The following is a 287,522-nucleotide window of genomic DNA, read 5'->3' as shown; positions in this document are numbered from 1 at the left end:
GATGATCCTCAATTTTGTAGCAGCCAACTTAATAAAACTGTCAAAGAGGTTATATCAACTTTTTCCATTAAAGGGCGGCATAAAGCAAAGAAAAAATGTACCCTACCATGGTTAAATAATGAATGTAGGAACTTAAGGAAAACGAGAGACCAACTATTAAAACAGTTCTTGAAAACAGGTCTAACCTTGGACAGACACAGATTTACTTCAATGCTAAATGAAGTCACTACACGTCTAAGACAGGCCAAAGCAAACTTTTTCATGAACGTAATAGAGAATGCCAAAGGCAACGGTAAAATTATCTGGCACCATCGAAATAAATTGCTTGGCCGTCACTTAAACAAAAAGGAAAAGACTATGGAGCTCTGTGTAAATAACATGATTGTTAAAGAACCTCTGTCCATAGCTACCAACTTAACAGTTTTTTTATATCCTCTGTGAAGGAGATTAGCCAGCATTTCTACTACAATTTCTACAATTTCATTTAGCAGACGCTTTTGTCCAAAGCGACGTCCAACACAAGCAAGAATACAGACATAAGAAAGAAAGAAACCATTAGTAAATGCTTCAATTGCTTCAAGTGCGATTGGTCAAGGGAGTTGCCATCAAGTTGCAGAAGAGGAGCCACTACCCCCCCCCCTTGTTTTTTTTGTTTTTTTTTTTGTTTTTTTTTCTGTGTGTCAACTTAGTCAGTGGTACATAAGTGCTGGGTTTTAGAACACCTGATCTATTCTTCCCCGAACATGGGGTCGGATTAAGACCCTAGGTGTTCTCTGAACAATTGAGTCTTCAATTGTCTCTTGAAAGTAAAAAGAGACTCGGCGGAACGCACAGAGTTAGGAAGTTCGTTCCACCATTTGGGAACAACAGAGGAGAAGAGTCTGGCTGGAGGTTCAGAGCCGAGCTGGACTGGAAGCTCCAGACGTCTCTCACATGCAGAGCGAAGAGGGCGTGAAGGAGAGTAGACCTGGATCAGGGAGTCCAGGTCGGCCGGAGCCGTTCTTGTAAGCGTTTTGTAAGCCAGGAGGACAGATTTGAATTTGATCCTGGCTGCAACTGGAAGCCAATGAAGGGAGATGAACAGAGGAGGACATGAGCTCTGTGGGCTGGTTGAAGACCAGACCTGCTGCATTCTGGATCATCTGTAGAGGTTTGACTGGACCTGCAGGGAGACCCGCCAGAAGAGAGACATCACGAGAGCCTGAACCAGAAGCTGGGTGGCCTGTTGGGTCAGGAAGGGTCTGATCTTCCTGATGTTGTAGAGGGCATAACGACAAGACCGAGAAACTGAGGCCACGTGAACCTTAAAGGTCAGCAGGTCATCAATCATGACACCCAGGTTTCTGGCTGAGTTTGTGGCACAAGTAGGCTCAAGTGAAGTTGGACACTGATCTGAGGCTGGACAGATGGGCAAGCTGGAAAGACCATGAGTTCAGTCTTGGACAGATTTAGCTGAAGGTGGCGTTCCTTCATCCAGGTGGAGATATCAGCCAGACATGCTGATATCCGAGCTGAGACTGTGGTGTTGTCAGGTGGAAAAGAGAGGAAGAGCTGAGTGTCGTCAGCATAACAGTGGTAGGAGAAGCCATGGGAGCGAATCACTGCACCGAGTGAGGTGGTGTACAGAGAGAAGAGTAAGGGGCCAAGCACCGACCCCTGAGGGACCCCTGTTGATAGGCCATGTGACCTTGACACCTCCCCTCGTCATGAAACTCTGAAAGATCTGCCTGTGAGGTAGGACTTGAACCACAACAGGACGGAACCTGAGATGCCAAGGTCAGAGAGTGAGGAGAGGAGGATCTGATGGTTCACGGTGTCAAAGGCAGCAGACAAGTCCAGCAGCAGGAGGACAGAGGACTGACCAGCAGCAGGAGGACAGAGGACTGACCAGCAGCAGGAGGACAGAGGACTGACCAGCAGCAGGAGGACAGAGGACTGACCAGCAGCAGGAGGACAGAGGACTGACCAGCAGCAGGAGGACAGAGGACTGACCAGCAGCAGGAGGACAGAGGACTGACCAGCAGCAGGAGGACAGAGGACTGTCCAGCAGCAGGAGGACAGAGGACTGACCAGCAGCAGGAGGACAGAGGACTGACCAGCAGCAGGAGGACAGAGGACTGACCAGCAGCAGGAGGACAGAGGACTGACCAGCAGCAGGAGGACAGAGGACTGACCAGCAGCTCTTGCCAGCCGCAGAGATTCTGTGACTGAAAGGAGAGCAGTCTCGGTGGAGTGGTCGCATCTGAAGCCTGACTGAAAAGGGTCAAGTAGGTTGTTGTTCCGCAGGTGTTCAGAGACTTGGTTACATACTGAGCGCTCCAGTATTTTCATCCCAACTGTCTGTTTTAATAATTTGAGTGATGCTGCCATCAAAATTTGTTCAGCATCACTCCTATTTCAAATTATGAAGTTGACAAATTACTTATAGGCTTAAAAAACTCAAAAGCACAAGATGCATTTGGTTTTAGTACAAATTTTCTGAAGGAATATAAGGATTCTCTTGTACAACCAGTAACTCATCTCCTCAATATGTCCTTCAAACACTCCATTGTTCCATCTGATTGGAAAATTGCCGCAATAACACCCATATTTAAATCAGGTGCTAAAACAGACATGGCTAATTTTCGACCCATAAACATAGTCCCTGCTATATCTAAGCTAGCTGAGAAGTGGGTGGTGAAACTCCTCACTGCTCATTTGGAAAACACTAAACCTTCACTGCATCCACTACAGTTTGGCTTTCGGGCCCATCGCTCCACAGACACTGCCCTGTGTGTGCTCGTAGAAAATATAAAAAGCATGCTAGATAAGAGTCCCTGTGTCGGAGCAGTCTTCTTGGACTTAAAGAAGGCTTTCGACTCCGTCAACCACACAATTCTGCTGTCCAGGTTGACTCAATTTAACATCTCCAGTCGGGCTCTTGAGTGGTTCACATCATATCTCTCTCACAGGAAACAGTATGTGGTAGTGGATGGGGTAAAATCTCCATGTCTGGACTGTGATGTGGGTGTCCCTCAGGGGTCAGTCCTTGGGCCAGTACTATTCTCCCTCTTCATTAATAATTCACCTGATGTCTGTCCAAATATATGTTCACAGATGTATGCGGACGATGCCATTATCTATACTGAAGCCAAAAGCTTTCACCAGGCTGCCAAAGAACTTACAGCCGCTTTATCGGCTGTACATGACTGGCTCAAGGACTCATGCCTACTGTTGAATACCACAAAAACTGTCTGTATGTATTTCTCCAAACGCCCCACTGAAGGAAACAAACCAAGTGTCTTACTAAATGGAGTAGAACTTGATGTGGTTTCAGAGTTTAAATATCTCGGAGTAACTGTAGATCCAACACTGTCCTTCAGGAACCATGTGAAGAAAGTTTCCCAAGTTATCAAATTTAATAATCAAAATTTTAGCCAAATTCGAAATAATTTAAATATAAATGTTGCTAAAACCTATTTTTATTCAATGATTATTTCTCACATAGATTATTGTTTGACTTCTTGGTCCCTAGCTTGTCCAACAACACTTAAAACAATTGAAAACCTCTACAAAAGAAGTTTAAAAATACTTGATAAAAAGCCCATTTCCCACCACCACTGTCATGTTCTGAAAAAGCACAAACTATTAGACTTCAATAACATGGTTAATCTTAAAAGAGTCTGTCTGATCTATAAGGTCTTACACCACCTTGCCCCACCGCCGCTAAAGGAGTTTGTTAAACATAAAGACAACTTAGACAGGACTACAGGAGCCACAACCAGAGGAGACCTGTTGATCCCTTACAGACGGACAACCTTTGGTCAGAATGTTGTGTCTGTCCAAGGTGGACGTCTGTGGAATAGTCTACAACAAACTCTGAGAGAACGTCCCACATTCAGCTCATTTAAGGCTCAAGTCAAACACTGGTTATGGGCAAACCAAGTCTGTACTCATTTATTGAAGTGATGTGTTTTAAATGGCGTGTTTTAAATTTTAAATGAAGTGTGCAAATGTGAAAAATGTGTAATTTTCATGTAATTTTGTTATTGTCCTAGTCCTTGTATTGCCCTTGTGTGACCCCACCCTTTGGGACAACAGATGGAAATTAGCCCTCGGCTATAATCTGGCATGTTTACGTTCATGTTTTTTATGTATGTTCATCAACGTGCACTGTCCCAATCAAATAAATGAATAAATAAATAAATAAGTATGGCTACTCAGTGAGACCTGGAAGGGGGTGATTGGATCGCATGGCCTCTCTGATCTGAACCCGAGTGGTGTTCTGTTATTGGACTTCTGTGCTAGTCACAGTTTGTCCATAACAAACACCATGTTCGAGCACAGGGGTGTCCATAAGTGCACTTGGCACCAGGACACCCTCGGTCGGAGGTCGATGATCGACTTTGTTGTCGTGTCATCTGACCTTCGGCCTCGTGTGTTGGACACTCGGGTGAAGAGAGGAGCAGAGCTGTCGACCGATCACCACCTGGTGGTGAGTTGGATTCGCTGGCGGAGGAGGAAACCGGACAGACTTGGCAGACCCAAACGTATTGTGAGGGTCTGTTGGGAACGTCTGGTGTCAGCATGGTTTTCAACTCCCACCTCCGGGAGAGCTTCTCTCATGTCCCGAGGGAGGTTGGAGACATTGAGTCCGAGTGGACCATGTTCTCCACCTCCATTGTCGAAGCAGCTGCCTGGAGCTGTGGTCGTAAGGTCTCTGGTGCCTGTCGTGGCGGCAACCCCCGAACCCGGTGGTGGACACCGGAAGTAAGGGCTGCCGTCAAGCTGAAGAAGGAGTCCTATCGAGCCTTGTTGGCTCACGGGACTCCAGAAGCAGCTGACAGGTACCGGCAGGCCAAGCGAACTGCAGCCCGAGTGGTTGTGGAGGCAAAAACTCGGATCTGGGAGGAGTTCGGAGAGGCCATGGAGGAAGACTACCGGTCGGCCTCGAAGAAATTCTGGCAAACTGTCCGGCGCCTCAGGAGGGGAAAGCAGGTCTCTGCCAACACTGTTTACAGTGGAGGTGGGGAGTTGCTGACCTCAACTGGGGATATCATAGGACGGTGGAAGGAATACTTTGAGGACCTCCTCAATCCCGTCGCCACGTCTTCCGTGGAGGAAGCAGAGGCTGAGGTCTCAGAGGTGGACTCGTCCATCACCCAAGCCGAAGTCACCGAGGTGGTCGGTAAGCTCCTCGGTGGCAAGGCACCGGGGGTGGACGAGATTCGCCCTGAGTACCTCAAGTCTCTGGATGTGCAGGGACTGTCTTGGTTGACACGTCTCTGCAACATTGCGTGGCAGTCGGGGACGGTGCCTCTGGACTGGCAGACCGGGGTGGTGGTCCCCCTGTTTAAAAAGGGGGACCGGAGGGTGTGCTCCAACTATAGGGGGATCACACTCCTCAGCCTCCCCGGGAAAGTCTATTCCAGGGTACTGGAGAGGAGGATCCGACCGATAGTCGAACCTCGGATTCAGGAGGAACAATGCGGTTTTCGTCCTGGTCGTGGAACAGTGGACCAGCTCTACACCCTCCATAGGGTGCTAGAGGGGTCGTGGGAGTTTGCCCAACCAGTCCACATGTGTTTTGTGGATTTGGAGAAGGCGTTCAACCGCGTCCCTCGTGGTGTCTAGTGGGGGGTGCTCCGGGAATACGGAGTCCGGGGCCCCTTGTTAAGGGCCGTCCGTTCTCTGTATGACCGGAGCAGGAGTGTGGTCCGCATTGCCGTAAGTCGGACCTGTTCCCGGTGCATGTTGGACTCCGGCAGGGCTGCCCTTTGTCACTGGTTCTGTTCATAATCTTCATGGACAGAATTTCTAGGTGCAGCCAGGGGCTGGAGGGGGTCCGGTTCGGGGACCACAGGATTTCATCTCTGCTTTTTGCAGATGATGTTGTCCTGTTGGCTTCATCGAACCAGGACCTACAGCATGCACTGGGGCGGTTCGCAGCCGAGTGTGAAGCGACAGGAATGAGGATCAGCACCTCCAAATCCGAGGCCATGGTCCTCAACCGGAACAAGGTGGCTTGCCCTCTCCAGGTAGGTGGAGAGACCCTAGCCCAGGTGGAGGAGTTTAAGTATCTTGGGGTCTTGTTCACGAGTGAGGGACGGATGGAGCGTGAGATTGACAGGCGGATCGGTGCAGCGTCTTCAGTGATGCGGTCGTTGTATCGGTCCGTTGTGGTGAAGAGGGAGCTGAGCCGAAAGGCGAAGCTCTCGATTTACCGGTCAATCTACGTTCCCACCCTCACCTATGGTCATGAGCTTTGGGTCATGACCGAAAGGACAAGATCCCGGATACAAGCGGCCGAAATGAGCTTCCTCCGTAGAGATAGGGTGAGGAGCTCAGTCACCAGGGAGGAGCTCGGAGTAGAGCCGCTTCTCCTCCACATCGAGAGGGGCCAGCTGAGGTGGCTCGGGCATCTGTTCAGGATGCCTCCTGGACGCCTCCCTGGGGAGGTTTTCCGGGCATGTCCCACCGGGAGGAGACCCCGGGGAAGACCCAGGACACGCTGGAGAGACTATGTCTCTCGGCTGGCCTGGGAACGCCTTGGGATCCTCCCGGAAGAGCTGGAGGAAGTGTCTGGGGACAGGGAAGTCTGGGCATCTCTGCTGAGACTGCTGCCCCCGCGACCCGGCCCCGGATAAGCGGTTGAAGATGGATGGATGGATGGATGGTATGGCTACTCGAAACAAGCTAGCTGCTAACGAGGACCACAGTGAGTGCCAAGCGGACAGAAGTAGCAGCTGATGTTGTGACGATCCAGGAAACCACCGCCGAGCTGAAACCCACGGTCAGCGGTCTACAGGCTACAGGTACGAGTGGAGGAGGGGCGAATGTCCCAGCTGGAGGACACGACCGAGGGCCTGGTGACAAACAACGTCCACCAGACAAAAGATGGACATGATGAGGGACTGGTGCAAATGCTTGAGAATCACAGCAAACGAAACAACGTGACGTCAGTCGGACTGGCGGAGAAACAGGGCGCTGACGGCACTATGGAAGAAGGTGTCAACGACGTTCAGAGCGAGGGTTTGGGGATGAATCCAGACGCCGAGTTCGAAACTGAAAGAATGCACCGAAGACCCACCCCGATGCCGAACGAGGACCGGCCGCCCAGACCCGGACTGACCCGCTTCCTGAGGCGGTCCGCCTGACAGAAGGTGGAGAGCCGCAGCGGAGAAGCCCAGAATCAGATGTGACGGACAAAGGCTGGCGACATTCCCCGATCCGACCAGGAGCTGGCAGAGAAAGGACGGAGTTTCTACCGCTAAGACGGACCTGCAGCAGCGAGTGCGACACACTGGCCGTCCCGCCACACTCGGATTCACCTGGAGGGGCAGGAGGCAGCGCTTCACCAGCGCGAGGAGGCCGAACGCTTCATCATCCATCATCAGCCAAACTGCAGCAACGCGGCAAACATGGATGGGATCCCGGACTGAGGATGAAGGGACAGGTAGAGAATGAGGGACTGAGACGCAGGGGGCGAGGGGGCGTGCCCCACGGACCTGAACTAGTGTCTGTTTGTTATACGCCTTTTTTTTCTGTTTTTGCTTTGTATGCTGCTTTTGAAGGCCAACAGACGGCCACAGCTCCCTTCTGTTGTTCCAGCGGGACGGTTTCAGTTCTTTGCTTGTTATACGTTTTTCTAAATGTTTTTCCTTTGAAAAACTTGAGCAGGACAAAAAAATACGCGAAACAGAATGATGATAGTGCATCTCCGTGTTGTTGGAGGTCGCCAGCAGCGACGTCGAGCCATCGGGTGCGGGGCGTCCCTGTGTTGAGGGAGGCGGCAGGATTCCTACTGCAACAGCGCATCACCAGCAGGTGGAACTGACCCTCTCACCACGGAGAACCATCCACCGCCTGGTGAATTCTGACATCCAAGGATCAACAAGCCACGTCTCCATGAACGCCTGGCCGCCACGAGCCGGTTCTCTCTGTGGGAACTGTTCTGACTCCTCCTGCTGAAAACCCAGAGTCAGAAGGATGGTGAGGCCCCGCCTCCACGGTCTGGACTCAGACTGGAAGTCCAGATCCAGCCAGCGTTTGTCCTCCTGCAGTCCGGAGGTCTCTGTCCTCCCTGAGCTCGCCTCAATCAATCAATCAATCAATCAATTTATTTTTGTATAGCCCAGTATCACAACAACAGTTGCCTCAGAGGGCTTCAAGATGTTACATTTGTCGGTAAAAGTAAAAACAGTGAATAAGCATAATGGTAATATGTCAATATTTACAGTAACGAGACAGAACGAAGCAACCACCGCCTTCGACCCTCACATCCGGCAAGAAAAAACTCCAAAAACCCAGTGGGAAAAGAAGAAATCTTGGGGAGAACCACAGTATGGAGGGATCCCTCTCCCAGGGACGGACAGCTTTGGCAACAGCTAGCATGAGACAATAAGAAGTAAAGCCTAGGACAATGTTGAGGACAGTTCGTTGGACGGTCCAGCACAAGAACCACGGATCCCAGCAGTAGAACCGAAGCCAGTCCACGGGCAGGACCGACAGGGGTGTCCTCCCGGTCCGGACGGAGCTTGTTCATAGGCCCTCGTAATAGTGGAGTCAGCAACTGAAACTGCAGAAGACTCCCCCTCGAAGGGGGGGATAGCAGGGGAAAAGCAATGAACGGACTAAAGGGAATAACATTCAGACATTAGAGGACAGGGCTCAGTGCACCGTACTTCCCACAGCATTCTCGCTCCTGGGGCAGCTTTGTGGATACTTAACTGTTTAAACTAGTATTTAGTTAGTATAGTTTAGTTTAGTTTAATTTAGTTTGGTTTAGTTTAATTTTGTTTAGTGTAATTTGGTTTGGTTTTAGTTTAATTTAATTTAGTTTAGTTTAGTTTGGTTTACTGTAGTTTGGTTTACTGTAGTTTGGTTTACTGTAGTTTGGTTTGGTTTACTTTAGTTTGGTTTGTTTTAGTTTAGTTTAGTTTAGTTTAGTTTAGTTTGGTTTGGTTTGTTTTAGTTTAGTTTAGTTTAGTTTGGTTTACTTTAGTTTGGTTTGGTTTGGCCTCAGGACGCCTGCCTTACGGGTGGACAGGTCCAGCTCGCCACCTGCCACCGTCCCCGGACCGGCTCGCTCATGATGCTGCCAGCGACAGCGCCCCCTCCACTTCCAATAAACATGACGCACTGATCAAGGAGTTTCTCTGGACGGTGAAAGGTCCAGGATCGAGCTGGTTAAGCTGAGTTTACCCAGAGACCAGAGACCAGGGAGGGCTGCCTGACCCGGCCCGAGACTGCACCACATCTCCTTTGCCGTACATTGGACTGGCCAATATAGACTGGGCCGTGACAGAGAAATCTTTATCCTTCCCTTTCACACCCACAGAACTCCGGTCTCAACATCCAGGTAAAACCTCTGACCCCAGCACGTCACATTCAGAGGAGGTTTGGACGGAGATACACAAAACAGTGAAATGATGTGACTGTCAGCAGCCAGACTCCTGCCTGAGGCTCAGTCCTCGGTCTGAGTTGGTGAGAGACCAGATCTGAGGAGCTGCTCAGCCATGGAGGATCTGGATCTGGATCGTCTGTATGAGGTGAAGAGGTCATGTCCTGCAGAGATCTACTCAGTACATATACGAGGGGGGACCGGAAAGAAACCGGACTGTGTTTATAAAATTAAACCAAGAATGATTTCAGGCTTTTGGCCATTATATGTCGCTATAGCATAGCCTTAAGCATCACTGTGAAAAATGTCACCTCCCAAAGACACACAGGCAGCTCACAGGCAGTGTTTGTTATTACAGTCCCCCCCCTTCTTTGAAAAATCCCAGAATGCTCCGGCGCCTCTGAACCAGGAGCAGAACCAGGCTGGGTGGACATGTGGCAGGAGCTGAAAGGCAGCTGGAGGACGATGGAGGCTGTCTGGAAGATCCTCCCTGCTGCGGCGCTCCGGGAGGCGGTCAGGCTGAAGCGGCGGCGCTGTGGGAGAGGGGGGACGGTTTTACCCACAGGGCTCTGCGGTAAAACAGTTCCTGGTGAAAAACGGCATGGCCCTGCTGCTCCATCCGCCGTATCCCCTCCATTTAGCCCCGTCAGACTTCTGTCTCTTCCCAAGAATGAACAACTGAAGGGGCGGAGCTTTGATGACGTGGAAGAGGTAAAAAAAAAAAAAAAAAAATCGAAGGACGCTCTTAAAGGGACCGTTACGCAGGAGCATGCTGACTGTTCTGAGCAGTGGAAATCCCAGCTGCAGCGCTGGATTCAAGCCGAAGGAGAGGACTGTGAAGGTGACAGTGTTGATTAAATGTGAAAATAAAAAAATAAGAAGTTAGAACCACAGTCCGGTTTCTTTCCGGTTCCCCCTTGTAATCTAAGGGGAACATTTTAGGAAATATTTACAGATTAGGAATTGTGTCAGATCACTGGACTGGAAAACGTTAGAGAACCATGTTCTGGAGTGTGTGGTTCTGCCGCCTCACAAGTGTTCTCAGGAGGATGAACCTGCTCTCAGTACTGGGCTGGACACCTGCAGGGTTTATGGGAAAAGGACATCGGGCTGTTTCTGGGAATGAGGAATGGATGGAAATCATTTCACAATGTGGAAAGTCTTTGAGGGAAAGTAAAGACAAATTTAGACAACATGAGATAAAATACAGAGACATTCCTGGACTCCTGAGAGACTGACCAGACCAGGTCTTATCAGTAACTCCTGTGCTGGGAATGTCAGGATGAAGAGGGAACTCTGATCCTGTTTGTGGGAACGTCCAGGTACCTATGTAAGTAAGTCAACTTTATTTGTATAGCGCTTTTCCCAGACCAGGGTCACAAAGTGCTTCACATAAAAATAATCCAGACAAAATACAATCACTATAACAACAAATATATACAAGATAAAACAGAACAATGCAGGATAAAAGGCTTGTTCAAAGAGAAAGGTCTTTAGCTCTTTTTAAAAGAATCAACATTGTCCAGAGACCTGAGCGAGCAGGGAAGCTCGTTCCAGAGACGCGGTGCCGCTGCCTTAAATGATCTATCCCCACCAGGTTTAAAACATGTGTGGGGAACCATTAGCAGGTTTTGGTTGGAGGACCTCAAGCAGCGAATGGAAACATAGGGCTGGATCAGGCCCCTGATGTAGTCCGGTGTCTGCCCGTGCAGAGCCCGAAACGTCAAGACCAGGATTTTAAAGTTTATCCTGAATGAAACAGGGAGCCAGTGCAGGTCCTTCAGAACTGGACTGATGTGGGCTCTCCTACGAGTGCGGGTCAGGAGCCGTGCAGCGGAGTTCTGGACTACTTGAAGGTGCGCCAGTTCATTCTTGTTGAGACAAGTGAACAGGCTGTTACAATAGTCGAGGCGCGATGAAACAAACGCATGTACACTCATCTCCAACTCTTTGAAGGACACCACTTTGCGAAGTTTAGCTATATTCCGAATTTGGAAAAAACAGTTTTTCACAAGCTGATTGGTGTGGTGTTCCAGGGACATTCCTAACGCTCTGGATGGTTGCTGTGTTCTGGAGGCTTGGAGGGTAGAACCGTCCCCTCAGCCCAGGACTGTTTCCGGGGGACAGAGGACAGAGAGCTGGAGAATCCACACCAGAACTCTGTTTCGGTCACGATATCAGCTGGAGTCCTCCTGAGACTGGAAAACCCCCAAAGCCCCGCGGCTAGAGAACGGCTCAAAGTGACGATAGACGGCTTCATGTGGAGGTTTGCTACACAAGCTGAGCGGCAGGGGTCAGGGGTCGGAGGTCAGGGGTCAGCGGGTCGGGGGTCAGGGGTCGTCAGGCTACGCCGGGGCTTGACGTGCGCCTCCCAAAAATCGTAACTTCGCGTCGAGGCGACGCGTGGTGCCGTGAGCGTTGAGGGCTGTGATTGGTCCGCTTTCACGTTGTTTATAGAATGAAGTAGAACTCACCCAGAATGCTTTTCTGATCTGAACAGTGCGTCGGGAGAAATTTTGATCCAAAACTGAGCGGCACACATCCCTGTACTGTTAGCACTGTTAGCATAGGGCTACGTGTATAGCCGCTCCTAAAACGGCTTTAATCGTCCAAAAGCTCATTAGTTTCACCAACATGTCCTCCTGGTCCCTCAGCCTCTCCTCCTCCACAGCCCGGGTCCAGATATGTCATATATGCAGATATATGTTCGGTCAGTGCAGTGTGTCTAGATACGTACGTCTAGAAATCTATGTCTACAGATCTATGTCTGGGTAAAGCCGGAGCTGCGGAAGCCGCATTGTTGTTGTGACTGCTAGTGGCTTGGCAGAGGAGGGCGTTCCCTTGACGCAGAAGCAGGATATGCTCAGTGCCGGCGTAGGGACGCCGGCGTAGGGACGCCGCGTAGGGACGCCGGCGTAGGGACGCCGCGTAGGGACGCCGGCGTAGGGACGCCGCGTAGGGATGCCGGCGTAGGGACGCCGTGGCGGCGACGGGGGAGCATACTGAGGCCTTGAGAGGTTCACGGTGCGCCGCCGGAGCCTCAGGTCTGCAGCAGCATTAAAGAGGAGGCGGAGCCAGAGGTGTGAGGACGCTTCATTTATCAGTCCAACAGGGAACACAGCGGGAAGGGTGTGTGTGAGAGAGAGAGAGAGAGAGAGAGAGAGAGAGAGAGAGAAACAAATACAGGACAGGGTCTGGGACGGTCCCCTCAGGCCCGGGGCACTGCTCTGTCCAGGTCTTGGGGGGTCTGGGGAGCAGCAGGTGGTCTGGAGCTCATGTGGACCTTCTGGGAATGCAGACGGGGACCTGGACCTGGTTCATCCAGGAGGTCTGGAGTCCCTGTCCTTCAGGCCACGGTGAGGACGGCCCGGTCCCTCCTCCTCCTCTTCCTCCTCCTCTCCGCCAGGCGGCCGGCGGCCTCGGAGAAGAACTGCACCTCCTCCCTGCTCTGCAGCGCCCTCTGCAGGAACTGCAGGGCGGCGCTGTTGAAGCCCAGCACGTCCTGAGGACAGGGGCAGGAGACAGGACTCAGTCCAGACCGAGGACACAGAGGACCCAGAGGATCCAGAAGGCCCAGAGGATCCAGAGGGCTCAGAGGATCCAGAGGATCCAGAGGGCTCAGAGGATCCAGAGGGCTCAGAGGATCCAGAGGGCTCAGAGGATCCAGAAGGCCCAGAGGATCCAGAAGGCCCAGAGGATCCAGAGGGCTCAGAGGATCCAGAGGGCTCAGAGGATCCAGAGGGCTCAGAGGATCCAGAGGGCTCAGAGGATCCAGAAGGCCCAGAGGATCCAGAAGGCCCAGAGGATCCAGAGGGCTCAGAGGATCCAGAGGGCTCAGAGGATCCAGAGGGCTCAGAGGATCCAGAGGGCTCAGAGGGCCCAGCTCTCGGCTCTTACCCTGATCTGCTGGACTCTGGACAGCGTGTTGCTCCTCAGCTGCTCCAGGACCGGCAGCAGCATCTGGTTACTGGAGATCTGACCGAAGTGGATCCTGAGCAGGGACAGGAGACAACACCGAGTCAGGACCAGCTCCAAGACCCAGGCAGGACCAGCTCCAAGACCCAGGCAGGACCAGCTCCAAGACCCAGGCAGGACCAGGGACTCAGACAGGTGGTCTCTCAGTGAGTCCAGAAGTGCAGCAGCACTGATGTAATGATGAGCTGTGAGACCTGCTGATCGGGGACTACACCTGGTCCTTTAAGGCCGATCTGACAGGTCACCGGGTCACGGGGTCACGGGGTCACCAGTAAGGTAGCGAATCAGCTGATACTGACACTGACGGTGTTGGATGTCAATAAAAGAAGAACTCTCCCGGCCTTTTCCGCTTCTCATCAGCAAACGACACAAAACCAGACCGCTCTCCTTCTGGAGGACTCAGATCCACAGCAGCACTCTGCTCTCATTCTGTCATCGGCCATGAGCACATGAATCCAAGCGTCTGCTCTGGTGGCGGCGGGCAGCGGAGGCGGGCTTTAAAGGGTTCAGAGTGAGGACGGACCTGAGCAGGAAGAAGAGGCAGCGGCAGACCAGCTCCACCTCCAGGCCCTGCTGGACCCAGCTGCTGAAGAGCTGCAGCAGCTGGGGGACGAAGGGGAAGGGCAGGACCAGCAGGGACACCTCCAGCTCGCTGGGGACGAGACGGACAGGGTCAGCACGTGGACCGGTCCGGGCCAGACCGGGCCGGATCGGGCCGGACCGGACCGGACCTCGGCTGTCAGGAGCCGTCTCACCTGGACCGGACCTTCCTGAGGACGTCCAGGACGTAGCGCTCCGGCTGGAGGGGAGGAAGCACAGCGGTCAGTGTCTCACGGAGGACAGGGAGCCGAGCCGGTTCTGCTCGCCGGTCCACTTACTGAGACGTCCCCGGAGGCCAGGAGGACGGGGCTGGGCTCTGGACCAGGGAGCTGCAGACACACAGAGGACCACTCATGAGGGGACAACACAGCTGCAGGACCTGCAGCACTGGGGGGGGCCCTGTCTGCTGGGGGGGGGCCCTGTCTACTTGGGGGGGCCCTGTCCGCTGGGGGAGGCACTGTCCACTGGGGGGGGGGGGGGGGGGGGGGGTGTCCGCTGGGGGGCCCTGTCCACTGGGGGGGCCTGTCCCAGAGGACAGAGCTGAAGACGCTGCTCTCAGGAAACCTGCAGCCTGACCTGAATGAAGCATGAAGGGTAACGGCTCCTCACCGGGCCCCACTCCTCAGTCTGAACCCCGCTGGTCCCCTCTGCAGAGGGAGAGCCAGCCGGGCCCTGCCCAGGACCCCGTCCGGGACCCCGTCCCAGACCCCGCCCACGACCCCGTCCGGGACCCTGACCCAGTACCTCTCTGCCGGCGTGCTCACAGGCCAGGCGGTGCTCCTCCAGCCTCCGGGTCTCGTCCTGGTGGAGCTCCAGAGCCTCCATGATCCGCTCCGCCTGCAGACACACCACCCATCAGAACCCGGGGCGCCGCGGTCCCCCAGAGGAGGGCGGAGCGTCCTCTCCACTGCACCACTGAGCGCAGCAGAGGGACGTCTCTGTGGACACAACTCACCGCTTTGACCGTCTCCAGACTCTTCCTCCCTGCTGGACCCGCCTCGCCCGGAGCCTCGCCCGGAACCTGCAGACAGACCGGCTGAGCGGCGCCGCCAGGAGGGGGCGCCGCAGAGGACAGAGGACCTCCTGAAGGGGCAGGACCCCGCCCAGGGACAGACCCCCTGAGGACGCTTCAGTGACCACCGCTCACCACAGGCAGGTCGTCTCTGGACACGCTGTCCTCAAACTCCGCCTCCCGCTCCTGTAACAGCAGACAGCAGCATTCAGGGGACAGCTGGGGGACAGAATGGAGGACAGCTGGGGGACTCACCATCTCCCGCTCGTCCTCCAGGACCAGGGGCTCCCGGGTCCGCTCCCACAGACGCAGAGACTTGTCGTGAGACGACGAGACCAGGTGGTCTCCGCTGGGGCTGACGGCCAGACTCCAGACCTCCCGGTGGTGGCCCTGGGACAGACGGGGACGGGGACGGGGACGGGGACGGGGATGAGCGTGAGCTCAGAGGCGGCGGCGGCGGCCAGACGAGACGAGCCTCACCTCCAGCGTCTGGACGTGCTGGAACGTGTCGGCGTCCCACTGCTTGATCTTCTTGTCCTTCCCCGCCGTGAAGAACAGGTGGGTCTTGGGGACGAACTGGAGGGACATGACACTGCGGAGGAGACGGACAGACGGCAGACGGGTCAGAACCAGCAGGACCCTCGTGTCCACCAGGAGTCCAATACGACAACATGCACAGTCCCTGCTGGCTCTGGGAGGAGGCGGACGCTCCGTTCTACCACTACCACTTGCTTGTCCGTCCCTCTGGTCTCTGCTGCCGTCTCTGTCTCTGTCTCGTCTGTCTGCCTGGACCAATCACTGGACTTGGTTTCTTGGAACAAACCAAATATCGACCATGGAGGGGATCAGCTGATCAGCTGATCAGCTGGTCTCTCTGCGCCTCTGATACCAGCACTCATCCAAGAGCAGAGGAGCAGGACCCTTCCTGCCCGGACGGGACTCGGCATGCTGGGTATGTGATGGACGCCCGGGACAGTGGACGGGGTCATGTGCCTGGACCGCTGTCCGTGGAGGACATGGAGGATGTCTACATTTTCTGATTCATGATGACCGGCCTGAGCTGCTGCCTGATCCTCTGATCCTCTGGAGGACTACAGGAGCCTCAGGAGGTCCAGCTGGAGGTCCAGCTGGAGGTCCAGCTGGAGGTCCAGCAGGAGGTCCAGCAGGAGGTCCAGCAGGAGGTCCAGCTGGAGGTCCAGCAGGAGGTCCAGCAGGAGGTCCAGCTGGAGGTCCAGCAGGAGGTCCAGCAGGAGGTCCAGCAGGAGGTCCAGCTGGAGGTCCAGCTGGAGGTCCAGCAGGAGGTCCAGCAGGAGGTCCAGCTGGAGGTCCAGCAGGAGGTCCAGCAGGAGGTCCAGCTGGAGGTCCAGCCTACCTGTCGTCATGAGCAAACAGGGAGCGGTGGCAGTCCCCGAAGTCCAGACCCCAGATCTTCACGTTTCTGTCTGCAGAGCCAGTGGCCACCAGCGTGCTGTCCTGAAACACACACACACACACACACACACACACACACACACACACACACACAGGTAAAGGCTCAGCAGGCTGGCTAACGCCGCCTGAATCACCAGTGAGATTCAGGCGGGGAACCGCTCGTTCACGTTCTCGTAGGGGAGGAGCAGTTTAAAATGTCCCGCAGCTGTTGATTGGGCGCTGCGCATGTCTGTCAGTCTGGGGCTGCTGGAACCCAGAGCCAATCGTGTCGGTTCTAGCCGCTGACATAACTGCAGAGCGGCAGCAAAACCAGGAAGAAGAAGAAGCGTTGCTGTGTTTACGTCTTTCGCAATCGCGCCGGACGATTATTGCCGTTTGTGTAAAGTAAACACGAGGGAAGTGGACCCTGCACTTATACACACTCCACAGATATGTTAGTGTGTGTGTGTGTGTGTGTGCGCGTCATGGTCTAACTGTCCCTCCCCGTCCTGTGATTGGGTCCCGGACTTAGGGACAAATTCTCCTCTTGGTCGCCAGACTGCCCTGCAAATCGAAATGAAATGAGGGCGAGGCATGATGGGAACTCCAGCTGGAGGCTAGCTCTGATGTTTGGTCTGATCTGATCCGAGTGGCGAATAAAGGAGACGCTGGATACTCACATGAGAGATGTCCAGGCAGAGGACAGGCAGCTTGTGTCCATACAGAGACAGGAAGAACTGACGACAGACACAACGGAGACAACAGAGACAAGGTGTAAGTCAGGGTGTGGTCAGGGTGTAGTGAGGGTGTAGTCAGGGAGTAGTCAGGGAGTAGTCAGGGTGAGGTCAGGGAGTAGTCAGTGAGTAGTCAGGGTGTAGTCAGGGTGTAGTCAGGGTGTAGTCAGGGAGTAGTCAGGGTGTAGTCAGGGTGTAGTCAGGGTGTAGTCAGGGTGTAGTCAGGGAGTAGTCAGGGAGTAGTCAGTGAGTAGTCAGGGTGTAGTCAGGGTGTAGTCAGGGAGTAGTCAGGGTGTAGTGAGGGTGTAGTCAGGGAGTAGTCAGGGAGTAGTCAGGGAGTAGTCAGGGAGTAGTCAGGGTGAGATCAGGGAGTAGTCAGGGAGTAGTCAGGGTGTAGTGAGGGTGTAGTCAGGGAGTAGTCAGGGAGTAGTCAGGGAGTAGTCAGGGTGTAGTCAGGGAGTAGTCAGGGAGTAGTCAGGGTGTAGTGAGGGTGTAGTCAGGGAGTAGTCAGGGTGTAGTCAGGGAGTAGTCAGGGTGAGGTCAGGGAGTAGTCAGGGTGTAGTCAGGGTGTAGTCAGGGAGTAGTCAGGGTGAGGTCAGGGTGTAGTCAGGGAGTAGTCAGGGTGTAGTCAGGGAGTAGTCAGGGAGTGGTCAGGGGGTAGTCAGGGTATAGTCAGGGGGTAGTCAGGGAGTAGTCAGGGAGTAGTCAGGGTGAGGTCAGGGTGTAGTCAGGGAGTAGTCAGGGTGTAGTCAGGGAGTAGTCAGGGAGTAGTCAGGGTGTAGTCAGGGAGTAGTCAGGGTGAGGTCAGGGTGTAGTCAGGGAGTAGTCAGGGTGTAGTCAGGGAGTAGTCAGGGAGTAGTCAGGGTGTAGTCAGGGAGTAGTCAGGGTGTAGTCAGGGAGTAGTCAGGGTGTAGTCAGGGTGTAGTCAGGGAGTAGTCAGGGTGAGGTCAGGGAGTAGTCAGTGAGTAGTCAGGGTGTAGTCAGGGAGTAGTCAGAGAGTAGTCAGGGAGTAGTCAGGGTGTAGTCAGGGAGTAGTCAGGGTGAGGTCAGGGTGTAGTCAGGGAGTAGTCAGGGTGTAGTCAGGGAGTAGTCAGGGTGTAGTCAGGGTGTAGTCAGGGAGTAGTCAGGGAGTAGTCAGGGTGTAGTCAGGGAGTAGTCAGGGAGTAGTCAGGGTGAGGTCAGGGAGTAGTCAGGGTGAGGTCAGGGTGAGGTCAGGGAGTAGTCAGGGTGTAGTCAGGGTGTAGTCAGGGTGAGGTCAGGGAGTAGTCAGGGTGTAGTCAGGGAGTAGTCAGGGAGTAGTCAGGGAGTAGTCAGGGAGTAGTCAGGGTGAGGTCAGGGAGTAGTCAGGGAGTAGTCAGGGAGTGGTCAGGGTATAGTCAGGGGGTAGTCAGGGAGTAGTCAGGGTGTAGTCAGGGTGTAGTCAGGGAGTAGTCAGGGAGTAGTCAGGGAGTAGTCAGGGAGTAGTCAGGGTGTAGTCAGGGAGTAGTCAGGGAGTAGTCAGGGAGTAGTCAGGGTGTAGTCAGGGAGTAGTCAGGGAGTAGTCAGGGAGTAGTCAGGGAGTAGTCAGGGTGTAGTCAGGGTGTAGTCAGGGTGTAGTCAGGGAGTAGTCAGGGTGAGGTCAGGGAGTAGTCAGGGTGAGGTCAGGGAGTAGTCAGGGTGAGGTCAGGGAGTAGTCAGGGTGAGGTCAGGGAGTAGTCAGGGTGTAGTCAGGGTGAGGTCAGGGAGTAGTCAGGGAGTAGTCAGGGTGTAGTCAGGGTGAGGTCAGGGAGTAGTCAGGGAGTAGTCAGGGTGTAGTCAGGGTTTAGTCAGGGTGTAGTCAGGGTGTAGTCAGGGAGTAGTCAAGGAGTAGTCAGGGTGTAGTCAGGGAGTAGTCAGGGAGTAGTCAGGGAGTAGTCAGGGTGTAGTCAGGGTGTAGTCAGGAAGTAGTCAGGGAGTAGTCAGGAAGTAGTCAGGGAGTAGTCAGGGAGTAGTCAGGGAGTAGTCAGGGTGTAGTCAGGGAGTAGTCAGGGTGTAGTCAGGGAGTAGTCAGGGAGTAGTCAGGAAGTAGTCAGGGAGTAGTCAGGAAGTAGTCAGGAAGTAGTCAGGAAGTAGTCAGGGTGTAGTCAGGGTGTAGTGAGGGAGTAGTCAGGGTGTAGTCAGGGAGTAGTCAGGAAGTAGTCAGGGTGTAGTTAGGGTGTAGTGAGGGAGTAGTCAGGGAGTAGTCAGGGTGTAGTCAGGGTGTAGTCAGGGTGTAGTCAGGGAGTAGTCAGGGAGTAGTCAGGGTGAGGTCAGGGAGTAGTCAGGGTGTAGTCAGGGAGTAGTCAGGGTGTAGTCAGGGTGTAGTCAGGGAGTAGTCAGGGTGTAGTCAGGGAGTAGTCAGGGTGAGGTCAGGGTGAGGTCAGGGGGTCGTCAGGGTGTAGTCAGGGTGAGGTCAGGGTGAGGTCAGGGAGTAGTCAGGGTGAGGTCAGGGTGAGGTCAGGGTGTAGTCAGGGAGTAGTCAGGGTGTAGTCAGGGTGTATTCAGGGAGTAGTCAGGGTGTAGTCAGGGAGTAGTCAGGGTTAGGTCAGGGTGAGGTCAGGGTGTAGTCAGGGAGTAGTCAGGGAGTAGTCAGGGTGTAGTCAGGGTGTAGTCAGGGTGTAGTCAGGGTGTAGTCAGGGTGAGGTCAAGGAGTAGTCAGGGAGTAGTCAGGGTGTAGTCAGGGTGTAGTCAGGGTGAGGTCAGGGAGTAGTCAGGGTGAGGTCAGGGAGTAGTCAGGGAGTAGTCAGGGTGTAGTCAGGGTTTAGTCAGGGTGTAGTCAGGGTGTAGTCAGGGTGTAGTCAGGGTGAGGTCAGGGAGTAGTCAGGGTGAGGTCAGGGAGTAGTCAAGGAGTAGTCAAGGAGTAGTCAGGGGGTAGTCAGGGTGTAGTCAGGGAGTAGTCAGGGTGTAGTCAGGGTGTAGCCAGGGAGTAGTCAGGGTGTAGTCAGGGAGTAGTCAGGGAGTAGTCAGGGAGTAGTCAGGGAGTAGTCAGGGTGTAGTCAGGGAGTAGTCAGGGTGTAGTCAGGGAGTAGTCAGGGAGTAGTCAGGGAGTAGTCAGGGAGTAGTCAGGGTGTAGTCAGGGAGTAGTCAGGGTGTAGTCAGGGAGTAGTCAGGGAGTAGTCAGGGAGTAGTCAGGGTGTAGTCAGGGTGTAGTCAGGAAGTAGTCAGGGAGTAGTCAGGCAGTAGTCAGGGAGTAGTCAGGGTGTAGTCAGGGTGTAGTCAGGGTGTAGTCAGGGTGTAGTCAGGAAGTAGTCAGGGAGTAGTCAGGAAGTAGTCAGGAAGTAGTCAGGGTGTAGTCAGGGTGTAGTCAGGGTGTAGTGAGGGAGTAGTGAGGGAGTAGTCAGGGTGTAGTCAGGGAGTAGTCGGAGTAGTCAGGAAGTAGTCAGGGTGTAGTCAGGGTGTAGTCAGGGAGTAGTCAGGGTGTAGTCAGGGAGTAGTCGGAGTAGTCAGGGAGTAGTCAGGGTGAGGTCAGGGTGAGGTCAGGGAGTAGTCAGGGTGTAGTCAGGGAGTAGTCAGGGTGTAGTCAGGGAGTAGTCAGGGAGTAGTCAGGGTGTAGTCAGGGAGTAGTCAGGGAGTAGTCAGGGTGTAGTCAGGGAGTAGTCAGGGAGTAGTCAGGGTGAGGTCAGGGTGAGGTCAGGGAGTAGTCAGGGTGTAGTCAGGGTGTAGCCAGGGAGTAGTCAGGGTGTAGTCAGGGAGTAGTCAGGGAGTAGTCAGGGAGTAGTCAGGGAGTAGTCAGGGTGAGGTCAGGGTGAGGTCAGGGAGTAGTCAGGGTGAGGTCAGGGTGTAGTCAGGGAGTAGTCAGGGTGTAGTCAGGGAGTAGTCAGGGTGAGGTCAGGGTGAGGTCAGGGGGTAGTCAGGGTGTAGTCAGGGAGTAGTCAGGGTGAGGTCAGGGTGAGGTCAGGGGGTAGTCAGGGTGTAGTCAGGGTGAGGTCAGGGTGAGGTCAGGGTGTGTTTAAGGTGTAGTCAGGGTGCGGTCGGGGTGTGGTGTACCTTCAGAGTGTCGGTGTAGAAGACCTTGACGGTGCAGTCCAGCAGAGACACAGCCAGCAGCCGGTGATCCGGAGAGAACCTCACACACAGAACGTCCTCCTCCAGCTGCAGGGTGCGAGTGTGTTTCAGCGTCAGCCTCCTGCAACACACACACACACACACAGACACACACACACACACACACACACACACACATCAAAACACGACCCATCAGACGTTCCGACCATTAGAGCAGGACCAGGACCAGGACCAGGACCAGGACCAGGACTCACTTCTGGCTGCTCTCTTTGTCTTTAATCAGCTCAAAGTCCCAGAACTTCACCGTCTTGTCTGCACCTCCAGTGACGACTCCTCTCTACAACACACACAACACACACACAAGCGAGACACTCAGGAGGCCCACGGAGAACCACAGGGCCGTGTGGGTTCCGTGCAGGGTGGAGATCCACCTGCATCAGGCCTCCATGGAGGTCTGGATTCCACATTCTGCAGGAGTTCAGGCTCTCCTGTCTCTGCTGGCCAACCAGCGGGAAACAACCAGTATTCGGTCTTAAAGTTTATGTTGAGCAGCTTCAAAGACGCCAAAATGTAATTTGTACTCAATAAAAAAAACTACAGAAACATTTCTTGTAAACAAACTGCTGTTCCCATCAACAAATGTCTTGGTGAAGTTTTTTCCTTTTCAAGTGAGAGCTGGGTGGGCGGGGCTAGACCACCCCACTTCCTGGTTCCAGACTCCATCATATGTGACTTCCTCAGGTCGCTAAACAAGCAGCGCAGCAACCTGTCCTTTATGACCATGGCATCGGCCCACCGGCCATGCGCATGCACGCCACGTGCACATCTGCCAAACTGGCAACCTGCACCATGGTGCACGATCCTGGAGACTGAAGCACCAGGACTACCAGAGACTGGTGGACCGGGACAGCTGGACTGGAGCCTCATGTCATGACGGCCCATACCTGTGTCGCTGGGCGCCGTTCACAGGCCCGCCTACATTTTAACCATAGTCTGTGCGGTGTAGACCTGGAACGGATATGGGTCTGGCTGTGCCTGACCATACTGTTCCGAGGAGACCAGGCTTATGATGGATCACTTCTTCAGTTGCTTGCTTTAATTTAGGGCTGGACGATATGGCCAAAAACGTTATCACGATATAGGTCTTAATTTCGGTCGATACGATACAATTCCGATATCGATATAAATAATACAAAAACCTCAGAAAAACTTAAGAATCATGTAGATAATGTACTACCTGTAAAACTAGAAATTATTGATCCAGGAAGCTCCTCCAGTATAACATTTTAGAAATAAAAACTACAATAAATTAAATGTTTACCTTTTATTTAAGAAATATGAAATCACTGTCAAATAAACGTAAGTTTCACCTTTTTCAATATAAATAGCTTTAACTTTACACTTAAATACAGTTATGTTATTGTTACAGATTCAAACACAGCTGCTTCAACCAGGAAGAAAAATGAAAGAGCTCAGAATTACTGCAATAAACAGAAAAAAGATTGAGCAACAACAAACAAATATTACTGGGACAGGGGATTGAAATAACTCACCTTTTCAATAGTAATAGCTTGTCTAAACTACAACACAGTTTTTATTATAAAAATAAAAGTGCTCAGAATTACTAAGGTTAAGTACAGAATTACTTACGGTTGTAGTGATTATTGTGACACTGCAGTGAATCCCTGTACTTATTTTATTTTTAGTGGAATTTGTCTTCACTGTTGCAGCGTCTTGTAAATTGCAGACGCTCCCTGAACCACGCAGCTCCACCGGCTGCTAATCGAAAACAATATTGTTTCTGACGCTTGATAGACAGACACTTTTAATGAAAAATGAGCTTGTAGCCTGTCGTCCAGCTCACAGCGATGGGATGGAGGCGCTCTTTGTGTGTTACTGACGTTTTGTTAAAGAGTTATTGAGACCGAAAGTCTATATCTGTCAATATGCTGCTGACTTTAATAGACTGTTCAGTGAATGATATACCTAATTCGTGGCCACAAATTAATATTTCGTGTGCATGATTTATTATTTGGTGGCCACAAATTAACTTGTGGAAGCTTGTTCAGTCGCGTTTACATCACGAGTTCTCATTTTGGAGCTCAAACTCACCGCGGTGGAGCTAGCTTGTAGCCTGAGCTGAGGACGGCCAGCTGTGGTGTGCTGCTGGGTAGTGATCGCTCTCTTGCGGCGCTTTCTGCTTGGCTTGAATCAGCGGCGCCGTGAACAGCAGTTAGTGACTGTGAAACGCAGACTGTAATGCACTATATCGAAAATGTGTTTAAAACTCATATCACCGTTATTGAATAAAAATATACCGCGGTATATATTGATATCGAAATTTTGTCCAGCCCTACTTTAATTTGTTACATATTTCTGTTATGATCCCAAGCGATCCCTGGAAATGGCAAGAAATCTAAGGACTATATCTGAGGTGGATCAGAGCAGGGCCACAGAGGCTGACATTTACCTGGTCCGGGGCTAAGGACAGGGACCACAGGGCTCCATCATGAGCATTCACCGTCTCCAAGAGGCTTCCTGAGGCCAGCTCGAAGATCTGCAGCTTCCCGCTCTGAGGAAATACCAAACGGCATGCAGTCAGAAGAGGAAAAAAGAGATCCGACGGCCTAGTCGAGTGTTTTTATCTGCTGGCTATCTGCTCAAATTGTTTTCAAACATCTCCATGAGCCGCTGCTTGAAGAGCCAGTGCTCCCCGGGCCGGAGTACCGGCTGGCTGGAGCCCTGCTGGCCCTGCTCCGCCCTGCTGGCTCTGCTCTGCCCTGCTGGCTCTGCTCTGCCCTGCTGGCTCTGCTCCGCCCTGCTGGGCTCTGCTCCGCCCTGCTGGCTCTGCTCCGCCCTGCTGGGCTCTGCTCCGCCCTGCTGGGCTCTGCTCCGCCCTGCTGGGCTCTGCTCCGCCCTGCTGGCCCTGCTCCGCCCTGCTGGCTCTGCTCCGCCCTGCTGGCTCTGCTCCGCCCTGCTGGGCTCTGCTCCGCCCTGCTGGGCTCTGCTCCGCCCTGCTGGCCCTGCTCCGCCCTGCTGGCTCTGCTCCGCCCTGCTGGCCCTGCTCCGCCCTGCTGGCTCTGCTCCGCCCTGCTGGCCCTGCTCCGCCCTGCTGGCTCTGCTCCGCCCTGCTGGGCTCTGCTCCGCCCTGCTGGCTCTCCTGCTGGCTGGCATCCCGGTGCTGTGTCCAGTCATACACCGGCGGCTGGCCTCCGCCTGCACCTCCACCACCCGGCCCTCTGACGGCCCCTGGCTCTGATGGTCTCGCTCTGACTCCCCCTGGCTCTGATGGCCCTCTGACGGCCCCTGGCTCTGATGGTCTTTGAACTGGCCGTCTCTCCTCTCTCAGGGGTTGAAGTGCTTCTCAGCCACTGTTCTAAGCAGTCCGTCTGCTTCCTGAACGTCGGGGTTCTGTCGGGACGGAGCAGCGAGCAGAGCCCAGAGACGGGCCTGTCAAAGCCAGCAGGAGTGCTGAAGCAGGGAGAGAGCTGGAACATGCTGAGAGGGGCTCTGCAGGAACCGGGCTGGAGACCCCTGATCTAAATCATTCAGTGGGCCAGATAATGTTGTTCATGGGCTAGTTTTGGCCCGCGGGCCACCAGTTGCTGACCACTGGTCACGGAGCGAGTGTGCTGAGTCTCTGACATTTTGAGTGATCTTAAAAGCATCAAACAGCTCGGAGAGGAGGGGGGACAGACAGGAGCTCAGAACGTCCTGACAGGGAGGAGGAGAGAGAGGACACTTCCAGAGCAGGGGTGCAACGCTTTCAGATTGTGGTGTACGCTGATAGTCCGAGAAAAAAACCACAGTTTGACGGTTTTTACGTTTATTATTACAGACATACAAAAACACAACATTCTTTGAAAATATGTTTCCCCCCCCCCCCCACACTGTTTAACAGCTGCTGCCTTTTGAGACAAACACAGCACACAAACAGGCTAAAAAGAGCCTGTATCTCTGGAATGAAATATAAGCTAAGTCCCTGGGCCCCCCGGCCGTCCCTGCTGCCCCCCTCCCCGAGGCGAGCCAGGTCGGCCGCACGCTCGCGACACGCGGGCAGCGCGGAGACCGTCAGACAGTCCACCGGCAGCCGCGCCCGCCTCGTGCGGACCGGGTCGTAACGGGGGCCCCGCCCCGCCGACCCAGCAGCCGGGGAGCGGCCGGGAGGAGTGTCCGAGGCCGGTCAGGAAGGAACACCCGGAGGCCGGCTCCATCCCATCCCATTGCGGCGGGTCTGCACTTGGGGGGACAAAGGCGTGCGCCCGCTCCCCGGCGAGCGGGGAGGGGGAGGCGGCGCCTGCGACGGCGGTTCCCCCTCCGACGGACTGAGAAGCGACCCTCAGACAGGCGTCTGGTACTAAACGGGCTGTGCAGAAACAAAGCGGCAAAGGCACCGCTTGGCTGCCTGCTGCGGCTCACAGGGGGCTAAACTGACTGTAATGGGCGGAAATAACCGGTGTGCCGAATGTCTGCGGTCATGTAAGCATGACGTTTAAAACCGCGGTTAATAGAAAAACCGGTTAATAGCTGCACCCCTACTCCAGCGGTCAGAGGAAAAGAGACAGGGTGGCACGGACCGATGAAGACCAGACCACTTCCTCTGAACTGATACCTTGGTCCCCAGGACGATCTGTCTGTCTCCAGGAACGAACAGCGAGCAGAGGGCGTAGTCGCAGGCCATGGTGCGGACCACCTGCAGCGTGGACCTGCAGCCGGACCGACACGGTCAGAGAAGATCCTCACCGAGTGGCTCCGGAGAGGGACGGCGGCGTCACCTGTTCCACACTTTGACGGCGTCCCCGGAGGCGGACAGGACGGCCAGGCCGTCGGAGCTGAAGGCCAGCGTGCGCACGTCGCTGCGGTGGCCGCCCAGCGTCAGGCGGGAGGTCTTGGTGGCTGCGGGGGTCTGGTCCGCCATCTTCAGGCTGTAGGTCTCCACTGTGTTGTTCTGCAGCAGCAGCGCCACCTTCAGCTCGCCGCCCGCACAGGACAGGCAGTCCACCCACCTGACGGAGCACAGACGGTCCTCAGATGGAGGCGGGGCGAGGGGCGTGGCCTCCGTCTCACCACACTCACCTGATTTTAGAGGAAGCCTTGATGTTGGTCAGTTTGATGATCTCGTCCCCCAGCGTCCGCTCCACCATCGGCTCCCCGGCGGCGCCGTCCTCAGCTCTACAGCAGGGGGCAGCACACACAGCCTCAGCTCTACGGCAGGGGGCAGCAGCAGCCTCAGCTCTACGGCAGGGGGCAGCAGCAGCAGCCTCAGCTCTACTGCAGGGGGCAGCAGCAGCCTCAGCTCTACAGCAGGGGGCAGCAGCAGCAGCCTCAGCTCTACAGCAGGGGGCAGCAGCAGCCTCAGCTCTACAGCAGGGGGCAGCAGCAGCCTCAGCTCTACAGCAGGGGGCAGCAGCACTGTCCTCAGCTCTACAGCAGGGGGCAGCAGCAGCCTCAGCTCTACAGCAGGGGGCAGCAGCACTGTCCTCAGCTCTACAGCAGGGGGCAGCAGCAGCCTCAGCTCTACGGCAGGGGGCAGCAGCACCGTCCTCAGCTCTACAGCAGGGGGCAGCAGCAGCCTCAGCTCTACTGCAGGGGGCAGCAGCACCGTCCTCAGCTCTACAGCAGGGGGCAGCAGCAGCCTCAGTTCTACAGCAGGGGGCAGCAGCCTCAGTTCTACAGCAGGGGGCAGCACCATCCTCAGCTCTACAGTAGGGGGCAGCAGCAGCAGCCTCAGCTCTACAGCAGGGGGCAGCAGCAGCCTCAGCTCTACAGCAGGGGGCAGCAGCAGCCTCAGCTCTACAGCAGGGGGCAGCAGCAGCCTCAGCTCTACAGCAGGGGGCAGCAGCAGCAGCCTCAGCTCTACAGCAGGGGGCAGCAGCACCGTCTTCAGCTCTACAGCAGGGGGCAGCAGCAGCCTCAGCTCTACTGCAGGGGGCAGCAGCAGCCTCAGCTCTACTGCAGGGGGCAGCAGCAGCCTCAGCTCTACTGCAGGGGGCAGCAGCAGCCTCAGCTCTACGGCAGGGGGCAGCAGCAGCCTCAGCTCTACGGCAGGGGGCAGCAGCAGCAGCCTCAGCTCTACAGCAGGGGGCAGCAGCAGCAGCCTCAGCTCTACAGCAGGGGGCAGCAGCAGCCTCAGCTCTACAGCAGGGGGCAGCAGCAGCCTCAGCTCTACAGCAGGGGGCAGCAGCAGCCTCAGCTCTACAGCAGGGGGCAGCAGCAGCCTCAGCTCTACTGCAGGGGGCAGCAGCAGCCTCAGCTCTACTGCAGGGGGCAGCAGCAGCCTCAGCTCTACAGCAGGGGGCAGCAGCACTGTCCTCAGCTCTACAGCAGGGGGCAGCAGCAGCCTCAGCTCTACTGCAGGGGGCAGCAGCACTGTCCTCAGCTCTACAGCAGGGGGCAGCAGCAGCCTCAGCTCTACAGCAGGGGGCAGCAGCAGCAGCCTCAGCTCTACGGCAGGGGGCAGCAGCACCGTCCTCAGCTCTACAGCAGGGGGCAGCAGCAGCCTCAGCTCTACTGCAGGGGGCAGCAGCACCGTCCTCAGCGCTACAGCAGGGGGCAGCAGCAGCCTCAGTTCTACAGCAGGGGGCAGCAGCCTCAGTTCTACAGCAGGGGGCAGCACCATCCTCAGCTCTACAGTAGGGGGCAGCAGCAGCCTCAGCTCTACAGCAGGGGGCAGCAGCAGCCTCAGCTCTACAGCAGGGGGCAGCAGCAGCAGCCTCAGCTCTACAGCAGGGGGCAGCAGCAGCCTCAGCTCTACAGCAGGGGGCAGCAGCAGCCTCAGCTCTACAGCAGGGGGCAGCAGCAGCCTCAGCTCTACAGCAGGGGGCAGCAGCAGCAGCCTCAGCTCGACAGCAGGGGGCAGCAGCACCGTCCTCAGCTCTACAGCAGGGGGCAGCAGCAGCCTCAGTTCTACAGCAGGGGGCAGCAGCCTCAGTTCTACAGCAGGGGGCAGCACCATCCTCAGCTCTACAGTAGGGGGCAGCACCATCGTCAGCTCTACAGCAGGGAGCAGCACCATCGTCAGCTCTACAGCAGGGAGCAGCACCATCCTCAGCTCTACAGCAGGGAGCAGCACCATCCTCAGCTCTACGGCAGGGGGCAGCAGCAGCAGCCTCAGCTCTACAGCAGGGGGCAGCAGCAGCCTCAGCTCTACAGCAGGGGGCAGCAGCAGCCTCAGCTCTACAGCAGGGGGCAGCAGCAGCCTCAGCTCTACTGCAGGGGGCAGCAGCAGCCTCAGCTCTACTGCAGGGGGCAGCAGCAGCCTCAGCTCTACTGCAGGGGGCAGCAGCACTGTCCTCAGCTCTACAGCAGGGGGCAGCAGCAGCCTCAGCTCTACTGCAGGGGGCAGCAGCACTGTCCTCAGCTCTACAGCAGGGGGCAGCAGCAGCCTCAGCTCTACAGCAGGGGGCAGCAGCAGCAGCCTCAGCTCTCCGGCAGGGGGCAGCAGCACCGTCCTCAGCTCTACAGCAGGGGGCAGCAGCAGCCTCAGCTCTACTGCAGGGGGCAGCAGCACCGTCCTCAGCTCTACAGCAGGGGGCAGCAGCAGCCTCAGTTCTACAGCAGGGGGCAGCAGCCTCAGTTCTACAGCAGGGGGCAGCACCATCCTCAGCTCTACAGCAGGGGGCAGCAGCAGCAGCCTCAGCTCTACAGCAGGGGGCAGCAGCACCGTCCTCAGCTCTACAGCAGGGGGCAGCAGCACCGTCCTCAGCTCTACAGCAGGGGGCAGCAGCAGCCTCAGCTCTACAGCAGGGGGCAGCAGCAGCCTCAGCTCTACAGCAGGGGGCAGCAGCAGCAGCCTCAGCTCTACAGCAGGGGGCAGCAGCAGCCTCAGCTCTACAGCAGGGGGCAGCAGCAGCAGCCTCAGCTCTACAGCAGGGGGCAGCAGCACCGTCCTCAGCTCTACTGCAGGGGGCAGCAGCAGCAGCCTCAGCTCTACAGCAGGGGGCAGCACCATCCTCAGCTCTACAGCAGGGGGCAGCAGCAGCCTCAGCTCTACAGCAGGGGGCAGCACCATCCTCAGCTCTACAGCAGGGAGCAGCACCATCCTCAGCTCTACAGCAGGGAGCAGCACCATCCTCAGCTCTACAGCAGGGAGCAGCACCATCCTCAGCTCTACGGCAGGGGGCAGCAGCAGCAGCCTCAGCTCTACAGCAGGGGGCAGCAGCAGCAGCCTCAGCTCTACAGCAGGGGGCAGCAGCAGCCTCAGCTCTACAGCAGGGGGCAGCAGCAGCCTCAGCTCTACTGCAGGGGGCAGCAGCAGCCTCAGCTCTACTGCAGGGGGCAGCAGCACTGTCCTCAGCTCTACAGCAGGGGGCAGCAGCAGCCTCAGCTCTACTGCAGGGGGCAGCAGCACTGTCCTCAGCTCTCCAGCAGGGGGCAGCAGCAGCCTCAGCTCTACAGCAGGGGGCAGCAGCAGCAGCCTCAGCTCTACGGCAGGGGGCAGCAGCACCGTCCTCAGCTCTACAGCAGGGGGCAGCAGCAGCCTCAGCTCTACTGCAGGGGGCAGCAGCACCGTCCTCAGCTCTACAGCAGGGGGCAGCAGCAGCCTCAGTTCTACAGCAGGGGGCAGCAGCCTCAGTTCTACAGCAGGGGGCAGCAGCCTCAGTTCTACAGCAGGGGGCAGCACCATCCTCAGCTCTACAGCAGGGGGCAGCAGCAGCAGCCTCAGCTCTACAGCAGGGGGCAGCAGCACCGTCCTCAGCTCTACAGCAGGGGGCAGCAGCAGCCTCAGTTCTACAGCAGGGGGCAGCAGCCTCAGTTCTACAGCAGGGGGCAGCACCATCCTCAGCTCTACAGTAGGGGGCAGCACCATCGTCAGCTCTACAGCAGGGAGCAGCACCATCCTCAGCTCTACAGCAGGGAGCAGCACCATCCTCAGCTCTACAGTAGGGGGCAGCACCATCGTCAGCTCTACAGCAGGGGGCAGCACCATCCTCAGCTCTACAGCAGGGGGCAGCAGCAGCCTCAGCTCTACAGCAGGGGGCAGCACCATCGTCAGCTCTACAGCAGGGGGCAGCAGCAGCAGCCTCAGCTCTACAGCAGGGGGCAGCAGCAGCCTCAGCTGGCTGACATGGCGTCGGCTCTAAAGGCACAGCAGAGCACCAGGTCTGGACTCACCTGGCTGCTTTCTTTTTGGCCTTTCTCAGCTTCTTCGCCATTTTCTTGCTGACCTGGTCCTCGGACAGCACGGTGAAGAGCTCCAGGACCGAGTCGCTGCCCTGGCAGGACGGAGACGACGGGGACAGACCTGGTCAGAGACGGTGGCCGCTCCGTACGGCTCGGACTCACGGAGGACCAGCACTCACATGGCAGGCGATGACCCCGGCCCTGCTGTCTGTTGTCATGGAAACCACCCGGTCTCTGGCCTCCCTCAGGATGGAGCCGGCCTTTTTACAGCTCAGGATGCGCTGGAAACCGGAGAAAGAGAAGCACAAGGTCCTGAACCGGGTCCAGAAGCAGCCAGGCATCGGGCCGGACTCCTCACCTCCTCCACACCTCCGTCCTCTTCCTCTGGCTCCTCCTCCTCATCGCCGTCGTGACCCAGCTGGGTTTTCCCTCGCTTCCCTTCTGGCTCACCCTGAGCTCGTCCCTGTACAGGACCACAGACGGACGGCAGGGTCCCTTCAGTGCAGCAGCTTGCTCAAGGACCTGGACGGACTCCAGGTTTCACTTTTCAACACAAGCTAGGAGAAGCTGAATCAGGATCTGTGTTCTTTAATGCTTCATCTGTCGTACGAACACTGAAAAATATCATTTTACAATAGAAGGGGTCAGCTGTGGTCGTCTCACAATAAGGAAGTTGTTGGTTCAATTCCCTATACCCCCATCCATATGCTGAGCAGGATGGCCTAAGTGACTGATGGCAGACGCCTCCACTGGGAGTCAGCACCCAGCACCACCTTTGCCATGTTTCAAGATGGCCGCCCTTCGAAGACAGAAGACAGCTGGAAGTCTCTGAACTTCTACAGGTCAGATCAGAGGACCGCAGCCAGCTCTGCTGATCCGGCCGAAAGAGGAAAGCTGCTGAACTACAGAAGTACTGATCGGTGATCAGGTGTCTGGATGAGGACTGATCGGTGATCAGGTCTTCCAGGTGTCTGGATGAGGACTGATCGGTGATCAGGTCTTCCAGGTGTGAGCGGTGTGTGCTGGTGTTGCTGGTCGTCCTCACCTCGTCCAGGAAGTCCATGTCCCAGGCTCGCAGCTCGCTGTCTGCTGAGCCCGTGAGCAGCCGGCTCTCCTGGTTCAGCAGCACCATGCCCCACACCTGAAGCACAGCCACACATCCAGTGAAACACACTCTGCCTCTGACTCGTCAACAGTCTGGATGACACTCCAGACCATGTTCGGTGTTCTGGACTCCATGAGACAACACATGGTTACGATTATGTGGAGGATATGGGACAGTGATGTGGAAAACCCTCTCAGGCCAGACCGGAGAGCTGAAGTGAGAAACGGAAAATAACCGCCCCCCCCCCCCGCCTGTGAGCAGCCGGTGGGCGGTGCGGCGGCTCCTCACCTCGCTGCGGTGGCCCACCATGGTCTTGAAGCAGTGCTGAGTGTCCAGATCCCACCACTTCACAAAGCTGTCCTTAGAGCTGTGACAGCAGAACACACACACACACACACACACACACACACACACACACACACACACACACACACACACACACACACACACACACACACACACACACACACACACACACACACAGGTGGAGGACAGAATAAAGGTCTTAGTCTGAGAACTACTGGAACAGCTTGGCTCCAGTGGGATCATGAGGGACTGGATTTCAGTGGAGACAGAGCCCTCTAGTGGTCATACAGCACAGCTGCCAGAGAAACAGATCACTAATCTGTGGCCACGTGTATCCGGTTACAAGTCGGTTACAAGTTGTGGTTACAGGAGGAGAGAAAACTAAACGTTGACACCACTAGGACTGACAACAACAATCAACTTTATTTAAAGTGAAAACAAACAAAAACACAGAAAGGGCCAGAACCCGGAGCTGGAGCTGGGGCGTTACCATGTGACCAGGAGGTTTCTGTCCCTGAGGAACAGGACTTGAGTCACGACGTCCTTGTGTCCTCTGAGCCGGTACAGCCCGCACTCGTTGATGACGTCCCACACGATCACGTCGGTGTCCTGAACAGGAAGCGGCAGGTTACCCCGGGTCGGGCGGGCGGCGGCCGGGCGGACGGGGGTCCGGCTCTCACCTTGGACCCGGAGACCAGCCGGGCTCCCAGCGCGTCGTACCGGACCACGCTCACCGCGGACCGGTGGCCGTTGAAGGACACGTCGCTCTCGCCGCTGAGCAGGCTGAAGATCCTGATGGCGCCGTCCTCGTACCCCACGGCGAGGTGGACCCCGTCGGGGGACGGACACAGGAAGGTCACCTCATGCTTCTGACCCTGCAGGATGAGGACCTGCAGGAAGACCAGGACCACAACAGAGACAAGAGCAGTCAGGAGAAACCTGAGAGAAGAACCAGGTTTTAGTTCAACACATTTCAAGTACTCTTTTCCCACTGGCCAAAAAACCCGCTAACACCCGCTAACACCCGCTAACACCCGGCTCCTCGTGGCAGTGGGACAGGGTTTGACCGGGTCGAAATCCCGGGTCGTTCGACCCTGCTATCGACCCGGTAATTTAACGGCTCACTTTGTAGCGGCTTTTCGTGGGAGGGACACATCCGGGAACTTACATGATGACGTCGACGCAGCGCGGCTACGTTAGCATGCTAGCTACTGTTTCTGGACACAGCTGAGGTTTCCTTCAGGACGACCAGCACTGGCAAGACAGGGAGGCCAGAGAGCTGCTCTGGATCGGTGGGGAAGAGAAGCTTTGTCTAGAGCAGGGGTGGGGAACCCTGGTCCTGGAGGGCCGCAAACCTGCATGTTTCCCACGTCTCCCTGCTTCAACACAGCTGATTGCAATGAGGCTCGTTATCTGGCTTCTGCTGGACTTGGCCATGAATCTTGATTCGATTCAGGTGTGTTGAAGCAGGGAGACATGGAAAACATGCAGGTTTGCGGCCCTCCAGGACCAGGGTTCCCCACCCCTGGTCTAGAGATAACGGGGACGGTGTTCTGCTGCATTGTTTACTTTCGTTTTGCTCCGTCGTGCTGATGATGTCATCAACGTGGGACACCATCAGCGCGGGAAAACGCAGTGGAGCGGCTCGCCAGCAGGCGGCTTGACGCGGGTCTGCAGGCGGTGGGAAAGGAGTCTTACAAAAAAAAAAAAGCCGATCGTTAGCGGGTGAAGACACGGGTCGACCCGCTAGCTGCAGTGGGAGAGGGGAAATAGTCTGGTCTCAAAGCAGGAGCTTCTGGAAATCTCTGGCTCATCTTTCTAAAGACTGGCTTTGAGAACGAGAACTCTGCTTTTTCCACTGTCAAACACCAACACTGTGAGCTGGCGATGCAGGGACATGGAAAACGGGACCATTTCAGAGTAATCAGGTCAATAAAGACGGCCAGTCTGAAGTGTCACACTGAGGGCTGGTCAAGCAGAGCCACATCTGGCTCGGTCTGGTCCTGGAGTCCATCTGGGACACGGTCAACGTCCCATGATCTGTAATAAACAGCAGAAAATGTTCCCGTCTCTGTCCTCCAGACCAGAGCTCTGCTCAAAGCACACAGAGCCCATCAGAACCGAACCAAACCGAGCCCTAACAGAGCCCTAACAGAGCCCTAACAGAGCCCTAACAGAGCCCTAACAGAGCCCATCAGAACCGAACCAAACCGAGCCCTAACAGAGCCCTAACAGAGCCTATCAGAACCGAACCAAACAGAGCCCTAACAGAGCCCATCAGAACCGAACCTAACAGAGCCCTAACAGAGCCCTAACGGGCAGGGGAGGCAGGGGAGGCGGCCCTGCAGCCGGAGCTCAGCAGGGGGTCTGCAGCCCTGCATCAGGAACCAATCAGGGCTTCATCAGCACACACACCTGACTCTGAAATCCCAAAACAACCCTCCCGCATGCTCACGAGTACTGCTGCTCCAGACCCGGTCCTGCGCTGCTCAGGACCGGGTCTGGACCCGGTCTGGAGGACCTCACCTTCTCTCCCTTGCGGACGTCCCAGATGAAGACGTGCTCGCAGGCGGCCACGGCGACGTAGCGTCCCTTCTCTCCTCCTCGCAGGGACACGTAGCGGACGTTGGCTTTCTGACTGCCGATCACGCCAAAGACGGCGCCGGGAACGTAGCGCAGGTACTGCTTGGTCAGGCCCATGACCGGCGGGGGAGAGAAGTGAAGAACCCTGGGAAAACAGCGTGAGACGAGGAGCATTCAGAGCAGCACATGGGCAGTCCTGTCCCGTCAGCCGGAGTCGGTCAGCGTCTTCATCTGTCTGTCCATCGTACTGCAGTGACACATCTACTTCAGCTTTACCTCACAGCACTTCGCACATTCTGATGGTTCTTCAACACGACTGTCCACTACTCTCTGCAGGCATCGTCACATCCAACAGTCTGACTGGATTTGCACCGGCCACTCGGAGGGGGAGGAGACAGCACTCACACAAGACGGACCAACGGCAGCAGCAGGACATTCAGCTGGTTCTACTGGTCTGACAGCGAGAGAACTCCACCTCCCAGCCGACAGGCCCTCCAGTCAGGAGGAAACTGTCCCTGCGTCTGCCGGTTGGACTCTGTCTCTGCTGGTTTGTCTCTGTCTCTGCCGGTTGGACTCTGTCTCTGTTGGTTTGTCTCTGTCTCTGCTGGTTGGACTCTGTGTCTGCTGGTTTGTCTCTGTCTCTGCCGGTTGGACTCTGTGTCTGCTGGTTTGTCTCTGTCTCTGCTGGTTGGACTCTGTCTCTGCCGGTTGGACTCGGTGTCTGCTGGTTTGTCTCTGTCTCTGCTGGTTTGTCTCTGTCTCTGCTGGTTTGGCCTGTAACGCCTCCCAGATGGAAGCAGTGTGAAGAGATTGTGCAGAGATGCTGCTTGCCTGCTGCCCGGTCCTGGACAGGACTCGGGTGAGACATTATTTGATCTGACATGACAGGAAACGTCCCTGACGGGGGTCAAAGGTCAGACCATAGCAGAGACACAGGGCTGATCTTGTACTTCACCCTGAGGTCTGCTGATGCTAAGGCTGCATATCGCGGCTCTCATTGAGAACAGACTGAACTGTTTAATAAAGCGATGAAACACCAAATAACCCAAATCACTGATTATTTAATGAATTGAGGGATTCTTTGTTTATTAACGTGTCGATACCAACACAATTCCAAGACAGCTTTCTGATACTTTATCGCCTCCAACTGGCCCATTTTGTAAGTTTTGCGTTTTACTTCAGGACATCTGTGGTTTCAAAACTCAGTACAATAATCATTGCTAGCAAAAAACCTCCGTTCCATTCAACGTGCTTGGTTTAGCTGGGGAGCGTTCGTTTCTATGCCCGATACGACCCGCAGGGGCGGAACTATACTCCTTACAAAGGTTCAACCCGCTGCAAGCATTAGTCTCCGCCCATGCCACAGTCGCCGCGCTTCACATCGAGTGCCCCCTCACCACGTTAGTCCGGGAGCTCCAGAGCCCACGTGGTTAGATTCCAGACACACGGCGCGTTTAAAGTGAGGTTTAACGCAGCTTTGTGTGGTTTTATGTGAGCTGGCGCGTTAGCGTTCCTGCTGTGGCCGGGACTCGTTTCTGTGCGGAGAGTTTTATCTTCTTACCTCCGATTAGCTGCCGCGAACGCTGAACGTCTGTTTTCCTCCTGCTCTGCTCGTCCAGACCAAACCAATCGATCAAGACTGGGAAACATCAATCTTTATTTAAGTATAGTTTGAGAATATAGCCTTATATTTCTACATACTGCAATATGATTTTGGATTTTGAATTTTTATTGATTATTTAGGATTGTCTGAAAAATACGGGAAAGTTCTAAAGGTGGCCGTTTACCTTTCGCCTGCGCTCTGTTGCTTTTGTCTTCCCTCGAGTCCGTTGTTAGAAAATAAACTTTAAAAATTGCTTAATTTCTTCTCGTTGTATTTTCACAAAAATATCAGTTATATAAATTAAAAGGGCAATTTGAACATTTTTTCTGTAGTTTCACATTTTAGAGATATATCGTGACTTCTATTTGCGGAAGTGTGTGTCCGTGTGTGTTTTTTTATTAGTCAGCTGATTCAGTTGCAACACAAACGTCAAGTAGACGAAAATAAAGTCAGAAGCACCGGAAGTGAGTGTTTATGGCTCTCATGAAACTTCGAGCAGATGTCCCAGTCTGCAGATGTACCTTGTGTAATGAGTTTGCATGTTTTCCTCTTTGAGGATATTTCACGATTTGGCATTGATGTGTGTTTCCCGGTCTCAGTGAGGGTGGAGGAAGGCACATCCGACTTCAACCATCACTGAGAGGGTGGAGCACATCACTCCTGATGAGGTTAATGACTGGTTAGATTACAAAAAGATTCTCAGTGTTTGTGAAGTGAGAAACTGTTTGATTTTCAGATTCCTCCTCATGTCAGGTGAAAAAGGGATTCATATAATATTATTTGGGAAATGCTTGCACACAATTCTGCTTTGTACTTTTAAATCAAATGTTAAATATTAAATTCAATTTGAGTAAATACATTCACTTGACTGTCTACAGAATTTAACATCTTCAAATATTCTGACTAGGGCTGTCAATTAGTGCATTAATTAGATTCATTAATTACTCTGCGAATGGAGCTGTTGTCTTATTTAGAGGCATGTTCTACTTGTAGTATTCATTTTAAAGGTGCATTAAGGAGTTTTACAACTTTAAAAATACTTATTTTCCACTATAAATATGTTACACATTTTTAATGATGTGTACAATGTGCCCTGACATATTCATTACCAGTACCTCTAACAGCGCTAAATTGTCACTTGAAAGTCACAGTGCCGGTCCGGCACCAGAATTTTTTGGGGGAGAATTTGAAAGGAATGACGTAATGCACGCTCCAGCTGGATAGGTTTCGTTTTGTCCGCCATTACTCCGCCAGATGCTTAGTGAGCAACAACTGAGCAGGATCTTCCAGAAAGTCAGAACAGACTGGCTTCTAGCACTGCCACAGCTCCACACAGACTCCACCAGGTGGAAGACACTTGAATCTTACTCGAGCGCTTCTAAACGAGCGAAGACGGAGTCCCCCTCTTCCGTGCACGAGTTTTTCACTAAGCTGCATTACGCCCAAGGCCTGCAGGGGGCGCTGTTTCGCATAAAACCTGCAAACTCCTTAAGGCACCTTTAATGCACCTTTAAATTGCTGTATTAAGTTAGTTTTAGTATTCATTTTGAATTTAGTTTGCTTCAGTGGTTTTTGAGACTCAGCTGCATTTTATTTCAGGATTTTTTTTTATCAATATTTGGACTGCATTTTAGAATAGAGCACCAGGCCGAATTGGTTTGCTGGGATGTACTTAAACTTTTTCTTCTTTTGAATTTCTTTAATGAAACACACTGAAAGTGTTATTTAAGTTGCCTGATTGGGCTTAGACTTTATTTTGGACGAGATGTCCTGACTGAGCTTCATTCATCATCAGCAAAAATGTGGATTTCAAATCTTCTCTTCTCGGTGTCTTCATCTGATGAGTCTTGCACTACAATTCTGTAACGTCCCTGAATTTGAATTCTTCACTTGGGGACCTAAAGCAGATATGAGATTAAAATGTGATTAATCAGATTCGTTAATTACAAATCCTGTAATTAATTAGATTAATTTTTTTGATCGCATGACAACACTAATTGTGACATTAAAATAAGAGTGAATTATAATACAAACGCAATTCTTATAGAAATAATTAACAGAAATAACAAAAATAAAATTGAACATAAATTAAATTAGATCAAATCAAATACCCTTATCAGTTTTATTTTGAAATCCCTAACCGGAAGCTGCCTTGCTCATTGTCGGCACCCTCAGTGCATATCACCTCCTAGCATGTCTGCTAAGTGTGTCAAACGAGGCATTCAGCAGTTTTAAATGTCTCTTTCCGCCGCTGTGGTTTCTTCATGTGCTGAAGGGGAAACTTCCAGAACCCGCAGAGCTCCTCAGTCCGGCTCCGCGTCGCTTCCGGCCTCGCGCTTCATCGCGGAGCTGTTTCTGGCGTGAAGAGCAGCTGTCTGGACCCGGGCTCGCTCTGGTAGGTGTCTGCTCCTTGTTTTGATGCGGGGCTATGAAATGAGCCGAGTCCAGTTTCATTTGATTTTATAAAGACGACGGTCTGTGCCGGAGTCCTGAGGGAGGAGGCTCGGGTTTCCTGAGGAAGTTCATGATCCTGAAGGCAGCACGACAGCCCGTCATGAAACAGCGTCATTTCAGCTCCATGCTGTTTCACTCAGTGGCTCCAGGCTGGTTCTGCTCTGGGTCTGGGTCTGGGTCTGGTCTGGCTCTGTTCAGGCTCTGTTCAGGCTCCAGCCTGGTTCTGGTCTGGGTCTGGGTCTGGGTCTGGTCAGGCTCTGTTCAGGCTCCAGCCTGGTTCTGGTCTGGGTCTGGGTCTGGGTCTGGTCAGGCTCTGTTCAGGCTCCAGGCTGGTTCTGGTCCGGGTCTGGGTCTGGGTCTGGTCAGGCTCTGTTCAGGCTCCAGGCTGGTTCTGGTCTGGGTCTGGTCAGGCTCTGTTCAGGCTCCAGGCTGGTTCTGGTCTGGGCCTGGTCCTGGTCAGGCTCCAGGCTGGTTCTGGTCCGGGTCTGGTCCTGGTCAGGCTCCAGGCTGGTTCTGGTCTGGGTCTGGTCAGGCTCTGTTCAGGCTCCAGGCTGGTTCTGGTCTGGTTCTGGTCAGGCCCTGGGCTTGTTCTGGTCAGGGTCCAGGCTGGTTCTGGTCTGGTTCTGGTCTGGTTCTGGTCAGGCTGCAGGCTGGTTCTGGTCTGGTTCTGGTCAGGCTCCAGGCTGGTTCTGGTCAGGATCCAGGCTGGTTCTGGTCTGGTTCTGGTCAGGCTGCAGGCTGGTTCTGGTTCGGCTCTGGGCTGGGTCCAGGCTGGTTCTGGTCTGGTTCTGGTCAGGCTCCAGCCGTCTCTCCCTGCAGAGCCTGCTTGTCATGGACGAGGCCTTCTGCTCTCTGATTGGCTGATCACCTTTCTCCATCCGGACATCTTTTTACAGCTGAGCATGGACGGAGACAGGGTCCAACCCGAGAACACGGACACACTCACCCATTCACCCATTCACCCATTCACCCAGCCACCCATTCAGGGCCAGTGAGGCCGGGTGTCCAGCTCCTCTCAGTGAGAGTCCGTCTGGAGAAAGCTGAGCTTTTTGAGTTTAAACTGCAAAAGTTTTCTTCATGTCAAATCGAATCTTTATTTCTGGAACACTTTTCAAATGTATGGTGAAACAACACCAAGCTTTCCGGCCTGTGAACACTAGAATCATGCAGAGTATGTCTGGAGTGTTGATTATTTTTCATAAAAAGCAAACCTTTATGATGAAGAACTACTCCAGTCTCAACATGAAGCCACTTGTGATTCATCTCCAGTGAAATGTTGAAAAAAGTCCTCAAGCTGTCCAGACGGGCCCTGGCAGCTCTGAGGCTACAGCTAGCTAGCATCGGCCCGCTCTGAGGCTACAGCTAGCTAGCATCGGCCCGCTCTGAGGCTACAGCTAGCTAGCATCAGCCCGCTCTGAGGCTACAGCTAGCTAGCATCGGCCCGCTCTGAGGCTACAGCTAGCTAGCATCAGCCCGCTCTGAGGCTACAGCTAGCTAGCATCAGCCCGCTCTGAGGCTACAGCTAGCTAGCATCGGCCCGCTCTGAGGCTACAGCTAGCTAGCATCGGCCCGCTCTGAGGCTACAGCTAGCTAGCATCGGCCCGCTCTGAGGCTACAGCTAGCTAGCATCAGCCCGCTCTGAGGCTACAGCTAGCTAGCATCGGCCCGCTCTGAGGCTACAGCTAGCTAGCATCGGCCCGCTCTGAGGCTACAGCTAGCTAGCATCAGCCCGCTCTGAGGCTACAGCTAGCTAGCATCGGCCCGCTCTGAGGCTACAGCTAGCTAGCATCAGCCCGCTCTGAGGCTACAGCTAGCTAGCATCGGCCCGCTCTGAGGCTACAGCTAGCTAGCATCGGCCCGCTCTGAGGCTACAGCTAGCTAGCATCAGCCCGCTCTGAGGCTACAGCTAGCTAGCATCGGCCCGCTCTGAGGCTACAGCTAGCTAGCATCAGCCCGCTCTGAGGCTACAGCTAGCTAGCATCGGCCCGCTCTGAGGCTACAGCTAGCTAGCATCAGCTCGCTCTGAGGCCACAGCTAGCTAGCATCAGCATGGCGCTGAGGATACAGCTAGCTAGCATCAGCCCGCTCTGAGGCCACAGCTAGCTAGCATCAGCCCGCTCTGAGGCCACAGCTAGCTAGCATCAGCCCGCTCTGAGGATACAGCTAGCTAGCATCAGCATGGCTCTGAGGCTACAGCTAGCTAGCATCAGCCCGCTCTGAGGCTACAGCTAGCTAGCATTAGCCCACTCTGAGGCTACAGCTAGCTAGCATCAGCCCGCTCTGAGGCTACAGCTCGCTAGCATCAGCCCGCTCTGAGGCTACAGCTAGCTAGCATCAGCCCGCTCTGAGGCTACAGCTAGCTAGCATTAGCCCACTCTGAGGCTACAGCTAGCTAGCATCAGCCCGCTCTGAGGCTACAGCTAGCTAGCATCAGCCCGCTCTGAGGCTACAGCTAGCTAGCATCAGCCCGCTCTGAGGCTACAGCTAGCTAGCATCAACCTGCTCTGAGGCTACAGCTAAATAGCATCAGCATGGCTCTGAGGCTACAGCCTAGCTAGCATCAGCTAGTTCTCGCTCCGCCCTGGGGTGGTCCTGGAGTGGAGCCTCTTGTGGGCCGTTTTGGTCCTCCGGCCTTATTTTTGGCACCTGTTCTTTAACGTGATTAGGGCAAGTGTGATGCATGTTGTTGAACTGTAGGAGGAACACACACACACACACACACACACACACACACACACACACACACACACACACACAGTGCCTGAGTGAGGCTGATGTCAGTGTGTCCTGCAGCTGTGGGAGGTGTGTGTGAGCGGGGATGGATCCTCTGGGCGCCCGCTCCCAGTTTGTGGATGTCCAGACTCTTCCCACCTGGCAGCAGCAGCTGGGCGAGGACGGCCCGCCGCCACCGCCGCCGCCCGACCAGAGCGACGGTCTGCCCAGCAGGGAGTCCTTCCCATCACCCTTCCCCTTCAGAGCCGACATCAACCGCAAGGTCATCCTCTAGTGAGTCACTGAGGACACACACACGCACACACACGCACACACACACACACACACACACACGCGCAGTCTTGTATTTCTATCCTTGTGGGGACCGTCCATTGACTCCCATTCATGTCTAGCCCCTAACCCTGACCCTTACCCTAACCCTAACCCACACCACAACAAAGCCTAACCCTAAAGAAATGTTTTTGCACTTTTACTTTTTTCAGTAACAACAACATGGTCAAGAAAACACTGTTTCTCCTACTTAGGACCGGAAAAAGGTCCCCACAAGGCACGTCGTTTCACGTTTTGCTATCCTTGTGGGGACATTTGGCCCCAACAAGGATAGAAATACAAGAACACACACACACACACACACACACCCGAAAGGGGCAAGCTAAGCAAGAATTTAACAGTGTGATGTTTTCATTCCAAAGTCTTTTCAATATAAAACAGACTCATCACTGATTAAACTGACTAACCGGTAAACACGTTGACTGACTTTTGGCACTGTTATGAAGTAATGATTACTGAACAGCGTCACTGCGTTTCACCTGATGATGTTTCAGACAGCCTGATAACTGACGGCAGACAGCCGGAAACAGACTCTGATGATCTAAATGTTTGAGGTTCCTCCTCCACTGGGCAGCCCCGCCGTCACCTGGACAACCGGCCGCTTCAACAGGCCATCAGAGGAGAGTCTGGGTGTAGCTCCGCCCACAGCGCTCCAGCACAGCAGAGCAGCAGTCTGGAGAACAACGTTCTCCAAGCCGGAGCCCAGAGAACACAGGCTCTCCGCCTCACTGGGCCGAGCAGAGCTGCTGAGGGCCGACTGACAGGAGGAGGGCCGCAACAGGCGGAGGGCGAGGGGCCGCCGCAACAGGCGGAGGGCGAGGGGCCGCCGCAACAGGCGGAGGGCGAGGGGCCGCCGCAACAGGCGGAGGGCGAGGGGCCGCCGCAACAGGCGGAGGGCGAGGGGCCGCCGCAACAGGCGGAGGGCGAGGGCCCGCCGCAACAGGCGGAGGGCGAGGGCCCGCCGCAACAGGCGGAGGGCGAGGGCCCGCCGCAACAGGCGGAGGGCGAGGGCCCGCCGCAACAGGCGGAGGGCGAGGGCCCGCCGCAACAGGCGGAGGGCGAGGGCCCGCCGCAACAGGCGGAGGGCGAGGGCCCGCCGCAACAGGCGGAGGGCGAGGGGCTACAACAGTCATTTCCGGTGTTCCTCCATGTGGCGCGGCGCTGTGCCGGTGTGTTTGGCCTCCAGCCAGCGGATCAGCTGCTGATCCTCTGAGCAGCACATGACCCGCCTGGCTGCCAGCCGCTCTCTGAGAGCCTCATGAGCAGCTTCACATTCCTGCAGTGGAACCGGGCCGACCCCGGGCGGCCCCGTTCAGGACCGGGAACCGGGCCGGGAACCGGGCCGACCCCGGGCGGCCCCGTTCAGGACCAGGAACCGGACCGACCCCGGGCGGCCCCGTTCAGGACCGGGAACCGGACCGACCCCGGGCGGTCTCGTTCAGGACCGGGAACCGGGCCGACCCCGGGCGGCCCCGTTCAGGACCGGGAACCGGGCCGACCCCGGGCAGCCCCGTTCAGGACCGGGAACCGGACCGACCCCGGGCGGCCTCGTTCAGGACCGGGAACCGGCCCAGTGAAGGACCTGCTGCAGACCTTCACACCCCTCGACCACAGCGGCACTGTCACCTGAAGTGTTGGTTCTCCAATGGAGGGAAATATGTTTGGGTGTCCTGATTTCAGTGCTGGAGGAGACGTCACCCTGCAGCTCTTACTTTGAAACCGGTCCAAACAAGGTTTCAGTCAAATCCAGCAGTGTAGCACAGGTTCCTCTGAGCTCAAGGCTTCAGTCAGGCCCCAGACAGGCTCCAAACCTGTCGAAATGAGAGCAGACTGCAAACCTCCCCTGAACAGAGGCGCTCGTCACCATGATGGGAATCCAGGTCAGTGTTAGTTGTTGCAGATCTGAACAGGCGATCAGACGGTGGATAAACCGCCGCCTGTGAATAAAGAGAAGCTTGTTCCTGGAGCTCCGGTCTGCTGACCTTTCAGCACAGGCCTGTGTTTTCACATTGTTCTCTCCAAACAAACCCCGGAGGCTTCAGAGCTGAGAGGGACTTTCATGAAACGGTCAAAGAAGCATTGTGATCACAGCAGTAAGTGGAGCTGCATGGTCTACCTGAGCAGACGGCAGCCCTGGGGCTATTTGGGCTCCTCCCACAGTCCAGTTCGACCCTTCGTTCTGAATTTCCTGTGTGAAGGAGAGTGTTGGACCGCCCCTTTTTCCATGGACGGCTGACCTGTGAGAGCCTCAGTGTTGGAGAGAACATGCAGACCCAGCAGCGCCTGTGCCTGTCTCTCAGCTCCGGGAGCGTCGCCCTGCTGAACTGCACCGCCATCGTCAACCCCAGCAACGAGACGCTGAGCGACAAGAACCCCGTGTCTGACGGCATCCACCAGCTGGCCGGGCCCGAGCTCCGAGACGAGCTGCTCAAAGTCCGAGGTGCACGCACACACACACACACACACAGTCACACACACGCACAGTCACACACACGCACAGTCACACACACGCACAGTCACACACATGCACAGTCACACACACGCACAGTCACACACACAGTCACACGCACACACGCTCAGTCTTGTATTTCTATCCTTGTGGGGACCTTCCATTGACTCCCATTCATGTCTAGCCCCTAACCCTGACCCTTACCCTAACCCTAACCCACACCACAACAAAGCCTAACCCTAAAGAAATGTTTTTGACCTTTTACTTTTTTCAGTAACAACAACATGGTCAAGAAAACACTGTTTCTCCTACTTAGGACCGGAAAAAGGTCCCCACAAGGCACGTCGTTCCACGTTTTGCTATCCTTGTGGGGACATTTGGCCCCGACAAGGATAGAAATACAAGAACACACACACACACACACACACACACACACACACACACACACTGGGAGAACACTCCACAGCCAGGCCCAGGCTGGTCGCAGGGGCACAGCAAGTCTGTGATTTCAACATAGTAATAAAAGTGTGTGTGAAAACCCTCAGAGCGAGGGCTCCTGTCAGCAGGGGCGTTACCATGGTAACCACGGAGCCTTTTCTGCCTTCACTGAGCAGAACAAAAAAAATTAAATTTTTTTTTTGAGATTTCTACTGTTTTTTTTGATCAGCTAAAGGAAAACATGACAGTGAAGATATTTCAGTGTAGGCGTCATAAAGCTTTAACTTCTTTTGATAAAGGTGAAAACGTCCTCAGCTGAACACACACATCTCTGATGCAGCCTCCGGATCAGGGGTGGGGAACCCTGGTCCTGGAGGGCCGCAAACCTGCATGTTTTCCATGTCTCCCTGCTTCAACACACCTGAATCGATTCAAGATTCATGGCCAAGTCCAGCAGAAGCCAGATAACGAGCCTCATTGCAGTCAGCTGTGTTGAAGCAGGGAGACGTGGAAAACATGCAGGTTTGCGGCCCTCCAGGACCAGGGTTCCCCACCCCTGCTCCAGATGAATGTACCGTCAGGTTTCTTCTCTGACCGCCGCAGAATGTCTCGTTGTGACACTTGATGGGGGATTGTGTGCAGCTTGTCGGACGGGAGACGCCAAGCTGACCAAGGGCTTCAATCTGGCAGCGAGGTTCATCATCCACACGGTGGGGCCCAAGTACAAGAGCAAGTACCGCACGGCGGCGGAGAGCTCGCTGTACAGCTGCTACAGGAACATCCTGCAGCTCGTCACGTAAGACCCGGCGGGCATCGGGCTCAGAAACATCGCCACTCAGCACTGTTCACCGCTTTTTCTTCATGGCCCTGCAGAAAACCGCCCCCCCACCCCCCCACTCTTTAAGCCCTCTGACTGACTGCAGAGGTTGTCCTGTAAAGTCTGCTGTCATCTGGTCACATGGTTTCCAGGCTGGTTGGGGTCATAGTGTTTGTTTTTCCTCCGGGTATCGACCACACTTACTTTTGTGAGTTAGTTTCATCCTCAGAGGTTTCCTTTTTGATTTGAAACAGTGATTTCTCATTGAAAATGAAGAAGTGAGCAGGATGTGGAGCCCCTCCCATCCTGAATGAGTAGAGATGTGGTGGATCCTGAAAGGAACCACGTCGGGCCGGGCCAGGAAACAACGGCCATGTGTAGACCCGTCCCCTCATGGAGCCTGAACCATGGTCCTGAGACTTTCTGACAGAGAGCATTCGCTTTGACAGATAATACCAACAGCCAATGAGAGTCCAGTTCTTCTGTTTCCTGGACCCCCGCTATGGGGGGCTCCAGAGTCCAGTTCTTCCATCTCATGGTAGGGGGGTCCTGCCCCGGATGAAGGACAAGAGCTGAGTGTCCTGGACAGAACAGGACAGATGGACTAAAACACCTAAACTACGGCGTTACTGCACTACGGCGTTACTACACTACGGCGTTACTACACTACAGCGTTACTACACTAGTGTTACTACACTACGGCGTTACTAAACTACAGCGTTACTACACTAGTGTTACTACACTACGGCGTTACTACACTACAGCGTTACTACACTAGTGTTACTACACTACAGCGTTACTACACTAGTGTTACTACACTACGGCGTTACTAAACTACAGCGTTACTACACTAGTGTTACTACACTACAGTGTTACTACACTACAGTGTTACTACACTACAGTGTTACTACACTACAGCGTTACTACACTAAAGCGTTACTACACTAAAGCGTTACTACACTACGGCATTACGACACTACAGCGTTACTACACTAGTGTTACTACACTACAGTGTTACTACACTACAGTGTTACTACACTACGGCGTTACTACACTACAGCGTTACTACACTAAAGCGTTACTACACTACGGCATTACTACACTACAGTGTTACTACACTACAGTGTTACTACACTACAGTGTTACTACACTACAGTGTTACTACACTACAGTGTTACTACACTACAGCGTTACTACACTACGGCGTTACTACACTACGGCGTTACTACACTACGGCATTACTACACTACAGTGTTACTACACTACAGTGTTACTACACTACAGCGTTACTACACTACAGCGTTACTACACTACGGCGTTACTACACTACGGCATTACTACACTACAGCGTTACTACACTACAGCATTACTACACTACGGCGTTACTACACTACGGCGTTACTACACTACAGCATTACTACACTACAGTGTTACTACACTACGGCGTTACTACACTACAGTGTAACTACACTACAGCGTTACTACACTACAGCGTTACTACACTACAGTGTTACTACACTACGGCGTTACTACACTACAGCATTACTACACTACAGTGTTGGCTGTCCTGATTCAGTCTGACAGAAGACAGGTGTCTGGATGACGTTAACCGTCCCTGGTCTTCAGGTCTGGACTCGTCCTCATGTTCTGACTGAGACGGACGGTGCTATGATGAGAGCACAGTGCCCATACGGTCCCACCCTCCTGTGTGTACATGTGGCTCTGTGTGTGTGTCTGTGTGTGTGTCTGTGTGTGTGAAGGTGTTTTTCCTGTCCTCAACACAGGGAGCAGTCCATGTCTTCAGTTGGCATCTGTGTGGTCACCACGTCCAAGAGAGGCTACCCACTGGAGGACGCCACACACATCGCCCTCAGTGAGACACACACACACACACACACACACACACACACACACGTCGCTCATCCACCAGCTCAGGGTCGGTGTCTGTCCCCTCTGAGCCTCCGTCTGGACCTGGGTTCCTCCAGGAGCAGGTTCTGCAGGTCCTGGATGCTGCTGCTGCTTCCTGTCAGCACGTCTCCTTTCTGGGTCGTCTCTATACTGATCGATCTGATCCTGGACCAGGGGGTTAAGCCTGATCCGGGGGGTTAAGCCTGGACCGGGGGGTTAAGCCTGGACCAGGGGGTTAAGCCGGGACCAGGGGGTTAAGCCGGGACCAGGGGGTTAAGCCTGGCCTGCTTTGAACACTGGACATTGTGGTCTCCATGAAGACCCTCCAGTTCCAGGTAAGGACAGACAGTCCTCAGAGGCTCCGATCAGTAGGATTTGTTCTCCTCTTGGTCAGGTCAGATTTTCAGGCCCATCAGACTTGAGGAGCAGTGGAATGAGGCGACAGGCTCGTCGGAGCTCTGCTGAGCCCACAGCCACCTTCAGCACTCACGACAGTCCACTGCTGTGGACGTTTTGGTGAGACAGACACAGAAGGGAGCAGTGGCGGTGTCCTCGCTGCACCAGGTCTGGGTTTAGGACCCGGAGCCGTCGGCTGACTGGCCTGCTCCACGCTCCAGTCAGGCTGACAGCCGGTGGTCTGCAGAGGAGGCCCTCTGAAACACTGTGTGTGTGTGTCTGTGTCTGTGTGTCTGTGTCTGTGTGTGTGTGTGTGTCCCCACAGGGACGGTGCGCCGGTTCCTGGAGAAGCATGGAAACAGCATTGAGACGGTGGTGTTCGCAGTGTCGGACTCGGAGGAGGTGTGTGTGTCTTCTGTCCTCCTGTCCACTCTTCCTTCCTGCAGCTGCTGGATGAATCGTTAGGAGTCTGTCTTCAGGGTTGGAGCTCCACCTTCTGTTTTCTGCTGCAATGTTTACTTCTTCAACGGAAGTGTTTTGGAAGAAAGGTGTTTTGCCTTTCATCTGACTGATGTGTGTGTGCGTGTGCGTGTGCGTGTGTGTGTGTGTGCGTGTCCTCCAGCCGGTCTTCAGGAGGCTGCTGCCGCTCTACTACCCACGCTCGGAGGACGAGGAGAGGACCAGCCTGCCTCTGATCCCGGCCGACATCGGGAACTCGGAGGGGGAGCCGGTGGTCCCGGAGAGGCAGATCCGCATCGCCGAGAAACCGGGGAACCTGGAAGGTAGCTGAACGCTGTCTTCCTCCTCCGTCCAGCCTACACTCAGCTTTGAAGGAGGGCTATTGTGCAAAATCCACTGTTGTGAGCTTTGTATAAAGCTACAGTGTCATTTCCTCTTCAAAAAGACTCATGGAGTTGTTTCCTGAACCTTTCACGTGTATTTCAGCCTGAATACCTGGATCTCCCCTGGCAGCCATGATGAGCCTGAAAGGCTCGGTGCTGCACAGCTCCGCCCATAATGCACAGCTCCGCCCATAATGCACAGCTCCGCTCATAATGCACAGCTCCGCCCATAATGCACAGCTCCGCTCATAATGCACAGCTCCGCCCATAATGCACAGCTCCGCCCATAATGCACAGCTCCGCCCATAATGCACAGCTCCGCCCATAATGCACAGCTCCTCCTGCACAGCTCGCTCCCCGCCCCTCATGGAGATGGACGCTCTGGGGGGGCGTGTCTCTAAGCTGAGGAGCTTCTTAAAGAGACAGGGACTCATTTCCAGAGTCTGAGGCAGCCTGATGCAGAGGAACATTTGATTTAAGTTGTTTTTGACACGTGCAGCTTTCACCTTCCAACTTTGGGCAAAGCTGTTGCTTGAGTGCTGTAGACTGATACTAGAGGGCTAAAAACACCTGATACCCCCCCCCCCCCCCCCTTAAAGCAGCAGGCTCTGCGCTCACCTCACTGGAGAGAAGGAAGCGTTCCACTTTCTGCTCCGTCCAGCTTCATTTGAACAGATGTGAGCGTTCCACATTTCAGCCTCCTTCTGGATCCGCTGAGGAAGCTTCAGCAGCAGTGTGTAGACCAGCTTCAGCTGAAGCGGGGGGAGGTGAGGCTGACACACTCTGCCGCTCTGATGCTCACCTCCCACCGTCTGATGTCTCACTCCACATTATAAAGGGGGCATGTTCTGCTTTTTCCACTTTGTGAAGAGTTTCTTATAGCAGTGTGTTGCCGTAGCCTCGTTATGACGATCACATTTGAAAACTGTCCGTTTCCTCCCTGTCTTGCACCACATTTTGTGAAAATGAAACTGAAGCTCAAGCTGAAACGGTGGAGTGAGAGTTTGGTCCACTTATCCTGGAATAAGAGGGTTTAACTCCTCCCCCTGACTGTTGAAGGCTCAGTTGTTCAGAGAACATCTAGGGACTTAGTCCGACTCCATCTTTGGGGTAGAATAGGTCCGGTGGTCCAAAACCCAGCTTTAATGTACCGCTGACTAAGTTGACCAAAAAAAAAAAAAAATGGCGGGGGGGGGGGGGGGTTGTAGCGGCTCCTCTCCTGCAACTTGATGGCAACTCCCTCGACCAATCACATTGAAGCGTTTACTGATGGTTTCTGTCTTATGTCTGTATTCTTGCTTGTGTTGTACGTCGCTTTGGACAAAAGTTTCTGCTAAATGAAATTGTAGAAGTGTGTGTGTGTGTGTGTGTGTGTGTGTGTGTGTGCCTCAGTGTGAGAGTGTCAGTGTGTGTGTGTGTGTGAGTGTGTGTGTGCCTCAGTGTGAGAGTGTCAGTGTGTGTGTGTGTGTGTGTGCCTCAGTGTGAGAGTGTCAGTGTGTGTGTGTGTGTGAGTGGGCGTGGCCAGACTGGGAAGCAGGCTCAGAACCAGCTGTTCTGAGGAGGCTCCTCAGAAACACTTTCTAGACCCTGAAACTCGGAACAAAGGATGAATTTGGAGCGAACACAGTTAAATACTATGTTTTTGGGCTCTGAGATTGATGTGACAGGACTGAAAAATAGAAAAATAGCATAATATGTCCAGATTCACAGCAAGTGCCAGTTTTTTCTTGATCAAAGACATTTAGCGGATAGCAGGCGTGCTGCCTGCTGAGAGGAGAGCGTGGTGGTGTGTGGCTGGCTGGAGCTGCAGTGCTGGGGTCAGGTCTCCAGCGGTCTGCTGTGGCTGCTGTGTGCAGAGGAGAGCGAGGAGGACAGCCTGGAGGCAGACCTGGTCCAGGTGGGGAACCACGCCTTCGCTCGCATGGAGGGAGACGTGGACAAGCAGCGCAAGCTCATCCTGCAGGGCCACATGTCCGAGGCCGCCGTGCAGAAGCAGCACCAGAGGAAGTAAGACGCTCGCACGCATGCACGCACGCATGCACGCACGCATGCACACACACACACACACGGCAGCTCTTCTCTGTTCTTCAGTGCATGTTGAAACGTCTGTACTTTATGGAGTCTCGATACGTTTCCTTCTGCGTTTGAAGACACATGTCTGAACTCTTCATTCTTCATTTCCTGTTTTAACCTCTGAGAACATTTCCCATCAAACCGTGGCAGAGATCCACACCTCCTCTCTTCATCCTGCCAAAAGTTCAACCAAGAAGAGAAAGTGAGCCGGGGCTGAGCGGGGGTTCTGGTCGGACCAGAACACTTCTGTTTCCTCATCGCTTCTCTGCTTCATTTGTTTTTAAACCCATTCACTTTTACCCGTGTTTTTAAAAGAATTTAAATGTTTGAATGATGACAGCATGAAAAGGAGGGACAGTCATGTGTTGTAGTCAGTGTCTGGTAGTTACCAAAAACACAATTAGTTACTAGTTACTCATTTCTTCTGTGAATAGTAAAGAGATTACTCGTTAATTTACTTGAAGAGTAATGACACTACTTCTTAATTTACCAGTTCTTAATTCAGTGTGTAGATACTGGGACAAACATCCCTGAACCTGTCTCCACACCAGTGTTTACTGATGGATGTAAAACTACAGGAAGGATCAGTACTCTGTGAAGGAACAGGCTCCGGGCTCAGAACACCGACTCACTCATGTCCTGACAAAACAAAACATCAATAAGAAATGAAAGAATAAAGCTCTGGTCATTTTATCCTCTGAAATCAGATCAGAAAGACGCTGAAAACCGTTCATAAGAGAAAGTGTGTCTGGAGGAGGAGCCCTGCCCAGAGACAGTCCTCAACCTGGGAGAGCAGTCCCGGATCTGGAGACGAAAGGGACTGGAACCAGTATCTGGTTGATCAGTGGGGATCAGTGTTGATCAGTGGGGATCAATACTGATCAGTGTTGATCAGTGGGGATCAGTATTGATCAGTGGGGATCAATACTGATCAGTGTTGATCAGTGGGGATCAGTATTGATCAGTGGGGGTCAGTGTTGATCAGTGGGGATCAGTGTTGATCAGTGGGGGGCAGTATTGATCAGTGGGGATCAGTGTTGATCAGTGGGGGGCAGTATTGATCAGTGGGGGTCAGTGTTGATCAGTGGGGATCAGTGTTGATCAGTGGGGATCAGTAGGAATCAGTGGGGATCTCATTGTTCTTTGTAGAAGCTGTAAAGTTTCAGCTAATTTCTACTCAGTCTTGAACACTTTAACCTCCGTAGTCCAGTGGTCACAACAAAGGGGCGGAGCATCAACAAAGGGGCGGAGCATCAAGAAAGGGGCGGAGCATTGGGCGTTTGTACAGAAAGCAGTAACCATCACATGACGGCTGTATCACAGCTCCTCAGCACAATGTCACTCTGCTCAGAATGTAGTAGTGCTGATTCAGTCGGAGTGTTGGTGTTGATGTGACTGAAGAGAGACTGAGGGACGGCGTGGTCAGACCGCCATGACACCTGAACCACAGCTGTCCTGCTGCTGTGCCCTATTACTGTCCAGTAGGGGTGTGGATCTCCATTACTGTGGCGATTAGATATGCATCTCGATGCCCTGCCAACGATACGATATAATTTGCGACACACTGAATCCCTGCCGATACAATACTTACGATTAATCCCTGTTTTTGATACGAAACGATATGATTCACCCTCCATCCCAATTCAGTACGATACGATTCACCCCTCATCCTGATATGATGTGATATGATTCACCCTGTTCCCAATACGGTGCGATACGCCTGTTTGCGATGCAATAAATTAGTTCAATCAAATGCAGTTCAATGTGAAACAAAAAAAAATATATCATATGTTATCTATTAAGCAAACAAAAAAATAAGAAGATGGCAATTCATTCAGTATGTTAAAATAGGCTGGGTTTATTCCTTAGAAGTAGAAAATGGAACAAAAAAGTGCTTATTGTCTGAACAAATATTCCTGGTAATCTCTCTATCAGTACTATGTATGACTTACTATGTATTACTGTCCTGTAACAATAAAAGAGTAAAAAAAACAAGTAAAAGATTTCTATAAGATGCTGTGAGTGTAAACGGTACAGTAACAGTAACACCACATCACTCTCCATGAGTGGCTTCAAGTGAGGCTTTGCAGTGTCCGTCTCCCCGTCTCCCAGACAGTTCAGAAGCTCGGCATTCTTAAAAATAACGTTCGTCTTGTCAAGTTTGCCATCTTTCTTGTAAAATCTATAGTACTTCCAAACGATGGATTTGAACTTTTAGGGTGTGTTGAAAGACATATTGGAGGATTCTCTGCTGCATGCGCGGCTCCCTCCATGAGGACTGTCGGGAGCGTGCACGTCAGCCGCATGTCAGTTTGTTTACATCGGCGCAGCTGGAGCTTCGTCTTTTCGCATAGGATTAAAACACATTTGTAATCATGTCGGACTCTTGATCAGTCAGTAATAACCCTTTGGGAATTATGTATGAGCGGAAGAGCGCGCACAGAGGCGGCGACTCGACATTATATGTCATCACGCAAACGCATTCCCAGATTGACTGGCATTGTGGCTGCCCAAGTATGAGTTGGGACCATACAGCGCTGATTGGTTCGCAGGATCCTCTAATATGTCTTAAAAAATCTGATTCTCTTGTAACTTAGCGCTGCCGCTGCTGCACTCCGCCATGTTGGTGTAACTTGTAGCACAGTGTGTGTGTGCGCATGCGCATACGGCTTCCGTCCGTCTTCAGGAATTGTGGTGCATTCAAGACGCCTCTGAAAAACAAGACAGAAGGCAGTACAACGTGTAAAAACCGATACAACTTTGAAGATTACCGATTAGGCACACAGCGAACGATGCATCATGATTATAAGCCGTCATCGCATCGATACACACTGAATGAATCGATACACTCGTATCTCGCACGTATGTATCTCGATCACGATCGATATCGATTAATCTCCACATCCCTAGTGTCCAGTGTTACCAACCAGCGCTGGAGTATTGTCTGACTGTACAACACCACTCAAGGGTCCTGCTGTATGTCCTGCTGTAGGTCTTCTTGTAGATCTTGCTGTAGGTGTTGCTGTAGGTCGTATTTTAGGTTGTGTTGTAGGTCTTGTTGTAGATCTCGTAGGTCTTGTTGTAGATCTTGCTGTAGGTCTTGTTGTAGGTCTTGTTGTTGATTGTGTTGTAGGTCTTGTTGTAGATCTTGTAGGTCTTGTTGTAAATCTTGCTGTAGGTCTTTCTGTAGATCTTGTTGTAGATTTTGTTGTAGGTCTTGCTGTAGGTCTTGTTGTAGGTCTTGCTGTAGGTCTTGATGTAGATCTTGTTGTAGATCTTGTAGGTCTTGTTGTAGATCTTGTTGTAGATCTTGTAGGTCTCGTTGTAGGTCTTGTTGTAGGTCTTGCTGTAGGTCTTGTTGTAGGTCTTGCTGTAGGTCGTGTTGTAGGTCTTGATGTAGATGTTGTTGTAGATGTTGTAGGTCTTGTTGTAGATCTCGTAGATCTTGTTGTAGGTCTTGCTGTAGGTCTTGTAGATCTCGTAGGTGTTGTAGGTCTTGCTGTAGGTCTTGTTGTAGATCTTGCTGTAGATCTTGTTGTAGGTCCTGCTGTAGGTCTTGTTGTAGATCTTGCTGTAGATCTTGTGGATCTTGTAGATCTTGTTGTAGGTCTTGCTGTAGGTCTTGCTGTAGATCTTGCTGTAGATCTTGCTGTAGATCTTGCTGTAGATCTTGCTGTAGGTCTTGCTGTAGGTCTTGTTGTAGATCTTGCTGTAGGTCTTGTTGTAGATCTTGTAGGTCTTGCTGTAGATCTTGTTGTAGGTCCTGCTGTAGATCTTGTTGTAGGTCTTGCTGTAGATCTTGTGGATCTTGTAGATCTTGTTGTAGGTCTTGCTGTAGGTCTTGTTGTGGATCTTGCTGTAGATCTTGCTGTAGATCTTGCTGTAGGTCTTGCTGTAGGTCTTGTTGTAGATCTTGTAGGTCTTGTAGATCTTGCTGTAGATCTTGCTGTAGATCTTGCTGTAGGTCTTGCTGTTGGTCTTGTAGATCGTGTTGTAGGTCTTATTGTAGGTCTGGTTGTAGGTCTTGATGTAGATCGTGCTGTAGGTCTTGCTGTAGATCTTGTTGTAGATCTTGTAGGTCTTGTTGTAGATCTCGCAGATCTTGTAGGTCTTGCTGTAGGTCTTGTTGTAGATCTCGTAGGTGTTGTAGATCTTGTTGTAGGTCTTGCTGTAGGTCTTGTTGTAGATCTTGTAGGTCTTGTTGTAGGTCTTGCTGTAGGTCGTGTTGTAGGTCTTGCCGTAGATCTTGCTGTAGGTCTTGCTGTAGGTCTTGTTGTAGGTCTTGCTGTCGGTCTTGTTGTAGGTCTTCCTGTAGATCTTGCTGTAGGTCTTGTTGTAGATCTTGCTGTAGATATTGTTGTAGGTCCTGCTGTAGGTCGTGTTGTAGATCTTGTAGGTCTTGCTGTCGATCTTGTTGTCGGTCTTGCTGTAGATCTTGTGGATCTTGTAGATCTTGTTGTAGGTCTTGCTGTAGGTCTTGCTGTAGGTCTTGTTGTAGATCTCGTAGGTGTTGTAGATCCTGTTGTAGGTCTTGCTGTAGGTCTTGTTGTAGATCTTGTAGGTCTTGTTGTAGGTCTTGCTGTAGGTCGTGTTGTAGGTCTTGCCGTAGATCTTGCTGTAGGTCTTGCTGTAGGTCTTGTTGTAGATCGTGTTGTAGGTCTTGCTGTAGAACTTGTTGTAGATGTTGTAGATCTTGTTGTAGGTCTTGTAGATCTCGTAGGTCTTGCTGTAGATCTTGTTGTAGGTCTTGCTGTAGGTCTTGTTGTAGATCTCGTAGGTGTTGTTGTAGATCTTGCTGTAGGTCTTGCTGTAGGTCTTGCTGTAGGTTTTGTTGTAGGTCTTGCTGTAGCTCTTGTACATCTTGTTGTAGGTCCTGCTGTAGGTCTTGTTGTCGGTCTTGTTGTCGGTCTTACTGTAGGTCTTGCTGTAGGTTGTGCCGTTGATCTTGCTGTAGGTCTTGCTGTAGATCTTGTTGTAGGTCTTGCTGTAGGTTTTGTTGTAGGTCTTGCTGTAGCTCTTGTACATCTTGTTGTAGGTCCTGCTGTAGGTCTTGTTGTAGATCTTGTAGGTCTTGTTGTAGGTCTTGCTGTAGGTCTTGTTGTAGGTCTTGCTGTAGGTCGTGTTGTAGGTCTTGATGTAGGTCTGGTTGTAGATTTCGTAGGTGGTGTAGATCTTGTTGTAGGTCTTGATGTAGGTCTTGTTGGTCTTGCTGTAGGTCGTGTTGTAGGTCTTGCCGTAGATCTTGCTGTAGGTCTTGCTGTAGGTGTTGTTGTAGGTCTTCCTGTAGATCTTGTTGTAGATCTTGTAGGTCTTGTTGTAGATCTCGTAGGTCTTGTTGTAGGTCTTGCTGTAGGTCTGGTTGTAGATCTCGTAGGTGTTGTAGATCTTGTTGTAGGTCTTGCTGTAGGTCTTGTTGTAGGTCTTGCTGTAGGTCGTGTTGTAGGTCTTGCCGTAGATCTTGCTGTAGGTCTTGCTGTAGGTGTTGTTGTAGGTCTTCCTGTAGATCTTGCTGTAGGTCTTGTTGTAGATCTTGCTGTAGATATTGTTGTTGGTCCTGCTGTAGGTCGTGTTGTAGATCTTGTAGGTCTTGCTGTAGATCTTGTTGTAGGTCTTGCTGTAGATCTTGTGGATCTTGTAGGTCTTGCTGTAGGTCTTGCTGTAGGTCTTGTTGTGGATCTTGTTCTCGGTCGTGTTGTAGGTCTTGTATGTCTTGTATGTCTTGTTGTAGATCTTGCTGTAGATCTTGCTGTAGGTCTTGCTGTAGGTCTTGTAGATCTTGTAGGTCTTGTAGATCTTGCTGTAGGTTTTTCTGTAGATCTTGCTGTAGGTCTTGCTGTAGGTCTTGCTGTTGTTCTTGTAGATCGTGTTGTAGGTCTTGTTGTAGATCCTGCCGTAGGTCTTGTTGTAGATCGTGTTGTAGGTCTTGCTGTAGATATTGTAGGTCTTGTTGTAGATCTTGTTGTAGGTCTTGCTGTACGTCTTGATGTAGATCTTGTAGGTCTTGCTGTAGGTCTTGCTGTAGATCTTGTTGTAGATCTTGTAGGTCTTGTTGTAGATCTCGTAGGTCTTGTTGTAGGTCTGGTTGTAGATCTCGTAGGTGTTGTAGATCTTGTTGTAGGTCTTGCTGTAGGTCTTGTTGTAGATCTTGTAGGTCTTGTTGTAGGTCTTGCCGTAGGTCTTGCCGTAGATCTTGCCGTAGATCTTGCTGTAGGTCTTGCTGTAGGTGTTGTTGTAGGTCTTCCTGTAGATCTTGCTGTAGGTCTTGTTGTAGATCTTGCTGTAGATATTGTTGTAGGTCCTGCTGTAGGTCGTGTTGTAGATCTTGTAGATCTTGCTGTAGGTCTTGTTGTAGATCTTGTTGTAGATCTTGCTGTAGGTCTTGTTGTAGATCTTGTAGGTCTTGCTGTAGATCTTGTTGTAGGTCCTGCTGTAGATCTTGTTGTAGGTCTTGCTGTAGATCTTGTGGATCTTGTAGATCTTGTTGTAGGTCTTGCTGTAGGTCTTGCTGTAGGTCTTGTTGTGGATCTTGTTCTAGGTCGTGTTGTAGGTCTTGTATGTCTTGTTGTATGTCTTGTTGTATGTCTTGTTGTAGATCTTGCTGTAGATCTTGCTGTAGGTCTTGCTGTTGTTCTTGTAGATCGTGTTGTAGGTCTTGTTGTAGATCTTGCCGTAGGTCTTGTTGTAGATCGTGTTGTAGGTCTTGCTGTAGATCTTGTAGGTCTTGTTGTAGATCTTGTTGTAGGTCTTGCTGTACGTCTTGATGTAGATCTTGTAGGTCTTGCTGTAGGTCTTGCTGTTGGTCTTGTTGTGGATCGTGTTGTAGGACTCGCTGTAGATCTTGTAGGTCTTGTTGTGGGTCTTGCTGTAGGTCTTGTTGTAGATCTTGTAGGTCTTGTTGTAGATCTTGTAGGTCTTGTTGTAGATCTTGCTGTAGGTCTTTCTGTAGATCTTGTTGTAGGTCTTGCTGTAGGTCTTGCTGTAGATCGTGTTGCAGATCGTGTTGTAGGTCTTGCTGTAGAACTTGTTGTAGATCTTGTAGATCTTGTTGTAGGTCTTGTAGGTCTTGTAGATCTCATAGGTCTTGTTGTAGATCTTGTTGTAGGTCTTGCTGTAGGTCTTGTTGTAGATCTCGTAGGTGTTGTTGTAGATCTTGCTGTAGGTCTTGCTGTAGGTCTTGTTGTAGATCTTGCTGTAGGTCTTGCTGTAGGTCTTGTTGTCGGTCTTGTCGGTCTTGTTGTCGGTCTTGCTGTCGGTCTTGCTGTCGGTCTTGCTGTCGGTCTTGCTGTCGGTCTTGCTGTAGGTCTTGCTGTAGGTCTTGCTGTAGGTCTTGTTGTCGGTCTTGCTGTAGGTCTTGCTGTAGGTCTTGCTGTAGATCTTGCTGAAGGTCTTGCTGTAGATCTTGTTGTAGGTCTTGCTGTAGGGCTTGCTGTTGGTCTTGCTTTATGTCTTGCTGTAGATCTTGCTGTAGGTCTTGCTGTAGATCTTGCTGTAGATCTTGCCGTAGATCTTGTTGTAGGTCTTGCTGCATATTAAGCGCCGCTGGTGCCCTAAAATTCAGCCTGATTTCTAAAAATCTGTCATTTTGTGTATTTTCACTGTGAGTTGTATTGTTGATCTCTCAGGTGCTAAAAAAAAAAAACTAACCTAAGTCAAACTGTTTTGAATCCTGCAGCTACAGTCGCTGGTTGTGTCGAGCGCGAGCCGAGGATCTGTCAGACATCGCTGCACTGAAGGCCTTATACCAAACCGGTGAGTCTCTGCTAGACATCCGTGTGTGTCAGTCGGACTGCTTGCAGTGATGTCTGGCTTTATTAACACTACAATGGCCAAGTTTACATGCGCCAAAAAATTGTCCTCCTGATGGGACTGTAGAAGCAGATTGTAAATTTGTCATATAAACACTGAGAGGATCCGCTTCACTTAGGGTGGGTTGTGTTTCTGATCTGATTGTTCGAGGTCGTCTACACCGATAAACAGTCCTCTGTGTCTCATATAAACAGAGTCTGACAGCGGATCGGACTAAACGGGGGATTATTGGTTCTGCCAGGCGTTCTCTCATACGTAGTGACGTGATGATGAAACAGGAAGCAGGAAATGGGAAGCAGGACAGTCAACAAACAAGCAGAAGATCTGGACAGTGGCTGAGAAACACTTTTCACTAAAAACCCTGAGAGAACAAACACTGGAGAGGAGAGATGGAGCCAGCTGTTGAAAGAGCTCGGCGGTAGACTACCAGCAGACCGCCGCCCAGTGCTCTGGATTAACTGGTTGCCATGGTAACGAGTGACGAAACAGCAGATGTTAAAATAAGACTCACAAAAGACTCTAAACTGATAAAGTTACTGTAACTGTGGACCACTACAAGTTTCAGTCGGGTTTCAACATCTGTTGGTCACAAGTTAACACGGAAACCAGTTAGTTCAAAACATCGGCAGGTGTAGTTGAGCCCCGGTGCTCAACAGGAGGAGCTCTCTGAGCAGGGCATCATGGAGATGATGGAACATTACTGATCAGAGCCCAGCAGATAAACTCTCTGCTGGGCTCTGAGGACTGCTGCTGCAGAGAGAAGACCTGGAAGTTCCCTGAGAGCCTCTGTGCTCATGTTTCAGGGTAGGGCTGCACGATTAACCGACACCTCATCGAAATTGAGGTTTTAACTCCTGCAGTAACCGAACCGCACAGGGCTGAGGTTTTTCGAGGCATTTGAGTGACAGACCTGTCTGCCAATCAGAACGTTCGAGTCTCTTGTTCCGGGCCACCGGCCAATCAGAAATGACAACAGGAAGCAAGTATGTCTGCACTGCACTGCTGCAGCTAACTAGCGTCAGGTTGCTAACAACAAACCCTGCAGTGTGCTCTGCGGTGTCGAGAGGAGCACAAAGATTTCAGTGTGACTCGATCACGGTGTGAAAATGACTGAGATGACAACAGAAGAGGGTGCGGAGCAGCTGGTATTAAAAAGAATCGCAGTTCAGCTGTTTGGACTTTGGGTTTGAAAAAACCGACGTGGAGCCAGATGTAGATGGTGTCGCCGTGCAGCAGCCAGATCAGAGGAAACACGTCTAATTTGTACCAACACCTGAAGACTCACCGCTTCACATTACAGAAACGTCAGGTTATTCTCTCTCTCCCCCGATCGCCCCACAGCTCAGCCTTCATCCAGCATGTGATGCTCTCTCTCTCTCCATGAAAACATGAAGCGCAGCCCAAGAATGAGAGGGAAGACGACCCAGAGCAGGATTACTAAACTGACTGTGATCTAACAATATTACAGCAATAAGGTTTCATTTTTTTACCCTTCATCTTTAGAGGCTGGCGAGTTCTTTTTTTTTTTTTTTTTTGAAGTTGGTTTCACAGTGGTGCCTATTTGCAGTTCTGGTTTTTAATTTCCATTTATTTCACGTTGAAAACTGTTGTCTAAGTAATTTTCTGTGAACCATGCAAGCAAGACCAGTATTGAATAACAATTTGGACAGCATTGGGTTTTGATCATTTTGTTATTTCATTAAAACAACGCACTCTTTTTTTTCCAACCGTGATGCAGACAGCCCGGCGGCGTCTCGCTGCCGCGGCCTGAAGCTTTGTCAAGTTAGTTTACATTAGGTGATTTATGTGTCAACTTGAGCAAGACCATGGAAAAGTATCAAGAATTTTTCCGACCATAATTTTAGCTGTTTTCTGCATTTGAAAGAATAAAATGTGAAAATCGCAAATTGAATCGCAATCGTGTCATTGGTCAGAAAAATTGCAATTAGGTTTTTTGTCAAAATCGTGCAGCGCTAGTCTCAGACATGTCGTCCGTTTGGGAGGACGCTGTATAATCTGCCTCCCCCGGGGCGCTGGTGAACCAGGACTGAACGTGGATCGCAAATGTGTTTAGTGAGTGTTTTCAATCGGATTTAAAAAAAACACACATGTAAACTGAGTGGTACTGCAGTGTGTGTGTGTGTGTGTGTGTGTGTGTGTGTGTGTGTGTGTGTGTGTGTGTGTGTGTGTGTGTGTGTGTGTGTGTGTGTGTGTGTGTGTGATCCCCCACGGGTCGACACGCTAACAATCAGTCATTGCCTCCTGCCCCACCGCCTGCAGACCCGGGTCTAATCTCCTGCAGGTGAGCTGCGTCATACATATCATATAAAAACTAGCTGCCTTAAGGCGGAGTCAACAACGTCGTTCACTGGCGGCCATCTTAGGACAGTGGACCACTCTGGGGCACTCTGGGTAATCTAAGGGAAGGTGAGTGATTTACAGTAACTGAAATACTCAACTCATTGAATTCTTGACGGATTTACAGACGGTTTGATTTATTACTAACGTTACGTTGCTATGATGCAGAATAAATGTTAAAATCACAACTTTTTGTTTTGCACGCAGTTAAATATCTATGTGTCTGACGTTTATAACAAAGCTGACGCTTCATTGACATTAATGTGATGAGTGAGTGAGGCCTTGACCCAAGATGGCCGCCATGTGACGACGTCAGTCCCCATCGGGTTACAGCGGCATGAGCCATCGAGTGTTTCTATATGTATCTATGAGCTGCGTGGCTTCGTTCTCCCACGCTGATGGTGTCCCATGTTGATGACATCACCAGCGGGACAGAGCACCACGAGGTAAACGATGCAGAGGAGACGAATCTCCTCTTCTTCACAGATCAGGAGAAGCTCTCTGGTCTCGCCGTCTTGCCAACGCTGGGTCACCTTGAAGGAAATCTCACGCTGTGTCCAGAAACAGCTAGCATGCTAACATAGCCACGCTAATGTAGCCACGCTACAGCGACATCATCATGTAAATTACCGCGTCGACCCGGGTCTGGCTCTCTCACACTGAAGCCGATTAAAACCCGGGTGGCCCTCAGTGTCGATGGATCCGGGTCGAAATGCCGGTTAAACCGTTTCCCGCCGCCGTGAGGAGCCGGGTATCAGCGGGTTAAACGGGTTTTTGGCCAGTGGGAAAGGGGTGTTACTGTCATCCAACGGCCCACGCTGTTCTGCTGTGGTGGGGGATGGGGGGTTTCTGCCTTCTCCTCCCGGTCTGGAGGGTAGGGGGTCCCTGCCCCTCCCTCTGGTCTCTGAACCCCCCAAGAGAAAAACAAGACGTCACTGATGGTCCCTGATTCTCTGAAATGTGAACCGGAGGTGAAGAAGATGAAGCCATTCTGGAAGCTGTCGAGCTGTGAGATGTAATGTCACGCGGTTGACAGTAGGAGGCAGCGTTGCTCCGTCAGCAGCACTGAGGTCCGGCGTTCTGGCTGTGGACTTTCAGTTTAGATTTGAACGTGTTTCTGAGATGTCAGATTAACGTGGCTCAGGCTTTTCATCCTCTGAATCAAACATCACAGATGTTCATGACTCAAATTCATCCAAATTGTTTTCTTACAACACAGAGCACTTATCACAGACAGACGTGTGTGTTTAACAAGGTTTTATACTCAACAGTGACGTTTTCTTAAAAGGTCAACTACCTTTATGTCAGCACGGATCTTAATGTTCAGGAGAAGTTTATATTAATTAAAACTATTAGATTATTTCACTGTCATACAGACAAGAGCACAGGGTAGGAAAATGCCACAGATTTTCTGATGAAATTATATAATTCATGTATTTAACGCCTTTGAAACACAGTGTTGCTCCAAGCGCTTCACAGTCAGACCATGAGGAAGAATCCAGAGAAACAGAGCTTCAAACAAATGAAAGGACGGCAAACATGAAGAAAGAAAAACTTCACTGCAATGAATCACAGTTAAAATGAAGTTTAAAATAAGGTTAAAGCATGAAATGAGAAGAATACGGACATTTTAAATGTTCAGGGAGACATTTAAACAGAATACTGATCAACAGAAGGCTTTTCTGTGATCGGAGAACAGATGTGGCTGCCAGAGGTCTGCAGGTCGCCTCTGGGAACCAGAACGCCCTGCTGGGCGTGTTTGGTTAATCTGCAGTGAGCTGGATCCTCAGCTTCACTTCACACACACACACACACACACACACACACACACACACACACACACACACACACACACACACACGGTCTTGTATTTCTATCCTTGTGGGGACCGTCCATTGACTCCCATTCATGTCCAGCCCCTAACCCTGACCCAGACCCTGACCCTGACCCTGACCCAGACCACCACACAGCCGAACCCTAAAGAAATGTTTTTGACCTTTGACTGTTTTCAGTAACAACAACATGGTCAAGAAAACACTGTTTCCCCTCATTAGGACCGGAAGAAGGTCCCACAAGGCACGTCGTGCAGGTTTTTCTATCGCGCACATACACACACACGTGACTGTGTTTCAGGGGATTTTCATGAAAAACTAGATTGAAGGAGACACAGAGCTCAGAAGGATTCCTCAAAGCTGAGCGGGTGCTGCTCCCCCTCCGGGGCGGAGGACAGAGGACAGATTTCAGCTGGACCTGGACGTCCTGCAGAGACGGCCTCGTTTACAGCTTCTAACGGAGGGACGAACGAGCTGTGATCAGCTGCTACCGCTCTCTGGTACCTCACTGTGTGTGTGTGTGTGTGTGTGTGTGTGTGTAGGTGTGGATATGTGCGGCAGGACAGTGATGGTGGTGGTTGGACGGAACATCCCGGTGACGCTCATCGATGTGGAGAAGGTAACGACAGAGGAGACGCCTGTACAGCTGCCATGTGTGTAACTGTACTGCTCATCTGTGTGTGTGTGTGTGTGTGTGTGTGCTGTGATGGAGTCAAGCTGTTTGGCTGTTGTTGCAGTGCTGATTGGTTGTTGTTCACTCTGTGTCCACCCAGCCTGCAGGTGTGTGTTCTTCAGGCTCTCTGGACACATCTCAAGGTTTCACTGTGTTAGGGTTAATTCTGCCTTTGTCCAGTGGGTGGCAGCAGTGAGTCTGCTCTGCTGCACTCATGGTCTTCACTCCTCACTGTGGAAACTGTTCTTGGAATGAATGAGTGACTGAGTGATGACATTATCCTGGAAGTTTCTTTTAAAGACACAGCGGACTTAAAGAAAAAAATACAAACTGCCAATAAATTCTAACTAATAGTGTGTGTGTGTGTGTGTGTGTGTGTGTGTGTGTGTGTGTGTGTGTGTGTGTGTGTGTGTGTGTGTGTGTGTGTGTGTGTGTGTAGGCACTGCTGTACTTCATCCATGTGATGGATCCCATCACGGTGAAGGAGTATGTGATGGTTTACTTCCACACGCTGACCGGAGAGCACAACCACCTGGACTCCGACTTCCTGAAGAACCTGTATGACATCGTGGACACCAAGTGAGTGCCTGGCGCCCTCTGCAGGGCGCCACGCACACCTCCTCAGGGTGTGTGCACCAGCTGCTCCTCACAGCAGCTCAGGGACCGTCTGACCTTTAACCCTGCACTCGTCCAGACGTGTGTGATCTGGGTTTACAGTAGAGAGGGCCTTTATGCAGAAGGCTGCTGCAGCGTCTTGTTGAGTTCCTCAGGTGTTCAGGGTTCCTATCAGAGAATCTCCACCACGCTGCCGGGGAGAGCCAAACCGGCGCTGGGCCTGGCTGGGCCTCGGCGCCGGGCCTGGCCGGGCCTGGCCGGGCCTCGGCGCCGGGCCTGGCTGGGCCTCGGCGCCGGGCCTGGCCGGGCCTGGCCGGGCCTGGCCGGGCCTGGCCGGGCCTCGGCGCCGGGCCTGGCTGGGCCTCGGCGCCGGGCCTGGCCGGGCCTGGCCGGGCCTCGGCGCCAGTCGGCATCCTGACGGCACAGCTCTGTTAGGACTGTATCGTCTCCCAGGCTGCACCGTGGAAACCGAGCTGGAACGAGCCAGAAGTGGTGGTGTTGATGGTTGAGTCCAGGGTCGTGGAGGTCGACATGAGACGGGCCGACGCTGCAGCGAGCTGAACACGAGCTTTGATTCCAGCCAGTGACGCTGCTCCCAGTCCTAAAGACGTGTTTCCAGCTTTTACCTGCCGTCTGATCAGTTTGAGAGGAGGAGCCCTGAGCCAGCCGGGACCCGCTCTGAGGTTCTCCCTCCTCTGCATCCATCCATACAGGGATTCATCAACCAATCAGTGATCAGCTCTATTCAGAAAACATCTCTGATAACAATTACAACACAACGTGCTCCACTGGATTTAAAGGGAGCCCCGTCCAACTAGGGCTGTCACAATTATTACAATAATCGTTAATCACGGTTTTTTTTACATATTCGCAAATATTTTTCATGTTCGCGATTACCGTGAATTATTTATTTTATCCACAAAGTTGCATAAAACTCAGAATCTGACGTCATGGTGGAGCGCCAGCAGCAGCAGCCGCGTGCAGCGTCGCAGCCTCAAGGCCTCGGTATGCTCCCCCATCGCCGCGCAGCCCTACGCCGCCGCTGAACATATCCTGCTTCTGCGTCAAGGGAACACCCTCCTCTGCCAAGCCGCTAGCAGTCACAACAACAATGCAGCTTCCGTAGCTCTGGCTTTACCTAGACATAGATCTATAGACATAGATCTCTAGATGTACATATCTAGACACACTGCACTGACCGAACATATATCTGCATATATGACATATCTGGACCCGGGCTGTGGAGGAGGAGAGGCTGAGGGACCAGGAGGAAATGTTGGTGAAACTAATGAGCTTTTGGACGATTAAAGCCGTTTCAGGAGCGGCTATACACATAGCCCAATGCTAACAGTGCTAACACTGCTAACAGTACAGGGATGTGCGCCGCTCAGTTTTGGATCTAAAGTTCTCCTGAAGCTCTGTTCAGATCAGAAAAGCATTCTGGGTGAGTTCTACTTCATTCTATAAACAACGCGAAAGCGGACCAATCACAGCCCTCGACGCTCACGGCACCAGGAGGAACGTAGGAACGCCGTCGCAGCAATGGGGGAGCACTGAGGCCTTCACTCTCCCTGCCGTTTCCCTCTCGTCTCGGCTGGACGGTTAGCGAGGCTAGGCTAATAACACGGAGGGTGAGGAGGTCCTGGTTCCGAAGGCACGTACCAGGGCACCGCTGTGGATGCATTTCAGTTTTCAGCTCAACTAAGGGAGCCCAGTGACGTGGAGGAAGCCATGTGTTCATTTTGCCATAAAACAGTGCCGGTCAAAAGCGCTAACATGCTAATGCTAATACTACAGCGATCATCAACTGGCAGCCGGCGGGCTGAATACGGCCCCACTAGATTCCAACACACACACACACACAGACACACACCCCAACAACAACAACACACGCACGCACCCCCAATAAATTCGTCAATCGCAATTTTTTTTCCTGACAATTAATTGTCTCCTAAAATTCCTAATCGTGACAGCCCTACGTCCAACCCACCGCAGTGTGCACACACACACACACACACACACACACACACACACACACACACACACACACACACACTGGTGATGCAGATGAAGTGTCTCAGCGCAGGAATCAGGAAACACCGGCTACGATGCTTCAGCGTTTCAGGTGTTTTCTCTGGGAGTGTCTTTTCTCTGGACAGGGCTCCTTCAGCTCCCTGGGCCCAAAACTATCTGGGACCTGAAACATCAAGTTCATGAAAAACCACATTTAAGGTCTTCCTGTTTGTTCTCTGCTTTAACTGCAGATACAGAAAAGTGATGCTGAGACAGAGGAATCTAACTTCTGCCCACGCTGTGTTTTCCTCTGGTATCTCTTCACATTCCGACTGAGGCTCGACACACAGGTTGCTTGTGGCTTGGTTCATGTGTGGAGCTTTTTCCCATGAGCCAAGCTGCGCTTCAACCTGCTCTTCTTGTCCCAGCTGTGGGGATTGCTCTGTTTGGGAAAGACAGGGACGTTTACGGTCTGAAGCGCAGACTGAAGTGGCTGAGGTTTGAATCCATGGCATCTGGTCCCTCGACAAGAGCTCCTGAGATGATGGACTCATCCGGTTTAAAGTTGCTCTAAATGCCCACAGTCTCCTGTGGACGAAGCCGAAGACCTGGATCACGGATCCTTTGGGCTGAAATGAGGCTCCTCCTCAACCCGATGTCTCGGCGCCAGTGGAGCTTCATGATCCCAGTGAGGTGGACGAGGCTGGTCGCCTCCCACTGGAACTGGCAGGATTACCCAAGAGGCTCTTTCCTCTGATAAAACTGAGCAAGCAGTCAAAAATCCACTTGCTGTCATGGTGTTTGTCTCTGCTACATGATGGTTCGCTGTGCTGCAGTGGGAACCAGGCTTTATTGTCCTCTTCTGCTCTGACATTTCCCCAACAGGAAATTCAAAGAGATCCTGTTACCACATGGAAAGGCTTTATTATGAATGCGTTTTTCTTTTCTATCTTATTAATTTCCATGAAATATTACTTTATAGTCTTTTTAAAAGTCAGATTTTTGTGCTCAAAATAGTTTAATTTGAGAACAACATGAGCCGTGGCAGCTGGAGAGATGGAGCCTCATGGTGTGAAGAACAGCTCTCAGACTGAGAGGCAGACGATGGACGGATGTTTGGTTTACTGTTATGATTCAACTCAGTAAAGTCATGGAGATAGTTTTACTCTACAGCACCTCAGAGACCACAGATTGTAATACCTCATGGTTTCTAGTAACTGCAACCCAGGTTTCCTGTGTCGGCGTGGAAACTCCCAGCAGTCATCACGCCCCTGTCAGCCCTGTCCTGTTTGCTCTGGCTCTAGAACACGTTATTCTCTTAGTTTCATATCTTCCTGAACTGCTCCAGTCCTGTTTCTGCATCGTCATAAATTCATCAGAAGAACACCACATCATCTGCTGCTTGAGTCACTGACAGTTAGGATGGTTTCCACAGGAAACCCAAAGCGAGCGCCGTTCATCAAGACTGAATGAAAACACCTTTGTTGAACTTCCCCTTTCGTCACAAGAGGAAAACCCTGCTCACTCATTCAGAGAATAGCCACAGATGTTCAGCCCCGCTGTCCTGATTCACGTGGAGGGACTGGAGCTGTGATCGTGACAAAAGTCAAACTGGTTTCAGGTTTCAGGAGCTTTCAGCAGAACTTACAGGCATTCATCACTCTCAGTGCTCTGGCCGCCATCCACTCTGCTGTAAATACTCCCCCACTGGAACCAGGGTCCAAATCCCCACCCCCTACCGGAACCAGGGTCCAAATCCCCACCCCCTACCCCAACCAGGGTCCAAATCCCCACCCCCTACCCCAACCAGGGTCCAAATCCCCACCCCCTACCCCAACCAGGGTCCAAATCCCCACCCCCTCCCCCAACCAGGGTCCAAAACCCCACCCCCTACCCCAACCAGGGTCCAAATCCCCACCCCCTACCCCAACCAGGGTCCAAATCCCTACCCCCTACCGGAACCAGGGTCCAAATCCCCACCCCCTACCCCAACCAGGGTCCAAATCCCCACCCCCTACCGGAACCAGGGTCCAAATCCCCACCCCCTACCAGAACCAGGGTCCAAATCCCCCCCCCCTACCGGAACCAGGGTCCAAATCCCCACCCCCTACCCCAACCAGGGTCCAAATCCCCACCCCCTACCGGAACCAGGGTCCAAATCCCCACCCCCTCCCCCAACCAGGGTCCAAATCCCTACCCCCTACCGGAACCAGGGTCCAAATTAGGGCCGTCATGATATCAAATTTTCTCTTCACGATTATCGTGGGCAAAAAATATCACGATAACGATATTATCACGATATCAGCAAAAATTTAACTAATAATGGCACAAACATTCAGATTCATCTTTAATTTTATTTTTGTTTGTTTTCTCTCTTTTCCCAGATGAATTACATTCAGAATACCTGTCAAATGAGGTGTTGAAACAATATGAGAACAGTAACTGTACAACTGCATACTGAAAGTGGAGTTACACTCCACTAATTAAAATCAGATGAACTGATGAACAGAGGATCCACAGCAGAGTAATCTACGTAGGGTTGGTGGGTTCTGAAAACCCTCGGGCCCTGTTGGGGTGAAATCCTGTCCCACCACCACACTGCCGAGGATTTTGTTTGTTTGTTTGTTTAAATCGGAGGCAGAATGAGCAGCAGCTGCTTCTCTCCAGCCAGAGGCGCCGCTACTGGCTAGGGCCCCGAGCTGAAGGGGGCCCCGAGGGACGGCTGACATCAGTCAATTTCAATGACAGATTTAAGGCGCAACACTAGACGCTGCAACGACGTGTTGAAAATCCCCCGCATGGGGCCCTTTTCCGAGTACTCACCGGTTAGTTGCTAGAAGGGGGCCGGCGGAGAAGACGGCGGATATCAGCGACACAACTTGAAACCCCCCGGACACATTACAATGACACGTCTGGAACCTCCCTAATGGGGCCCCACTGCTACCCGGCTAGCTTCAGCGTGCAGTCAGTGCTGCTAAACACACTTTTTTCGGGTTAGGATAGAGCATCTCGCTGTCGCTGTCGGCCACCGCCGACATGTTTAGTTCACTCGTGACGCTCGCTAACTGGGAGCTAGCTAGCTAGGAGCCGTGCGGCTACCGCTGCTCTGCTGTGTTTATATGGGGGGGGGGCTGCAGGGGGGAGACGAAGCAGGGCGGAAGAACAGGAGCGGATTTTGAAAATACACTTCAACACGTTTCAAGTGGCTCTAGATCCTCTTTACGATATTATCATGTGCGCATTTTGAACACGATATTGAAATTTCATTTTTTAATACCACGATTGTCATCAATACCGGTTTACTGCGACAGCCCTAGTCCAAATCCCTACCCCCTCCCCCAACCAGGGTCCAAATCCCTCCCCGCCTACCGGAACCAGGGTCCACATCCCTCCCCCTGTTGTGCCGTGTTATGCCTGCCTGCCGAGCTGTGCATCCCCTGTCGCGGGAGCACGTCCGCTCCACTAAAACGGAAACTATGAGACGCCAAACTGTTTTCTACGGCAAAGTACTTTTTGACAATGAAAAGATGCTGTATGAAAGCTTGGATTTCTTCGCAGTACAGTCTGTAGAAGCATTTCATTCAAGTTCAGATTCGAAATTCAAAATGTAATGCCGAAAAATATGTCCGAAGCTCATTTATTTACCGTAAAGACAGGGTAGTTTATTCCACGTTTATATAATTCACGTGGTTTGATTAAAAGACCTGCATCTGTAACGTGTTTTGTATCGTCTGATCTAAAAATGTCCATAACTTTAATGAAGAGGGGGAGGCACTGTTCGGCAGGACACACTACGTCTCTGCCAAGATTTGCGTGTCCTGTTTTTTTTGTTTTTTGTGTTTTTTTTTTGAGCGGGGGCAAATAAGTTTCACGTTTACCAACCCATGTGAATTATATAAACGTGGAACTTATTTGGCCGCAGAAAACCAGGAGATGCAAATCTCGGCACAGACAAAATGTGTCCCGCCGAATGATGCACACACACACACACACACACACACACACCCGCCCCCCCCCCCCCCCCCCCCCCCCCCCCCCCCCCCCCCCCCTTAACTGCTGTTAAGCAGGGGATGCAGATCTCGGCAGGCAGGCATAATTCGGCACAACAACCAGGGTCCAAATCACTACCCTCTGCCCCAACCAGGGCCTGAATCTCCACTCTGTACCTTAATCAGGGTCTCTACCGCCTTGCCCAACCAGGATCTGAATCTCTCCCCCCTCTCTGTATTTCTGTCCCGCTTTTCTCCCCATCTGTCTCCTAACTCCAGCCAGAATATCAGAACTTCTCGCCTGATCCTGGTTCTGCAGGTCTCTGTCTTGCTCATGTGGAACGGTTAGGTTTTTCCTTTGTATCTTGAAGTGCCATTGTGTACAGATTTAAGTTGACCTGAATTTAACAGGAAGTCAAAGACACTTTAGCACACCTCTAATATCCTGAGTCCACCAAGGTCCGTGGATCGCCTCGTACTGCAGTCCGCCATGATACAGAGTTCTAGCAAAAGCATTTTCTCATTGAAAAGGAAAAGAATAAATGGTGAAGACTTCTGTTGTGCACCGATGTGGCATCACGGGCGCATGTTGTCGGAGTTGTGGCAGTGCTGGGGACTGAATACATAGACGTGTTCTGAGACTGTCAAACCATTCACAACTGAAACATGCTTAATTTGTGCTGTGGACTGTGGCGGTCTGGCTGGGACGGAGTTATGTGTGAACAGTCTGCGATCAGTCCGCCCGGTGTCGGTGGCGATGCCAGATGGAAACGAGATCGGACCGACTTGTAGGAGAACAGACCGCCGTCTCTGTGTACTGTACGACATCTGTCCGCCAACTCTGAACAACATCCATGGTTTTACGTGACCATGTGCACTGTGGACATAGTCTGCAGTCACTCTGCCCATTTACAGACGGCGGTTCTCGGAGCCAGTGAAAAGCACAACTTCAGTAGAGGTATAGTAAATCCGTTTTATTTTTTTCCCAATTCCATTTTATTTTATTCCCAAATTCAGTTTTTTCCGTTTTAATATTTCTGAATTTGGTATTTTGCTTTTTGTGCTCATTTTTACCATAAAAATGTGTCTGGTAAGTGGAAATGAATAAATGTCCACAATTTAATCGGATATAACAGTCCATTTAATGTTTAAAGTGCTGCAACAAAGAAATACTTTTCAATTAAATTTAAAGAGAAATAATAAATAATACTGTAAATAATAAACACTCCACCGTCGCGTGCGTCTTTGCGAGTCCAGTCCACGGGACGTTGACAGCACAAAAAAGCTTTTCCCCCGAGGCATCACAGTCCGCGTCCTGTTCTGCTCTGTGTTTAGCGCTTAGTGTGGAGTTTCCTAACTTTTTAGAGTGTGTGAGAGGGGAGGGAGCAGCTCGCTTGGACATGGTGTTGTTGTAGTGTTAGCATTAGCATTAGCATGTTAGGGGCATTGTGGAAGTGACGTGCACGTTGCAGCAGCTCGGCCGGTCCCCCCGGCATGTTAGCTTTCCACTATAAGGTTCCATTTTCTCCTGAAAACTGAATTTCAGGCCAGATTAGGGCCAATTCCACAATATTCCGTGTTTTATTCCAATTCTGTTTTTATTGGTCATTTCCGCGATTCCGTCGGCTATTCCGTTAACACGGATTTCATATGGCTCTAACTTTAGAAAACTGCTCCCAAAGTCGACCTTTTTGACAACGCTCCAGCTCCATCTTTGTGGTTTGCATGTTTTCGCTGGGCACTGTGGGCCCTCCCAAACCCCTGGTCTCGTTGCACTGTGACGGTGGGGTCTCTGGTCGCCCTTGCTTGGCGAGCAGCAGCGTGGCTCCAGACAGTGGGTTGTGTTGGTGCTTTGACCTTTTGGATTGGAACATCCAGTGTCTGCGGGGATGAAATCAGCAGCGACGGCCTGTAATGGCATCGGGATGCAGAGAAGTGCAGCTCCACTTTGTCTGGAGGCATGAATTCACCCTGCGGTCCTACAGAGGTCATGGAGGGGGGGTCGGGGTTGGAGGTCCCGGTTCTCCAGCAAACAGGGTAAAACCTCAGCACCTCAGGAGTCAGACTGCACAGGCTTTTCCCTGGTGACCTCTGGTGACCTCTGGTGACCTCTGGTGACCTCTGGACGGCTGCTCTGCGTCGCCTCATTTGGGAAGGAGGGTGAGCGCCTGCGGCTCCCCGTGGGGGGTGTTGCGGGCCGGGCAGTGCTGCTCTGCTGTGCTTCACTCGGAGCTGATGGAGAGGACCGTCTCCGTCCTGCAGTCCACTGCTTCCTCTGTGGTTAGAAACGGTATGAGAAACTGACCTCTGCTTAATGAGAGTGAGGGCTTTTAGTCCTGTGAGTTCACCCTTCAGGTTCTGGTTTGTGATGGTTTTTGGTTTAACTGTTAATACCAGATATCATTAGAACTGAGTTTTCCACCAGATGGTATTTAACTGATTCATTTGACCCCATAAAACAGCAAGTCTCCAAAAGGTCAAGGTCAAGTTTATTTCTAAAGCACATTTAAAATACAGTTTCCACTGCCCAAAGTGCTGTACAAAACAATGACATACAATTATAACAGATGCACAGGGAGACACAGGGATCACACTAAATTGTCAGCTAGAGCAGAGACATCAGTAGTCAGTTTAACAGACTGAGGCGGCACAACTTTTGATAACAGGATGTTGGTTTATACAGCAACAGCATTCCTTCTGTGAAGAGCAGGGGGACGGGGTGGGATTCATAATTGATTCTGGAATCAAAGTGAATATTGACTTTCGTAAAGGCTGCCAATTCCAGGATTACCTGCTGGTCATATTGCTTTAAAGAAAACTGGAATTGTAGCTTTGCAAGGTTTGTCAAGTGATTCTAAAACTGTAAACTCAACTGGCGTCCTGCGGCGGCGCCGTGTCCGATCCCTTCTCCCTCCACGCCTGGCAGAAACAGCTCCGCCGCTCTGTGCTGGTTTATCTTGTTATGAGTCTTAACCACTCGGTCTGTAAACTGTTTTTCTTTTGTGTTTCAGGTTTAAAAAGAACCTGAAAGCCTTCTATTTTGTTCATCCGTCATTTCGCTCCAAGGTAAGACGCTGGCGTTGTTATTTCTGGTTTTCTTCACTACACAAGTGAGACGATGTGTCTTTAACGGAATACAACACGACACAACCCTTCCCCAGCGTTACATGAAGCAAAACATTACAGCGCTTTACATCTCCTGGGAGTGAGAGACCTCACGACAGAACCCCCCGTCCGGGGACAGGGAGCCTTGCTCACTGGGCGTCTGAATCCTGTGAAGCTCCCTGCTTCACCGTAGAGCTGGAAGTCTCCTGGTTCTGCTGTTTGCGCTGCGTCCGGACCTGGCCTGATCAGCTGACGCTCTTCCAGGTCTCCACCTGGTTCTTCACCACCTTCAGCGTGTCGGGGCTGAAGGACAAGGTGCGCTACCTGGACGGCCTGCAGCAGCTCTTCACCTGCATCCGGCCCGAGCAGATCGACATCCCTCCCTTCGTCCTGGAGTACGACTCCCGGGTGAGCCGCCTCTCGCCCCCTCAGGGTACGCTCAGTGGGGGGTCAGTGGGGGGCCCGGGCCCAGCGGGGGGCCCGGTCCCAACAAGGATCCTCTCCTGTTTGCCAGGCTTCCTGACCTTCCTGACCTTCTGCAGTCTAATGAAACATGAGGGTTCAACCCCCCGGCCGGCCGGGCGTCCACACCTGTCAGACCTTTCAGTTGGGATGTATAATATGGCGGTTGGCCGGCAGCGGGTCCGTTGCTCTGATTGGTGAGAGCTCTCTGACCCATGGAGACACTGCTCTCCCTGGGGTCAGCGTGACTCGCTCTGCTCTGCAGGGTCAGAGGAAAGGGGATCGAACCGACAGCAGGCTTGTGTTGGGAGGCATCAGAAGAACTGATGTGTGTTGTGTTTGGCCCCGACCGACCCCGACTGACCCCGACCGACCCCGACCGACCCCGACCGACCCCGACCCGCCACAGTCTAGGAACACTTCATCAAGCTCCTGAGGCAACCTCAGTGCTTCACACTGGTCGTGGTCTGGAGGCTGTGTGAAGAAATGACTTTGAGGGTTTTCAGCAGGAGGAGTCAGAACATTTCCCACAGGGAGAACCGGCTCGTGGCGGCCAAGCGTTCATAGCGGCGCCGCTTGTTGATCCTTGGCTCTTCCTGTCACTGTGAAGCAGAATTCACCAGGCGGTGGATGGTTCTCCACTAACAGGGAACAGGAGCTGGTTTAGACCATCAGGAGACTGGCTACTTTAAATTGCTGGTGATGAGTTATCTGGTCTGGTCTGGCCTGGTCTGGTCTGGCCTGGTCTGGTCTGGCCTGGTCTGGTCTGGCCTGGTCTGGCCTGGCCTGGCCTGGCCTGGCCTGGCCTGGCCTGGCCTGGCCTGGCCTGGCCTGGCCTGGCCTGGCATGGCGTTGGAGTTTCTTGTATAGCGGTTGAATCTAAAATGTAGTGAGTTTCTGTATATTTGTGTGTTAAAGCAGCTGAAGCAGGCCAGCTGGTCTGGTTGGTGTTTTGGAGGTTTTGGGCTTCATCGCTGCTCTGTTCTCGGAGAAGCTCGGTGCTCCTGCTCAGAGGAAGAGGATGAAGGCTGGGTTCATGACTTGTTGATGTAGTGTTCCGGCTCCGCAGTTTGCATGAAGCCCAGCTGTCAGGTGCGACTGGACCGAACCGAATCGGACTGGACTGACCTGGACCGGACCGGACCGGACTGGACTGACCTGGACCGGACCGGACCGGACTGGACTGACCTGGACCGGACCGGACCGGACCGGACTGGACTGACCTGGACCGGACCGGACTGGACTGACCTGGACCGGACCGGACCGGACCGGACCGAACCGAACCGGACTGGACTGACCTGGACCGGACCGAACCGGACTGGACTGACCTGGACCGGACCGGACCGGACCGGACTGGACTGACATGGACCGGACTGGACTTGCCTGGCCCGGCCCTTCCAGCAGGGCGGCCGGCGGTTTGGGCACACAGCCTGGTGGAGGAGGTGGAGTTCAGGACGTCGGTCACTGCAGCTGTTCAGCAGCTGTTTGGTTGGAGTCAGAGCAGCGCCGCTTCCTTTCTGCTTTTGTTTCTTATCCGCTACGAGTCCCCGCATGAACCTGGTCCTCCTGGCAGCCTGGCCCTGGGTGAAGAGGATCCTCCGGCAGTCACTGGGACTCTCTTCAGGTTTCGTGTGATTCAAACTGGCTTGTTGGGGTTTTGTTGGTGCAGCTTCAGCAGGATCACAGACCAGGCCAGACCAGGCCAGACCAGGCCAGACCAGGCCAGACCAGGCCAGACCGGCTGATCTGCAGGAGGAACCCTGAGGACTCCTCCAACCTTTATTTCGTCATTAGTTTAATGACCCTGAACCCTCCGGCCAGTCAGTGAGGAGTGTGTGAACAGTTCTCTGTACTCCGGTGTTCGCCTGTCAAACACCAGTGGACCTGAAACCTCCTCCTGGTGAACTGGAGACGTCCCGTGATCCAGTTCAGTTCAGATCTGAACCCAGCAGGAACCAAAGAGCTGCAAATCCACCAGACCAGCAGGGGGCCCGGGCCCAGCAGGGGGTCCAGCAGGGGGTCAGTGGGCCACCGAGTCAGGTGACCATGAAGGTCATTCAGCTTGTAAACAGCACCGGGTTAGTCCACTGAGACGGATTTAGACTTCACTAGACGACCTTATGACTCAAAGCACGTCGTGTTTGGTTCAGACAGATTTGGCCTTTACTCAACTGCATTTTCAAAATGATGACTGTTTACACCCGGATGACAAACTCTACAAACGAAATGGACCAGAACAGGTTCTTCTAACTTTTATGGTCCAAGAAAATATCTCATCTTATTCAGCGGCTGTGACTGAACACGTCAGTCTATCAGAAAAAAGCTTCTGCTGCTGCTGGGACGAATATAGAGAGCAGCTCTAATCTGAGAGAGCAGCTCTAATCTGAGAGAGCAGCTCTAATCTGAGAGAGCAGCTCTAATCTGAGAGAGCGGCTCTAATCTGAGAGAGCAGCTCTAATCTGAGAGAGCGGCTCTAATCTGAGAGAGCAGCTCTAATCTGAGAGAGCGGCTCTAATCTGAGAGAGCAGCTCTAATCTGAGAGAGCGGTTCTAATCTGAGAGAGCAGCTCTAATCTGAGAGAGCGGTTCTAATCTGAGAGAGCAGCTCTAATCTGAGAGAGCAGCTCTAATCTGAGAGAGCGGCTCTAATCTGAGAGAGCAGCTCTAATCTGAGAGAGCGGCTCTAATCTGAGAGAGCGGCTCTAATCTGAGAGAGCAGCTCTAATCTGAGAGAGCAGCTCTAATCTGAGAGAGCAGCTCTAATCTGAGAGAGCAGCTCTAATCTGAGAGAGCGGTTCTAATCTGAGAGAGCAGCTCTAATCTGAGAGAGCAGCTCTAATCTGAGAGAGCAGCTCTAATCTGAGAGAGCGGTTCTAATCTGAGAGAGCAGCTCTAATCTGAGAGAGCAGCTCTAATCTGAGAGAGCGGCTCTAATCTGAGAGAGCAGCTCTAATCTGAGAGAGCGGCTCTAATCTGAGAGAGCGGCTCTAATCTGAGAGAGCGGCTCTAATCTGAGAGAGCAGCTCTAATCTGAGAGAGCAGCTCTAATCTGAGAGAGCGGTTCTCTCACTTTGCTCTCCCTGTGCCTCCATGGAGGATGTTGCTCTGGTGTTCTCCTCCTGGCTGCCGGCTTCAACAAGCCTGTTGGGCTAACCGCTACTTAGGGGGGCGGGGCTTTAGCAACAGTAACTCAGTGGGCGTGGCTTTAGCAACAGTAACTTGGGGGCGTGGCTTTAGCAACAGTAACTCAGTGGGCGTGGCTTTAGCAACAGTAACTTGGGGGCGTGGCTTTAGCAACAGTAACTCAGTGGGCGTGGCTTTAGCAACAGTAACTTGGGGGCGTGGCTTTAGCAACAGTAACTCAGTGGGCGTGGCTTTAGCAACAGTAACTCAGTGGGCGTGGCTTTAGCAACAGTAACTTGGGGGCGGGGCTTTAGCAACAGTAACTTGGGGGCGTGGCTTTAGCAACAGTAACTTGGGGCACTGATGATTCTGATCGTGGACGTCGTCTTAGCGCCACTGTGGCTCCCAGGCTCAAAGTGGCAGAGCCGCTCAGGAAAGCGCCATCGTGCAGGGCCCACCCAACTGTGTGTGTGTGTGCGTGTGTGTGTGTGTGTGTGTGTGTGTGTGTGTGAAGATGCTTCGTTGCTCCTGCGGCCCTGCTGACCTCCCTGCCTCCTCCACAGGTGAACGGACGGTACCAGCCCGCCGAGGCGTCCGGCCTGTGACGGCGCCGGGCCGTGATGGCGCCGGGCCGTGGCGGCGCCGGGCCGTGGCGGCGGTCCCTCGCCGTGGGAGTGGTCATGTTCCCGTTTGGTCTGAGCTCAGGGGACTCCGCCAGCTGTCTGACTGAAGACCAGAGCAGGAGAGCGAGCCCTCCTTCCTCCTTTCCACTGACTGTTCAGGGATCTGGGTTCTGCCTCACTCTAAGATCTGATTCCTCAAACGTCCCAAAATACGAAGCACCGAGTGACGCCGGTGTTTTCTGCTGGACACACCGCTTCATCCTGTCCAAACCGGGAGGCAGAAGCCGGGAGCCGCCTCGGCGTTCTGAGAGACGAACAGAGCGCCGGGTCGACCAGAGCCGCTCCGCTGGACCCAGCAGACTGCCTTCAAGATGTCCCCCTTCTGGTCTGAGTGTAGATATGAGACCTCAGCAGGAAATGACAGGAAAGGTTCAGTTTTCACTTAAGATTTGCTCCAAACTCCAAAAATAACCAATAAAATGTTGTGTACTGCTGAGCAGCTGGAGCGCCGCTCTGCAGCCGGTCCTGTTGTGGGTCTGAGGCGGATCTTCGTCTGGAGCTGACCTGCTGCTCTCACTCCGGCGGCGGCGTTCGGAGCCGTGTGGCGTTACATCAGATGCCTCGGTCAAAAAGCCTCGTGTTTCCTGGTGCGTCTGAAACGCAGGAGGACACGTGTTCCGGAGAGCGCCGAGTTCCCTCCAACCAAAACAGAAGGAGCGCTTTCCTTCCGCTCTGTTAAAATCTCTTCTTGAAAAACTCATTGGACTTGATCTGGGAGGCTTTGTTTGGCAGATTGTTCTAGTTGTTGACAGTAAACAAAGCCAAAGATAAAAACTGGACTGTACAGGAAGTCCCAGGATGATCAGCAGCTGATAGTATTAAATCAGTTTGCAGTTCTTTAACAGTGATGCACACCTGGCATCAGATGCAGCAGAAGTGAAGTGAATGGTCCATTCATCAGCTTTCCGCCTCACCAGCGCCTCCTGTGGGGCTCCGCTCACCACGACACTTCCATCAAGCATTCCTGCCGGCCTGGGCCTGAACGCTCAGCGTTCCGACTCTCTTCCTCTGCTCCCACTCTGTTCTTCAGCTGCTTCATTCGCTGCATTCGAACGAGGAATGTGCACAGAAGTCACAGGCACCTGTCTGTAGAGCAGAATAAAGACATGAGCACGCTCCGAGTTCTGACGCTTCCAGGACCAGAGAGGTTCACGTTGTCTGATTTTGTGGCTTCATCCTGTGAAATGTCCTGTTCTGGGGGGGCGGGGCCAAACGGCCTTCAGCCAGCCATCGGACAATTCAGACTGATTTCCTGAAAGTTGATGACCATCAAGAAGGCTGAGATTATTCCAGCAGGAAGATAAATCTCCAAACTCTCCTGTTCTCTCACAGCAGAACGCTGAACCGAGCGGCTGCTGATCTCTGCCCGTCGGCCTTCAGACGTCTGTTTTCTCACAGTAGCCTCACTTCTGCTCCACGTTCTGAGCACGTCCAACAGTTTAGACGTTAACTCCAGTCCTTCTGTCTTCTTTCTACTGAAAACCCATCTGTGACTTCTCTCACATGTGACAGTGAGTCCGGTTTGCTCTGCAGATGTTCTGCAGATGTTCCTGGAGCGGCTGGGTTCTCTGGTCTCTATGTTGGCGAGGGAGCGAGTGAGGAGAGTGGTCAGGGTTCAGGCTGCTGGAGGAGGGTGACGGCAGGGGTCTGCAGCGCTCCGCCGGCACTGGCAGAAGAGGCAAAACTGGACGCTCTTCACTTCTGGAGGTTTGATCTTCCGTGTCTGGTCTGAAACGGATTTCCCAGAGTGAGCCTGGAAGCCAGGTCCCTGCCTCAGCCTGCGGCTCCATGTGTTGGAATATTAGTTTGAAATCTACATTTACTGCCCCTTCACGTCTTTTGCAGCTTCACTGATCCCTGACGACTTTCTCCATCACTCCCAGTACTAATCTATGCAGCAGACGGTTCCTCTGAGTGCAGGGAGCAGCTTCACGGTCTTCTCGTCTGCAGCAGCTGCTGTCTCACCGAGGATCGGCCACAGCAGCGTCCTCTGGTCTGCAGCCTCGGTGGAAGTGAAATAAGAAAACGCCCTGTGTCTCGGATCTTGTCCTTCCGGTTGTCTCACTCTTGATAGCATGAGTCTGGTTGTCCTTACTGTGATCATCTGAGAATGTATCTGAATGATGAGCCAAACCTTCATTTCCTGGGAATGTATATACTCCTCTCTTTTTTTATGTTATGAACGATTCAAAGTGATGAGCGGCCACTTCTTAGTTCAGTGATTTGTGAGATTTAACAGAACGGGACTTTATCGGTGTTCATGTTTCCCAGGATGATTTTTTGTAACCTTGATTAAAGTGCTTTTCGCTGTAAATGTTTTTATTTGTATTCTTTAGGGATTGACCGATATTCACCATGTTGACGCACATCTGCATCGGCCTTTATTATTCCGATAAGAGATCAATATGAAACGGGATTATTTTAACTCGGATTCAGCTGTGTCTCAGAGTCGCTGCTCTGCCTCCAGCATCGTCCCGCCCACAGCGCCATCTGATTGGTCACACTCAGAGCCGGCAGAGCGAACAGCCAATCAGCACAGTGTCTGCAGACACTGCATGTCTATAGATACACACTCAACAAAAATATAAACGCAACACTTTTGTTTTTGCTCCAATTTTTCATGAGATGGACTTGACGATCTAAAATTCATTCCAGATGAATTGCTCCGCCAGTAGGGGGAGCGCTAAAGTAAATCTTGCATAGTTCTCCTTTAAAATAAAAAAAACACTGCAGAATTAAATAAAAAATATATTCTCTTTATCAACATAAGCGACAATTAAGTACGCTGAAAGGTTCAATAACTGCATTAATGATGTAATTAACTTTGTAACCATCAAATTCAAGTTCTATTCAACTTCATGAACATTAATAATTCAGTCTATGATGAAAAATGGAGGAACGTGACCATCTGGAATGAAGGGGCTCGAACACTAGACAAGTGAGCAAACGACAGGCGAAGTTTTGATGCCAACTTTAAACTGCTGGTGATCAACGCAGCAGAGTCAACAAACTGCCAAGTGACCAAGATATACAGACCTGGGTCTCATCTCCTGCAGACGAGCTGCGTGGCTGAGTTTTCCCGCGCTGATGGTGTCCCACGTTGATGACATCATCAGCGCCACGGAGCAAAGCAAAAGTAAACAATCCAGCAGAACACAGGCTTTGTCCGAATGGCCACATTATGTCCTCTATAGGACACTACAGAGTGAAGACGCATTTGGTAGGCACTATAAAGTCCATTATGTAGTGATTGAGGAGTTTGGACATGGTGTGGACATTCGGACACAGCCACCGTCCCTGTAGACGAATCTCCTCTTCCCCACAGATCAGAAGAAGCTCTCTGGTCTCACTATCTTGCCAACGCTGGGTCATCTTGAAGGAAATCTCACGCTGTGTCCAGAAACAACAAGCGTGCTAACGTAGCCGCGCCGCGTCCACATCGTCAATCCGAGTCTGGCTTTCCCGCTAAAAGCCGAGCCGATTAAAACCCGGGTCGGTTGCAGGGTTGATCGACCGGGTTGGAATGCCGTTTAAACTCTTTCCTGCTGCCACGAGGAGCCGGTTATTAGCTGGTTTTAACGGGTTTTTTGGCCAGTTACTTGTGTTCTCTTGACTGTCTGAGCGATTGCCTCCAGTTTGTATATGTTCTTTCTTTCTTTCATTCTTTAAAAAAAAAAAAAACAGGGAGGAGCTATGGAAGCCTGAGAGGCTTCCATAGCAGAACTGACAGAACTGAACAGAGGTGTGGAGCTAAACAAGGAACTGTCCAGGAAAAACAGCAAGCTGTCCACAGCCGAGGCGCTGGAGCCTCAGCCTGAGCTACATGCGAGAGCAGCAGAGGCCAGCAGAGCAATCAGAGCTGACCGCATACCGTTTCTGCTCTGTGTGGCATTCTGAATGAGGCAGATGGTCTGGGAGAGCGCAGCCCACTATGAGCTGATGACACCAGAGGGAAGGCAACGCTTCACAGTTCCAACAAGTCTGTCACGTTCAGCTCAGGAGGCCCGCTACACTGAGCTTCATCGCTCATCCTTCTCGCCGCTGGCCGCCATTAGCGGACCGGCGTGGTCGACTGGCTCTTGATGCGTTTCTTGGATGGTTCAGAAAAGTTCCTCTTTCAACTCTGCAAGAGTTTGTTGTTGGACAGTCCAGGCTGGAACTGCTTGGCTCACCTCTGACCCTCTGCTACAGAGAACCAAGCATTAGTAAAGGAGAACACAGAGAACCATACACTCTGAACATTACCCACGGAGAACATGGAGAACCATACACTACTCTAAAGCCAACTTTTGTTTGGGCACTTGTATCGTGGGCTGGGGGGGGGGGGGGGGGGGGTGCACACTTGATCTAAGATACTTTTTTTCCAATCTAAACAACTATCCAATCTTGAACATTAGAAATGATGTCTGTAGCTAGTATTTGTTACAGGTGGCTGCTTAACTCAGTAAACTAAAAAAACAAAAAAAAAAAAAAACACAACAATAAGCTGAATTATGAAACTCCTGACAGCAGCAGCCTGGATCACTGTGCTGCTGTCTTCAGTCACCAACTTGTTAAATAAACTGTCTTTTAAGACAAGAATGTGTGTGAAATGTGGAAAAGTACATTTTAATAATTATAATTCTGTATTAAATCTGTATTAACAATTTAGACCCATTTCAATGTTGTGAACGATGGCTTTTCCGTAGAAACGAACATATAGAAGCGCCAACTGTGAGTCTTTACAAATGTTTGATGAGACCTGTGATCTGAACAGAGCCTGAGGAACCTGAATGCCTCACAGCTGCAGCGTCACTCCTGATGATCCCTGAACATCAAGATGATGAGAAAACAACAAGCAGTTTCCCTCGTTCTCTCCAAGCCGCCGCTGCCCCGCTCAGATCCTTCCTCTCAGAACTGAACTGTCGTCAGTAACAACTTTTCCTGTTCTGTCCAGACGCTCAGCGTTTAAATCTTCTTTCCACGTCTCAGAAGACTGATGTTTTAGCACGAAGGAATCGTTCAAATCCAGCTAGTTCGTCGGTGGCTAACGGCTAAGCTAACAGCTGACTGAGACGCCTTTTGATGCTTTACGAAGTGTCCCTGAACACAGCACGGTGCTGCAGGAAGCTGCAGCTCAGGTGGTTCACTGAATCAGAGGGTTTCAGGTGTTTCACAGGTAAAGAAGGCGGTTCAGGAGGAGCTGGTCCTGACAGGCTGATGGGCGGAGTTACTGCCTCCATGAAGCAGCTGCCTCACATTCCTCAAATCATCTGGCGGGCCGCCAGTTGCCGACCACTGCTCTAAACAGACCCGCCGCCAGACATCAGTCTCAGGGGGGCATATCAAGTGTATGAGGGGGCACAAGTGTGTGTGTGTGTGTGTGTGTGTGTGTGTGAGCGTGTGCGTGTGTGTGTGGGGGGGGGACTTTGGAGCGAGGATGGTGCGGTGTGTTCTCGTGCCAATATATTTTGGGGATTTAGTTTGAGGGGGCCGGGCCCCTCCTGCCCCTGCGTAGACCCGGCCCTGGCTCTAAACATTAACCACAGAGAACACCGACATTCACATGGACAGAACACTAAGTTGGATTGTTGCTATGGTGACTGTCACCTCTAAAACCACCAGGGCCAGGACAATCTGGACTGGAACCAGGACCAGGACCCTGAAGACGGCTTGAGTCTTTTGACAGTCAAGAGGTGAAAGACGGAAGACAGATGAACTCGGAGCTTGTTGAGGCCTGAGCTGCAGCACAGTAACGAGCCGTCTCCGCTGAGCACACACTCTGGACCATCAGTCGTTCACCACCAGTCACATGAAGAGTCAAACTGAACGCCAAGAAAAGAACGAGTGGAGATTTATTTCATGTGGTGAAATATGTTCACCATAAACAGAAAAACATGAAGAAATACAACAGCTTGACTGATGAAGAGCAGAAGATATCAAAGAGATGTTCCCTCTGAGGACAGCTGACTCAGCCCTGCATGGTTTCCACCTGGGTCTCACTCAGCCCCGCCCTCTCCACATCTGGACTGTGGAGCTGGAGGGTCTGGGGACAAGCCAATTCAAAGAGAATGCGACGGAGCAGTGCAAAGGCCGAGCCAATCAGCGTTGCCGCTTTTTGTTTTCAATTTTTTTGGGCAAATTCCGGTGGCAAAACCGGAAGTGACCTGGCCTGGTGAGTTTCGGTTTAGCGTGTCTGTGTGTCGAGAAGCTAGAGCTAAAGAGCTGAACCGTCCAGGTTGTTTTTAACAAGAGAACCCAGAGTGTTGAGAACTGGTCTTGTCACGGCCTCCACCTGGTCCAGTGCACAGGGGCAGTGTTGCTCTGTCTCTGTCCACCCCCCCCCCCCGCCCAGCAGGTGGTCGGGCTGAGGTGTCTCAGCTCAGGTAATCAGCTCCTCGGGTTCACCTGCACAGACTGATCTGCCTCACCTGTCACCTACCCTCCGACCCTGGATCCTCAGTCCAGGCCGGGCTGTAGTGTCCAGCCTCATCAGCTGTCTGGACCCTGCAGGCTTCCTCCCCTCTGGAGCCTGACCCGCAGCCAGCCGGCCTGCAGGAGCATTTCGCCCAAACATCGGAGAGTTTTGAGGATTGAATTTCTCTTTCAGAAATGATCCAAACCAGTGGAGAAAAGCTGTAAAATGTTGCATTAAAGCTCGTGTCCAGAGTTTTGAAAGAGAGAGTTGTTTTTTTAATCCAGCGTCTCAGGTTCCCCCTCCCTCTGCTTTCACATGAGCGACTAAGCCACACCCCCTTAATTGTGCACGCTATTATCCGTCGGGTGAAAATGAGAGCCTCCAGTCCTGCAGCATCCTCCATGTTGAGCTGTTTCCGGTGGATGTTCAGCAGACGGTGGATATATCTGCTGCAGAGCTAACTCTCCTCTGCTGGGCGAGCGGCCGTGCTCTCTGACTGCTCCACACTTTGATTGACAGCACGACAAGGCGGAAGCTCGAAATCTATTGGCTGAAGCTGACCGGCGCTTTTTCTGATAACATGGGGGTCTATGAGACGAAGGCGGGGCTCATACATACATTTTTATATTGCTTTATGCTAATATTATATTGTAGTATGGAACCAGACTGACACATTGAAGCTCTGTTGAAAAACGATTCATACAGTGGAAACAAACGGAAACTCCGGACACCAGCTTTAAGCTCCAGCAGAGCAAACACCACATCGCCCCCTGGAGGATGTCATTAAAAAGGCTGACTCTGTGCTTCTCACCTTCTCCAAGGTTTTAGCAGTAACAGGTAGCTTGGACATGGGCCTGAAGCGATCCAGGACAACCTGATCCAGGCCAGGTTTCTTCAGGAGGGGTTGTCCCACAGGGACAGCACCAGAGGACAGACTGCTGGTCTCACGAGCAAGGACAAGCTGAACGATGCTGGGGAAGTCTTTCAGAAGGTGAGATCAGACCTGCCTGGTCCTCCCTCTGGAGAGCCACGAGCCTCATGAGGAAGAAAGAAGCCAAAGCCAGACTTCACAGAGCAGCTGGAGCTGGAGTCAGTATTGGTTTAACTTAGACAAGCAAGAAAGTTCCTCTCTTGAGGGAAGAATCCATCCACAGTCAAATGATGCATGATTAGTGAATTCTGCTGGCACGCTGACCCCGTTTTCAGCACTGCCACCTGAAGTCCTGAAGAGCCGGGCGGGAATACAGCCTCCTCACTGAGGCACAAACATTTTCTAGGCAGGCGTAGCGGAAAATCCGATCTGGCCTGTAATCCAGCCTCGTATCTCTACTCAACCTTGAAGATTACAGTCGGCCTCAGCGGCCATAAACACAGATTACCTGTGGAAAATCAGAGAACAGCTGGTGTCCAGCCTGAGTCTCGGCGGCTGAGCAGCAGTGCTGCTGTTTGTGTTTCCAGCCGTCGCTCTGTCTTCCATCAGCGCAGATATGTGGCGGCGCTTCAAACGCCTGATTAGAACCGAACACGCCGGAGCAGCGCTGTGGAGGGCAGAGCAGGGTCAGGGACCCAGAGGTCCAGAGGCCCAGAGGCCCGGAGGTCCAGAGGCCCAGAGGTCCAGAGGCCCAGAGGTCCAGAGGCCCGGAGGTCCAGAGGTCCAGAGGTCCAGAGGTCCAGAGGCAGGGAGCCTCGTTGTCCCCGCTCACGAGCTCCTCCCTCTGCACTCTGCATTCTCCACATCCGGGTGGTGAGAACAGCCTGAGTCAGAGACGAAGACGAACGACGGAGACACTCAGATCCACACAGTGCAGACAGACTGGAGACATCTCATCCTGTCTCCCCGTCCTCCATCCTGTCTCCCAGTCCTCCATCCTGTCTCCCAGTCCTCCATCCTGTCTCCCCGTCCTCCATCCTGTCTCCCAGTCCTCCATCCTGTCTCCCAGTCCTCCATCCTGTCTCCCAGTCCTCCATCCTGTCTCCCAGTCCTCCATCCTGTCTCCCAGTCCTCCGTGGGGTCCTGTTCAGCAGCGGTCCAGACTCTCAGGAGATCAGCAGGACCCCTGCTGTGAAGTGTTCCCGTCCATACCGAGTCCTGCTCTGCAGGTCCAGATCAGTTCAGTTCGACGTTTCTCACTGAATCCTGCTTTAATGTCATTTGAAGTCTTTTCATCCATCCTGCATCTTCTGTCGTCTGGAGGAGACAGCTGATCGCTGAGGAGCAGCACCTGGACCGGACCTGGACCGGGTCTGGACCGGACCCAGACTGGGCCTGGACCGGGCCTGTCTCAGGGAAGCGACCTGGACCTGCTGGAGCTGCTGGACCTGCTGGAGCTGCTGGAGCTGCTGGACCTGCTGGACCTGCTGGAGCTGCTGGAGCTGCTGGACCTGCTGGACCTGCTGGACCTGCTGGACCTGCTGGAGCTGCTGGAGCTGCTGGAGCTGCTGGACCTGCTGGACCTGCTGGAGCTGCTGGAGCTGCTGGACCTGCTGGACCTGCTGGACCTGCTGGAGCTGCTGGAGCTGCTGGAGCTGCCGGCTGCTGCAGGATTTGGTGGCGGTCCGGGCGGAGCAGCAGCGCGGGGCCACAGAGGGCTGAAGGTGAGGACATGGAGGAGGGTCTGACCTGAACCCCGTCAGTCTGCTGGACTCCTGAGACGTGTGGAGGTGACGGCCATCCCTCTGCTTCGTTGGAACTCCTCCGTCGTGCTGTTCCTTCTTGGACACGTTTGCCGCTGCACTACTTTAAGTCCTTCTTTTGGTTGAATTTGGGTCACATTCACTGAATGAGGTTTGCTTTCTTTCAGCATCACCTGCATACGGCCGGACATGAACGCTGTACTCTTCACTGTCACGCTTGGCCGAGTGAAAACAGGTGATGTGTAGCAGCTGTGGGACAGCAGGTCCTGCCATGGGCCAGGAGGCTGAGCTGCTAAAGAGCACTGCGGTAAATGCCACTGTGTTATGATTCTTAAACACATGCAGCTGGTTGTTCTGACAGCCAAAAGAACAATGCCTGGAGAAACAGCCAGAAACAACCTGGCTTACCTTACCTGAACGGTCCTCATAGCTACACTTCAGGGCCAGCACGAAACAAGACGGATAATGCAAAAAGACACTATCACCACCACCAGTCAGCAGCGTCACTCCGTACGGCCCTCAAATTAATTTTTGAAAAAGAAAAAAAATGTGTTTTTTGCTGCACAGATTAAGCTGCAATGACATAGTTTGTCCACCAGATGGCACACCCTTCGTGTTTCCAGCTGGGTCCTACACCAGTGAGGAAGAGAGAGAGGAGCCATGGCCATCGCAGATGCCCCCCCCCCCCCAGTCCACTACTCTCCCTAAGGGGGCATCAAGAAAAACGTGGCCCTCTGCATCATTTCAGTTGCCCATCGCTGCCGTGGACAGCAGACCCTGCCGTCCACAGCTGGACCACAGCCGGCTCTGACTCCACCCACCAAACCAACGCCTCTCCTCACCCTGAAATGTGCTGCGGGAGAAGTGCAGTGCTGATTTCACCACCACCTCCACCTGACCTCCACCTCCATCCTCCACCACCACCACCACCTCCACCTGACCTCCACCACCTCCTGACCTCCACCTCCACCACCACCTCCACCTGACCAACACCTCCACCTGACCACCACCACCACCACCTGACCACCACCACCACCTGACCACCACCACCACCTCCACCTCCACCTGACCACCACCACCACCTCCACCTGACCTCCACCACCTCCTGACCTCCATCTCCACCACCACCTCCACCTGACCAACACCTCCACCTGACCTCCACCACCGCCTGACCTCCACCACCACCTCCACCTCCTGACCTCCACCACCTCCTGACCTCCACCTCCACCTCCACCTGACCACCACCACCACCTCCACCTGACCACCACCACCACCTCCACCTGACCACCACCACCACCTCCACCTGACCACCACCTCCACCTCCTGACCTCCACCTCCACCACCACCTCCACCTGACCACCACCTCCACCTCCACCTGACCACCACCACCACCACCTCCAACTGACCTCCTGACCTCCACCTCCACCTGACCTCCACCACCTCCTGACCTCCACCTCCACCTCCACCTGACCTCCACCTCCACCTGACCACCACCTCCACCTGACCACCACCACTACCTCCAACTGACCTCCTGACCTCCACCTCCACCTGACCACCACCTCCACCTCCACCTGACCACCACCACCACCTCCACCTGACCACCACCTCCACCTGACCACCACCACTACCTCCAACTGACCTCCTGACCTCCACCTCCACCTCCACCTGACCACCACCACCACCTCCACCTGACCACCACCACCACCTGACCACCACCTCCACCTGACCACCACCACCACCTGACCACCACCTCCACCTGACCACCACCACCACCTGACCAACACCTCCACCTGACCACCACCACCACCTGACCACCACCTCCACCTGACCTCCACCTCCACCTGACCACCACCACCACCTCCACCTGACCACCACCTCCACCTCCTGACCTCCACCTCCACCTCCACCTCCACCTGACCACCACCACCACCTCCAACTGACCTCCTGACCTCCACCACCTCCTGACCTCCACCGCCACCTGACCTCCGCCACGCACAACAAGCAGCAGAGTGACGACAGAAGCTAAACTGATAGCTAACAACGGATCGCTTATAAGCTAATGCAAATGGCGGACTGCCAAAAGTTGCTAAGCTAATGCTAACAGTGGACTGCCATGAAGCCCTAAACTAATAGGCTAAAAGCAGACTGTCCATTGTGCTAGCCACGATTTGCAAAGCTAATAAGCTAACAGCGGACTGCCACGATTTGCTAAGCTAATATGCTAACAGCTGACGGCAAGCTAGTTGTTGATCTCCTTCGAATAAAACGCTGCACGTGAAAACAGTCAACTGTAACTTGACCAGTCAAACGACACCTGTCCTCACCTGGAAATGCTCTGCGGTGCTGATTACAACTGACTGATGAGTGTAAATACTCTGCAATGTAAAACTGCACATCGTCTACACAACTTTTACATCTAACACATCCATCCTGAAACAAATATTACTCACCAGCAGCTGACATCCTGTGCTTGGCGCTCCCGGGTCTGGGGAGAATGGCGCCTGGTTCGCTCCTCTCCCTCCTGTGAAGTTCCTCTTTCAAACAGCCGTTTATAGTCAAATCTGTCTATAAACAGTATTTACCTGTAATGCACATCTTCTACATGCCAGAACACAACTGGCTGTAAATTTTACAGTATGTCACTGAAGACCGATACAGAAAGTTACTGTAATTATTTTTTAGCCACGATGCATTGCGGTATACAGTTAAATATTGTAAAATGAAAAAAACAATAAGATACTGTAAAAGTTTAATGTAGATATTACAGCAATTTGTTACAGTGTAATAAACCCAGTTTGTTCATAATTCTGTAAATGGACATCTTTTCCAAAATCCCAAAATGAACAAACTAAACTTTTAGCGTTTTCACTTGAAGCAGTGTGAGCCAGTAAAATGTGTGTGTGTGGTTCTCTTCACAGAGCAGCTGTCAACAAGTGCTTCACCGGAGACACACTCATAAAGATCAGAGCTGCAGGGAGAAGACCAGAGATCAGAACCTGGTTCTGGGTCCAGTCCAGACAGGCTGAGGCATTCGGACCAGACTGCTTTCTGAGACAGATGTGTTTAAGTGTTTTTGAAGCCTCCGCTGAGTCCAGGGAGCAGGTCTACAGGAGGCTGGGTCCAAAGTGTCTTTGGTGGATTTGAACCAGCAGTCACCTCTAGTTTTGACGCGAGTCTGAGGGTCTCAGCAGGTTCTGCTCAGAGGACCTCAGGCTTCAGTGATGGACATGAGAACCTGGCCATGTAGGGGTCAACAGGTCAGCACCGGGATTTTAAACTGGACTCACAGCAGGGGGCCAGGCGGAGCCAGGCGGCGTCTCCACCTCCTGGTGGAGCTGGTCAGCCGCCTGGCAGCTGAGTTTTGGACAGACTGGAGATGAAGCAGCTCTCTCTGGTTGAGGAAGTGAACAGGCTCAGAACTGAGCCCTGAGGAACACCACACAGCAGGGGGCCTGGCTCAGACGGGTGTGAGGAGTCCACAGGTACCTGAGCAGGTAGGACCAGTATATGTGATCCAGCAGACACACATCTCCTTCATCTGGGTTTGTTCTGGCAGTTCACCCTCTTCCAGCCGAGCTGCAGGAACAGCGGAGATCAACGACGCCGATGTGGAAGTCCAGCTGTCTTCATGCTCAAAGAGCACATGTGTTGAGAACATTTTCTTCTGAATGACTGTATTCCTTTACCCTTCTCCCATGAATTATTTGTATCTTTCATTTGGAGGTTCAAAAGGCATTTCTTTGCCACTTACCCTTTTCCTTCACATTGGAAGAGCTGTTGTGATGCTTCTTGGATTTGGACGCTGGTTAGACCAACACCCTCTCTGAGGTGCAGTTTTTACCTTATCTCACCTTTTCCTCTTCAGCCTGCACTTCACGCTCCAGGTAGTTTGACAGGAAGCAGCTGGAGGGGGGATCAGACACCCCGACAGAATAACAGAAGGTTATAATGGGAACGGTATGTCAGAGTGCATTAAAGAGAACAGAGGAAACTCTGGGCCAAGAGCTGCTGGGAGGGCTCAGAGGAGGCTGAAGCTGAGACAGCCGAGCAAACAGATGCTGCTCGGTGCCGCAAATATGCAGAAGACAAGCTTCTCCGAGCACCTCAGGCAATGCCATGGATGTAAATCTGCAGGAGGCCTGAAACCGTGACGGCACGGCGGTGGGGGGGCGGTGGGGGGCGTGTCTGAGAGCTGGAGACATTTACTGCAGGTCCTTCTGGGAAACGAACCAGTGGAGCATGAGAAACATGCCGAGTCCACTTCAGCTGCTTTTTTAATTCTCTCTGTTTCAGCCACAGCACCTCACCTGTTTCTCAGTTCGGCCCCTGTGGGGCTGGTGGGGGGGATGGAGGGTCGGGGGGGGGGGGGGGGGGGGGGGGGGGGGGGGTTCGCTGCTGTTTGAGCAGCTTGCTCTGCTCCTGCACTGACTGGACAGCTTTACACAAGCTGTTCAGCTTCTCACTGCTCCTGGTTTTAGTGTCGCTTTGCTGCCTCACCGGTCAAAGTCCAGCAGAGACCTGAGGATCTGGCTCTGCCCGGTACCCTGGTACCCCGGTACCCCGGTACCCCGGTACCCCGGTACTGGAGGGAGCGCTGTGGTAAAACATTAAGTCTGCTTCATTTAGCACAGAGAAAAGTAACATGGCATGGCAGCTCCTCCATGGCGCTTTCCCTTTCCCTGGTTGGTCAGTGCAGCTGAGGAAGCTCCGTCAGTCCAGCCAATCGCTGCGTCCGAGCTGCTGTCCGGGCTGCAGGGAGCTGCAGGTGCAGAGGTGAAGGTCCAGCATGTTTATTCCCAACAGCCACAGTTTGCAACACGATTCCTCTGTCCTCCAGAGAAACCCCTCCCCCACCACCTCCACCCCTCCACCTCCACCCTCACACACCAACACATCATCAGAACAATCAGCACAGAACAGATGCTTTCTCTGACACAGCTCGTTGCACTTAGAGAGTGTGTGTGTGTGTGTGTGTGTGTGTTTAATGCTGATTAACCCAGACATGACAATAATAATAACAATAATGATAATAATAATAAACTTCATTTCTAGAGCACCTTTCCAGAGCATAAGTCACGAGGTGCTTTACAAAAGCATAAAACAACAAGTGTTAAAATCACAGAGCAGAACTCGACACGAAACCAAAAGAGACAAACAAACAACAAATCACTCAAAAGCAAGTCTACAAAGATGGGTCTGAAGCTGCTTTTTAAAAGAGTCGGCAGTGTCCGCTGATCTTAGATTTGGCGGGAGGGAGCTCCACAGACGTCTCCTTTAGTTTTCAGCCTTGAACGAGGAACTCCCAGCAGGCCCTGATCGGAGGACCTCAGGGACCTGCTGGGGATGAGGCTGGAGCAGATCTGACCATGCAGAGCTCTGGAGTCCCCACGAGGACTTTCAACTGTATCCGAGACTTAATGGGGAGCCAGTGAAGAGCCATTAGAATTGTGGTCACATGGACCTCCTGGGGGTCCTGGTCTGGCAGCGGCGTTTTGGACCACCTGCAGGAGATCCAGAGATAAGAAATTCAGTTTTGTCAGAATTTAGCTGCAAAAAGCAAATACAAGGCAAATAGAAGTGGACCAAGGACTGAGCCTTGGGGCACACCACAGCGGAGGGGTTCAGGTGAGGAGGCGACGGCTCCTGTCAGAGAGGTAGGAGGCTCGCCATCACCCCCACCCACTGACCACGTCTCCATCAGTACGCCGTGGTCCGCTGCACCAACTGCTGAGCTGAGGTCCAACGGCGCCGCCGGCGGACAGCCTCCTGCGTCACTGTGCATCAGGAGCTCAGCAGAGACGCTAAGAAGGGCCGTTTCAGGAGAGTGCAGCCGTCCAGATCCTGACTGAAACGTATCAAAGATACATGATCATGTAGAGCGGCTGTGAGCTGGACTGCAGCCACTTTCTCCAAGATTTCTGAAAGAAAAGGCATCTTGGAGACGGGCCTGTGGGTTAGAGGCAGAGAGGAGTCTGGACCGACACGAGGTCCTGCAGACTGCTGCCCCCCTGCTGCAGCTTCATCGTCTGGAACCCAAACAGATCAGCCAGACGCTCAGAGCTCCATCGCGGCAGACCGGGCAGGACGGCTGATGGGGGAGGAGACAGCGGGTGGGGAGGACGGTACTGCACACACAGCGCTACTCTAGATACTGTAGATACTGTAACTGTACTGCAGATGCTCGTTCTGTAGAGATGAATGTGACGACTGTTATAGATGACTGTACTATAGATGTGACTGTACCTAAGTGTACAGATGACTGTACTACTGTATACTGGTTAGATTACTGGATTGTAGAGATTACTCTGCTGTAGAGACGACTGTACCATACTCTAGACTGTACTGACTGCACTATGACTGTACAGTCGATGTGATTGTACTGTCGAGATGACTTGACTACATACCACATTAAAAGAGATCATTTTAACCACGTGTTTCATAAACATGACCAGTGGTGTGACTGAGCACCAGTTAACCATTTTCCACCACCCAAAGTAAAAAATATTAACTCTATATTTTTTTAAATAAGCTTCATTCAGATAAAAATCCTAGCAGTTATACATGTGGACTTGTTAAAGTAGATATTAAGGCATCCAGTCATACCTCAGTCATTGTTCCGATTTAACCTAACTTTAAGATAAAGCTAGCATTAGCAAACATGGCCGTTTGAGGCAACTTCTCACAGTCACAAGTGACAACTTGCCCCAGAATAATAACTTTCAAAAAATAATTTAAATCAACACATCCTAATGAAAATTTTACTTTATTTTTACAGAAAAAGAGAGGTTTACAAGAGAGGAGAAAGTGAGAAGATGGTCAGGAGTTATAAAAGAAAAACAGAGCGTGGCAGTGCAGCACCTGACGTGATGCTGAGGGCAGTCAGGCAGGTGGCCCTAGGTCACAAGTCCATCAGGAGTACGGCGAAGGACTTTAATGTCAACTACCGTACTTTGGCGCGGTACTGTAAAACATTCACTCCAGCTGAAATTCAGGGTCAGACAGCTATCACAACTACAGTGGTTGGGTACAAATCACCACGGCAGGTTTTCAGCACAGAGATGGAACTGCAGCTTGACAACTATGTCAAGAGATCCTCTGACATATATTTTGGTTTGTCGCCATCAGAGGTGAGAAAGCTGGCATATGAATTTGCAGCGGCAAAGGGCCTGAAATTTCTAGAGACTTGGTCAGACAAAGAAAAAGCCAGCGCCGAATGGTTTACAGGCTTCCTAAAGCGGCACCCCGCACTTTTTCTTAGAAAACCAGAGGCAGCTAGCCTTGCCAGAGCTACTGCCTTTAACAAGGAGAACGTGAAGTCTTTTTTGACAATCTGAAGAAAGTGTTAACCAGACATTCCCTGGGACCAGGAGATATCTGGAACATGGATGAAACTGGAGTGACAACGGTACAGAAACCAGACCGATTGGTAGCCAGGCATGGCTTCAAGCAGGTGGGGTCACTGACATCTGGGGAAAGACGTACCCTGGTGACCCATGCCTGCGCAGTCTCAGCCACAGGGAACAGCATCCCCCCCTATTTCATATTTCCTCGGGTGCACTTTCGTGATCATTTCATCAACAATGGGCCACCAGGCTGCAAAGGAGGAGCAAATCCCACAGGGTGGATGAAAGAACCACACTTTGTTGATTTCCTCAAGCATTTTGTGGAACATGCCAAGTGCTCAAAGGAGAAGCCCTGCTTACTTCTGGATAACCACTGCTCACATCTATCTATTGATGGGCTGAATTTTGCCAAAGAAAATGGCATCATCATGTTGTCCTTCCCACCCCACTGCTCACACAGGCTGCAGCCTTTAGACAGAAGTGTTTACGGGCCATTTAAAAAGCATGTAAACTCTGTCTCTGATTCCTGGATGAGGAACAACCCAGGGAAAACACTCAGCATCTATGACATCCCTGGGATTGTAGCGACTGCTTATCCCCTGGCTGCAACCCCACTTAATATTCAGGCCGGATTTCGGGCAACAGGGATTCAGCCTTACAACAGGGATGTGTTCTTGGAGACAGAATTTGCACCATCTTCTGTCTCAGATCGCCCCTACCAGGACCCAGCTCTACCAAGCCCAAGCACTAACCCAGTCATCCCAGGCTCCGAAACGGAACCGTCTTCCCCAGGCCCCAGCACTGACCCATCAAGCACCAACCCAGCCATTCCTAGACCCAGCACTGGCCCAGCTACTCCAGACCCAGGCACCAACCAAGAAGCTATTCCAGGCCCTAGTGACCCAGCCTCCTCCACCAACACATTTACTCCAGAGGATATAAGGCCTTACCCAAAAGCTGGTCCAAGAAAAAAAGTTACCCAGCAGAAAAAGAAGAGAAAAACTTCAATTCTCACTGACACACCTGTGAAGGAGGCACTTGGAGCTGAGGCACAAGGGAAGAAAAGACTGCTCAAAAAGAAAGGCAAGGCCACCCAACATAAAACGCCAAAGAAGCAAAGCACAGGGAAGAAACAGAGGGCCGATACAAAAAGAAAAACTCCAGATGGCTCCTCATCGGAAGAAGATGAGTCCCTGTGCCTGGTCTACATAGAGCCGTTTGGAAACAGCCGCCCAGGAGAAACATGGGTGCAGTGCATGATGTGCAAAGGATGGGCACATGAAGAATGCACCCCTGGAAATTCAATCTACATATGCCAAAACTGCAACTCAGAAGACGAGTCTGACGAGTGAGATTTTCTTTTGTTCCAGGACCAGTTTAAGTGTCAGTTTCGTAATGCATGTTGCATAATATTTCATGTTATTTCATGAGTAATAAAAGTGAATTATTGTCATTTATTCACTTTGAATTACAAAAAAAAAAAAAAAAAAAAAAAATTCTGTTCTTATTTTATTGGTTGCAAAATCCAGTGTGACATCTTACCCCACATGGTGTGACAACTTATCTGTTGGTGGGGCAACTTGTCACATGGTGACAATCTCCATTAGACTGCTTATAACTCTGCACTGACACAAGATATGAAAATGGCATGAATACAAAATATATACCTGAGACTTTGGTCTTTCATCTGGTACATATTTTTTTTTTTATATATATATATGATGTTTTGATTCCAAGATATATATATGAGTGTAAAAAGTGTGACAACTAGCCCCGGTCTCCCCTACTGCCGAGTGGAGCAGTAGAATAAAGTTATTAGTAGCAGACTCTGACAAATGAAAGCTACTTTTTTAAACCACCAAATATCTTAAATCATTCCTTTTGTCCCCAGATTGTATAGTTTACACCAGAATAAAAACTCGTTAGCTTTGATTAGGTCAGTATACATCGCTTTGTCTCTCTGAAGGCATGCAGGGAAAGTTTTTTGTTTGTGTTTTGTTTTTTCCCTGTTCTTCCGTGATGGTTAATAATGGAGATGAATTCAAACATTGGGATTATTGCAGGACTGGCGGAGATGCAGACGGATGAATCAGATCGGAGTTTGGGTCTGAATTTAGGAAATACAATTCATCCAGGAGCGATACAGTTATTGAGGATTAACCTCTCACTTTCTGCACTGCTGAGTTTAGGAGCTCTGACTTTTCTCTTTCACTGTCATATAGTGAATATATTTCACAAACACATGTCTCCATCTCTGACAGCTGAGAGGGGATTTTTTTTTGTTAGCAGCTGCACCTTGGTGAGACGGAACTGTCAGCCAATCAAGGAGCTTTATTCCGAGGGCGTGGACAGGTCGGCTCTCAGCTGATCGGCTCCTCTCAGAGCTCCACACACTACAGGATTTGCGATCGGAAATATTAAACATGTTCATTGTCTACGATCTCCCCGTCTGACGCCTCCCGAGAGGCTCCGACCGGAAAAAATCTCTCTGAACCCCCCCGCACACCAGAGGAGGATCGGACCGAACTCATTTGCATACTCCCAACAGTCAGACCTTGTCGGCTTCGATCGGCCTGATCATCCTGTAGTGTGTGCTGGCCTTAAAGTGATACTTCAACATTTTGGCAAATTGGCCCATTTAGCGCAATTCCTTAGTCATTTGAACAGCATACTTACTTTTTATGTGAGGGCGAGCTGTTGTTTATTCAGAGGTGAGTCGGGGAAGGTTTTCGGGACAGACACAATGGAAGTGAATGGTATTTTTGTTCCCCCTCGTCAAACTCATCAAATACACAATCCAACAACCCCAAAACACTTTGGTGGACACGTTATAATCCACACATTCACTACGCTGGGTGGGGGTCGTGGGGGGGGTGGGGGGTGATGCCCTCCCAGATAGCAAAATTCTTATGGCCCATATCTGGCCCATACCTGACGTGTTCATATGGCCCACATACCGCGTGGAATGATGGCACTTGGGAGGTCCGCTCCTGTTGGCCAAAAGTGGGCCACAACCAAGCCTTCACACTGCCAGATGTCAACCATAAACAGGCCAAATCTACCAGAACTCAACCGAATGTGGGCCACTAGCAAAAAATGTTGTGCACAGTGGCCCAAATTTGGGTGAGTGCTGATTTCTTTGGTCTCCTCTTGGCTGACATTTGGCACTGTGCTGGTTTGGTTGTGGCCCACTTTTGGCAAACAACTGTGGACCACCTTTGTGCCATCATTCCATATCGTATATGGGCCAGAATAAAAGCATACAGTGGCCCACATTCGGTTGAGTGCAAGTTTATTTGGCCTGTTTTTGGTTGATATCTGGCATTGTGAAGGCTTGGTTGTGGCCCACTTTTGGCACACGGGAAAGGACCTCCCAAGTGCCATCAGTCCATGGGGTACGTGGGCCGTGTGAACAGGTCAGGTATGGGCCAGATATAGGCTGAAAAATTTTTGCTATCTGGGCAGATCTTGTCGAGCCTACACCATGACAAAGTTCTAGGTCAAACATGAACACATCATATAAATGAAGCACAACTGGTGTCGTGTGAATTTGTGGCTACATATTATTTCGGTACCTCCAGATATTGTGTTAAATGGTGGCATGCAGTGGTCCAGTCTTGGGACTCATCAGGGTCAAAGATGAAGATACCTCCTGAAGAAATGAAGAAATAACCAGACACTAGAAACAACTTGTGAAAAGTAGAGAAGTAATGATCCTTTATTTTTTTAACCTGTGCCCCAAAATAGGCAAAACAAAACAAAAAAATAACAAAATTCTGACTTAGTGGCACACTTGTTGACCTCCAGCGCTCACTGCAAAACAATCATGGCCCCAGCATCGTCTCATCTTCATCTGGCCCTTTAAGAAATGCACAAAAGAACATTTTGTTGACTCAGTAAAGCAGCTCTGTGGTTACTGGACATGGTTGCAGTGAAGTGCTAACTACAAAAACCTTATCATGAAACCAAACAAAAAAAAAGTTTTTTTAAATAAAATTAATCTGAAGGCACCTGATCACTGACCCAATATCTGCTCGCTCAGACAACAATGAAAGATGGCACTGATACATGCCAAGTGAACTTGAGTAAAGCAGTTTGATCAAACACTCTGACAAACTTCACATTTAACCTGAAGTTACAGTAATAAAACACAGAGTTCAATTCATTTAGAATTGGGGAGATTTGTTCTGTACTTCACCCTCTTTTCCTTTTTTTTTTTACATATGGTGACAGCTTCATCTTGATTTCTGCTGTAGAACAGCATCACACGTATACTGCAAAATAGGTATTGTAGCTGACTTACATGTGAGCTGTGTGGCACGCCTTTTCAGCACTGGTCACTTTATCCTTACATAAAAGTGAATGTTAACTACCTAACATTTTTGCAGCACTGGCAACCTGACAAAACAATGTAAAGTTCCAACAATAAGAGCTAAATGTGTCCAACAGACAGATTAATTCATTCTTTTATTTTTTGTTCAGGGACTTACCTCACCATGACTTCTCTTCTGTTCTGGATAGAATTCACAGCTGCAGGTTTGCAGCATTGCTTCCTTGCGCCCATTCGTCAATTCAAATATGATGCATTTAAAGGACTCGGTAATTTGGAAAACTCCGACTTGAAGCAGGAAAAACCATAACGGAAAGTAGAGTTTGAATAAAGATATGATCCTTCACGGCATACAGACTTAGTAGTTGACTTCATTAACAAAAAACAAACAAACAAACAAACAAAACAAAACAAAAAAAACTGTCACTGTGATGTTCAGGCACATCATGGAACATTCCACTGAAAAAGGAATATAAAGTCATCTTATCTTATCTTATCTTATCTTATCTAACTTATCTTATGTTTATGGTTTAGTTAATAACGGATGATCTGGACAAAAGAAAAGCAGTAGCAGTTTGCATAGCTATTCATGGTGGCGTAGTAGTTAATGCTCTCGTCTCACAGTAAGAGGGTCCTGGGTTCAAGTACTGGCCAGGGCTTGGGGCTTTTCTGTGTGGAGTTTGCATGGGTTCCCTATTCTGGCTTCCTCCCACAGTCCAAAAACATGCATGTCAGATTAATTGGTCACCCTAAATTGTCCCTAGTTTTAAATGTGAGTGTAATGGTTGTATGTTATATCTGTTGTACGTTGCTTTGGACAAAAGTGTCTGCTAATTGAAATTGTAGATACAACTAGTGATAGTGGACAGCTGTTCAATGAGAGAAGCAAACTAACATAGCTTTTCTTGTCTTTTCTTGCCCTGCAACATTTGTACTTCACAAAGTATGGACCCCACCATGTTACATGTGGGCCACTTCAGGCTCACATCCAGATTAGTCGATGCTGACTGCCGTCTTTCGGCCAAAACTTTCCCAAATGTGTTTCAGCAAAGATGGGCCATGCGCGTTTTCTTGTATGTGGGCCACTTTAGGCTCACATCCAGATTAGTCGATGCTGATTTGCTGTCTTTCGGCCAAAAGTGGCCCAAATGAGTTTCAGCAAAGGTGGGCCACGTGTACTGAACCATATGTGGCCCAGCCTTGGTTCACCTACAGAATAACTATTCCCTACTCTGCCACGTATTTGCCAAACATGGGCCATATTTGTTTTATGAGGTATGGGCCAAATGTAGTATTTACCACATGGGCCAGTTTAGGCTTACATCTGTTTTTTGCGGCCCAGAAGAATGCCCACAGTGCCAGATTGTTGCCTGAAGTGGCCCACATCCGTATGCTATCTGGGCTGGATCTCGGGGTGCGTGGCCGGAGCGCTGGGGGGGGTACTGGCCTGGGGTGGGTAGCCGCCCGTGTGGGCTGGTTCTCCCGGGGGGGTCATGGCCCTCCGCTTGGGTGGGGGGTCGGCTCCTGGGCTCTTGGGCCTTGGGCTCTCGGCCCTGCCCGCCCCGGGCGTCCGGCGCCCGGGGCGTCCGGCGCCCGGGGCGGGCCGGCTCCTGCTGGTCGTGGCTCCGCGGGGCCCGGGCCCCGGGGCTGCCGGGGTCCCCGGCCGGGGCTTTCCTCTGCCCCGTTTCTGGACCGGAGCGTGGGCGTCTGCCTGGGGGGGCGGCTTGGATCCGGGCTCTGTGATGACCGCCGGCTGTCTGGGCTCTGAGGGCCTCTCTGGTCTGCTTCTGGCCTTCTCAGAGGTCAGAGGTCATATATGCATGATCACTATCACCATCACTGTCACCATCATATTCACATGATCACGTTGATCTTTAATCACTCTTCACATACTGGGTTACCTTGTCTTCTTGTGGTGGTTAGACTAATGGTGATCTGGAGCAGACCTCTCTTGATGCACGCCCCGAGTTTACTACTAGTTACTACTAGTTACTACTAGTTACTACTAGTTACTACTAGCTATATTCAAAAAAAAAAAAAAAAGGGTTTGTGGTGTCCTTGCATTTCCTTCCTCCCCTACACCTCCTTTTATTTTTGTGGCCTGGTCTGTTCACTAATATGGTTCGGGAAAAAAAAAAAAAAAAATGTATGTATGGTTCTGTAATTTTCTGTGTTGGTTGTCGGCTCTGTTTTGGTGTTGTCTAGATTGGGGGTTTGGGATTGTTGTAGGTTGCGTGTGGTGCGTCGACAACACTGTTTTGTATTGTGACTTTGTACATAGGTTGTGCCCCCCCCCCCCGTTCTCCCTCTCTTTATCTCTCTTTCTGTCCCTGCTCTCTGAGCGTCTCCGTCCCGGTCCTGTCCTCAGCCATGCCAGATGCCAGCTTTAAATAAAGGCAGCAGCAGGAGGAGACTCAGTCTCGTCCTGCTGCTAATATTAAAATCTGTTCGGATAGTAAAAGGCTACAATCATACAATATTGCACGCCCCAGCTGCCGAACAGGACAAGGGGAAAAAAAAGAAGAAATATTAAAATCACATTAAAGTCTGCTCTGTGGCTGTATTTCAACTTTCCTTTATTGGATCTGTCTTAACAAATGGGATATTGAAAAAAAAAAACAAATTTTCATTTATGTTTTCATTTTAAAAAGAAAAAAAGAAAAAACGACTCATTTTTCAATATATTGTTTTTTGATCCTTAATTAAATATCAATTGAATGGAAGCTACTCGGACCGAATACAGTCACCATTTAGCCTCTGACACCACGGCTTCGTTCTATCGAACGGCTCTTCTCTCCACTGTCTCTTGTTTTTGTGTGTAGCTGCTATTTGCACATACGAGGGTGGACCCAAAAGAATCCGGAAATTGACTGTAACTTTTTATTTCTGACATTTCTAAATAAAACATCACCGTCGCCTTCAAAATAATCTCCATCCGCATTAATGCAGCGCTCCAGCCGTGTCTCCCACTTCACCAATGCGTCGTCAGACTCGTGCGTAATTGTGCCATTCTGGGCCGGCTGTGATTTTTCTGTCAGCTCCTCCACATCTGCAAACCGCTGTCCCTTCAGCTGCTTCTTCAACCTGGGAACAAGAAAAAGTCACTGGAGGCTTCATCTGGAGAATCAGGCGGATGGGAGAGGAGATTCATCTCATTCTTCTCCAGAAACTGCGTGAGGCGCAGCGCCGTGTCCGCTGGCGCTCTGTGGTGGTGGATCAACCGGCTCCACTCCGCCACGACGCTCTGCTTCCTCCTCACATCCTCACGGAGCGTCTGAGGACTTCCTGTAGTAGTCCTGGTTTACAGTCTGACCTGGAGGGACAGACTCGCTGTGGACGAGACCCTGGACAGCCAAGAAGCAGCTCAGCGTTGTTTTCACGCTGAGCGGACCTGACGCGCCGACATCTGGTCCTTCTCAAACCCCCGGACCACTCATGGACCTGAGTCTTCCCCAGAGCAGCATCCTTGTAGGCTTGCTGCAACAAGCTGAGTGTTTCTGCTGCTGTTTTTCCAGCAAAAAGCAGAATTTAATGTTTGCGCTGCTCTGGCTTCACAGTCAATGTCGCCATTTTGGAAAAAATCGCAGACCGCCTCTGCTCTCTGTTGCTATAAATAGCGCCTGACAGGCGTCAGTGTCACTCTGGGAGCTCAAATTTCTCACAGATGTGCACGAGGCTTACCTGCAGCACATCTGACGGCCAGAAGGTGAAAGTCATTATTATTATTGTTTTCTGACCAAATTCCGGTATCTTTTGGGTCCCCCCTCGTAAAGGTGATGTTGGAACGTGATCAGACTTCACATCACGCTCTTCAACTGAGACCCAAAATAATTTGTCACCCAAAACGCCTCTGAAACAGAACGGACTCATACCCATGTCACTGGATAATAAGACCTTGGAAGTCTGGCACCAGAAAGGAGTCTGCTATCTGGAGGACTGTTCTGAGAATGGATCTCTTATGTCTTTTGAGGACCTGAGGACGACGTATGATCTGTCCAGCAGGAACTTCTTCTGTTACTTACAGTTAAGATCCTTTCTTAAAACTACTCTTGGACATCCGATGACTCTGCCTACACTCAGTGAGCTGGAGAGACGACTTCATGAGGGCAACGCACCTCGTCTTATTTCAGAAGTGTACTCTCTCCTGATGGAGGATACTCCAAAACCAGGTCTCCATAAGTCAAGGGAGAGATGGGAGTTGGACGTGAATATGTCAGTTCGTCCAGAGCTCTGGTCTGACTTATGTCAAAAGGTTTAACTACCACAATTAATTCCAGATACAGGCTGACCAGTTGTAACTTTCTCCATCAAAGCTACATCACGCCAGAGAAGCTGCATAAATTCAAACCGGAGATATCCAGCCTGTGCTTTAGATGTGGTCTTGAAGAGGGCTCCGTCCTGCACTGCACATGCTCTCGCACTAAACTTAATACACTCTGGCATGATTTCTCAGACATAACAAGACAAGGAGTACAGCTCCCATCATGTCCTCAAATTTGCTTGTTAGGGGATTTAACAAATACTGAAGCTCATTTGAGAAGAACGCAAAAGAAGTTTCTGGCTTTGGCCTTGTGCGTTGCCAGGAAGTGCGTAGCCACCATACAGTCTATGGTGGCCACTACTTGGAAGTCCGACTCCCAACTCCCTATAGAAAGATGGATTAAGGAAATGAACAGCTGTATTCCACTTGAAAAGATGACATATACACTCAGAAATGACTATAATACCTTTCTGGGGATTTGGCAGCCCTTTCTGATCTATACAGAGACGTTGCCAATTTCCATATTGAACAGCATGGACAATGATAATTAAAACCAAGTGGCCTTTAATCATCAGCAAAATGCATTGTTTGTTTTGCCTCTGGTTTTGTTATGATTTTGCGTTGGGTGGGTTAGGGGAGGGGTTTGCATTATATTTTTGTATTTCTATGTATGTCTTGTTCACTTGAAAAATTAAAAACAAAAATAAAATATTCCGAAAAAAACTGAGACCCCGACTGTTTAAACTGCTTCAGCATAGTTTGCATTGCTACAATAAAATCACCTCAGACTCTCGGAAACAAAACAGACACACTGAGTTTGTGGAGGCTTCAGTCATAACAGCATGTTACAGGGTGAATCACTGATCAGAGCGTACAGCAGCAGCTGAACCTGCTCTCTGGAGCCATCCATTGTCTCTCTGCCCTCTGCTCACTTCACCGGTATTTTTCCAGAAATCAGTCATTGTTTGACCGGACCAAACACTGCTGGAAGTGTTTTTGTGACGATGAGGCACGTGGCAGAGTGTTTGAATAATGCGGGGGTCAGGTGTTGTTGTGGGACTGAAACCCCCCTCTGGGCTGTGCGTCGCCTCGCTGAGTGTTTCTGACTCTGAAACTCAGGAAATGAGACATTTAGACCGTGAGAGAGAAGAGGCGCTGGCTCAACAAGAAGAAAAGCAGTGTTCAGAAACACACAGGTGTGGTTACAAACTGCTCTGGAGTGTGCTTTTAAAGGCTTTCATCTTCACCAGAGGACACATTTCAAGACTTGGTGTGAAAAAACCACTGTGTTCATTCCTACAGGATATCATGAAATCTGCTGAAAGCACTTCTCTGATCAACATGACTCAAAACTCATTTCAAAATGTATTTTCTCTTGACTAGAGCCTCAGAAATACTTGTCCAGTAAGCACCAAATTCAGTATTTTCACACCAAATTCAATCTAATGAGTCTGAATTCATCGAGCACCGTTCACACCGTTCACAACACCAGGAGCTTCACAGCGTTTAAATGACATGACGTGACAGAGCTTCGCCACAGCAGACAGGGCCAGAGCCAGCTCCACCCACGAGAGCCGACGGGGCCAACGGGGCCGGACTCCACCCGGACCCCACCCGGACCCCACCTGGACCCCACCTGGACTCCTCCCAGACACGATCCAGACACCATCCGGGCCGTGAGCTCCAGGTCTGCAGGGAGGAGCTGGAAGAGGTTCTGCCAGGCCGTCGTCTCCAGAGGCTTAAAGACATCCTCCATGGCTCCAGTGGCCTGAGCCCTCCACCCGAACACTCCACCTGTATACATATATATACAACACTATACATACTGTACCTGTATACCTGGATGTATATGGGGGGTGTTGTGTGTTGTGTGTTGTGTCAGTGTGTATGTCATATCCTCCATGTCGGTAATGTGTGTGATGCTCCAACCGGGCAGACCGAACATTTCAAGATGTTCAGTTTTTAAAACAGATTTCTTATGGGTCACAGACAGGCTGCAGCACCGAGAGCCGAGCTGAGACAAGAAGGCTAGCTAGCTAGCTAGCTACCTGGTGAGCCTCGACCCCTGCTGTGAGACATGATGCAGCAAACCCTGCAGTTTCTTTGATATTTCAGTGGAATAGCAGTTTTTGTGTTTCTGAAACATCTTCATCACATGAACTCACTAACGAAAGTGAAAGTAAAGGTTCTGATGGAGCTGCGGTTCTGGTCTGGGCCACTCAGGATCAAGTGCTGCTGCGTGGCGCTCCTGTTGGACTGTCCTGGTCCACGTGGCTTTTTAGAGCTCCACTCAGTTTTTCTCTCCTAATTAAATTCATAATCACTCAGACTCATTTTGCACACTTGTGCCTCTTTGGTCAACAAGAAGCGAAACGAGGCTCACGTCTGCCAGAAGCTCAGGAGAGGAGACCCAGAGCTCAGCTGGTTCTGCTGGGGTGCAGTCTGGTCCAGAGGCATCCGTTTGTTATATAGAACATCCCTGACCCCTGTCAAACCAACATGACAGCTATTCTCCACACTTTTAAAAACAGTGTGTGTGCTGCTATGTTCAGGACTGAAGATGCTTCTTTGACTTTACGTCAAAAACAAACAAAAAATAAAAACCGTGAAATTAAAGCTGTTGGTCTCAAAAATAACTCCTGCATAACCAACAACTAGAATCCAGTCCTCATCAAACTGAAAATGTCTTTTTAAAGAAGTAGCCAAAACAAATCAAACTTCTTTGAAACTTTTTATTCCTTATTTCCATTCAGATGAAAAATGAAGACAAGCAAAGGGCAGAGGTCATCTGAGACGTCTTCGGGACAGTTTCATAAAAAACAGTGAGACAGGAAGCGTGGACGGATGAAAAGCTGCTGAAGCACTTTCTGGAGGAGCAGGTGCTGCTTTGCAAGCAAGATGAACAAGTGCATTCTGGGAAAAGAGTTCCAGATGCTGCGCTTCAAACTGCATTAAAGCAATGAATACTACATCCAACAGCAACGCTGAGCATCTTCTCTGCTCAGTAGGGCTGGGCGGTATGGCAAAATTTTCATATCAGTTTTTTTTAAATTCATACCGGTTTCACGGTATTTGACGCCATTTTTTTTTTCGTGCAAGAGTTTGGTTACACACATTTTCTTCTAATAACAAAATAATTACTGCAGTTGATTGGCTTTAAATCGCCCATTTCACTGTCATATGGACTGTATCATGTTTTTTTCATGTCCAGATTGCGTGATTGCGATCGTTATCTCGACCCGCCACTTGTTTTTTTTGGTTTTTGTTTTCTCATAGTCAGTCCCTTTAGCGAACGCATCTGTAATGGACGTCTGGCTGCTGCTGCAGGCTGAGCTGTGGATGTGGAGGCTGTGGATCTTAGTTCATGACGTTCCTGGTTCTCTAAAACGTGTTTTCGGCTAAGGTGGTGAAGCTAATTGCTAGTGTTAGCACCGCTGGCTAACCGCTTCTGCTCCACAGCATTTGCAAAAGATAGTAGTTTGATCCACGTCCGACCTTTTAAAGCCGAAGAACTTCCAAACCACAGACGTGGCTCCTCTCTTTGGTATCAGTTCCTCTGGGTAAACGGCGTGCTTCACTGTGAGCTCTCGCCGGCTGCCAACAGCACGCCGTGTTGTTGGTGTGCAGCAGTGAAATGGGTCCCCGCTGAAACACTTTACCACTGCGCACGTTCCGGACGTTGTTTGGGCTGTTCACCGGTATTGTGGTTTATGAAAAATTCATATAACGAAAATAAAAACTGGTATTCGGTACAAACTGGTATACCACACGGGCCTACTGCTCAGTCAGCTGCTGGTTAGACGTGGAGAAATACAGAAACAAGCAAAGCTGGACGGGATGCAGTGAAGATTTTAGCAGCTTTACTGACAAACCAGTGATGAAGAAAGAGGAGGAGGAAGAGGAGGAGGAACAGACTCCTGGCTGGATTAAGCCTCTTTCCCACCAGCCAAAAAAAGCCGGTTTAAACCCGCTGATACCCGGCTCCTCGTGGCAGTGTAAAGGGTTTAATCGGCATTTTGACCGGGTTTTAAACGGCTCAGTCTCGATTGGCTTTTAGTGGGAGGGACGAAAGGGAGAGTGACAGGCAGACCCAGGTCGACGCCGTAAGTTACGTGATGACGCCGACGCAGCGCGGCTACGTTAGCATGCTAGTTGTTGCTTATACACACAGCGTTTCCTTTGTCAACATGACCCAGTATTGGCAAGATAGCGAGACCAGAGCACTTCTCCTGATCCGTGGGGAGGAGGAGATTCGTCCACAGGTAGCGGACTGAGGGAACGTGAGCTGGGGTTAGACTGTCGTGAGACAGGTTCGTTTTACCCTACTGATGTTTTGTTGTTGCAGTAGTAACTTAAGTCCACTGTTTACTTTCGCTGTGCTCTGTCGCGCTGATGATGTCATCAACGTGGGACACCATCAGCGCAGGAAAATGCAGCCACACAGCTCGCCTGCAGGCGCTTACGACCCGGGTCTGCAGCCGGTGGGAAAGGAGTAAATTGCCGATTGTTATCGGATCGACCCGCGTTGACAAAACACACACATACACACACAAAATGTCCAGAAGGTTTCTAAACTAATCATAAATGACACAAAGACTAAAAGCTCAGAGTGAGTCACAACCAACACAAGCAGATTCAAGATCACCAGAAACGAGCCAAGAAAGAACATGCAGCAAGAAATAAAACCAGCACAGAAAGAAAACAAGCTAATGACATGAAGGCCAGACAGAACAGCTGAAGCTGGGGAAGCAGGACAACGAGCCAGAACTGGAGGAAGAGGGACACCGAGTCACTGGACATGAGACGGAGTATTCACAGCGAGACGCAGCACGGAGCTGAAAGTCATTCCTGCTGGGGGGGCTGCTGAACCTTCTGGTAGAGTCCAGGTCTACAGCTGAAGAACAGTCAGGCGTCCATCTGTCCGTCGGCTCAGAGTCTGGACTGCTGCAGACTAGTTTGGACTGGTTTGGACTGGTCCTCTCACCACCTCCCTTCCCTCCGGTGAAATCTGGACCTTCTGCCCCCCAACGGCCCCCGCCCTGCTGTGCTTCACATCCGTCCACCCCAGTTTAGCTTTAGCGGGACGATTTTCTCCGCAGCCGTGTGAACTGAATGGTTCTCAGTCCACAAGAACCCAGATCTGGACCATGTCCCGGCAGCTTGGCTTACTTTGCGTTTAGAGGTCCTGCTGTGGCCTCTGCTGACGTTATGGACTCCTTGGTGGCGTCCGTGCTGGGCTCCCGTTCCAGTCCGGCGGCTCCGGACCCCAGGAGCGGATCCAGACTTCACCAGACACAAACGGGGCTCCTGCAGCTGTGAGGGGGACCGGGACTCTCCAGAACCAGGGACAGTTCTCTGCTCAGGACTTCAGAACAAATCTAAAGCAGCAGTTTGGTCCCGGGCAGAAAACTCTTCCTGATGAATTAAACCAGGAAATCCCACAGAGACCACGGAACGTCATCTGAAGGATGGAAAAACAATCCGAGCCCACCTGTCTAACAAAATGACGACACGAAAAACCTTTTATAAGAAAGCCAGTAAAACCTCGGTTCACACAGAGACAGACGCCCGGAGTGCTTTCACTTGTCTTTATTCATGATTTCCTCTTCAAACACATTCTCCTGATGTACATGTACATTTCCCTTAAAGGAAAACAGCTCGAGTGAGGTAAAAGTGCTGAGAAATGAAATAGCATCATGTTGGAACCATCAATGTCGTCATGATCAGAAAGCTTCTGCTTCAACTATTTCAAAAAATAGATATATAGTGCGACAAAGTCACTTAATTAACCCCCCACACCCTTTGTGTGTGTAATCCTTCAATTACCACAGGATCCTTCATACACACATGCAAACGAGCACACACACCTCCACACGTCAACGAAACACATCTGCTGCAAAAATAAGCAGACGGACGGTCCGAGGTCTTCCAGAGGACCTCCGCTGTGCCCCTATGGTGTAAGACTTGTTCTTTCAGACAAGCACAACCACTGAATACCTGACCCCCCCCCCCCCCAAGAAAACGGACACAACAGGTGGAGCAAAAGAAGGAAGGGGTGGAGACACTGCACCGGTGAACCACGGCGTGGCGCCGAGGACACCGACATGCACAGCAGACAGACGGGCGGGCAACGGGGAGAAACGGTGCAAGCAGAGCCCCCCCACCCCCGCTACAAACAGGACTGCACCGACACCCACCCTGACGGACCAGGGAGGCGAGACGCCAAACAACAAGTCACGACAACCGTGGTTCCGTGACAGCAGGGCGGAGACAGGGCTCCGCTCAGACCGCTCGCTTCCACGCCGCGGAGAACGCTTCGCTTTAACTCCGCCCACATTTTAACGTTAGGCAGCGACGTCAACGACACACCGAAGAGCAGACTTCAGTCTGCGGCTTCGCTACAATTCATCGCTGCAGAGAGAGCTCCGCAAGGGCCCCTGAAGGGCCCCGCAAGGGCCCCTGAAGGGCCCCGCAAGGGCCCCGTAGAGCTCCGCAAGGGCCCCTGAAGGGCCCCGCAAGGGCCCCGTAGAGCTCCGCAAGGGCCCCTGAAGGGCCCCGTAGAGCTCCGCAAGGGCCCCGTAGAGCTCCGCAAGGGCCCCGTAGAGCTCCGCAAGGGCCCCTGTAGAGCTCCACAAGGGCCCCTGTAGAGCTCCACAAGGGCCCCTGAAGGGCCCCGTAGAGCTCCGCAAGGGCCCCTGAAGGGCCCCGTAGAGCTCCGCAAGGGCCCCGTACCCCGTAGAGCTCCGCAAGGGCCCCTGAAGGGCCCCGCAGAGCTCCGCAAGGGCCCCGTAGAGCTCCGCAAGGGCCCCGTAGAGCTCCGCAAGGGCCCCTGAAGGGCCCCGTAGAGCTCCGCAAGGGCCCCTGTAGGGCCCCCATAGGGCCCCTGTAGGGCCCCCATAGGGCCCCTGAAGGGCCCCATGGGTGTCTCAAAGGAGTGTGGCGTTAAGGCGCCTCTAACAGGAGACTACTCTGTCCAGAACGATAAGGACTGGAACGAGCAGATAAGCTGCTGTATCTATAAAAGGGCCTGACATGACGGGGGGGGGGGGGGGGGGGGTCCCTTTAAGAGTAGGACTCCTGAGGAGCGCTGTACGTCCCTGAGAAGCAGCTCCCTCCCTCCAGCTCGTCTCTGCAGCTTATTGACAGTCCTCTCAGGTGGTCTGGAGTCAAACCAGGCTCCCTAACAAGAGCTTTGGCCGGGCGACCCTCCGCCGCTGTGCCACGGCTCGGATCACAGGACACTTAAGGCATCGCTTTGGTTTGTCTGGGACAGAAAGACTAAACTGGTCCTGCTGTTTGGGAGAAGGCGGAGCTGCGACGCTCCAACTGGCAAACACATCCAATAACAAGCTGATGAGAGCTGAAGAAATGAACTCTGGGGAGGAGAAGACGCCGAGGCTCAACCCGGCCGGGAGAAGCACAGATCAACTGGAGGAATGACGAGACAGACGGAAAATACATCAGGACCAGTGACTGTCCTCCTCATGCCCGCTCCACCGGCGGTCACCTCTAAACTAACACCAGGCACGGCGGCGGCCGAGTCCTGTCAGAGTGTGGCAGCAGCCAGAGAGAAGCCTCAGCCAGCCCCTCCTGATCGCCACACAGACCTTCAAACGACAACAGGCGCTTCCTGCTCCGGGCTGCTGGGAGAGCGGCAGGCTCTGGTCCGGCCCGTTATGAAAAGACCGGCAGCTTTACAGCAGCGGAGCAGACGCGACGTGCCCTGGACCCCCAGAGTGACCCCCGACCCCCAGAGTGACCCCTGACCCCAAGGCCCAGCCGACCTTACTCAACGGTCTGAGCGGCAGCTGTGTGCCGATAAGAGCGGAGACGTCTCCGGTTATCTGGCGCTAACAGGAGCAGCAGTGAAGGGAGCAGGAGGGGGTGGGGGGAGGGGGGGGGGGGTGTGAGGGGAGGGGGTGTGGGGGGTGGGGGTGGGGTGAGGGGGGTCACTCTGATAAGAAGCCAGAGCAGCACTCGTCCTCTCAGAGCGTCAGATAAGAAGGGAAGCTTCAGCCATGTGCCACACTGCGAGCACCCACAACCATCAGCTGGGCTAAAAATAGGCCTGTGAGGGGCTGCAGGGGGGCGCTGGCGGGGGCGCGGGGGGGGGGGCAGCTGGCAGGGGCATCTCCCAGCAGACGTGACTGCTGTCCTCCCATGACCACAAAAGGGTCCAGACACGGCGTGCTGGCAGCCCAAACACCTCAGGTGGGAGGTGGCACGCCGTCCAGCACGCCGTCCAGCACGCCGTCCAGCACGCCGTCCAGCACGCCGTCCAGCACGCCGTCCAGCACGCCGGAAGACCCCCTCCCCCCCAGGAACAAAAGATAATTATAGTCAGCCGGCGGCTCAGTGAGGAGCTGCGTCAGAGGAGGATCCCGTTTCAGGGCCGGCGGCGGCGAGGACGGCCCGCCGAGCCTCCTCCGCTGCTCCTTTTAAGGAAGAGTTGGACCGTCACTCCTAGAGCCGCCACATCCTCAGGCCGCTGCTGCCGAGGCTCATGGGAGTCACACAAGGCAAGGCTGAAGCGTGTCAGACCAGGAGAACCAGGAAGAAACCAGCGACAGGAAGCGGCCTGGCTTCACTTAGTAGGCACTGCTGGCCACACACACACACACACACACACACACACACACACACACACACACACACACACACACACACACACACACACACACACACAGGTGAAAACACTTCCACCTGCTCCTCCTCAGTAAACTTCACACCGGTGAAAAACTTCTTTTCATCTTTTCTTTTCGGCGTCTCCCAGATCAACATTTTCTGATTTTTTTTCTGTCTTTTCACATTAATATTTTTTTAGAAAACCAAATTCAAGGCTGCAGCTTTTCTTTTCACTTTGTCGAAACGCGTCAGGAGTCGCAGGGCTCACAGCTCCTGGAGGTTAAGGCACAAAACTGAAACCTGCCAGCGTGACGGAAACACCCACACAGGAGAGGAGAAACCAATAACACTTAAAAATGTCACTTCCTAATAAATGACCACGACGTCTCTGCAGACCAGGAATGAGAAAGAATTCCAAAACAGAAAAAGAAAGCCCTCTGTCCACTGGAGCGTGTCTGTGCATTTATTGCCTTGTTTTTTCAGGTTTTTTGGGATGCCTTGTTCCGTCTCGTCAGGAGCAGCAGACCCTGCCGAGCGCTCGCCGTACCGCCGCCGCGCCGTCAGTTACACGGCAGCCATGTTGGAATGTTCTGGTTGGCCACGTAGTAGTTGCTGAAGTTGCTGTCCTGGACGTGCGGCGCCGGCTGGTAGTAGCAGGTGACGCAGGAGGCGTCGGGGATGGCGTTCTGCTCGGCCAGCACCCGGAAGGCCATGAGCGAGATGAGGTGCAGCGTCTGGCGCCGCTCGTGGCCCATCAGGCACACCGTGCTCTCGTTGACCACGCGCCGCAGGATCATGAGGTAGTCGTACTTGCTCTGCTCCTCGCCCACGAAGTGGCTGTGCAGGTAGGCCTCCAGCTTGCGCTGCTGCTCGCCGATGTCCGGGAAGTCGATGAAGAAGCGCGAGCACATGTAGCGCTCCAGGCCCTTGAACTCCTCCTCGCTGGCGGGCCGGAAGTCTCGCACCAGCAGGTTGCAGTACTTGAGCAGGCCGCCGCCCCGGATCTCCTCGGGCCGCTTGGTGGCGATGAGCTTGTCCCGCAGGTGTCCCAGGGCCACCTGGAAGTCGCCGTACACGCTCTCCCCCCTCACGGCGGGGTGCGAGGACGGAGACGGCGCCGCCGGCCGCCGCTGGCGGTAGAAGTCCAGCATGGGGTCCAGCACGATCTGGAAGGAGTCCACGCTGAACTCGAACTGCCGGCGGATGCGGTCCACGAACTTGAGCTCCACGTTGCGGCCGTGGTGGTTGCAGAGCGAGATGAGGCTCCAGCGGTCCTGCTCCGTGCTCACCTTCACCAGCTTCTGCACGTACGCCTCCTTCAGCGTGACCGCCGTGATCTTCTCCTTGTTCACGCCCTCGGGCAGGAAGTCCAGCAGCGTGCCCAGCACCACGTCCCTGATGAGCCGGAACTCCGCCTCGCGGGGCAGGTCCACCCTGAAGATGACGTCCAGGTCCTTGTAGGTCCAGCCCAGGTCCCGCACCAGGACGTGGCTGGCCGTGGAGCCGTTGAGCCGGACGTCCTTCACCGCCACGCCGCTCATCTCCAGGTGGGAGCGCACCCTCGCCACCACGTCGCTCAGCCGCACCTCCAGGGTGGGGAAGTTCCCCCGGCCGTGCACCGGAACCACCTCCGTCAGGACGGCGTGCAGCCGGCTCACCTGCTCCCCGGTCAGCACGGCGGAGCAGGGGTCGCAGGGGTCGCCGTCTTCCTGAGGGTCCATCCTCACAGGCCAAAAGATTATCTGCAAGTGCAGGACAAGCGGAGGGGAATCAGGACAGTCAGACCGAACTCCGATGTGAGGCCACCCTCCTCATTCCCGACACTAGCGAGCGTTTCCTGCCCGGCGTTTCAGGAGACCGTGAGGCGTTTCACCAGCTGCAGCTCCGCCAAGCAAACGCCACCAGCTGCCCGGAAAATGTCACGTCCATTTTTAAACCGCGGCCCACCTTCAGGACCTTACATAGTGGTCTTCTTGGACAATTCTCAGAATTACTGGCTTGGTATGCGCCTTACTGAGCGGCGGGCTTCAGCAGTCACAGCCCATAAATTCTACGAGCTCCTGCGAGCATGTGACTGACACACTGGACCGGTGGCGCTCCAACACACACTCCACGCAAATAGATTTCTCTTTTCACAAAGTGAAAAAGCAACACTTGGTATTGAGGAATTAACTCCTCTCACTGAATAATCTTCAGTAAAGAATTTAGTGACAATACGCTGGCTGCAATCTAACCAAGTTCAGACATGTTCACTTCTATTATGATCACCATTACATCCAAAACTGCCAGAGGCCTGAATGTGTTCATTAATTAGCCAATGCAGTTAACAATTCTACTTTTATAAAATGAATTTAACATTTCCACAAAACGTTTCAATAATCACTACAGCCACAGCATTCAGTGTCAGCTGGTAGGCCTCATTTATTTTCTCCTACAATCATCTGTTTTATTGGTTAATGCTTGTATTGCTGCTCCGAGTGCCTCAAACTGCCCTCTGGGAACAAACCAGGCTTTTTGGTTTGATTAAGACGAGGACTGATCAAGGTCTGGGACACACAACTAAACCAAAACTGAAGTGAACAAACTAAACTCCGTTCTTCTCGAAGCAGCTGCTCGTTCTGGTTCCAGGTCTCAGACTGCTGAGACACCAGCCTGTGGCCCACAGCTCCTTCACATCCATTTTCAGGTCAGATCAGTTTCATTTACATCGTGGCAAAAACCAACCTGGCAGGCTGACAGGAGGAAGCTCCAGAACTCCAGACAGAGAGCCGTTTCCACCTCCAGGCCGGGACACAACACTGCATGACGGACAGCTAATCTATCAGTCATCAATCAATCAATCAAAACTAATACATGAAGGGTAAAAAGCCGTGAAGCAGCGCCGCAAAACACACAAACACACACACACACACACACACACACACACACACACACACACACACACGCGAGGGCTCTAGAAAAGCACCGGCCCGTCTCTTCATTCCAGAAGCGCGGAGCAGCGGCCGGTTCTCCGCTCCGCTCCGCGGGATCATGAGTTCAGCTTCTGACAGCAGCAACATTTAAACTCCGCCGCTAACGATGCTAAAGGCTAAAGGCTAAAGGCTAACCAGCGCACGAGCCGCGGAGCGCTCCGACCCGAGGGGAACTTCACTCCGCTATTTAGCGAGAAGTTTGTCTCAGAGTGGAGCCGAATGGCGACGAGTCTTTCTCCAAAGTACCGAAAGAGCGAGTTCAGCTCGCTGCTAACATTTAGGGACGTTTAGACGGATTTAAATGTAGCGACACGAACTTTTTGAAACAGCAAAGCCGCGTCCTGAGGACCAACAGATAAAACCCCGGAGAACACACACCTGTCCACCTGTGCGTTCTCCCAGCAGTCACGAAAAGGAAACGGTCCGAAAGGGCAGCTGTTACTCGTTGTCAGCGGACACACCTCCTCATGCCCCGGCCGCAGTCCGCCGCCGGCCCCGGTCCCTCCGCTGCAGCTCTGCCGCCGCCGCCGCGGCTCGCCGCTTTTATACAGCCGAAGAACACCCTTCTGGAAACCGTGCACAGCCCCGCCGGGATACAGTGCCCTCTCCACTCAGGCTCAGTTCTACAGCTGGGGATACCACACACACAACCTGCTGCTATTTATAAGACGGTGTAAAAACTCAGAAGTGAGGATATTCACACAGAAGTCCGGTTTTCCTCATCGGCGCATCAGGTAGTCCCCAAACCGGACCGCGGCTGGTATCAATGCGCCAAACTCAGTCTCTGATTGGACGACACTGTTTTTGCGTTGCTAGGTAACCAGGACGTCTTCAGACAGCCGCGCTGTCTTCCTGTGTCAACGCCGTGATAAATAGAATATAGAGGGGAATTCTTGATTTCTGATGTTTCTGTTCCAGCTGATTAAAAGCTACATTTTTTTTCAACTTGTGTTTCTTTTCTGGTTTCCTTTTTCTTTTCTGGAGTATTTAGGACCCAGCTGACACAACACAATCAACGCCTTTGTTTTTATCCGGTATTTTCAAAGTGATTTTAGCCACAGACTGCACTGGAGGGGTGCTCTAAAGTAATGGCTCGCTTTTCTTCCAGGAAGTTCTAAGAACTATGGGGTTCCATTTGTGTAAAAAAAAAGTACATGTGATATGTGTCGATGTTGTTGGTCTATGCTGTTGCTGTGTGTATTTGGCTGATGTCTATGGGATTAATGTTTTTGCCAAGTGTTGTTGCTTTATGTATATGTAGATGTTGCACATGTATTTGCTGCATATGTGAATATTGTAAATGTGTTCGTTGCATATGTTGCGCTCTTATGTGTTGTGGTCTTTACTCACTGATTTTGCCTTCTGCTGGTGGCTTATGAAGTTATCTGCACATGTGTTTGCCTTCTGTGATTGGCTCATGTCGTTGCTCTCTGCTGTTGGTCCTTGTCGTTGGTCCATGTCGATGTTGTTGGTCTATGTTGTTGGTCTGCCTGATCGCTGCTCTCGTCATCAATCACTGTTAAAATGAACCATGCGTGGTCCAATTTTTAATTCGACATTACGAAAAATATTGGTCTTTCAATAAAAAAAGGTTTAAAAGTTTTCTATTTTAAAATAGTTTTTGCTTCAGGCATTAATCGGGGCACCTAAGAGGTCCTAACAGAAACAGTATCGGGCTGATGATGAGCGTAGTCATTGTTCTAAATCAGCATAAATCAATAAATCAAGCAGTTGGAGTCAAGTCAATGCAAACACGCACAGTTAACGCTTGGCAAAAACATTACTCCCATAGACATCAGGCAAATACACACAGCAACAGCGTAGACCAACCACTTCATGTCTTCATTTTGTTATTTCAGAGTGGAAAATACAGCTGAGGGTGCCGCTGTATGTTGTCAGCTGGTGAGAAAGCATTTCCTCTTGAGTTGATCTTTTTTAAGCGCTGAACGTGAGAACACCGTGATGAAAGCTGCTGAGGTGAGTCGGTGTGTCGTTCTCCACGGCGAATCTCCTCGACTGAGAGAACATCTCCCATCCATGTGGTGCATGAGCATATGTGCCTGTTTACGGTATTTAGGAGGAAGTGTGCATGTGAGAGGATGTGTGTGCATGAAAATGAGAATATGTGTGTGTGTGTGTGCAAGGAGAATATTTGAGAGTGCCAATATGTGTGTGTGCAAGAAGAATGTATGCATGAGAGAAAAATGTATGATAATCTACAGTTTATGGTTTGTTCATATAAGTTAATGTCAATTCATCGATCCCACTAAGACTCAGAGGTGAAGTGGTTTCCTGAGTGTAGCTCAGCTGACGCACTGCAGCAGGAGAGGACGCCACGGACAGCAGAGAGGACGCCACGGACAGCAGAGAGGACGCCACGGACAGCAGAGAGGACGCCACGGACAGCAGAGAGGACGCCACGGACAGCAGAGAGGACGCCACGGACAGCAGAGAGGACGCCACAGGCAGCAGAGAGGACGCCACGGACAGCAGAGAGGACGCCACGGACAGCAGAGAGGACGCCACGGACAGCAGAGAGGACGCCACGGACAGCAGAGAGGACGCCACGGGCAGCAGAGAGGACGCCACAGGCAGCAGAGAGGACGCCACGGACAGCAGAGAGGACGCCACGGACAGCGTGTGGCGCTCTTCTTCATATAAATGGAAGAACAGGAAACTTAGTGACACTCTGGGAACAGACTACTACTACAAACACTACAGCAGATCAGCTCTGCAGCCAGGCACACACACACACACACACACACACACACACACACACACACACACACACACACAGCTTCAACAGCCAGCACCGCTGCATGGCGTTCCCAGGAGTGAGACAGGGTTTCCCCTCAGCCAGTCAGAGGAGTATTTTCCTGGTGAATGAGACGATGGTTGGGACAGTCAGAGACAGACAACAGAAACTCTGTGGCCGCAGGAGTGTGTTTCTAATGAAGAGGACTCATTTTGACTGATGTGGTAACAGGAAGCAGGAAACAATCAACGCTGCAGGGAGACTCCCCTTCTGCTGCACCCAGACCTCACTGAGCCTCACTGAGGGACAGGACAAGAGGACTGAGGGGACAGAGGGGACTGAGGGGACAGAGGGGACAGAGGGGACGGCCCTCGCCGCCGTGGGGACAGGCTGTGGAAGTCCAGGGTTGGAGCTGCAGGCTGCCGCTGCTGTCTGGCTCTGAGACTTAATTAAACCAAACCATAAAGATCTGAGCTGTGTAACGTGAGTCAGCCTCAGTATCTGTAACATCAGGGTAAATAACGGACCGGTAATCTGTTCAGACCTCAGCCGGGTCCGTTCGTCCAGGCGACGCTGCTCACCGCCGCCCTGATCGTCCTCCAGACAGTTTTCTATTGTCCTTTAATTCCAGTTTTCCTTCTTCCTCCACCTCAGACCTGACAGCATCCATTCCAGCGCCGAACAGTTTATTTTTTTTTGTCAAGATTTCTCCTTCCTGTTTCACCTCAGTGGGCGGGGCTTCCAAACCATGAATATTTCAGAGCGCAACCTGTCAATGACAATCAAATTCAGCTGCCACATTTATCAACAGGCGACCATTTCAAACCTGAGATGGGCGAGGGAGGAGAGGTTCTTTAAAGCCCCGTCGTACGGTGGGCTCACTGCTCAGATTTACACCCGTTTGAAAGAGAGATCGATAAATGAGGGCCAGTGTGTTTACTGGGACTTGGTATTCCTCTATAAACCGTCTGATTCCGCTCTAAAATCACCATGGAAACGTCTGAAACTTTATCCAGAATTACCCCATGTTTCCACCGGACGCGATGCGAATGTTTCACGCGATGAGATTACCTACAAAGTCAATGTAATGACGCAATTGTTGCTCAATCTTGAGCGGCGAGCAATGACGCGGCGAGTGGCCGGCGGCGAATGTTTCCAGCAAAAACTTCGCGCACCCATTGGCTTGCACTCCCACTCGCCGCCACCCGCCGCTTCATTGCTCACCGCTCATCGCTCGAGTTGAAATAATTGAACTTTTCAAGCGAATTGGCGCCAGGACAGCCTATCAGCGTGGAGGTCTTCACGGACGTGCTGACGGAGGGCAGCAGGGCTCCGACCACCAGAACAGTTGGCGTGATGCCAAGGCGAGCGGCGTGCGCGATCTCACTTGTTCACCGCTTCTGGTGGAAACCGGGCGTCAGCCTGAAGCAGCGCTGGAACCGGCCGTCCAGGAAGCTCCTGCAGACGGTGGAACTCCCCGAGCTCAGACCGCCTCCGGAGGGCAGCAGGCAGCCTGAAGCGATGCCGGCGCCTCGCTGCAGCCGACGCTGACTCCTCCACGCCAGATACAGAGCAGCGATGGCGGTGGGCAGAGTCAGCTCAGTCTCAGTCTTTATTTGTAAAAGCATTTCTCACATTCATAAAAACAACGCAAAGTGCTGAACAGTAAAAACAGTCATAAAAGCAAAAACGAACAAAAACTGTACCATCGATCAGTATGCACACGCACACGCACACACACACACACACACACACACACACACAGACAGCCGGGTGCACACAGGGCTGTGGGACAGACATCAGGAGAGTCCTGTCCACTGCTGCTGTGCAGGAGACGTGATGAGGATAATGCAGTCGCGCTCAACGCCTGGTGGAAACACGGTGTTGAGTTTAAACCCGAACAGACCGGCGGGTTGATTCTCCTCTGGGAGCTGAATTATCTGCTGATGAGGCCGCTTCATTCGGCTCGTTCTGCATCGTGATGACGCAATATTCCAAGATGGCTGGCGGCGCGCGGCCCGCAGTTCCACCCGTATGGAGACGATGTATTCAGCGGCAGCTTTAGAAGAGCTGGCTGTAATGAAGGAGCGGATCGACGGACGCTTAACAACGCAGACATTCTCAGAGCTGCAGCGTCAAAGTTAATCCAGAACACGACATGAACGCTGTTTACTTCCTGGAGACGTCAGAACGTCATGGCTGCTGTGGCAGTCCTGGTCCTGGTGAGTCCTGGTCCCGGTGAGTCCTGGTCCCGGTGAGTCCTGGTCCCGGTGAGTCCTGGTCCCGGTGAGTCCTGGTCCCGGTGAGTCCTGGTCCCAATGAGTCCTGGTCCTGGGAGCCGTGGGTTCGGACCCGCCCCTTTGCTGCATCTCTACAGAAGACAGAAGCATGGACGCCCATCTTCCTGCCCTCATGCCAGCCGCTGGTTTTGAAGCACTGGACCCGCCCCGCGGCCTCAGGATGTTTGGTGAACTGTCGAAACGCCTTCTGACCTTTGACCTCCAACCTGAGGCTGACAGAGCGGGTGAGCGGCATGAATGTGTGAAGAGCCAGAGAGTCGGGCCTGCTGCGCCGGGACTCGCTTCCCCAAGCAAATGACTGCATTTCACCGAGGGCCGTCCCCCCGCCACACTCACAGGAGGTCAGAGGTCATCCTGCTTCAGCGGCTGGGGTTTGATCCGCGCAGGCTTCAGACAGGTCAAACCTCTGCAGCACGAAGTCAACAGGCTGCAGCTAAAGATGGACAGATCACATGGCGAGGACCAGAGACGCAGTCCCAGCATGCATCACACTCTGCACCGCAGCATTCTGGGCCTGGACCTGGACCAGGACCAGGACCATGATCAGGACCAGTATCTGGACCTGGACCAGGATCTGGACTGGGATCTGGATCAGGACCAGGACCAGTATCTGGACCAGTATCTGGACCTGGACCAGGATCTGGACCAGGACCAGGACCTGGGCTGGGAGCGGTGGTGGTCTGGAGGCCGTGGCTGTGACTCTACTGAGCATGCTCAGACCTGCGGCCTGCTCACTGCCGGTTGTGTTTTGCTCCGTTTCCATGGATACGGAGTGGAGGGTTCCAAAGGTTCTGTTTCCAGTGACTCATTAAAAGTGAGCCCGGAACGGGGATCAGAACCTCCACTCGGGGCCTCTGAGGCGCCGGTTGAGCCGGTTCCTCAGCCCCTCGTCCCGCCGGCGCGCCGGCGCCTCGCCTGCTGAGCGGCGCAGCGTGGTTCAGCCGGGGTCTCTTGAGCAAACCGGGAACAGACCCACGCTTTAAGTCCCCAGTGTGGCAGCAGTGTGTGTGGTCACACACACTCCCCTGGAACACAGCGGCTGCAGAGAGCTGAAGAACGGAGGGTCCTGATCAGAACACACTTTCAGATGACTTCAGTCAGAACCGTGAGCGAGGTGGAGCGGGGCGTCAAGTTTCCACTGCGATCGAACTGCAGGAGGATCCCAGTGCAGTGACTCGGCCATCGGAGGGAGTGTGGAGGAGTGGTTAGCGCCGCCGCCTCAGTGTTCCAGCACTGACGGAGCCTTTCTGAGCAGAGTGAGACGTTCCAGAGTGAAGACCTGACCCGTGTTCTGCTCCTGTAGGCCAGACGACCTCCTGCTCAGGAGGACAGAGGACGAATTCTAACCAGGGCCGGAGCGGGTCTCATTTTCAGCCCTGGAGTTTCAGACCTCAGACCGGCCCGCTTTACATCTGAAATCCACCGAAATCATGATTTATAATCTTACATATGAAATCTACAATACCAATGTTCTGTGAAGCTTTTCTAAAACGAGTCAGATTCATTGCCAGTAAGGGTTGCTTCATAATGCGAATTTATTTCAACACAAGTGCATTAAAATATTACAGTACACATCTTTTTTAATCATTTCAGAATCTATATTCCAAATATAGATCAACAGATGTTCAAACCTTAAAAATGAAATAAAAACATAAAATATTACATAAAATACGAGAATGTGCTTTCTCACAACACTGTCATCTGTTTTTCAAAGAAGCATGGCGACCCTTCAACATGAAGAAGCTCCTGAGCCGAGGTCTGGCCTCGGCCTCTTTGTTTATGAGAAGATCATCGTCCAAAGACAGAGGATCTCGTTCTCAGTGCTCATCGACACAGATGGCTGAACTTTTTTCTGGGTCAGAGGGCTCCTAAGTCTGTTTTTAATGATTTTTGCTGATCAGGAACTCCTCAGAGGAAACTTGTGTGATGGACAGTGTTAGCAGCAGCTTGTAGGCCAGTTCAGTCACATGGTGGACATCAGCGAGCAGAAACAGAGACAATGAGGAGAACACAATGACGTTGCCATCCATCCATCCAGCCATCCATCCATCCATCCATCCATCCATCCATCCAGCCATCCATCCATCCATCCATTTTCCACCTCTTATCCGGGACCGGGTCTTGGGGGCAGCAGTCTCAGCAGGGATGCCCAGACTTCCCTGTCCCCAGACACTTCCTCCAGCTCCTCTGAAAGGATCCCAAGGCGTTCCCAGGCCAGTCGAGAGACATAGTCTCTCCAGCATGTCCTGGGTCTTCCCCGGGGTCTCCTCCCAGTGGGAAAACCTCCCCAGGGAGGCGTCCAGGAAGCGTCCTAACCAGATGCCCGAGCCACCTCAGCTGCCCCTCTCGATGTGGAGGAGTAGCGGCTCTACTTCAAGCTCCTCCCTGGTGACTGAGCTCCTCCCCCTGTCTCTAAGGGAGTCCAGCCACCCTACGGAGGAAGCTCATTTCAGCCGCTTGTATCCGGGATCTTGTCCTATCGGTCATGACCCAAAGCTCATGACCATAGGTGAGGGTGGGAACGTAGATTGACCAGTAAATCCAGAGTTTCGCCTTTCAGCTCAGCTCCTTCTTCACTACAACGGACCGATACAACGACTGATCACTGCAGCCGCTGCACTGATCCGCCTGTCAGTCTCACCTCCATCCGTCCCCCACTGTGAACAAGACTCCAAGATACTTAAACTCCTCCACTTGGGCCAGAGTCTCTCCACCAACCTGAAGGGGGCAAGCCACCTTCCTCCGGTCGAGGACCATGGCCTCGGATTTGGAGGTGCTGATCCTCATTCCTGTCGCTTCACACTCGACTGCAAACCACCGCAGTGCATGCTGGTCCAGGTTCGATGAAGCCAACAGGACAACATCATCTGCAAAAAGCAGAGATGAAATCCTGTGGCTCCCGAACCGGACCCCCTCCGGCTCCTGGTCCCTGAACCGGACCCCCTCCAGCTCCTGGATGCACCTAGAAATTCTGTCCATAAAGATTATAAACAGAACCGGTGACAAAGGGCAGCCCTGCTGGAGTCCAACATGCACCGGGAACTGGTCCGACTTACTGCCGGCAATGCGGACCAGACTCCTACTCTGGTCATACAGAGACCAGATGGCCCTGAACAAGGGGCCCCGGACTCCATATTCCTGAAACAACCCTGACAAGACACCACGAGGGACGCGGTCGAACGCCTTCTCCAAGTCCACAAAACACATGTGGACTAGTTGGGCAAACTCCCATGAACCCTCCAGCCCCTATGGAGGGTATAGAGCTGGTCCACTGTTCCACGACCAGGACGAAAACCTCATTGTTCCTCCTGGATCCGAGGTTCGGCTATCGGTCAAATCCCCCTCTCCAGGACCTGGAATAGACTTTCCCAGGAAGGCTGAGGAGTGTGATCCCCCTATAGTTGGAGAACACACACAGTGACAAGACTTCCATCCTACTTGCTGTTCAACAGTGGGCTTTGTGTGTTTACTATCTTACTTTTAATGATTAAAAAAGACATCACTGGTCTCTCCTGCCGTTCAGGTATAGGAAGTGGTATTATTGGAAGTAATGCTGCCTGTTCACACACTGTTCTGACAGCTCAGCTGTTCTTCCATCCTGACAGGATCAGTCCCTCATCACCTGGTGGACGAGGGCGGGGTCACCCTGGACAGGTCTCCAGTCTGTCCCAGGGCGGGTCACCCTGGACCCTGGACAGGTCTCCAGTCTGTCCCAGGGCGGGGTCACCCTGGACCCTGGACAGGTCTCCAGTCTGTCCCAGGGCGGGGTCACCCTGGACCCTGGACAGGTCTCCAGTCTGTCCCAGGGCGGGGTAACCCTGGACCCTGGACAGGTCTCCAGTCTGTCCCAGGGCGGGTCACCCTGGACCCTGGACAGGTCTCCAGTCTGTCCCAGGGCTGACACACTCACACCCAGGGGCAATGTAGGGTGAGCAATTAACCTGACATGCATGTTTTTGGACCGTGGGAGGAAGCCGGAGAACCCGGAGAGAACCCACGCACACACAGGGAGAACATGCAAACTCCACACAGAAAGGCCTGAGCCCCGGCCGGTGTTTGAAGCCAGGAGCTTCTTGCTGTGAGCATATTTTAATAATGATCTAAATTCTCAGCGCAGATGTCCCGTTCATAAAGCCTTCTGATCTAACAGTGCGTGCTGCTGCACATCCAGTGGGGTGGATACACAGAGAAAGGAATGAAATCAAACGGGACTCGACCTGAGCTCATGAACACATGAAGCAGAGAGAACCTGACACCAACAGCCAATACACACAGTTAGCTTCAAGATGCTAACTCGCGATAATGCTAACGAGCAAAAACGGACATCTTAAGCAACATAAATACAGCCGGGAGCTGCACAACACTAACAGAAGATGCGATATCTACACATCATTTGGAACAGAACACACAGCGTCACTGATGCTCCTTCACCAGGAAGCCTCAGCGGCTGAACGTCGCAGCAGGAAGGAAGAGCGGCCGTCTTCAACAATAAGAGCGCCACTTCAACTTCACATACACGCAGTCAATCGCAGCTTGACAGCTTAACACCGGCACAACGAAAAAAGTGAACACCGGCCCTTGTGGCCCTAGCATCCGACCGATTAGCCACGCCGGGCCTGATTTTAACTGATTGCATTAGGGCACAGCAGATCGATCAGCTGTGTCAGCTAGCTGCTGTTAGCAGAGCAGCTTCAGCATGCAAGCATGCACTGGTGAAAACGTGCACTGGTAACAATGTGCCCGTGCCAAAATGCTGCAGCTCATCAGGCACAGTTTGTGGACTTTTATCAGCAGCAACAATGGATTTGAACATTTGAATGTCACCAGCGTTATTTCTTGTTCAGTCACGTTTCTCTTCTTATTGCATTTTTATTAAAACAAATACAAAATTTGGAATTATTGAAAAATGTGTATTTTAAGGAGAATTCTGTTATAATTTTACTGATCCAGCATGATCCAGCTCAGTGTGAGGCCCTGATCCAAACTGGACCACAAATCTCAGTTACATAAACTGCAAGTTGGAAGCTTTTAAAACGAACACAGACAGCGTGAGTCAGAGGAAAGATGTGACCGCCATCCCGACAATTTCAGCATTTATGAAATATAAAAAGAGAAAACTCATTGTAGCCGCATCTGAACCTCCCTTCAGTAGCACGTATAAAAATCTACATTCCATTAAAATCCATGGAATCAGCAGCCGTGCAGCCACACTGGAGCTGATCATGGTCAAAATGAGAAAACCTTGTCCCTGAGACACTTTTTGAAACTGAGAGAGGTGGAGCTGAGGGGAGAACCGGCTCAGCAGGGTCCAGGCCTCCAGCTCCTGGAGCGTGGAATTCCCATCAGGACCGGACAGATGAGGGAAAACACACACACACACACACACACACACACACACACACACACACACACACACCCTCAGGGTGGCTGCATGTCCTCTGACCTCTGACCTCCCAGCAGAGCCTGAGGACTGGACTTTCCCAGTCACCGCTCACAGCATGGAGACATACCAGCACCGCCCAGACCGCACTTTCCCGTTTGACCTGGGTTGAGGCAGCAGCGAGGCCTGGCGGGGTCAGGAGGAAACCCACCAACACCTGTAAAGCAGCGGTCGGCAACTGGCGGCCCGTGGGCCAAAAGTGGCCTGTGAACATTGCCCACCAGATGATTTAGAGCAGGGATGGGCAACTGGCGGCCCGCGAGCTGCATACAACCCGCACCCTCACTCCGTACGACCCTTACATTAATTTTTGAAAATGATAAAAAATGTGTGTTTTGCCGCACTGGTTCAGTTGTAATGACAAACTTTGGCCACCAGGTGGCACCGTGAATGGAGACGCCCTTCTTTCCAGCAGCGTTCTCCACCAGTGAGGAAGAGAGAGACAGAGCCATGGCGAAGAACGAGGGATAAAGAAAACTAGAAAACTGAGTGTTTCAGGTTAAATGGGAAGCAGAATTTCTGTTTACAGAACGTAAAGGCAAACCTATGTGCTTGGTCTGCTTGGAGACCCGACCTGCAATGAAAGATTTTAATTTAAGTCGCCACTATAATATGCTGCACAAAACAAAGCCTCCCTGCCGTTCGCCTTTGAGATGAGTTGATTGTATTTTTTGTGTATTCATAGAGAAAGTTTAAATGTAAAAAAAAAGTTTAGTTTAAAAATTCACAAAATGAGTTCTGTAATTGTTATGTTTTTCTGTAGCTCCCTGCCATCTTTGAAAAGGGTTGATTTGTATGTTTTATTCATAAGAGCCCTTATGTAAGTGGCTCTTAACCACAGTAAGTGGCTATTTTTTGTTGGCTTCAAACCTTTTGTATTCTCATTTTCAAAGAAGATTACAGCTTTTATACATGTATTTGAGCATGAAAGTGTGAAGTTATTGTACTGTGTGTTGGGCCAGTAAACATATAAAAATGTGTAAAATGGCAGTTTTATCATGTCTGGTTAAGTGTGCGGTCTGATGCAGCCCTCTGGTAGTGCTAACAAAAAAAAAGTGGCCCTCTCCATCATTTCAGTTGCCCACCCCTGATTTAGAGAATGTGAGGCAGCTGCTTCACGGAGGCAGTAACTCCGTCCGTTAACCTGTCAGTACCCATCTCCTCCTAGACCTCCTTCATTACCTGTGAAACACCTGGAACCCTCTGATTCAGTGAACCACCTGCAGCTCCTGCTGCCTTCAGGAACACTTCGTAAAAGTAGCCTGCTGTTAGATACCACCGGTGTCTCAGTCAGCTGTTAGCTTAGGTGTTAGCCACCAAAGAACTGGCTGGCTTTGAACGATTCCTTCGTGCTCCAACATCAGTCGGCGGGATGCATCTCAACTTCTGAGATGGTGGAAAGAAGATTTAAACGCTGAGCGTTGTTACTGACGGACAGTTCAGTTCTGAGAGGAAGGATCTGAGCAGCGTAGCGGTGGCTGGAGAGAACGAGGGAAACATTGTTCTGGTAGGTTTAGTTTCTGGTTTAGCGGCTGTTTACTGTTCTATTGTTGTTTTATCTTCATCTTGTTGTTCAGGGATCATCGTGTTGCTCTCAGGAGTGAAGCTGCAGCTGTGAGGCGTTCAGGGTCCAAAGTCACAATCCGGCTCTTTTCAGATCAGAGGTCTTGTCAAACATTTGTAAAGACTCACAGTTGGTGAATCTATATGTTTGTTTCTAAGGAAAAGTGATCATTCACAACATTGAAATGGTTCTAAATTGTTAATAATACAATACAGAATTATAACTATTTATTATAATGTACATTTATAATGTTCTTTCCACATTTCACACATTCTTGTCTTAAAAGACAGTTTATTTAACAAGTTGGTGACTGAAGACAGCAGCACAGTAATCCAGGCTGCTGCTGTCAGGAGTTTCATAATTCCGCTTATTGTTTGTTTACTCTACAGAGTGAAGCAGGAGACTCTGAAGTTATCAGCAGCAGTCTGTGACAAATACAAGCTACTTTTTTAAACCATTGACATCATTGTTTTAATGTTCAAGATTGGATCGTTGTTTAGATTCCAATAAATGATCTTCGATTATGTGTGTGCCCACCCCCCGAGCCCGTGATTCAAATACCCAAACAAAAATTGACCCGACGCCAAATCAATTTGCCGACCCCTGTTGTAAAGTCACATTTAAAGAGGGCGTGATGAAGACAATGCTGCAAACTCCAATGCTGCTGTGCTTCTTTACACAGGAGAAACATACACACACAATGAAGAAAATCCCTCAACCCAGAATCATACCAGGGATCATGCCACTGTGAGGTAATAGCATTAACCACTTCATTCCACAACAAGCCAGCAACTAAACCAGCAACCTAATCAGCAACTAAACCAGCAACCTAATCAGCAATTTCAGCAAGAGGTTCAGGCTCACACACCAGTGTTACTAGCTACATGCTACATGCTACACGCTAAAGCCTTGCAGGGTTTACACACTAGTGCTGCTACATGCTACATACTAAAGAGTTTCAGGCACATACACCAGTGATGCTACATGCTACATGCTAAAGCCTTTCAGGGTTTGCACACCTGCGATGCTACATGTTAAATATAGCTAAAGTCTGACTGACATTAGCAGTGAGCGGAGCACTGCCCTGTGCACGCTGTGGACATGCTAAAGTGGAGTCTTCAGGGCTGTTGGAGGTCTGAAAAGAGCACTGCGTCCTTAACCTGGCCTAACCCTGACCAGACCTAATCCTAACCAGACCTAACCCTGACCAGACCTAACCCTGACCAGAGCTAATCCTGACCAGACCTAATCCTGACCAGACCTAACCCTGACCAGACCTAATCCTAACCAGACCTAACCCTGACCAGACCTAACCCTGACCAGAGCTAATCCTGACCAGACCTAATCCTGACCAGACCTAACCCTGACCAGACCTAACCCTGACCACACCTAATCCTGACCACACCTAACCCTGACCAAACCTAACCATGACCCAACTTAACCCTAACCTAACCTAAATTAACCTAGCTTAGAAAAACCCAACGTAACTCAAACCAGGCCTAACTGTAACCACACCTAACCCTAATCCACAGCCTAACCTGACCGAACTCTAACCCAGGACCTTCACTGCCCCAAACCTCTGTCCAGTCCACACGACCATCACAGGGTCCCACTCCCTCAGCCTCTCAGTGTCCTGCCCAACGACACTACAGCACAGAGCGAGTCGGGACTGAACCACCAGCTTTGTAACTGGAAGACATTCTACTGACGGAGCCTTTTGTTCCGTCTTCTTTTGATTTTTGTGGTTGTGCACCAATAACCATCTCAGCATCCAACCTCTGCCGCAGCTCTGCTGGAGCCGCGGTGTGTTTGCTGCCCGGTGTCCGGAAAGACGGGCTCCTCCTGTGTGTTGGACATTTCAGATGCTCTGGTGAAACGGCCAGTTGTATTTGACGGAGGCTTCGCTCTCGGCCAGGCTCCTGGATCGGAGCCCTGGAGGGGCTGACAGACTTACTGTGGCCTCCTGGTTATGAATGAAGGCAGCTGGGTGTGAGGTGTTGGGTTTCTGTGTTGATCCGGCTACCTGCTCAGAGGCGTGACTCATTGTCTCCAGGCCAGGCTGGGTAAAACCCATTAACACATTAAACAAAGCCAGACACAGGAACACCATTGATTTGCATGTGCGTTCTGGTCATATTGTACCTGGGCGAGCAAACAGTCTCACTCACACAAGAGCACCATAAAATCCTTCCACCACTCCACTGACGCAGCAGGAGCATCTGACTCAGCCTGACTCGGCCGGAGAGATGGTCTCTGACGTCCGGCCCCACCCGCCTGGCCTCCACTCGGCTGGCCCCCACCCGCCTGGCCCCCACCCGCCTGGCCCCCACCCGCCTGGCCCCCACCCGGCTGGCCACCGTGCTGCCTGCACCACGAGCCTCCACCCTCCGCCTTATCGCTGCACTTTAACATCTTCTAGCCTTGTGATGAAAACAAGCCTCTGTCTGATTTGTATCATTCAACCTCATTTTGTTCTCTCAGCTTCTGGCAGAACAAGATTCGGGACCCTGGCGTCCTTGTCCTGCACACCTTCTCTGATTGGTCAGATTTCCCAGCTTTTCTTCTGCATCCTGTCAATTGTCCAAGAATGTCCAAGAAATTAAATATGGAGAGTGAGTGTTGAAGGAGGCGGAACACAGAACACGGCGTGATGAGAGGAAGTGTGGTGCCGGCAGGAGGAAACCACCAGAGCCCTGTACAGCCGTCTGCAGCGGCTGGACCGACACGTCCAACACCGTCCAACAGCCACCAAGACCATCCAACAGCCACCAACACCGTCCAACACCATCCAACAGCCACCAACACCGTCCAACAGCCACCAACAGCCACCAACACGGTCCAACAGCCACCAACACCGTCCAACACCGTCCAATAGCCACCAACACCGTCCAACAGCCACCAACACCGTCCAACAGCCACCAACACCGTCCAACACCATCCAACAGCCACCAAGACCATCCAACAGCCACCAACACCGTCCAACAGCCACCAACACCGTCCAACACCGCCCAACAGCCACCAACACCGTCCAATAGCCACCAACACCGTCCAGCAGCCACCAACACCGTCCAACAGCCACCAACACAGTCCAACAGCCACCAACACCGTCCAACACCGTCCAACAGCCACCAACACGGTCCAACAGCCACCAACACGGTCCAACAGCCACCAACACTGTCCAACAGCCACAAACACCGTCCAACACCGTCCAACAGCCACCAACACGGTCCAACAGCCACCAACACCGTCCAACAGCCACCAACACTGTCCAACAGCCACAAACACCGTCCAACAGCCACCAACACCGTCCAACAGCCACCAACACCGTCCAACAGCAACCAACAGGCCAGTCAGCAGGATGAGGGACGCGGCGCTGCCAGAGAATCATCCAGAAACACAACTGGAATTTGAACATAATGGTATAATTATATTACTCCTTATTCTAATTATTTTTACATTGAACCATTTGATGAGTTTGTCGGTTCACCGAGTGTAAACATCTCCTACATGAACACTTCTCTCCTGTAGAGGTCACTGACGAGTCAGACGCTGGAGACGGTCCTCAGTCAGATCAGAGACCCAGGATCCATCAAGTGCCGGTCAGGAGCTTCCCACCATCAGCATGAAGACTTTCTCAACTCTCTTCATACAGAACTTTAAAAACAACTGCTGGAACAAAGTTCTGCACCAAGGCAAGAATGGAAAAGCTACAACAGAACTAAATGTCGACCAGAAACGCGTTCTGGAGGTTTGAATGACTCCATTTCATCCGACTACAGCCTTCATTACTTTTATCAAACATGTGAAGATCTGTGTTTAATGACTTTATTAAATCCAGTCAAAGACCTGGACTTTCTTGAAGACCTGGACCACAGGCTGGACTCCACCCCAGACCTCAGCTGATTCCTTCACACTCTGCAGGTCTTTCCACTGAACGCTGGATTAACTCACATCACCAGTGAATTACTGAAGTTTAAAAACTTCACATGGAACATTTTAACGTTCAGTCACTTCAAGATTTTCCTAAAAATGTTTTCCTCTTGGGACAGAGAGTTTCAAAACATGAGCAGAGCTCTGAAAGGAAAATCCCTAACGGTGACGACCGGCTGTGCCGAGCCGAACCGAACCGGTGGTGTTGAAGTGAGGAGCGTCTGAACTCCTCCTCCTCAGAGGGGGTTCTGCTGTGGGAGGTCAGCACTGTTTCTCCTCCTCACCTCCTCACCAAGCAGCAGGGGACTGGACAGGATCTGACCCTTGACCCCGACTCCTCACTCCGGTTCTTTGAGTTCAAACACGTCGGTGAGAAGTGGTCCTAATGTTCTGGCTGATGGTGCTGTACCACAGAAACACTGCAGATCAAACTCATGTATCTGCCGACGGCCAAACACTTTTCATAACATCTTTATTGAATTTGTCTCAGTTTTAAACATATTTACAGATAGCTTCATTTTCATTTTATTCTTTTTCTTTTTTCGTTCAGTAAAAATACAAATACAGAACTCCGTTTCCAAAAGCCACGAGGCTCCGGCGGCTCGCCGGCCGCTCCGGACGAATGAGGAGGAGGAGAGACGGAGGGGGGACAGACGAGGACAGCAGCGGTCCGTCGGGGATCAGAGACGGACTGCAGAACCGAGGCTGAGGTCCATTTCCCAAAACGCTTCCTTCTCTTCATGGTTGTGAGATTTCAAATAAAAAAAACTGAATTTCCCGGTGGAATAAATCCTCCTGCAGCGGTGAAGCAGGAGCAGAACCGACGGAGGCTCTCTGCAGCTCCACCACGAGGCCTCAGACCCAACCGCCAGCGCTGTGGAACTGCAACAGTCAGGCAGGCCAAAACATTAGAACCACCTCCAGGATGATGCTCTGCAACTGAACCAGCATCCCTCTCTCCAAGCTGCGCTCAGCGAGAACTCCACCTTTCACCTGGGTGGAGAACTCCAGCCTTATCTGTTCCCATCAGTCATTTCAAAGATCTGCTGAGGGCAAGCTGAAGGATTTCAAGGCTTTTTTTATCCATAATATGATGAAAATCAAATGTTTATTAAACACTAGAAGACTCCTAATCTGTCCTCATCTCCAAACATGACTTCTGGATGAGAAATGCTTGAAACCCGTCGTTTGAAAAGCTTTTCGTGTGGGAATTAGGCAGGAAACTCTTGTCTGTGACCTTCAAATGTTTTTGAGATGGAGATGAATAGAATGGCTCCAACAGCTGATTCAGTGTTCATATGAGGAAGAGGAGGAGGAGGAGGAGGAGGAAGAGCCCTCAAATGAGACGAGTGCTGACGGACTGGAGGGTTGAATCAAGGAGGAGAAAAACGTTTTCAAACTCAACAAATACCAGAAAGAAGGAAGGAGGCAGAAGATGTGAGGGAGCGGTTCATCACTGCTGGAGGAGGATGGCCACTGAACTCTCTGCACGAAGTGCTGCAGTTTTTAAAGCCACCACAGGAGGGCACACTCACAAAAGCTGGGCTGAAACTCATCTGTGTCTCCGGAAACAGAAAAATCCGGATTTTGAAGAACTAAATGGTAGAAATGCTGACCGGGATGAGAAGAGATCTTAACAAGCTGCAAGTGAGGACTGTCTAGCAGCAGACAGGGTGACGGAGGAGGAGGGAGGAGGGAGGAAGAGGGTGACGGAGGAGGAGGGAGGAGGGAGGAAGAGGGTGGAGGAGGAGGAGGAGGAGGGAGGAGGAGGAGGAGGAGGAGGGAGGAGGAGGAGGAGAGAGGAGGGTGGAGGGAGGAGGGAGGAGGAGGAGGAGGAGGAGGAGGAGGAGGAGGAGGAGGGAGGAGGGTGGAGGAGGAGGAGGAGGAGAGAGGAGGAGGAAGAGGGTGGAGGGAGGAGGGAGGGAGGAGGAGGAGGAGGAGGAGGAGGAGGAGGAGAGAGGAGGGAGGAGGAGGAGGAGAGAGGAGGGAGGAGGAGGAGGAGGAGGAGGAGGAGGGAGGAGGAGAGAGGAGGGAGGAGGAGGAGGAGAGAGGAGGGAGGAGGGTGGAGGGAGGAGGAGGAGGAGGAGGAGGAGAGAGGAGGGTGGAGGAGGAGGAGGAGAGAGGAGGGTGGAGGAGAGAGGAGAGAGGAGGAGGAGGAGAGAGGAGGGAGGAGGAGGAGGGTGGAGGTCTGGTGTCTTTAAAGAAACTGGAATGATCAATGAGGAAGCCGGCTGTGGTTACTGTTCCACCCACGATGGTCCATTTCTGAAAACTGAGGCTGAGAGGAGGAGGAGGAGGAGGAGGAAGAGGAGGAGGAGGAGGAGGAAGAGGAGGGCCACTGCTTCCTCACACTGACGATAAGACAATCTGCAACAGTTCAGGACAGAGTTGGTCTGATCAGGCAGAAGGCAGACCGGACCGGACCAGACCAGACCGGACCGGACCGGACCAGACCAGGGCTTCGATTCAAACCCTGTGTCCACAAAACCAAAGAAAACCACGTCTCATCAACAGACCCTGTAAAGTCCAGGGTGTGTAAAGTCCAGGGTCTGTAAAGTCCCGGAGTCTGTCCAACTGGAAGAGAGCAAAGACAAGAGTCACTTCCATCAGTCCAGCATCAGTTAGTGTGACTGTAATCCTTCATGGAATCCCAGAGACACTGGGAAAAGTTTGGCTGAAGAAGGACTAGAAACAATAAAAAACCACCGACAGGAGCCTGAGGCTGGAGCCCAGTCCTCCAGCCAGCCGAGCCCCGCCAGGAAACCACAGAAGAAGAAGAGGCTCCTCCGTGGCGTCCCCAGGCACAGTCTGAATGGAAGTTGGTCTGCTGTTTGTCCGCTTGTTTCTTTTCTCCTTGTCTGAAGGGAGCAGGACCGAGCGGCGCCCCCTGCTGGTCCGTCCGGCCTCTACCGTCGGGCCGGCTCGCTGCCCGGCAGGGTGATGTTGCCCAGGTGGAGCACCGGCAGCGGGTGAGCCTCCGTGTTGAAGACCCAGCTCTCCAACGGCATCAGGTCGTCACTGGAGAACAGCAGGTAGAGATACCTGAGAGAGAGAGAGAGAGAGAGAGAGAGAGAAAATGACCAGCAGGAAGCAGGAGGAGCGTTTCCCACAGAGCGACAGCGCCGCCTGCAGACAGAGTGGAGCAGAGGCAGGAGATAGAGTTACTTTACTGATCCAAACTGGGAATTTCTGTTGTGACAGCAGCTCAGAAAAAACAAAAACAAAAATACATTTATATGTCTAATTTACACAGGAACATTTTTTTTATACAATAATACTAGACTACACACACACACACACACACACACACACACACACACACACACACACACACACACATATATAAAGGCTGTGATTTTAAAACATTAGTTATGATTAATTAATTACAGAAATTGAAACGCGATAAAAATATTGCAAATTGTCGCGGAACGTTTGTCACTGGACGAGTTTCATCGGGACATATTTCGCTGCGACACAACAACAGAGATTCCAACATGAACGAAACAGCTCCCGACGACAGCGCACTGCTTGGCTCTGCCCTGTGTGAGGTGTTCTCACTCGCAGGTAAGGTCGTTTCGAAGAAGAGGGCAGCTCTGGGTTCTGAAAACGTTAACAAGCCAGTGAGTCTCAGCAGCTGGCTGACAGAGAAGGCCAGTGGGTCAATGCAGAGACTTTCTCTCTGGGTGTTGGAAAGGATAAGGAATACGAGTTGATTGAGGTCAATCACTGGCACTTTATTTATTTTATCATTAATATGTTACAAATGGCACCTCATGTTGACTGTTACGTTTGCCAAAGTCACTGACAGAGTTGTACTGAACGTATCTTCATTTTTGAAATGAATATGCAGTGGACTAAATACTGCTTAAACAAATCTCTTATGGCTGCTGTGTATTCTGTGAAGCATAAGAGATACTGTATGCTTTCTAATGGTCAGAGTTGTTTTGCACTTTACTGGAATGTTCTTGCAGTTAATAGTTTACAGAAGGTCCCTTTATAGGCTACCTAAATCTCTTTTTTTACTCTTACGTTTCTTTTATACAGTTTTATATATAAGGCTACCACCGTTTCTAGAAAGATTTACAGTATGTAATCTAAAATTGTTCTTATAAAAACAAAAGTTGCACTAATCAGTGTGTATTGGTTTGTTTGTCTTGGTTAAATTCCTCCTTCCTTGCTAAAAAAAATGAACAATGTTTTGTTGCTTAAACTTATGTGTCACTATATTGATTCACTATACCAAAACCCATTAGAAAAAGAAAGGTTCTCACTGACCTCGGGTCAAATATCAATATGCAATTAATTGAGATTAATTAATTACAAAGGCCCTAATTGGTTAAAGATTAATTTTTTTCATTGAGTCCCACCCCTAATATATATATATGTGTGTGTGTATATATTAGGGCTGGGCACGTTAACGCTTTAACACGTCAGTTTCCCTTCAACACACAATCTGTCTTAACGAGGCACAATTCGGCCTGACTGAATTCATCCTGTCTTCTCTGTCTGAAGGTCAGAGAGAGAATGAAGTTTGAGGAAGTGTGTGCTCAGAACAAACTTCGTTTTTCCTCTGCTCTGCTCTTGCTGGTGTGTGTGTGTGTGTGTGTGTGTGTGTGTGTGTGTGTGTTGGGGGGTCGGGGGTAGCTATCTTGGTAAAGACTTGGTATTTTACGTTTTTAAGTTACTATAAATCATATTTGATAAATTGTAAAATTATTGTTGTTAAATTATGCCATTTGCAAAATTCTTGTAAAAAAACAGGGTCCCTGTCCCCGACTGGGGGCAGGATGATCAGTACAGAGGACTTTGAATTCATTATTGTTTTATGTGCATAATGCGATTAATCGCAGAAAAAGAAATTTAATCGTTGCCCAGCACTAATAAATATATATATATTAGGGCTGTAAAACGATCAAAATTTTTAATCAGATTAATCACAGCTTACAAATTAATTAACCATCATTAATCACAAATAATCGCAATTTCTAACTGTGTCTGAAATATACCCTTTTTTCCTCTATTGTATTAACAAAACAATGACAGGACGTGATTATATATATTTAACACGTGATCAGGGGTGGCTCGCCACTAGAGGGCGCCAGGGCACCGCCCCACCATTCGTCACTCACCACATTATCACTCATACTAAAAAATATATATAAAAAAAATAAATAATAAATTACAAATATTATGGAGTGAATGTTTATCTATTTTTCTATGAGCATAATAAAAACTATGTGGGGAATGATGATGAATCAGGCTGTTTCATTCATCCGTGCTGTCTGATTAGTGACGTAGATCCGGTTTCCGCTCTGGGGCGCAAAACTCTTTGGCCATAGACTCTGGTTGAAAGTTGGACATGCGCAGTCGCTCCTCTTCAATACAAGACACAGGGCGGTTTGGGGGCGCACATTTCATGCGCTCACAGCTCACAACAAAGGGATTGTTTTCGTACCACCACCCTCCCGCCATGCGAGGCGCTGACATGTAGCCGACAGACTGATCAAGGCAGGAAGTTGCAGACGATAAATTGGAGACGCAGATTCCCTGACGACTCTGTGGAGAACTCAGAGGCAGGTATCTCAGCTGGCAGAGAAACGCTGCACACTGGGTCCAGGTGATCCTCAGAGAGGAGCTACAGAGGGCAGCTCAACAGTGTGAATGGTAAAAACACACAATGTTTTTAATACTGCTATATTGTGAGACACACATCTTAATACAGGCCCTCCAGAAAATAATAGTCTACTTTTATAGAGGTTCTATGTTAATTTACATTGTTGACATAAAATCAACACAATAAATCATAAAATAGTTTATCATCATTGAGAAATTTGCTCCTCTCAAGGACAGAAGGGCAAAATTTACGTACAAAAAGTAGTAATACAAAAGTTTTGTTGCTTTTTGCACTTGTAATTTATGTAAATAAAATGGTTTAATTCTTAAGTTCATGTTTGCTTGCTTTTTTATCTTGGTTGTTCAGGGTTGTTTTGTGGCCATAAATTAGGTTTGTTTGAAAGAAATTCTGTGACTACAATTTTCCTTCTGACTTTGCATCTATCTTAAATTTGGTTCAAAATGTTTTAAAAACTCTGAAATTCATTAAAATCAGCAGAAACCCTGTTTTTGGCATCTGCCTATTTTGGAGTTTATCGCCCCCCCTGGAGAAAACTGCACCGGCCGCCACTGCACGTGATGTGTTTTATATTCAAGGCTCCAAATAAAATAAATATTCAAAAAAAATAAACCATGCACACCATAACATAATGTGTGTGTGCAGCGCTCCCTCTGCAGTCCCTCTACCGTTGGCTTTTGGCAGGAGTTACATTTTCAGGTCTGTAACAAATGTAGTAGCACAAGAAAAGTAAAACTAAGAGATATCACACTTTATTCTTACACAATTAAACAGGACATTCTTAGCCAGTGTTCCTTTTAGTGCGGAAAACAGAAAACTGCTTCAACATTTTTTTAATTAAACAAGTAGAATCCATGAGGCCAGCGGCTCATCTCCCTCCATATTGCTTTCTTCTTCTGTTCTGATAAATGAGTTGACGCCAGGCCTCCTCTGCCTCCCGTCTGCTGTCTCAGAGGTGAGTCTTCTTCTTCTTCTTCTTCTTCCTCCTCCTCCTCGGTGCTTAAAGCTCGTGTCCGGAGTTTCCGTTCGTTTCCAATGTATGTATCATTTTTTAACAGAGCTTCAATGTGTCAGTCTGGTTCGATACTACAATATAATATTAGCATAAAGCAAGATAAAAATGTATTTACGAGCCCCGCCTTCGTCTCATAGACCCCCATGTTATCTGAAAAAGCGCCGGTCAGCTTCAGCCAATAGAGTTCGAGCTTCTGCTTTGTCATGCTGTCAATTAATGTGTGGAGCAGCCAGAGAGCACTGGGAAGCACTCATTTTCATCCCACGGGTAATGCACGTGCACAATTAAAGGGGCGTGGCTTGGTCGCTCAGAAAGCAGAGGGAGGGCGGAACCTCCAGACGTTGGATTAAAAAAACCTCTCATTCTTTCAAAACTCCGGACACGACCTTTAACAGCAGCTTGCATTCCATGAGGGTGCACGACCGCCACCCGCTGGTGGAGGTGAGGCTTGTCATGATGATAAGGAGCTTCTTTCAGAACTCAGTGGGGCTGTGGAAGACCAGTCGAGAGACCAACTCAAAGCCAGTGGCACAGGTGAGCATCAAATGCAGCATATACCAAGGTGAGGCCCTGTCCCCCCTGCTGTTCTGCATAGGCCTGAACCCCCTCAGCCAGATCATTACCAAGAGTGGCTTTGGATACCGGTTAAAGAGCAGAGCAACTGTCAGCCACCTCCTCTACATGGACGACATCAAACTGTATGCCAAGAATGAGCGAGACATCGACTCCCTGATCCACCTCACCAGGATATACAGCAATGACATCGGGATGTCATTCGGACTGGATAAGTGTGGACGAATGGTATCTAGAAGAGGGAAGGTGATCACAACTGAGGGAGTTGAATTACCTGAAGGGAACATAACAGATGTGCAGGACAGCTACAAGTACCTGGGGATCCCACAGGTAAATGGTAACCATGAGGAGGCAGCTGGAAAGTCAGCCACAGCCAAATACCTACAGAGAGTAAGACAGGTCCTGAAGAGCCAGCTGAATGGCAAAAATAAGATCCAGGCCATAAACACCTACGCCCTACCAGTAATCAGATACCCTGCTGGCATAATATCCTGGCCACTGGAAGAAATGCAGGCCACTGATATCAAGACAAGAAAGCTCCTTACAATGCACGGAGGGTTCCACCCTAAGTCCAGCATACTGAGGCTGTACACCAAGAGAAAGGAGGGAGGCCGAGGACTAGTGAGTGTCAGAGCCACGATCCAGGAGGAAACCAAGAGCCTCCAGGAGTATACCAAGAAGATGGCCCCAGTGATGATCTGCTAGGTGAATGCCTCAGACATCAAAAGCCCAGTAAGGAGGATCCAGAGGAGCCATCATGGACAGACGAAGCCCTGCATGGCATGGACCACTGACACATTGAAGAAGTGGCTGACATTGAGAAAACATCCCAGTGGCTGGAAAAGGCTGGACTGAAGGACAGCACAGAGGCCCTAATCATGGCTGCACAAGAACAGGCCCTGAACACAAGATCAATAGAGGCCGGGATCTACCACACCAAACCAGACCCCAGGTGCAGACTGTGCCAAGAAGCCCCAGAGACAGTACAGACCATCACAGCAGGGGGTCAGATGCTGGCAGGCAAGGCAGACATGGAACGACACAACCAGGTAGCGGGCATCGTGTACAGGAGCATATGTACCGAGTATGGACTGGAGGTCCCAGGGTCCAGATGGGAGACACCTCCAAAGGTGGTCCAGAACAATCGAGCCAAGATCCTGTGGGACTTCCAGATCCAGACTGACCAGCAGGTGATGGCCAATCAACCTGACATAGTGGTGGAGGATAAACAGCAGGAGACAGCTGTGGTGATAGATGGAGCAATCCCAAGTGATGGAACATCAGGAAGAAGGAGCAGAGAAGCTGGAGAAGTACCAAGGGCTGAGGGAAGAGAGAGAGAGAGTGTGGGGCGTGAAGACAACAGTGATACCAGGAGTGATCGGGACACTGGGAGCAGGAACCCCCAAGCTGGGAGGATGGCTCCAGCAGAGACCAGGAACAACATCTGAGAGCTCTGTTCAGAAGAGCACAATCCTAGGAACAGCTAAGACCCTGCAGAACCCTCCAGCTCCCAGGCCTCTGGTAGATCCTGCAGAACCCTCCAGCTCCAGGCCTCTGGTAGACCCTGCAGAACCCTCCAGCTCCCAGGCCTCTGGTAGACCCTGCAGAACCCTCCAGCTCCCAGGACTCTGGTAGACCCTGCAGAACCCTCCAGCTCCCAGGACTCTGGTAGACCCTGCAGAACCCTCCAGCTCCCAGGCCTCTGGTAGACCCTGCAGAACCCCCCAGCTCCCAGGACTCTGGTAGACCCTGCAGAACCCTCCAGCTCCCAGGACTCTGGTAGACCCTGCAGAACCCTCCAGCTCCCAGGACTCTGGTAGACCCTGCAGAACCCTCCAGCTCCCAGGACTCTGGTAGACCCTGCAGAACCCTCCAGCTCCCAGGCCTCTGGTAGACCCTGCAGAACCCTCCAGCTCCCAGGACTCTGGTAGACCCTGCAGAACCCTCCAGCTCCCAGGACTCTGGTAGACCCTGCAGAACCCTCCAGCTCCCAGGCCTCTGGTAGACCCTGCAGAACCCTCCAGCTCCCAGGACTCTGGTAGACCCTGCAGAACCCTCCAGCTCCCAGGACTCTGGTAGACCCTGCAGAACCCTCCAGCTCCCAGGCCTCTGGTAGACCCTGCAGAACCCTCCAGCTCCCAGGACTCTGGTAGAGGACCCGAGCTGGAAGGAGACAGACACAATATCGCCGGGTGACGAGAACACAGTTGCGTACATATGTGTGTGTGTGTGTTGTGACAGTGACTGAGGTGTGTGTGTTGGAGAGTGTGTGGTGTGATGGTGATGGGTGTGTGTGTGTCTGTGTCACTGTATAATGTGTGACCCGTCTGATGGGGTCTTCCTGGGGCTCATGTCAGGGCTGGCTCTGCTGTTCTGTTCTGGTCTGGTTCTCCCGGACGCTCCAGTCACTCTGCAGCTAAACAAGCCGGCGCACGGCCAGAGGGGGAAGCTGAGGCTGACATGCAGCTGGACGCTCACTCACACTCTACAGCAGGCGTCGGCAACCCTGTTGTCCTGGAGTGCCAGTTTAAAATGTTCTCATCAGTGTGTGTGCCGTTATCAACTCAAACGCAAGCTAACACAAAATACAAAAAGATTTCCAACAAACCTGGAAATGTATTCCATTCAGATAAAGCACATACAATCATATCTTTAAAGATATTTTTCTGTTATTAACTCCAAAAAGTGCTTTCCTAAACTTTGTGCTCTGCATGCCGATGTTTCGAATTAACTGGTGCCCGTGTTAACGTGTGACCAACAGATGACTGAGACTTGTAGTCGATCTAGCGAATGTGGGTTATCGACAGTTACAGTGAATGTATAAAGGTATAATGGACGATGTTTTAGCCAATGAATGGCGTGATGCGAGTGTCAACTATTGGTCCTCCGACATGTCAATCACGCTGAAGAAATGCTTGCGTCACGCCGTCAAGCGCGCTCGTAGGAGCAGCAGAGCAGGTAGGATGGTTTGGCGCATGCACGTTTTCAAAAAGCGAGTAAGAGACGTTTGACTTCGACTTTTTCGAGAAAATTTTACATTATACCTTTAATGTATAAGTACTCACTTTTGTGAGTCTTTAACATCTGCTGTTATCAGCAGGTGTTTACACAGACCTCTGCCGTCACTCGTTAACACGAGAACCAGTTAATCCATAACACCGGCCGGACGATTGCTGGTATTCTGTTACGGAGCTCTCTGAACAACTCGCTGTTGCGTGATTTGCTTCCATCTCTCCTCTCCAGGTTTGTTCTGTCGGGGTTTCATTAAAAAAGTGTGTTTCAGCCACCGTCGTGTTCTCCTGCTTGTTTTTGACGGTCCTGCTTCCTGTTTCCTGTCACGTCATCACGTCACTACGTACGAGGGAACGCATGCGGAACAAATAATCCCCCGTTTTTTCTGCTCCGCTGTCAGGAGGCGTTTATCTGAGACACGGAGCGGATTGTCGATCGGTGTAGACCGCCTCGTACAATCGGCTCTGAAATACAATCCGCTCCGAGTGAAGCGGATCCACTCAGTGTTTACATGACGCATTTACAATCCGCTCCCCTGTAAGCCGTTATATGGGCGCATGTAAACGTGCCCAGTGTCAATGTGGACCCCTGCTCTGGAGGGAGTTCGATCCGGTGAGACTGAAGGTGGTGCCAGCAGGGGGCCTCAGAGAGCTGCAGTCAGAGCTGCTCATTCATCAGACTGTAAAACAAACAGTGTGATCACAGAGTAAAAAGAGGAGCTGGCAGTGTGACGCTACCGTGACCCTCTGAGCAAGAGCAGAGGTCAGAGCAGCGCCTGGCTGCATGTTTGACTGATGGAGGTAGTCCTGAAAGTACAGGTGACTGTACTGTGAGTGCTGTGGTGTGGACGGCTCTTCAATGTACGATTCATTTACCTGAAGCTAAACAACTAAGCTTCCTGGGAAACCATGAAAAGGGCGTTTTCATCTTTGCACGACGTCCTCTGAATTTTCAAAGAAAAATTATGAGGCTGATCAAACTTTGCAATAACTTTGGAGGTAAATAAAATCACGGCAGTGTTTGAAGACGTCCTGGTGAATCCCAGATTCCTGAACCAGTGTTCCAGGAGAGCTTCCTGCAGGACCGGCGGTGCTGGAGCCTCCGCCATGGTGGAGGTCCGCCTCCCTCCAGAGAGACAGCAGGATCCTCACTGCCGCCATGATCAATACTGCAGTTTGTCTGCTCAAACACGTGAGACACATGGCGGCCAGGACTCCCAGGCCCTGCTCTGACATCATAGTTTACACTGGCAGGTCGTACGACGTGATTCTCTCCCAGGAGCATCCCATCCATCGTCTGAGGTGCTCTCAGTAATACTCTCTGCATGCAAAAAAAAAACAACCAACAGCGCCACCGTGTGTCCTGGAATGCAAACTCCATCATGATCAGTGCTTCTGAAGTTACCATGGAAACGGGGCCGTTAGGTAGAACTTACTTGAGCGTCTCGGCCAGGAAGAAGCTCTGCTGCACGTCGTCGTAGGTTGGGTTGGATGAGTAGACGTCCTTCACCCCCGAGAAGCCCCCGCTCACCCTGCAGTACTTATCAATGGCCTGTAGGGGAGACGGACGGCAGAAACATCAGCATCTGGATGAAAAGAATACACAGAAACAACTACAAAGACCACGGAACCCACCGGCCGACAACCAGGGAACCCACAACCAGGGAGCCCACCGACCGACAACCAGGGAGCCCACAACCAGGGAACCCACAACCAGGGAACCCACCGACCGACAACCAGGGAACCCACCGGCCGACAACCAGGGAACCCACCGGCCGACAACCAGGGAACCCACAACCAGGGAACCCACCGACCGACAACCAGGGAGCCCACAACCAGGGAACCCACAACCAGGGAGCCCACCGACCGACAACCAGGGAGCCCATCGACCGACAACCAGGGAACCCACCGGCCGACAACCAGGGAACCCACCGGCCGACAACCAGGGAACCCACAACCAGGGAACCCACAACCAGGGAGCCCACCGACCGACAACCAGGGAGCCCATCGACCGACAACCAGGGAGCCCACCGACCAACAACCAGGGAGCCCACAACCAGGGAACCCACCGGCCGACAACCAGGGAACCCACAACCAGGGAACCCACAACCAGGGAACCCACCGGCCGACAACCAGGGAACCCACAACCAGGGAACCCACCGACCGACAACCAGGGAGCCCACCGACCGACAACCAGGGAGCCCATCGACCGACAACCAGGGAACCCACCGGCCGACAACCAGGGAGCCCATCGACCGACAACCAGGGAACCCACCGGCCGACAACCAGGGAACCCACAACCAGGGAACCCACCGACCGACAACCAGGGAACCCACCGGCCGACAACCAGGGAACCCACCGACCAACAACCAGGGAACCCACAACCAGGGAGCCCACCGACCGACAACCAGGGAGCCCACCGACCGACAACCAGGGAACCCACTGACCGACAACCAGGGAGCCCATCGACCGACAACCAGGGAACCCACCGGCCGACAACCAGGGAACCCACCGACCGACAACCAGGGAACCCACCGGCCGACAACCAGGGAACCCACCGACCGACAACCAGGGAGCCCACCGACCGACAACCAGGGAGCCCACAACCAGGGAACCCACCGGCCGACAACCAGGGAACCCACAACCAGGGAACCCACCGACCGACAACCAGGGAGCCCACCGACCGACAACCAGGGAACCCACCGACCAACAACCAGGGAGCCCACCGACCGACAACCAGGGAGCCCATCGACCAACAACCAGGGAACCCACCGGCCGACAACCAGGGAGCCCACCGACCGACAACCAGGGAGCCCATCGACCGACAACCAGGGAACCCACCGACCAACAACCAGGGAGCCCACCGACCGACAACCAGGGAACCCACCGGCCAACAACCAGGGAACCCACAACCAGGGAACCCACCGACCGACAACCAGGGAACCCACAACCAGGGAGCCCATCGACCGACAACCAGGGAACCCATCGACCGACAACCAGGGAACCCACCGACCAACAACCAGGGAGCCCACCGACCGACAACCAGGGAGCCCATCGACCGACAACCAGGGAACCCACCGACCAACAACCAGGGAACCCACCGGCCGACAACCAGGGAACCCACAACCAGGGAGCCCATCGACCGACAACCAGGGAACCCATTGGCCAGCAACCAGGGAGCCCACCGACCGACAACCAGGGAACCCACCGACCGACAACCAGGGAACCCACCGACCGACGGACCAGTGAATGAACCGAGCAACCAAGCAAATAACCAGGGAACCACTCCACTAACCAGGGAACTAATGAATGCACCAAACAAACAACCAACCGGCCCCGTCCGTCCTCTACGTCCCTGAATGGTCCACCAGCCATCCCTTGTTCTCCCTCCATTGTAGCTTCCTCTCTGAACCGCTCAGCAGAACATGGAGCCTGTTTCTCAGCTGCTGCTCTGAACTTGATCAGAAACGACCCTTCTCAGGTGATCAGTGGGCAAACACGAGGGAATTAAAGAGCAGAACATTTCTGAGAAGGAAAATGACAGACGATGGGAGACGGAAAAGACAAGACGCTCAGAGGGAGAAGAAAAGATGAGCGCCCTGTTTTAATAAGCTTATAAAAGCATGCTATAATTAATTTCCTTGCTTGTGACAGATTAGAGCGAGTCCTGTGGAGACGTTCAGGAAGCAGCTGCTAAACCAAATAAAATAGATTACCCCGGCGCTTTGACATGTCTTGATGCTTTCATATTCCTGTCTCCAGTATATTCCTGTCCTTCTTTCATACAGAGAAGACTCCTAATGAGGATACACTCATTTCCTCCCTCTTTGGCTGCATTGGCTTTCCACACCGAGGCCACAGAGAGTCTCTCACCTCTGACTTTAAGAAAACTCTGAATACCGCTGCTGATGTGGGACCAGTCTTTCGAAATATCTTTTGTTCTCACCTGCTGACACTTGGATTTGGCTTTCAAAGGGCTGATCACCAATTCTCCAACCATCGATGACGAGACAACAGAGCTTCAGGAGCCAAACAGCAAGCATGAAAACACAAAGGGCAGAACGACTAAAGACCTGTCGGTTTGCTCTCTTCTGTCCATACTCTGCTCCAGAGAGTCAAACCACGACGAGACGGAAGAAACTGGACTTAAGATTCAACAAGCAAACCAGGCTGTGTTCATTATTGAACAGGATGGAGGCTACAACGCAAGAACAGTTTCACCACACACACACACACACACACACACACACACACACACACACACACACACACACACACACACACACACACACACACACACACACACACACACACACACACAGAAGAATGACAAACAGGCAGGTTTGCTGCAGCAGCTGGAGACAAAAAAACTAATGTTTATGTGAAGACTGATGACTGGTGGTGGTGGTGGTGGGGGGGGGGGTGGGGGGGGGGGGGGGGGGGGGGTGGGGGGGTATGTGACACCCTAGATCTTGGAGTACGTGAGTGGAGTGTCCGTGGCGTCCCAGATCGCTACCAGCTGTGTTCTCTCGCTACAGTCCGCAGGATGTTCTCTGTTCCCTCTGTTCAGGCTCTGGAGTGTGGAGAAAATAAATGCTGAAACTTGATTTTACAGTTTTCGGATCACTCCTGATAGATAATAAAACCAGTCCTATGGAGCCATTATAAGAAGACTGGAATTGTAGTCAAATTACTGCAAAAAAAAAAAAAAATCTGTTGGCCATTTTGGACGCCATCTTGAATTTAACGACTGATCATGAAGTAGAATTATGAAACCTCTAATCCATGACTTCTTTGTTAAGCAATGAAATTGGTTCTTCGACAGGTTTAGATTACAAGATATTCCAGAGTTTCCATCACAGGCAGGAGCCGTTTTGACATTTTACCCCATTAAAACTTCAGACGGGCCTCGCTGCAGCTCCACAGCGCCCCCTGCCTGCGTCTCTCTGAGTTTCTGCTGTTGGACCAAGTGTCTTTCTCCTCCTGACATTTTGCCAGAACATCGTTTCCAGCTGTTCTCATTAATATTAGACAGTCTGAACTGTGGACGCTGCTGCTCGTCTCTTTACGACGTTTCTGACGCATTTTCTGAAGACGCTGTGCTCTATGAGACCCGATACCACATCAGGATTCCAGAAACAAATCCTATTTTACCTTCAATAAAACCTGCTTCACAACAGTTGACTTTAGAACACCAGACCAGTAATGAACCTAACAAAAGTTACAATTTATCACCACAGAAGTGATTAAATCCTCATTATGTTCTTGCGTCATGATAAGCTACAGATTATTTTCAACTATTCAAGCAATCTAAAATTTTCTGTGCACATTTAAAGCGTGTGTGATGATCTACATAACATGCCTCAAACTAGAAGCTCCAGATAAAACCCAGCGCAGTCCCGAGGCGGCAGGACATCTGTGATGGTCCCCAGATCCATGTGATCTGAAGCCTCCAGCGTGAGGACACTGTCCACTGTCCCGAGGCGCTGCCAGTAAAAACACTGTTATCACAGGCGAAATGAAAGGTTCCTGTTCTGCAGACTGAGCTTCAGCTGCTTTAGATGAAACTTTAAAAAAAAAAAAAACCTCACCCATGCTTTAATCCAAACACTAGCCTTGCTTTAGCTGATTAGCCTCGTTAATCGTCTCTTTTTCCAATTATTCAGAGCTTTTATCTGCTTTGCTTTGTGCCTGCTGGCCGGTGGATCGATTCAAACGCTGAGCAGTGAGCAGGGCCTTTTCTTTTTTCCTTTGAAGCTGAAAGCATATTTAATAAGGACTTCAGAGTCAGGAGGTCAGGCCTGGCACCGTTATTTTCAGTCTGGATTTGAGCTCTGCTGACGGCAGCCTGTGGTGGAGGAGTGAAGCCCCTCCAGCCTCAAACTGCCACTGAACATCTCAGCTTCCCCAACAGGCCAGAGCTTCAGTCTGATATTCTGGCTTGTTCTACTGTATAAATCATGTTTAGGGTGATTCTAACACTGGCATCTGTACAGCCGACATTACCAGTCCGTGGTCTTGAGAATATGTGGATTGTCTTTGGATCAGGAGCCAATGTACCATGGATCCAGTCCATGAGCCACTTTATAGCTATTGGCTATAGCGATAGTTATTGTATCTGACGATGGAGGAAAAGAGAAGAAGACAGCCTGGCAGAGGATACCTATGGTGACATTTCTGAATTGAAGTCTATGTCCAACATCAGTGAAACATCTGGCCCTGCAGCAGCTGGAGGGGTTTGATGAGCAGCTGTTGGTGAGGATGAAGCCAGACTGGACGTCTGTGTCTCCAAAAAAGGCCAAACAACACCGGTACACCAAGACCAGCAGCCCTCAGAACAGCCTCCACCCCCTCAGAGAACAGTCTCCACCCTCTCAGAGAACAGCCTCCATCCCCTCAGAGAACAGTCTCCATCCCCTCAGAGAACAGTCTCCATCCCCTCAGAGAACAGTCTCCACCCCCTCAGAGAACAGTCTCCATCCCCTCAGAGAACAGTCTCCATCCCCTCAGAGAACAGCCTCCATCCCCTCAGAGAACAGCCTCCATCCCCTCAGAGAACAGCCTCCATCCCCTCAGAGAACAGTCTCCATCCCCTCAGAGAACAGTCTCCATCCCCTCAGAGAACAGTCTCCACCCCCTCAGAGAACAGCCTCCACCCCTCAGAGAACAGCCTCCACCCCTCAGAGAACAGTCTCCATCCTCTCAGAGAACAGCCTCCATCCCCTCAGAGAACAGTCTCCACCCCCTCAGAGAACAGTCTCCACCCTCTCAGAGAACAGCCTCCATCCTCTCAGAGAACAGCCTCCATCCCCTCAGAGAACAGTCTCCATCCTCTCAGAGAACAGCCTCCATCCCCTCAGAGAACAGTCTCCACCCCCTCAGAGAACAGCCTCCATCCCCTCAGAGAACAGTCTCCACCCCCTCAGAGAACAGTCTGCATCCTCTCAGAGAACAGCCTCCATCCCCTCAGAGAACAGCCTCCATCCCCTCAGAGAACAGCCTCCATCCCCTCAGAGAACAGTCTCCATCCCCTCAGAGAACAGCCTCCATCCCCTCAGAGAACAGCCTCCATCCCCTCAGAGAACAGCCTCCATCCTCTCAGAGAACAGCCTCCATCCCCTCAGAGAACAGTCTCCATCCCCTCAGAGAACAGCCTCCATCCCCTCAGAGAACAGTCTCCATCCCCTCAGAGAACAGTCTCCATCCCCTCAGAGAACAGTCTCCATCCCCTCAGAGAACAGCCTCCATCCCCTCAGAGAACAGTCTCCATCCCCTCAGAGAACAGTCTCCATCCCCTCAGAGAACAGTCTCCACCCCCTCAGAGAACAGTCTCCATCCCCTCAGAGAACAGTCTCCATCCCCTCAGAGAACAGCCTCCATCCCCTCAGAGAACAGCCTCCATCCCCTCAGAGAACAGCCTCCATCCCCTCAGAGAACAGTCTCCACCCCCTCAGAGAACAGCCTCCATCCCCTCAGAGAACAGCCTCCATCCCCTCAGAGAACAGCCTCCATCCCCTCAGAGAACAGTCTCCATCCCCTCAGAGAACAGTCTCCATCCCCTCAGAGAACAGCCTCCATCCCCTCAGAGAACAGTCTCCATCCCCTCAGAGAACAGTCTCCATCCCCTCAGAGAACAGTCTCCACCCCCTCAGAGAACAGCCTCCACCCCTCAGAGAACAGCCTCCACCCCTCAGAGAACAGTCTCCATCCTCTCAGAGAACAGCCTCCATCCCCTCAGAGAACAGTCTCCACCCCCTCAGAGAACAGTCTCCACCCTCTCAGAGAACAGCCTCCATCCTCTCAGAGAACAGCCTCCATCCTCTCAGAGAACAGCCTCCATCCCCTCAGAGAACAGTCTCCACCCCCTCAGAGAACAGTCTCCACCCCCTCAGAGAACAGTCTCCATCCTCTCAGAGAACAGCCTCCATCCCCTCAGAGAACAGTCTCCACCCCCTCAGAGAACAGTCTCCACCCCCTCAGAGAACAGTCTCCATCCTCTCAGAGAACAGCCTCCATCCCCTCAGAGAACAGTCTCCACCCCCTCAGAGAACAGTCTCCACCCCCTCAGAGAACAGTCTCCACCCCCTCAGAGAACAGTCTCCATCCTCTCAGAGAACAGCCTCCATCCCCTCAGAGAACAGTCTCCACCCCCTCAGAGAACAGTCTCCACCCCCTCAGAGAACAGTCTCCACCCCCTCAGAGAACAGTCTCCATCCTCTCAGAGAACAGCCTCCATCCTCTCAGAGAACAGCCTCCATCCCCTCAGAGAACAGTCTCCACCCCCTCAGAGAACAGTCTCCACCCCCTCAGAGAACAGTCTCCATCCTCTCAGAGAACAGCCTCCATCCCCTCAGAGAACAGTCTCCACCCCCTCAGAGAACAGCCTCCATCCCCTCAGAGAACAGTCTCCACCCCCTCAGAGAACAGTCTGCATCCTCTCAGAGAACAGCCTCCATCCCCTCAGAGAACAGCCTCCATCCCCTCAGAGAACAGCCTCCATCCCCTCAGAGAACAGTCTCCATCCCCTCAGAGAACAGTCTCCATCCCCTCAGAGAACAGCCTCCATCCCCTCAGAGAACAGCCTCCATCCTCTCAGAGAACAGCCTCCATCCCCTCAGAGAACAGTCTCCATCCCCTCAGAGAACAGCCTCCATCCCCTCAGAGAACAGTCTCCATCCCCTCAGAGAACAGTCTCCATCCCCTCAGAGAACAGTCTCCATCCCCTCAGAGAACAGCCTCCATCCCCTCAGAGAACAGTCTCCATCCCCTCAGAGAACAGTCTCCATCCCCTCAGAGAACAGTCTCCACCCCCTCAGAGAACAGTCTCCATCCCCTCAGAGAACAGTCTCCATCCCCTCAGAGAACAGCCTCCATCCCCTCAGAGAACAGCCTCCATCCCCTCAGAGAACAGCCTCCATCCCCTCAGAGAACAGTCTCCACCCCCTCAGAGAACAGCCTCCATCCCCTCAGAGAACAGCCTCCATCCCCTCAGAGAACAGTCTCCATCCCCTCAGAGAACAGTCTCCATCCCCTCAGAGAACAGCCTCCATCCCCTCAGAGAACAGCCTCCATCCCCTCAGAGAACAGCCTCCATCCCCTCAGAGAACAGTCTCCATCCCCTCAGAGAACAGTCTCCATCCCCTCAGAGAACAGTCTCCACCCCCTCAGAGAACAGCCTCCATCCCCTCAGAGAACAGTCTCCATCCCCTCAGAGAACAGCCTCCATCCCCTCAGAGAACAGTCTCCATCCCCTCAGAGAACAGTCTCCATCCCCTCAGAGAACAGTCTCCACCCGCTCAGAGAACAGCCTCCACCCCCTCAGAGAACAGTCTCCACCCCCTCAGAGAACAGTCTCCATCCCCTCAGAGAACAGTCTCCATCCCCTCAGAGAACAGTCTCCATCCCCTCAGAGAACAGTCTCCATCCCCTCAGAGAACAGTCTCCATCCCCTCAGAGAACAGTCTCCACCCCCTCAGAGAACAGTCTCCATCCCCTCAGAGAACAGTCTCCATCCCCTCAGAGAACAGTCTCCATCCCCTCAGAGAACAGTCTCCACCCCCTCAGAGAACAGTCTCCATCCCCTCAGAGAACAGTCTCCATCCCCTCAGAGAACAGTCTCCATCCCCTCAGAGAACAGTCTCCATCCCCTCAGAGAACAGTCTCCACCCCCTCAGAGAACAGTCTCCATCCCCTCAGAGAACAGCCTCCATCCCCTCAGAGAACAGCCTCCATCCCCTCAGAGAACAGCCTCCATCCCCTCAGAGAACAGCCTCCACCCCCTCAGAGAACAGCCTCCATCCCCTCAGAGAACAGCCTCCATCCCCTCAGAGAACAGTCTGCATCCTCTCAGAGAACAGCCTCCATCCCCTCAGAGAACAGTCTCCATCCCCTCAGAGAACAGCCTCCATCCCCTCAGAGAACAGTCTCCATCCCCTCAGAGAACAGTCTCCATCCCCTCAGAGAACAGTCTCCATCCCCTCAGAGAACAGCCTCCATCCCCTCAGAGAACAGTCTCCATCCCCTCAGAGAACAGTCTCCATCCCCTCAGAGAACAGTCTCCACCCCCTCAGAGAACAGTCTCCATCCCCTCAGAGAACAGCCTCCATCCCCTCAGAGAACAGCCTCCATCCCCTCAGAGAACAGCCTCCATCCCCTCAGAGAACAGCCTCCATCCCCTCAGAGAACAGTCTCCACCCCCTCAGAGAACAGCCTCCATCCCCTCAGAGAACAGCCTCCATCCCCTCAGAGAACAGTCTCCATCCCCTCAGAGAACAGTCTCCATCCCCTCAGAGAACAGCCTCCATCCCCTCAGAGAACAGCCTCCATCCCCTCAGAGAACAGTCTCCATCCCCTCAGAGAACAGTCTCCATCCCCTCAGAGAACAGCCTCCATCCCCTCAGAGAACAGCCTCCATCCCCTCAGAGAACAGCCTCCATCCCCTCAGAGAACAGTCTCCATCCCCTCAGAGAACAGTCTCCATCCCCTCAGAGAACAGTCTCCACCCCCTCAGAGAACAGCCTCCATCCCCTCAGAGAACAGTCTCCATCCCCTCAGAGAACAGCCTCCATCCCCTCAGAGAACAGTCTCCATCCCCTCAGAGAACAGTCTCCATCCCCTCAGAGAACAGTCTCCACCCGCTCAGAGAACAGCCTCCACCCCCTCAGAGAACAGTCTCCACCCCCTCAGAGAACAGTCTCCATCCCCTCAGAGAACAGTCTCCATCCCCTCAGAGAACAGTCTCCATCCCCTCAGAGAACAGTCTCCATCCCCTCAGAGAACAGTCTCCATCCCCTCAGAGAACAGTCTCCATCCCCTCAGAGAACAGTCTCCACCCCCTCAGAGAACAGTCTCCATCCCCTCAGAGAACAGTCTCCATCCCCTCAGAGAACAGTCTCCATCCCCTCAGAGAACAGTCTCCATCCCCTCAGAGAACAGTCTCCATCCCCTCAGAGAACAGTCTCCATCCCCTCAGAGAACAGTCTCCACCCCCTCAGAGAACAGTCTCCATCCCCTCAGAGAACAGTCTCCATCCCCTCAGAGAACAGTCTCCACCCCCTCAGAGAACAGTCTCCACCCCCTCAGAGAACAGTCTCCATCCCCTCAGAGAACAGTCTCCACCCCCTCAGAGAACAGCCTCCATCCCCTCAGAGAACAGTCTCCATCCCCTCAGAGAACAGTCTCCATCCCCTCAGAGAACAGTCTCCACCCCCTCAGAGAACAGTCTCCATCCCCTCAGAGAACAGTCTCCATCCCCTCAGAGAACAGTCTCCACCCCCTCAGAGAACAGCCTCCATCCCCTCAGAGAACAGTCTCCATCCCCTCAGAGAACAGCCTCCATCCCCTCAGAGAACAGTCTCCATCCCCTCAGAGAACAGTCTCCATCCCCTCAGAGAACAGTCTCCACCCCCTCAGAGAACAGCCTCCATCCCCTCAGAGAACAGTCTCCATCCCCTCAGAGAACAGTCTCCATCCCCTCAGAGAACAGCCTCCATCCCCTCAGAGAACAGTCTCCATCCCCTCAGAGAACAGTCTCCATCCCCTCAGAGAACAGTCTCCACCCGCTCAGAGAACAGTCTCCATCCCCTCAGAGAACAGCCTCCACCCCCTCAGAGAACAGTCTCCATCCCCTCAGAGAACAGCCTCCACCCCCTCAGAGAACAGTCTCCATCCCCTCAGAGAACAGCCTCCATCCCCTCAGAGAACAGTCTCCATCCCCTCAGAGAACAGTCTCCATCCCCTCAGAGAACAGTCTCCACCCGCTCAGAGAACAGTCTCCATCCTCTCAGAGAACAGTCTCCATCCCCTCAGAGAACAGTCTCCATCCCCTCAGAGAACAGCCTCCATCCCCTCAGAGAACAGTCTCCATCCCCTCAGAGAACAGTCTCCACCCCCTCAGAGAACAGTCTCCATCCCCTCAGAGAACAGTCTCCATCCCCTCAGAGAACAGCCTCCATCCCCTCAGAGAACAGTCTCCACCCCCTCAGAGAACAGCCTCCACCCCCTCAGAGAACAGCCTCCACCCCCTCAGAGAACAGTCTCCACCCCCTCAGAGAACAGCCTCCATCCCCTCAGAGAACAGCCTCCATCCCCTCAGAGAACAGTCTCCACCCCCTCAGAGAACAGCCTCCATCCCCTCAGAGAACAGTCTCCACCCCCTCAGAGAACAGTCCTCTGTGAAAAGCAGATTCAGGTGTAGCGGACGGAGGCTCACCTGCGCCGCCTCCCAGCCCCACTGCCGGTACTTGGGGTCGTGGGTGAACCTCCACATGTACCAGTAGGTCTCGATGACCTCCGGCCGCAGGATGTAGTACTTCTCGTTCTGCCGGACCGCCACCGCCTCCAGACCGCTGTCGAACTTGAAGGCCTCCGGACCGAGCTTCAGCACTGTGGGGGGGAGGTGGAGAAAAAGCAGTGATGAAAAACAGATGGAAATGAGGGAGGGGAGCAGATCCTCATTTGTTGCCATGGTAACCTCTCGTCTCTCTCAGCGCAGCAGGTGTGGACGGGGGTGTCAGACAGATACTGACCCTGAGGAGATATTTATGCTCTCTGAAACTGAAAATGTCTTAAAAACCACAGACAGCCCTGATCATCAACACCTTCAGGGTTGAAACTCTCACACTGACAACTCCAACATCATGAAGCCGGCTCTCTGCCTGTCAGCGAGTTCTGAATTGATTGCGTGCATTGGTTGGATTGGGTGGTCTTGTATCGACGTCAGCCCCCTGAATGATCCGGGTAAAGCTCAGGGGATCATACCAGCTCCGACAGCTGAACGCTGAGGAAGAAACATTCTCAACTTCTAAAAGTCTGGATCAGTCTGGAGCAGCAGCAGCATCAGGACCACCACAACTTATCTGAATAACATTCATATTATCGGTTTGTTCTTTGTGGAATTGTGTGTGTGCATGTGTGTGTGTGTGTGTGTGTCCATTCAGGTGGCCCATGTATCAACATCCATCTCTCTACATCTAACTAAAAATCTGTCTAATATCCATCCATCCATGATGTAACTCGCTTGGTCCTTCTCAAGGTGGTGGAGGGCGGAGCCAGTCCCAGCCGCAGTGGGTGAGGGCGGGGTCCACCCTGGACAGATCTCCAGTCTGTCCTCCCCCGTCCGCAGCCCCCTCCCCCGCCGCTGTCCTCCCCCGTCCGCAACCCCCCCTCCCCCCCAGCTGTCCTCACCTGTGCGGTCGTACGACTCGTGGCAGGTGTGTGCGATCTCGGCTCCCAGCTGCAGGTAGTGCCCGGCCTTGTCGTCCGGCGAGCCGTCGGCGCCCAACGCGAACATGCCGCCGGCGAAGCAGGCCAGGTGGCCCATCTTCCTCTCCAGGTGGCCGTTCTTCCACTCGCCAATGAAGGTCAGGCCGCCGTTGGATTTGCGTATCAGATGGCGCTCGATGGCCTGCGGGTAATGAGGACGTAATGGATTTCAATGTCTGAGGACAGTTTTCAATGTCTGAGGACAGTTTTCTATGTCTGAGGACAGTTTTCAATGTCTGAGGACAGTACGCTTCCAGAAGAAGAGCAGCTGTGAAGCAACAGAACGGGCGTCTAGTGAGTTTCTAATGTTCTTTTCTGCTGGCAGTGAATGAAAAGCTACAGGAAGACTTAAGCAGCTCCCAGTGAGGGTCTGCAGACAGCAGAGTGTCTGGACTGCAGGGACGCTGGCTGAACGGTCCACGGACACCCAGCAGGACCGGGACACGGTGAGGAGGTCAAAGGGAGGACACCCGAAGCCGGAGACACGAGGCAGCCGTCTGCTCCTTCACCTCGGCCTGTCACACCCTCAACACCTCCATCAGCGGCAGCCTGCTGGCGTCAGCTCACAGACGAAGACACCGCCGCCTCTTCGCAGCACAGCCGCTCTCAACACACCCAGAAGCCACTGCTTCTCTGATTTAACTCCGCTTCATCACAACACGTCCCACATATGTGGACTGTATTACTGTATTTCATTCCATCTTAATGTGAGTGACGTTTTACATATCTCTTCCCGTCCAGTGTTTTGCAACTTGTCCTAATATTCCTCTGTTAAACATCAGACAGACTGTTATTTAAGCACATTCCCACTTGATTTGCTTGGAATTTGATTTTAATTGTTTTTTTGCCCGTTGAGCTTTATTTAACATAACTAACCCACAATAACCAAAAAGTTAAGATACACTGCAATAGCTAGGCTAAGTTAACCTACACTGTGTTAACACTGTGTTAGAATTAGATGCGTTCAGAAGGAAAAAGAGTTTCCCTAAACTAAGGTTGGATCAGTCAAACTATGCTAAATTAAGCTAAGCTTAGGTTGGATAAGTTAAACTAGGCTTAATTAATAATAATAATGCATTGGTTTTATATAACGCTTTTCTGGACACTCAAAGACACTTTACATTCTTCATTCTCTCCATACTGGGTGGTGGTAAGATACTGCTGCCCTGGGGCAGACTGACGGAGGCGAGGCTGCCAATCAGCGCCATCGGCCCCTCCGACCACCAACCATTCACTCTCACAACTCTCATACTAGGCAAGGTGGGTGAAGTGTCTTGCCCAGGGACACGACGACAGTTTTACGCCTGCGGGAGCGGGGATCGAACCGCCAACCTTCCGGTTATAAGACGACCTGCTCTACCAACTGAGCTTAAGTTGGAAAAGTTAGACAAGGCTAAATTGAGCTAAGCTTAGGCTGGACAAGTTAAGCAAGACTAATTTAGCCTCAGCTACGGTTAGACAAGTTAAACTAAGCTAAAACAAGTTTAGTGAGGCTAAGCTAATTTAAGCTAAGATGAGTTGAATTGCATGAAGCTGAGTGAAGCTCGGCTGAGTTAAAGGGACCTAAGATCACCTCAGCAAGACGAACCGGACATTAACCGAGTGAACCTGAACGGAGTGAGGCTACAGGGGGCTGAGCGGACCGCAGCCTGGACTGAGGCTGAACCAGCGCCCTGACGGTACCTCGATGGCGTCGTCGTAGGCCTTGCGAGCTTCGGTGTCGGTCTTGTCTGACATGAGCCACGCCTTCAGCAGGTACTCGTAGAAACTGTCCCCCAGGCCGCCGACGGAGGTGTGGTCTGCAGAGAGAGGACGCCATGAGGGGACGGACGTGGAACGCAGAGGAAAAACCAGGAAATACATCAGATAAATCAGGAAATGAAGAATCCTGAAAGTCTGACAAATCACGGCACGTGGAAGTCTGAAGTCGACTTGTTGTCCCCCCCCCCCCCCCGTGCTCACGTCACAGCGACCCCAGTCACCCCATCACAGTTCACACAGCCGTCATGGTTGTCCCAGTTCTGCAGGACGGCGCCTCGAGGGCCGGGGCGCCGCCAGGCCTCCTGTCCTCCAGGGGGCGTTCTGATCCCCCTCCACTGGCAGGCTGGAGGGCCAACGCTCTGACCTACATAACAACCCCCCCAGGATGAGACGACGCAGCAGCGACTGCTGCAAACACACAGACAGCCCCGGTTTCAGCAGGAGGGGCTGCAAACATGGAGGACTGCACGCTCTCTTCTCCTGTGGCGGTCTGCGGACGTTTCCTCTGCCCCCAGAAACATCTCACAGCCATCCCAAAGTCTTCTGCGTCTGGAGAGACCGGAAATGATGTGAGGACGACAGTTTTACCTGAACATGAAGTCTGCTCCCACTGTTGTGTGTGTCACCATCTGACTTTAAGCCGCAGCGTGAATATGAGTGGGAAACCGACTTCACACAGAAAACATCGCCGTCTCACGGGTTAGGAGCTACAACCTACCAAGACACTCGAGTGACTTGCATACATGTCATTAGAGCCTGTTCACATTCCGTTGTTGCATTTCTAGAGCAGATGTTTTAGGGATATTCTCGTCAGGCTCTGCTTCAAGTAAAAACACACAAAGTTTTGAACAGGATGTCTGTTGAGGTGGGAACGGCAGAGCCGGGCCGGGCCGGGCCGGGCCAGGCCAGGTGTTGGCCCTGCTGGCCGTCTGGTGCTCCGGGCTGGAGGGAACCCCTCTCAGACTGCTTCAGTGTCCCTTCCTCAGCCTCTTCACAGAGTTCACCACTTAAACTGATTCTTCATCAATTTATCTGTGTTTTCATGAAATCCTGCTGTTTCCCACAAAAAAACTTCAGTAAAACATGAAACTATCTTCATAGATCGGTGGAAAACGTTTCTGACTACAAGGAGGACGAATGCTGTAAGATCCAAGAGGAACTGAAGACCATAAAAAGTGTGAGCACGGCGGTCTGGGGCCGGAAAGGAAGATGGAGTCCTGCTGATCCTCTCCGGTGAGGTGGAGTCCATGCCAGGCGGCGCCACAGCTCAAGCAGGCTTCTGATTGGCTGTGGCTGCAGTGAAGAGGAAGCTGCTGGTCAGCTGAGAGAACTGAGTGGCCACAGAGAGAACCTTACTGAGACCAAAGTTCTGGTTTCTGCAGGTGAGCAACGGAAAAAGAGGAGGAGATCTGCCCAGCAGGGGGCGCCAACAACAGGATCCACAGTGGAAGTGAGAGCAGCTCCGATTACCAGAACAGAGCAACAAACTGGAGAGCTGCTGATAAAGAAAAGGCTCCCCAGCTGGGAATGGCATTAGTGCAAAGAAGAAAGTGAAACAGACACAAGAAGAGGAGGAGAGGGAAGAGGGAGCTGCTGTCCAGTGGAGACGCAGAGGAGAAACTCCTGGCTGAGGCAGCAGGAAGAAGAGGAGCGCTGCTCAATCTGCTGTAGAGATGAAGACAAGAAGATCCTGAGCGGGTCAAGAGAAGAGGAGGAGGTGGAGAAGGCAGCGTCTGGTGGAGACACAGCTGGATGCTGACGGAAAGGTTCAGCTTCACAACAAGGCTGTGGAAACAACCTGTGGCTAAACGGTGCTCATTAGGAGAAACCACCCAGGTGACTGGTTCTATGAACGCTGGCCTTCATGGCTGCTGCTGATCAGTCTGAGTTCTGGTTTCTGCCTGCCATCAATGATCAGGATCAGGGGCCACGGTGCTCCGGCCTCTGCAAGATCTATTATTCATTCATTTCATGTAGTCTTTTGTGACTGTGGTGGCACCCACACTTCTGGGTGGAGTCGCACACAGTGTTGACCGTGCACTGTGGAGCGGCGGCGGAGCGGCCATGGAACGACGGCGGAGCGGCGGCGGAACGACGGCGGAGCGGCGGCGGAACGACGGCGGAGCGGCGGCGGAACGACGGCGGAGCGGCGGCGGAACGACGACGGAGCGGCGGCGGAACGACGACGGAGCGGCGGCGGAACGACGGCGGAACGACGATGGAGCGGCGGTGGAACGACGGCTGATTGTCAAAATGAAGGAAAGGTTGAGATATTTGTGGAATGGGTCGGCTCGGCCTCGGCGCCCGTCCACTGAGTGCGTTTATCACCTCTGCAGACTCCAGGATGACACCCTGGAGACGGGATGGAAGAAGACAGAGCGTGCAGAGACAGCCTCCGAGCACCAAGAGGACTGTGGAGGCAGTCCTCTCTCTGGGACTCGACTTGGGGACCTCCAAGGACAAAAGCTTGAAACCAGGACTGGAGAGGACGAATCCTCAGCTCCTGTCGGATGAAAGGCTTCCGACCCTCCAGCTTCCCGCCCTCTAGGCCTGTCTCAGTTCTGCGTGATCGATCTGACGTCCGAGCAGAGCTCTGAGTCTCACCATCAGCCAGCTCATTAACCGCATTACCCTGGACGACTAAAGAATACTGTATGGACCGGGACTGGGATCAGGACCAGGATCAGGACCAGGACCAGGACTGGTCAAAAGTCAAAGTCTCTCTTGCAAGTGCGTTATACGGCGCCTATCTCCGTTTCGTAACCCCAGGCCACACAGCTACTGTGAGTAGTGGAAGCTACAGTGGGGGGGTTAGACCTCTGGTAGCTCTGTGTGTTCGACCCCCCCACCCCGTTCTATATATGCCGAGCACCTGGCTCGAAGGCAGGAGGTACCATTTTTAAAGTCTTTGGTATGACCCAGCTGGGACGCGAACCCACCACCTCCCGGTTGTGAGGCGGATGCTGCAGGTCCAGGTCCACCGGTTCAGCGGTGAAGCTGCTGATGTGTTCTCTACGGGTTTAGCAACATTTCTTCATTTGTTGTCTTTAAAATCCCTCATGTGAACAGCTAGCAGTAGCAATAAAAAGCTGCTGCTAGCTGTAAATTCATAACAGCTCCATCCCTTTAACACCCCTACTCAAAAGCAGAAGCTGTGCGTACGAACTGGAAAGCATGGTGTAAATGGGGCCTTGGCTGACTGGAGGACAGACCTCACAGCAGTTAAAGTGTGAATCTGTGGAGATTCCTCACAGCTCGGGAACGAGACGACCACATCACCAGGTCTGATTCTACATGTTTGGAGTCAAGAACAGTCTGGGATGAGATCACCTGAATGATCTCTGGAAAGAGAGCAGTGGTGCAGCCCGACTCCATGTCCGAGTCGATCCAGAGCGATAAGAGGAGAGGACTGGGGAAGGTCAAAGGTTAATCCTGTCAGAGTCTGAGGTGCTTTGTCAAAGTCTGCAAATATTTTATGTCCATATTTGATGAGAATTTCACTGGTACTGAGAGAGCAGAGCAGGAGAAGCAGCAACGAAAGACCACAGCTCCTCCTCCTCCTCGGGCGATGTGTAAAGCCTTCATGAGCGTATCTGAGAGAGGTGGAGAGGTGGATGGATGGACAGGAGGATGCTCGCTCTCCAGTAAACAGGAGTCTGGTAAAGCAGTAGCAGAGCTGCTGTTCACTGGACTGAGCAGCATTGAGCAGTGCTGAAGCTCAGAAATGGGCCGGTCGCCTGCTGGAATAGTCAGCTCTCTGGACTCACGTTCGTCCCCAGCCTGGTGGACTCTGGTGAAGCACTGCCGTCCTGCTGTGGAGCCTCTTCTTTCCATTTTCTGTTCCCGTTTAAACAGGGCCGTGTCTCTGAAGCACCATTATCCTCTTACCAGCATGTATTTCAGATGATCCCACAGGCTGTCATGTCTGCTGTCAGCTATCAATTAGCATCAGTTTATTGACAAGAAGCTCAGCTTGATCAAATGTTTTGTTTGACGTGTCTGAAATCAGTAATTAATGCATCAATTACAGCCAGCAGTCAATATGATGATATCCTAATTACCATATTTGCAGACTGAGGAAGGCAGCAAATTACAGCACATGTAGAAAGTGTCTGCAGCTCCCGCAGAGTGAATGGAGTGATTAGAACAGAGCGTTTAAATCAGCGTCAGAGCAGAGCTTAACATGAATCCAGCGGGATATCCCCATACCGGCCTGAAGCGACGCAGCTGCATCAAACAACGGCAAGAAAACTGACTGACAGGAAATGACAACATGGTGAACTGCCAGTGTCTGTGGACTAGAGAGAGAGAGAGAGAGAGAGAGAGAGAGAGAGAGAGAGAGAGAGAGAGAGAGAGAGAGAGAGAGAGAGGAGAGAGAGAGAGAGAGAGAGAGGGAGAGAGAGAGAGAGAGAGAGAGAGAGAGAGAGAGAGAGAGAGAGAGAGAGAGAGAGAGAGAGAGAGAGAGAGAGGGAGAGAGAGAGAGAGAGAGAGAGAGAGAGAGGAGAGAGAGAGAGAGAGAGAGGAGAGAGAGAGAGAGAGAGAGTGTGTGTGTGTGTGTGTGTTCCATGGTGGAGATGTCTAGTCAGCAGTTAAAGACGAATGGGAAAAGAGTGGGAGCTGTTCTGTTTCAATGAGACCGTACGCACACACGCACGCACGCACACACACACTCATAGTTATGAAGTTATAACTTATAGCTATAATACGGAGTGCAGGGAGTGACCGGGGCCCAGGGCTGGATGGATGTTTTCACATTACAGGTCATAAATAACCACCACCAGGGGCAGGTGAACTTTGACCTCATCATTTCTTATTTTCCCTCCATTTAGGGTTTTGTTGTTGAGTCTTTGGTCCTGAGCCCACACTGATTACATGGTTCTCGCCGAACTCCACATAATCGATAAAGCTGGTAAAACACAACAAGCTGGAATGGCAGATAATGTGTGTGGACGACAGGACCTACAGGACCACAAGACCACAAGACCTACAGGACCACAAGACCCACAGGACCTACAGGACCTACAGGACCACAAGACCACAAGACCTACAGGACCACAAGACCCACAGGACCTACAGGACCACAAGACCACAAGACCTACAGGACCACAAGACCCACAGGACCTACAGGACCTACAGGACCTACAGGACCACAAGACCACAAGACCTACAGGACCACAAGACCCACAGGACCTACAGGACCTACAGGACCACAAGACCACAAGACCCACAGGACCTACAGGACCTACAGGACCTACAGGACCACAAGACCACAAGACCCACAGGACCTACAGGACCTACAGGACCACAAGACCCACAGGACCTACAGGACCTACAGGACCTACAGGACCTACAGGACCACAAGACCCACAGGACCTACAGGACCACAAGACCCACAGGACCTACAGGACCTACAGGACCTACAGGACCTACAGGACCACAAGACCCACAGGACCACAGGACCACAAGACCACAACACCCACAGGACCACAAGACCTACAGGACCACAAGACCACAAGACCCACAAGACCTACAGGACCACAGGACCACAAGACCACAAGACCCACAGGACCACAGGACCACAGGACCACAAGACTCACAGGACCCACAGGACCACAAGACCACAAGACTCACAGGACCCACAGGACCACAAGACCACAAGACTCACAGGACCCACAGGACCACAAGACCCACAGGACCTACAGGACCACAGGACCCACAGGACCTACAGGACCTACAGGACCACAGGACCACAAGACCCACAGGACCACAAGACCCACAGGACCTACAGGACCCACAGGACCTACAGGACCCACAGGACCTACAGGACCACAGGACCTACAGGACCACAGGACCCACAAGACCTACAGGACCCACAGGACCTACAGGACCTACAGGACCCACAGGACCACAGGAACCACAAGACCCACAGGACCACAAGACCCACAAGACCCACAGGACCCACAGGACCATGACACTGGGGGATGGATACATGTCTGCTTCATGTTCTTGCCTACTGAAGCACCACGTTTTTTGTGAATGAACTGAAGGAACATGCGTTACGAGGACGCAGCCTCAGCCAGCAGCTGGAGGAGCGTTCATCCATCAGTCCTGAGAACACGGTGCTGCTCGGGGACTGCCGTTAACTCCACCCGTCACTGCTCCAGCACAGCCATTACTGAAAATCTACATTTTCCTACATGGTCAGTCATCCTTTGTGTTTGTTTTATACTCACTGTTGAGTTCAGAATCAAAAAGATCAAAGCTTAACTCAAACCTCAAGACACAAAAAGACACCACAATATATTCAATTTTGGACAGATTTCATCTTTTCATTTTCCCTCACTGATGGAAAAGAGCAAAAGCCTCAAGCTGATAGTGGTATATCTGATGGACGGACAGAAGCCACACCGCTCCACTTAAAAATATATTTAATCTTCAGCATGGAGAGAGAGGCCTAGACCCTAACCCCACTATACAAAAGATACTGTTTTATTCATCTTCCTGGAAAATGAGTCTGTAGAGGAATTCATCCTCCTCTATGGAGATGATGCTGCAGTGAATGTTCTCCTGTATGTAGCAAATGTTCTCCTGTATGCAGATGATGCTGTAGTAAATGTTCTAGTGTATGCAGATGACGTAAATGTTCAATAGTTTCTTAACAGTATCCTTAAACAGATCCAGAGTCTGTCCCTCCTCCAGACTCTTTCTGTTTGGGGAGAACGTTTCTGGAGCTCTGGTAGCATCTGACCTGTTTTCAGGAGCCAACATGATAAAATGCACCTGTGTGCCGACAGCATCGCTGTGGGTTCTTCAAACATGGTTTCAAAAAGAGGTGGAAATGGTGACACTAACCACCGTCTGTCAGGACACCAGTAACCGTGGCCGGAGCGCTGGGGGGGGTGCTGGCCTGGGGTGGGTAGCCGCCCATGTGGGCCGGTTCTCCCGGGGGGGTCATGGCCCTCCGCCTGTGTGGGGGGTCGGCTCTTAGGCTCTTGGGCCTTGGGCTCTCGGCCCTGCCCGCCCCGGGCGTCCGGCGCCCGGGGCGGACCGGCTCCTGCCGGTCGTGGCTCCGCGGGGCCCGGGCCCCGGGACGGCCGGGGCTTTCCTCTGCCCCGTTTCTGAACCGGAGCGGGGGCGTCTGCCTGGGGGAGCGGCTTGGATCCGGGCTCTGTGATGACCGCCGGCTGTCTGGGTTCTGAGGGCCTCTCTGGCCTGCTTCTGGCCTTCTCAGGGGTCAGAGGTCATATATGCATGATCACTGTCACCATCATATTTGCATGATCACGCTGATCTTTAATCACTCTTCACATACTGGGTTACCTTGTCTTCTTGTGGTGGTTAGAATAATGGTGATCTGTAGTGGACCTCTCTTGATGCACGCCCCGAGTTTACTACTAGTTACTACTAGTTACTACTAGTTACTACTAGCTATATTCTAAAAAAAAAAAAAAAAGTTTGTGGTGTCCTTGCATTTCCTTCCTTCCCTACACCTCCTTTTATTTTTGTGGCCTGGTCTGTTCACTACTATGGTTTGTCAGGGGGAAAAAAAAAAAAAAAAAAAAAAAAATATATATATATATATATATATATATGTATGTATATGTATGGTTCTGTCAGTGTTTGTGTTGGTTGTCTAGATTGGGGTTTGGGATTGTTCTTGGTTGCATGTGGTGCATCGACAACACTGTTTTGTATTGTGAATTTGTACATAGGTTGTGCCCCCCCCCCCCGGTTCTCCCTCTCTTTATCTCTCTCTCTTCCTGTCTCTCGCTCTCTGAGCATTTCCGTCCCGGTCCTGTCCTCAGCCATGCCGATGCCAGCTTTAAATAAAGGCAGCAGCAGGAGGAGACTCAGTCTCGTCCTGCTGCTAACATTAAAATCTGTTCAGATAGTAAAAGGCTACAGTCATACAATATTCCACGCCCCAGCTGCTGAACAGGACAAGGGGGGAAAAAAAAAAGGGCACCAGTAACCGTTACATCCCTCAAGCAGAGCAGAGATGACCACATGGTGGCGCTCTGGAAGCTGCTTCAGAAAACTTCTGTCTTCATTGATTTTGAAAGCTGATATCAAACAGACCAACAGCCAGAAGAGTTAAAGCTAGATGATGCTGTTGGGTTCAGGGTTGAAGGTTCTACGGCCTGCTGGTCACAGCTCTGACGCCTTCACCTCGCTTGGTCTGAGCCACTTTTCAGTACCTTCATAAACACTAGGACCTCGTGCACGTCGCCACGTTCCCCACATCCAGACACCAGCCTCAGAGGCGTTATTCCACCAGCTCTGCTCGCCTGCCAGCGGTCTTCTTCCAGACAGTCTCGTCGTTCAGAGATAAAAACCACTAACTGTTCAGGTTGAGCTCAGAAAACTCCACTGGTGTTTCATGTTGCACAGTTGTTTGTTTGCATATTTCCTCACTGTGACCATAATTACGTTGCTTGTTTGTCCTTCAGCGTTCGTCAAAGAGAGTCCAGCAGTATGTGAGGTGCAGCTGCCTGACACACTTGCCGCCTCTCCGGACTGAGGATATATTTGTGTGAAATGACTTTAAGCAGATATGACAGGTTTCAGAGCCAGAACAGCGTGCCACTGTGTCTAACTTCATTAGGAGAACTGTTAATTCCCCGGGCGGCCCACCACTCGTAATCAATATCCTGGGAATACTGTGTTCTCCCTCGTCCATGCTCCAACACTTGATTCAATTCGTTTTCATTAAAAAAGATCCATTTGACTTCTCGTCTCTCGTTCTCTCAGCCTTAATCTCTCCTTGCTGTCTCGCAGCGTTGCTGAGGTCCTGAACACTTACAGCTCATCACATGAAGAGTTTGATTCCTGAGGAGTCGCTGGCACGTGGTGGTCCGTCAGTTCAAGCTCAATCCCAGGAGAGGCGTGAATCTAACAGAGAACGCCTCTTTCCCTGCCTTCAACAGAGAACTAGAAGCAGTCGTGGTGTTTCTGCCACATCTGATGACCACCTTGTGTCTTCTGCTGGCGGCTCATCAACACATTCATCTAAATGAGAAGAAGACCTTCTAGAAAGGACCTTTCCTCTGGCGAAGCAGCTCCATCCTGCAGGACAGGCCAGCAGTGGGGGGAGTCCTGACCTCACAGGGCGGGGTCTTACCCAGGTGGGGCTGACAGGGCGGGGTCTTACCCAGGTGGGGCTGACAGGGCGGGGTCTTACCCAGGTGGGGCTGACAGGGTGGGGTCTTACCCAGGTGGGGCTGACAGGGCGGGGTCTTACCCAGGTGGGGCTGACAGGGCGGGGTCTTACCCAGGTGGGGCTGACAGGGCGGGGTCTTACCCAGGTGGGGCTGACAGGGCGGGGTCTTACCCAGGTGGGGCTGACAGGGCGGGGTCTTACCCAGGTGGGGCTGACTGGCTGACACCCTTTAAATAATCTGCTGAAATCCTAACAAGAAGCTTGTCTGATGAAAGATGATTTCTGAAACAGTCACCGCTCGATCTTCTTTTGCTTTATTTGAAAGATGAAATGTTAAATTAAATCTATGGCAGAAATTTGTTCTAAGTTTAATTTCAAATACTGATTCATGTTGAAACCTAAATTTTATTAAACAAAAAAAAATAATTCAATTTGGCCACAGTTTTGTCACCATATGTAAATTAGACAAGTCAACTGAATTCAACCACAAACTTTGTGTGACAGTCATCTACTGTAAGTCGGTCTGTCTAAACACTGCTCCGCTGACGGAGTGGGTGGAGAGAGGGTGGAGAAGGGAGGCGGGGGGGGGGGGGGGGGGGGTCGGCCCTGATCGGGCCAGACAGACGTCAGTCACGCCACAGCGAGCAGAAATCCAACATGGCTCCTGGTCTCTCGGGTACTCACGCTGGCCCCAGCGGCCGGTGCGCGGGTTCAAGTAGTTCGGGTAGAGCCCGTTGGGTCGGTCCATTTTGGCCAGAAGCTTCCGAATGTGCATCACCTGAAGGACACAACGTCACACTGTGAGTTCACACACAAACACACACACACACACACACACACACACACACACACACACACACACACACACACACACACACACACACACACACAAACACACACACACACCTTCTCCAACACTTGTGTTGGTGTACTGACTGATTGTTTAGTGCTGTTGGAACAGAACTAGCACGACGTCCACTGCTGTCCACAGTCGGTCCTCCAACATGAAAACGTGCGATTGGAGCAGACAGTGGAACGCTGCGGTCGTGCAGACAGCCTCACCTTCTGGTAGTAGGCAGGGTTTCCGGTCAGGTAGGTGAGGTGAACGAACTCCATGTGGAGAGTCCCAAACTCCGCCAGGATGCTGCTGCCGGCCGACGCCCAGCCCCAGTTCCGGCCCACACCGCTGAAGACCAGGAAGAGAAAACGCGCACACACGCACGCACACACGCACGCACACACGCACACAGACACACAGACACACAGACACACGCACGCACGCACGCACGCACGCACACACACACACGCACGCACGCACACACACGCAGACACGCAGACACGCAGACACGCACGCACACACACGCACACACGCACACACGCAGACACGCAGACACACAGACACACAGACACACAGACACACAGACACACACACACACACACACACACGTCATTAACTCATCAGTGGGGGTTACCTTACCTACAGTGAGGGAAGTCATTATTCGATCCCCTTCAGAGGTTGTAGGTTTTCACGCTTGACTCATTTTTATGGTATTATTGCAGATGACAGAATATCAGTTGAAATGCATACAAAGTACACAATATTAAAGTCATCCATTACTGAGCACTGTGTCCAGTGAATGAATTATTTGATCCCCAATCAAAACATGAGTGAGACCTGGGCAGGGCAGGCAGGGATGAGGCTGGTCTCCAGGTTTACTCTCAGCTCAGGACGGGTTTTCACCCTTTCTTTACACCCAGGCTCGACATCCTCCATGTGGAGGGGTCAGGTCATGGAGCTAGGGCTGTCACGATATCAAATTTTCTCTTCACAATTATCGTGGGCAAAAAATATCACGATAACGATATCACGATATCAGCAAAAATGTAACTAATAATGGCACAAACATTCAGATTCATCTTTAATTTTATTTTTGTTTGTTTTCTCTCTTTTCCCAGATGAATTACAGTCAGAATACCTGTCAAATGAGGTGTTGAAACAATATGAGAACAGTAACTGTACAGCTGCATACCAACAGTGTAGTTACACTCCACTAATTAAAATCAGATGAACTGATGAACAGAGGATCCACAGCAGAGTAATCTACGTAGGGTTGGTGGGTTATGAAAACCCTCGGACCCTGTTGGGGTGAAATCCTGTCCCACCACCACACTGCCGAGGATTTTTGTTTGTTTGTTTGTTTAAATCGGAGGCAGAATGAGCAGCAGCTGCTTCTCTCCAGCCAGAGGCGCCGCTACTGGCTAGGGCCCCGAGCTGAAGGGGGCCCCGAGGGACGGCTGACATCAGTCAATTTCAATGACAAATTTAAGGCGCTACACTGGACGGTGTCAACGACAACGTGTCGAAAACCCCCCACATGGGGCCCTTTTCCGAGTACTCACCGGTTAGTTGCTAGAAGGGGGCCGGCGGAGAAGACGGCGGATATCAGCGACACAACTTGAAACCCCCCGGACACATTACAATGACACGTCTGGAACCTACCTAATGGGGCCCCACTGCTACCCGGCTAGCTTCAACGTGCAGTCAGTGTTGCTAAACACACTTTTTTCGGGTGAGGATAGAGCGTCTCGCTGTCGCTGTCGGCCACCGCCGACATGTTTAGTTCACTCGTGACGCTCGCTAACTGGGAGCCACGCTAGCTAGGAGCCGTGCCGCTACCGCTGCTCTGCTGTGTTTATATGGGGGGGGGGGGCTGCAGGGGGGAGACGAAGCAGGGCGGAAGAACAGGAGCGGGTTTTGAAAATACACTTCAACACGTTTCAAGTGGCTCTAGATCCTCTTTACGATATTATCATGTGCGCATTTTGAACACGATATTGAAATTTCATTTTTTTAATACCACGATTGTCATCAATACCGGTTTACTGCAACAGCCCTACATGGAGCCTGACCTGACCCCCCATGACCTTAATGGGCTTCTTTTTCAGTCATCGTCCTGCTGGACGACCCACCAGGAGACGTCTTCAGTGCTCTGCTGAGGACAGGAGGGCTTCATCCAGATGTTCCAGTAAAGGAGGGTTTCATCCAGATGTTACGAGGGGGGACCCAAAAGAAACCAGAATTTGGTCAGAAAACAATAATAATAATGAGTTCCGACTTCTGGCCGTCAGATGTGCTGCAGGTAAGCCTCGTGCACATCTGTGAGAAATCTGAGCTCCGAGAGTGACACCGACGCCTGTCAGGCGCTATTTATAGCAACAGAGTGCAGAGGCGGTCTGCGATTTTTCCAAAACGGCGACATTGACTGGGAAGCCAGAGCAGCGCAAACATTAAATTCTGCTTTTTGCTGGAAAAACAGCAGCAGAAACACTCAGCTTGTTGCAGCAAGCCTACAAGGATGCTGCTCTGGGGAAGACTCAGGTCCATGAGTGGTCCGGGGGTTTGAGAAGGGCCAGATGTCGGCGCGTCAGGTCCACTCAGCCGTGAAAACAATGCTGAGCTGCTTCTCGGCTGTCCAGGGTCTCGTCCACAGCGAGTCTGTCCCTCCAGGTCAGACTGTAAACCAGGACTACTACAGGAAGTCCTCAGACGCTCCGTGAGGATGTGAGGAGGAAGCACAGCGTCGTGGCGGAGTGGAGCCGGTTGATCCACCACCACAGAGCGCCAGCGGACACGGCGCTGCGCCTCACGCAGTTTCTGGAGAAGAATGAGATGAATCTCCTCTCCCATCCGCCTGATTCTCCAGATGAAGCCTCCAGGGACTTTTTCTTGTTCCCCAGGTTGAAGAAGCAGCTGAAGGGACAGCGGTTTGCAGATGTGGAGGAGGGGACAGAGAAATCGCAGCCGGCCCAGAATGGCACAATTACGCACGGGTCTGACGACGCATTGGTGAAGTGGGAGACACGGCTGGAGCGCTGCATTAATGCAGATGGGGATTATTTTGAAGGCGACGGTGGTGTTTTATTTTGAAATATCAGAAAAAAAAAGTTACAGTCAAATTCCGGATTCTTTTGGGTCCACCCTCGTACAGTAAAGGAGTTTCATCCAGATGTCTCTCAGCAGCTCTCCAGTGGTCTGGTGCCTTGTTCATGGGCTCCAGGCAGGATTTGTGCTTCAGGTCAAGCTCAGTAAACCCCGCCAGAGGAGCCTGGAGCTGATTGGCTCTGGACTCGTCTCCATCACAACACATCCCCCACAGCATTCTGGACCCAGCACTTGGTGTGGCTCACAGAGCCTGCAGAGACCCAGCAGCTCCGCTCCCTGCAACCAGCAGGTCCAGAGACCCACAGCAGGTCCAGAGACCCACAGCAGGTCCAGAGACCCACAGCAGGTCCAGGGACCCACAGCAGGTCCAGGTCCAGGGACCCACAGCAGGCCCAGGTCCAGGGACCCACAGCAGGTCCAGGGACCCACAGCAGGTCCAGGGACCCACAGCAGGTCCAGGGACCCACAGCAGGTCCAGAGACCCACAGCAGGTCCAGGTCCAGAGACCCACAGCAGGTCCAGGTCCAGAGACCCACAGCAGGCCCAGGGACCCACAGCAGGTCCAGGGACCCACAGCAGGTCCAGGGACCCACAGCAGGTCCAGAGACCCACAGCAGGTCCAGGGACCCACAGCAGGTCCAGAGACCCACAGCAGGTCCAGGTCCAGGGACCCACAGCAGGTCCAGGTCCAGAGACCCACAGCAGGCCCAGGGACCCACAGCAGGTCCAGGGACCCACAGCAGGTCCAGGGACCCACAGCAGGTCCAGAGACCCACAGCAGGTCCAGGTCCAGGGACCCACAGCAGGTCCAGGTCCAGAGACCCACAGCAGGTCCAGGTCCAGGGACCCACAGCAGGTCCAGGTCCAGAGACCCACAGCAGGTCCAGGGACCCACAGCAGGTCCAGGGACCCACAGCAGGTCCAGGGACCCACAGCAGGTCCAGGTCCAGAGACCCACAGCAGGCCCAGGTCCAGGGACCCACAGCAGGTCCAGGGACCCACAGCAGGTCCAGGGACCCACAGCAGGTCCAGGGACCCACAGCAGGTCCAGAGACCCACAGCAGGTCCAGGTCCAGAGACCCACAGCAGGTCCAGGTCCAGAGACCCACAGCAGGCCCAGGGACCCACAGCAGGTCCAGGGACCCACAGCAGGTCCAGGGACCCACAGCAGGTCCAGAGACCCACAGCAGGTCCAGGGACCCACAGCAGGTCCAGAGACCCACAGCAGGTCCAGGTCCAGGGACCCACAGCAGGTCCAGGTCCAGAGACCCACAGCAGGCCCAGGGACCCACAGCAGGTCCAGGGACCCACAGCAGGTCCAGGGACCCACAGCAGGTCCAGAGACCCACAGCAGGTCCAGGTCCAGAGACCCACAGCAGGCCCAGGTCCAGGGACCCACAGCAGGTCCAGGGACCCACAGCAGGTCCAGGGACCCACAGCAGGTGCAGGTCCAGAGACCCACAGCAGGCCCAGGTCCAGGGACCCACAGCAGGTCCAGGGACCCACAGCAGGTCCAGGGACCCACAGCAGGTCCAGGGACCCACAGCAGGTCCAGAGACCCACAGCAGGTCCAGGTCCAGAGACCCACAGCAGGCCCAGGGACCCACAGCAGGTCCAGGGACCCACAGCAGGTCCAGGGACCCACAGCAGGTCCAGGGACCCACAGCAGGTCCAGAGACCCACAGCAGGTCCAGGGACCCACAGCAGGTCCAGAGACCCACAGCAGGTCCAGGTCCAGGGACCCACAGCAGGTCCAGGTCCAGAGACCCACAGCAGGCCCAGGGACCCACAGCAGGTCCAGGGACCCACAGCAGGTCCAGGGACCCAAAGCAGGTCCAGAGACCCACAGCAGGTCCAGGTCCAGGGACCCACAGCAGGTCCAGGTCCAGAGACCCACAGCAGGTCCAGGTCCAGGGACCCACAGCAGGTCCAGGTCCAGAGACCCACAGCAGGTCCAGGGACCCACAGCAGGTCCAGGGACCCACAGCAGGTCCAGGGACCCACAGCAGGTCCAGGTCCAGAGACCCACAGCAGGCCCAGGTCCAGGGACCCACAGCAGGTCCAGGGACCCACAGCAGGTCCAGGGACCCACAGCAGGTCCAGAGACCCACAGCAGGTCCAGGTCCAGGGACCCACAGCAGGTCCAGGTCCAGGGACCCACAGCAGGTCCAGGGACCCACAGCAGGTCCAGAGACCCACAGCAGGTCCAGGGACCCACAGCAGGTCCAGAGACCCACAGCAGGTCCAGGTCCAGGGACCCACAGCAGGTCCAGGTCCAGAGACCCACAGCAGGCCCAGGGACCCACAGCAGGTCCAGGGACCCACAGCAGGTCCAGGGACCCACAGCAGGTCCAGAGACCCACAGCAGGTCCAGGTCCAGGGACCCACAGCAGGTCCAGGTCCAGAGACCCACAGCAGGTCCAGGTCCAGGGACCCACAGCAGGTCCAGGTCCAGAGACCCACAGCAGGTCCAGGGACCCACAGCAGGTCCAGGGACCCACAGCAGGCTAGTTTTCTTTCCAGTCTAGGTTTTAAATAAAGACTATTCAAATCACTGTAGACTAAACAACCAGTGGATGAGACCTGATGTCTCGGGGGGGAGGGGGGAGGGGGGGGCAGCTGGAGGAACATGTGTTCTCACCTGGTGGACGGGGAACAGAAGGAGCAGAAGGAGAGCATCTCCTGGACTACAAACCCTTCAGCTAGCACGCGCACGCACGCACGCACGCACGCATGCACACCTCTCTCTAAACCTGGTGCCTAGCAACCAGCGCCCTGTGGATTAATACTGAAGCTGTTTTGTTCCACTGTAGTGTTTCACACGATGAAGGAGGGAATGTAAAGTGAGGATGCAGAGGCCAGGAGGAGACGGAGCAGAGGACAGCACCAGGGCAGCAGTGTCCCCACCATCTCCATGGACAGAGACAGGGAGGGGGGAGACACAGTGAGACAATCAACAATACAAGCTGTGTTTCCCCTCAGTCACACAGAGGTGGAGTGTTTTGGTGACGTTACACCAGTGTTCCCACAGTTGTTTCCAGCATCTGACAGCAGCGTTGTCATGGAAACAGCGTGCTGAGTGTGTGCTGTGGAGGATGTAGTGTGACTCACCTCTTCAGGTTGACCATGGCCCAGGGGATGCCAGTGGGGGTGTTGAATGCAGGGAGGAGCTTCTCAGCCAGCTGGACAGCCTTCAGTTTAAAGACCTGGGGGGGGGGGGGAGGGAGAGGGAGAGGGAGAGGGAGAGAGAGAGGGAGAGGGAGAGGGAGAGGGAGAGGGAGAGGGAGAGAGGGGGCTTTTAAAGCGGGTCTTCCTCACGCCCCGGGGGACACCCTGCCTCCCATCAGCCTCCTCAGAAGCCTGACCAGTATAAAGCAGTGCGGACCCCCCACACCAAGGCAGGATGCAGCAGGGGGGCGTCAGGAGGCCGAGGACGGCTGACTGAGGGCTCAGCAGGGTTCCAGAGGACGGCTGTCTTCAGACGCCACGCTGCAGGACGAAGCCGAGACGAGGGCCGGGAGGAGCTCGGAGGTCAGACGGACCGAGCTGACCTGTGATCCAGACTGCTTTCTGACTGACTGGGACTGACGCAGGGACGGGACAGCTGCTGGTTTGGGGCGTCCAGCAGTTCCTGCAGCAGCAGAGTTCTTCTGTCAGGGTCTGTCAGACGGAGGACAGGGGACGGAGGTGACGGTCTGCTGAGGCCGGGGCTCATGGCTTCCTGAAGGCTCTGCAGCAGACTGCAGGAGGGAACTCCTCCTCTTTCATTACGATCGCTTACTCTTCTGAAAACCACCGAGGAAGATCAAACATGAGCCGACACGGTGTCTCCTGTCCCTGCAGGCCATCTGGAGGCGAGGAGCCGTCACACACCCTTCAGCTCAGGACACACACTCAGCCCCGTTCATCTTCAGCGGTCAGACGGAGCTTCACAGTGAAGCTGGAACGTCCGCAGAGTCCATCTTTAGTTCTTCCGCTGGAAGCCCCTCCAGTGGCAGGTTCTGGACCGGGAGCGGTCAGCACCGTGTCCTGCAGCCTGACCCAGACCAGGATCCCTCATGTCGTCTGCTGGGGTCTGAGGAAACCCTGGAGAAACGGCTGATTGGAAGACAGCTTCACCTCATCTTCAGTCTGCATTTACCAAGCTGATGAACGAAGACGATCGCTGCTGGAAAACCACTTCCTGCAGTCCAGCCAGCAGCCTGGCCCCCGCTGACCTTTGCCCTGCTGGACTGAGCCTGTTGGACAGGGTTCTCAGTCAGCCTTCAACGGGCTGGACGCTTGTTAACTTCTGCTCCAAACCAAATGATGAAAAGCTAGCATGGCCTGATCCGTCACTCTGACTGGGAAACGTGAAATCGCCCACACTCACAGGTCCACCCCCCCAGAGGAGCTTCACAGAGAGGTGGGAAGGCTGAGGAGAGGCGGACTACCTGGAGTCCAACACCAGAACCCCACAGAACCCCACCAGCCCGGACCCCAGCTCCTCCCACTGGAGGGCCACTGTTCACTAACAACTCCTGAAGAAGGGTGTGAGGAGCTGCTGGGGGGGCAGCAGGCCCAGCAGCGTTATACAGAAGAAGAAGAGCAAAGCCTGCTGGTCCCAGGAAGAACACAGAGACCTGCTCCCATCAGAACCCACTGCGCCGCGCTAACAGCAACCTGAACCCACCGACCGAGTCTGAGCTGCTCTGGAGCTGACCGAGCTGCTCCCCCACCTCCACCACCTCCACCACCTCCACCACCTCCACCACACCTCCCCCACACCTCCACCAGCTCCCCCACACCTCCCCCACACCTCCCCCAGCTCCCCCAGCCGGGCCTTTTCCAGGAGTGTCAGGACAGCCAGCCTGCTGTACTCTGCGCTTCCAGCAGTTGAGCTGATGACTTCCGGGAGAGAGCATGATTCCTGTCTTTTGGTGTGAGCAGGGCAGCGCAGGAAAACAAGAGAATCCTCTCCCAGGCAGAACTCTGGGTAAATAAGTCATGTTTATGGAGTAACTGAGTTACAAGACAATAAAAATGTGTGATTTTACTGTGTGACCGTGAGAAACGCTGTGAAGAGCGAAGAGCTGCCAGCTGGCTTTATAGCCGTTTGAGACCAATCCACAGCAGAGTGCCGGAGAACCTTCCGGATCGTGCTGGACTTCCAGCTCCACCGCGGCCTCGGCTGAGGACGGCGGGACTGAAGCTCGTCAGGAGAGCAGATGAAGACACCTGCATGACGGCAGGATCTGAAATGCATGAAGGGGAAGCAGTGCCGGGCCGCACGCTGCCTCACCGCAAGAAGGTCCTGGGTTCAAGTACCGGCCGGGGGAACAAACACACACAACAGACTGAAGGTCTGAGGAGAGGACAGACAGGCGTGTGGAGGGGGAGGGGTTTGAAATGGAGACAGCTCTCTGCGTTCCTTCTCTCACCGGCATCCAGCTCAGCACTGTCCTCAGTCTCTGCCCTCTGTGTCCTCACACCTGTCTCCTGCCACCTCTCTGTTCTCTGTTCCCTTCCAGACATTCCTGTTTTCATCTCTGGGTTCTGCATCTCCTCTTGTTTTCCACGTTTATTATTCTCCCTGTCTGCAGTCCCCCCCTCCCTCCATGCACCTGCTGGCCAGCCATCGCTGTTCTGCAGCTGGTGTCATGAAGTGACGCTACAGGGGTCGTCAGGCGCCCTGACCTCCTGCTGCTCCTGCTGCCACACACTCCCACTCTGTTTCTCTGTCCAGCTTCAGCCGTCCCTCTGTGGACTTCAGCGTCTTACAGGTTTCTTTTCTTAACATAAAAGACTGAGCCGTCTGCACAGCAGCACCGATACTGACGGTGAGGATCAAGAGAGACGACGGCTGTTCACTAAAGACAGCAGGAAAAGGAGGGATGAAACAAATCACCCAGTAAATGAGCACAAAGTGATGAAACAGAAAAGAGGCGAGCGTGAAATGGGAGAAACAAACCGTCTGCAGGACGTAACCTCCATGAAGTCCTGAAGGAAATTCATTCTGCGCTGCAACGGCGAGAGGAGTCATCAGGAAGAGGTGGGAGTGAAAGTGTCACCTCAGAACAGCAGCTCTTAACGGGGCTGTCTGTTCTGTTAAAACCTTGCCCATGGGCCCCGTGGCTGGAAGGATTCCCTTCACAAACAGAAAACCAAATGAGACGACAGCACGGCTCCAGTTAACTGTTCTCATCTTCAAACGACTGAACCTCTGAGTCCAGACCTGGAACATATGACAGGAAAACACAAACACGGTGCTTCCACGAGATTTATCTTCCATCTGCCCCTCGTGGGGCGGCAGGCAGAACAGGACTAAACTCAGAGTACAAATCCCAGACCTGTGACACATCAGCTGCTCTCCATATCGGAGGACAGCTGGACGTCCACGGCCAGTCTCAGTGGTGTTGACACTCTGGTGAAGGCTGACAGCAGCAGAGGAGTGCCGAGTGGTCTGAAGGAAGGTCCTCCTCCACGTTCTGCACAGCAGGCAGCTCAACTCTGACCCCTGACCTGCTGGTGTCCAGCCGTCTGACAGATGTGTTCGGTCTGTTGTAGCAGAAGTGAAACGGTGACGCAGGAATCCCTCCGTCAGCCTGCAGGACGCTCTGCAGCTGCTGCGTCTCTGTGGCGTTTAGAGAAACGTGGCGAAGACGCCGGCGAGCTAATGAGCAGAACACACCTGACACCGACAGAGGAGGGGAGGAGGGGAGGAGGAGGGTTGGAGCTCTGTCTCTCGCTCCAACCGAGCGCTGAAAATCCCCAGAACTGGCAACATGGACACAACCTCCTCACATTACTGACGCTCTGCTGCCACCAGGCCAACCGCCGAAAGGAGAATCAGCCTGAAGGTTCTTTCACTGTCCGGTCCTGAAACGTTCTGGAGACCACATACTGAGACAGGAAGAAACCACAGCAGCCAAAATGCAAGAGAGAACTGCTCAGAGAAAAAGATAAGCTGGAGGAGCTCAGACAGGTGAGAAGGGCGAAGCAAGGCAAGGTGAGAATAGAGAAGCAGGACCATGGACAGAGGCAGAGACTAGGACAAAGAGGAGAGGACGACAAGCTGAGGACAAACTGAGGACAACACAATCCATCAGTGCTGAGTCAACCTGCTGAACGCTGAGTTACCCTGCTCTGCTCTCTGCCCTCCGGCCTGACTCCTGGAACCCACTCTGCTCTGGACCTCCTCCTCCTCCAGTCTGATCCTCATAAACACTCTGCTCTTGGGGGGGGGGGGGGGGGGGGGGGGGCAGCTCAGGTGGGATTCAAGCTAACATGTGTTGACTGGTTCCAGAAGCGAGTCTGAGCTCCTTCTGATCATTCAGTGAGGCTGAGTAAAGTTAGAGGGGGCGTGGTCTCTTGGTGAGGGTGTGGCCTTCTGACGAGGGGGCGTGGCCACTGAATTCACACGGTTTGTCCTGGTAGTGAGAGCTGTCCAGACTGAAGGCTGCTGGCAGACGTCAGGAAGTGACCCCTGGTCTTCTTCTGGGAGGATGAAGGTTTAAACCCACTGATTCTGTCAGGAGCTGCAGAGCCTCATGACCTTTGTGCATTTTCACTGAAACACTGTTGTGCCATCGGACCTTGGGTTAAAAATGATTCAGGCAGTCTGCGGATGTCTTCAGTACAACGACAACTTTTCTTTCAGATCTGCACAGCCGGCACAAAGACAGGAACCAGACATGGCGGAGGTGGAGGCTGAGCTAACATCTGATGGATTTGCTGCCATGACCGAGGCGGCGGTGCCTGCTGTGGACGTGAAGGACAGAGAGGACAGACGGAGGGATCCAGCAGCTCTTTCGCCATGGCAAAACATCTGGCTGCTGGCCATGAGCAGCAGCAGAGGGACAGGCGGGAGGACGAAGACAGGCGTCCGTCCTGCTCCACTGTCTCCTCATTCTCACTCCTCCCACCCACACAGAAACAAGGGACTTACTTCCTGTCCGGAGAGGTAGTAGGCGGCCAGCAGTCCACCGATGAATCGGATGTTGACCTCGAACACTGAAACCTCGGCATTCTGGGAAAACAAGCAACAGACAGAAGAACATCAGCACTGGGCGTCGTCCGCTGATTCCAGGTCAGCAGGTTTCTGAACCTTCGTAACAGACAGAGGGTTGTGATTCCTGTCCTGAGTCCTGCCAGGGGTGTGAACAGCGTTTCTCCACAGACACACGGAGCAGATGCTCACCCATCTGCTGTCCAAACGCCGAGTGCTGCTATCAAACCGCTCTCACTCCACGCAGCGTCTCCAGGACTGAGCAGCACCGCTCAGTCCAGGTTCCACCGCCGTCTCATCAGACGCCGCTCCGCCCTGCAGCTTCACGAGCCGGTTCTCATCCCCGTCAGTCAGTCAGTCAGATCAACGTCTCAGAGGAAACTCCACAGCAGGAGGTTTCAGAGCTGTGATGGAGGAGGCCCGACCCAGCCTGCAGGGCTCCCCATGACGGAAATATCTCCAATCAATCAATCAATCAATCAACAGCAAAACCTGAGCAGCTGGGTGGGTCAGGGGTTTCTGTAAGGTGTCAGGACAGTGGAGTCATAACTGCAGACTTTTACCTGGACTGAGCTCAAAGCTCCAGAGACTTCCAGTTAAAGCTTCCACCGTCCAGGTCTGAGAGGACGGATGTAGAAACCTCCGTCAGGCTGGAACAGAGGAGTGTTAGAAAGCTGTGAACTGCAGGCCACGCTCCTGGTGTGACACCAGTGCTTTCCTCCATGATGTGAACACCCGCCTGCTCACACGGCACCGCCGGCATGCCAACGCCGAGCACCGAGGATTTCCACATTAGGAGTGAAAACATGCACAGAGCACGGTGCTCATCTCCTCAGGCTGAAGGATAGGAATTAGCACCGACTCATTTAAGACCAAGGTGATCAGCCTGGAAGAGAGCTAGCGGGATGCTCTGCTCTCACTGCAGTCAGGAAACCACAGCATCTTCCAAACGACAAGCGTTTCACCCAACTCAACTCAACTCCTGTAGCACTCCACAACCGCTGCTGGGCACAAAGTGAGGAAGTGAAACTCCCTGGTGCCACCAGGTGTCACTGTGTGACAACAGAACGCCGCTACGCTACCAGCCACAACTGACAGTGAGACGTACAGAGCACAGCGGATTTTAACCAACAACTGAAAAATAAAGTAGACAGAAACCAAGCAGCAGGAGCGACTGGAGAGTCCCAGTGAGGAACAGCAGAGGGCGCTCAGCTGAGACCCCTCCTCTCCACCTCCAGCAGATGAGCTTACAGAAGACACCCACCCGGACAGAACGTCCCTCAAGACAGGAAGAGGAAAGCTGCTCATTTTCAAAAACATGATCTTACTTCAATCACTCTCCTTTAACTGAATTTAATTTGAGCCACTAATCATTCCAGCACATCAGAGATCAGAGGACAAAGGTCACATTTGAGGAAAAACACAGTCCGCACTCAAGTTCCAGCCAGAAAATGAAGAGACGATAAAAGAAGCACTGAGAGAACAGTAATGTCCCCCAGTACTCAGAGTGTTGGTGGCTCAGGCTCAGGCCTGAGGGCCTCCCTCTGCATGGAGTTTGCATGTTCTTGGTGTGTCTGGACTGTCGCTGCTGACCTGACCAGCATGTGCAAGCGACATGTTAGCAAGGCGAAGCTTTTTCAGCAGCACGACCATGTTCTGTGCTGTGAAGAGCGTTAACCAGGGTGCAGGATTTAAAGAACCCCGCCAGGGACCAGGCGCTCCGGTGGGGGTAGAATACCCGTCTGCTTTCATCAATATATCATCAATGACTAGACCGTTTGTTTTACTGATGATGGACTGGGATGTTATCAATCACAGGCTGGACCTGCACTTGAAGTGTGGATTACTCTTGTGGGATGCAGAATATCAGCATTAAAGCTCCTTAATGAGTTGAATCAGGCTCAAGAGAGGGTGAATACAGTCAGACAGCTATCTGCCTGTTTGTAAAACTCCTCACCCTGGAGACCACGCCTACAGCCTTCCATAGGGCTGTGATTGGACGACACTTCCCAGTCACACGGCACTGCTTGGTTAACCACAGGTAAACTGGGGATTAACCACAGGTAAGCTGGGTGGCTGGCCAGCAGAGGGGAACCACGCCAGCCGACAGGAACACACTAGGCCTGTCACCACAACTAAATCTGCCCGACCATAAATTTCCTTCAAATTATTCCCGATCAAACAATATTATTGCCATTATTTTGACACCATTTATAAGTGATGTAACGATAATAAATGGCATAATAATGCAAGTTTACCATATCAAAAGCAATAAACTTTAATTTCTTAAGAGTATTTAACAGTGCTGGTGTTTTGATCATATTTACTTGGCGACTAAACTCCTCTGAGCGCCGCCTGTTGGGCTGAAGGCTCTGTTGCTCCTCCAGCTGCACTTTTTTTTTTTTAACAAGTAATGAAAACCGTCGGCTGCCACCCAATCCACACTGCACCCGGCCCCTACGGGTCCCTCGGTGGGTGGTGAGCCCACAGCTCAGCCGCCATGTGTTGGAGTTCACCCCAGTGAACGAGAGGGTTGCATCCCTGCGCCTTCGGGTCGGGGATAGGTGCCTCACTGTTGTCTCGGCTTACGGGCCGAACAGCAGTGCAGAGTACCCGGTAGGGATGTGCCAATTTACGATATAATCGCGATTTACGATATTGGACAGCCGAGATTATCATATCACGTCATTTACAAGATATCGTCTGTTTCATCTGGAGACAAGCCCATTACTGAAACAGCTATTGATCTAACCCAAGGTGTCAAAGCCTCTGCAGCAAAATGTACTGCAAACCACCACGAAAGTCCCACATCCATAGAAAACCCCTAAAGTAAGTAATTTTATGCCAGGATGATTAAAACGAGGCATTAACGAGTTCGGCCCGACAGACACTGTACCGCCCCCCTCAGCTGCACCTCCCGACACAAAACACAACAGAACCAGAGATCCGTCTGCTCCACCCCAACATACTGGGCCTCGTATAAAACTAGAAAAGCTGCTCTTTAAGAGACACCAGGCAGAACCTTCTCTGAGCCGACCGCCTCCCGTCAGCGGCAAAACAAACCCAAAACCCATCTTTACATGTCACAGCCAGCGCCTCAGATTGCACGTTTCTCACACACTTCTTCACCAAATCTCAAAGCTATTCACAGCAAACACAACATGTTTTATTTCCTTACCGTTCTGTGGTCATTTTCCATCTATCCACGCTCTCCTCTGACCAAAATTAACTTCATAATCCTCTGCAGTAGTGACAGCGTGTCATGCGCCTGAATGTTATTGTCGCCATCTTGTGGGCTTGTCGTTAATCTTGGGAGTTTAAATAAAGTTTGTTGACATTCGTTCGCGGCTGGTGAGCTTTCGTACGTACGATATGATACACGTGACTGAGGCATCATCCAGCTGGGAGACATCTTTTAGCATAACCGCACGAGCGCCGCCGCCATCTTGGTTCTAAAAGACGCAGCAGTGCGCACCGCAGAGCGAGACACACGCGACACACACAATCAGTGATTGTTTCTGTGGTATTTGTCAATTTTTTATTCTGAAACGTGCACATTTATCTTCATTGTGCGTTTCTACAGCTCATTGCACACTGTTTTTGTTTTTTTTCTTGATGTGTTTACATGTTGCAAAGGGGATTTTTTTTTGTTTTCCCTGTCATATAATTGGCTATTTTTGTATTGATTTTATTATTATAAATATATTTCAGTTGGAAACTAAATGCTATGGCTCAGTCATTTATTAAAAAAGTATTTTATACTGTGCACAATACTGTGCAAAATTATAAGTTCCTGCACAAAAACTGTGCAGAAATGTATGATATAGTGGCTAAATATCAGAGCCAAAGGCTGCATTGCATACAGACTCCTGTAGTGGAAATTAAAAGTATTTTAAAGTCAGATTCCTTTCAAATAAGTTATAAACCTACTTATTATAGTTTGGCATAGGTTGGTCTCCAAATGGCCAAATGAAGGGTTCTCCTGGTTCTATCCAAACTAAACACTATAAAATCTGTGTGCTTTATGCTGATCTCATAAAAACCTGGTCCAGTTGTAGTCCAGGAGCTGCTGAATGCAGTCAGTGGCAGCTTTATGGCTGCTTCATTGTTATCATGGTGTTTTTCAGTATGGAATCTGGAAAAAAAAAATAGGCGAGAGTAAAAGTTTCATTTTTTTTCCCTCTACTTTATCAAAATGTGCTCAGGCATGTTAAAATGCACAGTGTTGTTGACAGATGTTGATGGATTTCACAGTGTTTTGGGGCATTTTCAATAGTATTAAAAGCAACGCGCCAAATATCGTGATAATATCGTGAATCGTGATATTTTGGGCCACCAATATCGTGATATCAAATTTTCATATCGGCACATGCCTAGTACCCGGCCTTCTTGGAGTCCCTGGGAGGGGTGCTGGGCAGTGCTCCGACTGGGGACTCCATTGTTCTACTGGGGGACTTCAACGCCCACGTGGGCAGCGACAGTGAGACCAGGAAGGGGGTAATTGGATCGCACGGCCTCCCCGATCTGAACCCGAGTGGTGTTCTGTTATTGGACTTCTGTGCTAGTCACAGTTTGTCCATAACGAACACCATGTTCGAGCACAGGGGTGTCCATAAGTGCACTTGGCACCAGGACACCCTAGGTCGGAGGTCGATGATCGACTTTGTTGTCGTGTCATCTGACCTCCAGCCGCGTGTCTTGGACACTCGGGCGAAGAGAGGGGCAGAGCTGTTGACCGATCACCACCTGGTGGTGAGTTGGATTCGCTGGCGGAGGAGGAAACCGGACAGACTTGGCAGACCCAAACGAGTTGTGAGGGTCTGCTGGGAACGTCTGGCGGAACCCTCTGTCAGCATGGCTTTCAACTCCCACCTCCGGGAGAGCTTCTCTCATGTCCCGAGGGAGGCTGGGGACATTGAGTCCGAGTGGACCATGTTCTCCACCTCCATTGTCGAAGCAGCTGCTCGGAGCTGTGGTCGTGAGGTCTCTGGTGCCTGTCGTGGCGGCAACCCCCGAACCCGGTGGTGGACACCGGAAGTAAGGGCTGCCGTCAAGCTGAAGAAGGAGTCCTATCGAGCCTTGCTGGCTCATGGGCCTCCCGAAGCAGCTGACGGGTACCGGCAGGCCAAGCGAACTGCAGCCCGAGCAGTTCCGAGGCAAAAACTCGGGTCTGGGAGGAGTTCGGGGAGGACTATCGGACGGCCTCGAAGAAATTCTGGCAAACCGTCCGGCGCCTCAGGAGGGGAAAGCAGGTCTCCGCCAACACTGTTTACAGTGGAGGTGGGGAGCTGCTGACCTCAACTGGGGATATTGTTGGACGGTGGAAGGAATACTTTGAGGACCTCCTCAATCCCGTCGCCACATCTTCCGTGGAGGAAGCAGAGGCTGAGGTCTCAGAGGTGGACTCGTCCATCACCCAAGCTGAAGTCACTGAGGTGGTTGGCAAGCTCCTCGGTGGCAAGGCACCGGGGGTGGACGAGATTCGGCCTGAGTACCTTAAGTCTCTGGATGTGCAGGGACTGTCTTGGTTGACACGTCTCTGCAACATCGCGTGGCGGTCGGGGACGGTGCTTCTGGATTGGCAGACCGGGGTGGTGGTCCCCCTGTTTAAAAAGGGGGACCGGAGGGTGTGCTCCAACTATAGGGGGATCACACTCCTCAGCCTCCCCGGAAAGTCTATTCCAGGGTACTGGAGAGGAGGATCTGACCGATAGCCGAACCTCGGATCCAGGAGGAACAATGCGGTTTTCGTCCTGGTCGTGGAACAGTGGACCAGCTCTATACCCTCCATAGGGTGCTCGAGGGTTCGTGGGAGTTTGCCCAACCAGTCCACATGTGTTTTGTGGATTTGGAGAAGGCATTCGACCGTGTCCCTCGTGGTGTCTTGTGAGGGGTGCTCCGGGAATACGGAGTCCAGGGCCCCTTGTTAAAGGCTGTCCGGTCTTTGTATGACCGGAGTAGGAGCCTGGTCCGCATTGCCGGCAGTAAGTCGGACCTGTTCCCGGTGCATGTTGGACTCCGGCAGGGCTGCCCTTTGTCACTGGTTCTGTTCATAATCTTCATGGACAGAATTTCTAGGTGCAGCCAGGGGCCGGAGGGGGTCCGGTTCGGGAACCACAGGATTTCATCTCTGCTTTTTGCAGATGATGTTGTCCTGTTGGCTTCATCGAACCCGGACCTACAGCATGCACTGGGGCGGTTCGCAGCCGAGTGCGAAGCAACAGGGATGAGGATCAGCACCTCCAAATCCGAGGCCATGGTCCTCGACCGGAGGAAGGTGGCTTGCCCCCTCCAGGTTGGTGGAGAGACCCTAGCCCAAGTGAAGGAGTTCAAGTATCTTGGGGTCTTGTTCACAGTGGGGGACGGATGGAGCGTGAGATTGACAGGCGGATCGGTGCAGCGGCTGCAGTGATGCAGTTGTTGTATCGGTCCGTCGTGGTGAAGAAGGAGCTGAGCCGAAAGGCGAAGCTCTGGATTTACCGGTCAATCTACGTTCCCACCCTCACCTATGGTCATGAGCTTTGGGTCATGACCGAAAGGACAAGATCCCGGATACAAGCGGCCGAAATGAGCTTCCTCCGTAGGGTGGCTGGACTCCCTTAGAGATAGGGTGAGGAGCTCAGTCACCAGGGAGGAGCTCGGAGTAGAGCCGCTACTCCTCCACATCGAGAGGAACCAGCTGAGGAGGCTCGGGCATCTGTTTAGGATGCCTCCTGGACGCCTCCCTGGGGAGGTGTTCCGGGCATGTCCCACTGGGAGGAGACCCCGGGGAAGACCCAGGACACGCTGGAGAGACTATGTCTCTCGGCTGGCCTGGGAACGCCTTGGGATCCTCCCAGAGGAGCTGGAGGAAGTGTCTGGGAACAGGGAAGTCTGGGCATCCCTGCTGAGACTGCTGCCCCCGCGACCCGGCCCTGGATAAGCGGTAGAAAATGGATGGATGGATGGATGGAAAGTAGTGAAAACTGGACCAGGTGGTGATGTTTAGGGGCTCATGCATGTTGATTGGTTCCCCTCCTCTGTTGCCATGACCTTGGAGTAAATGCTAGGCCGAGCCTTCAGAACAGGGTCCAACTGGTCTCAGTACGGTCCACCACGGTACCAAGCCTCCACTCTTCCTCCAGAGCCTGGGAGCTCTTCCTGCAGCTTCACCCTCTAGGTAGAACGAATCTGTCATGTTCCCCAAGGCCAGGCTAAACAGCACTTCCACTGCTGCTAGCGCAGCTGCTAGCGCTGCGGTCCACTGATGCTAGTGCTGCTAGCGCTGCGGACCACTGCTGCTAGCGCTGCGGTCCACCATAGCTAGCGCTGCGGTCCACCATAGCTAGCGCTGCGGTCCACTGCTGCTAGCGCTGCGGTCCACCGTAGCTTGTGCTGCGGTCCACTGCTGGCTGGGAGCTGCAGTGACGCCCTGAGTGCTGTTAACACTGAGCACTTTGTGAACATTCCAGCCTCTGGGAGCTGAAGTGTGAACCCTGCGCTGGATGCTGGAGTGAGAGCATCAAGTGGAGGTCACCCCCCTCATCAGCACACCTCAGCTTCACTCCAGCTTTATTCGTAGTGCCGAGTACTGTTTCTGTCACACAGTGAGGGTCAGGGTTTCACCAAGAATGACAAGGTGAAATATTGTGGGAGATTAGAAGCAAAAACACCATAATACACAAGCTGCTACATTTCTGGCTTAGCATTGTAAGAAACACACTGAATAGTTTTATTGTAGTAAAAATCCTGGCCCTTGGTGCTCTGTGATATAGACGGCTGTCTCTTTCTTCATCTGCCGGCCTACCCTGACTGATCGTCATCCTCCTGTTTCCATGACACACTCTCTTTCTCACACCTTTCTCTTCTGTTCTTACAAAACCTGTTTTCTACAGACCCAATTACTCCGTCGTCCTCCATTCAATCTCACCCCTCGGTCTGTTTTCCATCCATATTTTCCCCTCCCTCGCTCCTCTTTCTGCTGCTCAGCCGCAGTTATCCTGAGGTTAATTAGCCCTCCAAGTGTCAGCCTCTTAGATCCCTCTGCCCACCGGCCCGCCGCCCTGCCATTGCCTCGGCAGGGGGACTAACAAGCCCAAGCAGGAGGGGCGGGGGGGCAAAGACGAGCTCTGAGTGTGGATCCGAAAAAAACAAGGACAAAAACTCCTTGGAAAAAATTCAATAAAAGCTAAAGCAGTAGAGGAGAGACTGACATGGAAGGAGAGTGGAGGAGATGGGGGAGGGGGGGTCTGGGTGGAGGTGATGGGGAGGTCTGGATGGAGGAGATGAAGAGGGGGTCTAGGTAGAGGTGGTGGTGGTGGTGGTGGTGGTGGGGGGGGGGGGGGGGGGGGGTGTCTGGGTTGAGGTGGCTGTTGGTACATATGTGGAGGATGTGCAGTCAGCTGGAGGAGCCACAGCCTCCAGCAGCGGCCCTGAATCCACACAGAACACACCTCAGCTCAACCACAAATGACACAAAGCCAAGTGCCTCAGTGGAAGCAGGGGGTGGGTGTAGCTGTGGACAGAATGAAGACGAAACGAAGCAAGAGTGGAGGGTCGGCTGAGAGAACCAGATACGATACCAGGATATGACCCAATGAAACACTGGAGATGAAGACAGTAAAGGAGAGGGGACAGCTAACAGGCTGTGAAAACAAGGACGAGACAGACGACGGGTCAGAGTCCTGAAGACGGGGCAGGACAGAAGGACAGTCAGGACAACAAAAACAAGATGAAGACGGTGACTGGCGGCTAAATCAGGGAAAGGAAAACTGGCGACAGGCGAGGACGGTCAAAAACCAGAAATCAGAGGAGCGGAGCAGGAAGGAGGACGGGAGACAGGCAGACAGCAGGACAGAACGAAGGGACGAAGATGAAAAGAAAGATGGAGACAAAACATCTGAAGAACAGCTCGCATTCTGCTATCTGTCATTTTCAGGTATTTTGTTTTTAGCTTCCCTGTAAAGGGAGTTTGATCACCTTTAAAGGCAAGATACAGAATAAACGTCTTCTCAGTGTTGGATGGTGAAGAGGACAGCTGACTGTCTCACGGTCTGAATGGACCAGAGCTGCTCCTGCAGGAGGCCTGGACCTGGACCGGGTTCTGCTCACTGATCCTCCGGGGCCGGTTCTGACCGAGCAGGTCATCAGAGACACCGGCAAATGAAACATTCAGGAAGACTGTGAGAAGCAGCCTGCTGGCCTCAGCAGCTCATCAGCAGAGAGCAGAGAACATCCACCATCAGTCAGCAGAGTCTGGTAACTGGAGAACCTCCTGGCCGCTCGACTCTCTGTCAGCTAATCCAACAGCTCAGGACAGGAAGCGTTAAGCCATCAGGTCGGTACACACCACGCCGAAGTCCAGGTTCTGCTCGATCCACTCCTGGCCGTCCTTGAACTCGTCGTGCAGACCCATGATGTACAGAGTGTCCAAAGCGTCCACAATGGAGGCTCCGAGCTGAGAGTTACCTGTGAGGAGACAGGAGGAGACAGCACAGCTTCATTTCATCTGCTTGATGGAGGGACAGAAAAACGAGGGACTTAGTCTGAGAGGAAGAGACGGAGGACAGGAGCTGAAATCATGAAAATCTGCACAGAAGTGTGAAAGGTCAGGTCAGAGATGAGAGCTGCAGTGTTCTTCCACTGCTACGCTGTGTAGTTTGATGTCCCGTCCAGCATGAGGCGCTGTTCCATGACCACAGTTCCTCATCCTGTCTTCTACGCTGCTGACCTTCCAGTGAAACACGATGAGCTGATTAGAGCCTGGAGCTGGGGTCGGACTGAAGCTCAGCAGGTCACAGTAAAACCCTTTAGCCGGTCGGCTCTCTTTGTTTCAGGAGATAAAGTCAACCTGAGCAGCTCAGCCCATAAACTATTTAACTCAGGAGTGTGTGGACGATGATCTGAAGCCCCAACCAAGCAAAGGAGAACCTTCACAGTCCACACAGAACCCCAGTGGGCCCTCAAGAGGCTCTGGTCCGCTCCGTCAATCCAAAACCTTTTCTTCAACCCATGTTCAGACAGTGACAGACCACTGCAGCTCGCCAGCCAGGCTAACTAGCATTAGCGTCAGGGCGGTGCTGTCAGGAGACATCCAGAGGACACGTCACCAGTTCACCCAGAATGCATCCTGAACACGGTCTCATCCGGGCCTGGAGCCCCTGCTAGAACAATGTCCATATTCCCTCCACAACAGTACTTCGTTACTGTGCTTAATTATTTTTTTTGTGTATCTGTACTTTACTCAAGTAAACAAAATTATTACTTCTTCCACCACTGCCAGTGTCTCTGTCTGTCCAGCGTGTCTGTGCTCTGACTCTCTGCTCACATGAACCTGGTGTTTCAGCTGTCTGGTGTTTCAGCGGCGCCGCCCTGTAGAGCAGGTGGAGCAGGTCGTGCCGGGACGGCCGTCCTCCGTCCTGACCACTGCTCCCCTGGTGAGGACAGAGTGTATCGTCTCATGCCGGAGCTGCAGTGTTATCGCTGTCGTACACAGGAGCCTCTGAATCACTCTGAAAACATCCGGCGGGGCCGAGAGCCAGACTGGCTGCCTGCCGGGTCTGGACAGACCGGCCCTAATGCTGCTGGTGGAGCCAGGCCCCTCTGCTGCACCGCCAGACCCCATCACTCCCGTCTGGCACTTTCATCACCTGCAGCGACGCAGGTGAGCAAACGGCTCCTGGACCGTCTGGCTCAGGCTCCGCCCCTCTTCATAGCCGTCTATAGGTGAGACTCCTGTAAATCTGGCTCAGTGAGGTCAGGACTGACGCCAGCGCCATGTCTCCTCTGGGAGGAACTGTAAAGAACCGCTGACTCCGGTCTCCTCCAGGTCCTCTCAGCAGGACCGTTCAGCCGACGGCGTCACAGGCTGCTGCTAGCAGCAGCGCTAGCTTCATTACTGAAACTTAACCTGGAAATAAAAGGGTTTTTCACTGAATTAATTTATCTGAACAAACCTATTAGCGAGGCTAAAATGCAGCAGCTTTCCATAATGACGCTCTGTGGAGGCTGTTGGTGTCCTCAGCTCCTCAAACTGTTTCCAGGTGGATAGAGCCACGGTGATCATCCATGTGAGATGCTCTGGCCGACTGCTGAACACCGTTCTGTGTTCCTTCACGTTGTACGATCAGCGAAATACAACGTAACCGCTCCATGACCATGGCCTTGAAGTTAGCATGTGGCTAATCCCAGCAGCACGTTGTTCCTGAGCTGCAGCTGTGAGGCTTGATTCAACACCGCTCTGTTCACCAGACCACCGCACCGGCCAAAGGCACCAGACCACCGCACCGGCCAAAGGCACCAGACCACCGCACCGGCCAAAGGCACCAGACCACCGCATGAGCCAAAGACACCAGACCACCACACCGGCCAAAGGCACCAGACCACCACACCGGCCAAAGGCACCAGACCACCGCATGAGCCAAAGACACCAGACCACCACACCAGCCAAAGACACCAGACCACCACACCGGCCAAAGACACCAGACCACCGCATGAGCCAAAGGCACCAGACCACCACACCAGCCAAAGGCACCAGACCACCGCATGAGCCAAAGGCACCAGACCACCGCACCGGCCAAAGGCACCAGACCACCGCACCGGCCAAAGGCACCAGACCACCACACCGGCCAAAGGCACCAGACCACCGCACCGGCCAAAGACACCAGACCACCGCACCGGCCAAAGACACCAGACCACCACACCGGCCAAAGACACCAGACCACCGCATGAGCCAAAGGCACCAGACCACCGCACCGGCCAAAGGCACCAGACCACCGCATGAGCCAAAGGCACCAGACCACCACACTGGCCAAAGGCACCAGACCACCGCACCGGCCAAAGACACCAGACCACCGCACCGGCCAAAGACACCAGACCACCGCACCGGCCAAAGGCACCAGACCACCGCACCGGCCAAAGACACCAGACCACCGCACCGGCCAAACACCAGACCACCACACCGGCCAAAGGCACCAGACCACCGCACCGGCCAAAGACACCAGACCACCGCACCGGCCAAAGACACCAGACCACCACACCGGCCAAAGACACCAGACCACCGCATGAGCCAAAGGCACCAGACCACCACACCGGCCAAAGACACCAGACCACCGCATGAGCCAAAGACACCAGACCACCGCACCGGCCAAAGACACCAGACCACCGCACCGGCCAAAGGCACCAGACCACCGCATGAGCCAAAGACACCAGACCACCGCACCGGCCAAAGACACCAGACCACCACATGAGCCAAAGGCACCAGACCACCACACCGGCCAAAGACACCAGACCACCACACCGGCCAAAGGCACCAGACCACCACACCGGCCAAAGACACCAGACCACCACACCGGCCAAAGACACCAGACCACCACACCGGCCAAAGGCACCAGACCACCACACCGGCCAAAGGCACCAGACCACCGCATGAGCCAAAGACACCAGACCACCGCACCGGCCAAAGACACCAGACCACCACATGAGCCAAAGGCACCAGACCACCACACCGGCCAAAGACACCAGACCACCACACCGGCCAAAGACACCAGACCACCACACCGGCCAAAGGCACCAGACCACCACACCGGCCAAAGGCACCAGACCACCGCATGAGCCAAAGGCACCAGACCACCACACCGGCCAAAGGCACCAGACCACTGCATGAGCCAAAGACACCAGACCACCGCATGAGCCAAAGGCACCAGACCACTGCACGAGCACTCAGCTGTTCCACGGGCTTCCAGCCCCGTTTACACGACAACAGCGCCACTGAGAACAGAACATGACCGCTGAAACAGGGCCTTCTGGTTTTCACTGGAGATTTACAGGATGAGCGTCGTCTGCCTGAGCTGAACTCTTTCATGTATGAAGTTCACACACATCGGTCCACTATAACCACCCCCAGCTGGCTCACAGCTGACTCTGCCAGCTGTGGTGCCCCCCCACATCCAGCATGGTGTCCTCACCCCTCACTCCTCGGGATTCCACTGGGAGCTCAGCGCTCATCAGGAAAAAGGCGTTAGCGGTCCATTCATGCATCAGCCCGGACCTGCACTGAGTCTTCTGCCCCTCAGATCGTTTCCAGTCTCCGCCGTGCTTCACACCTCGCCAGCCCAGCGCGTCACCAGACGCCCGGCTGGAGCGCCGAGAGGCGAGCTGCTGGTTGCCAGGCACTGCTGATCGGAGACCAATTGGCCGGGATGACGGTTATTTATTTAGGGAATTATCCCCACAGCCCCATTACACGGACACACACACGGACACACACACACACACGGACACACACACATACACACACTTGTCCTCTAACACAGATGTATGTAAGCTGCTGCTTTTTCTCGGATTGAATTCGCAGCTCCCCCACCTCTGCTGAACTTCCTCCCCGCTCTTCAACAGCCTCCCTCCATCCATCACCTTTCCACACAGCTCCTCTCTGCCCGCCCCCCACCGCCCCCCCAACACCACCACCACCACCCGACCCCCCTTCCCTCCGGCCCCTGTGCCAGTTTCATTAGCCGCCAGGTTTCAGAGCTCTCCGCCACACATCCACGCGAGGCGGGCAAACGAGACGCCATTATTCAGCCTCCATTCTCCCGTCTTGTAAACTGTCGGCTCAGAGAGAGCGGGACATAATGGAGAGCTCAGGTGTGTGTGCGTGTGTGTGTGTGTGTGTGTGTGTGTGTGGAGTCATCTGGTCTTGGCTGGGAACAGAATGAGGATGCTGGGGAGCGTGGAGACGTGGTGAGGGAGTTTAAACTGTCCAGCAGGGGGCGGTGCAGTCTGCTGGGGTCCACCTGAATGCAGGGCGCTGTGGACCTAATGGACCTAATGCTTTTCGTCACTGCGATGCTCTGCTTTGCTGCTCTGGAGTGAGGTACGGCTTACACACGGATGGACTCTGGACAGAGTAGGAACGTCAGAATGAGAAGCGGCAGCGGCAGGAAGACTCCCAGAACTCCCAGTGACAGAAATCACCCAGCTGTCCGTCTAAAACACAGGAATACTCCAACTCCCAGGATTCTGAATTCACACCTGAAAGGGAGGCATCGAGGATCCATAAGTCTGGAAAACTAAAACACAGTGAGTCTTCCACTTTTCCCTCAAAGCTGGAAGCTCCGTGGACGTACATGTGGTACGTGGACAGAGACTGTGGACATGTCAACCTGCATGTAAAGACAGCTGAAGACACGCCAAACAGTCAGAGATGTTTCATCTCACAGGAAGACCAATGCCTGATGTGAGACGTTTGGATAAACACACCTGAGCAGATTCATTAGCCACAGCCCCTAGACATGCTGGATATCAGCTCCAGAGAATCCGGGCCGGCTGACCGTCAGGCCCACCGCCCGGCTGTCTGAAACCTCACTGTGACGCTCAGCACCAAGACTGAAACCCTCCAGGGTCTGTCCAGGGTCCTGAGAGCCTCCCTGATACCTGCTTGGTCAACAATGGCTGAAGTTATTGGCGTGAGTGGTAAGTAAATTGTAACGATATAAAGTGCCTGTTCAAACGTGTTTACATGGAGATCGTCATGGAAACATGATCCCACGCATGCTGAGCGCATGTCTGGTCAAAAGGCGGAGCGCGGAGACGCAGCCGTACCGCATCAGGTGGACGCTCTAGTACGGCTGCAGAACGTCTGCGACCTGCGACCTGCGACCTGTGGCGCGGCGTGGCGCGGCGCGGCCGTTCCGCAGTGTGTGGGCGCTCGGCGTGACACACTCAGCCTCACACCACTGGAACTTCCTGGCTTCACCACCCAGGACTGGCCACAGGGCGTATCCCCTCTAACGACTCCACAGGAGGCCCGAGAGCATCAGGAGGGAGCGAGCTGGAAACCACAACAAACATCGCCGGAGACCGCAGACACGAGGGACAGGACAGGACAGGACAGGACAGGACAGGGCAGGGAGGACAGGACAGGACAGGACAGGACAGGGAGGACAGGACAGGGCAGGACAGGGCAGGACAGGGCAGGGAGGACAGGACAGGACAGGACAGGACAGGGCAGGGCAGGACAGGGCAGGACAGGGCAGGGAGGACAGGACAGGGGAGGACAGGACAGGACAGGACAGGACAGGACAGGACAGGACAGGACAGGACAGGACAGGGCAGGGCAGGGCAGGGCAGGGCAGGGCAGGGCAGGGAGGACAGGACAGGACAGGACAGGACAGGACAGGACAGAGCACCAACGCAGCATTTACATGTCATGTTCAGGACTGAGTTGGTGTCAGCTCAGAATATACAGATGATACTTCAGACATTCACGACTCCCTGGTCTGCTGGATACACTCTTCACTCCCACAATGCCAGACGCTGAGCCAGTCTATATGATGAAGAGCAGCAACTCTCTGTGGGACATCAGTTTCACACCACCGAACAGCGTCCTGGCATCAACCCTGCAGCATGCTGCATCTTATCAGGCTTGGTGAAACAGACATAGCAGATATAGATTCCAGGAGCCAGCTCTGGTGTAACACTGAGTCACATAACGTTCCCCGAGTCTCACACAGCTTCCAGATGGGTGAGTTTAGAGGGGTGTTGCACTGGTGAAAGCATTTTGTCAATGACAGGCGACAAATCAGAGCAATTTAACTTATCTCAATGTTAAAGGGACTGTATCATGCAAAATTCACTTTTTGTATGTTTTAACCTTGTTATATAGTTCTGTACTCACTGAAAACACCCCAAAGCGTTTTTTTCGTTTGTGCCTGTGTGTTTAAGCTTTCCTGGTGTTCCTGCTGCTCAGAGAGGCAGCCCCTCCCACACCCGTGAAAACGCTCTGTTTCCCACGTTGACGTCACACGGAGAAGATGGCTCCCCTGAGCCCCCCTCCCTCCCGCAGGCCCTCGGCAATCAGCGTTGCTGCTTTTTGTAACTCCGATTTCGAGGATAAACTTTGACCATCGTCTGAAAGCAACAATCAAGCAAGAGCAAGAGTCTGAAGGGTCTGAAGGGTCTGGAGGGTCTGGAGGGTCTGGAGGGTCTGAAGGGTCTGAAGGGTCTGAAGGGTCTGAAGGGTCTGAAGGGTCTGAAGAGTCTGGAGGGTCTGGAGGGTCTGGAGGGTCTGGAGGGTCTGGAGGGTCTGGAGGGTCTGAAGGGTCTGAAGGGTCTGAAGGGTCTGGAGGGTCTGGAGGGTCTGAAGGGTCTGGAGGGTCTGGAGGGTCTGAAGGGTCTGAAGAGTCTGGAGGGTCTGGAGGGTCTGGAGGGTCTGAAGGGTCTGGAGGGTCTGAAGGGTCTGGAGGGTCTGAAGGGTCTGAAGGGTCTGGAGGGTCTGAAGGGTCTGGAGGGTCTGAAGGGTCTGAAGGGTCTGAAGGGTCTGAAGGGTCTGAAGGGTCTGAAGAGTCTGGAGGGTCTGGAGGGTCTGGAGGGTCTGAAGGGTCTGAAGGGTCTGAAGGGTCTGGAGGGTCTGGAGGGTCTGAAGGGTCTGGAGGGTCTGGAGGGTCTGAAGGGTCTGAAGGGTCTGAAGGGTCTGGAGGGTCTGAAGGGTCTGGAGGGTCTGGAGGGTCTGGAGGGTCTGAAGGGTCTGGAGGGTCTGGAGGGTCTGGAGGGTCTCCGCTTGGTGAGTTTCTCACAGGAAAAGACGTTTTTGCGTGTGGAGAAGCTAGAGCTAAAGAGCTAAAGCTAGCCAGCGTATTTGTTTTGAAGCTCTGATTGGTTGAAGTAGCTGTCAGTCAAAGTCCACAGGGGGAGAGGCGGGATTTCAGTGAAACAGAGCGTTTTCTCTTCCGGGTTTCAGAATTAGCCCCAGAAAATCTTTTATTTAACACAAAATGACTTTTTCTTAGCGCCAAAATTAAACTATTACCATGTTAATGCCATTTCTAGGGTTTGGACGAGCTAAAAAAGCAGGATACAGCCCCTTTAAAGTTCTTACTGATTGCACCTTTAGAGTTCAGCCACTGGTTAGTGTGCCAGTGCCTCGTCTCATTCTCTGCAGAGACAAATGAAAAGCTCTGGACGATGCCAGCTCTGAGGGGGGTCTGAGGGGGCCTGAGGGGGGCCTGAGGGGGTCTGAGGGGGATCTGAGGGAAGTCTGAGGGGGGCCTGAGGGAGGTCTGAGGGGGGTCTGAGGGAGGTCTGAGGGGGGTCTGAGGGAGGTCTGAGGGGGGTCTGAGGGGGGTCTGAGGGGGGTCTGAGGGAGGTCTGAGGGGGGCCTGAGGGAGGTCTGAGGGGGGTCTGAGGGGGGTCTGAGGGGGGCCTGAGGGGGGCCTGAGGGAGGTCTGAGGGGGGTCTGAGGGGGGTCTGAGGGGGGCCTGAGGGAGGTCTGAGGGGGGTCTGAGGAGGCCTGAGGGGGGCCTGAGGAGGCCTGAGGGGGATCTGAGGGGGGTCTGAGGGGGGTCTGAGGGGGGTCTGAGGGGGGCCTGAGGAGGCCTGAGGGGGGTCTGAGGGAGGTCTGAGGGGGGTCTGAGGGGGGTCTGAGGGAGGTCTGAGGGGGGTCTGAGGGGGGTCTGAGGGAGGTCTGAGGGGGGTCTGAGGGGGCCTGAGGAGGCCTGAGGGGGGCCTGAGGGGGCCTGAGGGGGCCTGAGGGGGCCTGAGGGGGGTCTGAGGAGGGCCTGAGGAGGCCTGAGGGGGGTCTGAGGAGGGTCTGAGGGGGCCTGAGGGGGCCTGAGGGGGCCTGAGGGGGGTCTGAGGAGGGCCTGAGGAGGCCTGAGGGGGATCTGAGGGGGGTCTGAGGGGGGTCTGAGGGGGGTCTGAGGGGGGTCTGAGGGAGGTCTGAGGGGGGTCTGAGGGGGGTCTGAGGGAGGTCTGAGGGGGGTCTGAGGGGGGCCTGAGGAGGCCTGAGGAGGCCTGAGGGGGATCTGAGGGAGGCCTGAGGGGGGCCTGAGGGGGCCTGAGGGGGCCTGAGGGGGGTCTGAGGAGGGTCTGAGGGGGCCTGAGGGGGCCTGAGGGGGCCTGAGGGGGCCTGAGGGGGGTCTGAGGAGGGTCTGAGGGGGCCTGAGGGGGCCTGGATGAGCCTTTATACCAAACACAAGACGCAGTGAGTGGCTAGAAAAGACCAGGCAGACATGAAAGATGTCCTCCAGTCAGAAGGGCCCAGCAGCTTGTGTCATGTGAACAGATCAGAGTAATCTCATAATGGAGGAGGCGGGTCCTCTGGATAAGGACACATGGTCTCTCCGGCTGGTCGTGGGACATCATGTCCTAACTTCATCATTTCCATCGACTCGAGAAGAGCTGGCTATTGTTTAGGATCCGGTCACAAAATACACAGTAAGGATCGACCGATTATCGGCCTGGACGATAATATCGGCCGATATTGGGCATTTTTCTAATAATCAGCATCGGCCTTTTTTTCCACCAATATCTGATAAAAACATTTTTTTTACCGTATTTTCCGCACTATAAGGCGCAACGGTCTGCCTTATATTTCGGTGCGCCTTTTTTGCAGAAAATACAGTAATAAAGACCACTCGGTTGTCAGTCCGTAGTCTTGACTACGGTTCCCATAATGCATTGTGACGTGATCACATGAGCAAACAACTTCTGCTTGCTTGTAGCTAAGCTAGCCAGTTCAGACGGAACAGCAGATTCTCCACCTCTGACCCGTCAGTCACCAGAACCACACCGTCTGTCCTCCAGTCTCCCGACCGGAGAGCACGGCGCGCGGCTGCACAGCGGTCTGACGCGAGGAGCGGGCGGACGCCGGCGGACAGCCCGCTCGCCGGGACGCCGAGAGCTGGTTACCATGCCGAAAACAGTCTGCCGTCCGAAAAATGACTGTCCCCGACGGGGACGCGCATCGATTAGTGATAACATTGATTTTAAAGTATTTTTTATCGTTACAGTAGCTACAACTTTAGTTCAACCAGGATTCTCCATTGTTTATTTTATTTACTTTTTTCTTACTACAGCACAGGACATACAGGGGACCAAATACAAGAAAATGAAGGACAGAGTTGTCATCGGCAGCGACAGATAGCTGAATATTGGAGTTTTGGTTAAGTTATGGATGAGATATGACTATTGTGAGTGTGTGTGTGTGTGTGTGTGTGTGTGTGTGTGTGTGTGTGCATGTGTGATAAATATATTCACATGTATCAGATAGTAATAATAATAATAATAATAAAGCAATCACAAAATTACAAACTGAACAAAAACAAAAGGCCTGAGTATAAAGAATGTAGAAGTGTTTTCCACTGAGCACATCACATCTCTCTTCACTCGTCACTTCACTACTAAGTCACTCCTCTGGGCTGTGGAACAGTGTCCCACCCACAGCTAAAGTTTGACGCCAAAATGTTCATTTTTACTGCAAATGAGTATCGGTTCAACATATCGGTTTCCATAAGTACCAATAATCGGCATCGGCCCTAAAAAAGCCATATCGGTCGATCCTTAAAACACAGAACAACACAAATCACACCATATTACAACCACATGCATGTTTTTGTGGCTTCACAGTAGTGGAATCTACTTTTTACTCCCCAAAAGAGTCAAATCCAAACGTCTTCTGCTCTCCTTGGCCTCTGGGCTGCTTCCAGGAGGAGGGTGACTCACGTGATGAGCTGGGGATTGAAGAGCGTTTCTCTGGGACACAGTAGTCACCCGGCAGGGATTCCAACCAACTGTCTGGTTGCTAGAAGTCAATCAATCCAATCAATCAATTTATTTTTGGATATCCCAGTATCACAATCACAGTTGCCTCAGAGGCTTCAAGATGTTACATTGGTTGGTAAAAAAAAGTCAAGGCCAAACTGTGTCACCTGCATTACGTGAAGAAGCCCAGACTCTGCTGACGAGTAGGACTGACTGTCTGGTTGCTGGAGTGACGCTCACCGGCTGACACCAGTGTTTAAGAGACTTTCACAGCAGCTGAAACTACACCTAAGCTTTAAACTGTGGAGACGAGCTGTTCATACCGCCAGAAACACTGACGGCTTCAGTCATCTCTCCTCTAGTGAAAATGTCTGAACTGAATGCAGCTCAGTAAACGGTGATGTTGTGCTGTTCTGTTCACGCGGTAGATGGTTAAAGGTCAACAAGCGACGCTCCCACCATGAAGTGGGCTGGAAGACGCCATCGCTGTGAACGCTGGTGATGCACTGGAATCACCCGGAATGACCAGACGCTTGTGTGAGGTTCTGCCTGTTCTCTGGCCTCCTGGCGGTCCTCAGTCTGCTGGACGCTTCCTCTCCCTTCATCCCTCCTGGTCACATGTCACTGAGGCTCTTCTTGCTGAAACAGGATTATTTCTTCATGTCCGCTGATGCTCAGCGTCTTGACATGTCTGAGCTGTAGCTGTGCCTGACTGGACGCAGCACACAGCTGCGACTGAAGCTCTGCAGGACTCCGGGGTGTGTGTGTGTGTGTGTGTGTGTGTGTGTGTGTGTGTGTGTGTGTTGGAGTGATTTAAGGCACACTGCAGCCGACTGTGTGCCACTGTGTGCACGGCACTGCTCTGAACCTCGCCTCCTTTACACGCTGTCCGGACTGAGCTGACCGACTGAAGACCACGGCTGTTAGTGTCTGCGCTCCAGATCAGCTCTGCTCGTTTCCCACTGAGAGGAGCAGAACCTGAGGAGCCCCGTGGCACAGTGAGAGGCTGCCTGGACACTCGGGGAGAGCCGGACGCCACGTGGCCGCCGCTTCTCTTCCTGCGGCTGCACTGACTTCCTGTGGCGGAGAGGAGACGCAGGACACCACCGCTGTCCTGCAGCAGGACTGTAGGGCTGTGACCAGACCAGAGGAGGGTTCCTCTTTACGTTTAAGAAAACTAAAAGGACAAAGCACGGCTGGATCCTCACGGCTGTGGTCCACCGCCTGCCGCCACAGCCGCCGCCGCTCCCCGTGTTGTGCTGAGTTATCCAAACAACACACACCACCCGCTGCTGAAGACGCCTGCTGCTGAGTTCCTTCTCCTTCCTGTCAGTTTCTGGCAGACTACATGCAGTAAAGAAACACTACTGCCCCCCACTGGTCACTAGCAGAAGCTGGGATGTGTCCCAGTCTGATCATGGGTCTGAGGCTTCTGCCCGAGCCGCCAGACAGCCCCTCTCTGAACCACAGTCTGACCAGATCCACACCTCCACTCAAACATGGAAAAGGTGCAGACCAGACCTGAAACTGAGTCTTCTTTGTCGATGAGCTGTTTCAGTGTCGACTTCCAGATACGATCAGGCGACAAAGAGCTCTCACAGTAATCACCATGCTGGCAATCAGAGTGATAAATACAAGAAGAGTCGAACCAAAACTCAAACAGACTCTGACTGGAACACAGCCATCTAATCTATTCACAATTTACCCCACTGACATCTGGCATGTACGAGTCCCTCTCATGTCAGCCTGTTTCAGACCCCGTCAGAGCGCCGGTCCTCGGTCGGAGCGCCGGTCCTCGGTCGGAGCGCCGGTCCTCGGTCGGAGCGCCGGTCCTCGGTCGGAGCGCCGGTCCTCGGTCGGAGCGCCGGTCCTCGGTCGGAGCGCCGGTCCTCGGTCGGAGCGCCGGTCCTCGGTCGGAGCGCCGGTCCTCTGTCGGAGCGCCGGTCCTCGGTCGGAGCGCCGGTCCTCGGTCGGAGCGCCGGTAGCTCGGTCAGAGCGCCGGTCCTCGGTCGGAGCGCCGGTAGCTCGGTCGGAGCGCCGGTCCTCGGTCGGAGCGCCGGTCCTCGGTCGGAGCGCCGGTAGCTCGGTCGGAGCGCCAGTCCTCGGTCGGAGCGCCGGTCCTCGGTCGGAGCGCCGGTCCTCGGTCGGAGCGCCGGTCCTCGGTCGGAGCGCCGGTCCTCGGTGGGAGCGCCGGTAGCTCGGTCGGAGCGCCAGTCCTCGGTCGGAGCGCCGGTCCTCGGTCGGAGCGCCGGTCCTCGGTCGGAGCGCCGGTCCTCGGTCGGAGCGCCGGTCCTCGGTCGGAGCGCCGGTCCTCGGTCGGAGCGCCGGTCCTCGGTCGGAGCGCCGGTCCTCACGGCCTGGCCTGACAGGCAGGACACTCCTCACCAGCAGCTCCAGAGTGATCCTCCACTCCTCGCCTCGGACCAGTTTCTAATCAGCTGCCGACACCCAGACGATCAGCAGGGGGCCGGAGGGAAAGCACTCACACAAACACAAGAGGACACGCTGCAGGTCAGCTGCTACACACACACACACACCAACAAATGGAAACGCCGACAAACAGCATCTATCTGCCTTTAGCAGCAGCTCACGGAAGAAGAACAGCGCCTCTGGACAATTCACCAGACGGAACATCCCAATTCAACACAAAGCCTCAGCACGCACGCACACACACACACACACACACACACACACACACACACACACACACACGCACACACACACGCACACGCACACACGCACACACGCACACACACACACACACAGAAAGACATTAAGGAAGGACACAGGAGTCCAGCTGCCAGAGGAAACAGTCACATGAGCGAGCATAAAGCTATAAATGAACACAGAGCAACCTCTTTATGGACATTTCCTACATCCTCACTGTGTCTGACTGACTGTTTTGTGTGTGTGTAACGTCTGTCTCTCTCTCTCTCTCTCTCTAATGTCTGCAGCCACTGAGAACAGAACACTATAGAACACATCTCTTCAGACTTCATGCTCGGCACGGAGCAGAGAGACTCATGAATGGATCCTGATGAGGCTGTTAAAGCGACCTGGCTGCTCCACACCAGGAGTGACACTCAGTTCAACCCATTTATTTCATGAATAAACCCATTAGCAGGGGGCGGAGCTAGCCAGCCACGCCCAGCCTGACCTGAGAGGAAACTGAAGGCTTCAGGGAGTCCACTCCCTGCACTGAGACAGAACACACTGCTCACCACGGACCCAGCAGCGGCTCAGGACTATCAGCTCCGGACGCTCTGACTGAGGAACATGTCACACTCAACTGGAAATGGAGAATTTATATGACTTTGTATTTTATATGACTTCATAGTGTTAGACCAACAAATGACATGTACATTTGGCTGACAGAGAAATTACCTCCCAACCAACAGACATTAGTCTCTACTCCTAACAGACACTCATCCCTACTTACGGTGTGTTTCCACCGGACGCGACGCAAACATTTTTGTTGCAATGAGATCACATACAAAGTCAATGTAATGACGCGATTGTCACTCAACCTTGAGCGGCGGACGGCGAGTGATGACGCGGCGGGCGGCGGACGGCGAGCGTTTCCAGCGAAAAATCCGCGCGCCCGTCGACTTGCACTGCCAGTCGGCCCCGCCCACCGCTCGCCGTCCGGAGCCCCCCACCCGCCACTTCACCGCTCCACGCTCGTCGCTCGAGTTGAAATAATTGAACTTTTCAAGCGAAGTCGCGCCAGGACAGCCTATCAGCGTGGAGGTCTTCACGGACGTGCTGACGGAGGGCAGCAGGGCTCCGACCACGCAGGAGAGTTGGCGTGATCCCAAGGTGAGCGGCGAGCGGCTTGGAGAGAGCGGCGTGTGCGATCTCATTTGTTCACCGCTTCTGGTGGAAACGGCGTCAGCCTGAAGCAGCGCTGGAACCGGCCGTCCGGGCGCAGCTCGTAGTGCTGTGACCTTCAATGAACGAGCCGTTGGTTTGAACGACTCTGTTAAGTGAACGACGAGAGCCGTTCACAGCTGTCTGAGAGCCGTTCCTTTGTGCAAACTGTCCACGCTTCCTTCACCTGTCTCCTGGGTGTCTCCTGAGTGTCTCCTGAGTGTCTCATGAGTGTCTCCTGAGTGTCTCCTGGGTGTCTCCTGGGTGTCTCCTGAGTGTCTCCTGGGTGTCTCCTGAGTGTCTCCTGAGTGTCTCCTGGGTGTCTCCTGAGTGTCTCCTGAGTGTCTCCTGAGTGTCTCCTGGGTGTCTCCTGTGTGTCTCCTGGGTGTCTCCTGGGTGTCTCCTGAGTGTCTCCTGAGTGTCTCCTGGGTGTCTCCTGGGTGTCTCCAGAGTGTCTCCTGAGTGTCTCCTGGGTGTCTCCTGTGTGTCTCCTGGGTGTCTCCTGGGTGTCTCCTGAGTGTCTCCTGGTTGTCTCCTGAGTGTCTCCTGGTTGTCTCCTGAGTGTCTCCTGAGTCCAGCTGTCTCCGCTGCCTTCATGTGAACGACGGAGTTTCAGTTTTCCGCCGCTCGCTCCAGTCACCTGAACGCAGCAGCTAGCTAGCGGAGGAGGAGTGTCCAGAACCCGGAGAGGAGCCGGGGTTTTGGAAGAACTGGTTTCCCTATTAACTGGCGACTGGGTTTCTTTCACGTCCCTTGTTGCTGATAGATGTTAACAACCAGACAAAAAGCCGTTCAGACCTTTAATGAGTCTGATTTCAACATCCGCTGCAGCAGCAGCAGCAGGAAGTGCTAAAGGAAGTCAGTCACCAGGTAACAAGGACACCAGTTCATTTGAAACACCGTATTGACCGCTTTATCAGAGGTTTTTTTGCACACACACACACACACACACACACACACACACACACACACACACACACACACACACACACACACACACACACACACACACACACACACACAGCCGGGTGCACACAGGACTGTGGGACAGACAGAAGAGTCCTGTCCACTGCTGCTGCAGGAGACGTGATGAGGAGCTGTGATGTTTCTGCAGGATGTTCTGTGTTGCATAGTTGTACCAGCGTGACGCGTCGCGCGAATGAATTCACACACCAGCGATAAAACTCGGGCGTCCAGCGCGCCGCCGTGTCATTTGTCGCGTGAATGCAGTCACGCTACACACGTCCGGTGGAAACACACCGTTAGGGCTTGACGATACAGAAAAACACATTCAGAAAAAAAAAATAAATAAAAAAATTGTATCGCTCAATGGGGATGGTTATTGATAATTATTAAAATATTCAACAATAGAAGTGCAGCTACCTGGCTACCTATGTTTAATAAAGAACACACAAATCATGCACCTTGTGAACAAACACCACAGGAACACATCCGCTGGCTCCAGTCCAGCAGCTCTGACGGTTTGGTTTGTTCCTCACTCATCCTCCTGGGGGCGCCGCTAGCTGCTAGTGCTAGCCGCTAGCGCTAACACACCCAAAGCAAAGCAACCTGTTCCAATCAATACATATGCATCAATTAACAACTCTGCTATTGTGCCTAGCTCATGGACACTTCAGCAGAGCCACGGTGTGGAAACACACTGTCCACCGCTTGTCTCAACGTGCGCTCCACATGCGCTGCTCCGCGTGGACGCGCCCGTGCACGTCAGACGGGGTGGGGCTATGCGGAGGGAGCAGGGCTCCACCCCCAGCCGGAGCGTCTGCCCCCTGGTGGAGCCAACAGAGCCTCCAGGGCTGCTGAATGGCTGGAACCTTCAAGGACACTTTCCTCCGCCTGTCCCGGCTGAGACACCCTGCTCTGCTGTGTTTGAGGGGGCGGGGCTTGGTGACGGAGCAGGCCTAGGTCTGCGTTCGTGATTGGTTGGGAGGAAGTATTGATTAGTATCATGATCGGCTGTCATGAAGAGAAAGCTCAACTGCTTTTACCTTCCAGCTTTTTCTACATCCTGTTTGTTCCCGTCGCTCCACACGTCTGTCCATCAGTTTATATCGTTACTGAATTACTGTCCAACCCTACTACTGCTAACAGACACTCGTCCCTCCTGCTAACAGACACCCGTCCCTCCTTTGAGAAGCAGGCCGTCTCGCTGAACCATAGGCTTCCTGAATTAGCCAGTTCTGAGCAGGACTGTGATTATAACTGGGTCAGGATCAGTTCAATAGCGACTTCCTGGATTGACACAGTGAGGAGCAGCCCGGTGAATGTTTCTCCCCTGACGTGTGCTTCCAGCCCGGGGTTCAGGACAGCTCGTGTTTCTGCTGCAGACGGACCTTCCAGGATGACCCGTCTCCTGCTGGGGACATTACCACATAACCTTGTCCACGACAGCAAAGACGCTGCGTGTGCCTTTGTGTGGGCGTGTGTGGGAACATAAGTGTGAGAGGGGAAGAGTGTGTGTGTGCATTCATGCATGCGTCCGCCTGTGATTTACAGCGGTGTGAGCACAGGCGGCGGGCGGGGGAGGCAGGGTGTGTGTCTGGCTTACCAAAGATGTTGGTGGAATGTCCCTTCTTGGCGAGGGGCTTCAGCTCGTTGTGGCCCCAGCCGTACTGCCGGTAGCTGTCCCACGCGTGCTTCATCATCTGGAAAGGCAGCAGAGAGCCGGTTAGAGCAGCCCAGATCCACAGGGGTCCTGACTCCGCCCACAGACAGCGGCGTGGCGAAAACGGCTCTATTCAAAGCATCATCAGTAGGGTGAAACTAACCTGTCTCACGACGGGCTAACCCCTTTAACCGAGCGTCATCGTTTCACTTGGCACTGTTAGTTTAGGTGCAGAACGACATTTTAGCGAAGTCCGTCTCTCTCATCCAGATTATCTCACTACACTGTGCAATACAGACCAACACATCCACACACCAAACACAACACCAAAACCACTTCCATGACATGACTGAAGCCCCGGTGCACGCATCTGATGAGGACCAAAACAAACACTGGATACGCCGGAGTTCCTTCACCGCTTCAGAACAAACACTCCCCAAGTGCTGGAGCCTCACGTTACCATGGCGACACCGGATGTTTACTGGACTGATGGAGTTCTTTTAGCTGAGCTAGAGGAGATTGTGTTGCATTCACATTAATCAAACCCAAAAGAGACTCCAGCCTGACCCCCTGACCATCAGGTCAAGCGTTCAACAGACGAAGCAAACCTTGATGGACTGGATGTTTCCCTGCATTCAGAGAGCACAGCACGTCACCCAACCAGCCCCGGTCCACTGTCCTCCCTCTCTGCACTGGCACTGGCATGTAAATAAAATCCTGAATGTTGACACACCAGGTTTTTCTAATATAGTGCAGCCTAAACACTGACCGTCTGGAGCCAGACGCAGCAATGAGCCTCGGTTTCCTGAGACTCTGTTACCGCTGTACTGGATGAAGTGTCAGAGAAAATCAGGCAAAGGAGAAAGATTTCAGTGTACTCTTCAAATATGACTCCTCAACTTTCAAATTAAGAGGCCGTTCCGTGGAAGACTTCAATTTTTTCCACCACTGGAAACGTGAGGCTGATGCCCAGTCAGGCTCTTTGAATGTAAACACTGGGCTGCACAAGTTATTGATTTCCAACAGGAGCTGGATTATTGGATTATTTCTGAGAATATTTAGACATTAAAGTGAAAACCGCTCTCACGCTGAAAACACAATGATGGTTGATCACCTGGTGGACTGCATTAAAGTGTCAGGAACGTGAGTTCAGGCGCTTCATGTCTTTTTCCTTGTCTGCTGTGTCGAATTCTTTCAGTCTCATCAATATGCACAAAAGGCCAGTTCAAGGAATCAATAAATAATCACCCCATAAATGCATATTTTACACAAAACCTGACATCTTGACATCTCATACCTCTAACTATTAAGACATTAGAAAACTGCCGGTGAATGTAGAGCAGACACGCATGACAGCATTTCAAAAAGGACTAACTGTACTGGATTTCTCTCTCCATGGAAAATCCTCGATACAACCGAGCGCCGCCGTTACCGGGAGGAATGACGGAATCCCGTCACTTACCCTCACCACGTCGTTCACTGCTCGCTCTATATTGCTTTATCTACGTCAGAGATCCGATCTGCCTCTCCGACTCAGTGACGGGACGGACGCTCACTGCAGGACACTCACACTGCACGCCATTCAACACGCTCACATCACCCACAACACCAAATGGTTCCACGCCATGCTGTTCAAACCAAACCACAGGGGGGAAGAGTCGTCATGTGGCAGTTCCTAGATTAAAATACTCTCCTGATTCACTATTACACTGAAATTTGCCATCCAGTTCTAAAAATCCACTCAGCGCTCTGGTCGGCTGCCTGCTGGGTCGTTTTAAAAAGGGACGTAGAAGTTGAGGTCACCAGATTCCCTCCATATCAGCTGAACATGTGACTGTAGGCGGAGCCTCTCTGAGCTGGTTCTGGATCAAACACCCCCTCATGAGGGAGTGGCCATGGGGGGCGTTCACCTCGAGAGGAGCCGTTTTCAGATCAGAAGAGACAGGAGACGCCTCTGGAGCCAGCATGAGTGTCTCCTGTGAAGCGGCGCCACTTCCCCAGCATCCCGACCCGCTGCCAGCCCCCCTCTGGCCAGGCCGATGAGGACCAGGGCCAGGACTTTCACTGTGCTCCCGGCCTCGTGGCGCTCCATGACGCACTCCATGCACAGGCGGTGGACTATAAATCTAATTAATACACGGCGCGACACCCACACTTAAGAGCTGGCAGACTTCCTCCGATGTGAGTTGATTCGAAGCTTCATCAAATTTTGATTGGCCCATATGTCAAGGACAGGCCCTCCAGAGCGGGCTGCTCGGCCGTGTTGACAAACCGTTTATTTAAAGGACCTTGGAATACTAATTGGACATTAAACTACCAAATTCAGAGATTAATCTGACAGCTCCAGCTTGGTGCTGCAGCATCTCGGGAGCCGGGAGGAGGGGGACGGGGAGATTCGGTTCTCATGGCCCCAGCGGCTCAATCAATACGCAATCAGAACACAACCCCGTCGCAAATGACTCAGTCACAAGCTGGCCAGCGAGGACAGAGACACGCCTGATGTTCCAGGAGGGCCGGCCCGCTCTGGGGGTTCCTAAGTCCTTTTTTCAGACTTTCTCATCTGGGATTCACAGTAAGTTCAGTCCAAATAAAGAGAGACACGAAGAGCAGGGATCAGAGGGGTTGAAGGGGACAGTTCAGGATTTTTGACATGAATCTGTACGGCGTCCCCGTCAGCAGTGTTGTCCACTATATATATATACTTTTCAAAGGGTGCCGCCCTCGCCTGTCAAATTTCATGTGGACTAAATTTCAATAGAATGGTCGGAGAATTTATTCAAAGATTTGCCCAAAGATCAGGACATATACAATGGGGGAAATAAGTATTGAACGCATTAACTGTTTTGTCATTACATTTATTTCCAAAGATGCAATTCATGTGACATTTCTTCCAGACACTGGTATTAACTCAAATAATCCACACATGAAAAGAAATCACAACATTCAAATCCATAAATAGTGATTATGTGGAATTAAGTGCAATAACACAGGAAAAAAAGTATTGAACACACCATGGGAAAGCTGTATAGTTTGTCAAGGAAAGGCACCATACCATCTCACACCTGAAAGTAATTAGTCTTTGTACTTCCTATAAGTGCAAACCAACATCAGCTGGGTTCGTGCTAATTGATGGCCCTATAAACAGGTTGTTTTTTCACCAAGTAGTCAAACAAGACACATCTCATGATGGGTAAAAGCAAGGAGCTCTCTCAAGACCTTCGCAGCCTGATTGTTGCTCAGCATCAGAATGGAACTGGTTACAGACTTATCTCAAAGAATCTGAGTATTCCAGTAAGCACCGTTGGGGCCATTATCCGCAAGTGGAAGAAGCATCACCTTATCATCAACAGGCCGCGCACAGGAGCTCCTCGCAAGATTTCTGACCAGGGAGTCAGAAAGATGGTCAGAAGAGTTCTCAAAGAGCCAAGGACCACCCGGAAAGCACTCCAGCAAGACATGGAGGCAGCAGGTACAAGTGTTACAGAGAAAACGATAGGCAATGCACTCCACCGCCATGGCCTCTATGGACGCTCAGCCCGCAAGACTCCGTTCCTCAAAAAAAGGCATGTTGAAGCTCGTCTAAAGTTTGCTAAACAGCATCTGGATAAGCCTGTGGAATACTGGGAGAATGTTGTCTGGTCAGATGAGACCAAAATTGAACTTTTTGGCTGTCATACTACACACCATGTTTGGAGGAGAAATGGCACTGCACATCACCCAAATAACACTATACCAACAGTGAAGTTTGGTGGTGGAAACATCATGGCATGGGGTTGTTTCTCATCTCGTGGTACTGGCAGACTTCATATAATTGAAGGAGCAATGAATGGAAACATCTATCGGCAAATTCTTGAGATGAACCTCCTGCCATCCACCAGGATGATGAAGATGAGACGGGGCTGGACCTTTCAACAGGACAACGATCCGAAGCACACGGCAAAGTTGACTCTCGAATGGTTTAAAAAAAAGAAAATCAATGTGTTAGAATGGCCCAGTCAATCACCTGACTTAAATCCGATCGAACATTTGTGGAAAGAACTAAAGATAAGGGTTCACCAGAGGGCACCAGAGAATATTCAGGATTTGAAGACAATCTGTGCGGAGGAATGGGCAAAAATCACACCTGAGCAGTGTGGGCGATTAGTTCATACATACAACAAGCGTCTGGAAGCAGTCATTGCAAACAAAGGCTTCTCCACAAAGTATTAAACGAGTCTCAGATAGTGTGTTCAATACTTTTTTCCTGTGTTATTGCACTTAATTCCACATAATCACTATTTATGGATTTGAATGTTGTGATTTCTTTTCATGTGTGGATTATTTGAGTTAATACCAGTGTCTGGAAGAAATGTCACATGAATTGCATCTTTGGAAATAAATGTAATGACAAAACAGTTAATGCGTTCAATACTTATTTCCCCCATTGTATATAAAGTCTACTCACCTGCAAAGCAAATCTGTAAAAAAATCTCTTCCTGTTAATAAGTGGGGTGTATTTTCAATCGATGTAAACTTTGTCGCTCTACGTGACAAAGACATTTAAAAACATAAATAATTTGGTCCTCGAAACATTTGTTCTATCTTCAAAGTAAAGTTGTGTAACACCCTGAGTGGACTGTTTACAACAGCTGATTCTAAAACCTGAACAGTGCATCATTGGCCCAGTTTACATGGGTGTTTTTTTCAATCGGATTGTAAACAATCGTATTAAACGGAGTGTATTCATGAAGTGATCCACGATGAATCCTCGTTTACAAGGACCCTGGGTGAAGCGGATTATACAGCGTCTTGTGACATGCGTCAAGTCTCACGAGGAACTTGCAGGTCTTTAGCTCCGCAGCAGCAGTCCTCAGCGCCGAGCAGAGAGTTTTTATCTGCTGATATCTGCTCAAATAATGTCCCAAAAGTCCATGATACCTGCTGAAGGAGCAGCTGCTCCCCTGGCTGCAGCACCGCTGCACCAAGCGCCACGTCTCGGTGTGAGCTCTGCTCCGCGTGTCGATGTTTCGAATTAACTGGTGCCCGTGTTAACTTGTGACCAATACATGATTGAAAAATGTAGTCGTTGTGGCGAACGTCGGTTATCTATGGAAGCCCATTTCCGCCACTTAAAAAAAAAAAAAACACCACACGGTAAGTCATAATTATGAGATAGTAAGTCATAATTATGAGATAGTAAGTCAAAATTATGAGATAGGATCTGCGCATGCGCTCCAGTGCAGCCGCCTCCCACACAAGATCTTTGGCGCTGTGAGCTGCCAGGGAGCTGTCAAATGAACACAGAAGTAGACTGTCTGTACATTGAGATTTATGGCTGAAATAAATGAAATACTTGATGTGCTTGCTGATTCACGTGGTATTATAGTAGCAAACACACCCTGGAATGGATTTTAAGCAAGAAGCAGCTCTGAGTTGGAAAGGATAAAACCATAATATGGCTGAGGTTGTAACTTCAACTGCATCTGGAAACCTGTGGTCACTGTCAACAGACTGCTGTCGGCAGGTCACAGCCCAATACGACACATCTTTATTAGAGCGTGTTGTACCTGGTCTCCACAGTAGGTGGCGCATCCAGACCATGAGTCACGCATGACTTTTAAAGGAGTGCTGATTATTACCTGTCAGGTACACAGCTTACCGAGGAGCCACACACTTTTTGACCGCTGTTTCGTGGCCTCACTTTGAGCTGTCTGTTTCTGGTTTTACACACAAGGTCTGGATAATATAATTACGTGTAAAATAAATACGTTCTGAACATAAATGGGCTTTGGCTTCTTTTGAAAAACCACGAATGACGCATCCACTCGATGTTTCCGGGAGCAGCCCCTCAGTAGCTTAGATTTTTCACGTTTAGTACTCAGATCTCCATAGTACTCAGACCTCAGTACTCAGTACTCAGATTCAGATACTCAATACTCAATCTTCATACAATCTTCATACAGGAAGCGGTTGTGATGGGGCGCATGCGCAGATGTTATCTCATAATTTTGACTTAGTATCTCATAATTTCGACTTACTATCTCATAATTATGACTTACCGTGTGGTGTTTTTTTTTTTCAAGTGGCAGAAATGGGCTTCCATAGTTATCGACAGTTACAGTGAGTGTGTACGTTTAAAGTCTTTTGTGAGTCTTACTTTAACAGCTGCTGTAATCAGCCTGTGTTTACACAGACCTCCGCCGTCATTCGTTAACACGGGAACCTGTTAATCCATAACACCAACGGCGATCGCTTGTATTCTGCTATAGAGCTCTTTATACAACTCGCTATTGCGCGATTTGGTTCCATCTCGCCTCTCCAATGTTTTTTTCTGTCGGGGTTTTTTACTAAAAAAGTGTTTTTCAACCACCGTGGCGTTCTCTGCTGGTTTTTTGACTGTGCTGCTTCCCGTTTACTGGCACGTCACACGTCACTACATGCATGCGCAGAACAAACACTCCCCCAGTTCAATCCGCTCCGCTGTCAGACTCTTTTATAAGGGACACGGAGCGGATTGTCGATCGGCGTAGACCACCTCATACAATCAGCTCCAAAATACAATCCGCTCCGAGTGAAGCGGATCCACTCGGTCGTTTACATGACACATTTTACAATCCGCTCCACGTACAATCCGCTTATACGTGGTCCATGTAAACGTGCCCAATGAGTGATGAGGAGTCAGACGGCGGCGTCCCGGACAGCTGCCCAGTAATGACGGTCAGGATCCACCTGGACAGCGACTCATCTGGCTCTCCAGCTCTGACCCTTCCTCCTCTCAACTATTTTGTTTATTAAAAAAGTCTTTACGTTTCGCCTGTTTCCATGTGTCTCCCGCTGTATTGTTGTTGTGCTGCGCGCTTTGTCGGAGTAATGAAACACTGCTACGAGTTTAGTTCCGCCTGAAAAAAAGTTTTTTCCCACATGGACCAGGCCTATTCATAAAAGATAAAATTCGGGGTTTTATTGTTTTTTTTTTCATATATATATAAAATGACATGGAAACTGCCTTTTTGAATTCAATTTTTGCTTGGAGGGAATATTCAAATAAAAACTGAGCTTGGAGGGAAGATTTTTCACCGGACATTTTGACCGGTGGTGTTAAAATATATCGGACTTCGGCAGATTTTACCGGTCAAAGTCCAGTAATTACCAGATAACAGAAACCCAGCTGGGGTCATGAAAATAAAGCGCTGTTCTTCTCAAACGGTGAACGTGCGGGCTTGAAAGAGGCCAACGTGAAGGGCCTAAAATGAAGACCCAAAGCAGCTTCCACAAATTGCATACAAAAAGATGCCTTTTTCCCAGGACTCTGGGTGTTTCTCAAAGGAGCTGGTCCCACCCTGAGACTGCTCCAGCTCTCTGCAGAGGAAGTGATGAATGTTGAGTTGAATTCTGGGTACCTCGGATAAATAACAGTTTTATTTAATGTGGACTGATCCAGGAATGGATTAAATCAATTCCTCAGCCTCACATGAAGTTTGTTTTTGTAACTTTTACACTGAGGCCCCAGCTGAATTCCTGAGACGGCTCTTTTCTAAACTCTGTGGAGGTCTGGATGCTTCCAGCAGAGCGGTTAGAGGCTGAACTGCAGAGAGATCTGACACACTATTTTCTCGGATCTGTTAAGGATTCTTCTTATCTTCTTGTCTTTGCTATTTTCCTTTTCGCCTTCAGGAGAACGCCTCAGAGGAAGTGTTGCCACAGAGAGGAGGAGTGTGCTGAGAGCTGCAGTGGCTGGTGATCGGCTCCAGTCCTCTTCATGAACCAACTCAGACCTGACTGTAAACCACCGGCTGAGCTGCAGGGACCACAGAAAGTCCTTCGCTTCATCCGTGGTTCATAAAGCAGAGCTTCTGAGTGTAAAGAACAATTACATCACTGATGTCTCACTTGATGGTAAAAGCTGCAGAGCCTTGTCTGAACTTCTACTTCCGTCATGTGAGCGCTGCACCGAGTCAGACGTTCACCATGAGAACAGGTAAAACACACTCAGCTGTCTCCATCAGCAACGTCTGGGTCAAAGTTCATCTTTCAAAATGAGAGTCCCCGGCTAGAACAACAGAGGGCGGAGCTAGACATCACTACTTCCCTGGGAGAGGGATCCCTCCATACTGTGGTTCTCCCCAAGATCTCTTCTTCTCCCACTGGGTTTTTGGAGTTTTTTCTTGCCGGATGTGAGGGTCGAAGGCGGTGGTTGCTTCGTTCTGTCTCGTTACTGTAAATATTGACATATTACCATTATGCTTATTCACTGTTTTTACTTTTACCGACAAATGTAACATCTTGAAGCCCTCTGAGGCAACTGTTGTTGTGATACTGGGCTATACAAAAATAAATTGATTGATTGATTGATACTTCCTGGTTCCAGAGCCAATCACATGTGACTTACTGAGGTTTCCACATAAGCAGCGCTGCCGGGCGCCACCAGCCGTGCGCGCTGTGTGATGCCACCTATGCGGCCTTCAGTGGAGAAAACGAGGGAGTTTCCCGTCCACAGAATAAAAAAGCCACGGACACTCCAGGAAACGGCGTGCGAGCTGGCAGCAGCACGTGTCCAGGCGCTTGGCGGTCTCATTCCCACTTCTAACAACAAAGGCTGCTGGGAGCAGTGCTTTCTGAGAATGCAGCCTGCAGCACAGCCGCCAGCGTCTTCCTGCAGCTCAGCAGACGATACTTCAGAGAGGCAGGTGAGCAGCGGTGGAACCGCCAATAGTCACATCCATCCATTTCTGTTCTTTATCGCCCTAAAGCGCTTTTTATCTGCAGACGCCATTTAATGGCCACTAATGTTTAGCTGGCATCATTAGCCAAAGAGCGCAGAGCTGATGAAGTGGTGAAACATGGAGTCTTTCTATTCTGTACCTTCAGTCAGGTATGTATTTAAAGCCATTACAGCAGGATTAATTCTACATCTGCTAAAACTCAAGCGGTGAACAGAACACACATCCATCCCTTAAACAAGTACAATGTTTTACAAGCTTTGGGAAAACAAAGTGTAACAGCACTGAGTAAACGGTAACAGTCCAGCGGCTCAACAGAGAGGAGGTCTGGAGCGACCCACCGCCCAGTGGGCTGAGTGAATTCAGAGTCCAGAAAGGCACGATATGGAAGCAGTGCGCTGCTCCACCGGTGCCGCTGGCCGTGCGTTTGGGTTGTGGCTGAATGGGGTCTACAGACTGGTGTCCAGCTCACTGTGGCCGTTTCCAGGTGGAACCCAAAACATCCCAGGTGTCTGGGGTCTGCTTACACTGTCATGCTGCTGGGAGTTATGGAAAAGGCAACTTGGTGAAAAGACACTGTCTCTAAATGTACAACAACCTTTCTGAAGCAGTGCTGCGGCTCATGAGCACCACGGCAGCAGTAAACAGTAGTTCTGCACAGGCTCAGTAGAGGAAGAATCAGAACTATGTTTTGCCCCAGAATGTCCTGGTCCTGGTCCCGGTCCACTTCCCCCCGGACTTGGTAGTTTCAGAGTGTATAGTTCTCCGTGTTCTCCAGAGTTAATGTTCAGAGTGTGTTCTCCAGTGTTAATGTTCAGAGTGTGTTCTCCGTGTTCTCCAGAGTTAATGTTCAGAGTGTGTTCTCCGTGTTCTCCAGAGTTAATGTTCAGAGTGTGTTCTCCGTGTTCTCCAGAGTTAATGTTCAGAGTGTGTTCTCCGTGTTCTCCAGAGTTAATGTTCAGAGTGTGTTCTCCGTGTTCTCCAGAGTTAATGTTCAGAGTGTGTTCTCCGTGTTCTCCAGAGTTAATGTTCAGAGTGTGTTCTCCAGGTTCTCCAGAGTTAATGTTCAGAGTGTGTTCTCCAGGTTCTCCAGAGTTAATGTTCAGAGTGTGTTCTCCAGGTTCTCCAGAGTTAATGTTCAGAGTGTGTTCTCCAGGTTCTCCGGTGGACATTGTTTTTAAAAGCTTCCTGTGGAAACAGTAAAGCCCACCCGGAGCGTTTCCCCTCTGTCGGTCCCTGTCAGGATCTGGACTCTGAACTGAAGTTTTCGGGACACAGAACCGAGTCAGAGCTGGCAGGGCTCCGGGTCACTATATTAGGAAAACTCAGGGTTGTTCTCTCAGGTTTCAAACTATAATACACTGTGTGACCATTTGAACAGTCGACTGAACGATCAATCCTTTTATCCTTAGCTGCAGTCCAGAAAGACAAAAACAAAAAAACACTGAATTGAATTTCATAACTTAACTTACAACAGAAGCAGTGAGCCTTTTCACTCTACTGTTGGAAATATCAACCCAACATGGGAGCTCCTCCTGAAGCGTGTGGGTCAGAGTAGTGTAGTCAGACTGAAGTTACTGCAGTTACTTTGGAAGTTTCTCTGAGGGCTGAACAGGAGGAAGAGTCACTTCCTTCAACAACTGGCAGAAACCCACCTCGATTCCTCATTCAGCCAATTATTGTAGATCAAAACAGAAGAACGTGGACTGGGTGTGTCCACCTCTTCTCTACAGTTTGTGCTCTTCTTAAAGCGAAGCCGGACCCCGCCGACCTGCAGCGCTCTGCAGCAGCTCCAGCGAACCCAGCCAGCCAGTTCTGGTCTGGCCTGCTCACCGTTCTTACCGAGTTCACTTCCTGCTACAGGCTTGAGCTTGCTAGAAAAGTGGAGAAGATTTCTTCATGAAAGGATGGAGGTTCCCTGTAATATGAAGACATGGGCCCTGAGGAGTGAGCCTGGAAGAGTGAGTTTAATCAGCCTCCTGAAGGAAGCTGGAGAACCTGACTTCCTGTCCTCCAGAGCCAAAGCCCACGGCCACCTCTGGTTTCCACTTCTACATTCAGAACACTGAGGAGGAGCCGTCCGAGGGCCAGGCCCACTGGGCTTCCAACGCTAGAAGTTTAACAGCATCCTGAAGCTCGGGGTGACGATGTTACTGTTAATCATTTCCTCTCTGAATATCCAGGCAGTCCCGCCACAAACGTTCTGAATGAAATCCAACTAAAAGAGAGAGGACTGCAGGAACACATCGTCAACAACCACTACCTGAAGACCGTTTCCAAAAATACCGCTGTGCCGGGACCTGGCCCTGACAGGACCACAGAGAGCCCTCAGAGGAAGGCAGGCCGTCCACTGTGTGGAGGAGGAGGGGAGGGTGCTGCAGCCTTACAGCTGCTGCCCTCGCCTCATCCCATGTGCACAGCGTTCTCTCTGAATGGTGATTATGACGGGAACAAAGGGGGCATTTAGAGACAAAGGCGGCGTTGGAGTGAACGGGCCTGCTCCTGTTCTGAGGCCGGCGATACGAGGCTCAGAGAGCCAGAGGCCGGGCTGGCTTCACGGACCACCGAGCAGCGGCCCCGTCCGACCGGCTCGCCGCTGCCGTCAGTAAAAGCTGGACCAGAGACCCGGCAGGCGGAGAGGACGGATCCGAACGCAGAGCAACACGGAGCATCGAGGATTCCAGCTGCAGCACAGATCAAACCAAGGCCACGACCGCCCACCTGGAACCATCAGCATCACTGAGGCTTCAGCGAGGGAGGACGGCTCAGCGAGGGAGGACGGCTCAGCGAGGGAGGACGGCTCAGCGAGGGAGGACGGCTCAGCTCAGGGAGGACGGCTCAGCGAGGGAGGACGGCTCAGCGAGGGAGGACGGCTCAGCTCAGGGAGGACGGCTCAGCGAGGGAGGACGGCTCAGCTCAGGGAGGACGGCTCAGCGAGGGAGGACGGCTCAGCTCAGGGAGGACGGCTCAGCGAGGGAGGACGGCTCAGCGAGGGAGGACGGCTCAGCTCAGGGAGGACGGCTCAGCGAGGGAGGACGGCTCAGCGAGGGAGGATGGCTCAGCTCAGGGAGGACGGCTCAGCGAGGGAGGACGGCTCAGCGAGGGAGGACGGCTCAGCGAGGGAGGACGGCTCAGCGAGGGAGGACGGCTCAGCTCAGGGAGGACGGCTCAGCGAGGGAGGACGGCTCAGCGAGGGAGGACGGCTCAGCGAGGGAGGACGGCTCAGCTCAGGGAGGACGGCTCAGCTCAGGGAGGATGGCTCAGCTCAGGGAGGACGGCTCAGCGAGGGAGGACGGCTCAGCGAGGGAGGACGGCTCAGCTCAGGGAGGACGGCTCAGCGAGGGAGGACGGCTCAGCTCAGGGAGGACGGCTCAGCGAGGGAGGACGGCTCAGCGAGGAGGACGGCTCAGCGAGGGAGGACGGCTCAGCTCAGGGACCACTTCAGCTTCATCAGACTGACAATGTCCATGAGGAGAACCCAGGAACCAAGTGTTCTTCAACTGAAGGCTCTCCAGATAAACACTCCTCGCATAATGAGCTCTCTCAGGAAGAGAACTCAAGGTTCAGGGTGATCGATGGCAAGCTCACAGCAGTGGAGAACACGGAGAACAAAACACTCTGAACATTACCAATGAGAACACGGACATTCACATGGACAGAACACCAGGTTGGATTGTTGTTATGGTGACTGTAAAACTACCAAGTCCAGGAGGACCTGGACTGGAACCAGGACCAGGAGGATCTGGACTGGAACCAGGACCAGGAGGATCTGGACTGGAACCAGGACCAGGAGGATCTGGACTGGAACGACGACTAGGAGGATCTGGACTACAGACGTCCAGCTCCGGGACCTCTCGTTCTGGACAGTAAAGACTGGCTTGGTCCTGCACAGATGAAGGTCTCTGCCTGTCTTCACAGGGACGTCCCCCGGTTTGGTGGACAGAGCGTCTTACCTCTCGGATCTTGTCGCGCTTCTCTTTGACGTTGGGCTCCGTGGGCTCGCCGTCGCTGACTCCCACCACCTTGGGCATGGGGACGGGCGGCAGGGGCTTCGGCCCGGCGTCCTTCTTCTTCAGGTCCTCCACCACTTTGCTCTTCTCGGTCTGGATCTCTTTCTGCAGCTCCTCGCGGGACTTCCTCAGCTTCTCCTTCGCCTCCTGCAGCGCTCGCTCGTGGTCGGCGCGGATCTTGTCTCGCAGGCTCTCCTCCTCCTCCCTGCAGGACAGAAAGGGGGACACGTTGAGTCCTTTATGCACAGCTCAGATCCTCAGTTTTCGCCACACAGTGAACACACACACAGTGCTATCTGGTCTGGTTAAGGCAGTGGGGAGGAATCACGGGTGAGCAGTGTGTGAACAGGTCTGTGGAGGCGCTTCTCTGTGGGAACCCCAACCGTCCATATCTGGATCGTTATGAAGAAAATAAGGCGAGTTCAGAATGTAATGGGAACTCACTGCTCGGGTCTGCCAGCTGCAGCGAGGCCAGCAGGCTCCCGATGACACCCGGAGACCCGGTTCCACATGGAGCGACAGGCTGCAGGGTGTCGACACCACTGTCCTCCATGAGGAAGTGTCTCAGCAGGGAGGCTGAAGCTCAGGGGACGGCAGGACGCCACTCTGGTCTTCTCCACCTCTAACCAACGTCAAAGACAGCTCCAGATGGCTTCGATGCTGTTTAAATGACCGGGGCAAAGAACCGGCATACCACGACTCCACTACCACACCAAACAAACCATGTTCCTAATAACCCACAATGAAGAGGGTCCTCCAGGCTCTGGGGTCCACATGCTGCTCCCTGTGTCAGATAACGGATCACAGGCTTCAACATAGATCCACTAACACTCCGAAGGCTTCAACATGTGAGCATGTGGAGCCTAAAGGTCACTAGAACAGCATAAGGATCGACTAGGGATGTGCCAATTTACGATATAATCGCGATTTACGATATTGGACAGCCGAGATTATCATATCACGTCATTTACAAGATATCGTCTGTTTCATCTGGAGACAAGCCCATTACTGAAACAGCTATTGATCTTACCCAAGGTCTCAAAGCCTCTGCAGCAAAATGTACTGCAAACCACCACAAAAGTCCCACATCCACAGAAAACCCATAAAGTAAGTAATTTTATGCCAGGATGATTAAAACGAGGCATTAACGCGTTCGCCCCGACAGACACTGTACCGCCCCCCTCAGCGCACATCCCGACACAAAACGCAACAGAACCAGAGATCCGTCTGCTCCACCCCAACATACTGGGCCTCCTGTGAAACTAGAAAAGCTGCTCTTTAAGAGACACCAGGCAGAATCTTCTCTGAGCCGACCGCCTCCCGTCAGCGGCAAAACAAACCCAAAACCGATCTTTACATTTCACAGCCAGCGCCTCAGATTGCACGTTTCTCACACACTTCTTCACCAAATCTCAAAGCTATTCACACCAAACACAACATGTTTTATTTCCTTACCGTTCTGTGGTCATTTTCCATCTATCCACGCTCTCCTCTGACCAAAATTAACTTCATAATCCTCTGCAGTAGTGACAGCGCGTCATGCGCCTGAATGTTATTGTCGCCATCTTGTGGGCTTGTCGTTAATCTTGGGAGTTTAAATAAAGTTTGTTGACATTCGTTCGCGGCTGGTGAGCTTTCGTACGTACGATATGATACATGTGACTGAGGCATCATCCAGCTGGGAGACATCTTTTAGCATAACCGCACGAGCGCCGCCGCCATCGTGGTTCTAAAAGACGCAGCAGTGCGCACCGCAGAGCGAGACACACGCGACACACACAATCAGTGATTGTTTCTGTGATATTTGGCAATTTTTTATTCTGAAACGTGCACATTTATCTTCATTGTGTGTTTCTACAGCTCATTGCACACTGTTTTTGTTTTTTTCTTCATGTGTTTACATGTTGCAAAGGGGATTTTTTTTTTTGTTTTCCCTGTCATATAATTGGCTATTTTTGTATTGATTTTATTATTATAAATATATTTCAGTTGGAAACTCAATGCTATGGCTCAGTCATTTATTAAAAAAGTATTTTATACTGTGCACAATACTGTGCAAAATTATAAGTTTCTGCACAAAAACTGTGCAGAAATGTATGATATAGTGGCTAAATATCAGAGCCAAAGGCTGCATTGCATACAGACTCCTGTAGTGGAAATTAAAAGTATTTTAAAGTCAGATTCCTTTCAAATAAGTTATAAACCTACTTATTATAGTTTGGCATAGGTTGGTCTCCAAATGGCCAAATGAAGGGTTCTCCTGGTTCTATCCAAACTAAACACTATAAAATCTGTGTGCTTTATGGTGATCTCATAAAAACCTGGTCCAGTTGTAGTCCAGGAGCTGCTGAATGCAGTCAGTGGCAGCTTTATGGCTGCTTCATTGTTATCATGGTGTTTTTCAGTATGGAATCTGGAAAAAAAAATAGGCGAGAGTAAAAGTTTCATTTTTTCCCTCTACTTTATCAAAATGTGCTCAGGCATGTTAAAATGCACAGTGTTGTTGACAGATGTTGATGGATTTCACAGTGTTTTGGGGCATTTTCAATAGTATTAAAAGCAACGCGCCAAATATCGTGATAATATCGTGAATCGTGATATTTTGGGCCACCAATATCGTGATATCAAATTTTCATATCGGCACATGCCTAGGATCGACCAAATGGCTTTTTTAGGGCCGATGCTGATTATTGGCACTTATGGAAACCGAAACCGATACGTCGAACCGATATTCATCTGCAGTAAAAACTAATATTTTGGTTTCGAAATGTAGCTGTGGGTGGGACATTGTTCCACAGCCCAGAGTAGTGGCTTCAGGCAGAGAGAGAGACGGCTGCATATATGATCCAAAGAGCCTGTTTTTAAATGAATTTATTCTATCGGCTATTGGTGGAAAAAAATGCCCAACATCGGCCAATATTATCGGCCAGGCCGATTATTGGTCGATCCTTAGAACAGCAGACTGAACCACACATGCTCATGTGGGTGAGTCTCAGTGTCCACCATGAAATGCCGTCAGGACGGCCTCTGATCGGCCCCCGGTCCAGGAATGACCCCCACAGAGCCAGGCTTTCAGAGCGAAGTCCAGCGAGACACAGAGATCCAGCACTACAGCACAGCAGCCGGACGCCCCGTCGCCTCCAGGAAGCAGCTCCTGCAGCTCACAGGTCGGAGGACGAGGCGTCCCGTCATGGTTCAGTGGACGGCTCTACAGCGTTCAGCTGACTGTGCTAACATGGACATGGAATGTGAAGAGCGAGGTGGATGTAACAGCTCGACACAGTGATGAAAATCAGAAATAAAATCTTCATCTTTTTCACTGAAAGCTCCATTTTAATTATGATGGAATTTATTTTGTAAATGAAAAAACATCAAGAATGAATTATTTCATTCACTCTCCTTTAACTGAAGGAAGTAACAGATTTGTCTTTTGGGAATCAAGTGGCAGTGAAATCCTTCAGTCCCCTCAGAGCGAGGCCTGCTCTGTCTCCACTGAAGGCTGTCAGCTCAAGCTCCACCCCCCCAACGGGGGGCGCCGGGCCCTGTGACGGGTCTCCACATGCCCCCTGCACCTTTTGGTACGTGGACCGTTCCCCACCCTGGACCTGGGGGCGGTGGCCCGCCCCTGAGGGAGCAGGAGGTCCCAGGTGGTTCAGGTCTGAGCCCCCTTCACCCAGAACTCCTCCAGGCTTCAGGCCCGGCCGTGCTTTCCACAGGGCGCGTCCGCAGGCGTGCACGTGGTTCCAGTCAACGTTCCACGCCAGTGCATTGATCTGTGGGTAAACGAGCTGCACAGTCCCGACCAGAGTGGCGTCCAGTGGCGTCCCAGCCGTCCAGTGTCCCAGTCCAAGGTCTCACGTTGTCTATGTACGTGCTAGCTGCGTGGCCAGCCCCTGACCGTCTGTCCTCTCTGGCAGAGCAGGAGGTCTTCTCCCACTCATCAAACGCTGCCGTCGCTCCACCGTGAATGACAACGCTTTGTGTATTTTGTGGCGCCGTTTCCTGATTCCCAGCAGTCGCTCCTCGCCACGCCGCTCTGGACTCGTTCTATTTGAGTCTTTTACTGGTGTCAATATACCTGCAGTCTTACTGTCATTTTCTAAATTAAAGAGTTCATGTTTATGTCACCGATTTTTTTCATTCATGGGAAAAGTGCTGATGAGTGCACAGTGATGAAGAACAATGGGAAGGTAACAGAGTGATGCATCATGGGACCGAACTGAAGATAAGACAATCAGAACGGAATAGAATGGTGAGACCAGTGAAGAGGTACAGCAGCACACGAAACCAGTGTGTGTGTGTGTGTGTGTGTGTGTGTGTGTGTGTGTGTGTGTGTGTGTGTGTATTTTGTTGGGCTGAAGGTGAAAATAAATGGATCTATGTGGAGAATGAGTCTTTTCATGAATGACCTTCCAGAAGAGGGTCGGTGGAAAAGTGGGCGGAGTTAAGTCCATCTGAGGCTGAAGTGGTCTCAGCTGGAGGTCAAACACCAGTAAGCAGTACTAAGTGTGTGTTTCTTTAATGAGAGTCCTGCAGAGTGTGTGTTTATGTACATGAGCAGGAAGCTGTGTGAAAGTGTCAGCATGGTGAGGACGAGAACGGACCGCCACATCCTGAAAGACGACAAACTCTGCTCTACTGGGGGCCGTGGTGGATGAACGTCCAGAACACCAACACACCATCAATCACCCCACAGCTCAGCACTGAACGCTTCGATGGTCCAGTCTCCGCCCAGACAAACACGCCGGTCAGAAAGTGAGCCGAGGGGCAGACAGAGCACCCATTCCACTGCTCATTAGTGACGAAAACCAAAACCTGTGTCCAAGCTGACGTGGTTCCTGTTACGTCGGAGCAGACCCAACACCTCCTGCAGTATCGGACCCAACACTAGAGGTCAGCCAACTCCATTCCACATCCCAGGTGGAAGGGGGAGTGGAGTTGGCTGACCCCCAGGACGTCTTCACACAGCATCAACATGATAAGAAGAACCTGGGACTGCTGAGTGAAACTCACTGATGTCTCTAATTTCTCCACTGAGGATTTCCCAGTCTGAGCCAGACTGGCAGACACAACACAGTGAGATCCAGAGCTCTGCAGAATGCTGCTCTTCCCAATCAAGATCCTAGTAACACTGAACACACACAGTGAGTATCGACACGCTGCAGGCTGCAGAAACGAGGAGCCAGGGCCTGCCGCCAGCTGCAGTCAGTAGACAGAGCTTTGAGAGCAGACGGGAGATGTTTCACACAATAACAAAGGTATGAATACTTGGAGCAGAGTACTGTGCTGTCAACCTGGCCCGTTCCAGACTAAACCAGACTGAAACCCGGCCCATGACCTTGGATTGAGTTGATTTATAACTTGAATAAGCAAAAAAACCTAATTCCATGAAGCTCCAGAAGTTCAGGCGCTCTGGTATCATGACAAGCTTTCACCATTAATGCAAAATGAGTAAGCGAGCGACCGAGCAGGTCGAAGCTGTCAAACAGCCGAGCTTCCACATGAAGAGGAGCCCTGGGAGAGCAGCGTATGTAGGCCAGAGCCGTCGCTGGGAGACCGCCACCGCCACGTTTCTCCCTGACAGCCGGGAACTGGAGCAGTCACACAGTGCGTCTGTGAGAAAGGAGAGGATCGCTCAGCTACCGGACGAGAAGCACCGCTACAAGAAGCAACACACAGGACGGACAGCCAGTCTGAAGGAGTGGAGACTCCTCACACAGCGCTGCACTTCAGGACTATCACCATACTTGGTCCAGAGCCAGCAGAGCTTCTGATCCACCAGGGTCCTGGGAACCAGTGATGGACATCCAGACTGCAGCTCACTGCCACTGATGAAGACTCCGCCACGCTCTTCACGCCACTGAGGAGGAGTGTATGGCTCTGTGGACACGTGTTTTCTGAACAGCGAGGCTGGGAGGCACGTCCAGGGGTGTCTCTGTGTCCTCTGTGTGAAGGTCTCTGTGTGGTAGAGGAACCCTGGAGGGTGACGTCTCGCTCCTCCTCAGCTCGCCGCCGCCCGCCGCGGCACGCCCTCGGCAACATGCATCCAAAGGTGATATTCCAATGAAGCCGGGGCTGAATGCTCAGAGACGTGTGTGTACCGGAGGAGTGTGAAGGAAGAATGTGACGGTTGCAGTGACGGGAGCGTCGCCGTGGTCAGACCAGAACCTATCCTACACACCACCAGGGCCTCTGAACCGGCTGCTTCCAGGTCACCACATGAGACTCAGAGGACGTTCACATGGAGAGGAAGTGGTTAATCAACCAAAACCAAGCGCGCTTCATGTCTTTAGACCGCCTGAATCCTGATGAAGGGACACAGAACCGAGAAGTAGAATGTTCCAGAAGGTCCACATCCACACTGGAAGGTAACACTCCTGCAGCGATCCTCATGAAACGTGCTGCTCAGCACAGCTTCTGCACCGACAGCACACCTGCTGCCGGACGCTGGGGGGATGTAACCATGGTAACACGCACACGCACACACACACACACACACACACACACACACACACACACACACACACACACACACACACACACACACACACACACACACAGGAGAGCAGAGGTCACAGACTGGCAGCAAACGTTTAAAGAATCAACTGAGTGATTGGAGTGAGACCGCTGAGCCGTTCAGCTGCAGGAGGGAAACACCGCTGCCGCCGCTGCCGCCGCTGCCGCCGCTGCCGCCGCTGCCGTTCATTAACACTTCCTGTCACTGCTACAGTCTCACAGCACATGGATGCAGACCAAATGCTGGAGTTTTGTGTATTTAATGTGTGTGATTTTGTATTTGACCCGATGTTAAGACATGCTTTGTTAAAGCAGAACTATGCAAGATCTGCTCTGGTGCTCCCCCTACTGGTCTCCTGTGAAAGCTCACTGTTGTAAACGTTCTCCACATCACCTCCCCTCCCCCACCCCGCATGCAGAGAGCGTCCCACTCCCGTTTCCTTTTCTTCTGCTCGTCAGACAAAGTTTTTTTTCTGTCTTTTTGGTTCTGTCATCTGTGAGCACCTAAGGGTGGCGTTGCTAACGCTACCGTAAAGCAGGTTTGTTCTCTCAGATGTAGTCGGGTCGCTCCTCTGAAATTGCAGGCGCTGTTTTCAGGACAGACCCCGGGGGGAGTGGAGGGACCGGCCAATCACCGTGACAAGTCTCTGTTTCCCCCCACAGGGATTCTGAAACACATTTATTGAGGTAAGTTGCATAGTTCTGCTTTAAGATGTTAACAAGCTGCAGTCGATTCCATCTTAGCGACAAAATTAGAGCCTTTTTGAACGATTTCATAGTCCAGGACGTAACTATGCTTGGATGACTGTAAGAAAACTACTCTAATTACTGCTCAAACACACCTGGATTAATTCTGCTGCGATGCTTAGATACATTTTCAAATTAATTTAAAGCAACACTAAGGAACTTTCAGTGTTTGTTGATTTTGGCGGCGCCAGTGGACAAAGCGGTAGTGTTTTGCCTGAAGGAATACTACAGTTCCCATGAGGCCTAGCGTGTGGCGTGGTAAAATGCTGCTCCCGGTGGCGTGCTGTCGGACTGAACTCGCCTTCGTTTGTTTCCAGTGGCTGTGTGAAGGACGGATAGCGACGAGGTCATGAATCTAATGGATAAACAATGTTCTATCATGATGTGACGCATGCCGTAAAGCAGTCCGCACATGTGGAGTGTTTCAGTGAGCAGGGTTCCTACTAGGGCTGAACGATATGGGCAAAATTTCATATCTGGATATCCATGCCAGATATCTCGATATCGATACGATATATTACAATGGATTCAGTGAAAGTTAAGCATTTTTCATAAAAATAAAAACATCATAATCCAAAAGGATGTAAAAAAAAAAAGCAGTTTTATTTATGAGAACTCACTGCCACGACCACCAAACTGGTTTGTGCAGATTCTGCAGCCGCCCTCTGCCATCAGCTGTCAACCAGTAAACGAGGCTTGTGATTGGCTGGCCTTACCTGTGCATGGGCGAGCTGACACGCAGGGCAAGCAGGGGAAATCCTGATATCGTTGATTTTGAGAAACTAATGTCCTGAATGTTCATATCCCGATATCGATATGATAACGATATATCGTTCAGCCCTAGTTCCTACCACCCTCCTCACAGCTGCTCAGTCCAAGTGAAAGCAATACTGACGCCCTCACGCCGTGACAGAGGGTCATTCAACTAGTGGTAAGTCGATGTATCATAAGATACAAAAGATATTAAAATGTTTTATTAAGGTTGAAAAGTTCCTTAGTGTAGGTTTAAACGGAAACAACTGCATTTATTCACCATCAGTTCTTTAATAACGGAATGACAGTGATGGTTCTGCTGTCTTGCGGAGTGTTCTGGAGGCTAAGATCCATTCAGCACTGCTTTGTTATGGATCCAGAACGGCTGCACAGCGGAAACCTCTGTCACGCAGCAGGAGCTTCAAGCATAGTCATATGGCCATAGATATGCTACTAGCATCAGCCCCCATTGTATTAAAGGCTGTATTTCCACTGGACCTGAGCAGATCCCGAGGTTCATCGTCCCCACCAGATAAATATGTGTTGCAGAGTGCAAGGGGGAACGTTTATTTTGGAGGACCAGCATCCGGTCATCTGTGGCTCTACTGGTAGTGGTCCAGTCCTGGCCTGCTGGCTGCTGCATGCAGAGAAAACAGAGCCGCTGTGGGATCAGCTGAGACTCTGCTGCAGCTGCAGGACGTCAAGCCACCAATGAAATGCATCCAGTGGAAATACAGCTGGTTATTACAGTGGGGTTAATGCTAGCAGCTATATCTATGGTAGGGCTGGGCGCTATAGCCAAAAAATTCAGTCTCAATTTTTCTGGCTTGAAATCCGATAAACGATTTTAATAAATTTTTTTCTGTGTAAAGAAGCACAATTAAACAGTTTTCAAAAACAGGATGTTTTATGGAATGCCGAATCGTCAGCATTTAACTGTATAGGCAATATCGTTATTACTGAGGGAATTGTAACAAAAACACTTGCATGGGCACTGCATTGAAATAAAGACATAAAAGGAAAACTGAAGAAAAAATAAACAATTTATAAAAAATCCCACACAGATCAAATTTCAGCGCAGACAAAACGCGCAATTTAAGTTTCATTTTCATTTTTATCATACTGTAAATCCTCTAATAATGACCTGTATTCCATTAAACCCGTCTCCTTTAATGACCGCTGCGTCTTTGAAGAAAGCTCATAAAAGCCGCCTCCCAATATACGCTTTTTTTGTCTTTTTTTCTGTGAGGCGCTACGGCGCTGTACTGACAGGAGTTTGTGCTCCAGCGCCAGTCCTCCTGGTGTGGTGACTGTGTGTATGACACGCGTCCAGTAAAAAGGGCAGAGGGACAGAAAACAAACTGATGTTGAGATAATTTTTTTCACATCGACTGAAAAAATAAAATTGAATTAATCGAATTAATTTGATGTATCACCCAGCTCTAACCTATGGCCATATATCTATGGCTGAAGCTCCTGCTGCGTGACAGAATCTTCTGCTGTGAATCCGTTCTGGACCTGTGAAGCGGCCCTGGTGTCTGAGCCAGCTGCCAGCGGACTGGAAGGCAGACCTGCTGCCGAGGCTCCAGAGGCCTGCTGGAGTCCTGCAGGCCTGCAGTCCACGCCTCTGTCCAGTCCCGTTTGGGGCAGCAGGGTGTGCTACTATCAACACAACATGCAAAAACCAGCATTGCACCTGCTAGCCCAGTCCAAAACTGTTTTTTTTTTTTTTTTTTTTTTTTTGGGGGGGGGGGGGGGGGGGGGTCATGAGGGAGAAAAGGCCGAGGTGGTGTCTTATTATCACTTTCTCACGTTGTGAAATCGACTGCTGTTTTCATGAGCCTCATTGGACGAGCGTGTTCCAGGACGGTCACAGCCTGTCCAGGAGCCAAGGCTCCTGAGGAAGAATTCAAGGAAACACAGCGTCTCTCTGTCAGAGGTGTTCTTCCCCGTTACTAACCCACAGAGTGAATCAACCGCTGCCAGCAGCAGCTGCTCCAGGTTTCCTCACCGCTGCTCCTGGAGGGAGCGATAGAGCCCGGCAGAACCATCTGGCCGCTGCACCAGCCGAGTTCTCCGGAGAACAGAACAGGGTGGCGGGGAACGTTTTCATGACGCCCAAAGATGTGAGCAGACAGGTCAGCGTCTCAGCAGATCGCAACAGATCGAGAACAGATGGCCTGACGCCAAGTCGTCAAAGCTAAAACACATTGAGAAGAAACACAGTGTATTTTGGCTTGATGTTGACCTGGGCACTAACACCATCGGCTTTATTCCACCTGAACTGGTCCCATGGTTCCCGTCACTGGTTACTGATACATCAGAGGCTAGCAGAGCCAGCAGTTATTACCTCCAAAAGGTGTTTCACACATGAAAAAGATTGTTAATCAAAGAAATACAGCTTAAATAAACTGAAGTTGAAATTTAGAAAGAATCGTGATTTCCAGTCAATGGAAAGAACAAGTTACACAGAGCAACGGCGGCTCATGAAAATCCTCTGAACAAACATATGTATGTGTGTAAAAAAGGTTCTTATTTCAAGTCTATTGAGCAAATCTTAAGTCAAGGTACGTCTCTGCCCTCAACAGAAAACTGAAAGTGGTGTTTCATGCGGGGCTCCAGAAAGTCTCCCTGTGGTTTAGGTTGTTCTAATACATGCACTAAAATGTTTCTACTACAAAACACATCCCCACAAATTACAGGTTCTACTGTATTCTACATTTACTGCAATCATGACACATGAAACAACATTCCTGTTCATCTGCAGCAATAATGAAACTAGTAGCATACAAGATTAAATCACGATCAAATCATTTCTAGCTGAAGCACACCCCTAACACAGCGGACACCTTGACAAACGTGGACGACAGACTAGTTTTTACTGGCAATTTCCAGTCTTAGCGGACAGGAAACAGCCGAAATGTCGTCAAAATACAGTTTTTTCAGTCCGTCTCCTAGTGTCCTGCAGAAGCTGCTGATGTTTCTTGATTTAATAAAGCTCATTTTTCTGGTGCTGCGTTTCTTTTCAGAGCAGCGGAGTGTGAAACTCCATGCTCTGTGTCTTCTTCTCTGGTGTATTTCTGTGCAGAGTTACAGCGCCACTTCATTGGTTTGAATGGTTTTCATGATGGAGACACACTTAAAGGAGCTCTCCGTGATTCTGCACAATTCTGAGCCCTGACTTCAGTTTGAAATGTTGGCTCCGCCCCCGAGCTCTCTGACTGGTTCCTCACACTGAGAAAACCCTCCCACTCCCCCTCCGCTCTGCTCCCGCTCAGCGTGCACGACGCTACATGCACATCCCGTACGCGTGCACAATCCTCCGGAGGAAACAGCAGAAGCCACTTCGACTCTTTTTGTTCAAAATAAACGTCTCAGTAAACCAGATGTCACCCTGTCACTACATGTTCAATGCAGACAGTAGCTTGTTGCTCCTTCGGCCTCCATGCTGGTCTGTTTACCGGTGTCGTGCACGCGCTGAAGGCAGCCTGAAGACGGCCTGGCTCCGCCCCCGCCCCGCCCCCCCCCCTGCTGCTGCTGCCAGTGGAGCAGAGAGGGCGTCACGCTGAATCCTCAGGCAGCGCTTTGCGGGGCCAGACATCCAAAACACGCTGATTAATGTGTGATTTTTTTTTTCACAGAAATGTAGCATGGACTTGCTAGTACATGAGGACACAAGCATTTTTCTCGTCGTGGTTAAATTAAAATCACGGATAGCGCCTTTAAGCCCCAAATTATTCCTATTCCAGGCAAATTTAGGCTCAAAGTTACTTTTATTCAACCAGAGAGTTTTTAAATTGTGTTTACCAGAAATGATGGAGGCTTTTTCCAAAAGTTAATAAGATTATGTACGAGAAGCACCATTAGAGCTGCTCGATATATCGAATTAATTCGATTAATTCGATTTTATTTTTCCAATCGATGTGAAAAAAATTAAATCTAAACCTCAAGTTTAATGTTTTCTGTCCCTCTGCTATTTTTACCCGACACATGTAATACACACAGTCGCCACACCAGTATTCACCTCTGTTCTACTACAACGCATCCGGTCACACCTTCTCTCGGTCAGGCGTCCCCAGCAGGCAGGATCACTCCTAGTCGCTCTACGACTGACTGCATCCTTGCTCTCCGGATCATGGCTCAATGAAGAAGAGAATACTGAAAAGCGCTATTTTCAGCTTACGTCGACCTTAAAGGTGCTTTTGACTCTTTGGACCGCTCAGCTTTATGGCTACTCCTTCAGGGCATTGGCATTCCAAGTAAATACATTAACATCCTAAGAGACCTCTATACTGATACTACATGTCGCATCCACGCAGATGGATCAATATCCAATCCCTTCACAACGACATCTGGAGTTCGTCAAGGATGCATCGCTGCCCCGAACCTCTTCAACGTAGCAGTCGATTACTGGATAAACAGCGCCTTAGCACATAGCCCAGACACCGGAGTTCAATGCCATTCCCGCATCACTGACCTCTGTTATGCAGACGACGTTGTTATGTTCGCGGAGCTTATCGACACCGTCTCTGATGTTCTTGTCATCCTTCAGGAAGAAGCGACACCTCTCGGACTCACTATAAACTGGGGCAAAACCAAGGTACAATCCCTCTCCGCCTTCCTACCCCCCTTACAACCACTTCGAACTGCTGTCAACGATCAAGTCGAGGTAGAAGATGAGTTTATCTATCTTGGAGCCAAAATCACTTCCGATTGTTCTTCCGACTCAGAGATCATAAGACGCTTGCAACTGGTCCGCAGCTCCTTTGGACGCCTGCACCCCGTATGGCGACACAGCAACAACCGATTAGCCACCAAGATACGCCTGTTAAATTCAGTTGTACTCCCCGTTCTCCTCTACAGGAGTGAAACATGGACACTTTCGCATGAACAAACAAGACGACTGGACGCTTTTCACCGCAACTGCCTTCGTAATATTCTCGGCATCAGACGGTTTCATCACGTCAGAAACGAGGCTGTATACGCCGGAGCCGGTGATCCCGTACCGCTCTCGACCATCATCAGGAGAAGAAGACTACAACTCTTCGGACACGTCTCTCGCCTTGGCGTTGACATTCCTGCCAAAGCAGTCGTCACCGAGGCCACCCTCCATCCGCCAATCGACTGGAAGCGCCCCCACTGCCGTTGGGGGGATGATATTGTGCAAAGAAAGGGTACCGTGACTTCAGCTGTATGGACTTGGTTTGGATATGCGAGGTCGGACTCGGAGCAGACCGATGTGTTGTGCAAAGTTTGTAAAGGCGGTGAAAACGAAGGGAAGTAGCACAACAAATCTCTTTCAGCACCTCAAGCAGACGCACCAGCAGAGTGGGAGCAACGTGCCAGGCGTCGCCTCAATGCACCGAAGACAGCTCCAAGAGCAACACTTCAAAAGTACAGCAGTGTTGCTGCAGCTTTTCAAGAGCTACGCCGTACGACAATTCAGAACAGAGGTGGAAGGACATTACGAACGCAGTGGCCTTTTACAGGTAAAGACATGTTACTCGTCTACTCAGGTGAAAAATACCGCTTTAAAAAACTGTTGAAAACTCTTGACCACAAATATGAACTTCCAAGTCACAAATACTTTGCAGACGTTGTATTTCCCCGTTCGTACAATGAAACACGGGAAAGAATTTCCGTTTAACTGGAGAAAGTGGCGTTTTACTCTGCGACCACGGATCTCTGGTCCAGCAGGACTATGCAGCCTTTCATGAGCCTGACGGTGCACTTTATTGACGAAGACTGGGCGCTGAACAGTATCTGCCTCCAGACGTCCTATCTCCCTGATGATCATACGGGGGAAATGGTATCACAAGGTCTGATGGAGTGTCTGGCGTCCTGGAAGCTGGTAGAAGACCACATGGTGTGCATAACCACTGACAGTGGAACCAATATGATTAAGGCCATGAAACTCAGCAAGGACCCACCTTAAATGCTTTGGACACAGGCTGCACAACGCCATCGGAAAGTGCATATCACCACTGTCCACCGAGTATAAATTAGCTCAGGCTATACGAGGGGGGACCCAAAAGAAACCGGACTGTGGTTCTAACTTTTTATTTTTTTATTTTCACATTTAATCAAAACTGTCACCTTCCCAGTCCTCTCCTTCGGCTTGAATCCAGCGCTGCAGCCGGGATTTCCATTGCTCAGAACAGTCAGCATGCTGCTGCCAATGGTCCCTTTAAGAGCTTCTTCGATTGTTTTTTCACCTCTTCCACGTCATCAAAGCTCCGCCCCTTCAGTTCCGTGTTCATTCTTGGGAAGAGACAGAAGTCTCACGGGGCTAAATGGAGGGGATACGGCGGATGGAGCAGCAGGGCCATGCCGTTTTTCACCAGGAACTGTTCTACCGCAGAGCCCTGTGGGTAAAACAGTCCCCCCTCTCCCACAGCGTCGTCGCTTCAGCCTGACCGCCTCCCGGAGCGCCGCAGCAGGGAGGATCTTCCAGACAGCCTCCATCGTCCTCCAGCTGCCTTTCAGCTCCTGGTACATGTCCACCCAGCCTGGTTCTGCTCCTGGTTCAGAGGCGCCGGACCATTTTGGGATTTTTCTAAGAAGGGGGGGGACTGTAGTAACATAAACACTGGCTGTGAGCTGCCTGTGTGTCTTTGGGAGGTGAAATTTCTCACAGTTATGCTTAAGGCTATGCTATAGCGACATATAACGGCCAAAAGCCTGAAATCATTCTTGTTTTAATTTTTATAACCACAGTCCGGTCTCTTTTGGGTCCCCCCTCGTATATTCATTTCCTAAAAGGGGCATACGTACAGCCATCACTTTGCAATGTTTGTAAAAAATTAATAATACTGGGAGTTAAATGAGAAAATGACAACATGCTTAGGAATTGATATTGCTAGAATAAAAATAAAACATTTTTAAAAAATCCTCTGAGTAGTGCTTTTTATAGATTGAGAATGTGTATTTTATGTCACACATGATTTGGTGAGTTACTCTGATGTGGTTTGTGGACTCTCATTGTTTTCATTGACAGAGAACGCTACGAATGACAACCGTACTGTCTGTGCCATTGGGGTATGCAGAAAAGAGGTCAGTGCACACTCCTTTAGCTGGAAAAAGAAAGACAGGGCAGGGGTTCAAGCCGACCTTGGCCTGCCTTCTCACCAGCTCATCTCTGAGTCTGCAACACGCTGGGGTTCTCCACAACAAATGACTGAAAGAGTACTCGAACAAGAGAAGGCCACTGGACAGGTACTGGGATCAGACAGGAAAACAAGACATCTTGTCCCCACATGGCAAGATGCTGACGTGCTGGAGTCTGTCAATAATGCCATAAAAACCACTGCACACTTTCCTGATGCGCTGTCAGGAGAAACATATGTCAGCATTTCTTCCCTGAAACCAGCACTCCACTTATTCAACAACAGCAGGCTTGAGTCTGGCAAGGGAGAGACTGAACTCACACAAAAAATCCAGAGTAGCATACTGGAAGATCTGAACAGCAGATCCAGTGATCTGGCTACAGAGGAACTCCTTGACATGGCGTCCCGTGTCGACCCCCGATTCCAAACAACATACATATCACATGACCAGGTGGACAGATTAAAGAAAAGGACTGTCACAGGCTTATTATCTCTGTCAGCTGACAGGCAGACCCAGGGACCAGGCAGAGCTCAGCCAGAGAGGAAGGAGAGTCCTAAAGTTGGACCAGAACCTCTGGCCCAAGGTGATACTCAGCCAGTGTTAAAGCAAAAACACCTTGGGGAGTTTCTGCCAAAGCCGTGTGCTACTGTCCAGGTGTGTGAGGAAGACGGAGTCAGAGCTGAGCTGCCAGCTTACTGGTTCCCTGACATGGACCCTGACACTGACCCACTTCAGTGGAGGAAAATACATGTCGCAAACTTCCCAAGATGGAGTGTGTTGGCTAGGAAACACTCTCCATTCCTGCAACAAGTGTCCCCTCAGAGGGTTTTCAGCTCTGGGAGTAACGTTGCAGCATGCCATAGAGCAGGGTCGGCAGATAGATTTGGTGTCGGTCCACTTTTGTTTTTTGGGCACTTCAATCGCGGGCCGGGGGTTGGGGCTCCACGGACCGGAGAGTGGGGGGTGGGGGGGGGGGGGGTTCCATGAACCGGGGGTGTCGGCTGGTGGCGATGGAGGCATGCACCCACAGACCGGAGGGGAGAACCGTCAATTCGGGGTGCGAGATTCAGTGAAACAGAAGTACCTGCAGAAAGGCTGACACACAGTGACAACATGCAGACTCCACACAGACAGGCGTCCCCCAGGTCCAGAGTGAGCCACAGTGTGAACCACTGCCCAGCTGTGCAGCAGGAAAACCTAACGTGTGTATTCCATAGACCGGTTCAGACCGTCTGCTTCAAAACCCACCAACAGAAAAAGGAGGCGGGAGTCAGAGCGCCGCCCCCAGGTCTCCCTCAATACAAGCCATCACACACACTCCCTTCATGTTTTCCTCCCATGACCCTCTGGCTGTGTGTGCAGTGGCTCTCCCAGGCCGGCCTGCTGTGAACAGCATCCCCCACCCCTCACTCTGCTCCGACAGCTTTATATCGCTACTGCCTGCAACCTGCCTGTGTGAGGACACTAGCCCCGGCTCCGGGTGAGGACCCCAGCCCCGGCTCCGGGTGAGGACCCCAGCCCCGGCTCCGGGTGAGGACCCCAGCCCCGGCTCCGGGTGAGGACCCCAGCCCCGGCTCCGGGTGAGGACCCCAGCCCCGGCTCCGGGTGAGGACCCCAGCCCTGGGGTTGTATACATTCATGCTGTCTGCCCTCCTTCACGATGGCCCACACCTCACACACAGCAGGGGGTCTCCGACAGTCAACACAGCTAGGGGTGTGCGATATGACGATATAAGATCATTAAGGATTACAACGTCGGGACGATCTCATAAATCAGAAAGATGGTTAAACCGTCTATAGGGCACGTTCTCCTCGTTGTTTTTTCACCTGTATATAATATTTTTTGGAGTGAGGATGTTACCTGAAAGCTTCAGATAAAATCAACTAAATATTCCCTCTAGTGCAGTTATGCACATACATAATAGATACATGCGGAGCAACATTAACGATGATTAAGAAAAAAACAAAACAAAAACAAAACAAAAAAAAACGCAGCCACAGCCAGTGCTGCGTTCGGGGACGCAAAGGCAGCTAACAACGAGCGGAGCACGGTGTGACAGCTTCTCTGACCGGAGCTGCTGCTGGGTGGAGGCTGGGTGGAGGCTGGGTGGAGGCTGGGAGGAGGCTGGGTCAGGCAGAGCTGGGTTACAGCAGCAGGACGGGATCTACAAGAGATCAGCCACCATAGAAACACCCCAACAAGCTGGAGGGAGAGACGCTGAAGCTAGCACCGATGCTAATGCTAGCTAGCAAGCTACCGCTAGCAGTTCACAAGCTAGCATGAGGGATTTTATATACAACAAATCACAGAAATGTGAAAAGACACTTAGTGGACATACCATCAAGTTAACAGCTGAAACGGCCCTTTAGTCTGATCACTAGTGGAACGTCTGTGGTTTAATGGGATGATGAGGGGCTGTGTTTCAATGGAGACAGAGCCCTCTAGTGGTCATATAGCGCAACTATCAAAACTAGATCCCATTAAAACTGCTAAAAAGCTATTTGATATGTTTAGTTTTCTGTCTTACAAAAGTGCACTCTATTGCTGTTCATTACTTTTCATGTTTGTGTTCATTGCACATTTTGATTAGAAAAAAAACCTGTGAGTCAGGATTACTATTGCAACAACACATCATCAGCAGGGTAAAACTAACCTGTCTCACGACGGTCTAAACCCAGTTCACGTTCCCTATTAGTGGGTGAACAATCCAACGCTTGGTGAATTCTGCTTCACAATGACAGGAAGAGCCGACGTCCAAGGATCAAAAAGCGACGTCGCTATGAACGCTTGGCCGCCACGAGCCAGTTATCCCTGTGGTAACTTTTCTGACACCTCCTGCTTAAAACACAAAAAGTCAGAAGGATCTTTAGCCAGTTTCTTTAGCTTAAATTGTTTTTATATGTTTAATATTGGGGGAAAAATGGTCAAACTTGTAAATTAGTCAAGAAAAATCTATATAAAAAAGAATCATGATAAAATCGTGATCGTGATATTGATTTTAAAAAAGCGTGATATGACATTTTTGCCATATCGCCCACCCCTAAGCACAGCCACACATTACAAACATTAAACAGCCACTAAAGGCGACTGGCTGGCCTGCCAGGGCTGCACGATAAACTGTTTAAAAAAGAATCATCTGGATTCAGACACGTGGTCTCATTTCTTCACACGGCGCTTCTGAAGCTTTTCACCACCAGCTGCTATCAAACAAATGTTTTTTGTTTCCAGCGCCCCTAAACGCAGCACTGCCGCTGACTCCCCCCTTAAGCTATAGCAACGTGTCTTTACAACAGGTGAGTGTGTGGACGAAGCCATAAGCATGTCCCAACAAAGCCGCTGTCCAGACATCTGCTCTCTGAAGACAGCTCGCTCTCTACTCACACTCTGAACGCTGGTTGTTGTTGAAGGTCATGAGCAAAATGAGCTTTCAGTGGAAGAAGAAATCATGCCAGAGAACCACGATCTCAATCCCATGTTAAAAAACAAGGCTGAGGTTTTTTTTCAGAACGGTGCAGCTCTGGTTTCTGGTGATGTAAGCCTTGAACTAACTGGAGTGTGTCTTAGACTGAAGTCCTGGGCGACGCCTGGGAATCCCCGGGACTCTGGATGAACATCTATTCCGACCCTGCTGGAGGCGCTCACCAACACTCTGCTGTGCGTTCTCCCGTTACGGAAACGAGGAGCTAAACCGGCCCTCAGAATCACAGGGCTTTATTTGAAATTCAAGCCTCGAGAACCTGAGGGCCAGCTCTTCATTTGGCGGCGAGCGATGCCACTTTGATCCGGCGGCTCGGGCTGACAGGGAGCCATTGTGGAGCGGAGCTGCTGCTCCAGGCTTGGCAGGAGAGCGACTTGATGAGAAGCTTTGTAGTCAAACACAGTCACGTCTTCCCCGAGGACCCGGGACCCGGCTCCCCTCTGCATTTCACCGCCACTCTCCACGCCTCCCGACTTTGTTTCTTTCATGGACTCCGTCTCCTGGCGTCCTCCTCACTGACGGCCCAATGAGCGGCGCTCGTGCAGACCCATTCACGGAGCGTCCCGTCGTCAAGAGGCCCTGTCAGCACTGCAGCACGCCACAGTAAAGACCAGAGGGACACGGGGAAAGACACTCATCGTACACAAGAGCTGCTTCACTTCCTCTCTGGTTTACAGACACACACAAACACACAAACACACCAACACACAAACCGTCATCAGCCTCTTCCCACTCCATGTACACATGTTCAAACCCTCACGCCCCGACGGCAGCTGCTGAACCTCAGGGTGTCAGGGTGTCAGGGTATCGGGGTATCGGGGTATAGGGCTGCAGCTATCGATTATTTTAGTAATCGATTAATCTATCGATTCATTAGGTTGATTAATCGATTAATCAGATATTTTATTTTAAACATTTTTTATTTTATTTTGGCAAGCATAAAACTCACCATGGACAAAAAAATGAACTACTATTAATGCTTGCAGTAACATTTATTAAACTGCACAGGAACACTCATTGCTAGGATGAACATTGCACTTTAAATTCACAAATTATTTAAATAAAAAATAAATAAAATACCTTAGAGAGGGCTAAGGCCTTACCTTCATTATAAAAAAAAAAATGCACATGAAAGCTGATTATTAAAGAACACTTCAAGTACAGCAGGCAATATTCAGTATTATCAAACAAATCCTATTGACATTAATTTGCCATCTGTTTTGTGCAAAAAACAAAACCAATAATACTCAGGCTGAGTCCAAAATAGGGCTGTCACGATTAGGAGTTTTAGGAGACGACTAATTGTCAGGAAAAAAAAATCGCGATTGACGAATATATTGTGGGGGGTGGGGGTGGGGGGGGGGGGGGGGGTGCGCACGTGTTGTTGTTGGTGGTGTGTGTTTGTGTGTGTGTGTGTGTGTTGGAATCTAGTGGGGCCGTATTCAGCCCGCCGGCTGCCAGTCGATGATCGCTGTAGTATTAGCATTAGCATGTTAGCGCTTTTGACCGGCACTGTTTTACGGCAAAATGAACACATGGCTTCCTCCACGTCACTGGGCTCCCTTAGTTGGGCTGAAAACTGAAATGCATCCACAGCGGTGCCCTGGTACCAGGACCTCCTCACCCTCCGTGTTATTAGCCTAGCCTCGCTAAGCGTCCAGCCGAGACGAGAGGGAAACGGCAGGGAGAGCGAGGCTGCGACGCTGCTGCTGCTGCTGGCGCTCCACCATGACGTCACATTCTGAGCTTTATTCAACTTTGTGGATAAAATAAATAATTCACGGTAATCGCGAATATGAAAAATATTTGCGAATATGTAAAAAAAATCGCGATTAACGATTATTGTAATAATTGTGACAGCCCTAGTCCAAAACAGCACATTCACCTTTATAAACTGACAGCTGCCCTAACATTTAAAAGTGCATTCAAAGGAGTGCAAAACAACAATTTCAGAATACAGTCACTTTTTTTTTTTTTTTTTGTTAGCATGGACGTGGTGCTGTTATAATACGCCAGCTCCACTTGGTAGTGCAAACTTTGCACCGAGCTCTTCCCTTTTTTCGTTTAAAGTTGTCCTAAACTTTTGACATTTTCTGGTGTTTTGTTGTGCTTCCTCCTTTTCGCCAGCATTTTCTTCATTCTGTTCTTCAACGCCCCGACGCGCCGCGACAACGCGCCACGTCAGACGCGTCTCGTCGCGGCTGGAACGCGCGTTCCCATTTGTTTTCAATTGTATTTTGACGCAGCTCCATTTCTCGCGTCGTTTCACCGCGCTGTGCTCCACCTGCTCGCTCCGACATGTCCGTGCATCTTACACTCTCCTGCGGAAACATGCTGCGCTTTAGTTCCAGGCGCTACACGCTGGCGGTTTCAGGGTAGTTTCACTGTACACAATTAATAAACGAATCCTCGAAGCAACAGAATTTAATTTGAAGCTTTTTTATAATGGAATTATTTGATTTATTCGATGAATCGTTTCAGTCCTATCAGGGTATCAGGGTGTCAGGGGTAACAGGGTAACAGGATATCAGGGTATCAAGGTGTCAGGGGTAACAGGGTAACAGGGTATCAGGGTGTCAGGGGTAACAGGGTGTAAAGGTGTCAGGGTGTCAGGGGTAACAGGGTATCAGGGTGTCAAGGTGTCAGGGTATCAGGGTGTCGGGTAACAGGATATCAGGGTGTCAGGGGTAACAGGATATCAGGGTGTCAGGGTATCGGTGTCAGGGGTAACAGGGTGTCAAGGTGTCAGGGTGTCAGGGGTAACAGGGTGTCAGGGTGTCAAGGTATCTGGGTGTCAGGGGTAACAGGGTATCAGGGTGTCAGGGGTGTCAGGGGTATCAGGGTATCGGTGTCAGGGGTAACAGGGTGTCAAGGTGTCAGGGTGTCAGGGGTAACAGGGTGTCAGGGGTAACAGGGTATCAGGGTGTCAAGGTGTCAGGGTATCAGGGTGTCGGGTAACAGGATATCAGGGTGTCAGGGGTAACAGGGTATCAGGGTGTCAGGGTATCGGTGTCAGGGGTAACAGGGTGTCAAGGTGTCAGGGGTAACAGGGTATCAGGGGGTCAGGGTAACAGGGTATCAAGGTGTCAGGGTGTCAGGGGTAACAGGGTATCAGGGTGTCAGGGGTAACAGGGTGTCAGGGGTAACAGGGTGTCAGGGTATCAAGGTGTCAGGGTATCAGGGGTAACAGGGTATCCGGGGGTCAGGGGTAACAGGGTCAATCATCACAGTATTGGTACAGAGGTGGCGTGTGAACAAAACGTTGAAGTCGTCTCTGAGGTTAAAGCCACATTAGCTGGAAAACAAAAGGCTTCCCAGTAGGAAACCATGCAGGCCTTCTGGACCTTTACCGGCAGGAACTGAACTGTAAACACACCGCCCTCACTCGCTGGAAAACTAGCAGCCAGACTCCACATCAGCTTTCACTCTCATTCCAAGTCACTCATTTCTCTTTCAACTATTATTTTATTCAGTTGCTGTCAGTTAACAGATCCTACTTTTCCCACAGCGTCCTCGGTGACCTGTGTGAGCCCGACTGCATCTCCAGAGCAGAGAGGAAGAACATCCGCCACTTTCTGACGTCCATTCGTCAGCGTCAGTCAGCATAGAGAGCCGCCCAGCTGTGTGCTGAGGCGAGGAATCACCACAGGGGCGAGGGTATACATTATGCAGTTCCACCGAGTCTGGGCATGACATGGATTCAGAACAATATATGAAATTATCACCGTAACAAAATCAAAACAATAATGAGCACAGTCAGTTCTGGAGAAGGGGTCTGGGTTGTAGCCGGGCTGTGTGGCGTCGTCTGTGCAGTGACTGACCAGTTTTCTAAAATAGTCCGAGGAGACTGCATGTGGATTTACATGAAGAGACGGGCGGAGGCTAGCTGGTTAGCATGCTAGCTCTGGTAATCGCCCTCAAGAACAAAGCAGTTCATTGTCAATTGTTGTTCTCTTCCATTTAAATGAGAAGTAGCCCAGACCTGGAGGACCGCTGGTACAGTCTGCATGTTCTCTGAGAAAGCTCAAAACGCTGCATCACTCTCCTCTTTAAGGCCTCAGTATGCTCCCCCGTCGCCACGACGGCGTTCCTACAACGTCTACGCCGTAGTCCTACATCGGGCTATGCTGGGGCTTGACGTGTGCCTCCCGAAAATCGTGACTTTGTGTCGTGGCGACGCGTGGTGCCGTGAGCGTCGAGGGCTGTGATTGGTCCGCTTTCGCGTTGTTTATAGAATAAAGTAGAACTCACCCAGAATGCTTTTCTGATCCGAACAGAGCTTCAGGAGAACTTTAGATCCAAAATGGAGCAGCGCACATCCCTGTACTGTTAGCAGTGTTAGCACTGTTAGCATAGGGCTATGTGTAGAGCCGCTCCTAAAACGGCTTTAATCGTCCAAAAGCTCATTAGTTTCACCAACATTTCATCACGGTCCGCTCAGCCTCTCCTCCTCCACAGCCCGGAGTCCAGATATGTCATATATGCAGAGAGGGTTAGGGTTAGGTTGCAGAGGAGGGCGTTCCCTTGACGCAGAAGCAGGATATGTCCAGTGGCGGCGTAGGGTTGCCGGCGTAGGAACGCCGTGGCGGCGACGGGGGAGCATACCGAGGCCTTTAGTCCTTCTCTTCTTCAGGTGTGCACTATGAATGGAGGGAGCTCATTTTCAGGAGCTTTTAGATGATTTCCGTCTGAACAGGTTAAAAATACTGTTGTGTTCAACATCAGTAAAATACAAGAGGAACAATGGCGTTCCACCAACAGGAGGAGCTCAAGATTTTTTAACAATGGTGGTGTTGCTGCCAACGATTAAAAACCCTCAGCGCCGCCAGCACAAAAGCTGCTTTTCTCCAACCTCCTGAAGGCTGGAGGCTTCACCGGCTCAGTAAAGCCTCCGTGTGATTCAGTGTGGTTATCCTGGTGTGTGTAATCTGTCGGCGCGCTCTCGTTCCATGCCGTGAATCCCAGGTGTGAGGGGAACCAGACGGCATGTTCACACCGACTGGGGTCGAGCCAGGTTGTTTCTGGACACAGTGTGACATTTCCTACACCAGAGAGCTTCTCTGGATCCGTGGGGAAGAGAAGCTTTGTCTAGAGGTAACGGGGACGGTGTTCTGCTGCATTGTTTTCTTTCGTTTTGCTCCATCGCACTGATGATGTCATCAACGCGGGACACCATCAGCGCAGGAAAACGCAGCTTCGCCGCTCGCCAGCAGGCGGCTTGACGCGGGTCTGCAGGCGGTGGGAGAGGAGTCTTAAAAAAACAAAAAAAAAAGCCGATCGTTAGCGGGTGAAGACACGGGTCGACCCGCTAGCTGCAGTGGGAGAGGGGAAATAGAGAAGAGTCCCCAGCCGGGGACAGAGAACGCTCGCTGATCCCGCCGATCGGATCTCTCCCGGCGCCACGAGAGTCCCACACCGCGGCGCTTTTAACGGTGAAACACGGTCCGTTCCTCATCTTCTGCCATAATGCACTCGGCCGAATTATCAGAAAAATAAAAAGGAAAAGGCTGATATAAGGTACAAAATGAAATAAAGAGCACAAATATGATAAAAGTGAAAATGAAACTTAAATTGCGTGTTTTGTCGGTGCTTAACTTTGATCTGTGTGGGATTTGAACCCATTTAAATTTGATCTATGTGGGATTTTTTTTTAATTATTTTTTTTTCTCCAGTTTTCTTTTTATTTATTTCAATGCTGTGCCCATGCAAGTGTTCCTGTTAGAATTACCTCAGCAATAACTATATTGCCTAAACAGTTAAATGCTGATGTTTTGGCATTCAATAAAATATCCTATTTTTTTGAAAAACGTGTAGTTGTGTTTCTTTATACAGAAAAAAATCGATTAAAATCGTTAATCGGATTTCAAGCAAAAAAAAAAAAAAAATTGAGATTTAATTTTTTGGCTATATCGCCCAGCTGTAATCAGACTCCTCTTAAATAACTGAACCATGTTCTCACCGTTGAACCAAAAGGGCATCAAAGCAGACAGAAGCTAGTAGGAGTGTAACGGTATTTGTATTCGTCCCGTACCGTCACGGTACGGGGGTCACGGTTCGGCACACACAATCACACGACGAATACACCAGTGAGTAAAAAAAAAAAAAAAAAAAAATCCAACCTTAGATGGCGGTAATGAGCCTAAAAGCTGCCGGCAACCACCATTATCACAGAAGAAGAAGAAGTACAACAAGCAGGTCCAAACATGAACAAACAAAGAAGAAAGTACAAGCGGAATGAGAGCTGCAGCGTGTGGCGGAGCGGATTAAACGGGAGAGTATTTGTTCCGTGCGTTCCCTCATACGGAGTGACGTGTGACGTGCCAGTAAACGGGAAGCAGCACAGTCAAAAAACCAGCAGAGAACGCCATGGTGGTGGGAAAACACTTTTTTAATACAAAACCCCGACATAAAAAACATAGGAGAGGCGAGATGGAACCAAATCGCGCAACAGCGAGTTGTATAAAGAGCTCCATAGCAGAATACGAGCGATCGCCGGCTGGTGTTATGGATTAACTGGTTCCCGTGTTAACGAATGACAGCGGAGGTCTGTGTAAACACATGCTGATTACAGCAGTTGTTAAAGTAAGACTCACAAAAGATTTTAAACGTATACACTCACTGTAACTGTCGATAACCGACGTTCGCCAGAACGACTAGATGTTTCAGTCATTATTGGTCACAAGTTAACACGGGCACCAGTTATTTCGAAACATCGGCATGGAGCAGAGCTCACACCGAGACGTGCTGCTCCGCACGGCGGTGCTGCGGTCAGGGGAGCAGCCGCTCCTTCAGCAGGTATCATGGAGATTTTGGGACATTATTTGAGCAGATATCAGCAGATAAAAACTGTCTGCTCGGCGCTGAGGACTGCTGCTGCAGAGAGGAAGACCTGCAAGTTCCTCGTGAGACTTTGTGCGCATGTCACAGGGTCCTTGTAAACGAGGATTCATCGTGGATGCTTTGTATGCTGTACATGAATACACTTACGTTTAATACTATTGTTTACAATCAGATTGAAAAACACCATGTAAACTGGGCCAATAATGTGTCGCGTGGGAAAGCTTGGGAAAAATGTTCTGGTACATTTGTGAGCTTTTTTTTTTACTTTTTCCCCACTGTATCAAGAAACGTACTGAACCGTGACCCTTACACCGAGGTACGTACCGTACCGTGGCTTTTGTGTACCGTTACACCCCTAGAAGCTAGTCAGTACTGGAAGGAAACGCGATACTTGTTCCAAAGTAAGTGATTTCAAAATAAAATCTGTGTCGTGTTTTTGCCTTGTTATGCTATTTCTCTACTTCTTTTCTCGTTTTCTACAGAACAAACAGCGTGATGTAGTCGTTATACGCTTTAGAAGAATGAACGGTTTGTTCTTCGTCGCTGCAGGAAAGTCAAATGACACCAAAATGGCACAAAACAGCTCTGTGACCAGAGCAGTTCTGTGTTGCCAGATTGGGCAGGTTTCTGCCAAATGAAGCTTCTTTTTTTAACACGTCGGACGGGTCGAGGAAATGATTATGTGTTTATGACGTGTTTTTCTTTATACAAATACGGTTTTAATGTACATTTTCAACCTAGAAGTCGGTTTGGGCTGCTTTCTGTTGAGTTAAAAGGGGTTTAATATTGTTTACGGGGGAGAGCGACAGATCTGGCAACCTCCTCCAGCGGACTGCAGAGGCACCGCAGGCGGTGATGCAGTGATTCCATCCTGTAGATGGAATACAGCCACAACGGTTGTTCAGTTGTACAGGATTTTTCTGCATTCCATAGAAATCGCTGACTTTCAGAAGGAAGAGCGGCTCTCCTCTCCGCCGTGCTGGACGTGCGCTCAGAGTAACAGTTGGTGTCGTGCACTACGGAAGCCTCACACGGACAAAAGTGCGGCAAACGAGGAAAGTTGGCTGGACCCAGGGAGCGACCGTGTTCTCACCGCATCTAGATCAGCTCCACTCAAAAGCAGGTCGATCCAACGTGAGAAACGTGTTCGCACTGTGGCTCCCGGGTCCACCACGGGCCGCTACGTCAGTTAGGTTGAGCCAAACACCTCTGGTGTGAACACAGCCTGAGAATGCTGCTGACGCCATGAGTCCCAGAGCCCAGCCAAGCCGTTTCTACGGCGGTGGAGGGCGCCTCCATGGGGACGGCTGCAGCTCACCGGGCTGGCTGAAAATCTTAGTTCATGCTACTGTGTGTTTCCATATTTCACAAAGGATTTATTTAACTTGAAGCATTACAGCAAAAGTCAGACAGCCACCAGATGAGCCTCAGTTCTTACCAATACGTGACAGGACTTTCCCTGGATAGTCACCATCAAAAGAAAACACTTGAATTAAAACAGGCTGAAGCTCTGATTTCGACTCTCACTTTGCTCTCCAGAAACTTCACCAGAAACTCTTTGTTTTGCTGGTCTCAGAGGCACACAGACACACACACGAGAACAGTGAGGTTTCACCTCCACGTAATCATGGTTTTCCATATTCAATCTCAGAATCATACTTCACGAGAAAAATAACAAACATTCAAACAAGCAAACAGAAGGCGGCTGCAGCAGAAGAAGAAAAGCCGGCGGCCTGTGGGCTGTGAAAAAGGACGGAAATGTCACCTTGCGGGTGGAGGAAAATACATCTGCAAAGCTCAGACCGAGATGAAAAGAAAGAACGAGCACAGTTTGACCGAGGCGGGCCAGAAAAGGAAAGAAAGAAAGAGAAATAACACTGTGTATTCCTGAAGTCTGAGGACTGAATGTTACCTGAAGACAGAGGGGGGAGCAGGGCGGGGCTCCAGCTTCAACACGCTAACCTCACAGTGATCACATGACATGATCACATGACCTCTGGATCCAGGAGGAATTACTCTCAACCAAACAACCTCAAACGACGGCTGCTTGTTCTTTAAAGAGACAGGCGAGTGGAGCGAAGCCATGCGAGGGAAACAAATCGATAAATTACTCAGCCCCACTGAAAAGTTGCCTGTTCCAGGCAAACGGGGCCCTCGGTGTGTTTAAGCTCTCCTCCAGCCCCACGGAAAGACGTCCTGCCTGGAATCCACCCAGACTTCCTCATGTGCGCCTCCAGCTCCGGGTATTGACCTCGTTGTTTAGCTTTGCCTCAAGTTAACGTCATGGCAGTCCAGGCTAACTGGTTCAGACTGGTCCAGCCATCTCTATCCATCCAGAATAGCAGAATGTATGGACATCATGGCTGAAGCTGAGAGACGACTGGGACAGTGGGACAAGAACACTGACCAGCATGGAAACCATTACTACTGCCAGGGAGGGACTGGCAAGATGCAATCCATGAGATCAAATGTTAGAAGAATGAATTACAGAACAGAACAGAACAGAACAGAACAGAACAGAACAGGTATCACTGAATACAGGTAGAAGCAAGAAAGACGTTGACACAGGACAGGGCTTCAGGGGTCGAGGCAGCTCCCTCTTCCTTAGCTCTCATGTTTTATGTGGGTTAGTTCTGCATGATAGCAGGCGAAGGCGAACATGCAGTTAGACGTGGAAGATATTTCCAGACTAGAAAATTTCACAAGTCAAAAAAGAAGAGGAGAGCATGCAGGAGGTGTGCTGGAGCAGCTGTCAGTTCCTCTGATGTGCTTGGAGCAAGCGTTTAGCCCTCTGTTCTCTTCTGCTTCTCACCCGTCTCTGCCACGCCCTCTCTCTGATGATGTGTTGTTCGTGACGGAGATAAATTTCTGATCCATCATGTGATGGAGCGAGGTCATGGTGATAAATTCCTATCGATCAGCTGATCAGCTGCGAGCCTGCTGTTCCTGGTGTCTGGCCTCGTCTCAGTGCGATGGATCTCAGCACAGCAGGCTCTGTTTGACAGCAGAATCAACGCAGTGAGCGCTCCTGCTGGTGATTTAGGATCTTTGTTTCTATGGAGGGGGGCTGCTCATGGACATAATAAAGAGTAGACCCCGCTTGGGGCGCTGCAAAACGAGAAATACGGCCGCCATCTTGGTCCGGTCGAGAGGCGCAGACGCTCCGGTCATTTGTGTGGAGATTCAGCCGGAGTTCTGCTGGACTCCTGTGAGTCGACGGCAGCGAGCAGCGCTCAAGGAATCACTTTTCTCAGATAGGATTAAACGTTTTTTCAACATCACACCTGACTGTAGAGTCATTTGCAAACAGCTGCTCATTAACAATTACAGGAACTTTTAGGAACAGATTTGCATTAACTTGAAAAATGAGAATGAGAGGTTCTAAGAAACTTTAAGGAATAAAATAGAATGAAAAAGGAAGAGAGTGAACTCTTAGATTATTTTGTGTTGATCTCCTGTTTCATTTTGCAGATTTCCTAAAGACAGAAATGTGAGGAAGAAGTGGGAGATCGCTCTGAGGAGGGAGAATTTCCCAGCAAGAGACTCGTCTGTGCTGTATAGTGAGACTTCAGAGAGCAGGACGTCCACAGGACGGGACAGGACGGGACAGGCTGTCCGCCTTACAGATGGCGTTATTCCATCCATCTTTTTTTTTTTTTTCACATATAGTCAAAACAATGAGTATGTGCATGGGAACGGGGAAAAAGCCAAAAAGCTTGTACAAATCCTGCTTCTGCACAAATTTAAAGTGAAAAAAAAAAAAGAAATGACCATGTAAAAGTCGTACATAAGAAGATGGCATAAAATCCAGCACAAAAATAGAAAAAGAAAAATAAAGAGAAAAGAAAAGAAAAAAAGAGAAATCTTACAAAAATATAAAAGAATAATAAAAAAAAAATGTAAAGCAATTCCCAGGTATCTCATGTGTCTGTCATTGTGTTTGGATCAGGTCAGATATTAAGATATTAAATTGTTCTTTAAGTTGCTTTAGTAGCTGAACGTAGACGCAGCAGGGACAGGCACAGGAATATCTAGATTTTCCCCATTGGTGAAGAGAAATAACGGATTCCAGCGTTCACAGTGATCACGATAGAGAGAATCCGTCCAAACAGATGACCCCCCCCCCCCCCTCACCCCCACCCCCCACCCCCAAAAAACAAAAACAAAAAGACACACAAAATGAGTAGAAAAAAAGCAAAAACAGCAACAAAACAAAAGAAAAGGGAAAAACAAGCAAAAAGACAACACGGAAAACCTGCTTTAAGTGTGTTCTAAGTCTTCAAGTTTCCAGATCTCCTCCAGAGAGCAGCAGCTTCACAATGAGGCTGTGAGCTTTCTTTATGGGAAATATTCTATTACAGGGCAGAAATTACTTATCATTGTGATTCTCTCTCCCTCTATCTATTCTGTCTTTTTGTCTCGTCTTCATTTTAAAACAGACAGTCTGCTTCTATATGACATATTATATTTTGACAGGTGTATATAAATAAATAAATAGATATATAAATTTAAACTAAACAAAATAATTAAAAATATTACATTAGCCTATTAAAACCGCCAGTTATTAATAATTATTGAGACATAGCAGGAACCTAGCTCTAAACCTGGATATATCCCTGATTAATTATTATACTCTGGCATACAGCTCTGCCAGTATCTTCTAAAATATTATTTTATTCATATAAACATTTGAAAACACCAAAAATTGTGGCCTCTATCATGCCTTTGTGAATGACGTTTGCGGATAAATAAAAAAGCGTAGTATTGAGCGAACTATGATCCATTTAATGCTCTGAGACTTCACTGCTCCGGTCAAACAGCGGAGCAGAGCGAGGCGGACGACTGGACCAAGATGGCGGCCGCATTTCTCAATGGCGCCCATTGGTGGTAGCGGCCGATGCGGGGTCTACTCTTTATTATGTCTATGGGGCTGCTGGGACACACACACACACACACACACACACACACACCAATGCTCACACACACAGACACACACACACACAGTGGAGTGAGAGGTCCTGCAGTAGAGCCGAGCCTCGTATCAGCTCCAGGAGGGAATATTTCAGCTTCAGTGACAGACCAGCACCGACCAGCCAGCTGAGTAAAGCACAGACGACCCAGACAGGAAACATGCCGACAGGAAGCAGCAGCAGCGTCCAGGTTTCCAGCTGAGGCAGAACCTGCAGAACCTGCTCCGGTCCTCACTCGAACGTTTGGTCCTGGGAGCTTCACAGGAAGTGAAGGAATGCTGAGAGGCTGAGACAGACATGCTGCTAGCGTCTTACTGACAGAACACCTCATGTCTGATCCTGTTGTTTTACAGTGAAACTTCCAACCAGCTCCTGTGTTGTCAGTAACCATCAACCAGTGGCAGAGAGGCTCCGAACAGAACCCATCAGCACCGGGACGTTTCAGTCTTCTCCTTCAGGCAGCTCTTTTATTTCTTCCTCGTGAAACTCTCAGGACTTCACACTATTTCACTTATTTTAGATTTTCTCATTGTCATTTTATCGCTGAGTAAAAACTAAGTCTTGTATTTTTTTAACTCATCTTAGGCCTGGGCGATTATATGATCGAGATTGTTGATCGCGATTAATTTCCAGTCGATCACGGTGATCAGCTGTGAGCACGTTTACTCGATCAGACATGGCAGAAATGTGCGTGACCACAGCCAATCAAAGTCGGCTTTTTCCTGCTCAACTTCCGCCTGAAAGTTGTCTGAGAAGTAACCAGAGATGGAGCTGAACGTGGAGCCGAGGGCAGCGAAGCAGAGGAAGTCAGCCATGCCTCGGCGTTATCCTCTGAAGATGAGGCTGCTGCTGACAGGACAGGCTGCTCCACCCGCTCCGCTGCTAGCTCACCGCTGCTAGCTCACCGCTGCTAGCTCACCGATCCGCAAAGAATCTGGTCTTTTTAGTAGGAACTACTGGTGATACAGTTTAACTAACGATCGTTCAGTTCTTCTCTTTTACTGAAAAAACGATGCATCGCATCATTGAACATGTCACCACGTCTTACCGCTGACACTCTTCTTCTAACAACATGCAGAGAGCCTGCAGCGCTGCAGCGCCGTTCTTCTTCTGTGGTGTCTGTGTAAAATAAGGTTGAACATGCAAACAGCACCCCTAGTGGCATGAAGTGTAAATGCAGTCATGGCGTCGTCTGTGGCCGTGGTCTAAATGAGGATCTCCCTGGGGTTATTATGTTTCAGAAACCAGAATATTTATCTTAACACGAATATTGACGGCATGTAAACGTAGCCAGTGTCGTCTTTTCAGGCCACTGCACCATACGAGCAACATTCTAAGAGGATAAAAACAATTACTTTTGTCTATTTTTTTGTGTGTTATTGTAGTTTTGTACTGCTACATTTTAAGTCTAATCTGTCCAATCTAGATTATTTAAATTTTGTACATTTGATGCAAGCATTAATGATGGCAGCAGCATATTTAGCATCAGAACTTGAAAATAATGTTTCCATTCTAAAGCACCTTCATTATCCCCAGGCCGTTTCTTTAGTTTTTTAATCTTTCATAGCAACAAAAATCCTCAGGGCTGGAAACTGTCACACTTTAACCAACGATCGTTCAGTTCTTCTCTTTTACTGAAAAAACGGTGCATCGCAAGATTTTATTATCTTGGTGCTAGATTATTTTTTTTCCATTTACTGCACTGTTAAGTGAGATTGCTCTTATTTTTGTATGTTTATATTATTTAATTTGCATTGCTATTTACTTAGTTTGTTAATAAAATGTTAAATTATTCTATACTTCTAGTTTTCAGTGCAGATGCTTTAAAACTGGTTTAAAAACAATACAACATATCGTGATTATAATCGAGATCGAATGATATGAAAAAAAAAAATCGTGATCATTTTTTTTGCCATATTGCCCAACCCTAACTCATCTAATTAAATTAATTTTAATCAATGTTGATGAAATGTTTAATCTGGTTTCTGTAGTTTTCACAAGAAATGTTTTAAAACGAGCTTTACAAAAAGAATGGTCATTAAAATTTTAATTGGACAATATGGAAAAAATATACTGCAATCATTTTTTTTGGCATATCACCCAGCAAAAACATATTTTCTTCTAAAAGCGGCAGGACCATATATATCATCTTTATTTATATTCAAAGATATTCAAGCTGACAGATTTTTAATCATCAACAATGTGAGTTATTTACAAGTAGTGTTATTGTGGGGTTCATAATGTTAACATCAGGTGTGTTGAAGTTGCAGCTGACAGGCCTGGAGTGAGGGACAGCAGCAGAGGACGAGGACAGACAGGACGCCTCTCGTCACGTCCTGTTAGCAGCTGGAAACTCTGAAGACGCCGTCAGTCTTATGAGCAAGCGCCCAATCACAGAAATAAAAAGCTTTTCTGCAGGGCTGGGCAATATGGCAAAAAAATTATCATGATTTTTGTTTCATATCATTCAATCTCGATTATAATCACGATGCTATATTGTTTTTAAACCAGTTTTAAACCATCTCCACTGGAAACTAGAACTATTGAATAGTTTAACATTTTATTACTGCTCCACGCTGCATCGCTGCTAGCTCACCGCTGCTAGCTCACCGCTGCTAGCACACTGATCCGCAAGGAGTCTGGTCTTTTGAGTCCAGGAACTACTGGTGATAAAGTTCAACTAACGATGGTTCAGTTCTTCTCTTTTACTGAAAAAACGATGCATCGCATCATTGAACATGTCACCACGTCTTACCGCTGACACTCTTCTTCTAACAACATGCAGAGAGCCTGCAGCGCCATTCTTCCTCCGTGGTGTCTGTGTAAAATAAGGTTGAACATGCAAACAGCACACCTAGTGGCATGAAGTGCAAATGCAGTCATGGCGTCGTCTGTGCGCCGCGATCTGAATGAGGATCTCCCTGGGGTTATTATGTTAGAAATCAGAATATTTATCTTAAAGGTGCATTAAGGAGTTTTACAACCTTAAAAATACTTATTTTCCACCATAAATATGTTACACATTTTTAATGATGTGTACAATGTGCCCTGACATATTCATTACCAGAACCTCTAACAGCGCTAAATTGTCACTTGAAAGTCACAGTGCCGGTCCGGCTCCAGAGTTTTTTGGGGGAGAATTTGAAAGGAATGACGTAATGCACGCTCCGGCTGGTTAGGTTTCGTTTTGTCCGCCATTACTCCGCCAGATGCTTAGTGAGCAACAACTGAGCAGGATCTTCCAGAAAGTAAGAACAGACTGGCTTCTAGCACTGCCACAGCTCCACACAGACTCCACCAGGGAGAAGACACTTAAATCTTACTGGAGCACTACTAAAAGAGTGAGGAAGGAGTCCCTCTCTTCCGTGCACGCGAGCCACAGGGACGAGTTTTTCACTAAGCTGCATTACGCCCAACTCCTTAAGGCACCTTTAACATGAATATTGACTGCAAGTAAACGTAGTCAGTGTCGTCTTTTCAGGCCAGCAACATTCTGAGAGGAGAAAAACCATCACACGCCATTACTTTTGTCCATTTTTGTTATATTATTGTAGTTATGTACTGTTACAGTTTAAGTCTAATCTGTCCAATCTCGATTGTTATTTAAATTTTGTACATTTGATGCAAGCATTAATGATGGCAGCAGCATATTTAGCATCAGAACTTGAAAATAATGTTTACATTCTAAAGCACCTTCATTATCCCCAGGCCGTTTCTTTAGTTTTTTAATCTTTCATAGCAACAAAAATCCTCAGGGCTGGAAACTGTCACACTTTAACTAACAATCATTCAGTTCTTCTCTTTTACTGAAAAAACGGTGCATCGCAAGATTTTATTATCTTGGTGCTAGATTTTTTTTTCCATTTACTGCACTGTTAAGTGAGATTGTTCTTATATTTCTATGTTTATATTATTTAATTTGCATTGCTATTTACTTAGTTTGTTAATAAAATGTTAAACTGTTCTATAGTTCTAGTTTCCAGTGGAGATGGTTTAAAAACAATATAACATATCGTGATTATAATCGAGATTGAATGATATGAAACAAAATATCGATGGTTTTTTTTTTTGCCATATTGCCCAGCCCTAGGTGAGAGTCAGAGCTACACGACATGACGGTGATGATGACGTTAGATCTCGAGCTGCAGTGGTGACACGGCTTCAGCTCTCTCTGATCCGTCTTGCTCTGGAGCAGTAATCTAAAGACGAGACGGTTCTCATGAGGTGTTTTCACACCTGTTACTGCTGACCTGGAAGCTACTTTTGATGCAGTAAATAGCAATGCCTCCCATTTCCATGGCGACTGAGCATGACAACCCCGCGGAGCGACATGTTAGCATGGCTGCACAGCTTGTCAAAGCACGAGGATTTCCTCTTTCCTGCACCGCCGCCTCCCTTTCAGTGTGAGGATGTGGTTCTGTTCACTGAAGTCAACCCATACACACCTGTTCCTCTCAGCTGAAGGCAGACATCCGTGAAGTGATCACGCCAGATCATCCTCATCAGCGCAGTTCAGTCAGCCTGTTGCAAAGTGTACATGATGCATGTTGATCCTACAATCACTGGGGACATATACCGTCCAACATCCATCTGGCTGGGAAGAGACGATTCACACAATGCTCTCCGAAGGTACAGAAACAGTCAAGAGCCGGAGAACTTTTCAAGAGAAAGACAAAACCTCCAATCAGACCGACTGATCACCTTGAGCAAATACATTCCATCTCTGAATACAATATTCTAACTCCAACACTCCAATGTCAAATCTCAACAAATGGCCTCAAAACTAAAATGTAATAATGTCTGAGAGAGGTGAGGTACATTCACTTCTGGCTTCATTCTGAACGAGTGAATCTGCATTAAAGCAACGCTTTTCAATCTGGAAGGTTTCACAAGAACGACTACAAAGCCTTCCTATTCTTCACACAGTACAGCAACTGGGTGTCAGTGTTTACAATCTTCTCTACTCCTGTAACCGGGACTTCTAACCCAGTAACCGGTTACACGTTCCGTCAGAGATTCGTGAGCTTTTTCTAGTGCAGTTGAGCGATATGACCACTAGAGGGCTCTATCTCCACTTAAATCCAGTCCCTCATAATCCCGTTAAATCAAAGGCTGTGTTCGAAACCGCATACTGTCTACTACATCCTTACATACTCATACTATCCATCCTGCATCCTGCTTACTCAGTCCATCAAACAGTATGCGAAGCGTTTACACTACAGCATACTACGTAATAACCCACAATGCATTGCACTTCTTCCATGAGCAGAAATCGATCGGCTAAAGCTGATTTCACTTTAGCTCTAAACTCGTCAAATGTATAACTTCATCGAGATTTTTTTAAAAATTAGGCGACAAAGTGGTGGTTTAGAGCCCGAGTGTGTCGTTTATTTGTCCGAATACCAGCCGTTTAGGATTTTGTTCGGACGAATTCGGCGAAATTCAAGCCAGCCGCAGTGAGCAAAATAAACCACCCCTTTCCCTTTCTCATGCAAAAAAACCTCAGTGATAAATCTGTGCTTTTACTTTGAAAACAAGAAGCCAGTCTTTCAGCAATATATCTGGCTTAACGTCGCCGTTTGGACCGGTGTCCCGTTAACGGACCACTTGTTATGCCAATTATGATGCTTTACCGACGGAGAGTTTTTTCGTCTCTTCAACAAAGATCGGCTCGCCGTCTTCGGTCCATCATGGTCGCTTTCAGGATGCACTTGTTCTCTGATGTAAGTGTTTTGTTTTTTTTTTTTACTATTTTTAATCATTGTCAATCCAATCAGATATCTCGTAATATGACATACCTACGAGCACAAACAATGGAGGGAAGATTAAATCTAGAACCATACTCAGCTTGCTAAATGTACATCATGAAGAAACTGTCATTGTGAACTGAATAAAGTTTATTCAAATGTCCGTTGCGTTGCATCTTGGGCAATTTCAGTATGAGTAGTGAACACACGATGTATACTCAACATTTCTGGCGAATGCAGTATGCATCCGGGAACTTCTCGCATACTCAAAATCGCATACTGCCAGTGTAAACACACTGCATACTCAATAAGTTAGTATGAGTAGTAGGTAAGTATGCGGTTTCGAACACAGCCTAAGTCATACTAGTAGTTATCAGACAAAAAGGCCGTTTCACATTTCTTCCATTGTATATAAAATCCCTCATGCTAGCTTGTGAACTGCTAGCAGCTGAGGTTAAGCTAAACAGCTTTGACTTTGTAATAAGTTCATTTCCTGAAATGCAGGGTAGGCGAGATAACGTCTCGGCTGTCTCTGCAGTGCTTTTTACATGTTGGTGTGTTGTATTAGGCTATAGTTCAGGCTATTATGCTCAACTGCAAATTCTAATTGTATTGTTTTCGTGCCTTTTTTTGGTTTCACCATTTTGAGTGTCAATAAACCTGCTGGGACACCGCTACGTCTGCAGAGTGGTTGATACCAGGAATGTGTGATCAACCATATCGATCGTAACAGCACAGTTACTATCTGGAGCTTTCAGGAAACATCACCACCCCAAAAAACATCAAATACACTGGAGAAAAAAGGAGGAGGAGGAAAATGACATCAACACGGTGACTACACACACACAGACACACAAACACACACACACACAGACACACCTTGCTATTGTCTTACAGCAACAGGCAAGGCAGCAAGCACGTGGTTGACCGGTGACTCACGGTCACAGCTAACTCGACCCGTGGCTGACGGGTTCCACCGCACCTCTTCATTTCATCTACCTGTGGGTGTGTTTCCTGAGCCAAAGCTTCTCATCACATGAGGGAAAACACTCCTCAAACAAGCTACTGCAGAACATTAATACATCAAAAAGAAGCCTGAAAATGGTGCAGCAATTCTTTCAGTTACTTCTTTAAGTTGTATTAAATTCTCTACTTGGTGTGAGCCGTCAGCTCCTGCTGCAGTAGCTGGGACTCTGTAAAGCGGGACCCTCAGCCAGCAGCTCCCTGCAGCCCGATGGATCCTGTGAAGGGACGGATGGACGACAGTGGACGCTGTCCCCAGCGTCACACTGCAGTGGCGGACCAGGCCGACGGCCGGCCCAGACTCTGCTGACAGATGGCAGCACCGTCACACCTACTGGGCACTCTGACAAACTCCCAGCATGAAGCTGCTGCAGTCGTCAGACCTGACCGTAAAACACCAGTCCTTCACTCTGCCACCCAGAACAGGCAGATCAGCATTGTTTTCATGGCTGAGCCGACCTGACGGCTTTCTTTGGCCGAGGGGATCCATGGTGTTTCCACTGGCTGACTGCTGTTTGGGAGAGCATCACCAGAGCATCAAGCTGAGTGTTTCTGCTGCTGTTTTTCCAGCAAAAAGCAGAATTTAATGTTTGCGCGCTGCTCTAGCTTCCCAGTCAATGTCGCCATTTTGGAAAAATTGCAGAGGGGTCGGCACTCTGTTACTATAAATAGCGCCTGACAGGTGTCAGTGTCACTCTGGGAGCTCAGATTGTTCACAGATATGCACGAGGCTTACCTGCAGCACATCTGACGGCCAGAAGTCAAAACTCATTATTATTAGTATTTTATGACCTAATTCCGGTTTCATTTGGGTCCACCCTCGTATGTTATTTAATAGTTTAAAAACTACTTCCTGCTTCCATGCTTTTACCATGTGCTATGGTAACCATTAAAAGACTGTTATGCTGAAATTTATATATCATATTATACCATGATATATACCGTCTACCGTGTGAGTTTCAAATTATACCGTGATATAAATTTTAGGCCATATCGCCCACCCCAAGTCTGAGCAGACCTCAGACCGTGTGTGTTCGTCTTCACACTGCAGATCTCCATACAGACCTTCATCACCAGGCTGGACCACAGAGGGAGAAAGCCTCGTGTACGTTCCTCTGATGCACGTGGGCGAGTTGTTTTAACGCCGCCTGCCGTCGGCTACCCTCCACAGCTCCCGGCCCGCCGTCCTGGGCCCAGCCAGACCAGAACCACATGGAGCCAGGATGGTGCATGGCCTCGCAGGAAGTGAGAGCATTATACCCACAACACCCATCCCCAGGTGATGCATGCTAATCCAGCCCATAAAACCACCGTCTATTGACTCAGGGCCTTTCTTCATGATGTATGATCAAACATCCAACACAGAGGAGCTGCGTCTCTGACCTCGTGGAACAACATGAGGCTCCCATCAATACTGCACCAAATAAAGCATGAAAGAAGCTTTACACAACGAGCAGGCTGAACACCTTCACAATCTGTCTTTACTGCGATTTGAGCTGATGGAACTGAAATAAGTCGTTCCCAAGCCCCGTGTCTTCACGTTCTGCAAGTTTAAAACTGTCTACAAAATCTGTCTGACGGCCTGGAGCTCAAGTCACGAGACATGAGCATGTTCTGCTGAAGTGATGGAATCTGTAACCCTCCAGGTCCTGAGAGCGTCCAGCCCTGAAGCTGCTGCCTCTCCAGTCTTCAGTGTTTGTGCATTCACTCATGCAGTCATGGCGTTCTAAGCCAGGCCTCCCATATCTTCCTACCCATGATCCCATGTTGCCCGTTTGGCACAGTGGGATTCTCCGTTAAACCGTTCAACCCTGATTTAAACCCATCAAGCTCCCCTGTAATGACCAAACTCCTAATTAATCTGCAGATTACCGTGTTCCCGGCCACGGGGGGTGATCAGTACGGATTACAGACCAACCATCATATCAGTCCTGCCGCGTCGCAGGTGGAGCTTTCTAAAGAGCTACCGGTGGTTTCTGTCACTTCAGCTCACAGGCAGCCTGCCTGGTTCTTCTTTCTCTGAGGTGGCCAGCGCTGGATCCAGCTGCACTCAACAGCAGCAACAAGAACAATGAGGCTCTATCACCGCACCAACCACACCCTGGCACAGCGGGACACCAGGACCTACAGTGGACGGTGAGGGCAGCAGAGCGTCTCAGACCGGGCCAGAGATCTGATCCCTGTGAGATTCTACTCGAAAGGAGCCCAGCCTCCCCCACCCCACACTGCACATCCAACAATCCCCAATTCCCGGAGTATATTCTAACCTCTTCACCAGCACTGCCAGCAGTGAGCGGCCAACTGCGTCTCCTGGTTCAAACAACGACCATCAGTAACTACTGTGCTGTAAGGCATGCAGAGCAGGCAGGGAGAGCTGAACACGGCGAGTCTTCGGTTCAGTGCTGAGCGGGCAGACGGACACGAAGCTGCTCATTCCCTGTCGCCTTGCAGCCAGTGGCGTTCCAGTTGGCCTGTGAAATATTCAGTCAAAGCAGAAGGCTGCCCCATGGCGAACAGCGAGAGCCTCTGTGCCCCCGAAAGCTTCTGTAGGCCGCTAACAGGCTGGACCTGCGAACGCGGCCATGGATCTGAGCGCTCAGATGATTAGGAGGCGGTGTGTGTTCCCGAGGGTCTGGTTCTCCAGAGGCTGTGTGAGCCCTGCTCCTGGAGCACGGAGCCAACCGAACACACTCCCAGAGGCCATGGCAACCACTGACAAACAGCAGCTGCAATGCATCAAGGTCAACTGCTCTCACTCTCTATGTGCATAAAACTGATTTGGAGAGATGTCAAAGGTCAGGAATATTCCTCCTACTAAAACCAGAAATAGTAATCACACAGATATCACAGAGCCAGCGCTCTGAATCGTCATCACATGAATCCACGCAGCTAAAGCAGCACATAAACCATGATTTACTCTGAAACACTGCAGCCACGCACCGGGTCAGGACTTCCTGATTGAATTTCATCAATTTCATCAATAGAGTACAGAAAAGTCTTTTCTGTACTCAGATTCTTAAAAACTATACCAAATAAAAGTACTCTTAAATATCTATCTTTTGTAATTCCAACTCTGGAAATAACTCCAAGATGTAAAGAAGAAGGATGTGCTCGTAAAGACGTATGATTTAGAGACTGTAGCAATGACCAGGACAGAGGAAACTGAACGGGAGGCGGTGGAGCTCTGAACGTCTGAGTGAGCACAACGCACAGGACACCACAGGGAGGGGGCGCTCTGGAGGGACGGGTGAGGACAGAGCTGCAGGAAGGACAAGGATGAAGGACAGCCTGGAGGTTTGTGGATGCAGACAGGGAGGACATGCTGGACACTGCTGTGAAGAAGGACTCAAGAGACTGAAGATACATTCATTCCTCAGTGGGAGTACGCCAGAGGAAGAGGAAGGAAGCAGAAGGATGGAGGAGGAAGAGGAGGGACGATGAGGGACGCCAAACCAAGACAGAAGAAGAGCGAAGAGGTCTCAAAGAGGAGGAAGAAAAATAAGACCCAGAGAAAGCAGTATTTCATGACACACACACACACACACACACACACACACACACACACACACACACACACACACACACACACACACACACACACACACACACACACACACACACACACACACACACACACACACACACACACACACACACACACACACACACACACACACACACACACACACACACACACACGTTTGTACTCCACAGCTTCTGGTCCTAACGGCTGCTCCATGTCCCGCCCTCTCCACACACACTCCTGAGTGACAGTTTGAATGCAAAGCAGGCTGCTTCCTCCTGAAGTTTAGAGGTTCTCAGAGTGAAGTTTCCGTGGAGGAGGAGGAAGAGCGGCTTCAGCATGGCCACTGGTCACGCAGTGCCTCTGTTCTTAATTTATCGAGTAATTTAATCTTAATTTAACGACTGAACTGGATTTGATCCACAGTAGGCTCCCCGTCGAAACCAGGGAAACGTTCAGAAGACAGTTTAAACCTCGCTCAGAGTTTTACTTTGTCTTCTTTACCTTCAACTGAGTCAAGTGGAAAAACTCTGGTGAGAAAACATGTTGATCTGGTAGAATATGCTGAACTAAACTAAACTAAACTAAACTAAACTAAACTAAAACAAACCAAACCAAACTAAAGTAAACCAAACTAAACTAAACTAAACTAAAACAAACCAAACCAAACTACAGTAAACCAAACTAAACTAAACTAAACTAAACTAAACTAAACTAAACTAAACTAAAACAAACCAAACCAAACTAAAGTAAACCAAACCAAACTACAGTAAACCAAACTAAACTAAACTAAACTAAACTAAATTAAATTAAATTAAATTAAATTAAACTAAACTAAACTAAACTAAACCAAATTACACTAAACAAAATTAAACTAAACCAAACTAAATTAAACTAAACTAAACTATACTAACTAAATACTAGTTTAAACAGTTAAGTATCCACAAAGCTGCCCCAGGAGCTAGAATGCTGTGGGAAGTACGGTGCACTGAGCCCTGTCCTCTAATGTCTGAATGTTATTCCCTTTAGTCCGTTCATTGCTTTTCACCTGCTGTCCCCCCCTTCGAGGGGGAGTCTTCTCCAGTTTCAGTTGCTGACTCCACTATTACGAAGGCCTATGAACAAGCTCCGTCCGGACCGGGAGGACACCCCTGTCGGTCCTGCCCGTGGACTGGCTTCGGTTCTACTGCTGGGATCCGTGGTTCTTGTGCTGGACCGTCCAACGGACTGTCCTCAACATAGTCCTAGGCTTTACTTCTTATTGTCTCATGCTAGCTGTTGCCAAAGCTGTCCGTCCCTGGGAGAGGGATCCCTCCATACTGTGGTTCTCCCCAAGATTTCTTCTTCTCCCACTGGGTTTTTGGAGTTTTTTCTTGCCGGATGTGAGGGTCGAAGGCGGTGGTTGCTTCGTTCTGTCTCGTTACTGTAAATATTGACATATTACCATTATGCTTATTCACTGTTTTTACTTTTACCGACAAATGTAACATCTTGAAGCCCTCTGAGGCAACTGTTGTTGTGATACTGGGCTATACAAAAATAAATTGATTGATTGAATTGATTGAGAATATGGCAATACTGAGCTGCCCGAGTCAGCTCTGAGAGCGGACGCTCCGGAAAATGATTCTGACCGAGGGAACCAAACCCCTGCCTCCCCCCCTTCCCCTTCTGTTTTCCTCAGGTGGGCGTGTCCAGGTGTGTTCAGGAGTAATCAGCGGTAGTAATCAGCTGATGAATTTCACCTGCAGCCCGATTGCTACTCAACCCACTTCCTCGGAGCCCATCTTCCAGCAACCAAGCTGGTTATCTGCTCTTAACTGCTAATTATCTATAGAAAATGAAGCACAGGCGCTGTTAATGAATTATCATTTAGCATTAGCCTGAATAGCATTCAGTAATAAACTGAAAATGTATCGATATCAAAATTTACGATAATAACCGACATCATTCTGCTCATGTCGGTATAATCGGTATTTAAAAAAAAGAAAGAAAGAAAGGAAAGCCCTTTTCTGCTGTGTATGGCTGTGTTCATGTCCCTTTAAGATGCTGCACTACACGACTCCGCCCACTCCTGTTTAAAATCACAGTAACGAGATAAAGAAGCTGTCAGCAGAGCAGACAGACGCCGTCCAACCCTCTGAACATCCGAACCACGCAAACATGATCCCCGGACTCATAGCATGGTCACATGCTAGTTTAGCCGCTACTGGCTACTGGCTAACAGGCTAACAGGCTGCAGGGCTCCAGATTAAAGCTGGTCCGACTGTCCAGGACAGTAACACTCCTGATCAGCTGATTGTTGCTGCGGAAGCTCCTCATATCGTTTTATTTAATAAGGTCATATCTTCTGCTGTCGTGTTTGTTTACATCGTGCACTCCATCGTGCTAGGAGGTCTCGTCTGGACAGGGTCCGGGAGGAGGTCTGGTCTGGACAGGGTCCGGGAGGAGGTCTGGTCTGGACAGGGTCCGGGAGGAGGTCTGGTCTGGACAGGGTCTGGGAGGAGGTCTGGTCTGGACAGGGTCCGGGAGGAGGTCTGGTCTGGACAGGGTCCGGGAGGAGGTCTGGTCTGGACAGGGTCCGGGAGGAGGGACGTTTTACTGAGACAACCTGTGAACAACCTAGTCTTCATTTCAGACAAACCACACCAGGTTCACAAGACGACGCCTCTCCAATTCCCTACATCGCTTTAATGAAACAAGGAGAGCCACTGTCCTCAGATGGCTCTGTAGCTCCGACTAGTGGCAGGCATCTGCATGACAGTGGCCTTGTACACCAACTACACAGAGAGGGCAGACGTTTAATGTATTAATCCCATACATCTTTAACCTCTGTAGGCTATCGCATTCATATTAAACTTATATGGATCTGAAAATGTAAAAATATCCTTCTGAAACAGCTTTCACCTGAGTGGAGCCTCTGATGAGTTAGAGCTGGGCATGGAGCGTGTGCTGTCGAGCAGATACCAAACAAAATGGTTCAATAGGGGTGCAACGGTTTACGGTTTAAAACCGAACCGTACGGTACCCCCTGCACGGCTCAGTTCGCCTTTAAGAAGCACGCTTTTTCGGTTTTACAATTAATTTATTTCTAACAGCTGCGGGACGCATTCAGCGCCTGCTCTCCGGCTCTGCAGACAGCCCCTCCTCCCCTCCTCACCCAACTCTGTACAAAACCCCGTCCCGCTAGTTAATATGCAGTCACTCAAGCAGCTACTGTGCAATGGGAGGCGAGCACATGGCCGAGTGGGCGGAGTCTCTCACTGAGGAGCGAAGCTGGGCTCAGTGTCACACACTGAGACAGGAAGGAGAAAAACAAAAGAAAAGTAAGTTATGGCGAGCGGAGGGGCGAAGAGACCGGAGTCTGAAGAAGCACCGGCTTCCTTCAAATCTGCGATAAGGGGACATTTCGTTTTCCCTGTGGATTATAACGACGAGGGTTTACTGTCTCCACGGCCCCAAGCCGAGTCGTCCCTGACCTCGCCGGCCCCCGACCAACTCGGCCCCGACTGCCGATCAACTCGGTCCCAAGTAACTGAAAAAAATTACCAGTAAATTTGTCTGGTGCGCCGCCGCTGTGGAACCGGGACGAATCACACACAGGCCTGTCACATACCTGTCAATCAAAAAAGGGAAGGAGCGGCTGAAATAGCACAACAACCAACGAAAACAAGCATTGTTGTCACGTGAGTCTGCTGCTGTGTGCCGCATAGAAGTGACCATAAATCCATCAGTTTTCAACTTCTGATGGAGTTTATTATAAACATCATACATGGAGGACACACAGACATGAACAGGATGAAATGAAGTCATAAACTCTACAGACAGAGATTTTTATTGAGAGAATTGGTTTAAGGATGTATATTGTACTTGATTTCTATTGATATTATGGTTGTATGATTCTGATCAGCATTACTGTGATATTGTACTGTTATATCTATTATCACATGTTGTTATCACAGTTAGTATAATATTTTTGTTATATTTAAATCTTATAATTGCTATTATGACTATTATTGCCACTTATCTTTTAATCATCACAGTATTGCTGTTTCCATATTAATTATTATGTTGTATTTTATTTTGATAACCTAACCCTGATAACATGTATAAGCCATGTAATAGTTAAGACTAAGAGGCATTGTCATAATTTAGTTTTCTTAAAAGCAAAATAAAAGGAATCTTTTGGAAAGTCAAACTTCTTGTTTTTTTTAATGCAAAGCACGAACTGAAACCGTAATCCTGAAACCGAGATACAAACCGAACCGTGGGCTAACTGAACCGTTGCACCCCTATGGTTCAAAGCTAAAGATGAAGTTGATTCAGGAGGCAGGAGGGTTCCTGAAAATGAAGGCTATTATGTGAATGCGGTGAAACAACGTTCAATCAATCAGTCAGTCAGTCAGTCAGTCTTCATTGGTAGAGCAGCTTTCATCAGTTAAAAGCAACACAAAGAGCTTTCCAGGGTAAAACTACCTGAACGTCCAGACAGCTCTGGGTCTCAGTGGGGTTTTCAACATCTGCTGCTGCTGGTAGTAACAGCAGACGGTAGATCAGTCGGTCACTAGTTAATCTGGTCACAGCTCCATACAGAACTGGTGAACACAGAGTCAACAGTCAAAAAGCGTGAGTTTGCTTTAAAAGACATATTCGAGGATTCTCCGCCTATTTCGTACAACATGGCCGATTTTCCACTTTTGGAGCGCTGCGCACGTGCGGCTCCCTCCATGAGGACTGTGGGAGCGCGCACGTCAGCCGCATGTCAGTTTGTTTACATCGGCACAGCTGGAGCATCGTCTTTCCGCATAGGATTAGAACACATTTGTAATCATGTCGGACTCTTCTTCCAATCGTACACAAGAATACGATCCATAAAGTAGAGTCTTACGTGTTTATGCAACAGAAACGCATCTGAATGAGATAATCAGCAGGTTACCTGTCCAGCAGAAACTTCCCCTCGTCATGATCAGTCCTAAATCCCTTTGTGCTTTGAATGTCCGCCACTAGGGTTGGGCGGTAATAAGGTATACCGGCGGTGTCTTTCAAAAGCAACGGTATCAGTTCTAATACCGTCATTGAAAATAAATGCAATGCAGTTATATAGAAGACAAAGATTAAATATAAAATATAATTTATTCAATGCCTAAAAATGATTCTTTGTCCAGCAGCACTTATATGTGGTTGAATTTTCAGTTTTACTTTCACAGTAGTTTAATTTTGGAGACTTTTGATTAAGTTTATGAATATGACGTCATCACGTGACAGCGAGAGAGCGAGAGAGGGAGAGAGAGAGAGGGACAGAGCGAGAGACAGAGAGAGAGAGCGGGAGAAAGATGGCGAGTCACGCAGCGAGTGACCTGGTCCCAAAGCAGACCAGGACTGCAGCAGACTGGCAGTATTTCTGGTTCCGAGCTAACGAGAAGGGAGAGCGGTGTGCTGACCAGGCAGTTTGTAAATTGTGCAAAACGAAGGTGATTGAATTTAATTGATGTGTGCGCGGCGCATTCTGCAAAAAAGCTGTTCTGGTTAATTTAATTGTTTGACTGTTGTATTTACACCTTTTTAGAAGCTGCTCTTTTTTGTTATTTAAAGTTGTTCAGGTTGTGATTTTAATTTAACTGATGTGTGCGCAGCGCATTCTGCGCAAAAAACTATTCTGGGTAGTTATGATAATTGTTTGTTGTATTTGCACTTGCTAATAAAAGTTGTTAATATTTTGCACATTATGTTGTTATGGTTTCATTATTAGTGTTTGGTATTCAGTTCAGTGTTTCCCCTGGGATTGGCCCCTTCCGGGGGGGGGGGGGGGGGGGGGGGGGGGGGGAGTCATGTCATAATATGTTCTTTTTTCATTCTAATTAGAGCTGGGCAACAATTAATTGCACCCCAATCCTGGAGTTAATCACGATTAAAATGGCTCATTTGAAGTCTGCCGATTCCATTCAAAATGTGTGTGTTACATAAATAATTTTACAATTCATCAAATATGATTTATAATGGCTAAAACTACCAAGTCTTTACCAAGATTGCCCCCACACACACACACACACACACACACACACACACACACACACACACACACACACACACACACACACACACACACACACACACACACACACACACACACACACACACACACACACACACACACACACACACACACACACACACACACACACACACACACACACACACACACACACACACACACACACACACACACACACCCCAATAGCAGGGCAGATGAAAAATGGTTTGAAAAATAAGTTTCTTATGAGCGCTCACTTCCTCAAACTTCATTCTATCTCCAAGACAGCCTGAATTCAGTCACGCCGAATTGTGCCTCATACTGACCTTTATTAAGCCTGATTGTGTGTTGAAGGTAAATGTACTTTATTTTGTGTGTTTTCAGCTCCTGAAAAACGCCCAGCTGGCCGAAACACTGCACCGACAAAACTCGCGATTTAAGTTTCACTTTCATTTTCTTCATATTTGCGCTCCTGATTTCAGTTTGTGCCTCATACCAGCATTTTCCTCCTGATTTTTCTGATAATTCGGCCGAGTTCAATATGGCAAATAATGAGGAATGGAGCGTGTTTCACCTCTCAAAGTGCATGTGTTTTTGTTTTGTTTTTTTTGCGCTCAGCTGGAGCAGTGAGGCTCTCCTCCTCGGGGCACACACACTAGCTTGCAGCGGCGCGTCTCCTGTGAGGACAGCATGTGGAGCGGCCTTTATGCAGGAAAACTAAAGTTTGCGTGTAAAAAAGTAACAATTGTTTTAACCCTTTAAGCTCGGGGCCATTTTCGCCTAAAAGTTCAACTAAAGACGTACCCAAAGTAAACTGAATGCTGTTCTTGAACTGTTTGGAGTACATGCATGGTTGGGTCTCATTTGAAAGCTGACAACCTGTATTTTCACCCAGTGCAGTCAGAATTACTCTAGGTGCTACTGCCACAGATTTATTTATGTTGCAGCACACTGAATTAGGATGAATTTCATTCTCGCCTGAATTTTTTCCCTCTTAAAACACCTGGAAATAAGTGTGGAAGCACTGTGCGAGCTTGAAAACACAATTTTGCTAAAGCCTGGGGTCTTACATAGTTCAGGTCAAAATGTCAGAGCAGTACTACAAGAAATGAGTGTTTCACACATGTATTTGTACTGCTATGCCCCGGCGGGGTCAATTTTGGACATCCTCTGTATACCCCCTGGATGCCCTCTGTACAATGGTATATGTTGGTTTTTGGCCCGTTTTTATATTATTTTCACTCCAAAAACTCATAAAGTACTCAAAAAATCACTTCAGATAGGCTTCAGTGTGGGATAAGGCCCTCAGATTGAGAGGAGCAGGGACAGACAGCAGGTGCATCCATCAGCAGATATCTGAGAAGTCACAAAACCCCGCTAGCGGGCCAGCCAGCCATTCAGCAAGCTCATTGGCTACCAGCCCTGTCAGTCAAACGTTTCTACCGACGTGATTGGCTCAGAATACGTTGATTACGAGTGATGACGACCGATGACGTGGCTCCATCAGTTTCGGCAGCGGTTGGCTGGTTAGCCATCGGAGGGAGGGATGAGTCACTTGATTGGTTGAAATTTGACGAATAAGCAACGGAAACCGATCAGTCGCCATATTGGATATCCTCAGAGTGAGGGAGAGACGTCTGGATGTTTTTATCTGATAAAAAAAATGGATTATTATCGGACGCGCACGCGGAGAGACGCGCCGCGTGCGCGCGCGGTGGCGCGTCTAATTCTGGATTATTTGCTTATTTCAAGACATGTTTTGGACAAAAGGCTATACTTTCTAGCTTTGCCTGGATGCATACGCTTGTACTGTGGCAGTTTTTGCTGGATTATCTGGATTATGGATCATCTGTGATCAGTTATGAGCCTCCAAAGGTGAGTTGCGCTGTTTACTTAATTTGCTGTATGTTGGACAAATGTGTTTATATTACCCGCTGTGGTAATCACATCTGAAAGTGGTTTATACCAGCGGATTCATGAGAATATCAGCTTTCTAACGGTACATAGTACGTCTGTGGAATATGCTAAATAATTAATAAATGATCGGGAGAAGTTGACCGGCCCGCCGGCGGGCCGGTCTGAGCTTAAAGGGTTAATTTAACTTGACCTTCTGGGGGGGCGGGGGGTGCCGTTGGGGGGCGGGGCGCCCCCCTAATATAATGGTAGGGGAAACACTGCAGTTTCAGAACGGTGTAGGGACAAGCCAACAGTTTGGTGATGCCTTCAGAGCCTTGAGTTATATTTTTTTAATTAGTCACGGTAATACCGGATACCGGGGTAAAATGTGGAGACAGTATGACGGTATCAAAATTTGGATACCGCCCAACTCTATGCGCCACCTCGTAAAGGAATCTGCGAGTAAAACACGCGTTCTGCCTTCTTTTCTACGGCCTTTCTTCTATCCTCTGCCATCTCAAACAATGGTCTTTTTTTGTGGCTCGCCATCTTCGGAGGTGTTCACAGGAGGAGCAAGCCGCTTCTGAATGAGGTGCGCTGGTCACATGTCACTTCCTGAACAATGCTCTGCACATGCGGCTCGAAACCAGAGCGGCACAGAGGTGGCAACTCCACATGACATGTCATCACACAAACGTGTTCCCACATTGACTGGCATTATGACTGCCCAATCACGAGTTGGAACCACACAATTCTGATTGGTTCTAAGGATCCTCCACTATACCTTTAATGCTTCCCCCGTTGCAGCAGATTGATAATAAATCCTCTTAAAGGTGCATTAAGGAGTTTGCACGTTTTATGTGAAACAGCGCCCCCTGCAGGCCTTGGGCGTAATGCAGCTTAGTGAAAAATTCGTCCCTGTGGCTCGTGTGCACGGAAGAGGGAGACTCCTTCCTCGCTCGTTTAGAAACGCTCAAGTAAGATTTAGGTTTCTTCTCCCTGGTGGAGTCTGTGGAGCTGTGGCAGTGCTAGAAGCCAGTCTGTTCTGACTTTCTGGAAGATCCTGCTCAGTTGTTGCTCACTAAGCATCTGGCGGAGTAATGGCGGACAAAATGAAACCTAACTCAATCAGGTCAGCCGGAGCGTGCATTACGTCATTCCTCTCAAATTCTCCCCAAAAACACTCTGGAGCCGGACCGGCACTGCAACTTTCAAGTGACAATTTAGCGCTGTTAGAGGTACTGGTAATGAATATGTCAGGGCACATTGTACACATCATTAAAAACATGTAACATATTTATGGTGGAAAATAAGTATTTTTAAAGTTGAAAAACTCTTTAATGCACCTTTAAGGAATGAAGTTACTGATGTCTTTGTTTCAGAACATCATTAAGTCACGGCTCCTAATGATTAAAGTGTACAGTCCAACTCAGAATGTGTATTGTTAAAACTAATTATGTAAAGAGGAAAAAACAGACAATATATTCATCAATCGCAGTTATTTGTCTGACAGCTAATCGTCTCCAGTGGAGCAGAATGGTAATGGATGACCGGAGCAGAGACCGTCTGAACAGCAGCCCAAAACCAAGCCGGATTTTTGCGTGTCTGACAACAACCTTCAGCGTGTGACGGGGTGACTGAGGACTTCAGACCGTTCTGGATCAGGGAGTTCACCACCATCTGCCTGCAGGACAGCACAGCGCTAACGGCATTAACCTTTCTTAAACCATCACTCCCAACGGAGACACAAAGCGTGGGAAGATTCAGAGGAAGCCTGGAAACAAAGGAGGGGACACCTGGTCCAGCGTGGAACAACAAGAGGAAAACATGATCCCTCTCCACCCTGAGCCACGCCCACAGCACCAGGACGACCGGCTCACCTGCAGGGTGGCGGGAGCCCCCAACCAGCGGAGCAGCAAGAGCCACCTGCGGGGAAAGGAGGCTGCTCCTCCTGATCTGTCTGAACTGACTGAGCCAGGAGAATATAACAGAGCCAAACTTTAATGTAGAAGTGTCCCAGACGACTCAAAAAGATATCCAACATTCACTCGCCAAACTTCTGTTTTTATTGACGACGGTCATCACGGTGTGTATTCACTGGCTCCAGCGTTTGAAGGCTGAACCCAATCGAGTACACTGCAGACGATCCAGTCCTACCTCGCCCTGCCAAGGTTTGAGAACCTGAGGAGAGCCTGCATGAGCTGACACACAGCGCCGAGGAGGACAGGTTCAACGCCAACATCTCACACACCTGCTGCTGCCGTCCCGGAGGACGATAACAGCACTGGTTTGATTGCAGCTGGTGACATAAAGAGCTTCAGAATCGCTGAGTTTAAATGAGATTGTGTCAATGTGAGAATCCACATTTCTTTAACGATTCATCGTGAAGCCTGATGAGAAACCCTGATGCACATCATGCCTTCTCACAGTGGTGCAAAACTGACAGAAACCACGTGGCTTCAGTTCCTATGGAACAGAACTCCAGTTTTTCTTGTTTCTGAGGTAAAACCATCAATCAGGAGCACTAACTGGAAAAAAGACCAGAAGTAAGAAGTAATACAATAATCTGAATAAATAAAAGCATACTTCCCCACACTTACTGCTTCCTTCAGTTTAAAAGTGCTAAAGAAAAAGCAGAACTCTTTTCTGCAGAGATAATAGCTCCATTCCATCTAATGTTCAGCAGCTTCAAGCTTTGCAGAACTTCAAGCCCTAAATGTGTGTATTCTACCGTCTGCCTGCCTGAGACACAGCAGTTCTCCTCTCGCCAGTAATTCATCCCCTTTTATTTATGTCTCTTCTGTCTTTGACCTCAGGAGGAAGCGCAGCTTACTGCGGGTCAGCTGGTCGTTTGCTTCCTGTACGACACCAGGAAAGATTCTGGACACACCACCTTCAGTGGTTTCAAACACTCTGAAGATTAATGCTGAACGATGGAAAGGTGGATTTTGAAGTCAAACATCAAACAAGAAAGTGCTGAGTTCCAGATTCTTCTGAATATTCCTCCTGCCTGGCCGATGTGTCTGAGCCGTCAGCTGGGCGATCTGGAGGCGAGGCTGGGGAACAGGAAGTCATCTTCTTGAAAGTGAGTCTGACTGGAATTATAGCGAGAATGACTCAAACGACAGACCGTCTTGACTCTTTAAGACATGAGGCAAGTCAACTGGGACAAGTTCTGGAAGCGTCCTCAATGGACCGCCGTGTCCATCAAATGGACCGCCGTGTCCACCAAACGGACCGCCGTGTCCACCAAACAGACCGCCGTGTCCACCAAACAGAAAGCCCTGTCCACCAAACGGACTGCCGCGTCCACCAAACGGACCGCCGCGTCCACCAAACGGACCGCCGCGTCCACCAAACAGAAAGCCCTGTCCACCAAACAGACCGCCGTGTCCACCAAACGGACCGCCGCTGCGTCCACACGGCGCTGTGAGAGCTGAAGCGAGTCCCTACCTGTGTCTGTGCTCGTCGTGTCCTCCCTGTCCGTGTATGACCACCTGTCCCGAGGCGTGCTTCCCCTCTTTCGGCGTGTCGATGTGAGGGATGAGCACGTCCTCCAAGCCCAGGTCGAAGCGCTTGTGCTTGGAGTTGTCCGGGAGGAAGAAGAAGGCCCCGAAGCACAGAGTGATGAAGGCACTGAGAATCAGCAGGAGGATGAACTTCTCCGACAGCCTCAAGGTGGCGCGGTGGTGCGGGAAAGAGGAGGCGCCCGGCGACAGGGTGGGTATCCTGCGGCCCGACAGCGGCAGCAGCGCCGGCGTCGTCATTTTGGACTGGTGAAACGCTGTGAACTCAGGGAGGGGGCTGGAGGGGGGCCGGAGGGGGGCGGGGGAGGCGGGGTGGGTCTACGGGTGCCACAGGTGTCGTCGTAGCAGCATGCACCGCCCGGCTGACTTTATTATCTCATCCCTGCGTGGGTACGTCCAGAGAGCGAAAACGGCCCAGGTCCCTCGGCGCAGGAGTGACGAGTCAGCAGGAAAACGGTCATGACGACTCTGGGAGAGGAGCAGAGAGAAGGGACACGTTACTCTGTTATCACGGAGGGCAGAGCTGCTGTCAGACAAGGCTCAGAAAATTCATCTACAGCTTCGTTACTGGAAACCTGCCACCATTTTATCATTCTCTCTCTTCATTCCATCCCCTCCATCCTCCAGCAGACAGTCAGCACTCTGTTCTGTCAGGACAGAGAAGCTGATGGCCTTTATAGTCGTTCCTTTGCTTGTCACTCCTCCACCTAGCAGCATGTCCCTGGTAAGCGCTGGTATCGTCTGGGCTAGCGCTCCTGACAGGCTTCTATTGAGCCCAACAGCTCCCAATTACAATCAAACATGCTGACGGCTCCGGAAGACGCCGTGTCACATATCTGCTGGGAGCTGAAATATTAAGAGTAATAAACAATCCTGTCCCGAAGCCGCGGGTGAATTTAACAACATGTCATCTAAGAACAAATCTCTCCTTTTTTCCCCCCGCGCTCACACAGAAACACTTAATCCTTCGGCTGTGAGAGAAATGACAAACATATTGTCCAGCGAGCTTTGAGGGGAGGGAGAGGCGGTGCGATATCTGCGTGATCAGCTGCCCTTCGCAGAATGAAAGCAGCTCTGCTGCTGCTGCGTCCTGCCTCCAGCCTCCAGCTCGTCCTGATGAGACTACATCCACTGGAATGACAATTTACTGTCGTCTGGAGAACAGGCAGCAGCCTGAGTGTGTCCCCAGTGCTGCATTACATCTGAATGGTAATCTCTCATCTCACACACACTCATGTGCCTGAAGGAGCTTGAATCCAGTCCAAAACCTGGAAGGATGGATGAGGATCAAGACGTTTCTATGAAAGCTAGCATAACAACAACCCCGGCTCCAGAAAACCTGCCAGTCTGGCGTCGACGGCGTCGTCCTCAGCATCCCCAGCACCGCCGACACGACCCGGGTTCACTCCCCGACCCGACGAGTCTGCGCGAGCTGATTAGCCCAAACACAATGCTAGCTAACCGAGCGAGCTAGCTCTGCTAGTGCGAGCTAGCAGCACCGAAATACGCAACAGAGGCGATAAAAGCCGACGGGGGAGCGGCGGAGCGGGGGACGAACCGCCGACACGGGCAGCCGGGGCCGGGGGCCGCGCCTGCGTGTCGGTGGCAGCCTGTCTGGGGCGAGCCGAGCGGCGACGCTGCGCGGCTAACGCCATGCTAGCTGGTCGGGTCTGACAGCGGCGGGCTCCCTCCCGGGCGGACGCCGCGCTGCATCACCACCTTTTCTCTTTTGCGGGGTGAAAATCGTCGATGCCCGGCACGGTTCCCGGTCCGCCGGTGTCCTCATGTCCACGAAATGTCCCGACACTGTCCGGCCGAACGGTTCACGGCCACATAGCGTTCGGAGCTCGGCGGGCCGCTGGGAGGATGCTGGCCGCTCCGGAGGGCTGCGGCGACGGACTGAACGGAGCCCCGCTGCCGCTGAAGCTGCCGCTGCTCCGGGATCCAGCACCGGCTAACAGCCTGCCCGGCTCAGGGACCGGCCGCCAGCCACTCCCTGGAGAAAAAACGAAGCGTAACAGCCACGGCTGTGTTTCCGCACGAAACAAATACCTCCCCACGTCTGTAAAAACGTTTCTCTTGGAAAAAACATTTCATATGTTTTTTCTTTCATGTGGGCGATTTTTTTTATTCAAATCTGCATGTTTTCACAACCTCTTCGTTGAAAATAATTTAGTGAATACCCCTTACTGAGAAGTACAGATTCTGAAAAACTCCAATAATAAACATAATTTCCTTTTTTTCCTGTTCGTTATAGGGTTATCCTTTTCATGGACGTGTGCACACATCACTATAACTGCTGTTCATATAATACTGAGTGAAGGATCATTTTTATGTCACACATAAACCATGCATGTAGAGATAGGCATAAATATAACCGCAGTTCATATTTATGTACCTATGTCAGTACAGCTATAATGTATAAAAATTCATTCACACCAGGCACACACACACAAACAGTGATCCCGAAATGCATATTTGATCCTACACCTTCTCTTGTATCTCCTGTTCGATTATCCTCCTGATAAACAAAACTAGTGTTGTAGGACTCAATAGAGCAGTCTTCGTCTTGAGACCAGCCTCACTTTTCAAGATCTTGGCTCCTAAAAGTCTCAGATTTGTCTCGACCTTGTCTCTCTTGTCTCAGTCCTTTCTTAGTCTTGTCTCGGTCCTTTCTCGGTCTTGTCTTTATCATCAGCTCACACCGGTTCATATCTAAAGACAAGTGTTTAAAGTTTTTAGTCGCAGCACAGCCCATTCTCAAACTGAGATGTAACAAGGACTTGTCAATACACTGCCATGAACCAGCACAGATTCCAGCTTAAACCAAACACCTGAGAGGCCAACAGCAGAACAGGAGCAGAGCTTTCAGCTACCAGGCTCCTGTCATGTGGAACCAGTTTCAGTCTCTGCTTTAAGACCTTTCTGTTTCGTAAAGCTTCTGCTTCAGGACTCCCTGGACCGCTTTCTTAATGAAGCTGCTGTAGGTTACGAGTGCTGGAGAACCGAGCTGAGCTTCTCTATTCTCCTTCCTCACTCCACGTTTCACCACTACGTGGCATTAACCATTGCCTCTCTCTCTCTCTCTCTTTCTTTCTCTCTCTCTCTCTCTCTCTCTCTCTCTCTCTCTCTCTCTCTCTCTCTCTCTCCCTAGGATCTCAGGTTTATGATCCGTGTCTCCCACATCAAACAGATAATACAGTAAAACACAAACCTTCACCACAATGGTATACACACACACACACACACACACACACACACACACACACACACACACACACACACACACACACACACTGGTACCACCGAGCTCTTTCAACAGCTGGCTCCATCTCTCCTCTCCAGTGTTTGTTCTCTCAGGGTTTTTATTAAAAAGTGTTTCTCAGCCACTGTCCAGTTCTTCTGCTTGTTTTTGACTTTCCTGTGTCCCGACTGTGCACGCCACACATCACTACATACGAGGGAACGCATGTGTGGAACCAATAATCCCTGTTTAATCCGCTCCGCTGTCAGGCAGCATTTATATGACAGACGGAGCAGATTATTGATCGGTGAGAACGACCTCGAACAATCACATCTGAAACACAATCCACTCCAAGTGAAGCGGATCGTCTCAGGTGTTCATATGAACCTTTTACAATCTGCTTCACCTCCAATCCGATTATATGGGGCCCATAGAAACACGGCCACTGCCTCCCAGCCTCCATTGTCAGGAGTAATACTTAACAGAGAGAGGCACTGCCATGGTGTCCTGTGGGAAACTGTAACTTTATAACAGATGGAACATGCGTTTATTTCATTATGTCTTTAGGTCAGGAGAATTTGACATGCTGTTTAACTTGCCATTTTTAAAATCTTGCGAAGTACTCTACACATTTTCCCAGATGCATTGGAATTTAACATGGTCAGTGTATTCGATCTGTGTGACCTGACTGTCTCTGCATTGTGATAAACTCAGACTTGAATAAAACAGTCTTTTCTCGTCTTTTGAAACGACGATACTGAAACAGACCCACTACCGCCCCCTGCAGTCACAGATTCTGACGGGTCACGGATTTCGGAGTAACACCAGTGGCTGTACATTGAATCCATTTGGTGGAACCATCTCCATGGTTTTTGGTTTGCGCCGCTCTTTGATTTATGGTCCTTGTTTTCTCTGTAGTCGCTCCAGATTGTTTCAGTTTTCCTCTGCATTGGGTTGAGGTCTGGTGGGATCCGTGGTCTGCTATCGACTCAGCACAGCTGTCTGTGCATTTACCACATGTCAGGGCGATATCCAGGTAAATGCAGGACAATTTGACTTTAGGCATGTGGGCCCGATGGACAACCTTCAATTGTATCAAGCAATGGCTTATACAGAGTGAAGATTAGCAGATTGAGGCAATAATGGAGTCCCACAGATCAGCAGGTATTGTCTGTACCAAAACATGTTCTCAAGCTGCTTCGATCCTGTTCAGAGGTTTACGTTTCACCCAGGGCTTCCTGTGCAGAGCTGCCAGAGCATCTTGAGACAAAGGGTCAAAGGATAGAAGAGTGTCAGTTGGGTTGGCGTTGGGTTCGTCAGGGTAATGAGTCAAAGCAGAACCTGTATTTTCTCTGATCTGGGAATGTGACACCTCTCTGGATCCGCAGCCTCAGAGTATGATGAGCAACCGGATTCTCTGTTGGTTTTGTTGAGGAGTGTGAGTTGTGAGGTGGAGCACCGGGGAGTGCTGGGAGGGAATGTCCTGGCAGGGTTTGGTCCTCAGAGAGGCTGGAGCTGACCGTACTGCTGGGCTGGAGCTAGAAGTGAACCCACGATGAGAGCCAGTGGTAGTGAAGTCAGGGAGCTCCATGCCCCCATCGCCTTGGTGTCTCTAAAGGAGGCACGGGTTTTTATGGTTCCACTGAAAGAAGAGACGAACAAATCTAAAGAAGAGAAGGATTTTGGGATGACTGGCTCGCATTGGAATAAATATGCAATTTTGGGGAGAATACTCATTTTTATGGAATTTATACAGTCAGCAAGGGACCATGTGAGAGAGGACCACTGCTGTAGATCTTCACCTGTTTTTAACAAAGCCACAAAGTTTTCTTGAAAAAGTTTTTTTTTTTTCTTTTTTTTCTAATTTTCTTATTTACTTCTCCAAAGCCAGTGACTTGGCTATTTTCAATTTGAAACGGTATGCTGTTGTTATTTAGATCAAATTCTTCCATGTTAATTAGAAAAAGTTTACTTTTGTGTAGATTTATCTTGTATCTCGATATCGGTACTCAGTGGATACAAAGACGCTGCTGGTCGTGAATTTGACAGATCTGAACTGTTTAACAAAGGTCATCTGCCTAAAAGGAAACTTTATGATCAGTCCCTTCTCCTCATCTCAGTAATTCCAGGCTGTAGTGAAGGACAGGGTTGGTACTGGGTCAAAGAGAGCTGGCCTTAGTGGGCAGCCTGGACCACTCCCATGTTCTAGAGCCGGATTCCTCAATTAGCGGACTGTGGTCCACGACGTGCTGTGGACCCAGGGCAAATGGCACTTTTCCACAAAAAACGAAAAAAAATCCTTTTTTAAACATATTATTTTATTAATCACCAATCTATCACGATGTGCTTCTATTCCATCGCTAATTTTTGTTTCATTTTTAGTCAAATATCTCTCATGTTTCCACTTCTGTTGCATGTGCTCAGCGCCCTGCGTGCTGTGTGTGTGCGTGTGTACGTGCATGCATGTGTGTGTTTGAGAGAAGACAACGATGCGCTGACTGGCTGAGAGAGCGTGCATGCTGCCACCAACATGGGACGGACGGCCGCCGCCGTGGCCGTACAAGGGGCGCCCCCACGCTCCGTGTTCAGTGTGAGCACTGCTCTGCGGCACGCTCCGTCGCACCGCACTGCTCGGCACTGCCCAGCATCGCTCAGTATCGCTTGGTATCCGCCCCCCCCCCCCCCCCCGCTCCCGCTCGGGTTCATCTAGGGCGCCTGAGAAGCCCGGACCCATGCTTTTTTGGAAAAAAACAAATGTGGACCTTGAAGATTTGTATTTGAGAACCCCTGTTCTAGAGCCAACAGTTGAGAAATGATACCGTCAGTTTGAACTGCCACAGTGGGAGTTCGATCCAACCTATACATCAGGGATGGGCAACTGGCAGCCCGCAGGCCGCATACGGCACCCTCACTCCGTACAGCCCTTAAAATAATTTTTGAAAATGATAAAAAAAAATGTGTGTTTTGCCGCACTGATTCAGTTGTAATGACATACTTTGGCCGCCAGGTGGTGTGCTTGGTCTGCTTGGAGACCCGACTGTGGTGTGTTAGGAATCACCCACGGAAACGGAATATCCATTTTTATGGTCTTTATTCAACACACTTTTTTGGCTCCAACATGCTTCCGGATTTTCTCTTCTAATCTCGCGAGTGTCGCTACTCTAGTCTCGCGATAGACTGTATTATTTATCAGAACACTACATCTTCCCTCTTTTTAACAATGAACTTCCTGAAGGCAGACTTAAAAGAAAATAAATCATATCTACATCACTGTAGCTATACTATGTTGAGAGGTAACTTATCTCCACATGTTAACATTGAGTATTCTCTTCTCTTAAATCACAATGCAAAAATAAACTTCTGCTGTATGTACTGTAAATTCAAAAATAATTCAAAAATAATTCACCCTTCCCTCTTTTTAAACAACAAAATCACCCCGTTCCCCGAAAATCAAAGTCAAGAGTTCAGGTAGACATCACATAGTCCTTCTGCCACACAGGTGGAGACCTGACGTGAGTCGACTTCACGGGAACATCAGGTGATGGCACTGCTGCCATGGGCTCTGGACCTGTGGAACGGGGGAAATGGGTGGTTATGGGAGCGGTGACTGGGACAGACACAGCCACCGCCAGACTCGAATTTGGATTGGAGGGGCCGCTGAGGCTGACATCCCCAGTGAACTTCTTCACATGAGCGGCATTTCTCATTTTGGGTGGGCTGTAGGGCTGTTGGATTATGACTGCATTTCCTTGTTTACTGATGACTTCGTATGGCTGTGACTCAAAGTTTGGGTCTAGCTTGTTGGACTTGTGTTGGTTCTTGCAAAGAACGGTGTCTCCTGGTTTTATTTCCTGATCTTTGGCTCCTCTTCTCTGATCAGCAGCAATGCTGCGTTTCAACTTATTCAGAGCATCCTTGTCATGAATTTCTTCTGAAGCTGCGGCATGACGTTCCTCACTGTCAGCAGGCATACCCGTGAAGCTGGGCAGTTTGTCACGGACCTCTCTGTTCATCAACAGCTTTGCCGGGGACACTCCAGTGACAGTGTGAGGAGTGGTGCGGTAGTGAAACAGAAAACTCTTCAGTGTGACCCTCCAGTCTTTCTTTTCAATCTTGGCTATCTTCACTGATTTCAGAATTGTCCTGTTTAACCTTTCCACTTCCCCATTTGACTGAGGCCAGTATGGCACTCCTTTCAGTTGCTGGATGCCATGCGCAGTGAGGTAATCATGGAACTCTCTGGATGCAAATGGCTGTCCGTTATCACTTCTCAGATGCTTGGGGTAGCCATGAATCTGGAACATCATTTCGAGGGCATTAATCACATTGGTGGCGTTTGTGACTCTCATGTAGGCAACCTCAGGCCATCTGGAGTAATAATCAATGACAACAAGCAGGTAGTTACCTTCAGAGATGCTCAGTAGATCAACTGCTAGGTAAGTCCAGGGTTGGTCTGGTAAGGGTGTGCGCTCTAACTCTTCTGGTGGAGCGTTCTTGCCAATCACTTGACATGGGTAGCACTGCTTTACTTTCTTCTCAACCATTTTGTCCATCTCGGGCCACCAGACTTTAGTTCGCAGTCGGTTCTTTGTTCTTACAATCCCTTGATGTCCTTCATGTCCTAGCTCTAGAACATGTTCTTGCAGGCCCTCGGGAATCACAATCCTACTTCCTCGCATGACCAGCTGTCCAGCCGTCCAAAGTTCATCTTTGACCGCCTGGTATGCTGTGCCTTTAAAGTAGGTCCAGTCATTTTCCTGTATTGCTTGACGTAGCTTGGAGATGTTTGGATCATCCTTTGAAACCTGCTCGATCTCACAAGGTGTTAGATCATGAGGTGTGGAATCTTTGATGACGCTGTAGATGTATTCATCTGTTTCTCTTTCCTCAGCTCTGTCGGAGCAGCCAACGGGTTGACGACTCAGGGGGTCGGCCTTGTTGGTTCGGCCGGGAATGTGGACTACCTGGTAGGTGAACTGCTGCAAGTACAGCAACCACCGTTCCACTCTGGCTGATGGAGGCAGTGAGTTTGGTGATAGCACTTTCACCAGCGCTTTGTGATCTGTGAGGATCTTGAATTCACATCCGATGAGGTACAAGCTGAACTTTCGACAGGCCCAGAATACTCCGAGAGCTTCTCTTTCGAACTGAGAGTAGCGTGTCTCAGTGGGTGTCAGTTTCCTGCTGGCGTAATACACTGGCTTCCAGACCCCATCTGTCTGTTGTTGCTCTAGAATAGCGCTTACGCTGATGGGGGAAGCATCACAGGTGATTCGGGTCGGTCTTCCAACTGAGTAGTATGCCATGACAGGGGCATCGATCAAAGCATCTTTAAGCCTGTCAAACGCACACTGTTCCTCCTATTCCCATTTCCACTCAGCATCTTGCTTAGTGAGCTCCCAGAGAGGCGCAGTTATTGTGGCGAACTGTGGGACGAACTTTGCACAGAACTGGGCCAATCCGAGGAAGCTGCGCATTTGTGACGCGTCAGTTGGTGGGGGAGCATGCGCGATGGCCTTGACTTTTTCACCTGACACTTTCAGGCCTTCTTGTGATAGGACATGACCCATGTAGTTGATGGATGTCAGTTTGATCTGGCACTTCTTCTCATTGACTGTCAGTCCTCTCTCAGCTAGCCGCTGCACCATGGTAGCCAGCCTTGTGTCATGTTCTGTTTCGGTGCTGCCAACTACAACTATGTCGTCCGACATGTTGTACACGCCTGGGCAGTCTTTGATAACCTGGCTGATTATCTGTTGGAATTTTTCAGAGGCCATGTTCACTCCGAACAAAAGCCTTTTGTATCTGTAGAGTTCCCCAGGTGCGGCGAATGTGGTGATTTCTCTGGAGTCGGGGTGGAGCTCTACTTGGTGATACGCCATGTTGAGGTCGATTTTGGAGAAGTACTTCCCACCGGCCATTTCCTGGATGGTTTCGTCGATGGTGGGTACCGGATGACGTTCACGGACGATGGCCGCATTGGCCCTCCTCATGTCAATGCAGATTCGCACATCTCCATGTTTGTGATCATTTTCTGGTTTTTTCTCCACAGTGACTAGTGGATTCACCCAATGAGCTGGTTCTGTCACTCGCTCAATGACGTCCAAGTCCACTAGCTCTTGTAATTTTTCAATGACGCGCTGTCGTCTGTTGAATGGAATCCTCCGCACGGGCTGAATCACGGGAGTGACTTTTGGGTCAATTTTAAGTCTGAGCTGGTAGTTCTTGAGTTTCCCCAGTCCAGTAAAGACCTGAGGGTACTTTGTACGTAGGCTTGACCATATGTCAGTTCCAGAACAGCTCAGGATGTTGGCGTCGATGCCGACTCTCAACAGTCCTAACTCTTTGCTGGTCCTGCTGCTTAAGAGTGATGCTTGTGCTTGTGGCACCACGAAGAATGACGCACTGGCATGTCGTGTTGTGTTTGGGACTTCAACTTCAAGTGTGCATTTTCCTAAGAGCGTGAGGGCTTGCTTGCTGGCATACGGATATAGTTTTGTAGAAGCAGGTTGCAGGCTGATTTCAGGCCTGGCCTTCTGTAGCCTTTTGAAGTCATGCACAGACAGCGTGTTGTGGTGAGCACCAGAGTCTATCACCATGGGTAAGATGTAACCGTTCAGGCGCAAATCTATGGTGTCCTCAGCTTTAGATATCTTGAATAGGTCACTCCGTGAGCCGTTGCTTTCTCCTTCTTCTACCCTATGTTGGCCCTTTTTACTTCGGCATTTGCTTTGCTTTGGATCATCCTTGCTGCGACCTGAGTCTCTGCGGTGACCTTGTGCGCTTGGCTTGTCATCCTGGTTTGATTTGAATTTATCTTTGTGAAAACAGAGATCATCAAAGTGTCCCTTTTTCCCACAGTGGCTGCACTTGTGGTTCTTGAATCGGATGCATTCACGACCTATGTGTCCTTGCGCCCCACACTTGTAGCACCCAGACTGTGATGGTGCCTTGGGCTTAGGTTTGGGCTTTGCTCTGCCTGAGACATGGTTTGTGTTTGCTGGAGAACTGAGAATTAGTGCCTCCTTGTGGTGGTATGAGCCAATTACTTGAATAAGGCGTTCCAGTGTTAGATTATCCTCTCTGTATAATTTGGCTTTTAACTCAGAACTTTTAATGTGCAAAAGTACCTTATCTCTTACATGGTTATCAGCTTCAGCGTCGAAGTTGCATGTTTTCACTTGTACTTTTAGGCGTGTGATGAAATTATTTATTGTCTCACCAGCATTTGGCTCTGTTTCCCAGAACTTTGTACAGGCTTTTGGTATGTTCTCCCTCAATTCAAATGTGTTGTTGAACAGCTGGATGGCTACTTGAAATACATCTCTTGCAGGTTGCTGATCATGTTCGGGTTGGTGGGCTTTCTGCTCATCAGTGAAATTTTTCCATATCTCACACAGTCCCTCTCCCCCTGTTAACAATAACACAGCTCTCTTCTGTTCAGCATTCACAACTCCTGACGCTGTGATGTATATCTCAAGTTCATCTTTCCACATTTGCCATCTTTGATGTAAAGTTTCAGGCTCGCCGACAGTATCTAATGGCTTCGGTGGTGTGAGCCCACCCAGCGCGACAGCCTGAGCCATATTCACTTCCGGGTTCAAATGAGGCTTCTAATGGGTTTTGTGAGCAGTAATTTTGGCATATGCACGCTCAATTCCGATGATTAAACGTTATGGCATCACACAGAAAACATGCTCCACTTCCCTGAAAGAATGCCGCCGCAGTTTCCAGTGAAGATCCGGAATTGAGGCTCCGACGTTCGGCGCACTGTCCCTGCACGGCCGTGAGCAGCAGATTTTTTTTTCTGCCTTTTCATCTGACGACAGCTGAGAGGGCTTTTATTTCCGTCCTGCTATGCTGTCGGGCACATCCTCGTCGCCAGTTGTGGTGTGTTAGGAATCACCCACGGAAACGGAATATCCATTTTTATGGTCTTTATTCAACACACTTTTTTGGCTCCAACATGCTTCCGGATTTTCTCTTCTAATCTCGCGAGTGTCGCTACTCTAGTCTCGCGATAGACTGTATTATTTATCAGAACACTACACCGACCTGCAATGAAAGATTTTAATTTAAAGTCAACTCCGGTTTTTTGACACCTGGACCTTATTTCTAGGTGAGTCATGCTCATATACTCACTCAGACAAACATCGTGCAGCTCGGAGTCCAGAAGTTATTTAGATCCAACAGATTGTAGCGGGGGCCACGGCAAGTGAGCTTTAGCGCGGGACATAATCTCTGCAAAATCGCTCATTTTGGCTATATTTCTTCATCCATTGCCAGTGTTATCATAAAGTCAGCTCGTCTACCGTCTTCAGGTGAGTCAGCTGACCGTTTTCGCTAACTTAGCCACAATTAGCTCGGATGGGAACATTGGAGCTCCTCTCCCCAGCAGAGAGGCACTTTGAGTCAGCCTCGGCTGTCACGGCGCCTGGGTGCCTGACTTCCAGGGGCCGAGTTAGGGCCGATTGGGTAAACGGCCCGGAGCTGCTCCACGGAGGCGACGGGAGAGCTCCAGCAGCCGCGGCCTGCTTCACGCACCTCCGTGGTTATGCGGCGGTTCCCCACGCGCTCCGCGGCCAGCACGGAGCGCGTCTCCGCCCGGGAGCGGAGATCCGGAGCTGCCACGCCGCGGCTTGCTCCACGGAAGCACGTGAAGCAGGCCGCGGCTTCCAGGGGCCGAGTTGGGGCCAATTGGGTAAACGGCCCGGAGCTGCCCCACGGAGGCTGATGGGAGAGCTCCGGATCTCTGCTCCCGGGCGGAGACGCGCTCCGTGCCGGCCGCGGAGCGCGCGGGGACCCGCCGCATAACCACGGAGGTGGAGAGGAGCTCCGCAATGTTCCCATCCGAGCTAATTGTGGCCAAGTTAGCACGGTGTCAGAGTAGAGTGAAGCACAGCAAATCCCATCAGACCACAGCAGAGCAGAGCTTTGAGCATCCAACCCCGGACCGAAAGGCAACCCGGGGCCGCCACGGGGCCCCCTGCCCGGCATGGCACCCAGCGCCGCCGCAGTTTTGGACAGTTCCCCCGACCCAGCGGCCTAGCCTCCAGGCCCGGCTCTGCAGGCAGGCAACCGGACACACGCGCCGGCCGCCCCTGGCCGTCTGACCGTCTTCAGGCGGGTCAGCTGACCCACCTGAAGACGGTAGACGAGCTGACTTTATGCAGCCTCCCGGCGAGTCAGACGTCCAGGCGCCGTGACAGCCAGGCCGACTCAAAGTGCTTCTCTGCTGGGGAGAGGAGCTCCAACGTTCCCATCCGAGCTAACTGTGGCTAAGTTAGCGAAAACTGACAGTTGACCCACCTGAAGACGGTAGATGAGCTGACTTTATGATAACACTGGCAATGGATTAAGAAATATAGCCGAAATGAGCGATTTTGCAGAGATTATGTCCCGCGCTAAAGCTCCATTGCTGTGGCCCCCGCTAAGTGCCGCTAAATCGGTTGGATCTAAATAACTTCTGAAGGACTCCGAGCTGCACCATGTTTGTCTGAGTGAGTATATGAGCATGACTCACCTAGAAATAAGGTCCAGGTGTCAAAAAACCGGAGTTGAGTGAGATGAGATGATTTGTATTTTTCATGTGTGTATATATATATATATATATATATATATATACACACACACACACACACACACACACACACACACACACACACACACACACACATATATATACATATATACATATAGAATAGTGTAGTTTAAAAATTCACAAAAGTTCTGTAATTGCAATTGATGTTATGCTTTTCTGTAGCTTCTTGCCATATTTGAAAAGGGTTGATTTGTATGTTTTATTCATAAGAGCCCTTTGCACTAAAAAAAAAAACAAACTAACAAAAAAAAAACAGTATTTGGTTATTTTTTTGTTGGCTTCCAACCTTATGTATTCTTATTTTCAGAGAAGATTACAACCTTTTTACCTGCATGTGATAATGAATATGTGAAGTGATTGTACTGTGTGTTGGGCCAGTAAATCATACAAACGTGTAAAATGGCAGTTTTATCATATCTGGTTAAGAGTGCAGTCTTATGCAGCCCTCTGGTAGTGTTGACAAAAAAAGTACTGGCCCTCTCCATCATTTCAGTTGCCCACCCCTGCTATACATGATTACGGTACCTTCATCCAAATTTTTCCAGAACTGAAAATAAGTACATCCTCTCATATGAAAATGCTTTTTCAGCCTCTCACGATGTAATACATTCATTATGGGCAGAGAGTGGAGGAGAGCTTTGACTGATGTTTCATCTCCACTGAACCATGAGTAGAATTCTATAAATACATTATTAATTCAGAGGGATTTGTCGTCGTAGTTCCATTGCCAGAGCTGTTTGACATGAGCCTTCAGCTGGTTAACAGGCTATTGTCAAGACTTTTCTCCAGGTCCATAATGAGTGTTTTGGTTTTTTAGCAAAAGATTTTGTGCTTGATCGGTGATGAGGAGGTCACATTTAGTTTGGAGTTGTAATCTTATGTAGTACTGTCGAAAAGTATCAGTTAGTGCATAATTCTTGTTTATCCATTTCTTAGATTTTAGAAGATAAATCCAGTCGTTCCCTCTCAGAATGCTTTGAGAGCGTCCTCAGCCATGAGAGCAGACAGCAGGGCTGCTGTTAGTTTCAAGAAAAGACTGATTTATTCTGTAAAGTGTTCTATACAGTCGATAGCGTTGAAACGTCAGAACGTTGTAAGCTGTGAAGAACCAGAGATATGATGGCAGGGGGACGGTCACTTGTTACAATACTGTCATTACACCAACAAACAGGAATCACTGAAGACAATCTCCTGTGGCGTCACTACGAGTGTGGGAGAAGAAAAGGATGTTGTGTCTCTTCAGGATAAAGGAATCAAACATCTGTCACGCCGTACTCTGAGAGGAAGGAGCGGATTTACTCACTGCGCTCCAGCTGCAGGTCTGACCAGCACTGAAGGTCAACCCGACTGTACTCAGGAAAAAATCCATCTGCTGAGTACAGTCGGGTTGACCTTCAGTGCTGGTCAGACCTGCAGCTGGAGCGCAGTGAGGAAATCCGCTCCTTCCTCTCGGTCCTGATTAGACCGTCTCCAGGGACTCTTTGCATCCCACATTATATCTGACACACCTGTGCGTCAATCATTAAAAGATGGGCGGAGCTAACATGGCGTCCCTCACAGCGTTCTGAAGCTTCCAGCAGGACGATTGACTGATTTATGATAAACTTTACCTCCTAAAACCAAATCAACAGACTGAAATGAAAATCAGAGTCTGGTCCAGAAGGAACTTGAGACAGAGACTAGAACCTGGTCTGGAACCAGGATTAATGTGGTTGTTTACACTCTGATATTCAGCATTTCTGAATGGGTTCTAATGGGTTCTCATGGAACTGGGGTTCAATTTGAACCCAACATCATCGCCCCCTGCTGGAGCTTGCCTGGAATCACAGCTGTTCTGAACTTCAGCAGTGGCTTCTTTTTCCCCAGCAGAGGCTGGAGTCTGGTTTCAGTGAGGAGTGGGTCAGTGTGAAGACTGTGAGGAGAAAGGACAGAGTTGTGTCTTCATATACAGAGTAGAAGTAAGAAGTCCTCAAAAAGAGCTGGAAGATCTACTCAAGTACAGTTGCAAAGAGTAGAAATATTTCACTATTTCCCTCCTGAACAGTCAGAATGAATTAAACTCTGGTGGATTTACCGTGTCAGTCTGTTTTGTATTGGGTGTTGTGCTCGCTATGTAAGTTGTTGAGCTGAAGCGCTCGGGGGACGCTGACGGGCTTCCCAGCGTGGTGCCAGTGGTCAGGCTGACGTCGGGCCGTGTGAATTAGACCCACATTTAACACAAACCCCACAGCTTACTTTCAACTTTTCTTTTCCACAGATTTCCTGTGAACTGCAAATCACTGGACTGTTAAGAGCAAGAGAGGACAGTGTAAAACAAAGAGGCCTTTGTAAGTATCATTAGGCTAATAAGCATATCTCAGCACTGGCGTCTTAAAGAGATTTTATGGAACAGCGGAGAACAAAATGCCCTTTTTCCAATCTTCTGAGCTCTACAGATGAAGCCTTTAATTGAGCTGGAAGTGAGGAGAGCTTAATGCCAGCATTAGTTTGACTCCAGTCCAAACTATATTAGGAAAACAGTAAAGCAGAGCGGTTTGGGTAACGTGTGTTTCTCTGGGGTGAAGCGGTGTGCTGAGAGTCGGGTTGTTTTCCCAGAGAATCTACAGGGAGAGAGGAAAAGGAACCAAGTCGCTCCTGATTTCCTGAGATCCAGCAGCATTTAGGAAGAATTACACCGGGAGGCTTCGGCCACAAACCGGGGCATCTATATGCACGTTCAGCAAGTTTCACAACAGGGGGGGTCAAAGGCCCAGGGGCCAAAACCAACCCATCAGGATTCAGTCAGGTCAAACCACCACGCAGATGCCGAGAATTTCCAAGAAAACTAAAGATCCAGAACACATGACTGAGGCCCGACTGAGACATCGATGCTCCATGAAAGCTACATAACGAGCATCAGCCTCACAGCCAGGCTGTCAGAGGGAGCGGGGGAAAACACCCACAATGCAACAGTTCTAGAAGATCCTTTTCTTGGACATTTCCCTGAATTCTGCTCCAGAAAGCTTCATGATGAGACTCAAGTCCTTTAGGTTGGTTTTGAGAAAATATATACCCTGCCAAACCAAGACAAACTGTAAAGGCTGTTGTGGGTTTATTTTCTGGTGAGGCCAGCTCAAGGTGGGACTGGGTTGTAGGGTCAGGGTTAAAACCCCGAGTGATCAGTGATCACTGGTGTCCATTCCAGGTGTAGGTGATGTGAACAGTTGAGATTTAGCTGTGGCTGTAAATGAACCCTGTGTTTTGTCCCTGGCTGTCAGTCAGACGGGTGGTGTTAGCGTTGGTTAACTAGCATCTCCTCTGTGCTTCATGACCTCTGATGAAGAACCAGAGGAAGGAAAACCCAGAGGAACAGTCCTCTTGTGTCTGAATGGTTCGCCTGTCCCGGTGGAAAACTCTAATCAATGAAACTGAGAAGCAAAACAGAACGCAGAGCTCAGCGCTGAGGTGAAGCCCAGCAGGTCAGCTCGCAGCCTGGAGCAGGAAGTGGGCCCCAGAAAGCACAGGCACTGGTCCAAGTGGATGAATCCCAATGCAGACACTGTGTCCACGCTGAGTATCGACCCACCAGGACCGGCTCAGACTGGGCCTCCTCCACATGTCTGCCATGCATACCACACAAAAACAACGCAAAAAGTCCAGGGGCCTTACCAATAAAACTCTGCGGGAAAATCTGACAATAATTGTGCGTAGGAACGCAACGCAAACTTCTGTCTGCAAAAAAAAATTTGGGAGTCTCACGATCCTTCTGACTTTTTGGGTTTTAAGCAGGAGGTGTCAGAAAAGTTCCCACAGGGAGAACTGGCTCGTGGCGGCCAAGCGTTCATAGCGACGTCGCTTTTTGATCCTTGGATGTCGGCTCTTCCTGTCATTGTGAAGCAGAATTCACCAAGCGTTGGATTGTTCTCCACTAACAGGGAACGTGAGCTGGTTTAGACCGTCGTGAGACAGGTTAGTTTTACCCTGCTGATGATGTGTTGTTGCAATAGTAATCCTAAACATTACTATTGCAACTATTCGCACGCTATTATTGATTGTATTGGTGTAGTGCTGCAACTCATTAGATATTCAAGAAATGTAATTACTTGGAATTGGTCCTTATGATATATATTTATGTCTATCAGTAAGAAATGTATATTTAATAAGACTGGAAGAGTATAAAGAGATCGATGTTGTGGCATTACTCCTCATTTATGATATTTGTAAGCTTGTTTGTCACTGGAAATAAGTAAGGGAGAGGAACTCTGTACAAGCCCTTTGGGCTTCGTTCCCTCCTTGCACTGCCTTAATTGTGTTGTGCTGAACAAATAAACTAAATTAACCTAAACTAAGCCCGCAGCAGCTGTTCCATTTCCAAGTAATGGCTCCAAATCCTGCAGAGAACATGACGGTGGCCGATCCCTCCCACAATCCTGCCTAACTCACCCCGTGGCACCATATAGGGGTATGCAAATAAACTCATGAATGAAATTCGGGTATATTAGACGGTGCGGCGCATGGCGCTGTTACATGCTAGAGATGTGCGGATTGCGGTTGCACCCGCAGAGCCTGCGGATAACCGCGGATCGGGCGGATGACGTGTTGAAAAATTAAGCGGGTTGCGGTTGAAGCACTCAAATAAAAAAATACAAGCAACATTTTAAATCTTATTCCAAACACAAAGAAACGATAGAAAAACACTTTTTGATCAGCCAAACGAGCAAAAGTGTGCATAATAATGGCATTTACAACTTAATCGCACATTCAGCAGAGTACCGCAGCTTTTCCTCTCCAGCCGCTCAGCGTCTCGCTGCAGAACCAGAGTCTCCGGCAGGTGAGACGCCGCAGGAGGACCTGCTGCTGTGGAGGTCTGAGCTGATGCTGGGCCCTCATGGTGAGGAGGACAGCCGGGCTGCCGTCCTCTCTGGAGGACACAGCAGTGGAGGGACAGACGGAGACACTGAGTGGAGCAGGACCAGAGCCGTCGGGACTCTACTGCTGGAGGGAAGGAAAGGGTCCGACTTGAAGGAGAGTTGTCAGAATTCATAGAGTCTCAACATGGCAGAAACACCTTAAAACAAAAACCTAACAGAAAAATGTAGTAAATTGGTTTCACAGCATGACTGAGCGTCCAGGCTTCATCACAACAGTTGTCCTCTGGAGTCGACAGGTTTAACGCTCTGCAGCAATGAGGAGCTTGTTTATGATTTCTGAGTGTTTTTCTCTGTATTTTCTTCACCTGTGTGCTCGCTCGTGTCCAGTAGGCTGCACTGTTTCATTCTGATTCTGATTTCACCTGGGACAGTGAGCTGGCTGTGTTGTCTTTGTTGTGTGGACGTTCCGTCTCCTGATGGAGGGAGAGGACTGTATTCCTTCTGTCTTTCACTGTGTCTCCAGTGTGGATCTGAGCTCCGCTGGCACAGTGAGCGCTCCTCTGACAGGCCGTCTGTCCACCGGGGGACGTCCAGCAGTGAGACGGCGAGCCGCCGCCTCCATCAGCCTTGAGCTGCCGCCGGCTGCGGAGAGGCGTCCGATTTACGGGAAACCCCTCAGTGAGGGAGGTAGAGGCAGTGTGGCACACACACACACACACACACACACACACACACACACACACACACACACACACACACACACACACACACACACACACACACACACACAGAAACCTGAAAAGAGCTGAGCAGTCACAAAAAGGCTGACAGTTTCCAAATGGCGGCCCAGCTGCAGAGACAGCGGGACAGGCGGTGGGACGGGAGGACGTCCTCTGCCTCACTGCGTCTCTGATGATCGTTGTCACGGGGATGGATTGCCGGACTCAGAAGGATTTATCACAGATTTCACACCAGCTAAGAACACTGCAGCAGAGACAAACATCCACTCTGTCCTCCGTTTGAGGCCCTCGGGGGACAGCGAGCAGGAAAAGGCCCGGCGGGGACGGTGTGGACGCCGTGGAAAGCCTCCTCGTCTTCAGCTGCCAGGCTGAGCTTCATCACCGAGCCCGGCTGACCGGCTGACCGGCTGACCGGCTGAGGCCGAGGCTCCGGACGGCGGCTCTGTCTGCGTTCATCTCTGCAGAGGAAACGAAGCATCAACGCCACGCTCCGCTGGCGACCGACCGCACCGCCACTTCTCACACTCCGGCTGATCGAGCAACGCGGCGCCTTCGCACGCTGCTGTGAACTGTGACCAGGAGCCTCTGCAGGGAGCGGGGCATGATGGGTAGAAACTCGGCTGGAGTCACAAGAACCAGAGCAGGATCCAGGAAGAACCTGGTTCCACAGGCTCCACTTTGACTTCATTTCAGAATAGTTTCACATCCACACAGCAACACTTTGGAAAGGTTTTCTGTTCACACCGACGCTGAAACACTTTCAGAAAGATCCAGCAGCTTGGAGCGCCACGCTGGTGTAAACTGACGCCAGAAATGTAAGGAACGTTTTCTGCGTTCTCGTGGAAACGTGGTTCAAACGGGGCCTCGGCTGGACGCATCCAGCACGTTCTGTCGTGTTCCACCCGGAGTGGCGTCTCAGGACGGATCGTCTCGCTGTCCTGAAGGAAACGCCGGAGTTCAAAGAAAAGGGATCCGGAAGCAGAGGTGTGATTTTTGTTTGTACGAGGGCGTACCCAAAAATTCCCAGAATTTGATTGTAACTTTTTATTTCTGACATTTCAAAATAAAACATCACTGTCGCCTTCAAAATAATCTCCATCTGCATTAATGCAGCGCTCCAGCCGTGTCTCCCACTTCACCAATGCGTCGTCAGACCCGTGTGTAATTGTGCCATTTTTTGCCGGCTGCGATTTGTCTGTCACCTCCTCCACATCTGCAAACCGCTGTCCCTTCAGCTGCTTCTTCAACCTGGGGAACAAGAAAAAGTCACTGGAGGCTTCATCTGGAGAATCAGGCGGATGGGAGAGGAGATTCATCTCATTCTTCTCCAGAAACTGTGTGAGGCGCAGCGCCGTGTCCGCTGGCGCTCTGTGGTGGTGGATCAACCGGCTCCACTCCGCCACGACGCTCTGCTTCCTCCTCACATCCTCACGGAGCGTCTGAGGACTTCCTGTAGTAGTCCTGGTTTACAGTCTGACCTGGAGGGACAGACTCGCTGTGGACGAGACCCTGGACAGCCAAGAAGCAGCTCAGCATTGTTTTCACGCTGAGCGGACCTGACGCGCCGACATCTGGCCCTTCTCAAACCCCCGGACCACTCATGGACCTGAGTCTTCCCCAGAGCAGCATCCTTGTAGGCTTGCTGCAACAAGCTGAGAGTTTCTGCTGCTGTTTTTCCAGCAAAAAGCAGAATTTAATGTTTGCGCTGCTCTGGCTTCACAGTCAATGTCGCCATTTTGGAAAAAATCGCAGACCGCCGCTGCACTCTGTTACTATAAATAGCTCCTGACAGGCGTCAGTGTAACTCTCGGAGCTCAAATTTGCTTACCTGCAGCACATCTGACGGCCAGAAGTCGGAACTCATTATTATTATTGTTTTCTGACCAAATTCCGTTTTTTTTTTTGGGTACCCCCTCGTATCGCTGCCCGCGACCTCGCGTGGCTCAGGTGCCCAGGCTACAGCAGCTCCAACTTCAGCGACCTCCGCCGAAATTACTGCCTTCAAAGAGGAGCTGCTAACAACGCTCCGATCGGATTTTGTGGCCGTTCTCAAAGACGAAATCCGGATGGTTTTTGAGAGTGAAATGTCGGTCATCAAGACTGAAATTCAAGCCGCCAAGACGGAGCTTCTTAGCTTTAAAACGGCTGTGCAGACCCAGGTGACGGGGATGTTACTATAAATAGTGCCTGACAGGCGTCAGTGTCACTCTGGGAGCTCAGATTTCTCACAGATGTGCACGAGGCTTACCTGCAGCACATCTGACGGCCAGAAGTCCAAACTCATTATTATTATTCTTTTCTGACCAAATTCCGGGAATTTTTGGGTACCCCCTCGTACATTCGCTCAAGATGGAGAAAGAGTCACAGCAGAGAGAAACAATG

At 51.0% G+C, this 287,522-nt stretch overlaps 4 protein-coding genes across 7 annotated transcripts; 1 reads left to right on the top strand and 3 right to left on the bottom strand.

Moving 5' to 3' along the window:
* Positions 1-10,742: 10,742 nt before the first annotated feature.
* wdr3 (WD repeat domain 3) lies at positions 10,743-35,849 on the bottom strand. The gene is made up of 27 exons (XM_030112662.1): positions 35,794-35,849; positions 34,176-34,377; positions 32,330-32,539; positions 32,140-32,258; positions 31,632-31,710; positions 31,284-31,379; positions 30,597-30,701; positions 30,418-30,519; positions 30,230-30,330; positions 26,192-26,287; positions 25,891-26,121; positions 25,728-25,821; positions 23,586-23,687; positions 21,370-21,452; positions 21,098-21,236; positions 17,060-17,116; positions 16,342-16,442; positions 15,450-15,561; positions 15,225-15,359; positions 15,105-15,155; positions 14,913-14,978; positions 14,702-14,794; positions 14,236-14,286; positions 14,113-14,156; positions 13,881-14,009; positions 13,280-13,373; positions 10,743-12,884 (listed from the first exon to the last, which is right to left on the bottom strand). Exons 2-27 carry the CDS (start codon positions 34,347-34,349, stop codon positions 12,729-12,731), a joined length of 2,820 nt encoding a protein of 939 aa, XP_029968522.1. The 5' UTR covers positions 34,350-34,377; positions 35,794-35,849; the 3' UTR covers positions 10,743-12,728.
* Positions 35,850-37,994: 2,145 nt separating this feature from the next.
* Positions 37,995-79,241, top strand: gdap2 (ganglioside induced differentiation associated protein 2). Of its 2 annotated transcripts, XM_030112393.1 has the most exons (14): positions 37,995-38,230; positions 41,083-41,295; positions 43,653-43,792; positions 44,882-45,035; positions 46,841-46,929; positions 47,686-47,762; positions 47,983-48,142; positions 50,059-50,209; positions 57,948-58,024; positions 62,814-62,890; positions 63,384-63,523; positions 72,573-72,627; positions 72,931-73,074; positions 76,814-79,241. In XM_030112393.1, exons 2-14 carry the CDS (start codon positions 41,108-41,110, stop codon positions 76,853-76,855), a joined length of 1,494 nt encoding a protein of 497 aa, XP_029968253.1. In that variant the 5' UTR covers positions 37,995-38,230; positions 41,083-41,107; the 3' UTR covers positions 76,856-79,241. The 2 variants fall into 2 exon arrangements, with proteins under 2 accessions (XP_029968253.1, XP_029968254.1); XM_030112394.1 differs by lacking the exons at positions 72,931-73,074; positions 76,814-79,241 and adding an exon at positions 72,723-72,920.
* Positions 79,242-100,872: 21,631 nt separating this feature from the next.
* Positions 100,873-114,096, bottom strand: tent5c (terminal nucleotidyltransferase 5C). Of its 3 annotated transcripts, XM_030112573.1 has the most exons (4): positions 113,957-114,096; positions 107,482-112,265; positions 105,866-105,868; positions 100,873-100,884 (listed from the first exon to the last, which is right to left on the bottom strand). In XM_030112573.1, the coding sequence occupies exon 2, from the start codon at positions 112,242-112,244 to the stop codon at positions 111,084-111,086; it is 1,161 nt and encodes a 386-aa protein (XP_029968433.1). In that variant the 5' UTR covers positions 112,245-112,265; positions 113,957-114,096; the 3' UTR covers positions 100,873-100,884; positions 105,866-105,868; positions 107,482-111,083. The 3 variants fall into 3 exon arrangements, with proteins under 3 accessions (XP_029968433.1, XP_029968431.1, XP_029968430.1); XM_030112571.1 differs by lacking the exons at positions 100,873-100,884; positions 105,866-105,868 and adding an exon at positions 113,248-113,321 and having other exon boundaries at positions 113,874-114,082; XM_030112570.1 differs by lacking the exons at positions 100,873-100,884; positions 105,866-105,868 and having other exon boundaries at positions 113,874-114,075.
* Positions 114,097-132,355: 18,259 nt separating this feature from the next.
* man1a2 (mannosidase, alpha, class 1A, member 2) lies at positions 132,356-268,646 on the bottom strand. Its single transcript, XM_030111875.1, has 14 exons — positions 268,425-268,646; positions 266,632-267,173; positions 214,493-214,754; positions 201,784-201,880; positions 185,158-185,276; positions 175,770-175,850; positions 170,954-171,048; positions 164,962-165,085; positions 164,584-164,677; positions 154,662-154,777; positions 152,901-153,120; positions 151,927-152,099; positions 141,152-141,267; positions 132,356-132,526 (listed from the first exon to the last, which is right to left on the bottom strand). Exons 2-14 carry the CDS (start codon positions 266,943-266,945, stop codon positions 132,391-132,393), a joined length of 1,947 nt encoding a protein of 648 aa, XP_029967735.1. The 5' UTR covers positions 266,946-267,173; positions 268,425-268,646; the 3' UTR covers positions 132,356-132,390.
* Between the last annotated feature and the right edge of the window lie 18,876 nt (positions 268,647-287,522).

The sequence above is a fragment of the Salarias fasciatus genome, chromosome 16 (assembly GCF_902148845.1).
Source record: "Salarias fasciatus chromosome 16, fSalaFa1.1, whole genome shotgun sequence".
Lineage (NCBI taxonomy): Eukaryota > Metazoa > Chordata > Actinopteri > Blenniiformes > Blenniidae > Salarias > Salarias fasciatus.
The sequence above is the reverse complement of the archived record's forward strand: the minus strand, read 5'-3'. Positions and strand labels throughout refer to the sequence as shown.

Coding starts and splice junctions, on each gene's coding strand:
- wdr3 (XM_030112662.1), bottom strand. CDS start 34,349: ATGGGCCTGACCAAGCAGTACCTGCGCTACGTTCCCGGCGCCGTCTTT. Junction 30,331..30,417: donor CCGGGGTCATCGCCTGCCAT/GTGAGTGCTGGT, acceptor CCGTCCTGCCAG/GGCAGCGACTCGGTCCTGGA. Junction 12,885..13,279: donor CCAGAGTCCAGCAGATCAGG/GTAAGAGCCGAG, acceptor CCCTGTCCTCAG/GACGTGCTGGGCTTCAACAG.
- gdap2 (XM_030112393.1), top strand. CDS start 41,108: ATGGATCCTCTGGGCGCCCGCTCCCAGTTTGTGGATGTCCAGACTCTT. Junction 45,036..46,840: donor AACATCCTGCAGCTCGTCAC/GTAAGACCCGGC, acceptor TCCTCAACACAG/GGAGCAGTCCATGTCTTCAG. Junction 73,075..76,813: donor TCCTGGAGTACGACTCCCGG/GTGAGCCGCCTC, acceptor CCTCCTCCACAG/GTGAACGGACGGTACCAGCC.
- tent5c (XM_030112573.1), bottom strand. CDS start 112,244: ATGGACCCTCAGGAAGACGGCGACCCCTGCGACCCCTGCTCCGCCGTG.
- man1a2 (XM_030111875.1), bottom strand. CDS start 266,945: ATGACGACGCCGGCGCTGCTGCCGCTGTCGGGCCGCAGGATACCCACC. Junction 165,086..170,953: donor GCCATGGTCAACCTGAAGAG/GTGAGTCACACT, acceptor CCTGGTCTTCAG/CGGTGTGGGCCGGAACTGGG. Junction 154,778..164,583: donor CACCGGCCGCTGGGGCCAGC/GTGAGTACCCGA, acceptor CTCTCTCTGCAG/ACCACACCTCCGTCGGCGGC.